The sequence below is a fragment of the Macaca thibetana genome, chromosome 20 (genome assembly GCF_024542745.1).
Source record: "Macaca thibetana thibetana isolate TM-01 chromosome 20, ASM2454274v1, whole genome shotgun sequence".
NCBI classification, from domain to species: Eukaryota; Metazoa; Chordata; class Mammalia; order Primates; family Cercopithecidae; genus Macaca; species Macaca thibetana.
Genome location: NC_065597.1, coordinates 56,077,012 through 56,300,917, shown reverse-complemented (window position 1 = coordinate 56,300,917; position 223,906 = coordinate 56,077,012). Strand labels below are relative to the sequence as shown.

Here is a 223,906-nt window from a genome sequence, read left to right as displayed (position 1 = left end):
TTCTGCCATTCTGGCATCTGAAGGCCATGATTCAAAGGTCCCCCACAGCCTTCCCATACATGAAACAACTGATATTCAACAATAGGGAGGAAGAATTGACACCTCCCATTGACAGACAAAAAAAACCACTCTGGCCTGCTAGCAAGTCACCTGTCATTCCTGTCATTTCCAGCTTGTCTCTGTGGCTCCATAGTCCTATTCTTAACTAAATGAGCACTATTAGAAGCTTCTATGAGATGCACTATGTGTACTTCCGGGGTCAGTCTTGTGCTTGACACACTGAAAGCTCATTTTAGTTCAGTGTGGAAAATCAGATCTCACCAACTCATCACAACTAACTCCATCAAGATGGAGCAGGGGACAGCTACTCATCTGACTCCTCCCATAGGAAGACCTGATTCTCATTTAGAGGCTGATGCCAGAACCCAGACAGTTAGCCTTTGAGAGATCCTTCCAGAACATGATGTCATTAACCCTGCAGTTCACTACTGCATGTTTCCATGATTCAGGACTGGAACTCTTGTCATCGACCTGAGGGCAAGAAGCTGTTCTTCCCCTTTCCAGGGCAAACTCTTTCCATACTGTGGGGACTCTAATAGATAGCATAACTTCCTGGCTATGCCTGTTGGACCTCCAGGCTCTCTGCTGCAGATCGGTGGATCCGTCATTTACATTTCATGGCTTTGAGACAGACTTGAGAAAAGACATCTAAGAAATAATAACTGAAAAATGACATGAGTATACTTCACACCTGAATTGTACACTTCAACATTATTAAGATGGCAATGATCATGTTATAAATGTTTTCTTATGAATGTTTTACCACAGGTTAAAATGTTTAACAATCTGAAAAGGAAGTAATTATCTTCAGTTCTCTGAGTTCTAGAATTTGTAACATTTCACCTCCTGCTCCTTCCTGATCTGTAGCAGAGCATCTTATTCTTTTCCTGCACTACTCAGGGGTCACGTCCCTTCTGTGACAAAAACATTGCAAATATTTTTAAAAATAATTACAGAACTTTACCTAGAAATTTATAATTCAAATTAAAATGTGGATAAAAAATACAAACTCACAATGGGTCAGGAAGCCAAGATCTTTTTAAAAACATTTATAAATTTGCATTACACTATTTGTAATATATCCAAAAATATGTCCACACTGTATGGAAGAATGAGAAAAATACAAGAAAAAAATCTTAAGGTTATAGATTAAAATATGACATAAAGACATGTTTATATATACACAAAACTGAGAGAGGACAGCTGCTGTAATAACAATACCTGGGTTATATTTCAACAAAAATAAACATAGACTGTTGTTTAGCCCAAGTTTATAAAAATGTTAGCTTTTGAAAATTAATGTTCACTTTGCTGCTGAAACAGCTGCACTTCATGTCACATTTTCAAAGTCCATAAAGATTTGCATAACATAGTCTTCCTGGAATTCTAATTCAAACTGAGAGTATTGAAGTTAGTTAAAAACGCAATACCAAAACACCAATAACAAGAGTTCCCCCTCACATTTTAGAGCACTGCACCTAAAGCAATCAGTAGCAACCTTGGAAATCCATATGGAAAGCAATAAAAACTTTCGGGAATATATAGCCACCACCACAAAAGGCACATATATTATTTTACAAACATTAGATTTACAAGTATTGGGGGAGAAAATGAACACAAAATGTAATTCAGACCAATTCACATGCCAAGACTGTTTTGTGCAAACAAAACCTCTCTAAAAAGCAGCCTCAGAGCTCTGTAGCACTTTCATCTTCAGCCTCACAGTGGAGGTGAGTGCAGCCTGGGCTCCTGGGAGGGACACACTCTTTCTGAGTAGCCTCTGTCTGAAAGGGACCAGGAGTTCTGTGCACAGTGGTTAAAGATGTGGATCAAATGCACAAGAAGGACAAAGGCCATCTTGTCATTGACCAGGAAAACCTCCCCTATCTTGGGCACCCTTGTCACATCTGACAACTATCTGGAAGCAGCTTATCAGTATTGGGCTCCTACCTACATTAGATCCAATGGGGCTGGTAAAGCTTGGGTTCTGACAGTCGATGGCCATGAGCAAGGGTGAAGGTGGAAAATGCAATGAGGGAAATTTATAAAGTCTTCAAAGGTGAGGTAGGGAAAGAGAGTTTAACTGATCTATGAAAATGCAGTCAGATAAAGGGAAAAAAATTCCAACAAAGATTATCAAGACATTTCCTCCTTCATAAGCTCAAAAGAAATCTTCTTTGATTGGAGGTACGCACGTAAGGTGATTCTGCCTCAATGCAGTGGCTACTCCCCATCACTAGAGTTTCCAGATCCCTCCCTAAGAATTTGGTGGATGCCAGTCAGAAGAAATACTCTCATCTCTATAAGGTCACCTTTCCTGAGGGTAGCAGTGAGGTTTTATAATGTGAGGGTGAACACTTTCAAAGTAAAAACCTGTCATTTCTTTATATTTGGACAACCATAAGGACTTTAAAAACATTTCTGATTTGAGTAAATCAATGATCTGCACCCGACACATTTACAAAACAAAGGACAATAGAGTTCTCATTCACATCCTGCTCATGTCACTCCGAGTGACTCACAAACTGCAAACATACCCAAAGAATACAGCCCTTTATTCTGTCACCTGATAGGCTTCTCAGTTTCCCATCACACTAATTTCACACACACTCCCTGGAGGCAGCTCCCAAGAGCAGAAGACATGGATGAATCAGAAGTTCCTAAAAAGTTATCAAACTGGATGACATAGAACTCAAGTGACATTTCACTTTGGTTTTGTTTTGTCTGAGACAAGGTCTCACCCTGTCACCCAGACTGGAGTGCAATAGGGTGATCGTGGCTCACTGCAACCTCCATCTCCTGGGCCCAAGCAATCCTCCCACCTCAGCCTCTCCAGTAGCTGGGACTACAGGCATGCATCACCAGGCCCAGCTGATTTTCTTTTGGAATATTTTTGTAGATACGGGGTTTTGCTGTGATGCTCAGACTGGTCCTGAACCCCCGGACTCAAGCGATCTGCACACCTTTCGGGCCTTAAAGTGCTGGGATTATAGGTATGAGCTGTGTAATTTCATGCCTCATGACACAGCCCAACAAAAAAGAAGAAACCCCTGTGGGTCCAGTATCTATTCACATGGGTGGACTGATGGCTGGAAAACCCCAGCAAGAGAAGCCAAAACAGCACCCACCACACCCGCATGTCTTGGTCCTCTCAGGGCACCCTGAGGTGGCCAGGATAAAGGTGGGGGTGGCTTAGGGCTGGGGAAGGGAAAGGAATGGGGATGAGAGTGGGATCGCAGTTGAGGTGGAAGAGAGAAGTGAAGGGAAAAGGAGGGAAGGGAAGGGTGGCTGTTGGGCACCTGGAGGAGGAGGAGGAGAAGGGGCTCTGGGAAAGTATCCAGTTCAAACTAAGCCCTCAAACACTGGTTGGAGGACCAGCTACAAGTCAGTGAGAAAGTCAATCAGCAAGGCAATGGGACACGCGGGGCAGGAGAGCGGGAGGCTTAGGAGCCGTTGGAGGAAGACTAGGGCTCTGGGTTCCGCCAAACCTTCTCCTGTCTGGTGCTGCCTTAGCAACCCTGGGGCATTATACCTCCTCTCCATCAATCTCTGGCCCCAGAATGTGGTGCCTTACAGTGGACATTCCATGTGGTACCTGAATTCTTCCACACCCCCTCCCCAACCTGAGAACCCAAGCACCATCCCAAGGACAGATCCTCTCTGGAACCTTCTCAGACCTTCAGATTTCTGGTCCTCCCCAACCCAGCTCCCTATTCCTACTTCTGGTCCACTTCTTCTTTCCTGAGCTTGGCTGCAAAACATAAAAACCAAATGATGGCAGGATCGCAGGAAGAACCTCATGTACAAGCAGAGCACGAGACTCCATAGCCCCCTCTCAGCTATTTACAAGCAACAAAACAGTAGGATGCAGAAGGTCTGAATAGTGAACCCTCTCCAGCACATACATGTACCATCCATCCATCATCCTTGTATCTTGGGAACAAATGTTGGAGATACATTCATTTTAAGCAAATGTGGTACATTTACAAAAATTAACCGGACTTGTTTTGTTAATCAAGCAAATCTCAATATATTTAAGAGAAATCAAATCACATAGCGTATTTCTGATCATATAATTGTGCGAGAAACAATGATAAAAAGCTAAGCAAAAACTTTTATATGCTCGGAAATTAAAGTGCCCTTATAAGTCAGATATAAACATGAGAAAGAATCCAAAATGAAACAAAACCGCCTTTGCACTCAATAATAGGATCATAATATGGCAATAGAATGTTTCTCTCTGGCCTGGGTAATCCACTTTGTGGCACAAGGTTGTGTGATCTCAAATCACCCCAACCCACCTAGGTATTTTAACATCTGAAATGGAGTGATAATGTCACTAATCTGTGTCATCTTACTGCCTGTGAGTGTGGACTTTAAATTTTGAACCCTAATAAGGGGAAGAAAACCAAATTGATTTCCATGGCTGACCTCCCAGGGATGTCCAAGGATTCTGTACTTTTCAAGAGACAAAGATCTTCAGCTTCTCTCCTGGGCCATTTGGCCACAATACCCAGAGGGTTTGGCTGCCTCATGAGTGATGAGTGGGGAGTGTCAGACAGGTAGACAGAACCCAGGGGCCCAGTGATGAGAACAGACCCCCACTGTCCATCACCTTTTCTGGCCCTGTCCTCAGCTAAATTTCCCAAAGGCCTTCTTCTACCTGATTGCACAGAATGTGCTTAAACTTACTCAGGCCTCTGGCAGCTTAAAACCACTGCTTGAAATCCCTTTACCATTTACTAGAACATAAAGTTATTGTAAACAGGAAATATTCTGTTGATGCTACAAATAGTCAATGCCTTTACCAAAAATAGAAAGAAACCCTAAGAAACAAGCAAAACAAAAACAAAACAGGTATAACAAAACACTGGAATGAAATTCTACCTGTATGCTGTTGCCTGCATAAAGAGCCCCAGATTTGGGTTGTCTTAGTTGTAAAAGAAGAGATCAAGTGAAGGGGGGGGGTTGAAGTCAGATTAGCCCAAAAGTGAATGGTACAGAGTACCATGATGTCCATGAAAGTTTGCCAGGGTCGTCTTGATTATAGCCCAAGCAGAGACAGGGAAAGAAAGGAGATGTGAGCAGAGTTTGAGGCCTCAAACAGGGGAGGTTATTCATGCAGCCTAGGAAAGGTTCCCAAAAGCAGGGTCAACCTCCTTTGCAGGCAGGTCCCTTATGGAAGCAGAGCCAGGCATCTTGGATTTGAGACCAGCTGTGTGACCCTGGACTGATTTCCTTCCATACAATGAGAGTGCCAGTGGCTGTATGCAAAGACTGTCTGAGGATAGGAGGAAGCAATCTGTTGAGCACCTGTGCACCTGAGTATCGTCACCTCCCAAGGGCATCTTTCCTTCCAGAACTCGTGCCTTGGAAGGTCCTCGGACACTAAAGGCAGTGATGATGGTAACAGCAGTAAATCATCATTTACTGCTGAAGAGGGAGAGCCAAGGGGTAGGGCTTCTATGTCCTGGATAGGAATGAGTGTCTGGACACTCCTGGGGACAGCTGAGTGAGTCCTGTAGGGCTCATAGGTCTCCTGGGGCAGGTCCATCTTCAGTGGCATTGGGCCTAGGCCGGGATGTTGAGGCAGCCATGGGAGCATCAGCAGTACAGGCAGGCACAGAGGCAGTGGATCCAACAGAGGTGGCAGGTTTGGGATGGTCTGGTAAGCAAGTAGTGTCACCAAGCCTGGCTGACCACTACCTCCCACAGAAGATGCTTTGTCCCTTGCCTCACACTCCAGCAGGGCAGAGGCTGGCACCTGGAGCCTCATGGAGCATCCCTGAGACCTCTGTGTCATTAAATGGGTACTTGAGTCACTCAGGGCTATTGGAACAAGGAGGGAAAATCAGACCCCAAGATGTTTTGGGAAAGTGTTTAGCAAAGCACAGAATACACACACAACACAGGGGCACTAATATTGTGGGAGCTAATATTTTATGAACTCCAGCCCTAATCTGAGCACTCTCACCTGTGCAAACTGAAAGAAACGGGAGACTTTCAGGAAAGATAGTGTCTGAGTTTAACTTAAAGGAACTAAAACGTTGGAATTTTTACACTCCTTACACCCTTCCAAGTCAACTCTTTCAATGCTCCCATCCTTATCACTATCATGTGAGTAACTGGGGCAGTCAGGGATTTACTGACTTAATGTCACTCAGTCGATTCTAAGTTCACTGCTGATTACATCTGACCAATCTCCTTTTTCCAAACTTCGCTCTGTTTAATCTTGCTGGTGATAATTTTGTGCAGCTCTGGGACAAACTACACCTGGTTAAGGATAAAGCAAATCCACGGTGACTTAGTCCTGCTGTCATTTCCCATCAATTCCCCACTCTTCTCCTCTGCCCCTCCACAGTCTCCCACATAGGCTGACACCATATGTTGGCCTTAATTGAGTCCCCAAGTATTTCAGGCTCTCCCCTGGACCCTTTGAAGGTGGATGTAGCCATGGGATTTGCTTTGACCCAGGAGATGTGAGTGGAAGTGAAGCATATAACCTTGAGGCAAAAGAGTTGGGAGCCATTGAGACTGACCACCCTCTCCTTCATCTCTCAGAGCAGCTGGCAGGTCCCACATGGAGGCTGCTCCTTTATTCTCGTGGCAGAATGAGGGGATATAGAGCACAGGGGCCAGGAGAGCCATGGAGGACATGCAGCATGAGCGGGAAAGAGCTTTCAGTGTTGTATATTTCCATTGTTTGGGGCTGTTTGTTACCTACAGTGATACCTAGCCCATCCTAGCAGACACGCACCATCTACTCCACACTCTGTGAAGCGGGCTATACTATCTCAGGTTGTAGAGGGCATTAAGTGAAGTAAAAATGCATGTAGAGCATTGAGCCCATGGCCTGGCACGCACAGTGAGTACTCAATGTCAGCCATGTAGCTTCATAATGTGTACTGTCAGTACTCAAATAATGCAACCAAGTATTACAAAGAAGGAAATGTAAACTTTTTTGCATATGTATTTCTTCAAACTTTATTTTCAAACAGATAGGATAAAACTATGTATTTTTTTCATAGCCAGTGTTTTCTCTTGATAGTATATTGTTAAAATATTTTTATCTCAAAAATAAAAGATTTTTTGAGATTATCATTTTAAATTACATGAGAATGTTCAATTTAGTGAATAATTTAATTATTATTATTGGATTTTTGTAGGTTGCACACAGCATTTAAAACAACTGAAGAAAAATAAAAAATAAGAATGTATTACATATTGTAAAATTAATATGATTTTGTTAATTCTTTTATTCATATGTATAGGACATATATATAATACAGAATGCATTTCTTATTATAAGTTATGTTAAAAAATAGTTTAGAAGCTGCTGATTTGGATTTCCTTTTCAAATTTTGCAAGATTATAAATAACCTTTTTAAGTATTGCTGGGCCCTTATCTGGTTGTTTTTTTTTTCAGGTGAGCGTGTCAGCAATAATTCCTTTTGGGTTTCTGACACAAGATAGCAGTTTTCATCCAAATAAGTCAACTACTTCACCCCATCCCTAAGCCACTCAGATAGAAGAAAAAGCCAGTACTGTGACTGCCGAAGCTTCCCCAAGCATGGCCATGCTATGAGACGTGGGACAGCCAAGAACTGGGAACTGCTCGAGGGCACCAGGTCCCATCTGTCTGCACTCACTCACCTTCCTCATGTACTCGCATGGGGGATGTCACTGACTGTTCAAGGGCACCGGACCCCATCTGTCTGTGCTCACTCACCTTCCTCAGGTACTCGCATGGGTGTGTCACTGACTTTACATGCTGCTGCAGCTCCTTGGTGAGCCGGCCCTGGTCATGGGACAAGAACTGTGGAGTCAGGACAATGAAGAGCTTCACCACCTGCAGAATGAGAATAGGGGCTCATGATGAGTGCCAATCTAATATATAGTTTTAAGAGAAAACGTTTGTCAAATTAGTGGGAAAAAAAGGTGATGTTTGAGTCTATAATGGTCATAGAGCACAAGGGCTTCAGAAAAAAACAGGACCAAGTTCAAATCCCTGTACTTTGAATTTGTGCTTCATGCCATGCAAAATTACTTTACCCCTCTTAACCTCAGTTTCCTTCTGTGTGAAATGGAACAATGAAGTTTCATTCCTCATTCAGTTTCTGTCAAGATTTCATGAGATAATACATATAAAACATCCAACTCATTTAAATGTATAATCATTCCTCTCATAATTAGTAGTGGTGAGGTGGGAAATTAAAGAAAAATAAAATTAAAAAGAAAGAGAAATAAGCTTCCTTATATTAGGCTGACTTTTCCCAGAGGCAGCAACAAGCACAGCCCAGACCCAGAAAAAGCCTTGATAATACTATCTAATGTGCTCTGAAGACTCTCCCAGCACTCCCTCAACATAGCGAGAAAAAAAAACAAATTTTCCTTTGTTTTATGGTATAAGTTTATAGATTCCTGTTCTCTGTTAGTGACTTCAAGTATTCTGTTTTATCTAAGTAGCACAGCGAAGGTCATGAGCCATCTGAGCAGACCTGAGCTACGGCCACCTGGGCACCATAGTGAAGGTTATAGGATAAGACTGTGCCTAGGCAAACCTAGATAACAGACATCTGGGTTGCATAGCAATGGTCATGGCCATGTGTAATCCTGAGTTATGAACCTGTTACAATTTAAATAACTGCCTTTGTTCTGCCTCTGCATCCTTGCTGTTATGCCACTATGCTTTGTGCCACTGTAAGCTTGTTTCAGGCTAGCCCACTCCCCTTTTTGAAGTGTGTATAAAAGTCAAGTGCTGTCTTTGTTCATCTTTGTTCTGGGCCCAGATTTTGGATGCTGAGTCTGCTGGGTCTGAGTGCACTCAATAAAGATTCTCCTGTATAAACCCCAAGGTCTCTCTTGCCTTCCCGATTTTCTGCAACAGTAGGATCAATTTCACTATTACTGTATATACAGTTCTGTGCCTGAACCCTACAAAGAAAGAAAATGTTGGCCAGGCACAATGGCTCACACCTGTAATCCCAGCACATTGGGAGGCTGAGGTGGGTGGATCAGCTAAGGTCAGGAGTTTGAGACGAGCCTGGCCAACATGGTGAAATCCATCTCTACTAAAAATATAAAAATTAGCCGGATGTGGTGGCAGGCACCTGTAATCCCAGCTACTCTGGAGACTGAGGCAGGAGAATCACTTGAACCTGGAAGGTGGAGGTTACAGTGAGCCAAGATCGTGCCACTGCACTCCAGCCTGGGTGACAGAGTGAGACTCTGTCTCAATTAAAAAGAAAAGAAAAGAAAAAAAAAGTTAACTCAGCCAGGCGCGGTGGCTCACGCCTGTAATCCCAACACTTTGGGAGGCCGAGGCAGGTGGATCACAAGGTCAGGAGATTGAGACCATCCTGGCTAACACGGTGAAACCCCATCTCTACAAAAAATACAAAAAAGTTAGCTGAATGTGGTGGCGGGCACCTGTAGTCCCAGCTTCTCTGGAGGCTGAGGCAGTAGAATGGCGTGAACCCAGGAGGTGGAGCTTGCAATGAGCCGAGATTGCGCCACTGCACTCCAGCCTGGGTGACAGAGTGAGACTCTGTCTCAATTAAAAAAAAAAAAAGGAAAAAAAGTTAACTCAGCCAGGCGCGGTGGCTCACGCCTGTAATCCAAGCACTTTGGGAGGCCAAGGCGGGCAGATCACAAGGTCAGGAGATTGACACCATCCTGGCTAATACAGTGAAACCCCATCTCTACTAAAAATACAGAAAATTAGCTGGGCGTGGTGGCGGGCACCTGCAGTCCCAGCTACTCTGGAGGCTGAGGCAGGAGAATGGCATGAACCCAGGAGGCGGAGCTTGCAATGAGCCCAGATCACGTCACTGCACTGCAGCCTGGGCAACAGAACAAGACTCCGTCTGGGGAAAAAAAAAAGTTAACTCTAAAAAGTGCTAGTGATTTGTCATTTTTATTAATTATAACCCTTTTTAGTCACACAAGGCTTTGTACATGGCAGGTGCTCAATAAACACTTGTCGAATCAATGCATGTGCACTCTGGAGCCACACTGTTTAGCTTCTATTCTGCCTCCACCACTTATTAACTATGTAATCTGGGCAAGATAATTAACCTCTTTATGTCTGCATTTCCTTCTCTATAAAATATATATAAGAATCCCTAGCTTATTAGGTTGTTGCGAGGGGGGAATGATTTGGCACACAACAGGGGCTTGTTAAATATTAACTGTGATGATCTCCTTCCAAATCTCTATTTTCAGAGCCACAGACGAGTGCCACCTGCTGACCCTACTGTGTAAGTGCACATGATCACCAACTATGCTCTTTTCTCCACCCAAGGTCCAAGAATTGGGTAGTTAAGGCCTGGAGGTTTCTTTTGCATCTGGCTTCTCAGTGCCCATATAAAGACTTTTGTATTCTCTTCCTCATATTCCTGCAGATGGGGTCCAGGTTGCCCAACACAGTTGGGTGATCCTCAGGGCAGTGACCACCTATGCCAGCCCTATGAGGTAGCTGGAGGATCATCGTTCCCTACTTCTCAGGCTCTGGGTAGATGCCAAGTCTGGGGTGACCCATGCCCTCAAGTTTCTCACTTTGGAGGGTCACATTTTCCCTTGGCAAGGAGGGTAAAGGTCACAGGAAGCCAGCGACCCATGACCTGCCTGTGCCATGGGCCCAAACTCCTGAAAGTATGCATTACAGGATATTGAGCAGCATCCCAAGACTCTACTCGATGCCAGCAGCACCTCCTCCCCACCATTTGTGACAATCAAAAATGTCCCTAGGCTGGGCGCAGTGGCTCACACCTGTAATCCCGACACTTTGGAAGGCTGAGGCGGGCAGAGCACCTGAGGTCAGGACTTCAAGACCAGCCTGGCCAACATGGCAAAATCCTGTCTCTGCTAAACATACAAAAATTAGCCAGGCGTGGTGGCACACGCCTGTAATCCCAGTTACTTCGCAGGCTGAGGCAGGAGAATCGCTTGAACCCAGGAGGTGGAGGTTGCAGTGAGCCAAGATCGTACCACTGCACTCCAGCCTGGGCAATAGAGCAAGACTCCATTTCAAAAAAAAAAAAAATGTCCCTAGATACTGCCTAATGTCTCCTGGGGGACAAAATTGCCTCCTAGTCTATAAACTACTGGTATATCCTCTAGGACAACTGGACACTTTTCCAGGGACAACCAGAGCTCTACAATCCCAGAGCTCCCACTGAAAAAATTTATCCTCTAGTACTACTTTCTTAGAAACACTGTCATTTAGAACCAGCCCTCAAAAAAGAAAGAAAAGCATATTTATACTGCCTTGAAGAGAAGCTAACAAAGTTTGACTTGAAGGTTATATTCAGTTTAGCCACACCACATGAGCATCCAGTAGAGTTACAATGTATATTTGTTTCATTCAAACTTAATACATGAGGAGAGAAAGGAAGAGAGGAGCAATTTAAGAAGTGCAGGCTTGTCCACCCTCTTTTGCCACCAAAGTGCGGATGCCCAAGAGGGAAAGTGCTACGCAAGACAGAATAATGCAAATACAAATTTTCTCTTTTCCTAGTCAGTGCCAACGCCTTTGGTCCTATGTGAGCATCTTGCTCGTGTTTCAACAGTAATTCAGAGACTATTCAATGATTATTCTGAATGCATATGGTTTGTGTTCTACCCACACCCTCTGGTTCATTTGGGGCCTCAGTGTTTGAGAAGCAAGCTGTTCTAGGCTTTCGCACCTGTCTTCAGTAAGGCCAGTGGTTAAAAGCTAAGCTCCAAATCAAACAGGCAGGGCCCTGCTACTTACTAATAGCGTGGCCTCGGACACTCAAGATAACCTTCCTAAACCTCCATCAACTCTATCTATAAGAGAAGATTAAGAGCCACCTCACAAGGCTGTGGTGAGAATTTAATGTAAGTGAGTTGCTTGGTGAGATCACCCTGACGAGTGGGAGATGCCTGGTACACAATATCATGAGTGTCAACTCAGCCTTTTATTATTTGGAAGGCCTTGGGCAAGTTCTTTAAACTCTCTGAGCCTCAGTGTCCTCATGTGTAAAGTAGGGGTTGAGAAGAGTCTAAGAATGCTTCTAAAGCCCTTACAACCTAGCAACTGCTCAATCAATATTAGCTGTTATATCATGTGGCTCGTAATAAGCACTTAGTATCATTAATAGCATTTTGTCCCACCTTTTAACATCTTTAATAGCTAAGTTCTCCTCCATCTGTTAAAACGTAAGCTGTCAGAAATTTTTGTTATAATCACTAATGTGCCCCATATGCCTAGAATAATGTCGGGCAACACAGTAGGTGTTCAACAAGTATTTGTTGAAGGAACTTTCCTAAGACTTGCCTCTCCTAGCTTCTATGCTTGCTGCTTGAATGTCCTAATTATCTTGCAGGGAAAGCACTCAGGTTCCTCTCAAAAAGGCCCCGTGCAACTCTGTCTCTCTATGAATTCAAGAGGCTGCGGCACTGCTTGACAGGAGAGGAGGCACTCACCCCAGAGGTGCTGGAGCAGTGGAGGGCGCAAACTGGGCTGGAGCTACATGAGGGCTATGGACAGACAAAAGTGGTATATTTAAAGAGCAACATTTATGTTTAATATATGTGGGGGCCTTTCTGCCCCAGGATTTTCAACCTGAGCCCCTGAAGTGCCTCCATCCCACTCTAAATTTTTACAGAGTTTCCCAGTACACCTCATCTTGCCAGTAGTTACCAAAACCGGCAAACTGCTCAGTTAGGTTTTGCTAAAGGGGTGATGATGATTATTCCACCATACTCGCCTCCCCTTCATGCAGGAGAAATCTTAAGGGCTTTAGTAGGTGGGTGAGGCTCAGAACTGAGCAGCTCATCTTTCCAACTGTGCTGGGAAGAATCATCTGAGAGCCTCTGTGGGGAATTTATTCCAAGGTGCACTTAATGGAGTCTAAGGAGAAGTTTTCAAAGTGTGGTCCTCAAACCAGCAACATCAGCATCATTTGGGAATTTGGTAGAAATGCAAATTCTTGGGCCCCACTCCACACCTAATGCATTAGAAACTCTGGGATGAGGCCCATAAATCTGTGTTTCAACAATGCTCCAGAATCTCCAATTTGATTCTAAAGCACACCCATGTTTGAGAACTCCTGGTCTCAAATAGCGTATTTCAGAAGGTGTGCTTAAATACTGGGAAAATCAGTCCAAATTGAACTTAAGTTTCATTGTCATATCATTTCAGAAAATAAATTTTTGTCTACTTATGCAAAGTTTGTCCTCTCAATAGGGAATAATTTGTGCTGATTAGAAAGGAAAAAAAATTAAACCAGGCTCAATGGGGAAAAGAATGCTGCACTGTGATGTCCAGGAGGTTGAGAAAATATCTGACTGCTTCGATAAAGCAGAAAGAACGTTTTACAGTTTTCTGCTATTCACTGTACAACTCTTCACAACCTGCTGTCATTTTGTGAAAATAAAATTTTAAGAACATCAATTGTCTTTCATTCTAGATTATAGATGAAAATGGCAATGTTCTACCACCTGGCAAAGAAGGGGAAATTGCCCTCAGACTAAAGTCTACACTGCCCTTCTGTTTCTTCTCTGAATATGTGGTATGAGGATAGAAAGTGCTAGTCATGCCTTAATACAGACCTCGGTCCAAATTTCATTTCCACTATGTCTTGCTATGTAACCTTGGGCAAACAACAAAATCTATTTCATCAGCAGTAAAATGCAGAGACTATCATCTATCATCTGAGTATTATAAAGATGAAATTCCAAATGTAACAAACCAGTTGCAGTAGTTATCCTCAGAAAGGACAACTGGACAGGGTAGGATGGGGGTGCAGTTGGGGGGTGCTAGAGGCAGAAGAGTGGCTTTTTATTATACTCTTTGGGACCTTTTGTATTTTACACTAGGAACTACTTTTTAAAAAAAATTAATTTCCAGCCAGGGACAGTGGCTCATGCCTGTAATCACAACATTTTGGGAGGCCGAGGTGGGAGGGTGACTTGAGCCCAAGAATTCAACACCAGCCTGGGAAATATAGCGAGACCCCGTCTCTACAAAAACATAAAACATTAGCCAGGTGTGGTGGCACATGCCTGTGGTCCCAGCTACTCAGAAGGCTGAGATGACAGGATTGCTACAGCCTGGGAGGTCAAGGCTGCAGTGAGCTATGATCAAGCCATTGTAGTCCAGGATGGGCAACAGACTCCGTCTCAAAATATAAAATAAACAATTTCCTTTAGAAGTACAATTTGTCACTTAATAAGTGCCATACCCGTCTCTGTTCTGACCAAACTAATCCCCAAATGTCATCTGTGATTCCTAGGACAGTCCAGAGAAAACTGCTGCCATGGTAAAGGAAGATTTTTATGTCACTGGAGACAGAGGAATGATGGACAGCGATGGGGATTTCTGGTTTGCCGGCAGAGTTGATGATGTCATTATTTCCTCTGAGCTTGTAGATTTGCCACTCTTAAGAGGCAAGGATTGACAGGAAGGGAAAGCTCCTACTGGAGCATGTAGTGGTCAAAGGCTTCTTTTCCTTTTCAGGTAACATATTGGGCCATTTGAAGTGGAGAGTGCGCTTGCGGAGCACCCAGCAGTTGTTGAATCGGCTGTTGTCAGTAGTCCAGATCCAATTTGCGGAGAGGTAGATGAATGTCATTAATTAAAGTAGCAACTTTATATTTTCGAGTTCTGTCCATTTGACTATGGTAAAGGCTGAACCAAAAGTGGTCATTTAATTTTCACTATGAGGCATGCATTTGGTCAAAATATAAACCAGGCAACCAACTTTACAATAAGTTGTGTCCCAAAGGGGAGCTATTAGGATTCTTTTGAAGGCAAGTGACAGAAACTCAACTCAAACTGTCCTAAAAAAAAAAAAAAAAAAAAAAAAAAAAAAAAGACATTTGGCTCATGGTAAGTGACAAGCATTCAAGTACAGCCACATCCAAGGGTTCATGTAAGGTTGGCAAGACTTAGTCTCTCTCCATTTTTGGCTCTGCTGTTCTTTATGCTGGCTCTATTCGAGCGGGTTCTTCCTATTTGATAGCAATCAACTCCAGACTTACACAGGGTAGCAACCCTCCTTTCCTCCAGGAAAGGACAGAGCTCTGTTTTCAATCATTTCAAGCACCTCTCAGGACTGCATTTGCCCACCTTAGATCACATCTCTCACCAGTGTGGTTCAGGGTAATTGTATATGCTGATGGGCCAGACTTGGATCATATTGTGTCCGGAATTGGTGGGTTCTTGGTCTTGCTGACTTCAAGAATGAAGCCACGGACAGTCACGGTGAATGTTACAGCTCTTAAAGGCGGTGGCATCTGGAGTTGTTCATTCCTCCCGGTGGGTTCATGGTCTCGTTGGCTTCAGGAGTGAAGCTGCAGACCTTTGTGGTATTACAACTCATGAATGAGGCGTGGACACAAAAAGTGAGCAGCAGCAAGATTTATTAAACAGACCGAAAGAACAAACCTCCCACAGTGTGAAAAAGGATGACAGCCCCTGCCACGGCTGGGTCACGCATCCTGCTTTTATACCCTTATCTGACCCCACCCACGTCCTGCTGATTGGTCCATTTTACAGAGAACTGATTGGTCCATTTTGACAGGGTGCTGATTGGTGTGTATACAATCCTCTAGCTAGACATAAAAGTTCTCCAAGTCCTCACCAGCTTAACTAGACACAGAGCACTGACTGGTGCATTTACAAACCTTGAGCTAGACACAGGGTACAGATTGGTGTGTTTACAAACCTTGAGTTAGACACAGAGTGCTGATTGGTGTATTTACAATCCTTTAGCTAGACATAAACGTTCTCCAGGTCCCTACCAGATTAGCTAGCTACAGAGTGCCAATTGGTGCAACCATGAACCCCAAGCTAGACACAGAGTGCTGATTGGTGCATATACAATCCTCTGGCTAGACATAAAAGTTCTCCAAGTCCCCACCCGACTCAGGAGCCCAGCTGGCTAGCCTAGTGGATCGCGCACCAGGGCCGTGGGCGGAGCTGCCCGCCAGTCCTGCCCCGCACCTGCACTCCTCAGTCGTTGGGTGGTTGATGGGACCTGGTTCCGGGGAGCAGGGGGCAGCACCTCTAGGGGAGGCTCCAGCATGGGCATGGCAGGCTGCAGTGCTGGGGGACCGGTGAGAATTCGAGCCTGGCAGGCCGGCAGTGCTGGGTGACCCCGTGCACCCTCCACAGCTGCTGGCCCAGGTGCTAAGCCTCCCGCCTGCGCCTCTCCCTCCATACCTCCCTGCCAGCAGAGGGAGCCAGCTCTGGCCTTGGCCAGCCCAGAGAGGGGCTCCCACAGTGCAGTGGCGGGCTGAAGGGCTCCTCAAGTGTGGCCAAAGCAGACGCCGAGGCCAAGGAGGCACTGAGAGTGAGCCAGGGCTGCCAGCACGCTGTCACCTCTCAATATGTCTATCATTGGAGATAGGGGTTGGTGTCAATCCCACCAGAGAGAAGTTAGGGTAATACTCTATAGGAAAAACTACAGTAGCTACTAAAAAGGGGGAACAGATACTGTATAAGCATATGCAGATTTCACTGGATAGGCAGCACATTTCACTGAATGGACAACTGCCATGGAACTCAGAATACATTTTCTCACAGAAACAAGGCAAACAGAAAATTGTGGCCAGTTTCCCAAACAAGTCTCATGAGACTGTTTAGGAAGAATGGAAAGGAAACTCTGGCAATGACAATAATAGTCTTACTTCTAGGAAGAAGCCCTATTTTCCTAATTTCCTTTCCTCATGGACGTTTCCTACAGACACAGCAAGTGACAAAATTTCAAAAGTTTGTCAGCATCCTCCCACATGTGTACCTCTCCCTCTCACACACCAGTGAGCCTCTACAGTGACACTACGGGTCCCCTACTCTTACCTCTTATACCTCCTCCACTCCCCATTTATTCCATTCTCAGAAATAGTTTCCCTTTGCTGCCATGTTCTCATTCTCTCAATATAAATGATTTCAGCTGAACAAAGTAACCACCAATTAGAATCAATGTATGAACAATGAATAATATAAATTATGCTTACTAACCTCAGGAATTATCTAATTGGTAGGTTTTAAACAGTATTACAAAGAGAAGCAAACAATATGAGGCAAGAAACGACCTTGTAGAGACACATCAATCTTTCCTGAGAGTTTTTTGCTTCATTTTGTTTTGTTTTGAGATGGAGACTTGCTGTGTTACCCAGGCAAAAGCAGGAGTTCAGTGGTGCAGTTATAGCTCAATGCAACCTCAAACTGCTGGGTTCAAGCGATCCTCCTGCCTCTGCCTCCTGAGTCACTAGGACTACACGTGTGCACCATCGTGCCCTGCCTAATTTTTTTCTTTTTAGTCTTTGTAGAGATGGGGTCTCACTATGTTGACCATATAGTAGCTCATTATATAGGTAGAAGGCACCTTTTTTTGTTTAGCCCTAAGAACCTGAATATGTTTTGTTACAACAGTATAAATGCATGATGAACTAGAGCCTTTAATCAACTCTGCAATACTGAATCACTACTAAGAATCTTTCTAGAAATCTTTTGTCCCATTCTGTATGGGAAAAGCACAGTGGCCAAGAATGACCAACTGCCTTGTTTCTAGGGACAGCACTTGACATCTATCCTAGGACTCTTGGCCCTAATGTCCCTATAAATTCAAAGAACATGACTGTACATATCAAGGGGCCCCATTTAATATTCAGAAAGAAGATAATATCCAAAGAAACCAGAAACTTTCATCGAATAAGGATTTAAGAACAATACTATATAAAGACATGAAGATGGCCCTGTAGTTTCCCTCTAACCGTGGAATTGGTTGATATTGACTGATCGTCTGCATGAAACTTCTAGTTCAGTTAGCATCATTTCAGTCAAAAGGTAGTTAATTTCAACCTAAGAACTACTCACATTTTCTCCATTACATTCACTAAATTAATGAACTTTGACTTTCAGAAAGGCTATTTGAGGGCATTTTAAAATACAGTAGTAGTCTTATTTTGAGAGAACAGAACAAAAAGAGGATTTTTATGGTCAAGCCAGGGCAGAAAACTATATATATTCCAAATTATCCCTAAAAAATCTTCTTCAATTTCCAGGATCCAGCTCTGAAAAGACAAGAACTAAGTGTTCTTTTCGCACTTAGGTGTAGTCTCCATTTTCCAGGAACAGTAGAGACCTAGGACTAGTTTGAACTAGGGGAAAGCAATGGGGTAAAGGGATTATTACTTTCTTGTGGCAAAGCATTTAAGTGAATTTGCACTACACTGTCACCCTTCTTATATAAACAAAACAGTTTCTAGTGTCCATGAGATTCAATAAGCTTAGGCTTATTATCAAGATAATCTAGACTTTAAAATTCAGTCTGAGTTTCATGCAAGCTCTCTCCTATTGCACTAACTGGAAGAATGGAATCAAATGTCTCATAATGTTTTTCTGTCAATTAGGTGGAATTTGTTCAAGAACTCCCAAAGACAATCACTGGGAAAATCAAACACAATGTTTTAAGAGACCAAGAATAGGGACGAACATAGCTTGATAAAAAAAACTGAAGGGTTAAGTAGTAATATGATTGCTTTCTCTCATTATTTGTTCCCGATAATTCCGTGACTACTCTCTTAAAATGTTTAAGATCCTTCCTGGTTGAAGTTTTTGTTTTCTACTTAGCTAAAAAATTAAAAAATAAAAGTCTAAAAATATATGGATGAAAATTGTTTTAATAACCAAACTGACAAAGGTAATAATGGTTTCTAGTGTTTAAAATAGGAGTCAAATGATTACTTAGAAAAAGAAAGTGCACAATGAATCTGTATTTTGTGCCTGATTAATTAAAAATATATACCCTAAATGTTCAAGACAATTTCTTCTGCTTAACAACTTTATGAGACCAAACTTTAAGACATTTAAAATACTGTTAAAATGAGGAGTATAAATAATTCAAAAATCAGTAAGTGAATTTAATGAAAGTACTGTATTACTGTGGCTCATTTTGAAGCAAATTAACTGTAAAATATCTGAAACTTGGATTTAAGGATCAAGGGTAATTAATAAATTTTCTATACTTTTTAGGTTCATGTCCATGACTTTTTATAATTTGACATATAAACATCTTTCATGATACATATATATACTACATATATACTATATATATATACTATAAAGCAACAGATTTACTAAGAGTCAGAAAGAAAGAAAAAGTACAGAACACCAATTTTAGGGAACAAATTTATTTTGATTTTTCTGAAAATATCAGAACTATGAAAAACAAGCTTGATATTTGGCTGTACCAAAAGCAAAATACAAGTAAAAATAACATTTGAAAACCATATTTAACCTTAGAGAATCATGTTTTAAAATACAAACTTTAACATTCTTTTCTCTATGGAACTAAACATTTTCTAAACGACAAGACTGTAGTTTTATTTTTTTTTTTAACTGACGTAATTTTTTAAAAGAAAAAACAAAAGGGGAATAAAAAGCACTTACTTCCTACTCTGGAATCTCGTCATTTATAAAATAACATGCTCAAATGTCAGTGAAAATAAACAGTTGATAAACCTGAAAACAACTATTTTAATGAGTTCAGGTTACAACCGAACACAGGATTTTGTAACTGGGAAAGAATAGTTTGTATAACAACTGAGTCTTACCAAATACAAATAAATATAAAAGGCAATTAAAACAAAACTATAAAATCAAAGTCTTTCCGTAAAGTAGCAGCTTTCACAAAGTAAAAACAATTTAGTTCCACAGAGTTGTATGTTCTGTAGGCATATGGCCAGTTTTTTTCCAAGTCCTTTTGTCTTGCACTATCAAAATAGAATCTTTGTCTTGGAGCAAGTCTGCTGAAGAAGGCACCAAAATCCTATCCTCCCTATTCCCCTAAATGATATTAATAATCCTCTTATCAATCATTTCAAAGTAACTTCAATGTCATTAAGAATTAACATTTGAAATATGTAAAGCTACAGAAGGAAGGTCCTGCCTATTCTCTTTACCCCTCTCAAATCATTCTAGTCTAGTTTGCCAAATAGAACCACTAGCTAGGATAAAAATATATTCCCATGTTCACTAGCCATTAAATAAACATAGCCACTTGTGCAGGAACCCTAACATTTTTAGCAATTCCTAACTTTAAAACTTAAGGATATGCCCATTTCTACAAGCTAACTTTACAGCTTCTTAATATTCTTAATCTGGACAGTTTACTTTGCAGACTTTGTTGGTGTCTGCCTTTTCAATTGTTTTACCCAAAAATAGGCCTTGAAAAAACTTTCAGATTCAGGAAACCCCTGCAGAGAACCCTCATGGTATGTGAATGTGAGCATTAACTTGAAGAATACTCTTATTTCACAGAAATTCAGGACTGTCAGACTAGGGCTGAGTTCATTCTCTTCCTTCAGAGACAAAATTTCAAGCTGAGCAGATTCATAGACAAGGGTTCCTCATACAGTTATATACTAGTGCTGGGAAAAGGAGAGAAAATGCTATTTCATTGGGTCTTGTGGTTCCTCCAGTTGGGTTAGAAAAGATTTGAGAGTTGTACCCTTCATTTTCAAGTCCCAGTGGCTGCAGAAACATTTCAAGGATTCTTCTGGCAAGGTGGCAAGTCAGTTTCCTTTTAGATCTAAGACTCTTGTCACTTTAAGAAAAAAAATTTTCTCCTGAACCTTTCAGAGACTTGTCCATGTGTTCATGTGATGAAAACCGTCTGCAAAACAGGCTAGTTTCTGTAGCCATTTTTCATTTCCAAAGCACTCAGCAAAAGCTGGCTGTTTTCTTGTAAGTACTCTGGTAATTCACCTTTCAATTCAAATATCCTGTAGAGAACTCTTCCTCTGATAAGCCAATGGATGTCTGTATGGTGCGGGGAGGTTTATGTGCTGTTTGTCCAGGTTTTTCTTTTGGGGTTTTTTTTTTTTTTTTAACATTTTTGCATAAATGGGTCTTTGACACAGGTAACCAGTTTTGTAACATTATTCAGAACGTCACTGTATCTTCAAGTTTTTGATATCAGCATCTCTGTGAAGAAAGCAGTGTGCTATAATGTCAACATCAGGATTTCTTTTTTAATAATGCAAAATGACTTATGGAGACAACAACTGATGGGGCCAGAAGTGTAGATAACAGACCTCTGGTTATCAGATATGATGTCACAACATTATATATTGGCCTTTGTTTTGGCAGGCTCCTAGCAAAAGAAAAAGTTTTCTTTGAATTTCATCATTTATAAATCTTACAAATGCTACAGCATGACAAGTATTAGTGAAACCTGTTGACTCATCATCCTGGATAGAGAAGCTGCCACTTTTCAGTTAATGACACCAAACCTTTTTTGCACCATATGAGATATCATCAGTAAATCAACTTACTGAGAAAATAAAGTCTTTTCAATTTTGTACTGCATCTTGCCCCAGCATTTTAATGTTATTAGATTCTCACCAACTATGCATATTTTCCTTTCCTGAGATAAGTTCTGCTACTAAATAGTTTGCTTCTTAAACCTTTTGACTAAATGTGATTTCTGAACAAAAGCCTTACTGTTTTTGTTTTGATAGTCCAAAAGCCATTTGAAAATAATGAATATCCTTTCTTGTCAAGTGGCTGTGATTTAGTTACAATTGCTAGTTTTATAAGTTGCATGCCACAGACAGTGCACAATAGGATAGGACAGCTTGGACTGAGTCCATATAAAACCCTTGAGAAGTAGCTTTCATTATAAAGACAGAATTTCTTTGTGTCCCTTGTTGCACTAGTATACTGAAGTATACTCAGAAGACTGAAATTCTTCATCACCAACCTTTTCAGAAATGTCTGTAGCTCTATGCCTAAATGGTTCTCTTCTCTCTCACATCTTGCCTTCCAAAATTGCGGCACTGGACTGTCAACTTTGTTACACACAAATGTTCAAATGTTAAAAAATAAAAATAAAAAAATAAAAACAGACATAAACAAGAAAATCACAAAAGTACAAAAACTTCACTAAACAATTCACTTCTAACCTACATGATCCACATTTTTGCAATGTTTACAGCACAGTGGCAGCGGGACAGCTGAGCTGTGGCATGTAAAAACACCTTCCTTAGAATGAAAACTTCCCTCTGATTTTCTGCTTCACAGTCAGTTCACTCCCGTAAGTCAGCTGGCACTGCAGAAGAGGAGCCTAGGAGAGGTCAACATCCGCCTCCTCCTATCCTCCCCTCTTTGCAATAGCAGCACATGGGTCTGCCTCTACATAATACCATAAGGGCTGAAAGATCCCTAACAAAACTGTTAACAGGGCTGCGCAATCATTGTTCACTACTGTGAGAACAGCCTAATGCAGCACACAAATAAAAAACTGTTTTTAAGTCACAATTTAAGGTAAAACCCCAGCAACATCTCACAGAGCCCCAGGTGAGAAACCCACCTCCAACACCGAATGAATTCCTATGAGAGGTCATTTTCATTTGACTTGGATCCTTCTGTGGCTTGACTTGCAAGTTCAGGTTTGGCTCCTCCCTCATTTACCACCTGCGGATTAGACGTTGGTTTTGTCTGCCCCAGCTCTTCAGTATTCTCCGGTACCTGCTGGTTATTTTTTCCTTCTGCTGTGTTGTTTTGGTCTGATTTGTCAGCAGATTCCAATTTAGCTTCTTTCCCATTTCCCTGCTTTGAGTTAAGCTGTGATGGATCCTTAGGGCTCTTCACCACCTCCTGGAGATTGTATTTTCTAAACAACATGTAATCTTTCACAACACTCAGGCAACAGACAGCTTTGATGATTTCTACTACCACCGTGTACTGTGGATTGGTGAGATCCACTTTATTTTCTGAATTGAGGGTGCACACTATTCCTGTAACAAAAACAGAAAAACACATAGCTGAGGAGGATACCATTATGTTTGACAGATACAAAAAATCTTTTGTCTGTTTCTTGTTAAAATAAGACATATAGTAATCCACTCCTCTATGTGGACTTCAAATACTCTGAACTCTTACAATAAATAAATACAAATGAAACCCTACAACATTTAGTAAGAATATTTTTTTCCAAACAAAAATTCAATTTTTAGTTAAAAAAGACTTTATCTAACTACCAGAAAATCTCATATCCAACATATTGAAATCAGTTGATTTAATATTATTTTAAGAACATTTTAATATATTTGTTCTACACTCAAAAATGTAAGCCTTAAATCTTTAAAAAGAAAAAAAAATCCTTTAAAAACAAGTATTTACTATTGAACGCCTACGGAAAATCACTAAGAGAAACATACCTGCCAATTCTCTGATAACTTCTTCTCTATTCACATGACTGTTATTTCGAGATTTGTACACAATCTGAAATGTCCCTTTGTTAGGAGTTTTAAACCAGGGTTCCAAAAATGTTTGTGCATATTTTTTCATATCTTCTAAAAAAGCCTTGCATGTGCCTGAGATGGGTAACATTCGTAGAATAACTCGAGTCTTCTTCTTCTTGGTTTTGTACATATCCTGGAGAATATGATGCACCAATTTCTCAGGTTCTTAAGAAAAAAAAAAACCAGAAAAAAAAAAGTTAAGAAGGTAATTTCTCAGACATCCTAAACACTGAACTCTAAAATGAATTTTCACTGGCAATGACATAAGTTGACAGAAGAAATTCTGATAATGAATTTAAATGAATCTACCTAGTCGTTTTTCCAACTAGTATTTCTTCAGTGCCTAATATGTACTATAATGTACCTAATTTTTAACTTTTCATCATTACTGCTTGCACTAGAAATGACTGTTTAGACAGTCATTTTTTGTGACGTCCTGAGTTATCCAACCTGAACACCATGCTCTTGTTTTCCTGTAACAACTATCAGAGTACATTAAACAGTACATACTTTTTTACCAAAAAACAAAAAATAAAAAATAAAAAAAATCTGTGAGTCACTTTAAAAGATGTAATTAATCCATTAGCTAAGTTAGCACAGAAGTCTAAATCTCAGACCCAGGAGGAATCCCAGAACCATATTAGGCACGAGATCATGAAAGGGAGGTCCTCAGGCTGCAACCTGCCTACATACAAGTCTATTTGGGGTTGCTCTGAAAATTTTTAAATTAGTTGACCACATTGAAAAATTTAAAAACTCCAGATTTCCAACTTATTTTGAGAAATTCGAATACCTGGACCTGCATTCCCAAAGAGCAACAACTGGCTGGAGCTGAGTAGCAGCTGCCCCTTTTAGACAGAACAGGCACTCTAGTTCTGCTTTAAGATATATACGAAGGAAGCAGCAAAGCCAGGTTTCCACTCTTAAGCCAATGCTACATCCACCACCCCATTCTACCTCTCCACAGGCCAACTGCTAATATAGTGTACAGAAGCTGCCATCAAATGATTGAGTCATGCCCAAGAAGCCATTTTGTAAGCAGTATTCCCTGAGAGAGGAATATACCCAGATGTTGTAAGATCAATAATCTTAACAAGTATTCGTCACACCTATCCCAAGTGTCCTGATGAAGACGACGTTATTTGCTCCACTTTCCACTGACTGGAATCTTCTTAGCCTCAACTCTGTAGATGCCTTAATGTCACCAACTTCTTTCTTCAAGGCAGCCTCCACATCATCATCCTCTCCCTCACTTCCAGAGGGCTGCTGATCCTTGTCTGTAAACTGTTTGCATAAAACTAATGAGCAGAAATGACACAACAGCTCACATTTAAACACTGTAAGTAATCATTTATGTGAAATCTCTTGTGGCAGGCGGCTCAGTATTGATTTTTTTTTTTTTAATATGGAGTCTCGCTTTGTCTCCCAGACTGGAGTGCAGTGGTGTGATCTTGGCTCGCTGCAACCTCCGCCTCCTGGGTTCAACCAATTCTCCTGCCTCAGACTCCGGAATAAGTGTGATTACAGGCGCATGCCACCACGCCCAGCTAATTTTTGTATTTTTAGTAGAGATGGGCTTTCGCCATGTCAGTCAGGCTGGTCTTGAACTCCTCAGGTGATCCACTCGCCTCAGCCTCCCAAAGTGCTGGGATTACAGGCGTGAGACATCATGCCCAGCTAACTCAGTATTGATAATAAAGCCTTTTTTTACGAAACTGGGACACCACACCCTTCAAAACATGGAGCAAGGCCGGAAGTGGTCGCTCACGCCTGTAATCCCAGCATTTTGGGAGGCTGAGGCAGGCAGATCACCTGAGGTCAGGAGTTCGAGATCAGCCTAGCCAACATGGTGAAACCCCGTCTCTATTAAAAATACAAAAACTAGCCCGGTGTGGTGGCAGGCGCCTGTAATCCCAGCTACTCAGGAGGCTGAGGCAGGAGAATTGCTTGAACCTAGAAGGCAATGTTGCAGTGAGCTGAGATTGCACCACTGCACTCCAGCCTGGGTGATAGAGCAAGACTCTGTCTCAAAAAAATTAAAAAAAAAAAAAATGTGGAGGAAGAGGGAATTCCCACAGATACAGTACGTAAAATTTGAAAATGTTTTCAAAAGCATCCTGACAGTTTGAGACAGAGAGAAATGTGCTGACCAGATCAATCATTTCAGGGTGGACCTTAACACCTTGACCAGGTATCTGTGTGACTGACATGACACTCTCCTTTTGGTGAGATTAGACCAAATACTTGTGGAATTAAAAAGCCTTACTCTTGTTCTATTAAGGAACAAGGCACAGAAATACTTGTTCAATAATTTTGGCCAAGCATGGTGGCTCACGCCTGTAATCCCAGTACTTTGGGGGTCGGAGATGGGCGGATCCCTTGAGCCTAGGAATTTGAGACCAGCCTGGACAACATGGCCTGAGAACCCCTCTCTACAAAAAATACAAAAAATTAGTCGGGTGTGGTGGCACATGCCTGCAGTCCTTGCTACTCGGGGGCTGAGGCACGAGGATCGCTTGAGCCTCGGAGGTGGTGGTTACAGTGAGCAAGATCATGCCACTGTACTCCAGCCTCCACCTTGGGTGACAGAGCAAGACCGTTTCCAAAAAAAGAATTTGCTCAAAGTACAGGAGTAGACAGGATATGTACTTGTTGCCCATTTCTCTGCCCCTCAGTGCCCAATGAAATCGCCAATCAGGCACAATAATTGTACACATTTACTGAAACTTTATTACATACCAGTATGTACTTTATGTACATAAGCAACCCACTAGCCAGTCTTAAAGTATTCGCCTTTTTATCTAGCTCAGCAGCATCAAATAATATGCCCGTGTCCGAGTCCCCAGCTGGTAAAGGATGAGCCGTGAATTTAAATTCCCTCCGTATTATTACCCTTCTTCATGTAATCCCTCACAGTGTGCATGTGGGTATTGGTCCAGATTCTAAGACAGTAATATGATTTCCAAACAGTAAGACTTTAGGTGATAATGGTAAAAAAGTTTTTACTTTCTAAAATGTATTGTAAGTGCAGTAACTGGCATTAGTAGTAAACCTATTATTCAAAGATATTGCTTCAGGTAAACACATTATTATTCCAACTTCACAAGGCTGTCATGAGAAATGTGTTTCTAAAAGAGCTTCAGCACACCGCCTGGCCCTCAGTGAGCAGTCCATAAGTGGGAGCTAGGCCGGGCTCAGTGGCTCACGCCTGTAATCTCAGAACTTTGAGAGGCAGAGACGGGAGAATCGCTGGAGTGTAGGGTTTAGGACTACCCTGACCAAAAGAGTGAGACCCCTTATCTACAAATTACAAAAATTAGCCGAGAGTGGTGGAGCGCACCTGTAGTCCCAGCTACTCGGGAGGCTGAGGCAGGAGAATCGCTGGAGCCCGGGAAGTCGAGGCTCCCTTGAACTATGATCTCGCCACTGCACTCCGGCCTGGGCAACAGAGCGAGACCCTGTCTCACAAAAATAAACATAAAAGTAATGGGAGCTACCGTGGTTAATGATGGAAAGAAAAGGTGCAACACTTCAAGCACAAAAAACTACAGCGCCGAAGTCTGCGAACGTCTCAGGGCTAGGGACGGTAAACTCCGGAGAGACCACGCCCCTACAGCCGTCACGACGACGACCCAAAGCGCGCATGCCCATACCGACAGCCAACCCTCCAGCCTTCCCTCCTCCCGCAAGGCCTAGCAGCCAGCCCGCCCCGGTACCGGTACCTTTTCTGGCCCATACATGTCGTCGCCGTATTCGTTGAGCAGGCTGTAGGCCTCTTCCACGCACTTGCGCTCGTTCATGTTGCAGGTGATGAGGATGCCCTGTAGCCCGGGCTCTAGCTGACGGGGCCCGCCAGCGTCGCAGCGCCGAGCGCGCTTGGCCAGCACATACTGAGCCTTGCCTTTGCGCTTCCCGCCGCCAGGCTGCGTAGTCGACTGGGCGGGGGCCGCCATCGTGTGCGCAAGCTGAGAGGAAAGAGAAACGTTTCTCGGCTGCTGTTGGCGTCCTCACCTACCGCCGGCGCGAGCTGGTGACGTCAGATATGAGCGACGGCCTCCCCTAGCCCGCTTCCAAGCTTCATGCCGTGCTGCGCCGGGTCCTAAGGCCGGTCTGTATCCGTCAAAGGGGTGGAGTGACACCCGCCCAAACCCCTCCTCCTTCCCCGACTCCCAATTGCAACCTGAATCCAGTAGAGGCAGCATGGCAGCCATTCTGGACGTGGTGTCAGTGGCTCCCCACCCTTGAAGCTGGCTCCAGCCTCGTAGCTTCCTCCACCCAACCTTGGTACGTGTTCCTCCAGCCTTCCCTATAATTCTGCCAGTTACTGTGGAGGAAAAGTAAAATGTTAAATTTGAACTCAATTGAACGTAGACACAATGGTCATCAAGTCCGGAACAGGTTGCATGAGCCCCTTGAGGCATTCATTCATCCAGCACTGTTACAGATAACTCTGTGCCTGTACTTGAGTTGTTGAAAAACAGACAATCGCAAAAACAAGTTGACCTTTATGTGTTCCTTGAGCCCAGTCGCGAAGGGCCCTCGTGACTGGGCGTCATGCCAATCGACGCATTACAAAAAGAGCCAGGGTGGCCGGGCGTAGTGGCTCACGCCTGTAATCACAGCACTTTGGGAGGCCAAGGCGGGCAGATCACGAGATCAGGAGATGGAGACCAGCCTGACCAACATGGTGAAACCCCATCTCTACTAAAATGCAAAAAATTAGCCAGGCGTGGTGGCATACACCTGTAGTCCCAACTACTCGGGAGGCTGAGTCAGGGGAATCACTCCAACTCTGGCGGCAGAGGTTGCAGTGAGCGGAGATCGCCGTTGCACTCCAGCCTGGTGACAGAGAGAGGCTCTGTCTCAAAAAAAAAAAAAAAAAAAAAAAAAAAAAAGAGCCAGGGTCCCAGGCCACGCCAAAGCTTCATGAGACCTCTCCTCCTCTGTGCACAGACAAGTGGCTGACTCTGGAGCCCAGGCTGTTGCTTTCCGGTATGGTGATGCATCCTCCATAGTCTGGTGCATATATATATATATATATTTTTTTTTTCCCTTCTTCCCTTCCCATTGCAATTTGTTTATTATATCTGCATTGCCATTTACGTGGGATAAAGGTTGTTTACCCTCAAAGGTATTGTATGTTTATTTGTTTGTTTTTTTGAGGGAATCTTGCTCTGTCACCCAGGCTGGAGTTCAGTGGCGTGATCTCGGCTCACTGCAAGCTCTGCCTCCCGGGTTCATGCCATTCTCCTGCCTCAGCCTCCCGAGTAGCTGGGACTATAGGTGCCCGCCACCATGCCCGGCTAATTTTTTTTGTATTTTTAGTAGAGACGGGGTTTCACCGTGTTAGCCAGGATGGTCTCGATCTCCTGACCTCGTGATCCGCCCGCCTTGGCCTCCCAAAGTGCTGGTATTACAGGCGTGGGCCTCCCAAAGTGCTGGGATTACAGGCGTGAGCCACCGCACCCGGCCGTATGTTTGTCTTTTCCCCTCGCACATTTCCCACACAGAACAGTTACTCAAAAGGCTTCCAGTAAATTCCATTTCAGGCTATGTTTCTATTTCATTTACAACCAAGGATGTTGCCTAGTGTTAAGTGTTTCATGCTGCTTTCTCTGCAGCCTTTTATCCATAGTCTTGGCAATTATCATGTTACTGTCTTTTTAAAAATCATTGAAAAGATGCCACTTTTGAAGAATGTGTTTAAAAAACAAATGTTTCTCATATTACTCTTCAGGTACAAACCTATTAGCAGATTTGAGTTCCTACAAAGCCCTAAAGGTGTAATCTGATATTTTGAAAGGGACGCTGAATTCACAGTCAATAGCCCTAGGTTCTAACCCCAGATCTACCACTATGTCCAAAAATTTTATCATCTTACTATTTGCTTTTACCTGTGTATTCAATACGGTATTCAATTTTCAGAATTTCTTTGGTGAAGACTGCACAGCAGAGATTTCTAGAACTCCTCAGTTGTTTCTGAAGAGCAGTGTCATGACACTGGCATTGACATTCCCCCAAATCTCTCTCTGTTCTGCTGGCTGGATTTCAGTTGCCCACACTCTGCCACCTGTCCTTAGGATATTAAATATTAGCATACAGATAACAAGTTAAAATATATATATTTCAAGTCCCAAGCATATCTGAGTACTACATGGAGGCAAACTTGAAAAACCAAAACTCAGTTTTGTTGAAATACGTGAGGAGGCAGCTTTAGGCTAAATTTAAGTTTGGTGTAAATCAAGCTTGTCCAACCTGTTGGCCCGCAGTTCACATGTGACCCAGGACGGCTTTGAAATTCAACCAACCCAACACAAATTCATAAACTTTCTTAAAACATTATAAGATTTATCTGCAATTTTTTAAAATGCATCTGCTATTGTTAGCATTAGTGTATTTTATGGGTGGTCCAAGAGGATTATTCTTCCAAGGAAGCCAAAAGATTGGACATCCCTGGCCTACAGATTTCTCCATACATAGTGAACTATAACCTAATTGGATGTGTAAACAGACTGTAACTGCTCTTGTAACAAGTAGCCAAATCTCAGTCAATCACAGAAGCCATGCTCAACTACTCACAGGTGGCTGATTGTTCAAATCGTGTTTTTTATTTTTATGTTCTTTGAGACAGAGTCTCATTGTCACCCAGGATGGAGTGCACTGGCACAATCTCGACTCACTGCAACCTGGGTTCAAGCGATTCTCCTGCCTCAGCCTCCCAAGTAGCTGGGATTACAGGTGCATGCCACCATGGCCAACTAACTTTTGTATTTTAGTAGATATGGGGTTTCACCACATTGACCAGGCTGATCTCGAACTCCTGACCTCAAGTGATCTGCCCACTTTGGCCTCCCAAAGCACTGGGATTACAGGCATGAGCCACTGTGCCTGGCCAAACCATGTTTAAATAAGGCAAATACTGAGTTGTAACCTATTGGGCTGCTTCTGTACCTTACTTCCGTTTCCTGCACCTCACTTTTCTTTTTATGTCCGTAAGTCATCTCTGACGACGTGGCAGCACCTGGATGTCTCTAAACCTAATCTGGTTGGTGGATCAGGGGCCTGCCTGATTTGAGAATTGTTTCTTGTGCAATTTAAATCTGTTAAATTTAATTCATCTAAAGTTTTTTTTTTTTAACAGTTTATTGTATTTCATGGTTGCTGACTGTGCTGAGAATATCCAATGAAGTGAGAATAATTTGCAACCCTGTAGCTCTCAGTCTAGATGTCAGAATTACCTAAATCACACCCTCATCCTGTGGCAGCTGCATCCACTTACTTCCTCTTCTGAACCAGGCCCTTGCCCAGCTCTAAATAATTCAACCTTCATTTATTCCTTATTATTCTTCTTTGTTCTTTTTTGCTTATTCTTTATGACTACATCTATTATTTCATGGCTGTGTGAACTTTCACCTCCTCAGGTTACCTCCCAGACATGGACAATGGCCTGATGTCTATCCTTAGACACCAAGGACTTTGTCACTTGAAAACCTCTCTTAGAAGGGACCACTTGGGGCCAGGTGCGGTGACTAACACTTGTAATCCCAGCACTTTGGGAGGCCAAGGAGGGTAGATCACTTGAGACCAGTTCAAGACCAGCCTGGGTAACATGGCAAAACCGCATCTCTACTAAAAATACAAAAATTAGCCGGGGATGGTGGTGCATGCCTGTAATCCCAGCTATTTGAGAGGCTGTACATGAGAGTTGCTTGAACCTGGGGGGCAGAAGTTGCCCTGAGCTGAAATCGTGCCACTGCACTCCAGCCTGGGCGAAATAGCGAGACTCTGTCTCTAAATAAATAAATAAGAAGAGACCACTTGGCACCTTGTGGCACCATGTAGAGTAGATGAAGGTGATCTGAGGAAGTTACATTTTAATTAACCTATTTGCTTCAGATATTCAATTAACCTATTTGCTTCAGATATTCAGAAGGCCTCATAGCCAAGCAAGGGGGGAATGGTGTGACACATTCTAGATTCCCTTTCCCTTTCTCTTCCTAACCTTCAAAGTTACTGTCCCTGAAGTTCAGTACAGAATCCAGGTAGGAGATGCTCTTAGACACTCCTCCTGTTCTGACCTTGCTCCCCATCCACACTTCCTGCCTTATTCTCTTGTTACCCAGCATCTTTAGGGAATGGATATCCTGGCACTGAATCCCAGTCTCCTTCTGACTTGATTCCCAATATCTGCTGCCTTCAGAGTAGGTATCATGTATGATTAAGAGCCCAGGTTCTAAAGTCAAACCAAGTTCAAATTCTGCTTTGGCCATGACCTGGCTGTGAAACTCTGAGTAAGTTACCCAAGCCAAGTTTTAGGTTCCCTGTTAGATTTAAAAATAATAACAATAATGGAAATAATAATACTCACATCATGGGTTATTAGGAAAATCCAGTAAGATCAGGCATGACAAGTGCTTAGCTCTCAGCCGCTGTTCAGTCAACGTGTGCTTAAAAATAACTGCTTTCAGACTCAGTCATGACTCATGGAAGCCTTTTTTTTTTTTTTCGGTGTAAGTGTCCATCCTTCAGTCTGATCAGCTAACCTCATTATTTGTCTATTATTCTCTAATTTAATGGTTCTTTTATATTTTTGGCTTACTAAAAGCTGTTGAATCCTTTTACTTAGGAGACTAAAAGGGACTTTATTTTATTTTTCTATAGACTTCCTCTGTGGAAAAGGGAATTTAAAAATGTACATAGTGTAGATGACCAAATAGGAACAGCTCCAGTCTACAGCTCCCAGCGTGAGCGACGCAGAAGATGGGTGATTTCTGCATTTCCAACTGAGGTACCGTGTTCATCTCACTGGGGCTTGTGGGACAGTGGGTGCAGGACAGTAGGTGCAGCCCACCAAGTGTGAGCCAAAGCAGGGCAAGGCATCACCACACCTGGGAAGTGCAAGGGGTCAGGGAATTCCCTTTCCTAGCCAAGGGAAGCTGTGACAGATGGCAACTGGAAAATTGGGTCACTCCTACCCTAATACTGTGCTTTTTCAATGGTCTTAGCAAATGGCACACCAGGAGATTATATCCCGCACCTGGATCAGAGGGTCCAACATCCACGGAGCCTCACTCATTGCTAGCACAGCAGTCTGAGATAGAACTGCAAGATGGCAGCAAGGCTGGGGGAGGGGCACCCGCCATTGCTGAGACTTGAGTAGGTAAACAAAGCAGCCTGGAAGCTCCAACTGGGTGGAGCCCATTGCAGCTCAAGGAGGCCTGCCTGCCTCTGTAGCCTCCACCTCTGGGGGCAGGGCATAGCCAAACAAAAGGCAGCAGAAACCTCTGCAGACTTAAATGTCCCTGTCTGACAGCTTTGAAGAGAGTAGTGGTTCTCTCAGCATGGAGTTTAGATCTGAGAATGGGCAGACTGACTCCTGAAGTGGGTCCCTAACCCCCAAATAGCCTAACTGGTAGGCACCCCCCAGCATGGGCAGACTGACACCTCACATGGCCAGGTACCCCTCTGAGACGAAGCTTCCAGAGGAATGATCAGGCAGCAACATTTGCTGTTCAGCAATATTCGCTGTTCTGCAGCCTCTGCTGCTGATACCCAGGCAAACAGGGTCTGGAGTGGACCTCCAGCAAACTCCAACAGACCTGCAGCTGAGGGTCCTGACTGTTAGAAGGAAAACTAACAAACAGAAAGGACATCCACACCAAAAGCCCATCTGTACATCACCATCATCAAAGACCAAAGGTAGATAAAACCACAAAGATGGGGAAAAAACAGAGCAGAAAATCTGAAAATTGTAAAAATCAGAGTGCCTCTCCCACTCCAAAGGAACACAGCTCCTCGCCAGCAATGGAACAAAGAAGGATGGAGAATGGCTTTTACATGAAGAGAAAAAGGCTTCAGACAATCAAACTTCTCCGAGCTAAAGGAGGAAGTTCAAACCCATTGCAAAGAAGCTAAAAACCGTGAAAAAATATTAGATGAATGGTTAACTAGAATAACCAGTGTAGAGAAGTCTTTAAATGACCTGATAGAGCTGAAAACTATGGCAAGAGAACTACATGACAAATGCACAAGCTTCAGTAGCCGATTTGATCAACTGGAAGAAAGGGTATCAGTGATTGAAAATCAAATGAATGAAATGAAGTGAGAAGAGAAGTTTAGAGAAAAAAGACTAAAAAGAAATTAACAAAGCCTCCAAGAAATATGGGACTATGTGAAAAGACCAAGTCTATGTTTGTTTGGTGTACCCAAAAGTGATGGGGAGAATGGGACCAAGTTGGAAAACACTCTGCAAGATATTATCCAGGAGAACTTCCCCAACCTAGCAAGGCAGGCCAACATTCAAATTCAGGAAATGTAGAGAATGCCACAAAGATACTCCTCGAGAAGAGAAACTCCGAGACACATAATTGTCAGATTCACCAAAGTTGAAATGAAGGAAATATGTTAAGGGCAGCCAGAGAGAAAGGTCAGGTTTCAGGGAAGCCCATCAGACTAATAGCGGATCTCTCGGCGGAAACTCTACAAGCCAGAAGAGAGTGGGGGCCAATATTCAACATTCTTAAAGAAAATAATTTTCAACCCAGAATTTCATATCAGCCAAACTAAGTGAAGGAGAAATAAAATCCTTTACCGACAAGCAAATGCTGAGAGATTTTGTCACCACCAGGCCTGCCCTGCACGAACTCCTGAAGGAAGCACTAAACATGGAAAGGAACAACCGGTACCAGCCACTGCAAAAACATGCCAAATTATAAAGACCATCGATGCTAGGAAGAAACTGCATCAACTAATGAGCAAAATAACCAGCTAACATCATAATGACAGGATCAAATTCACACATAACAATATTAACCTTAAATGTAAATGGGCTAAATGCTACAATTAAAAGACACAGAATGGCAAATTGGATAAAGAGTCAAGACCCATCAGTGTGCTGTATTCAGGAGACCCATCTCACGTGCAGAGACATACATAGGCTCAAAATAAAGGGATGGAGGAAAATCTACCAAACAAATGGAAAACAAAAAAAGTCAGGGGTTGCAATCCTGGTCTCTGATAAAACAGACTTTAAACCAACAAAGATGAAAAGAGACAAAGAAGGCCATTACATAATGGTATAGGGATCAATTAAACAAGAGCAGCTAACTATCCTAAATATATATGCACCCAATACAGGAGCAACCAGATTCATAAAGCAAGTCCTTAGAGATGTACAAAGAGACTTAGATGCCCACACAATAATAATGAGAGACTTTTACACCCCACTGTCAACATTAGATCAATGAGACAGAAAGTTAACAAGGATATCCAGGAAGTGAACTCAGCTCTGCACCAAGTGGACTTGATAGGCATCTAGAGAACTCTCCACCCCAAATCAACAGAATATACATTCTTCTGAGCACCACATCTCACTTATTCCAAAATTGACCACATAGTTGGAAGTAAAGTACTCCTCAACAAATGTAAAAAAACAGAAATTATACCAAACTGTCTCTCAGACCACAGTGCAGTCAAACCAGAACTCAGGATTAAGAAACTCACTCAAAACCACTCAACTACATGGAAACTGAACAACCTGAATGACTACTGGGTAAATAACGAAATGAAGGCAGAAATAAAGATGTTCTTTGAAACCAATGAGAACAAAGACACAATATACCAGAATCTCTGGGACACATTTAAAGCAGTGTGTAGAGGGAAACTTATACCACTAAATGCCCACAAGAGAAAACAGGAAAGATCTAAAATTGACACCCTAACATCACAATTAAAAGAACTAGAGAAGTAAGAGTGAACACATTCAAAGCTAGCAGAAGGCAAGAAATAACTAAGATCAGAGCAGAACTGAAGGAGATAGAGACACAAAATCCCTTCAAAAAATCAATGAATCCAGGGGCTGGTTTTTTGAAAAGATTAACAAAATTGATATACTGCTAGCAAGACTAATAAAGAAGAAAAGAGAGAAGAATCAAATAGATGCAATAAAAAAATTATAAAGGGGATATCACCACTGATCCCACAGAAATACAAACTACCATCAGATAATACTATAAACACCTCTACACATATAAACTAGAAAATCTAGAAGAAATGGATAAATTCCTGGACACATACACCCTCCCAAGACTAAACCGGGAAGAAGTTGAATCCCTGAATAGACCAATAACAGTCTCTGAAATTGAGGCAATAATTAATAGCCTACCAACCAAAAAAAGTCCAGGACCAGACAGATTCACAGCCGAAATCTACCAGAGGTACAAGGAGGAGCTGGTACCATTCCTTCTGAAACTATTCCAATCAACAGAAAAAGAGGGAATCCTCCCTAACTCATTTTATGAAGCCAGCATAATCCTGATACCAAAGCCTGGCAGAGACACAACAAAAAAAGAGAATTTTAGACCAATATCCCTGATGAACATCGATGCAAAAATCCTCAATAAAATACTGGCAAACTGAATCCAGCAGCACATCAAAAAGCTTATCCACCATAATCAAGTGGGCTTCATCCCTGGGATGCAAGGCTGGTTCAACATACACAAATCAATAAATGTAATCCAGCATATAAACAGAACCAAAGACAAAAACCACATGATTATCTCAATAGATGCAGAAAAGGCCTTTGACAAAATTCAACAGTTCTTCATGCTAAAAACTCTCAATAAATTCGGTATTGATGGAACATATCTCAAAATAATAAGAGCTATTTATGACAAACCCACAGCCAATATCATACTGAATGGGCAAAAACTGGAAGCATTGCCTTCGTAAACTGGCACAAGACAGGGATGCCCTCTCTCATCACTCCTATTCAACATAGTGTTGGAAGTTCTGGTCAGGGCAATCAGGCAGGAGAAAGAAATGCAGGGTATTCAATTAGCAAAAGAGGAAGTCGAACTGTCCCTGTTTGCAGATGACATGATTGTATATTTAGAAAACCCCATTGTCTCATCCCAAAATCTCCTTAAGCTGATAAGCAACTTCAGCAAAGTCTCAGGATACAAAATCAATGTGCAGAAATCACAAGCATTCTTATACACCAATAACAGACAAATAGCTAAATCATGAGTGAACTCCCATTCACAATTGCTTCAGAGAGAGTAAAATACCTAGGAATTCAACTTACAAGGGATGTGAAGGACCTCTTCAAGGAGAACCACAAACCACTGCTCAACGAAATAAAAGAGGACACAAACAAATGGAAGAATATTCCATGCTCATGGATAGGAAGAATCAATATCGTGAAAATGGCCATACCATCCAAGGTAATTTATAGATTGAATGCCATCTGCATTAAGCTACCAATGACTTTCTTTACAGAATTGGAAAAAAATACTTTAAAGTTCATATGGAACCAAAAAAGAGCCCACATTGCCAAGACAATCCTAAGAAAATAGAACAAAGCTGGAGGCATCACGCTACCTGACTTCAAACTATTTTACAAGGCTACAGTAACCAAAACAGCATGGTACTGGTACCAAAACAGAGATATAGACCAATGGAACAGAACAGAGCCCTCAGTAATAACACCACACATTTACAACCATCCAATCTTTGACAAACCTGACAAAAACAAGAAATGAGGAAAGGATTCCCTATTTAATAAATAGTGCTTGGAAAACTGGCTAGCTATTTCAGAAAAGCTGAAACTGGATCCCTTCCTTACACCTTATACAAAAAGTAATTCAAGATGGTTTTAAAGACTTAAATGTTAGACCTAAAACCATAAAAACCCTAGAAGAAAACCTAGGCAATACCATTCAGGACATAGGCATGGGCAAGGACTTCATGTCTAAAACACCAAAAGCAATGGCAACAAAAGCCAAAATTGACAATGGTATCTAATTAAACTAAAGAGCTTCTGCGCAGCAAAGGAAACTACCAGCAGAGTGAACAGACAACCTACAGAATGGGAGAAAATTTTTGTAATCTACTCATCTGACAAAGGGCCAATATCCAGAATCTACAAAAAACTCAAACAAATTTACAAGAAAAAAACAACCCCATCAAAAAGTGGGCAAAGGATATGAACAGACACTTCTCAAAAGAAGACATCTGTGCAGCCAATAGACAAATGAACAAATGCTCATCATCACTGGCCATCAGAGAAACGCAAATCAAAACTGCAATGAGAACCATCTCACACCAATTAGAATAGCGATCATTAAAAAGTCAGGGAACAACAGGTGCTGGCAAGGATATGGAGCGATAGGAACACTTTTACACTGTTGGTGGGACTGTAAACTTGTTCAACCATTGTGGAAGACTGTGGTGATTCCTCAAGGATCTAGAACTAGAAATACCATTTGACCCAGCCATCCCATTACTAGGTATATACCCAAAGGATTATAAATCATGCTGCTATAAAGACACATGCACAAGTATGTTTATTGCGGCACTATTCACAATAGCAAAGACTTGGAACCAACCTAAATGTCCATCAATGATAGACTGGATTAAGAAAATGTGGCACATGTACACCATGGAATACTATGCAGCTATAAAAAAGGATGAGTTCATGTCCTTTGTAGGGACATGGATAAAACTGGAAACCATCATTCTCAGCAAACTATTGCAAGGACAGAAACCAAACACCGCATGTTCTCACTCTTAGGTGGGAATTGAACAATGAGAGCACTTGGACACAGGGTGGGGAACATCACACACCGGGGCCTGTCGTGGGGTGTGGGGGAGGGCAGGGATAGCATTAGGAGATATACCTAATGTAAATGACGAGTTAATGGGTGCAACACACCAACATGGCACATGTATACATATGTAACAAACCTGCACATTGTGCACATGTACCCTAGAACTTAAAGTAAAATAAAAATAAATAAATAAAAATATATATAGTGTAAAGTAAAATAACATAAAATGCGTAAGACTTGCATGCTTTACCTTTGCCAGCTGGTTTCTGCCTCACATTTGATTGAATGACATCCCACCTTTCACTAGCTTTGTAGCCTCACTGGCAGCACTTGTCACACTTGTGCTTTCATCACACTCACACTCTGTGTGAGAAACTCACCCAACAGCCTCATCTCCCAGGCTGGAACCCAATTTTAAACCCATGTGAACTTGAGTCTGTCCCTAGAGGAGTCACATTTGGCCTGGCCTTTGTACCTACTCAGCCCTGCTGGGTGTCCTATACTGATCCCTATCACCTCTAATTAATCTCATCCCACCAGTGCCTGGTTCCAAGTTTTGACAGATATGTTTCTCTATGGCAAACTTGGCATTTTGAGGGCCTATGTTCTTAAGGGCAAAAGTCAATGAATCTCTTTCCCTCCAATTTTCTCCTTCAATTTTATACTCTATACATACAAGTCTTTCTTCTTAAACTTTTCCTGGTGTTTTGTGGGTACTTCCTGCCCACTCCTTTGAGATTTGGTTGAAAAATCTATGTTCCAAAGTAATTGTTTTGAAGCAGGAGATATAAAAAAAAACAAGTTTTTTTGGAGGCTGACTCACTCCAAGACCAGCGATAGGCAGGGCTCTGGAAGGGCTTTGATAACACTCTCTGCAGAGCCAGGGCCCTCAAGGGATGGGTTCCAGAGCCTCTCCCTCCCATCCCAGAGCAGGGATGAGAAAAGCAAGTTTTTCATCTCTTTCAGCTTCCCCCTTCCCCCTTATCATTCTCATAATTATTTTGCAAAATTTTATAAGTTCCTGTTTTTCCCTTCTGTACAGCACAGCAAGGTCACAAGATATGCTTGAGTTGCAAAACCTGTCACTGTTTAACAAACTGCCTTTGTTCTGATTCTGTAAGCTTGCTTGCCCACCCTACAGGTTTCACACCATGAAGTTGACCAACCTCCTTTCAAATGCATGTATAAAAGTGAAGCCCTGTCTTTGTTTGGGGCTTGGCCTTTGGATGTTAATCCTCTGGGCTGGTGCTCACCTAATAAAATCCTCCTGTCCCACCCATTGGTCTCTCCTGTCCCTTAATTCCTGCAACAGTTTTATTATTTAGTTTACTTATTTGAGCCCTTTTAGATCATCTGCCTGCTTCTTACTTTCACTTTAGTCAATGCTCCAAAGACTGAATCACCAATGTTGGCATCTCAGTTTAATAAGTTAGAGAAAGATAATTCTATTTACCACTCAAATCATACTATGGACTGCATATTCTACCAATGCAGAACACTAGTCTTGAGTAAAACACTAGTGTAAGAAATATAAATTTCAGGGTAGGTATAGTGTACATTGAAGAGTCTAGCTGGGCATGATGGCTCATGCCTGTAATCCTAGCACTTTGGGCAGCCAAGGCAGGTGGCTCGCTTGAGCTCAGGAGTTCCAGACTAGCCTGGGCAACATGGTGAAGCCCCATCTTTACAAAAAGTACAAAAGTTAGGTGTGGTGGTGCATACCTGTGGTCCCAGCTACTTGGGGGGCTGAGGTGGGAGGATCGTTTGAGCCCAGGAGGTCAAGGTTGCAGTAAGCCATGAGCTCACCACTGTACTCCAGCCTGGGGGAACAGAATTAGACCATGTCTTGAAAAAATATATAAATAGATAAATAAATAAACAAAGAGTCTAGGGTAACTGGAGTTCATAGGTTCTTTAGTACAAATGAGGCCTCAGTAAGAATTATCTACATGAATACTCAGGTTGAATAATTTATATTTAAATGAAAAATTGAAGGGAAGCCACATCCTCAGTGAGAGTATAGCATTCAATGTATAGATGAACAAAGACAAATTGATTAAGAATATATTTTAGGGGTCACACCATCCTGAGTTGAAATACTAAGTCCACCACATTGTAGTTCTGTGACCTTGGGCAAGTTAATTGTTCTAATCCTCATGTTTCTCATCAGTAAAATGAGAATAGCCACAGTATATATCTTAAAGGTTATTGTGAGTATTGAATAAAATATTGGTGTCAGTCGCACATACAAATATTCAATAAGTGTTCACTGCTGCTGTTTTGTTGTAGCTGTTGCTAATTGGAAGGTTTGGTAGAGATAATTTTTAGCAAAAAAGAGTTGAGGTTGAGACTCAGGCTTTTTGTGTTGGTCAGTTTGCTTTGATGTGTTTCTAGCCACTTCTTGCTGGTTCTCAGTACCCCAGAGATACCCTATTATATCTAAACAAGTTAATATGAAAAGATCTGGCCAGGCGCAGTGGCTCACACCTGTAATCCCAGCACTTTGGGAGGCCGAGGCAGACAGATCACTTGAGGTCAGGAGTTTGAGACCAACCTGGCCAACATGGTGAAATCCCATCGCTACTAAAAATACAAAAATCAGCCAGGTGTGGTTGTGGGCACTTGTAACCCCAGCTACTCAGAAGGCTGAAGCAGAAGAATCGTTTGAACCCAGGAGGTGGAGGTTGCAATGAGCCATAATCGCACCATTGCACTCTAGCCTGGCCAACAAGAGCGAAACTCCATCTCCAAAAAAAAGAAAAAAGATTTTCAAAGTGAGGTATGTGTAATATGAACTAATTTATGTTTTAAAGGGGAATATCTATATATCTATGTACACATATATACACACAGATTTATATATGTGTGTGTTATATTTTAATCCTATATATATATATATCAAAATGATGGTTAGTAAGACCTACTATTTTTCCACATTTCCCAACTAAAGCCCAAAGATAGGAATGAAGAGACACTAAACCTCTGATTTTTGCATTCTAAAGAGAATTGTCAACAAGGACTAAGTAAAGCACCTCTCTCCGGGTTTGTGAAAAGGTAGCTCAACTGGCCCCACTACCTCCGACCAATTTCCCAGACTCACCATCCTGCTTCTCAGCTTACATTAGAAGCCGGGGAAAATGGAAAAGAGTATTTTTTTCACCCCCTTTGCTGTCAGGGATACCAAGGGAATCCCCTGTGAAGGTGAGAGATGGTTCTAAGAAGAGACTGGCATCACATTCCTTGGTTGATATCCCCTTCTGCCTGACTGAGTGAGAAACTGAGCCAGAAAGAGAAGTAGAGATGAATGGCAAGGCAGAGACAGTAGAGCAGGGTTGGAGGACACCAGAGGAGAGGCCTGAAGCATAAGAGAGAGTGTTGCAAGTATATGTGCATACCTGGTACATCAAATGGATCTTCAGAAGGTGCCTGGGCTTGACCAGGTAGACCCAACAGACAGAGGGTGAAAGTCACACCCAGCATAGTAAGCCCTCTTACTTTAATCTTGTTTCCTTACCCTCAACAATGGAGGATCCAGAGTTTAAAAGAAGGAGAAGGGAAAGGTGTCAGTGATAAATAAGGCCACGTGTCTCTATTCCAGGTGTCAGAGCCAGAGGAGAAGAGTGGACAACCAAACTGCCCACCACACGTCCCCAGAAGTACAGGTCAAGCCTATGCTGGGGAGAGGCAAACAGGTACAACATACATTGAGTTTGAGATTTAAATTTTTGAGTGGACCGACTTTTAAAAACAAAGTGATTGTGAAATTGTGGAATCATTCCAAAAGGTCATTACATTAAGGGATAAAAAAGGGAGAAAACAAAAGTTGGGGGAAAAAGTGTTAAGACTTGCTTGGAAAACTAGTTACATATATCTATCCCACTTATTCCCTTGAGACTACTCTTTATTTTATATAAAATTTATTATATTTTAACCATATGCATGTATTATTTTTATATGTTAATATAGTGTTATTTCTTGATGTACTACTTCTGATGTAGTTGCTTACCAAAGTATTTCTCTTTTCTCTTGGGTCCTCAGATAGGCTAACTTCTCAGGTTCCTGAAAGTCAGGGTGAGGCTATTGAAATGTGGGCAGAAATGATACATGCTACTTCTAGGCCTAAATTCATGAGATCCTTCACAAATGCATCCCTTTTCCCCCAAACACCTCTCTCTCTTGTTTGTTGTCAGCTATCTGATTTCAGAGGATCCAACCAGGACTCAGGCTTAGGGGAGAGTGGAGCCTCTGAATATAAGGATCCTGAGTCTACTACTTAAAGTGACAGCCACCTAGGAAAGCCCATTAAAAAAAAAAATTCTGCATCAGACTTAAGCCTCTGAGCTTTAGATTTGTTTATTTCTGCAGCCTAGCCTAGCACACCTTGACTAATACACCGAGAATCCAGAGTTTGTTCAGAGTGTCTTCACTATTCTTGTTATAACTTTATAAGATTATAAACACTGTGCTTCAGACAAATTAAGAGAGCAAGAGACCTCATAATGTAGTAGAGACAATATGAGTTTTGGAGTCAGATTTTTTTTTTTTTTTGAAACAGAGTCTTACTCTGTTGCCCAGGCTGGAGTGCAGTGGTGCAATCTTGGCTCACTGCAACCTCTGTCTCCCAGGTTCAAGCAATTCTTCTACATCAGCCACCCAAGTAGCTGGGATTACAGGCTCACATCACCATGTCTGGCTAATTTTTGTATTTTTAGAATCAGGGTTTCACCATGTTGGCCAGGCTGGTCTCAAAATCCGTCTGCCTCAGTCTAACAAAGTGCTGGGATGACAGGCGTGAGCCACTGTGCCCAGTTGGTGTCAGATTTTAATAGAAAGTCTAGATCTGTTACTTTCTTGGTAGAATCAGTGGAAAGTCCTGAACCAGTGGCCAGCCCTCTGTATTTCTGCTAGAACACTATGAGGAACCTCTTCCCCCTTCCTTACAAAATGTATATGAAACAGAATTCAAGGTCTTCTATCTGTATGTAACTCACAAAATAGTTGACAGTTCTATAAAGCTTTGTCCTTTTTCCTGTTTCTTGTTTCCCTGTAGAACTATTTTTTAAAATGTTTTTCTTTTTAAAGGATTTTTTGATTGTTGTTTAAAGTATTTGAAAAAAATATTCATAACTTCAAGCTATTTTACATTTAAGAAAAGATGTAGTCAAACTTGGCTGATGATAGATAGAAACCCAGGAGAAATTGGGAAAATATTCCAGGTGCCTTTTTTCCCCATTTTGACTAAATTATGCCAATTCCATGAAACACTCCTCATCCTCCCCCTGCCAAGTGATACTAGAGCCAGTGGGGCTCTGGAAGCCCTGCCATTCTTCCTCTGCTTAGCTGTACCAGAGCTGGTCTGTGTGGGAGCCAGGGTCTCTTGGGAAGAAAAGGAATGGAAAGATAGGATTTCATTACACATCAGTTATGTCACCTTGGCTTCTCCATTCCTCTTCCCTTGGGGGTTTTACAAGAAGGCAAAAATCACATTTAAGGGATATATTGACATGTTCATTGTCAAAATCTTTGCTCCAGCCAAACTGATTCTAGGTATAGTCAAACAAGTTGACATTAAAACAAAAGGACATTAACCTTCTGTCAGAGTCACTTTCAAGCTATGACTTATTTCAAGGTTGTTTGCTCTCTACTAGACTTCGTTTCCTCATATTTTAAAAAAATGGATATATAGTACTACTTAGCTTACAGAGCTGCTGTGAGAAATAAATGATATGAGCTATCTAAAACACTTGGCATACAGCAAACATTCCAAAAGTGGTCATTCTCTTCTACTCGGACGGGTGTGGTAGCTCACGCCTGTAATCTCAGCACTTTGGGAGGCCAAGGCCAGAGTATCACTTGAGCCCAGGGGTTCAAGACCAGCCTGGGCAACATAGTGAGACTCTGTCTCTCAAAAAAAAATTCACTTCTACTCCATGTAAAGAATGGTCCCAACCCTAGTTGCTGTTCCTTGCCATTGTTTTTCTTGTGGTTGTCTCATGATAAAAGAAAACAGTTGAGGAAAATGATGTTAGAAGACTCTCTCAAAAGCCTGGTCTTGGCTGGGAACTACATTTATTTATTAGAGTTTTTCTTAAGACAGTTGAGTATAAGAATTATTCCAATCACTTATGTCAGAATCCTTCTTACATAAAGCCTCAGTGGCACTAGGTTACTCTCTGGGATTAAAACTGGGTAGGGGTTGAAGGAGATTAGATTTAAGTTGAGCGCTAGAGAAGAAAACCTGATCTATTTCCAGAGAAAATGGAGATCCTCATGAAATAATAGATATAGATAACAATTATCAATAGCTGCATTAGGTGAAAAGCTTCTGGAAACATAATGAATGGATCAGGTGATGCCTTAACATCACAAAAGGAGAGCCAACACATTATGATTCTCCAGATGTGATGCAATAGAATTCTGCAAAGATATTTATGCAATCTTTTTGCTATAAATGGATGTATCCTCTAGATTTAACTATTAGTTTATAGAAACTACAGGGGACAGAAAAATATGTTAAACTCAACCACATTGAATTAGCAAAATCAACACTGAATTTGGGAAACTTTAGAGGACAATGCCCTATGTTCTACAATGAATTACAAAGAAAAAGAAGAGAGAGATGGAATGTATAGATTAAAAACTTAAGACACATATCAATAAAATGCAATGTGTTGCCCTTGTTTGTACACTGAGTTGAAAAAAAAATGTGTAAAACAAAATTGAATCTGGAAAAGGCTGGCTGGGTGGGATAGCTCATACCTGTAATCCCAGCACTTTGGGAGCCAAGGCGGGCAGATCACTTAAGGTCAGGAGTTTGAGACCAGCCCAGCCAACATGGTGAAACCCCGTCTCTACTAAAAATACAAAAATTAGCTGGGTGTGGTGGCACATGCCTCTAATCCCAGCTACTTGGGAGGCTAAGGCACAGAAATTGCTTAAACCCAGGAGACGGAGGTTGCAGTGAGCCAAGATTGCACCACTGCACTCCAGCCTGTGTGACAGAGTGAGACTGTCAAAAAAAAAAAAAAAAAAAAAAAAAAGAGTGAATCTGGAAACACATGAAATTTTAAAAATTATATTAATAGAGGATTAGTATGGCTTTTTCAGGTGTTAAATGGTATTGTGGTTAGGTTTTAAGAGTCCTTATCTTTTAGAGATACATAAGGATTTTCCACAATAAGGAAGAAAAAGAAAGACGGAGAGAAGAGATACAGATACAGAGACAGAGAATAAAGAAGTAAAAACTGCAGATATAGACAACTATTTCTGAGAAATTTTGCTGTAAAAAGGAGACAAGGAATGAAGAGGTGGAGGGAGACAAATGGCCCAAGAAATTTTATTTTCACATGGGAAATATTACCGTGTATTTGTGGCTGACTTTTTTTCTCTATTACAACTCTTATTCAAAAAAGACATGAAAAGAGAAGAAAAAGAAAGAAAGAGAAAGGCAGACAGAAAGAAAAGAAAGAACGAAAGAAAGAGAAAGAAAGAACGAAAGAAAGAAAGGAGAGAAAGAAAAAGAGAAAGAAAGGAAGGAAGGAAGGAGGAAAGGAAGGAAGGGGGAGGAAAGGAAGGAAGGAAGGGAAAAGGAAGAAAGGAAGAAGAAAGAGGAAGGAAAGAAGGAAGGGAGAAAAATAAAGAATTTGATGATGCAAGAGACAGGAAGGATAGCTGAGGGAGTAATATCCTGGAGTAAGGGAGAGGGAATGGTGTCAAGTCCACAGTGGAAAGGGTGGCCCAAGCTAGGACCTTGGACAATTAATGCAGAAAGTATGGGCAGAGTTGTAGGAGTACTGGTTGGTTATCTGGTTAGGGGGAATAAGGACATTGTCTTCTGGCTTTTCTCACTTATAAATCTCAGTGAAATAAGAGAGGAGAAGGAGAGGTACTAGTTTAAAGAAATGGGGGAAGGAGTGAAATGGTTATCTCCAACTGTAGAAATGTAGTGGGGCTGTCAGACGGTGAGAAGGGCCCACATGAATATTTTGCAGTCAGGAAGTTAAAGTGTGCTAAAATAATTAAACAGGAGGCCATTAGACTGAGGTGGCTCCAATACTCAGGGTTCCCACATAAGCAAACTAAAGCCTAACTCAGAACTTAAAAGAAAATGAAATATAAGCTCAGCCAGTCACAGGCAGCCAACTGGGCTTTAGTATATTGTCTTGAACTTCCCACCAGAACAGTCCAAATAAGGCAATTGTTCAAACTTTTACCAATCAAGTAATTTCTTTGCTCAGCTTCCACATTCACCCTATAAACACCCTCTCTTTGTGCCCTGCAATAGAGCCCTGAATTACTTCCCATTTGGAACTGCCTGATTCATGAATCAGTTTGCTCACATGTATGCTTTAAATTTTTAGTGTGCCTTAGTCTATCTTATAATAAGTGTAACCATTAAGTTTAGGACCACCAACAAATACCATGTGCACTTCTCCAGAGCCATGTTAAGCTTCTCAAGTGTCACAAAATAAGTAGAGTTATCTGGAGTTTTGCGTAGAGCTGGGTTTTCCCACATGAGTATGGTGGAGGGAGAGCAGTACAAAGGATTTGAATGGCACAGATAATCCAAGCTGGGCAGAAGGTAAGTAAAGGTATGAAGGAGATGTGTTTAAGTCAGTGGACTTAAGATTTTAGAGGGGCAGAGGAATTACTGTGATGAAGGTCCTAACAGGCTGGGGACGGTGTGAGAGAAGGCCAAGCAGGGAACAGGCCAGTGTCTGTGGAGACCATGTGGGGAGCTGGAACTCTAGTCCCCACCCAACAACAGCAGGAAGCTCCTTGCAACTCAGGTGTCATCTAAAGCTGGATAAAGAAGCTAGACATCTGTATTCACCTGGCAGTAATGAGGTAGTGCCCCTCCCCTCTCCCCTACCTGGGCAATGTCAAAGCCAGCTAAAACATAAGGTTTAAATAAGGTGCGGAGTCTTATTACAAGAATGTTCATGTTTGAATTAAAAATCACTCCTCATACCAAAACCAGGAAGGTTTCAAATGAATGAAGAAAGATGATGGATAGATGCTAACACTGAGATGACAGAAATGTTAGAATTATCTGACAAAGATTTTAAAGTAGCCTTGACAAAAAGGCTTCAGTGAACAATTAGGTATGCTTGAAATAAATGAAAAAAAAAATCAGCAAAAAATAGAAGATATCAAGAACAACTAAATGAAAATATTAGAACTAAAAAATTCAATGAGAAGTCAAAAGCTTGGTGGATGGTATGATACTGTAAAATATATATTTCATCTTCATTCCAGTTTCCTGGTACATAGCTGCTAAAACACTTGGAATTTCTGAAGTGGTAAGTGCCTTTTTGTATGCTAGTGAGATGACCAGGGGTTAGGGGTTCAGGATGGGGGCTGGTTGCCAGGAGAACCAACCTTGTGATTAGAGGGTTAAGACTTTCTCCCCCACCCCACCACCACACCACTCCCCATCCCCCTACTTCATAGGAGAAAAGAGGAGCTGAAAGTTGAGTTGATTACCAATGACCAATGATTTAATCAATCAGGCCTGTGTAATGAAGCCTCTAAGAAACCCAAAAGGGGCTGGGCGTGGTGGCTCATGCCTGTAATCCCAGCACTTTGGGAGGCTGAGGCAGGTGGATCATTAGGTCAGGAGATCGAGACCATCTTGGCTAACACACGGTGAAACCCTGTCTCTACTAAAAATACAAAACAATTAGCCAGGTGTAGTGGCAGGCACCTGTAGTCCCAGCTACTCAGGAGGCTAAGCCAGGAGAATGTTGTAAACCTGGGAGGTGGAGCTCGCAGTGAGCCGAGATTGCGCCACTGAGCTCCAGCCTGGGCGACAGAGCGAGAGTCCGTCTCAAAAATAAAATAAAATAAAATAAAAATAAAAAGGCTGGGTTCAGGGAGCTTCTGGGTAGATGAACATGAGGAAGTTCTGGGAGGGTAGAACATCTGGCGAGGACATGGAAGCTCTGTGCCCCTTCTCCCACACCTCACCCTATGCATCTCTTTAATCTGGCTGTTTATCTGTATCCTTTGTAATATCCTTTATAATAAATGGGTTGATGTAAGTGTTGCCCTTTGTTCTATAAGTAGTTCTAACAAATTAATTGAACTCAAGGAGAGGGGTTAGAAGTACAGATTACAACCTCAAATCTTATGGCACTTGAAGTGGGGGGCAGTCTTGCCTGGGACTTGTAAATCAAAAATAAAATTCTAAGCCCCCAGACTGACTGAATTGACCCTCCTTTTGAGCAAGAGGACCCAAGAAAATCTGCAAAATTAGTCAGGCCATGATGGAAAGCCAGCAGGGGCAGCTACGGGGGTGTGGGGGACAGACATGCCTCGTTATACTCTCTTCCCTTTTGGAGTTCAAGCACAACCGACCAACATTAACATTAAAACAGAGATCTTAAAACTGACAAAACAGACTCTTTGTAGCAATAGGATCCAAATTCTAAAATGACTCCAGTACAGCATCACATAACAGATAGCAGGCCCTGAAGAAAATCAAAGTCTTTTACCCCAAAATATATTTCTTTGACACATTTTGAAATAGCCCTGCAAAGCTATCTCTTGTGGGGAAAAGTTGCATTCTGTAGGAAAATCATCTTCCTTGGTTGCGGGACAATCCAAGACTGGAGAGACCGAAAAAGGTTCAGGAGAGTTTATTAAGGTGATCACTGGCTCAGCCGGACATATGTCCAGAAAGTTGGAGCCCCGAACTAAGGGCTTTCCCTACTTTTAAACATCTTAAGGCAGGAACCATGTGAGGCGGGAAGTAAGTTACAGAAGAGAGAAATGAAGGCAGTTAATCAAGCATTACAACATTTCTTACATCTTGAGAAAAATATGTCTTGCAACCTAAACTTATCGGTCTTGTGATCCTGCAGCCGTGCTAGGGAGGTAAGCAGGAACTCAATGGGCCTATAATAAACTTTGAGGAATGTGGAGTTGGAGAGTATAGATAAGGTCCACTGACCACAGAGAGAAGACAGGCCGTTAATACTCTCTTTTAACTTGAGTGTGTAAGGTGGGGGTCGCACTTCGCAGCAACTTTAAGAGGATTTAAAAATTTCTATTGCTACTACTATTAGGTTATAGTTGATTTCATTAATTCCTTCTTAATTTCCCCCCTTTGGTGCTCAACACAAATGTAGATTAGTAAAGAGCACCACAGTTAGCTATTTCTTGAGTGGGTACATACTCATCTGGGGATACCAGTTGGTACTTTTGCAGAGCTATTATTCAGGTGGTGGTATGTCTGTCTACTATTGCTTCTATGGTAGATTGGATGCTTCTGATGAGGAGTGGCAGGAGACAGGGAAGTGGTAGGCATCCACCTATTATGGCTACAAAGCCTATTATTAAAGTTTTAAAGTCTCCAAACCATGAAAAACATCCTCCAAAGAGTGAACTTGGGTTCCAACCAGACCATGTCTAGACAGGAACATGAGCTAACTTCTGCATCCTGGTAGTGATTTCCATGATAGCTTTTCCATTGTCATCAATTTGTAAGCAGCAATTTGTTAAATTCATTTTCCACAAACTCCTCCTTCTGCAGCTAAAAGACTATCCAGTGCTAACCTGTTCTGATAAATGGCATCTCTCATCTGGGTCGCCTGCATGGCTAGCAAGTCTAAGGCTTGGGCTATTTCATTGACTATAATTTCCAGAACTTCTTGCAACCTTATGATGCGGTTTAACATATAAATAGGAGTACTGTATCCCCATGACCCATCTTGTGCCTAGGTGGCCGGCCCATAGTGTTTGATAATTCTTTCAGGGGGCCGTTTATTATCTTGCCAGCTCCCTATTTCAATGTCCTTTTTAATGTTAGTATTTATTTTTTTCCACAGTACTTATTTTTATAAACACATTTCTTCTGACTTTTTCTGCCTTCATCATAGACTGAATAGCTTAGATCTTCCCCTTGCTGCAGTGGGAGTAGGAAAAAGGATGGCCTTATTGTTCCTAATACACATGCCCCTGTGCATTTATTGAGTAGTAACTGATAAGCCTTTGTTCCACAGATCCAGTATAACCAATCCTGCAGGTGCTCTCCAAACAGCTGGAGCATCTAATTGGTACCATGAGTGATTTAGTGTTGGGAACTGCAAAAAGGGATTAAAGTCTGACACAGAGGAATTGTCTATAAAGCTTCTCCACTGTCTTCTGTTCTTAGATTTTTCAAAATATTGTTGACTCAAGCAAGTTGTTTCCCCTACCTGGTTCTGAAAGGCCTTGCCCCAATGGGCGATACAGTATTTTCTGTTGATGGGATTCCTTATTAGCCAAACACTTGGATTTCCATTGAATTTTGTAACAAATTAGGGCAAGGTAAAATTGTGGCATCAATTATCTGGCTTCCCAGGGCCACTGATCTCCCGTATTAGTACCTCCACATACATAACATGAAGTAACTCCTAAATTGTTAGCAATACTTTTGGCTAGCTGGGCAAACAGATTTTCAGCTGATATAGGAGGAATTTGAATTTTTGATACTTCAGGATTAAAGTGTTTGTTGAAAGATTTATGAAACCTAAACTGTTGCATCGGGCTAACTTGAACTTGGGTCCTTTGGGTTTTCTTGATGATGACCAGAGGAATTCCAAGTCCCAGGAGAGCATCTGCCTGATTAAAGGTTAGTAGCCCTTTAAGCCCTTTAGTCCACAAAGGCATATTTGGCTTTAGTATTGTCAGATTGAGTGGGTTCCATGTTCCAGTTTTGCACCCTATCTTTACCTCTTGGCTGGCAAACAGAGCAACCTTTCCTGTCTATAGGTGGTGATTAAATTGATATGTGGTCCACTGATTATCATAATCAGGCCGTCCTTTTTGGACTCTCCTATTATGGCCTTGGCAGCTCTGCTGCTGACTCTTTCTTGTCCTAGATTTTTACAGATCATCCCAATATTATTTAGTTTACTGAGATGTGCAGCTTGGCAGGCATCAAAATATATGGAGACAGGCCCTTTATGCAAGTAAAGGAATACTTCTGTTTTGTTTTCAAGTTTACTGACCCTGGTTACTGTGGGGTTTGTATATGATGGCATTAGGGGTTTGCCAGTTTGGACTTCATACCAGAAGTCATAGGGCAAGAACTCTGGGTCATAACATACTTGGGGCTGCCCATTTCCAGGATCCCAGACTGAATAACTAGTCTGGTTATAGACACAAGTTCCTGCATGAGTCCCTGTACACTCATAGTAGGTCTGGTATAACAGAGTTTTAGTCACACCTTTTCCAGACCAGGCTTCTATCATACAGGGATGGCAGCCATCCTGGTCCCCTTTTATAACCATAGGTGAAAGTGTCAGTGGCTTCAGTGTTACTCATATGATTAAACTTGTACTATGCATGGGCACTCTTCTGGGCAACAAGCTTGGGAGCATTTGCAAAGATAACATGACAGTAAAATAATCAGTACAAGTAAGAATATAACTATGCTTGTAAATTCAATCCACACTTACTTATCTATTGTTGACTTCCTCAGGCTTCAGCCATGCGTAGACTAGTCAGTTTCCAGTTGTGTGACTAGAGCAGGGCTTGATGTTTCCTTAAGCTTCAGCCGTCGACGGACTGACCAGCCTCTGGTGTGGTCAGACCAGGGCAGTTGTTCTTGTCAGCAGTGGCTTGATTTCGCTGCAGGATCAACTGTGTCGGGTGGCTGCATTTTGTTGACTGGTCCACTGGTCCTGAGTTGTGGTCACTGCTGGTTTTAGCCAGCTATAATGAACCCAAGGTGTGATACCTGCAACTTTAACAGCAGTGGGGGTAGACAAGATCACAACATGGGGACCATCGCATAAAAGCCCTAAGGTAGTTGGATTCCGTCGTTTGACCCAGACAGAGTCTCCAGGTTGGAAGGGATGTACTGCATCTGTGAGGCTAATGGGTATTCTTACTCTTACCCACTCTTGTGTTTCCTGCATGGTCTCACCTAAGGCTTACATTTGCCTTCTTAAGGTCAATTCCCCAATTTATTTTAAATCCCCTTTTATCTGAGTTAAGATTGGGGGTGGTCGGTTGAACACTAGCTCATAGTGTTAATTTAGTAGGGGTGCACCTGACTCGGAGAAGGACCATGGGCAGCACCTGATCCCACCTTAGATGAATTTCTTGGCAAAACTTCTTTAACAGCTGTTGAGTGTCTGGTTCATTCTTTCAGCTTTTCCAGAACTCTGTGGGCAATAAGCTGTATGCAGTTTCCATTTGATTTTTAACATCTGCGTTAGCTGTTGTACTACCTCTGCCACAAATGCTAGGCCATTGTGTTATCCTAAAGTTAGAGACAGTCCAAATCTAGGAATAATGTCCTGTAGTAAGATGCTGGTTACTTCCTGAGCTTTCTCTGTCCTGGTGGGAAATGCCTCAACCCACTCTGAGAAAGTGCAGACAAACACTAGCATGTACCGGTAGCCTCCGGCTCAAGGCAGCTCAGTAGAGTCCACAGGCAGGTTTTCACAGGCTGTAGCTCCAGTTTCTTGAATTCCTAGGGGCCATGTTTGCCCCTGACATGAATTGTTTTGGGCACAAATTAAACATTGCTCACAAACAGCTCGAGTGATGGCAGTTAGGCACGGCACATAGAAATGCCATCCTACAAGAGTCTCTAATGCAGTTTTTCCCACATGCGTTCCTTGATGAAACTGCTTTATGAACTGGGGGGCTATTGCTTCTGGGATAGTGAGCCTCCCATCTGAGAACTGCCACCAACCTCCTTTCTGGCAACTTCCACTCTCCTACTTAAACCAAGCTTTTTCATTAGAGGATTAGTTAGGGGGTTCTGTAAGGGAAAGCTCCAGTAAGGACATGGTAAGTGTTTCCTCTTCCTTCTTAGTTACCTCTGTCATTGCAGCTCTTTTGGCTTCTCTGTCCACCTTTCTGTTTCCTCTAGCCTTGTCACCTCCTCCTGTTTGATGCCCTTTGCGATGGATAACTGCTAGTTCTTTTGGAGCCCACACAGCTTCTAAGAGCTGCTCTATTTCCTTTTTGTTTTTGATTCCTGTCCTTCAGTAGTTAATAATCCTCTTTCCTTATATGTGGCTCCATGGGCATGCAAAGTGGCAAAAGCATACCTGGAGTCAGTATAGATGTTTACTGACTTTCCTTTGGCCAAGAGCAATGCTCTAGTGAGAGCTATTAGCTCAGCTCTTTGGGCTGAAGTTCCGACTGGAAGAGGGCGGGCTTCCGCTACTGAATTCAGTGTTACCACTGCATATCCAGCCCATCTGACACCTTCAGATATGAAGCTGCTTCCATCAGTAAAGTATTCAACATTTGGATTTTTTAAGGGCTGGTTCTTTAAGTCTTTTTGGCTTGAGAAAACCTCACCCACCATTTCCACACAACACCGATACCCTGGGCCACACAATGGGGGCTTTCCATGCTCCACCCATTCTATTGGCAGCAGTGTGGCTGAATTTAGAGTATTCACAGTCTCCAAGGTTATTAGGGGTTTTCACACAAAAGTCCTTGATATCTTAACATCCTAGGGTTAGAAAGCCAGTGATGGCCCCTCTGCTCCATCAGGGTGACGACCATGTGGGGCCCCCAAATTATCAACCTTTGTCCAAATGTGAGCTTGTGAGCATCTTCCACTAACAGGGCAGTGGCTACCCTGTTTCAATGCCTTGAAACAGGGTGGCCATCCCGTAGTCAACAGGTCTAGTCACTTGGACAAATATGCCACAGGCTGATACCATGACCCTGGTGTTTGTACCAAGACTCCTGTAGTTCTTCCTTTTCTTTCACGGACATAAAAAGGCTTTGTCATGTCTGGCCTAATGCCGGGGCCTGAATCAAAACCTTCTTGATTTCTCTGAAGGCCATGTCCTGCTCTTTTCCCCACAGGAGGGGTTCTTTTTCCCCCCTCTTTGGTAGCCTTATACTATGGTTATGCCAAGAGTGAGAAATTTGCAATCCAAATGCAACAGAAACCAGCTGCCCCTAAAAACTCCTGCACTTGTCATCTAGTGTCAGGTCGAGGAATGCCACACACAGTCTCTTTTTGCTCACATCCAAGCTCACGCTGCCCTTGAGAGATGTTAAAGCCAAGATACCTTGCTCTTTGGCCACAGATTTGTGCCCTTTCCTTAGATACCTTATAGCCAGCCTCCCACAGAACATGAAGGAGGCTTTCTGTGCCTTGAAAGCACTCTTCTTTTGTGGGTACAGCCAACAATAAATCATCTATGTACTGCAACAGGACACAGTGGTCGCTTGTCAGTATGAAAGCCTTCAGGTCTGAGGCTAGTGCTTTCTTGAAAATGGTTGGGGAGTTTTTAAATCCTTGGGGGAGTCTGGTCCAAGTATACTGTGATGAGCCCCACTCAAAGGCAAAGATGCCCTGGCTTTCAGGAGCTAGTCAGACGCAGAAGAATCCATCCTTTATGTCTTAAGCACGTAAACCAAGCAGTGTCAACAGGAATTCACCCAAGCATTCTACATGGGTTGGGCACAATGGCATATAATGTAGCTGCAACATTATTTACGGCCCGCAAATCCTGTACTGGCTGGTAACCTCCGGAGGGTTTTAATACGGGTAGCAATGGAGTTTTCCGAGAAGAGGCATATCTTTTTATTATCCCAAATTTAAAGAGCCAGTCTATATGCTTTGTAATCCAGGGTGGCTGCTGCTGGGATGGGATACTGATGGATTCACACTGGGTAAGTGTCCTGCAGCAGTTCTACCACTACGGGTGCCTGATTTATGGCTAGCCCCAGGGGATTTTCTTCTGCTCAGAACCCTGGCAGCTTGAGAAATAATTCCTTATATATTGCCTCATTTTCCTGCTGGCAAAATGCATCTTTACAAATTTTGCATCTCTGATAGAGTCTCCATTCCTCTGTTGTTGGGACAGTAAGGGTCATTATCGTGGCTTTTCTTTGACCTAAGTTTAGAGTCATGTTCCCTTCTGGTGTAAAGATTTGTGCTTGCAATTTCTGGAGCAAGTCTCTTCCTAACAAGGGCACCAGACAATTTGGCAAATATAAAAATTCATGTTGGACTTCCTGTCCTCCAATCACACATCTTTTAGGTTTGGAGTGAGGCCTCTTTTTTGTTACTCTTGTAGCTCAAATTATATTGACATAATTTTTAGACAATGGCCCAATTGCTTGAGTTACTACTGAGTGCTCCACACCAGTATTAACCATAAAGTCCATTTTCCAGCCCCCTATCTCCATTGAGACCATAGGCTCCTTGGGGCCTAATGAAATGGAGCCCAGTCTGTCTCAGTCCTCATAAAAATCATTTATTCCTGCCAGACTGGTGGCAAGGGGTTCTGGCCAGCGGTTTTGTCCCTGATTGTTGCCTTTATTCTTTTCACTTTCTGGGCATTCATTCATTCCCTGATTGTTGCCTTTATCCTTTTCTCTTTCTGGGCATTCATTCTTCCAGTGACCCATCTGCTTGCATCTCACACATTGATCTCTCTCAAGCCTAGGTCGGCCCTCTTGTCCTGGCTTAGCTTTCCGGTTTGCCTAGCTTGTCCTCCACCACAACTGCGACCACAACCACGTCCTCTCACAAAACCAGTTTCTCTTCCAACTAAGGCCATCACCAACAAGTCTGCCTTTTCCTTAGCCCTGCATCTAGCTTCTCTCCTGACCTCCACATCCCGATTTACAGACACATTAGTAGCCACCTGGATAAGCTGGGTAATATTCATGCCTTCAAAACCTTCTAACTTCTGAAGATCTCACTTTATGTCTCCTTGTGCCTGGCTTACAAATGCACATTTACCATACACTGACTACCCACAGCCTCTGGGTCAAATGGCGTGTAAAGCTATTAAGCCTTGCAGAGCCCCTCATAAAATTCACTGGGACTTTCATCTGGCTTCTGGCAGACCTCTGAGACCTTTCCAATATTGGTGGCCTTTTTCCCTCCAGCCTTTATTCCATTTAGGAGTACCTCTTGATAACACTGCAAACTTTGTAGCCCTTGAGCCTGGTTAGGGTCCCAGCCTGGGTCAGCCTCTATTGGGAGTGCTTGTTGTGCATTCTGCCTCATTATCTCCTATGCCTGCAGGTGCATTGTTCTCTAGCCACTGGAGAGTGGCTTGTATAACTCTACAGTGCTCTTCCATGTTAAATAATGACAGAAGAAGTTTTTTGCAATCAGCCCAGGATTGTGACTTAGGAAAAATACTGCATTAGATCTATAGGAGCCTGAGGCTTCTCTGTATAGAAGGGACTATGTTGTCTCCAATTTAAGAGATCAGTAGTAGAGAAGGGCTGATAAATGAAGAGCCATCCTCCCCCTTGGACTTAATTCTGTGCATTTAAATAAATTTGTCCCCTTGTTTCTCAGAGGGGCATCTGCATTGCTCGGGCATGGCCCGACCTAAGGGGGCCAATCTCATCCCCCTGGAGTTCCTCCCTTGGCTTTTCAGGCAAGGGCTCTGGCTCCTCTCTGCGTGGTGTTGCCTGAGGGATGCTTTCTTCTGAGTCTGAGTCTCTGGAGGCAGCCGGGGCAGCCTCCTGTCTAAGCCTTGCCAGGGATGGATAATTGGTGTATGGGGGGTGGACTTTCTAACTCTTCAGGTGTGACCTGTAGGACACGTATTTTTCTGCTTTTCCTGTGACTCCTTTTCTTTTTCTGATGCCTTGCAGTCTTTTTCTATGGTTCCTGGTTTTATCTGGGCCATCAGAGTCTTACAGTAGTTCTCAAAGCAGGCCTACAGCCACTTAAGGTGAGTTTGAATTACTCTTAGCCAGGAGTCGATATATGGAACTGATCTGGGTGCCCAAGCTGTTCTCCAACCCCAGTGACTACCCAGAACACTCAGCCAGTTATCTCCCTGTCTATTGTCCCTTCAGCTGGCCACCCTACATTAAAAGATGGCCAGTCTATCTCACAAAGGCTTCTCAGTTTCTGTGGCGTTAGCTTAACCCCATAATCACCATTAAAACCTTTTTTAAAGTTTCTCAGCATACAGTCCAGTGGAGTAGGCTTTGACGTTTTTCCTCCCATTTCTTCCCTCATGGCACACTTTCACTCTTGGATCCACTAGATCAGGTCCTATTATGGGAGGTTCAGACACTGCTTAGCCAGGAGCATGCCTTAATTCCTGTCACAGCTAGCTGAAGCCGTAGAGCTGGTCCTATGGGTTGTATGCAGCATCCTAGGTCTGGTTTTTCCCACATTCGCCTCGGAGCACACAGTTCACACTAAGAGAGCTGTGCCTCCCCATGTCACGCCCCACATTGGTCTTTTCTGAGACCATCTCTTTCACCCACTTTCACACACGTCCCCTGTCCCCGAAACGGTTTTCCTTTCTGACTCGCGAGCCCCACCCGCATCTGGTGTCAGTTAGGGCATGAGTTTTGTCCAAGTCAATGGACCTCTCCCAGTGTTCCCAACCCCCTTGGGTCAGACTAATTGTCACTCCCTAGGAGGTGATCAGGCTCCCCTTCCGTCTTTATGGGACGGGTCTTGCCTTAGGGCCCAAATCTTACCACGGTTCAGATGTCTGTGCACTACTCCTGTGACTGTCCTGCAACCCTTTCTACTGGTTCCATTTGCACTATCTGGGGAAGGCTCCAGAATGCAGGAGGGCCAGGCCGTTCTCCTTCCGGGCTGAAACTCTCCCGGTGGTGCCAAGGACCCCAGGTCTCCCATGTCCTGGGGCTCTAGTCCACAGGCAAAGGAGACAGAAAATCTGCCATTTCCAATCCCAGACGAGGCCCCTAGAAATGTTACAGGACAACCAAAGACTGCAGAGACTGAAAAAGGTTCAGGAGAGTTTATTAAGGTGATCACCAGCTCAGCCAGACATATGTCCAGAAAGTCTGAGTCCCAAACAAAGGGCTTTCCCTAGTTTTAAACATCTTAAGGTGGGAACTCCGTGAGGTGGGAAGCAAGTTACAGAAGTGAGAAACAAAGGCAATTAATCAAGCATTACAACATTTCTTACATCTTGAGAAAAACATGTCTTGCAACTTAAACTTACCGGTCTTGTGACCCTGCAGCCATGCTAGGGAGGTAAGCAGGGACTTACTGGGCCTGTAATAAACTTTGAGGAATGTGGAGTTGAGAAGTATAGATAAGGTCCACTGACCACAGAGAGAAGACAGGCTGTTAATATTCTCTTTTAACTTGAGTGTAACTCAAGTTAAAGTTGCAGCAACTTCAAGAGGATTTAAAAATTTCTATTACTGCTACAATTAGGTTATAGTTGATTTCATTAATTCCTTCTTCATCTTTACTATGTCTTTCCAGAGAGTGTGATGCCTTTTGAGGTCTAATAAGAGACATTCACAAGTGTTCTCTTTGAGGCCTGCTACCTGGAGGCTTCATCTACTTGAAAAGAACCTTGGTTTCTGCAACTCCCCACCCTTTACCTTAACTCAAGCTGATTTCAACTCTTCAGCCAGAGCTTAGCCCTTTCAACCAATTGCCAATCTGGAGATCTTTAAGTCCACCTATGACCTGAAAACCCAGCCCCTCCTCCTTTGAGATGTCCCAACTTTCCAGGCTGAACCAACATATAAACTTTTTTTTTTTTTTTTTTGAGACGGAGTCTCGCTCTGTCACCCAGGCTGGCGTGCCCAGGCTGGAGTGCAGTGGCATGATCTCAGCTCACTGCAACCTCCATCTCTCAGGTTCAAGCAATTTTTCTGACTGAGCCTCCTGAGCATGTATTGATTTATGTCTTTGCCTATAATGTCTTTGTCCCTAAAATGTATCAAATCAAACTGTAACCCAATCACCTTGGGCACATGTTCTCAGGACCTCCTGAAGCTGTGTCATGGGTCATGATCCTTAACCATGGCAAAATAAACCTCTAAATTAATTGAGACCTGTCTCAGATACTTTTTGGTTTACAGATTGAGATCTTAACCTGTAAGATTTGACACCATTTCCAGGTAGATAGTGTTGAACTGAAGTAGGACATGACACCCAAGCTGGTGTACACTGGAGAATTGCTTGGTGTAGTGAAAATCCCCCACACATCTAGTGTCAGAAGTGTTATTGTTAGAGTAGGTAGTCAGGCAGATATGGGCAAGGCAGGAAAGGCAAGAATGTCAGGCGACAATCAGGTGATAGCCAGGCAGTTATTAAACTGTCACTCTAAAATAATAATTGGTTGCAGTAGATGCCAGGGAAAGGCAATCTCCTAAGAGATAGAAAACACCTAAGGGTGGTGATCAGCTGCTTTCCACTAAGATCTCAGGAGTTGGACAAGTGTGCTTAAGCATGCATACAAAGTGGCAAAGTGGCAGAATTTAACTGGTATACAACTTTCCTCTAGGAACACTTGACTGGTAAGGGAAAAATGCCTCAAATGAGCATGTGCACAACGTCAGTAAAAGACACTGCACATACAGCCCCTCCCAAGTGCTGACAGGCCACTGCGCATGCAGACAGCCCACGCCAAGGAAAAATCAAAGGAGAGATACAAAACCTTGGCAGCATGCCAATGTATACAACCCCAAGTCAAAAGTCAAACAGGGCACCTGGATCTCTCAAGTTGCCTGCTTGCCCCTCTTCCTTTGGTTCCTGCTCTAAAACTTTCTAATAAACTATCACTCCTGCTCAAAAACTTGCCTCAGTCTCTCACTCTGCCTTATGATGCCTCTTGGATGAATTATTTCCTTTGAAGAGGCAAGAATCAAGTTACTGTAGATCCGTATGGATTCACCACTGCTAACATTATGTTGAGTGCTATGTGAGAGGGAAAAAACCCTTTTTTTCCCTATCTCTAATAATGAGCTTAACATCAGAATAGAAATAACGGAAGAAAAAAATCAAAGAACTGGATGCCAGAATTTACTCAACCTGAACAACAGAAAGAAACTAGAATTGGAAAAAAAGAAAAAAAAAGAACAGAGCCTCAGGGACCCGTGAAACTATCATAAAAGATCTACATGGGGACTAAAAATTTACTCCAAGAAATAATGGCTGAAAACTTCTAAAATTTGTCAAGAGACATAACTATAGAATTCAGCAATACAGAAAAAGAAATATACACTAGGACCAAGCGAGGTTTATTCCAGGGAGGCAGGGCTGGTTCAATATTAGAAGATCAGTGTCATCTATCTTATTAACAGGCTAAAGAAGAAAAACATCACACGCTTATAGTAACTGATGCAGAAAAAAACACTTGCCAAAATTCAACACCTATTAATGATAAAAATTCTCAGAAAAAAATAGAAATAGAGGAGAATTTCCTCAACTTGATAAAGGGCATCGACACAAAACCTATAGCTAATATTGTACCTAACCATGAAAGACTGAATGTTTTCCCTCTAAGATCAAAAGCAAGGCAAGGATGTCTGCTCTCATCACTTTTATTCAACATAGAGCTAGACATTCTAGCTTGTGCAATAAGGCAAGAAAAGGAAATAAAAGGCATATAGATCTAAAAGAAATAAGTAAAATCTGTTTACTTATTTACAAGTATTGTGATTACACAGAAAATCCCAAGGAATCAACAACGAAAGATTCCTAGAACTCAAAAGTGACCAACAAATTCCTCTTTAAGTAAATTTAAGTTGGGTCTCTATCACGTGTAATTGAAAGAGTCCTTTATTTATTCACAAATCCATCAACTATTTATTGAATGCCTAAAATTTGCCAGTAGCTATTCCAGGCAATAGATACACCATCAAACAAAATAGTTTTTACCCTCAAGGGTGATAGTAAGAGATGTAAAAAGTTAAAAAAAAAAAAAAAAAGGTAAAAGAGAAAAAATGAAGAATGGTACTTTAGAAAAATGTGGTAAGGGAAGAGTTATTTAATAGGACACCTCATAAAATGAAGAATTTGGCCAGGGGGATATCTGAGGGAAGAGTTCCAATCAGTGGGAACTGTGAATTCAGAAAGCCTGAGGCTGAAACAGGCAAGTGTGTTTGAGAAAAAGCAAAGAGGCTGGTGGCTGTCCTCAGTGAGGCAGAGGAAGGGGAATGGGCTGTGGATCAGAGGACCTTGTGCCAGATTATGCAACTCCTTGCAATTCATGTAAGAACTCGGATTTTACCTGGAAAGGAAAGAGAAGCACTGAAAGAGCTGAGCAGGGGAATAAGTAACCTGATAGCGTTTATGTTTAGTCCTGCCACTTCAACAGATAAACACATCAACGTGTTTGCTGAGATTTAAGCCAACCCATAACCACCCCTCAACTTCTTTCCTTTCAATTTCAAAACTTCTCTATGGCTTCCTCCATCTGTTCTTTCCTCCTTCTGAAAAGTGCTTTCTTTGCCCCTTTACAGAACTAACCACTTCAGCAACTCCTTGGACCCTTTCCTTCTTGTGAATAATTTGCTCTATCGGCCCCTCAAAAGCTTGCCGTGTATGTAAATCATTACCTGTAAGAGGAACCGCTGGGAGTCGTGCAAACTTTCATTGTAAACTTTAGCCCAGAATTTGGCTCCTCCTCCAGAATGTCTCCACCAATCAAGGAAAGTGCTTTGGGCCAGTCTTGCTCCTCCGGGTTGTCAGGCTGCTCCTCCCTCTTGTTTTGACCGCTACGAGGAAAAAGCAGATGTGAGAACTCAAGATTCAGGGCTGCTCTTCTAGGAAACAAGTCTGCCATAATCTCCAGCTGTGTTGGAATCTGTTAACTAGTGAGTACCTCATCTCCTCTCCTGTGTAAGATTTCCTGAACTGGCACGTCTGATTTTTAGCAAAGATAACAAACAGATGAACAAAACCAACAATCAAAAATGCTGTCATTAAAGTCTTGGGCAGCCAAAGTTTCTCTCAGAATTTCTCAGTTGTGTGATACTATCTATTAAGTGATATTAAGCCTATTTGTATGCACACACAAAAGGCTATAAATGTAGCAGCTGAGTTTTCATATTGAGCCTTTTGGTGCTATTTGATTTTTTGAAAAAGTATGTACATGTGTTAACTTGATTTTTTAAAATTTTAATTTTAATTGAACCGGATGTGGTGGCTCACGCCTGTAATCCCAGCACTTTGGGAGGCTATGGTGGGCAGATGAAGATCACTTAAGGCCAGGAGTTCAAGACCAGCCTGGTCAACATGGTGAAACCCTATCTCTACTGAAAATAAAAAATTAGCCAGGTGTGGTGGCAGGTGCCTGTAACCCCAGCTACTTGGGAGCCTGAGGCAGGAGACTCACTTGAACCTGGGAGGTGGAGGTTGCAGTAAGCTGAGATTGCACCACTGCACTTGAGCCTGGGCGACAGAGCAAGATTCCATCTCAAAAAAAAAAAAAAGACCAGGTAGTGGCTGAGTTTTTCACTGTTCTGTCTGCTTAGCTCCCCACCTTGCTGGGTGACAGATCTTCTGCATCATCCAGAACGTATGTAAATTACTTCTAGGAAACTTTGAGAAACACAGATGCAAACCTAAGAGCAGCCAGTTTTCTCCTTTAGGTGGTCAAGGGCAGCTGCAAAATTTCTGTACAGGAGGGGTTTCAGGCAGGGTCTGGTTGGGGTTGGAGAGAACAGCAGTGGCTTTACCTTGCATTGAGGCTGTATATGTTAAACTACTGTTGTTACTCTTATACTTAGAGGGAGGATGTTTATGGAGATGTGGAGAGGCTAAAGCCCCCTTGGCTGTAGGGACAAAGATCTTGCATTTCAGATGAGACCTTAAATACTTTCAGAGCCCATCTGACCAGGGGTGGTACTGTCTTTCTTAGAAGAGTTTTCCTTATCAGTGTGGCTCACTATAAAAATCCGGAGTCACCCTGGAAAAGTTATCTCAGCTCTTTTACCTACAAATAATTTTATAAACCTGGGAAATAGAAGTTGTAAAATGCTAAGATCAATGAAAAGGGAGGAAAAGAACTTTGCTGAGGAGAAGGCAATCTTATGGTTTTGATGAAGAGGATGTTGATATTTGCTTTTTGGTAGAACAGAATGGTTAGGTTCATTTTAAGCTCCAAATGACTGATCAATTTTCTTTTCAACATACGTTTGAAGGATTCTGAATGTGGTATAGCGTATTGTATGGAAGCTAGGGAAGAAATCATACTAAACTCTTGATTCTATTCAGATTCAGCAAGCTAAGTATGGTATATTTATCCCCAATCATATTGATATTTACATAATTATATAATGTCTTCCTTAATAGTCTATAAGCTTCATGGGAGCAAGACCAGCTGTGTCTTGTTCACAGCTATATTTTCAGCATTTAGTACAGGTCTGGCATATAGCAAGTGTTCAATAAATATATGGGTAATGAATAAATGCATTGTCCAATTTAAATATTAGACTTGCCAGCTAATTCTGTTAAGAGGAGAGCACCCAAGAGCACAGGCTGTGACTTGCCAGCATACAACAGGGTCCAGTTTGTATCTGTTTGTGTATACTTCCTTGTCTGTAAAGTGAAAATAATAATAAATAACTGCAAAGTGCTTAACAGTACAACCACCTGCCAGATCTCTGCAAAAATGTTACCTCCCTAGAGAGACCTTCTAAAAGGTCCCTTTTCTCCCATTACTCTCTTTGTTTTCTTGTGTAACATCACATTTATTTATTCCCTTGTTTACTGTATGTGTCCTTCCATGAGAGCAGGGAGGACCTTGTCTCTTTCATTCCCTCCTATATCCTCTATGTCTGAAATAATTCATGGCAAGTGATTAATAATTGTTGAATAAATAAATGAATCATGCCAACCTACCAAGAATGAAGCTCAAGACCTTATGATATTTGTCCAAATTCCTGCCTCTTATTTAATAGAATCAGAAATTTTTTCTAATACCTCACAACCATTTAAAAATACTATTCATTTTCACATCCAAGTAATGAAAGAATCAGGACATTCCTTTTGGAAGAAATAGTTTCAACATTTTATCTAAATTGCAAAATTATACAAAAACTCAAGTGATCATTGATAGGGGACCAGTTTAAGAAATTACAGTGCAGTTCTTCACTAGAATGTCATGCAACTGTTAAAAGAAAAAAACATGGCCAAGTGTGTTGGCTCCCACCTATGATCCTAGCGCTTTGTGAGGCTGTGTGCGTGTTTGTGTATATTTCCTTGTCTGTAAAATGGAAATAATAATAAATAACTGCAAAGTGCTTAGCACAGGAGGATTGCTTGAGGTCAGGAGTTTGAGACCAGCCTGGGAAACATAGCGAGAGCCCATCTCTAAAAAAAATGTTTAAAACACTTAGCTGGGTGCAGTGGCACACACTTGTAATCCCAGGTACTCTGGAGGCTGAGGCAGAAGGATCACTTCATCCCAGAAGTTCAAGGCTGCAGTGAGGTATGGTCATGCCACTACAGTCCAGTCTGGGTGACAGAGTGAGATCCTGTCTTCGGTGGTGGGGGGGGGGGGCGGGGAAGGAAAGAGTAAATAAATAAATACTCATTTAAAAAAATAGAATGAAGATCTCTGTGCACTGGTATGGAAAGCCCTCAAAAGGTACGTTGTTAAAAATGTTTTTAGTGGGCAGAATAGTGTGTATTCTGGGCTACCTGTTGTGTAAAATTGGTGGAGAAATAAGAATCTATACTCATCATTTGCTTGAATGCACATAAAGAAATCCTGAAAAGATAAGTAGAAAGAATAATAGTGGTTTCCTGGGGGTGAGAGCAAACCAGGCAGCTTTGAGACTAGAGGTGGGAGGCAGATATTTTTTTTTTCTATGTACCTTTTATGGTTTTTTTGAGCCATTTGAAGATATTATGCGAAAAAAAATTAAAAACAGAAAGAGACAAGTAGTGTTGGTTACTTCTTCTTTCAGTTGAAGGAAACCTGCTGCTAATTCTGTTAAGAGGAGAGCACCCAAGAGCACAGGCTGTGACTTGCCAGCATACAACAGGGTCCAGTAGTTCCCTCTCTACCCAATCCCCAATGCCAAACAGAATGACGTTGTTGGACTTAAGGTCTTAACCCGCAGGGCAACTGGGATTCAGAGTGATTTTAGTTCTGTTCTTAAGAGCAGCCTTTTCTCCTAAAGCCTGCCAAGAAATTTTTGCTAATGCTTCCCGGGAACATAACAGACAAGGCCCCTGCTCTAGTAGAGCTTACATCACAGTGCAAAGATAAGCAAACTGCAGCCCATGGGCCAAATCCAGCCCTCTGCCTGTTTTTGTATAGCCTTTGTACTAAGAATGGGTTTTAAATTTTTTAATGGTTGAAAAAATAACTAAAAGAGGAACACCAATTCATGACACATGAAAATTAAATGAAATTCTAGTGTCAGTATCCATAAATAAGGTTTTATTAGAACATAGCCATGCCAAAATATATTTATGTATTGTCAATGACTACTCTGTCAATGGCAGAGTTAAATACCTGCAGCAGAACCATATGGCCCACAAAGCCTCAAATATTTAGTGTCTGGCCCTTCACAGAAAAAGTTTGCTGACCCCTATTCTAGTAATATGCTTGGCACCATGATAAGCATTTCACATGCAGTATCCCATTCAGTCTTCAGGAGAAATCTCTGATGGAGGTTCTATTAGTCGCTCCATTGGTAAAATGTGAAACTGAGGTTCAGAGTGATTAATAATTCAAATAAGGTCACACAGTTCGTAAGTGGCAAAACTGGGAGACCATATCACATGACTATATGACTCAGTAGCCAATGTATTTAACCATCATGCTATAGACCAGTGCTTTTCACACTTGAATGTACATACCAGTCACCTGGGATCTTGTCAACGTCTACCAATTCAGCAGATCTAGAGTGGGGCCTGAGAATGTGCATTTCTAACAATCTTCTAGGTGATAATGATGATGATGCTGGTTCACAAATCACAGTCTCTAAATCAGTGATTCTCAACCATGGCTGCTGCACATTAAAATCTGAGGACATTTTAAAAAATATAAATGGTCCCAGAGCCCACTCTCAAATATTCTCATTTAATTGATCCAAGACCTAGGCATCAGAGTATTTTTTTTTTAATGCTTTCTTGGTGATTCAAATGTACAGCGGGACTGCGAACCACTGCTCTGTTGAAATCCTGTTGAATGATAGTAGAAACATTCAAATGGGAATCCAAAGACCAGAGTTCTAGTTCTAACTCTGGTATGACAGAATAAAGCAGGCTGTTTCCCCTCTCTGGGTCTCCAGTTTTCTTTGCAGGTGAAAAAGGAAAAAGCTGAAACCAGATGGTCTCAGAGGGCTCAAGATCACTGAGTTGTCAGGTCTTCACACAAATAAATGGGAAAGACAGAAGTCCCCATGTTTCCTGATGCATTGGGTATATCAACATGATGCCCAAACACCAGGTCTGTTTAGGGTAAAACCGCAATAATTGTAGATGTCAGCTAAACTCTCCATTTAGCTGACATCTGCAATTATGTATTGTTTTGGCAATGTATCAATACAGAAATGCTTCCACATAGCCAGACTGCCTTACAGCTAGAATTGTAGTTAGAATGATGATTTAATGATTATGAGAGTAATATGTATTGCAGTGTAAGAAATTTGGAAAATTACAGGAAGTATAATGAGAACTTCAAACACTCATAATCCCTAGAACTGCATTTTTAACAGCCTCAACCAAGTAAATGACATTGTGATCAAATGATTTCCCACAGAAGCAGGCAATGGCCGAGAGGGGCCTCCCCCACAAAAGTCCTAAATATTAAAGCCCCATTATTACATCTCTAGTAAATGCAGCTCCAAGCCTGGACTTGAAAGTAGCATGGGCCCCTATTGAGAGCATGGGAACTGCAGCCTATCAACTAGACAGTTTATAAACTGTGACAGTGCTTTCATGTCTAATTTTTATTGGGCTACTCTCGATTTCTTCATCTACAGATTATCCACTGTGAAAAATGCTCCTTAACATTTCTGCCCTACTTTGAAATCTGCAGGTGAAAGATATTAGACAAGAAGGCTTAGCCCTTTGCTTTCAGTGAGATTAAGTGGGTGACCCAGATCTTTACTTCTTTAGAAATGCATGTGGGAGTCAATAGTGCACAGTATTCTGGAGAATGGACTAGGACCTGAAAGTTCTGGGTTCAAATTCAGCCAATGCCTCTTACTAGTCATTTTCTCAATCTGTAAACAGAGATGATAATAGTACCTACTTCACAGGGTTTCTCTGAGCCTTTAATAAGAAAGTGTATATAAAACACTGAGCACAGTGTTTGGAACACAGAGTGTATGCAGAAAATGGTACCATCATAATGATTATCAATGATAATAACAAAACTTAGCCACTTTGGGGTGTGGCTACCTTCAGGACAGAAACAAATATATGTCCTTTTGCTCGTCTTTTAGATGAATTGGTCTCTGTGCAAATCCTGAGTGCTAAAGTTTCCAACAAGACTGATGCTAGCTTGTGTCACCATGAAGATGCTACATCATGCCAAGTGTTGCCAGCGCCTAACAATTTTTGGTTCTGTGAGGGCATTGCATAAAGATAATAGAAGAGCAACCCCTCAGAATTTTTCCAACTATGAATCCATGAAACAGGACTTCAAACTGGAGATTCCAGAGTATTTCAACTTTGCTAAAGATGTCCTGGACCAATGGACTAATATGGAAAAGGTATGGGGGAAAGGCCAGACCACAATTTCTCAACTGGGAGTGATTTTACCCCTAGGTAACATCTCTAATGTCTGGAAATATTTTTGTTGCCATGATAGGGGCAGAGGCAGTTGCTACTGGCATCTAACAAGTAAAAGCCAGAGATTCTGCTAAATATCCCATAATGCACAGGGCAGCCTCCAGAACAAAGAATTATTTGACCTGAAATGTCAATAGTTCCATGGTTAATTGAGAGACCCTGGATTACATTAATGTAGAATTCTAGGTTGACTTTAAAAAATAAATAAATAAATAAAAAGGAGAAGAGTGAAAAGTAATTCCGAGAGTCAGAAATGGTAGAAAAGGAGGCACAGAAAAATCTTTGGGGAAAATATAAAGGATGCAAGAATTCTCACTTATTGGAAAGAAAAATGATCAGGCTAAATGGGAAATGATTTGGGCCAAAAGAAATGACATGGCTTCCAATGTCTAGAAATAAGGACCCCAAGTTATTATTTTTCCTGTTATTTTTAGTTATGTAATAATTATACATAGTTATGGGGTACAGAGATATTTTTTGATACATGTATAAAATGTGTAGTGATCAAATCAGGGTAATTAGACTACCCGTCATCTCAAACATGTATCATTTCTTTGTGCTGGGAGCATTCAAAATCCTCTCTCCTAGCTTTTTGAACATATACAATAAATTATTCTTAACTGTTTTCACTCTACAGTGCTATAGAACAGTAGAACTCATTCCTCCCATCTAGCTATAATTTTGCATCCCTTACCCAACCTCTTTCTATCCGCCTCTCCCCACTACCCTTCTCAGCCTCTAATAGCCACAATTCCACTCTCTACTTCTATGAGCTCTTTTCAGGCTGGAGTGCAGTGGTGTGATCTCAGCCCACTACAACCTCCGCCTCAAGGGTTCAAGCAATTCTCGTGCCTCAGCCTTCGGAGTAGCTGGGACTACAGGCACCTGCCACCATGCCAGCTAATTTTTGTATTTTTAGTAGAGACAGGGTTTTGCCATGTTAGCCAGGCTGACCTTGAACTCCTGGTCTCAAGTGATCTGCCCACCTTGGCCTCCCAAAGCGCTGGCATTACAGGTGTGAGCCACCCATCGCACTGGGCCGAGCTCCTTTTTTTAAAATTTTTTTTTATTTTTTATTTTTTTAAGAGACAGTGTCTTACTCTGTTGCCCAGGCTGAAGTTCAGTGAAGCTCATTTTTTTAAGCTCCCACATATGAGTAAGAACATGTGGCATTTATCTTTCCATGTCTGACTTATTTCACTTAACATAATGTCCTCCAACTTCATACATATGGCCACAAATAACCGAATTTCATTCTTTTTTATGGCTGAATAGTATTGCACTGTGTATATATACCGCATTTTCTTTATCCATTCATCTGTTGATGGACACTTAAGTTGATTCCATATCTTGGCTATTATGTACAGTGCTACAATAAACATGGTAGTGCAGATATCTCTTTGATAGACTGATTTCCTTTCCTTTGAAAAAATACCCAGTGGTGAGATTGCTAAATCATATGGTAGTTCTATTTTTAGGTTTTTTAGAAGTCTTTGTATTGTTTTCTGCAATGGCGTACTAATTTATATTCTCACCAATAGTGTTTAAGAGTTCCCTTTTCTCCACTTCCTCTCAAGCATTTGTTATCTTTTGTCTTTTTGGTAATAGCCATTCTAACTGGGTTAAGATCATATCTCATTGTGGTTTTGATTTGAACTACCCTGATGATTAATGATGTTGAGCACTTTTGCATATACTTGCTGCCAATTAGTATGTCTTTTGAGAAATGTCTATTCAGATTCTATGCCCATTTTTTAATTGAATTATTTGTTTGGTTTTTTGTTTGGTTGGTGGTGGTTGTTGTTTTTGGTGTTGGTTTATTTGCATTCCCTGTATATTCTGAATATTAATTCCTTGTCAGGTGACTAGTTCACAAATATTTTATCCCATTCTACATCCTGTCTCTTCTCTCTGTTGATTGCTTCCTTTACTGTTCAGAAGCTTTTTACCTCTGTATAGTCCCATTTGTCTGTTTTTGTTTTTGTTGCCTGTGTTTTCATATCCTTATCCCTAAAATATTTGCTTAGAGGCGTCTCAGAGCCTACTCTGGCTCAGGAAGCTGCCTGAGTTTATTAAATGTATTATAAAATTTGTAAAAATTAAAAAATTAAAATTAAAATTAAAAATAAAACATTTGCTTAGATCAATGACTTGAAGCATTTGCGCTGTTTTCTTCAGTTGTTTTATAGTTTTGAGTCTTACATGTAAGTCTATAATCCAGTTTGAGTTGATTTTCGTATATGGTGAAAGATAGGGCTCTAGTCTTAGTCTACTGCATATGGATACCACTTTTCCTCGGACCATGTACTGAAGAGGATATCCTTTCCTCAGTGTATGTTCTTGGCACCTTTGTTGAAAATCTGTTCAATGTAAATGCATGGGTTTATTTCTGAGTTCTCTATTCTGTTTCATTGGTCTCTGCATCTGTTTTTATGCCAGTACCATGCTGTTTTGGTTACTATAGCTCTGTAGTGTGATTTGAAGTTAGGAAGTGTGGTGTCTTTGTCTAGTTTTGGTATCAGGGTAATGCTGACTGATAGAATGCACTAGGAAGAATTCCTTCTTCTTCAATTTTTAAAAAGATTTTCAGAAAAATTAATGGTAGGACTGGGAGTGGTGGCTCACGCCTGTAATCCCAGCACTTTGGGAGGCCGAGGCGGGCGGATCACCTGAGGTCAGGAGTTCAAGACCAGCCTGGCCAACATGGTTAAACCGTGTCGCTACTAAAAATACAAAAATTAGCTAGGCATGGTGGTGCATGCCTATAATCCCAGCTACTAGGGAGGCTGAGGTAGGAGAATCGCTTTAACCTGGGAGGCAGAGGTTGCAGTGAACCAAGATCACACCATTGCACTCCAGCCTAGACGACAAGAATGAGACTCCATCTTGGCGTGAACCCGGGAGGCGGAGCTTGCAGTGAGCCGAGATCGCGCCACTGCACTTCAGCCTGGGCGACAGAGCGTGACTCCGTCTCAAAAAAAAAAAAAAAAGATTTAGTATTAGTTCTTTTTTAAAAGTTTGGTAGAATTCAGCAGTAAAGTCATCCAATTCTGGGCTTTTTATTACTGGTTCAATCTCATTACACATTATTGGTCTGTTCAGGTTTTCTGTCGTGGTAAGTTATGTGCGTCCAGGACTTTATCCATTTCCTCTGCGTTTTCCAATTTGCTGGCATATAGTTGTTCATAACAGTCTTTAATGATCCTTTGTATTTCTGTGGTACAGTTGTAATGTCTCCTTTTTCATTTCTGATTTTATTTATTTGGGTCTTCTCTCTTTTTTTCTTAATCTAACTAAAGATTTGTCTATTTTGTTTTTCTTCAAAAAAATTTGTTTTGTTGATCTTTTGTAATTTTTGCCTCAATTTCATTTATTTCTGCTCTGATCTTTATTATTTCTTTCTTTCTACTAATTTTGGGTTTACTTTGTCGTTACTTTTCTTGTTCCTTGAGGTGCATTCTTAGATTGTTTATTTGAAATCTTTCTGCTTTTTTGATATAGGTGTTTATGGCTATAAACTTCCCTCTTAACACTGTGTTTGCTTTATCTCATTGATTTTGATATGTTTCCATTTTCATTATTTTCAAGAAATTTTTTGCTTTCCTTCTCAATTTCATCATCGACTCACTGGTCATTCAGGAGCATGTTGTTTAATTTCCATGTATGTGTACACTTTCCAAAGTTCCTCATTACTGATATCTAGGTTTATTCCCTTGTGGTCTAAGAACATACTTGGTATGATTTCAATTTTTAAAAATTTGTTGAAATTTGTTTTGTGCCCTAACATATGGTCTATTCTGGAGAATATGCCATGTGCTGATGAGAAGAAGAATGTGTATTCTGTAGCTGTTGGATAAAATGTTGTGTAAATATCTGTTAGGTCCATTTGGTCCAAAGTGCAGTATAAAATCAATGTTTCTTTGTTAATTTTCTGTCTAGATGATCCGTCTAATGCTGAGAGTGGAGTGTTAAAGTCCCAAACATTGTTGTATTGGAGTCTATTTGTTTACATCTAATGATATTTGCTTTACATATCTGGGTGCACTGATGTTGGGTGCATATATATTTGCAATTGTTATATCCTCTTGCTGAATTGATCTATTTATCATTATATAATGACCTTCTTTGCCTCTTTTTGTGTTTACTGACTTAAAGTCTATTTCATGTGATATAAGCGTAGCTATTCCTGCACATTTTTGGTTTCTATTTGTTTGAAATATTATTTTCCATCTCTTCATTTCCTATGTATATCTTCTTTTTTTTTTTTTTTTTTTTTTTTTGACAGAGTCTCACTCTGTTGCCAGGCTGGAGTGCAGTGGCGTGATCTCAGCTCACTGCAACCTCCGCCTCCCGGATTCAAGTGATTCTACTGCCTCAGCCTCCCAAGTAGGTGGGACTACAGGTGCATGCCATCATGCCCAGCTAATTTTTGTATTTTTAGTAGAGACAGGTTTCACCATGTTGGCCAGGATAGTCTCAGTCTCTTGACTTCGTGTTCCCCACTCCTCGGCCTCCCAAAGTGCTGGGATTACAGGCATGAGCCACCGCGCCTGGCCCTATCTATGTGTATCTTTATAGGTGAAGTGAGTTTCTTGTAGGCAGCCTATAGTTGGGTCTTGTTTTTTATCCATTCAGTCAGTCCATACAGTCCATATCTTTTAACTGGGGAATTTAAACTGTTTACATTCAAGATTGTTATTGATAGGTGTTATTTTGTTCATCATGAGGGTGCCAGCAGTGGCTCCAGTGGGTCCCAGGCAGGCTGATTCTCAGGTTCCCAGGTGGTGTTCATGGGCACTGGCAGTAGCGGTGATAAGCCTCAAGTGAGTCAGACCTCAGGTCCTTTGGCAGTGCACATGGATACTTGTAGTAGTGGCGGCCTGAATGGGCCAGTCCTTGGGTCCCCAGATGGCAATGCAGGCACAAAGCGGCTCTGCCACGAGAGCGGGCAAGATCATATTCGTGGCAGCAGGCTCAGGAAGGTAGCTGTCAGGCTCTGGGGAGTGTGCTTTAGTGCCTTATGTCCTGGGGCAGCCTCCCTGATGTGCTGGACTGCCTGTTCCCTGGGGTGTAGAGTGCTGTGTGTAGGCTCGGGTGCCAGTGGCCTGGCCGTATCACTGGATCCACCTGGTGTTGGAATGCTGCAGCCCTCTAGGGGAATGTGTGGAGATGTCAGCAAGGCCCCAGGGATGTGGAGATGCAGGGGCTATTGGCCCCAGGGCAAGATGTAGTATGGTGGTAGCTCTGTTCCTAAAATGATGCCATGCTGTAGCAGCTCGGATCCTGGGGTTTCTTGCAGGGGGACCTGGTATGAACTTCCTCTCTGGAACAGTGTTATACTATACTAGTGTACTATACTCTACAGCGTTCACTAGGCTCAGGGCCTGTGAGGACAGAGGGGCTCTCCTGTAGGTGGTTTTTCAGGCATCTGTGATGGGAATGTGGACTGCTGAGGATCTTCCACTTACATTTTCCCCAAAATAGGGAGTCCCTCTGGATTCTGTGCTGATCCTGGCCAGCTGCTGTTCTTCCCTCTCTATACTTTCATCTCTAGTTTTCAGGTCTCAGAGAGTTTTGTCACTTCCTTGCTAAATTCCAGTGTTATCCTTTGACATTCTATTTGTCATGTGGTTATCTGCTCACTGTCTTGGTCCTTCTGGTAGGAGGTTAGTACTGGGCATCTCTAGTCATCCATCTGGATGGTGTCTCCCCCAGAGTTATTTCCAAATACTCCATCCATATTCTAACTAATGACTTGTGAATTTTCTTCAGCTAATCTATTCCATTGAGTCAGTTGGCCCAGAATTTAGCTGTATAACAACCTTTAAATCCGTGACTGGTTTGTCTTTCCTCAGGCTGGAAAGAAACCTTCAAATCCAGCCTTCTGGTGGATCAATGGAAAAGGAGAAGAGGTGCGATGGAGTTTTGAGGAACTGGGATCTCTGTCCAGAAAATTTGCCAATATACTTTCAGAAGCCTGTTCCCTACAAAGAGGAGATCGGGTAATTCTGATTCTACCCAGGGTCCCAGAGTGGTGGCTTGCAAATGTGGCCTGTCTGCGAACAGGTTAGTAATGTTTGCTTTCTGATCATATTTAATACTAAGCTGGATGGGAGATTTTCCAGAACACCTAAGTAATCATGATACATTGATTCTGGTGTGGGCCTATTGTCACAGAGTGCCTTTAAATTGTATGAAAGTGTTAGGCCATAGTAGGCTAATTCCTTATCCCTAGATGGAACATCTTTAAAAGATAACCTTAGCGTTACAGCCTCACAAAAATTGTTGTGTTACCCTGATTAGAAAAAAAAAAAAAAAAAAGATATTCTAAAGAACCTGTTTTCTGGTCCTGGTTGTCGGTTTCTTGAAGAACCCTGCTGGAGAGGACTGGTCCTTCCCAAAGTGAAATGATGAGCCAGTGTCAAGAGTCCAGGAATGGCAGACATGTGTTCCCCAATTGTCTTGCCTCCTGTGTCACCTGGGAAGAGCAAAACCTATTGTGAAGTGAATGCTTTCCATCCCTCTCTTAAGGGTCTGGGACTTAAGGGTGGCGGGGCCCAGGAGGAAGATCTATATATTTTTGAGAGTCCATTTATCCTTTGAGAAAAGAATACCCAAAGCTTACTGAGCACGGTTCTAAGTTCTTTACATGTTTTAACTCATTTAATCCCCTAATTATCCTGTAAGAGAAGTACTATTATTGTCATATCGTTTTACAGATGCAGAACCTGAAGCTCACAGAGGTGAAGTGGCTTGTCCCAAGTCCCAGCTATAAGAGTGTCTGGTTCTAGGACACTCTTAATCCTTATACTTCATCTTACAGTATAATATACAACCAGCAGGAATAGAACCACAGAAAAGATGAATGCCTCCACCTGTCCTTTTGGAAAGAAATCATAAAGCAATCATATACGTTTTAAGAGGCACTAAGCTGAAGTGGTGAAGTGTACAGTTCTGGAGTCAGGCTACAGGGTTCAGTTCCTGCACTGTCACTTACTACTTAAGTGATATCTTGGGCAAGTTATTCATAGTTTTTATGTTTGGGGATTTTTTTGGTGGGGACTGAATGAGTTAAAACATATAATCAAATAATAAATATTGGTTAATATTACTTTTCAATCAAAACCTTCTTCAAGCTCAAAGTTATGGATGGTCTTCAAATAAAGAATAATTATCCAGTATTTAACATGCTTTCATGTTAGGCCAAAAGGGTCATAGACTCTGAAATCCCTTGAAAGGCAAAAGCAGATAAGTGGAAGTAAGATAAATAGATACCTTCCTGGTAAACTGACTAACTCATTCTGAGAAATACAGAATGTGTAGATGGTATCTACACTACTATAACATAATGAAGCCTTTCTTCTAAACACTGTTTCTTTTCTGCCCCTTTAGGGACAGTTTTAATTCCAGGAACCACTCAGCTGACCCAGAAAGACATTCTCTACAGACTACAGTCTTCAAAAGCAAACTGCATCATCACCAATGATGTTTTAGCCCCAGCAGTAGATGCTATTGCACCCAAATGTGAAAATCTGCACTCCAAGCTGATTGTATCAGAGAACTCCAGAGAGGGGTGGGGGAACCTTAAGGAGATGATGAAGTGAGTAGCCATGCTTATTGTAGAACAGCTTCCCAAAAGGAAAGGCAACAATAAAAAGATATTAAACCTAGTAGTGATTAGAAAAATGCAAATTAAAACAACAGGCAAAGAGAACAGTTGGTAGTTGTTGCTGCATTAATAGTACTAAACTCTGAAGTAGGAAGGAGCTTGGAGTGCTTTTTGTAGGTTGGGATCCCCTGAGATGGAGATTGGTGTATAGGAAGTTTATTAAGGAGTTCTTTTGGGATTAACACCTGTGAAGGATGGGTAAGAATGTAGGATTGGTGCCGGGCGCGGTGGCTCACGCCTGTAATCCCAGCACTTTGGGAGGCCGAGGCGGGTGGATCACAAGGTCAGGAGATCGAGACCATGGTGAAACCCTGTCTCTACTAAAAATAGAAAAAATTAGCCGGGCGCGGTGGCGGGCGCCTGTAGTCCCAGCTACTCAGGAGGCTGAGGCAGGAGAATGGCGTGAACCCGGAAGGCGGAGCTTGCAGTGAGCCGAGATTGCGCCACTGCACTCCAGCCTGGGCGACAGACCGAGACTCTGTCTCAAAAAAAAAAAAAAAAAAAAAAAAAAAGAATGTAGGATTGGGCAGAGAAAGAAATTTATTTGCAATGTATTCCCTGCAAAGCCTTCAGTCAACCCTCTGGGACCTCTGAAGGTTGCACAGCTCCTCAAAGCTGTTCCCAGCTAAAGCAAGAGGTCCTGGATTTTATACACCCACATTGATCAGTAACTGAATGTGGGTTGTCCCTAGGAGTCAAGACCTTTAACAAAGCAGCTCTCTTCAGTCAAGGCAATCTCTAAAGAGGGCTCCCACAACACCTGTGGGGATTAAGACCTTCATTCCTGCAGAGGGCTCTTGGAAGTGCAACACAGCATCAATCACAGAGCTGTTATGATCTCCCAGGGAAATTGATCACAGTCAGTCCTTCAGTGTTGGCTATCCCATTCCCTTGCTGACAGCAACACTGGTATCAGGTTAAAATAAGAAAAATGCTTAATGTTAATGGATGCAATTATAAAACTGAATTTCACTGATGCTGAAGCCTAGCATGGAGTGCTTCCATGGGTTACTTGGAACTCTTGCCAGGTACTGGTTAATTCTTAGAATTGGGCTGGCAGCAAAGTCCTTCTCTAGAATGAGCTTCCTACCTTTACTCAAGGATTTGGGAGCATGCTTGCAACTATGGACTTTTTCCTACCGCATTTAAAATTGCTAATACCGAGTTCTTGCCAAAGGCCAAGTACTGTTCTAATAAAAATAACGTTATAATTGCAATCATAGCTTATATTGATATGGTTATGTGCCAGAAACTATTCTAAGGACTTCAGATATATTACTTCATGTAAACCTCACAGCAACCTAGGTACTACGATTATACGCTGAATAAGGTCAAATGCTCGTACCTGGCAGAGCTAACTTTCAAACTCAGGCAGTATGGGTGCTGAGCCTACACTCCTCACTTCTGTATGTACTGCCTCTACTAAGAGATCAGTACGATAACCCTGCCTCAGGTTTTGAGGGCAACAGTATCGGTGATGGAAGTGATAGGAACACAGCTATAGATACCATTTTTTTTTTTTTAGACGGAGTCTTGCTCTGTTGCCCAGGCTGGAGTGCAGTGGTGCAATCTTGGCTTACTGCAACCTCCGCCTCCCAAGTTCAAGCAATTCTTCTGCCTCAGCCATCCAAGTAGCTGGGATTACAGACATGTTCCACTATGCCCAGCTAATCTTTTGTATTTTTAGTAGAGACAGGGTTTCACCATGTTAGCCGGGATGGTCTCAATCTCCTGACCTCATGATCCGCCCACCTCGGCCTTCCAAAGTGCTGGGATTACAGGTGTGAGCCACTTCGCCTGGCCTATAGACACTATTTTTAATTAACTGAGATAATTATGAAATCATAGATTGAACACTTGGTGTAGCTTTGTCAGGTTTTGAAAACAGCTTTTCAGCCAGGCGCAGTGGCTGATGCTCATAAATCATCACTTTAGGAGGCTGAGGTGGGATGATAGTTTGAGTCCAGGAGTTCAAGACCAGTTTGGGAAACATAGTGAAACCTCTTCTCTACATAAATAAGAATAATTAGCCAGGCATGATGATGCACGTCTGTAGTCCCAGCCTACTTGGGAGGCTGAGGTAGGAAGATTGCTTGAACCCAGGAGGTCAAGGCTGCAATGAGCTGTTGATTGAGCCACTGCACTCCAGCCTGGGTGAGAGACAGAGACCCTGTCCAAAAAAAAAAAAAAAAAAAAAAAAGGAAGGAAGGAAGAAAAGAAAATAGCTTTTCTATATTTCTCATGAATGGCCTGGAATGGCCTTTTTGTTTCTACTCACTGTCATCCCCACATGCCTGGATAAATCCGTGTGCATCTTAGACACTTGATATGTATGTGTGCAGCTGCCCTAATGTGTGATTTGTATAGAAGTCTGATTATCCTTTGGAACTGAAAGGTTTTCTTTCTCTTTAACTGGAATTCTTTCTTCCCTGGATGGATGGTTAGATCCTGTTCAATGTTATTGTCTACTATATCCAGAGAGTCTATATATGTAGACTCCCTTGTGGGAAACAGAAAAACCATCCTTTCATAGTTGGCAAACTTTTTTTTTTTTTTTTTGAGCCAGAGTCTTGCTCTGTCACCCAGGCTGGAGTACAGTGGCTCGATCTTGGCTCACTGCAACCTCCACCTCCCAGGTTTAAGCAATTCTCAGCCTCCTGAGTAGCTGGGATTACACGTATGTGTCACTGTTCCTGGCTAATTTTTGTATTTTCAGTAGAGACAGGGTTTCGCCATTTTGGCCAGGCTGGTCTCGAACTCCTGACCTCAGGTAATTCACCCGCCTCAGCCTCCCAAAGTGCTGGGATTACAGGCGTGAGCAACCATGCCCACCCTCAGCAAACATTTTCTGTAAAAGGGACAGAGAATAAATACTTAAGGCCTTGCAGGCCATATAGTCAGTCTCATCACAGCTACTCAACTCTGCCATTGCAGTGTGAAAGCAACCACAGATAATACATCAATGAATAGGCAATAACATTTTACTTACAGAAACAAGAGGCAGGTCAGATTTTGCCAGTAGGCTGTAGTTCGTTGGCCCATCAGTACCCATGACTTTTACTAACATGTATTGTATTAACATACCCATTTTTAAAAATCACATTTTAAAGCATCTATAGGGGAGGGAAGGGGAAAATTCTTCCTTATCCATGATTGCAAGATCACAGACTCCTCACTCTGTGGGAGGTATGATAAAAATCTCAAGTTTTAAAAATGCTTCAATCCTTCTTGATTGTAGACTAAAAAGCTAGGAAAGCAGCTATTACAAAGCTTTTGATGACAAAGTTGAGTTTTGATTCTAGAAAGCCCCAAAAGGATAGAGAAAGTGATGGCTTTTACCCTGTAATTCAGGCTAACCCACTGGCACCTGATTCACGACATGAAGAGGTTCAAGTGGATAGCTTCTCAAAATGTTTCAGTGGTAACAGTCTATGATGCTGTGTTTAACATGCAGTCACTGTAGTTTTTCCTTTGCAGATGTGCCAGTGACAGCCACACCTGTGTGAAGACAAAACACAATGAGATCATGGCCATGTTCTTTACCAGTGGAACAAGTGGATATCCGAAAATGACTGCACATACCCACAGCAGTTTTGGCTTAGGATTATCTGTAAATGGAAGGTATACTTCCACAGAAGTGCAATTTGAAGTGTCAAAACTGCAAAGATGATGACTTATGTCCTGGTCTTTTATATTTACTTTCCTATGTACATCAGGGCTACTCTTTGTTTTCCCAGGTTCTGGCTAGATTTAACACCCTCAGATGTGATGTGGAATACCTCAGATACGGGCTGGGCAAAGTCTGCCTGGAGTAGTGTTTTTTCTCCATGGATCCAGGGAGCATGTGTATTCGCACACCATTTACCCCGTTTTGAGCCAACTTCTGTCTTGCAAGTAAGCCAAAGCACAGGGAGGTCAATATTTAGAAATGCATTAAGCAGTATGGCTGACAGAACTGATGAATAAAGCAACTTGCAGAGATCAGAGTAGACAATATGATTTAAGATGTGTCACATCCAGAAAGTCAATAAGCCTGAAAAGATACAGTCGGCCCCCTCTGTATCTACAGGTTCTGCAGCCTCTGATTCTGCCAGCCACGTATTGAAAATATTTGGGAAGAAAAACAAAAAACCAAAATACAACAATTAAAAAAATGCAAATAAAAAATACCATGTAACAAATATATACATAGCATTTACATTGTTTTAGGCAGCATAAATAATCTAGAGATTTAAAGTTTACAGGAGGATATGCATAGGTTATATGCAAATACCACACAATTTTATATAAGGAACTTAAGCATTCCTGGAACCAATCCTGCAGACACTGAGGGATGATTCTACAAGAAAAGGTAAGAATGCATTTACATTAACATAAACAATGTTTAAATTGTGCTGCGCCAACCAAAGACATTTAAGCACTTATTAAAGTATAATTAAAAAAAAAAAAAAGTTGTAGTAAGACCAAGAGTTTGCTTTTTCTAAATTGCAGACACTCTCCAAGTACCCCATTACAGTCTTCTGTTCAGCAGCAACTGTATACCGAATGCTTGTACAGAATGATATGGCCAGGTAAGAAATGTTAGTAAATAGGCATTTAGTGGGCGGAGGAGAGAAGAGGAAGCTATAAAATAAAAGATCTTTCTGCCTGAAACATAGCTCCAAGCCAGTAGACACAGGATTTAGCAATCTCTCCTCTTCCTCTTTCTCCTTCTTGCCTGCATTCTGTAAATGATAATTACTGTGTCCAGGGCAGGCTCCCCCAAACAAGAAGAAAGTGAGAGTTCAGCTACATCTATAGCTCTAAGCCCAGTGGTTATGGGTAAGAAGATGGTAAATCTTTTGGATGATGGCTTTCTTTGGGCTGAGAAAATAGAGAACTTGCTTCTATTTGGAACCTTATCCCAGCAGATAGAAAAGAGGATTCAAATGCTGATTCCATTTGAAACGGTGCATTGGTGATCCGAAAAGAAAAACAACCCCTGTTTCTCTTTGTTTTGTCTATTTGTTTGTTTTTTGTTTTGTTTTATTTCAATAGGGTTTTGGGGAACAGGTAGTGTTTGGTTACATGAATAAGTTCTTTAGTGGTGATTTCTGAGATTTTGGTGCACCCATCATGCAAGCAGTATACACTGTACCCAATGTGTAGTCTTTTATCCCTCACCCACCTCCCACCCTTTTCCCAGAGTCCCCACAGTCCATTATATCATTCTTATACTTTTGCATCCTCATAACTCAGCTCCCAGCAACCACTATTTTACTATATTCACAACACTCAATACTCCTGGTCTCCAGATGTAAGGGATCTTTTCCCACACATTGACCAATTCTCCAACATCAATATGACATTATCTCCCTGGAGGCAGCATCATATACCACAGGTTAATGACTCAGTCCCACAAGGCTGTTTCCCATTTCAAATGGTAATCACAAATCCAGGCTGTCAGCTGCGCATATGACCAAATGGCTGTAAATCAGAGGTTCCCATGACCCTTCCTTGGGTTTAGTAATTTGTCATGATGGCTCACAGAATGCAGGAAAACACTTACTTACATTTCCCGGCTTATTATAAAAGATATGATAAAAGTTACAGATGAATAGCTAGCCAGATGAAGAGGTACATAGGGTGAGGTCTACAAGGTCCCAAATGCAGCAGCTTCTATCCCTGTGGAGTGGGGGTGCCCTACCTTTCCAGCACGTGGTGCTCTCCAAACCTCATATTTCAGGGATTTTTTTTTTTGGAGGCTCCATTATGTAGGCATGATTGATTATTAAGTCAATCTCCAGCTCCTCTCCTTTCCCTGAAGAATGGGGGTGAGGCTGAAAGTGCCAAGCTTCTATTCCTGGCTTGGCCTTTCTGGTGACCAACCCCTATATGGGAGCCCCATTGGGAATCACCTCATGAGAACAAAAGACAATTCTATCACCCAGGAAATTCCATGGAATTTAGAAGCTCTGTGTCAGGAACTACAGTCAAAGGCAAAATATTAGAACAAGAGATACTCCTAGCACACCCATCACTTGGGAAATTACAAAGGTTTTAGACGCTCTGGGCCAGGAACCCAGGATGAAGACCCAGTACAGGTTGAGTATCCCTTATCCAAAATGCTTGAGACCAGAAGTCTTTTGGATTTCAGATTGTTTTGGATTTTGGAATATTTGCATTACACTGGTTGGGCTGCCCTAATCCACAAACATGAAACCCGAAATCCTCCAATGAGTATTTCCTTTGAGCATCATGTCGGTGCTAAAAAAGTTTCAGATGTTGGAGCACTTTGGATTTAGAATTTTCAGATTAAAGATACTCAACATCTATGTATTTCTTGTTATAGCACATATCACGGGTAAATATATTTAAATTGATGTTATTTAATTATCGAATAGGAAATAATTCACCTGCCTTAAAAGTCAAAAGGTATAAAAAAATACACAGTGAAAGGGCTTGCTTCAAACCTTGTCCCCAGTGACCCAGTCCTCTTCCATGGAGGCAAACTGAGTTTCCAGTTTCTTGTCTATTCTCCCTGAAAATACACAAACTAATACACATGTGTTCTCCCCTTCTCTATTTTTTTTTTTTTTGAGACGGAGTCTTGCTCTGTCGCCCAGGCTGGAGTGCAGTGGCACAATCTCAGCTCACTGCAACCTCTGCCTCCTGTTCAAGCAATTCTCCTGCCTCAGCCTCCTGAGCATCTAGGATTACAGGTGTGCACAACCATGCCTGGCTACTTTTTGTATTTTTGGTGGAGATGGGGTTCTGCCATGTTGGCCAGGCAGGTCTCGAACTCCTGACATCAGGTGATCCACCCGCCTCTGCCTCCCAAAGTGCTGGGATTACAGGCGTGAGCCACCACTCCTGGCCTCCTCTTCTCTATTATAAACATAAATGGGATCACAAGATTCACACAGTTCTGCACCTTGCTTTTTTCCCCTAACAATACATTCTGGCACTGTGTTGTGCAATATGGTAGCCACTAACCACAGATAGTTATTTCAATATAAATATTAATTAAATAAAATTAAAAATTCAATCCCTCAGTTATACTAGTCCTGTTTCAAGTGTTCAATATTCATATAGGGCTACCATATACTGTAGTGGGTACAGTAGATTACAGAGTACTTCCATCATGACAGAAAGTTCTATTGGATAGCACTGTCCAAGAGCTTCCTCATTTTTTATAACTGCATAGTATTCCATTGTATAAATATCCCACCATCAGTTTAACCAAACAATTGGTAAACTTTTCATTGCTGATTTAAAGTGTTATCATGGTGCTTGCTTCAGCAGCACATACACTAAGATTGGAATGATACAGAGCAGATTACCATGGCCTCTGCATAAGGATGACATGCAAATTTTTGAAGCAGTCCATGAAAACATAAAAATGAAAACAAAATAAAATAAAATGTTATTATGGGGTACCTTCCCTAAGAACAGAATGACTTTCTTTGTAATAAATTACACCTCCACCCCAAAAGGGGGGTGAAGAAAAACTATTATTTGGGATGTTCTAATATCATTCTATGATATTAGAATGATTTATCTTTTAATATTTTTATTTTTAATTTGTGTAGGTGCATAGTAGATGTATATATTTATGGGGTAAAATGGTTTGTTTTGTGCTAGGGAGAGGAATTAAAAAGCAACTAAAACATTTTATATTGAAGTTCATAAGAAATAATCCTAATTTTCACTTCTCTCCATTTTTCCTCCTAAATCTAACTTATCTGGTTTTCTGAGAAGCTATAAGTTTAAAAGCTTAAAGCACTGTGTAAGTGCTGGGGAACCAATCACCCCTGACGTGACTGAAAAATGGAGAAACAAGACGGGCCTAGATATCTACGAAGGATATGGACAGACTGAAACGGTACCTGACCTCACTGAAAAGACATAGCCGGACTCCATTTAGTCAGATGAATAAAAACCAAAGTGTCCACTGTCTCCTTACGATTATTTGAGGGATAAGAGTTGAGTGGTTAGAAAATGTTTAAAAAACAATGCTTGCAAGAACCTAATTGCAAAAAAGCTCTGTTAACAGATAGCTGTTTAAATAGCCATTCACTGACAAACACCACTGTTAATGGATCAGAATAAGGGCAATTACAATTTTTTTTTAAATGAAATAATACTGGATCTACTGAAAGAAAGAATTCCTCCCAATGTGATAGGGAAGTATCTTATTTAGAGCTGCCTCGAAACGGAAAATGCTGAGCTCCTTGCTGCCTGAAATATTAAGAGTTTGCTGGACAACTCCTTAGCAACAATACTCTAAAAAGGATTTTTTTTTTTTTTTTTTTTTTTTTGAGACGGAGTCTCGCTCTGTCGCCCAGGCTGGAGTGCAGTGGCCGGATCTCAGCTCACTGCAAGCTGCGCCTCCCAGGTTTACGCCATTTTCCTGCCTCAGCCTCCCGAGTAGGTGGGACTACAGGCGCCCACCACCTCGCCCGGCTAGTTTTTTGTATTTTTTTTTAGTAGAGAAGGGGTTTCACTGTGTTAGCCAGGATGGTCTCGATCTCCTGACCTCGTGATCCTTCCGTCTCGGCCTCCCAAAGTGCTGGGATTACAGCCTTGAGCCACCGCACCCGGCCTAAAAAGGGTTTTTTAAAGAGCTCATAGAGATAAGGAATAAGAAATTCTAGAGGAAACAAATGAAATAAGAACAAAAAAATGAAATAAGAATAAATAATGAAATGAGAAAAAAGAACAACAGTGGTTATTTTGTGCAAGAGGGAGGAGTAAGATGAAATAGATAAGAGAAAAGTTGAAAAAACTTTTCACAATGTGTCTTTATAATGCTTCAGTTTATGAACCATGATAATGTATCACCTGGTAAAAAATGAAAATATCAAAAATAAAAAACAAAAATTGAAAAATTCATGAACTAGAAATAGCATAGCAAGTATCATGCTAATACAAATGCAAATGTTAGCATACTCATGTTTTGATAAATATAGATATAGAGTAATTATTGTTATAACAATATTTTATACATATGCATGTATTTATATGTTGTTTATCACTACATTCCATGAGAGTATAGTGTTCATTTTGAGCTTAGTTCATAGTAAGTGTTCAATAAATAATTTGTTGAATGAATGCATGATAGATGAATAAATTTTAAGTGACTTGTAATGTTATCTTACTTTTTCTTCTTCTTCTTAACTAGGTGCTAATCTGTGGAAATTTTAAGGGAATGAAAATTAAACCTGGCTCAATGGGAAAACCTTCTCCTGCTTTTGATGTTAAGGTTTGCACATCCCCTTCCAGGAGAATGCTTAACAACCCAATCTCTACACTATCTACCTACCGCTTACCCCCATATAAACTCTCTTTGTTATGGTGGTGATTCCATTTTACTTCTATGATACTTTAATTTTTATTAATAGATGAAAATGAGTTAGAAATGTTAACTTATTGGTCTCCATTATTTTGCAGATACCTATATTGTACTATACAGTTCTAAGCATTTAATAAATGTTAACCCATTAGGCTGGACACAGTGGCTCACGCCTTTAATCCCAACACTTTGGGAGGCCGAGGCAGGAGCATCGCTTGAGCCCAGGAGTTCAAGAACAGCCTGGGCAACAATGTGAGACTTTGTCTCTACAAAAAAACATAAAAAACTAGCCAGGTGTGGTAGTATGTGCCTGTGGTCCCAGCTACTCAGAAGGCTGAGATGGGAGGATTGCTTGAGTCTGGGAGCTTGGGACTGCAGTGAGCCATGATCACACTACTGCACTCCAACCTGGGCCACAGAGCAAGACTTTGTCTCTAAATAAATAAATATTAACCCATTGAATTTCCAGAAGAAACCCTATGAGAAGCATACTAATATTAGAACCATTTTACAAATGAGGCACAAAGAGGTAAAAGAACTTACAAGAGGTCACACAGCTAATAGCTGCTAGAGTTGGGCTTCAATCCCAAATAGTCTGGTTCCAATATCTGCACTCTAAACTACAACACAACACTGTCCTCTCAGGCGAGGTAGGTCAAGACCTTCTGAGGAGGTCAACTAGGCCCAAAGAGGCTTCAGTTTACAGTGGCTGCAGCACTTTCCCTCTCTGCTCCCAAGCCTGCCTGGCCATTTCAAGTCTTTCTGTATCCACTGCCATTGCTACCACTCGATGCCTAGGAGGCATTCCAATTCCCCATCAGCAAACTTTATATAGGGTTAAAATTGTTCTCTGATCAACCCAGCTTCAAAGCTGGGTGTAGCCAAAAGAACTTACACTAATTTAGATACTCCTTAACTTATGGTAGTGTTATGTCCCAAAATAAAGTCATCATAAGTTGAAAACATCCTAAGTCACAAATGCATGGCTGACTGGGAACTGTGACTTACTGTTGCTGCCCAGCATCTGGAAAGAAGGACGGTTTCAACTGAATGGTTATCTCTTTCACACCATTGTAAAGTTGGGAAATAGTAGGTTCAACCCATCTTAATTCAGAGACCCATCTGTACGTTAAGAGAGAGCAAAAGCAGCAAAAATATGGATGAATTAACAGAGTACAGCTCTTAGATAAATGTTTCCCAAGCTTATTTGATCATAAACATCATATGGATATGTATTTAAAATACTAATTATCAGGCCCCTGGAGAGACCAATTCAATAGATTTGGAGTGGGACTCTGGAATCTGAAATCTTGTGATTTTAACAAGCACCTCCAGGTCGTTTTTAGGATCAAGTAAGTTTGAGAGAGTTTAGATGAACTTCATTGCTGTTGTAACTCTTTATAGAATAAACCCAATCCTGGGTTCTTTCTCTCACTTTAACCTTGCTATGGGAACCTTGTCTCAAGATAGGATAGCCTAGTGGTTCAACTGTATCTCTGCTATTCACTAGCTGAGTGTCTGTGGGTACATTGTTAAAGCTCTCTAAGTTCCAGTTTCCTAATTTGTAAAGTTGGGACTAGAGGGACCAACCTGTCTGTTTGCCTGGGACTTATCTGGTTTTAGCACTTAAGGCAATACATCATGAAGAACCAATCCCCTACAACCCCTCACCACTTCAGTCCCCAGATGGTTGGTAACCCAAATAATAACAGAACTGATTTCATAGGTTTCTTGTGATGATTAAAGGAGACAATATGTTTAAAGAGCATATCAGAATGCTTAGTATGTAATGAAGATCCAAAAGATGGGTGCTGTTATTTACCTCTCCCTCACATTCCTCTTTGAAAAGCTTCTCTAAGAAAAATTGGTAGGAGAGCCCTAGTTGCATTCCATAAACAGGCTTAACAATAGTTTGTTGGTTAACAGGCTACCTTAGGTTGAAGAAAGAAATATTGATAATTAAGCACGCTCATGTCTGCATTACAGGGAAGTTGATATGTAACACAGCAATGTTCTTTTTCTTCCTCCCTTAATAGCAATTCCCAATATGCATGGCTATCAGGGTCTTACAGGCACAGCTGTACTCACAGTGATCCCAACTGCAAGGTACCCCCACCTGTTCCACATTAAGTTGAGCCCAGTGGTTTTCTAGAGCAGCTATCTTTGAATGCAAATATGATGAGGCTGAGAGGAAAACAGTACTCTGCCTGCATCCCCACTCATTTTTAACTCTTTCCACGGGCCGTTATTACTGGGCTTCTTGTTCCTTAGCTAAGAGCATCTGCAGTAACTTTCTGGCATCTGGGGATGTGTTCCAACAAGGTGAATATTCCTACAGCTTCAAAGCCCAAAGTTTATACTCTTCTTTGTTTGCTTTTAAATACTCATAATTTTCATGTTTAAACATTTTAAGACCCTATGAACAATGAGGAACATGATTCTCCCCAGACACAGAAGATTTTTTCTGTATTCCCATCTATTAAAATCTGTGATAAGTACCTGGAACTTTTAAAATACTTCCTTTCCGTCAATAATTCCTTCATACCTGGAACCACATATTTCTTTAGATCACTGGGTGGGAATTTATATTTTTTTTATTTGCAAGAGCTTAAAGAGAAGTTTTTACACTTAGAATTCCTTTGCCATTTAAGTTTCTCAATCAGCACATAAGCCCCTTTCCTTTTGGAAAGTGCTAGATAAGTATTATACTTATTCTCCGTGCAGGCCACACCTCAGGTTTGAAGGTATCTGGAGAACATATATAAAAGCAGAATTTTGATACTTAGAAACAGCTAAAAGTCATTTAGAGCAAATTCTGATATATAAAATCAGCAATCAACTTGAGAAATGCTAATCTGATTTTTTAAAATTGGATTAAACTCTCTGGAGGCATTGCACAGAGGAATGTAATGATTAAAAGCATATGACCTGGAGTGTAAGTGGTGAGATTTGGATTCCAGCTCAATCATGCACAGTGTTAAACTCTCTGCACCTCAGTTTCCTCATGTGTAAAATGGGCATAAAAGTTCTAACCATATAGGGCTAGAGTAAGGAATAGGTACATGTAAAGTACTTAAAGGTTTAGCATTGATTACTTAGCATGTAGTAAGTACTTAATAAATGCTAGTTACTGTTAGACACTTCAGGGAATGATGAGGATTGGAGAGAGGGTAAGAGAGCAAGGCTGTGGCTTACTCAGCATTGTCAACCAGAGAATATTCCCCTTTTCCTGTTTACTTATATTGGGCTTCCAAAGTAAGGTTCTGTAGGTTCCACAGCTAAACAAAGTTTGAAAACCAGTAATGAAGACATTTATTTATCAAAAGGAAAAGATAGACCTAGTACTAAATGATAAAAACAGGTTGACAAAACTGTATATTACAAAGCAATCCTGTTTTTCTTTTTTTTCTTTTTTTTTGGAAATGGAGTTTCACTCGTTGCCCAGGCTGGAGTGCAATGGCATGATCTCGGCTCACTGCAACCTCCCCCTCCCGGGTTCAAGCAATTCTCCCGCTCAGCCTCCCAAGTGGCTGGGATTACAGGTGCCCGCTACCATGCCTGGCTAAGTTTTCTATTTTTAGTAGAGATGAGGTTTCACCATGTTGGTCAGGCTGGTCTTGAACTGCTGACCTCAGGCGATCCACCCACCTCGGCCTCCAAAGTGCTGGGATTACAGGTGTGAGCCATCGCGCCCAGCCAGCAATCCTATTTTTCTATTTGTCTACATTGTCTCAAAGGATATTACCAAAATTAGATTATTGCTGGATGGTAAAATTAAAAAAAAAAAATTTATCCTTATTTCACATGTTCATAACCTGTATTTAATATTTTATGCAATAATAATTTAAATAAATATATTTCTCTTAGGAATTTAAAGTATATTTAAAATGTTTTTTGGGCCAGGTGCAGTGGCTCATGCCTATAATCCCAGCACTTTGGGAGGCCAAGGCTGGAGTATCACTTGAAACTGGGAACCAGCCTGGGAAACATAACAAGACCCTCATCCCTACAAAAAATAAAAATAAACATTAGCTGAGCATAATGGCATGTGCTTATAGCCCCAGCTACTTGGGAAGCTGAGGTGTGAGGACTGTTTGAGACCAGGAGTTTGACGCTGCAGTGAGTTATAAGCTATGATTGCACCACTGCACTCCAGCCTGGGTGACAAAGTGAGACCTTGTCTCATACACACAAAATTTTTTTTTAAGTCTTCGTTTTTAAATGGCAAAAGCCAAAACAAACCTTGCAAAGTTAATATTTAAGCTGTGACATTAAACAAAAATTTCCTTAAATAAATCGTTCTATTTTATCCTAGATTGTAGATGTAAATGGCAATGTTCTACCTCCTGGACAAGAAGGAGATATTGGCATTCAAGTTCTACCTAACCGACCATTTGGCCTTTTTGCTCATTATGCAGTAAGTGACTTACTAAATAATCTCTTATTTTCTATTTTATTTCTCAAGTGCTTGGTAATGATCCCTGTTTGCCACAAAACATACCTAGGATAGATACTTGACCCTTTCTTGACAGATTGGTTGTCCTGAATAGTAATCCCAAAGACAAGAAATTGAAGAAATACCCAAATTCTTGCTGAAGAAAAGCATGCTGGTCTCCTGAGGCTAGATCACTGTTCCAGGTCCATGAAGGCAAGAGGAAGGGACCCTAGAAAGAAGATGGCCTCTTATCATCCCATGATCCTCTCATTTATCAAACAAAACCCGCTCATTTTCCTGAAATCCAAGTAGTGCTCTTTCTTTTCAGGAAGAGTGAGAGGGACAGGGGATGCGGGGGTGGTGGGATTAAGCAAATGTCTTTCACGAGAGGCTTTCTAAGCTCCTTACTGTTTGCAAGAATATTTTCATCTCTAATCACGGTATACAAATTAGAGCAAAGTCTCTATCATATAATAAAAGATCCAGATGCTACTTGCCCGTGTATTTTATATAATTTAACAGTATCTTGTTCATTTCTCTTATGTCAGACTTGCAGAACCAGTTCTATTATTGTGTAAAACAAAACAAAACACAAAAACAAAACAAACCTGTCTGCTCTTTATTAGGTGTCAGTGCTTTCTTTTGACTCCAAGTATTTACTTCTCTCTTTTCCTGCCAGCATTATATATTAATCAGTTAGCAAAAGACTTAATTTAGTTTACTCCTCTGAGCTCCTGCAATATTTATTTTGTAATCTAAGAAAAACCTTAAGATGGAAACATGCCTAATCTTTGTAACTGTAGTTTACCTTTCTTCTGTTGGGCTAGCTCCATGCTGGAATTTCATCCTTATTTTCACACTCTATCTCTTCCTAACTCTAATGCTTCTCAAAGGAGCCAAACTTTTCTGCTTCCTTGAACATTTAAAAATCCAACTGAGGGCCGGGAGTAGTGGCTCATGCCTGTAATCTCAGCACTTTGGGAGGCCGAGGTGGGCGGATCACTTGAGGTAAGGAGTTTAACACCAGCCTGGTCAACATGGGGAAACTCCATCTCTGCGAAAATATATAAAAATTAGCCAGGCGTGGTGGTGCACGTCTATAGTCCCAGCTACTTGGGAGGCTAAGGCAGGAGAATCGCTTGAACCCGGGAGGCAGAGGTTACAGTGAGCCAAGATCGTACTACTGCACTCCAGCCTGGGTGATAGAATGAGACTCTGTCTCGGGGAGAAAAAAAGAAAAAATTCCAGTTGACCAGAGGAGTTGGATTCACAATAATAACAAAATGCTATTTGCTTTGCAGGATGATCCTTCAAAAACAGCTTCAACTCTACGAGGCAATTTCTATATCACTGGGGACAGAGGGTATATGGATGAAGATGGGTATTTTTGGTTTGTTGCAAGATCAGATGATATCATATTATCCTCTGGGTAATTTTCTTTTCCATATGTGCATATTGTCTGTGTTAACTGGTGATCAGTGTTCTAGAGTGAACCTGTCACTCACCTGTATATATTCCTGCCATGTGTGTTTCTAGTTATCGAATTGGACCATTTGAGGTAGAAAATGCCCTGAATGAACACCCTTCAGTTGCAGAGTCAGCTGTTGTCAGCAGCCCAGACCCCATCAGAGGAGAGGTAAAAGAACTGATTCATGTCAACTTTATAATTTGTTGGCAATTTAACACATACTTACGAACAGTAGCTCAATGAAACAGAATTAACCAAATGATTCATTCACTAAATATGCAAGTCAGATAGAAATACGCTAGTCAGAAAGAACTGCTACAAAATAAGATTGAATTATGAGTTGTAGCTCTGATCTTAACAGACAAACAAACAAAATAAGGCTGAAAATATGTACTAGAAAGAATTTGAATTCCTTCCATGGTGGACTAGGGCAAAGATGGTGTGAATGTCAGGCTCACACCAGGATGGGGTGACCAAAGGCAGCTGGATAGGATAAAGTTGTTACCCAGAAGGTCTGGAAACCAACAAGGTCCCTGGTGTAGTGAGGGAGAATGGGCTGGCATCAGATGTCAGAAGTGGGAACCAGAGGCCAGAACTGAGGTAACCATAAGCAGTCTGGGTAGGTAAATAAGTAGAGGTTTCAGGAAGTAAACTCTGAATAACACCGGAGTCCTGAAAGCCCATTCCTATTGGGGCTGACCACACAGTATTTTGGCTTGAAAGTACCATGCCAGGCAGCCTCTTGTGTTTTGCCTGTATGTCTACAACATGCCCCTAGGGTTTCTCTAGGCGTGTTACGAGTTCCCACAAGTATTTCTTCAATCCATGTCACTTCTAACACTGAACCCAAGTTTTGAAGATGATATTCATGTCACTACAAATCCAGAACTTTCTGTACCATGTATTCAAGCTCCTTATCTCAAATCCTAGGTATAGGGCTTCAAGCACAGGGCACAGGGCAGAGTTAGAAGGTATCCAATCTCAGGGATGAAATAGGTCCTCAAGTTTAAGGCAGGCTGGGCATGGTGGCTCACACCTGTAATCCTAGCACTTTGGGAGGCTGAGGTGGGTGGATCACCTGAGGTCAGGAGTTTGAGACTAGCCTGGTCAACATGGTGAAACCCTGTCTCCACTAAAAATACAAAAATTACCCAGGTATGGTGGCGCATGCCTGTAATCCCTGCTACTTGGGAGGCTGAGGCAGGAGAATCACTTGGACCCAGGACGGGGAGGTTGCAGTGAGCCAAGATTGTGCCACTGCGCTCCAGCCTGGGTAACAGAACGACACTCCGTCTCAAAAAAATAAAAATAAAAAATAAAAAAGTTTAAGGTAAAAATGGGAGATGTGCATGTTACAGTGGAGGGTGGATCTCCCCCAGGAATGATTCCCCTAACTGATCTTTGATGCCAGAAGATACCCTGTAAGTCCTCCTGGATGGCCCAAAGTTGTTCCAGATATAGCCCAGTGGCTGGGAATTGGTAGTTTGTCAAGTTGCTAGGATAACAATCGCTATTTACTGTGAAAGGATATATTCCAGGCAGCTAAGGGCAGGGGAAACAGTCAGTGATTACTGGCTTGTCTCTTTGCCCTGAACACCCCCGGCAAGGTTTCACAAGTCTTAGCTCTTCCTGTACCTCTCCCCTACCATCAGTCATCATCAGTTTTACCCACCTCAACAGGTGCTTACTTGGGACAGGATGGTAGCTGAGCCTTTCGGAACAGGGTTGGCTTGGCAGCCACTTGATGTCCTAGAGTACAGTATAAGAAAGATCTATAAGTGGGTTGTGGGCCCCTCACAGCTCTGGGGTCTTGGCATAGGGCTTGGATTAGTCAGAGTGAGGGGGAAAGTGTGGCCAGTTTCCCAACAGTGGTGGGCTGCAGCATTTCCTGGTAGAAGATGTGAGTGGGTGTCTCAAATGAGGTGTGCATGAACAAAACGGCCATGTGCTCCGTGCCTCCCTTTCTGCTGCCAGGCCTATTCTAGCTGGGTTAGGTCCTTCTCCAGGCTGGGTCTTGCCAGGCAGGGTAATTGGGTAGCAAGTTCCAGAATTGATTAAAAAGAATATTTGGATCTGAAATACCATTTTAACATTGGAATGTGAAATAAAGACTTGAGGAATATTTGTGTAGATCACTAGGTTCTTAAATTTTTGGGATCACATACCTCTTTGAGAATTTGAAGAAAACCATAGGCCACTGTTAAGACTTATGCAATGATGGAAATGTTCTATATTTGCACCATCCAATGTGATAGCCATGCATGGCTATCAATCACTTGAAATGTGGCTAGTGTGACTGAGAGTATTTAATCTTATTTAATTTTAATTGATTTAAATTGAAATAGACACACGTGGCTAGTGGCTATCATATTGAATGGCACAGCCATAGACTTTTCTCAGAAAACTACAAGATTTTGCAGAATTTCAGAGAGATTTGAAGCCCACTTATGCACTCTGGGTTAAAAAAATAAGACCCAGGCTGGGCGCAGTGGCTCAAGCCTGTAATCCCAGCACTTTGGGAGGCCGAGACGGGTGGATCACGAGGTCAGGAGATGGAGACCATCCTGGCTAACGTGGTGAAACCCCGTCTCTACTAAAAAAATACAAAAAACTAGCTGGGCGGGGTGGCGGGCGCCTGTAGTCCCAGCTACTCGGGAGCCTGAGGCAGGAGAATGGCGTGAACCCGGGAGGCGGAGCTTGCAGTGAGCCAAGATCACGCCACTGCACTCCAGCCTGGGCGACAGAGCGAGACTCTGTCTCAAAAAAAAAAAAAGACCCAAACTTCTTGTAATTCTACGACTACAACTAAGAGCTAATGTTTTTGATGGCTTACTATGTGCCTGGCATTATACATCTATGCTAATTCATTTAATCATCATAATCTCTTTTACAGAGAAGGAAACTGAGGCACAAAGAGATTACCTAACTTGTCCAACATTACATAACAAACTGTGACTTGAACCCAGCTGTTCTGACTTCAGAGTTCATATTCTTACCCATGTTAGGTTGTTCCTTGTTAATTTAACATTTTCTGTAGTAGTTTAAAAATATAAAGGAGACTTTATCCAAGTTGTAGGAATCGTCAATATGTGAACCAGTATTGCAGTTTTTAAAATAATTTACCTTTGAATGACTCACTTATAACAAGCATAATTTTTTAATTTGTAAAAATGTTGTTAATGCAGCATTATAAAATTTTGACATTTTATAAAATGTCAAACAATGAATGGAACAAAATTATATCCATAGACACACACAGACACAAGGGTTCACAACTGCCCCATGATACATGTAAATTAAAAATGTTCAAGTGTTGTTGTTATTTTTTCCTTTTTTTTCTTAAAGTCTCACTCTGTTGCCCAGGCTGCTCTCGAACTCCTGGGCTCAAGCAATCCTCCTACCTCGGCCTCCCAAATGTTGGGAGTACAGGAGTGACCCACTGCGCCTGGCCACAAGGGTTTCGGGTAAAGACAAAAATGGGTAATTGCTCATAAAATGTCAAATTGCCCACTAGTGAACAGTTTTCCATATGTGAAAAAAATTATAACTTCAAGTCTGTTTCTCACCAAATGGCTGTCCTAATTTGTTTCAAATAATTCCTTTTCAATCAAACCTTTACTCCCAGATCAGTGGATAGGAAATGTTGCCAGCTTATCTTTAAATAGGATTTCAGGCACTTAAGTGCAGGATATTTAATCATAAAAAAGCTTCAGGGGACTCTTCCGGAACTGTGCCTACAGGGAAGCATCATTCCATAGTCAGCTGTGGGCTGGTAATCTGGCTTTGGAGGTACATACTGGTTGATGCACCTAGACTCATGCCTCTAGGGAAGGCAGTAAATGGCAGTCCTGGTAGTGCCCTAGGAGAGAAAATGACAAGACTCCAAATTTACCTGAAAGGGGGCTATGAGGGATGGCCTATCTTTCTGTCTTCTCCATTACAAGTCCAAAAACTAGGCAGAGTTTTCAAAACATTTCTAGGAAGGATAAAATTTGGAGAACAGGATTTGTAAGCATAAAGTAATAATGTCTTTCTTGGCTTCTACCAGTTAAAGGCCACCATGATTTCTACTCTTGTTCCTAAGGACCATGGAAATGGATCAGAGCAATAAAAAAGTGGCTGCTGGAATCTTCACAGCCTTGTATAAAGACTGCATGTTCTCTGTGAACTGTTCCCTTCAACAAAGACATGGCAAACTTGGCGTGACTACTGTTTATAAGTAATCCCCATGCTGAGGGCTAGGCTGGACCAGGCTGGGTTGTTATAGGGGTCCCAGAGGCTCTCCTGTATTAGGTACAAACCAGGAAATGTGTGAATTAACTGGCTGGCTTAAGAGCACAGATCTGGGATCAAACTTTATTAAAACACACTGGCCCACCCCACCAGGCATGTAGATTCTCAGAGCAAGCACACAAGACATACTAAAACATACAAATGCATAACTCATTTTCCTGGTGTTTCAAATATTTATTTTAGGTAGTAAAGGCTTTTATTGTTCTAAATCCTGATTACAAGTCACATGATCAAGAACAACTAATAAAGGAGATTCAGGAGCATGTTAAAAAAACTACAGCACCTTACAAATATCCCAGAAAGGTAGGCATCCTAATTATAACACATATTTGCTCAGTGTTATGGAAAATTTCAACTGTTTATTTTTACATTTTAATGAATATTTTCTTCACACATGCTACACCACATGTCCCAAACTGAACTGATGACATATGGGTAAAAATCAGAATCTTTGAGATTAAAATGAAACCCTGAACCTATTTTGTTTGATCCTTTGGCTTACTGGACTTGCAGTAAATACTTAATATCAAGACAAGTTTCCTAACAATACCCTTTTCCCTATTTTGGTTTTACCCAAAACCCATTCCAAAGACTATTCTAATTCTTCCACCTAGAATTCATAATCAAACTGCTATATAATTGGCTTTATGTAAAGATAAAAATTTCCAGGCTAATTTTCTTCCTCTTGATGCCAACAGGTAGAATTTATTCAAGAGCTGCCAAAGACTATCAGTGGGAAGACAAAAAGAAATGAACTGAGAAAGAAAGAATGGAAGACAATTTAAATTTGTTTCATTAATTACCATATCTATAAAACAAACATAGTATCTGTCAATCTCTAGAAACCACAGGATGATGGAGACGTGATAAAAACTGTGGTAGTATGCTTAGAAACTGTTGATTTTTTAAAATATCTTGTGGTTATGATATCAGAGGCTAAATTTTGAAATAAAATATTTGGCAAATTCCTCCACATTAGTGTCAATGTTCCTATCATTTCTTAATATAAAAATGTCATCAATTGCTGATTTTTAAATGTATAGTATAGAAGCAGTTTCTGAACCAAATCTCTGCTACATAGATTTTCAAACTTTAGTTGACTAATTATTTTGATATGTTGATATACAAATCAGAACCAATGTTCAAGCCGTGAAATAAAACTAAAGAACTTATAAAAGTTTTTAGAAAAATATAAAATATCAGATTATGATAATTCTCAAAGTACAAGAATCTACCTGAAAATAGACCAGGGATTTTTATTAGTCACATTTTTTGCAAATAATTTAAAAATAGTTTAAAACTTGTTTCGGCCGGGCGCAGTGGCTCAAGCCTGTAATCCCAGCACTTTGGGAGGCCGAGGCGGGCGGATCACGAGGTCAGGAGATCGAGACCATCCTGGCTAACACGGTGAAACCCCGTCTCCACTAAAAATACAAAAAATTAGCCGGGCGCGGTTGTGGGCGCCTGTAGTCCCAGCTACTCCGGAGGCTGAGGCAGGAGAATGGCGTGAACCCGGGAGGCGGAGCTTGCAGTGAGCCGAGATCGCGCCACTGCACTCCAGTCTGGGCGACAGAGCGAGACTCCGTCTCAAAAAAAAAAAAAAAAAAAAAAAAAAACTTGTTTCAAGGTCTAACTATAAAAGAAGGATCATATACTATTGTTGCTTATTATATGTAATAAATACTGTTTACAAAAGATTACATTTGTGGTTCCTGAAGAAAGTATGATAAATTCAGTAAACATTAATATATAAAATAAAAATAAAATAGTGTAAGATGTTATCAGAATACTCATGTTTGGAAATTCAAGGAACAATTAGGATTCATACACGAAAGGTTATCAATTCCTCATTGAAGGCCTGAGTCTCAAAGAATTTTTGGTGGAAATACTTAAATTTCTGTCACAAATATGGCTCGTTTCTGGTGAATTAAATGTGACTCCCCCTGTGGAATGAGATGGAACCATGCTGTTGGCTCTTTCCTTTTGAAGTGTTTGTTCCCATTTGAAATAACCACAACCTTTTCTGTTTTCTTGGTATTTCCCAATAGGGCAACAATAGAAGACTTTCCCGTGGTTTGGTCCATTATTAGAAACAACAAGTCTCTTAGATCTTCGACCACACTTGCATAAGGGAGGTGTCATTTTCCCACTCTTCCAAGGCTCTTGTAGGTTAACTGTAGAAGTTAATATAGGTGGGAGATGCTTCCAGGAAGAACTTCTTACTGAGGAGCAATCAGATGATGTAGGCTTTTCTTCATGAATAGTGAAGGGTTGTTTTTTTGCTGGTGGGAAAGCTTGGGAACTGCGTGGATTCCTTTTGGTACCACCTGAAAGAAGAGAATGTTTCCCCAAAACTAAAGGATGAGACATACTGGCATTAACTCTGTTGAAGGTACCTGATTTGTGTTCAGGTAACTTAAAGGCAGAAATATCTGAACCTGGATCTTTGGCTTCTTTTACATTATAAATAGTGGTGTGAGGACTCTTGTACACAATAGAGTTAGAAGTCTCAGATTTTTTAGGAGTTTCCTCTATGTCTCCAAAGTTTTCATGACTTGGCATTTCCAATTCTTTCAAAACCATTAATCCTTCTCCAGAATTAAATGAAATCTCTAAGTCTGAGTCACTAATGGGAACTGTACAGTCTATGTTTTTCTTAGGCTGAGACGCTGGCAGTAAAACCACATCCTCCCAATCAGCCAACATAGGTAAACTGTCCAGAGTAGAGCTCATTTCCAAATCAGAAACATGATGAACAGTTGGAATGGTGGTAGAAACAAGTACCAATTCTGAACCAACTGTTGAAGACTTAAATTTGGTATTAAATGCAAGATGCTCATTTTTTCCTTGCTTTTGCATATAGATAGGTGAATTCAAGGTAGGAGACTGCAACTGCCCCAGAGAAGTAGAGGACTTAGTATTAAAAACAGATAAGCAACTTTTGACATTGTGAAGACTTGCTTTTACATTGTTCTTTACTTGTAATTGATCCTGTTGTGCCTTTATAGGAGAATTTGCACAAATTGACTTCATTTGAACTTTTTCATGAGGATTTATTGTATTTTTAGGCTCATTATTATATATGCTGGGACCCTGGATGCTAATGGTACAGGCAGACATTTCTTCAACTTGATTTATATTCAAATTTCTGGCCAGAATGCTGGAATTCTTAGTGGGAACCTATGATTCCACAGACAAATGCAATAGCTTTAGAAACTCTGCATTCATAATTTCTTCAGTATACAGTTTATGACAAAAAAAGGAAATGTCATTGATTTATAAATGACTGCACACATTAAATCTACATTTCAAAGAACGTATGACTGTTTATGAAGTTTGAGATGACAGAATAAAGAGGCAAGACACTACTAACCTTGTTCAACGATCTTGTAATTTTCATTACACAACCATCTCTGATCATTTTCCAAGCAAGAAGGGCAGTATTCCGAGAATCGTCCAACCCTGAGGATATAGATATCAAACACTGAATTTAGTGGTACTAGTACTATTTACTTAGTACTAAAGAAATAACATTAAAAAAAACACCACTTGTGCAGAAACTGGAACATAGTTTTAGTTTTATGACCCTCTACTAATTTTAATAATGATAAACTGGTCTTGGAAGTGGAAGGCTATGGCAGCATTACCAATGAAAGACAAGCTCATCCACATTTATAGAGGATATGAAAATGTATTAGACAATCTCCCAAAATGTGGCCAACGTTCCGTAGGAACCAGGATTTGTGAATAATCTAATAGTCTTGTTCAGTTTTTTCACTAGTCCATTCTATTATTTGAGCACTTGTTTAATCTCCATTTGATTTGGCTCTTTCTTTTCATTCTTTTTAGCAACTAGAAAGCCACTAGGTGGCAGTGTATCTTACAGTAGTTTATGAAAGTGGTAATTTGAAAGTCTTAGAAAACACAATGTGAATTGTTTAGGAGCTTTTTTTTTAGGCTGAAGATCTCCTTTACTAATGACATTACCAAAAAATGAAATTCATATGAAATATTTTTAAAAAGTCAAATGGCTTACATAATTTTTAATTTATACTAACCAGAATGTTCTCGTCCTGAGAATTCTATTCCTACTTCCTGCAAGGCACCACTTAGTCCTTTTGGTTTTCTCCTATAGAAAAGCTAAACAAATAAAAGAAGATATATCTAAAAATATATTACTATTTTAAAGGCTATGTATTAACTACTTTTCATAATTTTTAGTTCTATTAGATTTAGAGTGTGCTCATTTTTTTGTGTGTTGTTTTTAAATACTTTAAGAAATGCACTTATGTGACCAGTGCAAAAGAAAATATCTTATTTGTAGAAACCCATGCCCATGTGTAGGATAACAGTTAATTATTTTTCAATAGAAAAAAGTAAACATGCCCCGATTTTTGACCGTTACCTTGTAAGTTGCTCTGAGATCAATCCAAGAATTTAAAAACACAGGTTTTAACAGCTGTTTTCTTTTACACTCATACTCCAGGCAAACCCCCAAGTCCCAGTCTGCATTAGGTACATTAAAATAGAACAAAGTCAACGATGCCAGCACTTTTTACCTATGCTGCCACCATTTACAAATAGAATGCTGTAAGATCATATAAAATAGAACAGTAAGATTTCATTGCTCTGCTAATATCTAAAAATTATTCACTTCATATAACTTACTATTAACAAGTTAGGATTGATGACTAAATTTCAAAATGATTTCTTAAACACCCAGTAAAACCTTATTTCAGAAAGAAGAGTAAGATGTTAAATTACAAGGACTATATTTTCTATATTCCAGGAAAATATTAATGTTATTGAGAAATGAAACATTTTGTAGTAACTGTAAACCAAATATGACTATCAATGCTATGCTATCAATAACACAGTATTGCTATCAATGACTATTAACAGCAATGCTCTAACACAGTCATACAAAAAACCTACTTTAAATGGCTCATTTTTTTTTTCTTTTAAGTGTCAAAGCATAAAAGCAAAGGATGTTGAGCTGATGAAGACTCTAGAAAAGAGCATGATAAGAGTGTTCACTAAATCATCTTTGCTTAATTCATAATAGTGGAACTCTAAAAAGATTTTTTATTTTAAGTTCAGGCTTAATATTTTAAGGTATTCCAAAAGGTTAATTTAAAAAATACATATGAATTTACTTTTCTTGGCTAATATCTGCTAGGCATTTAAACTTTTCATCCTAGCCCAGAAGATTAACAAATATAATTCTAGGTTAGCAAGTATAAAACTAGAAAGAAAGAATCACACAGTGGTAATGCTACCCATTTGTGATTAATAGGTATAACGTATTTTTTACCTGACCAAGTAACAAATGCACATAATTTTACTTCAGAAGTAGAAGGCTCTGAAACCCCAGTAGCAAAAATAATGTTCTTCTGTTGCTGAATCTTATGAATCCATTTACAGAACTGAGATAAGCAAATCTTCAGAGGGACTCCTTCATCAACTTGAGCCTGAGTAGAGTCACAAAAGCTGAATTCAACAATCAAATTCCATGATTATTTAGCATGTTTTATAACTGTGGAGAAAGATTAATGGTTTTAAAAGAATCAGAAATGCCAAGTCATGAAAACACAGTGTACTGTGGGAAGATATAACAAAGTGGTTCTAACTGGAGAAGAGTTTATTTAGTGGAAAGAGGTAAAAACACATGGGAAAGAAATTATATAGAACCCACCAAGGTAAGAAAGATTAGATTGATAAAAACTAAAATCACAGAGAAATATGATCATTAAGCCCAGACTGACAGAAATGAAAGACAAATTTGAGTCACTTAATTTCCATAAAATCAATTTGATCCTCATTTTTATAACACTATTCTTCCTTTGCTTTTTATTTATTTATTTAATTAAAAAAAAAATTTTTTTTTGAGACGAGGTCTTGCTTTGTTGCCCAGGGTGGAGTGCAGTGGCAAGATCTCAGCTCACTGCAACCTCCACCTCCTGGGTTCAAGTGAGTCTCCTGCCTCAGCCTCCCAAGTAGTTGGAATCACAGGTGTGTAACACCATGCCTGGCTAATTTTTGTATTTTTGGTAGAGACGGGGTTTTGCCAAGTTGGCCAGGCTGGTCTCAAACTCCTGACCTCAGGTGATCCACCCACCTTGGCCTCCCAAAGTGCTGGGATTACAGGCATGTTCCTTTGCTTTTTAAATCGAGTCCTGAGGTGGCTCACGCCTATAATGGTATAATAGCTTTTATTTTCTTTTTGAAACTGACCTCTGAATTTGAAGATTTGCATCATACCTGCTTTATGCCTGTCAATTCCATGCAAAATTCTGAAAGAATTGGATGTTCCTGAGGTTGAACATAAGCCTGGAATTCAGATTCAATCTGTCCAGTTGATGTGTTCAGCAACACTGCTGGAAATTCAACTAAATGAAAGAATAATCAATTGACAGTTGAATAAATAATTTTTAAATTAATCCTGTAATCATCCTAAATTAAACATGTTACCATTTTAATACTGGTAAACAACCAGTTTTCAGTAAAAGCATACTAAAATGACCAAAGCAGTGTGCCATAAAGGTTATAATAAAGTTATGCTAAAGAATAAATCAAAATATTGAAGTCATAAGCATGTTGTCTTAAAAGAAAACTCAATATAATTAAATATAAAAACCATATTGAATATAAAATTTACTTTTTTTGCAAAGGTTTTTTTTTTCAGTTTCTATGCCATTGAAGTGTTGTATGTAATATAAAACAACTATTTTATATAATAACACATTTAGGTATTTGGGATTTTGCTCTTCTTTATTCAACACAGGTTTTACATTAAATTACCAATGCACAGACCATCCTGTTTTAAACTCTTGGCTGATTTATATCTATAAACTTTAAAGTGACTCATCTAGTGCCAGCTTTGGCCATTCGTAGCCCAGACTTACTTATTTCCTGGCTATGGTGGCGCTTCCCATCATTCCAGCATGTCGATTCAAAATCAATGACAATTAAGTAGTCAAACAACTGCTCTGCAAAAGATCAAGTTGTTCTTATGCTTTACCAGTGCTGAAAATGCAAAGCTACAAAACACAAAGAAACTAAGCATACTACTCACTGGATTTGCTTCTTCCTAGGTTTCCATTTGCTGGAGCAATTGACTTTCTCCTAATTAATCCAAGCTGCCTAAAAATGTGAAGCAATCCAAATATGATCAACAAACTCATTCACACTCCTGTTTGAATAGGCTACCAGACTAATGGTACTGGGCAAGAATCTCATTATTTATTGTGACTGAGGGGAAATTGAACTGGACTTTGGGTTTACCTGCATAGGCCTCGAAAGTATATATTTGCAAATTAGGCTAATTTGTTGGTTTTGTTTTTGAGACAGGGTCTCGCTCTGTCACCTAGGTTGCAGTGCAGTGGTATGATCATTGCTCACTGCAGCCTCAGTCTCCTGGGCTCAAGCAATCCTCCCACCACAGTCTCCTGACTAAGACTATAGGCGCGTGCCACCATGGCCCACTAGCTTTAATTTTTTTTCTTCTTTTTTTGTAAAGACAGGGTCTCACTATGTTGCTCAGGCTCATCTCAAACTCCTGGGCTCCAGTGATCCTCCCACCTCAGCCTCTCAAAGTGCTGGGATTACAGGCCTAAGCCACTGTGTCCAGCCAATTTACACTAATTTTATGTTACCCTTATTTTATAGTAATACTGAGGAACTTATTTGAGTTCCTACAATCATTTGATTGTACAGGTAAAAATGCACTGAAAATCTTATTTTTCCCCCTGCATTTTTTAAGCTCTTGCTATGTGTACAGTGCTGTTTTAAGAAGACAAGACAATGTAGGACATGGTTCAGTCTTCCAGCTTAAAAATCTGGGTAAAGAAACAAAAGACAGGGCCAGATAAAGTGGTTCATGCCTGTAATCCCAGCACTCTGGGAGGCCAAGGCAGGTGGATTGCTTGAGTTTTAACTAGGCAGACACCTCCTATAGTTTTCTGTGTTTGAGAGAGGGAAGTGCCAGGATTTGGGAAAATAAATATCATTTATTAATTGCTTACTACATAGCAGGTACTAAACTAAGATGACAGCCTCCTTTAATCCTCAGCAAGTGTAGTAGCTAGAAACTTTTCCTACCTATATTTTATGGATGAGAAAACTGATTCTTAATTTGCCAAGGAACACAGCTTTGGTAATGTGAACCCAAGACTGTCCAATTCTGAAGCTCATGCTATTTGCTAATATATTACATCCTTCTAGTAATCAGAAATATGCACAGCACGTCCAGGAATCAGGGAGGACACAATGATTCATATTGTGAATTAAAAGGATCACTAGGCCAGGCACGGTGGCTCACACCTATAACCCCAGCACTTTGGGAGGCCTAGGCGGGTGGATCACCTGAGGTCGGGAGTTCGAGACCAGCCTGACCAACATAAAGAAACCCCGTGTCTACCAAAAATACAAAATTAGCCGGGCGTAGTGGCACAAGCCTGTAATCCCAGCTACTTGGGAGGCTGAGGCAGGAGAATCACTTGAACCCGGGAGGCAGAGGTTGTGGGGAGCTGAGATAGCACCAGAGCACTCCAGCCTAGGCAACAAGAGCAAAACTCCGTGTCAAAAAAATAAATAAATAAATAAAGATCACTAGAAAATGGGTTTGTAAAAAGTAAAGCAGAGGTTCCTCTTCAAAGACTTCCTTCCCCGTCTAATTAGGAATAAATAGTAACTTCTCTTAGAGCAAAATTTATTCAAAGACCTGTGATAACATTCTTAAATATCTGATAGCCACAATAAAGAAATCAATGTATTTTATGTGCTTAGGTCCCACAATTTAGCCTAAATATTTGCCCTGGCATGCTTATACTGGTCCAATCAAACATTAGGTCATAGCCTGTTCCTCTTCCTTATTTGAAAGTGTTTCTACCTTTCTCAGCATCCAACAAGTTACTTCCTCCTTCCTTTGTTGTCCTCTACCTTTGCCTCTTCTAAAAAGTACTAAGTTGCTAGTCAATCCGGACAAACACAGAATGTGAGGTCCCGTTCCAGCCAATGGAAACCAGACACAGCAGTAGGGTGGACGTGCCACGTTATAAATGACCCTGTCTCCTTTATTCAGTGCAGTCTCCTGGCAAAACTGCTGGCAAGTGTACCCTTTCTGCAGGAAGTAAAAATGACCTTACTAAATAAATTTAAGTTCAAGTTCTATTTCTTTACAGCACCGAGGAACGAACATTTCAAACAGGTTAAACACCTTGATGGGTTCAGTGTGGCCTGCCTGAGACCTCCAACTAGTCTGCAGGGCACTGTCGCGTCCAGTCGTTTCCCGAGGCCTAAAATGGGCAGGCACTGGCTCAAGGCCACACAGTCAAGACCCCAGGGTTTGTAGGCCTCCTCCTGTCACCCTCGGGTAGAAGGCGGCCCAAGGCTGAAGACCGAGGTCCAGGGAGGCGCCTTTCCAACCATGCCAGGGAGCGCAGGTCGCAGACGCCGGGGCTGCAGGTAATGGAGGCCGTCACCGCAGATGCCACCTGCCGTGCCCTGCTCTGCCGCCCACGCCAGCGCCGAACCCGGAGCTACCGGCCCCCCACCCGTAACCCCCTCGAGTACCGCGCGAGCCGCTTCGTCGCCATTCCCAACACTCCCTGCTGTTCCAAGTCCAGCTGCCGGAAGTCGCTCGACTTCTACTTCCGGTCCGTTCAAACCGCCCGCGAGGCTGAGAGGGCGGTTGTTGTTGGCGGCTGCGGCTAAGGTGGGGACAGCCTCTGCTCTCCGCCCGGCTTCTCTTCTGCGTTTCCCGGGCTGGGAGGTGGGGGGAGTGGTTTTAGGAGGGGAAGCCGCTCGGCAGCACCTCCTTCTTTCTTTGCCAGGCAGACGCCCGTTTTAGCCGTTGGGGAACCGTTGGGAATCCGGTATCCGATGCGGACGGTAAAGCCGTTTGGGTTAGAGCGGCGCGGGTGTCCAGTCCGCGGAACGGGGAGATCGTTGGCACCTTTGCTTTTTTAGGGGGACGGGGATAGTTCGGTAAACTGAAAGCCGTCAAGCCCGTGCAGCTCTCCCGCTAGGAGGCGGCACGCGGGGGATAGGGGCGCTGGAGTTTCCCCAGCTCTAGCTGATCTTTCTCCACAGCCATGGAGCCAGAGAGGGAAGGGACCGAGAGACACCCCAGGAAGGTCAGGAAAAGGAGGCAGGCCCCAAACAAGCTGGTCGGGGCGGCTGAGGCGATGAAAGCCAGTTGGGATCTCGAGGAGAGTCAGCCCGAGGCCAAGGTGAGCAACGTGGAGCCCAAGCAGGCGGCCCGAGGCGGTTTGGAGCTCCCGGACTCTCGCCCAACCGCCGTCGGGTGTCCTGGATGCGGGCTGGGTCTCTGCCCTGGCCTCTCCGAACCTGATCCCTGATCATTAAAATAGGAATGAGTGTACAACCACCTTCCTGACACAAGGCTGTCATTGGCGGTTTAAAACTGGGATAGTGATAGTGAGTCGGCCGGGCACGGTGGCTCATGCCTGTAATCCCAGCACTTTGAGAGGTCAGGAGTTTGAGACCAGCCTGGCCAACATGGAGTAACCCCTGTCCCTACCCAACACACACACACACACACACACACACACACACACACACACACACACACACACTAGCCGGGCGTGGTGGTGGGCGCCTGTAATTCCACCTACTTGGGAGGCTGAGGCAGGAGAATCACTTGAACTCAGGAGCAGGAGGTTGCAATGAGCCGAGACCACACCATTGCACTCCAGCCTGGGCAACAAGAACGAAATTGCGTCTCAAATAAATAAATAAACTAGGATAGTGGGCCGGGTGCAGTGGCTCACGCCTGTAATCCCAGCAATTTGGGAGGCCAAGGCGGGAGCATCATTAGAGGCCAGGAATTCGAGACCAGCTTGGGCAATATAACAAGGACTCCATCTCTTAAAAAAAAAAAAAAAAAAATGGCACAGTGCCTGGCGCATAATAGGAATGTTCGTCCAACAAATATTTGTTGCCATCTTCTCAGTGCCAAGAATTGTTCTATGTTCTAGCAGTATCCCGGGGCACAAAAATACAATTCCTTGCCCTCCTGCAGTTTACATTCCCGTAGGGCAGGGGTCCCCAACCCCCTGTGCACAGACTGGTGCCTGCCTGCCCATGGGGTCCCCAACCCACTGTCCACAGCTGGCCTGTTAGGAACCGGGCCACAAAGCAACAGGAGGTGAGCGGTGGGCGAGCAAATATTACCGACTTAGCTCCACCTAGGCATTAGATCTCATAGGAATGCCAACCCTATTGTGAGCCTTATTGTGAACTTTGCATACGAGGGTTCTAGGACTAATGATAAATGTAATGCACTTGAATCATCCCGAAACCATCCCCCCAGCCCTTCTCCCAGTGGGTGGAAAGATTGTCTAACACAAAACCGGTCCCTCGTGCCAACGGTTGGGGACCACTGCAGTAGAGGAATAAAAAGGCTGATTATCGGCCGGGCGCAGTGGCTCACGCCTGTAATCCCACCACTTTGGGAGGCCGAGGCGGGCGGATCACGAGGTCAAGAGATCGAGATCATCCTGGCAAACACGGTGAAACCCCGTCTCTACTAAAAATACAAAAAAAAAAAAAAAATTAGCCGGGCGTGGTGGCAGAGGCCTGTAGTCCCAGCTTCTCGGGAGGCTGAAGCAGGAGAATGGCGTGAACCCGGGAGGCGGCGGAGCTTGCAGTGAGCGGAGATCGGGCCACTGCACTCCAGCCTGGGCGACAGAGCGAGACTCCGTCTCAAAAAAAAAGAAGCGTGATTATCGCTATCATACCCTTCCATTTATTGAGAACTAAATATACTTCATCCCTTTAGTCGTTCATTGGGCTTTTTTGTTTGTTTTTGTGTTTGAGACAGGGTCTTTGCTCTGCTGGACTCAGGCTGGACTACAGTGGTGCGACAAGGATCCTCCTGTCTCTGCCTCTTATAGGCATGAGCCACTGCACCCAGCCATTCATTGGTTTTTATTGTCTGCCATGTGCTGGGGCACTGACCTAGGTGCTTGGGGTACATCAGTGAATAAAGTTCACTGCCCTAGTAGGTCTTATATTCTAGTGGGCAGAGACAAGTGATAAAAATAAGTTATATAATATGTGAGAGCGGGATTAGGGATGTGATTTTTTTTTTTTTTTTTTTTTAGTCTCACTGTTGCCCAGGCTGGACTTAGCTCACTGCAACTTCCGCCTACCAGGAAGTGACTCTAGTTCACTGCATTACAGATGTTCCACTGCGCCAGCTAATATGTTGCCCAGGTTCTTGGACTTAAGTGATCCTCTCAACTGTGCCTCCTTTTTTTTTTTTTTTTTTTTTTTTTAAAGAGCGGCACCAATTAGATTCACCTGCCAGGAGTGCTGGGATTACAGGCATGAGCCACCGCACCCAGTGTGCCACTTTTTTTGCGCCAAAAAAAGTTTAATGTTCATGTGGTAAGATTTGACAATCAGTTATGTTGAAACAATCTCAAACTTATAGAAAAATTCTAAGAACAGTATCAAAACCTCCCCTCAACCAACATTTGAAAGTAGTTGCTGACACAATGGTCTTTTTCCATCCACCGCCAAGATATCTTATTATATATTTTCCATAAACCTACATAATCACAGTGCAACCATCAAAATCAGGAAATTAACATGGATATATTATGACCATCTGCTCCTCAGATACCATCCAAGTTGTCTGTAGGTTGTTTGAATAAGATTGTTTTTAGCAATAAGATCCAGTCTAGAATTGTGTTAAATTTGTCATGTCTCCCTCAAACAGTTCCTTAGTCTTCCCTTGATATTCATGACTTTATTGCTTTTGAATAATCCTGGGCCAATTATTTTGTTGAATGTCCCTTAAATTAGATTTATCTGTTTCTTCATTGATTAGATTCAGGTTATACACATCTTTAGCAGGAATATCACAAGAGTGATACTCTGCTCCCTTGCAGATTGTACACAATTTGATTTGTTCCGTTACTGGTGATATTAACCTTGATAACTCGATTAAGGTAGTTTCTACTAAACTTCTCTAAAGTTATCTTTTTCTTTTTGTAATTTTCATTCTTACTTATTTTTTTGAGACAGGATCTTGCTATATTGCCCAGGCTAGTCTGGAATTCCTGGGCTCAAACAGTCCTCCCACCTCAGCCTCAGTGTAGCTGAGATTACAGGCCCAAGCCACTGTTCCCAGCTCTCTTTGTAATGTGCTTCCTCAAACATTTTGGGCTTATGCATTTACTTTTTTATCAGTATGAACTCAATAGTACCTATTTTGTTCAGTGTGTTTCTATCTTTTACTGGATTGTGATGCTTTAAATATCCAAGATTTTGTCATTAAGCTAGCTTCTGTGGACTTTTGACATGACAACACCGTTCTTTGGGCACATCATTACTTTCTGGCACAAAAAGATATTCCAGGCCCATATGTGCTTTCCCTGGTACCAGGTCATCTTCCTTTGTGAGCACCCTCATCCTATGACAGGTAGCTGCCACCATCCTCTCATGTTTATACCCTTATCCTGTTCAGGCTTTAAATCCTGCAACAGACCACTACTGTCCCTCAGCATTGATGCCCTCCTTACCCTAAATAGTTTCTGACATCTGATATCTGGCCTCACTGCCCTCCCTTCCTTCCTGTATGGGTGACCTCCTTGTGCTGCTGAGGCTTTGACACCCCACACCTGAGCACCCTCCTGCATGAATGTCCTGGTCTTCTGCTCCTAGTCCTGGACTGTCTCCTCTGCAGGACACCCTCACCCAACTCCGGCTCTTGACATCCCATGCCTGGCAACCAGGGTTACTCACCGCCCTATAGACTCCATCTTGCTCAGTCTCACCTTATTAATTTCATGTTTTTATTTGGTAAAAACAAACTGGCATATTCTTTCAAGAGTTCATTTGAACCGGCAATTGATCCTAAGAAAGTAATTAGATAGATGTACAAAGGTGTCTGTACAAGGATGTTCATCATAATGTTGTTTGTAATTTAAAAAACAAAACAGTGTTATCAATAAGGAATTTTTTTCAGATATATTATAAATTTTCAGGTAAATTTAGAAAATGGACTATTATTCAAGTATTAAAATTGATGTGTTATTTTTTTTAAACTGATATGGAAAGATACTCACAGATTAAGTTCGGGAGTAGGGAGTTGGTTTCAAAAAAGAATGATAAAATCCACTGGGGGCTATATAGTATAGAGATAAGCCTGCATTCCAGTCTTGGTTCTGTCATCTGTCTGTTTCTCCAATTTATCCGTGAAATGGGGATAATAGTAGTACACACTTAAAAAGTTGTGAGAATTAAATTATTTAATGCATGTAAAGTGATCAGAACTGTGTCTGGCTAATATAAGAGTTTAACATTAACTTAAGACCATGGGAAGAAATTAGCAATAATATCTGATGTTTATTAAGTACTTGTATCAGGCACTAGCCTCAGTACATTGTACTTGAACTATTTCATTCGTCCTCCCAATTATTTAATGAGATAAAATTATAATTACTCTCTAGATGAAGAAACTGAGTCCTAGAAAGGCTATGGCACTGGTCCAAGATGATAGAGCCTGGTGTTTGAACTCAGGTAGTATGACTCTAGGGCTTGAGCTTCTAATTGCTATACTCTGCTGCCTCGCAGACCAAAAGGAAAGTGGTGATTACCTTTGAGTTGTACTTTTATTTTAATTATCTCTGAGGTGACTTTTATTTTCATTTCTCTATTGTGTATCATTTATTTTACACTTCTCTATTATTGAATCTTTTATAACAAACACGAATTACTTTAATAAACAAATATAGGCTGGGTGTGGTGACTGTAGGTTGGGCGTGGGGGCTCATGCCAGCACTTTGGGAGGCTGAGGAGAACAGATGGCTTAAGCTCAGGACCAGCCTGGGTGACATGGTGAAAACCCATCTCTACCAGAAATACAAAAAAAATTAGCCAGGTGTGGTGGCACACATCTGTGGTCCCAGCTAATGTGTGGTCCCAGCTACTCAGGACACTGAGGTGGGAGGATCACTTGAACCTGGGAGACAGAGGTTGTAGTGAGCCAAGATAGCGCCACTGCACTCCATCCTGGGTGACAGAGTGAGACTGTATCTCAGAAGAGAAAAAACAAAAACAAGTATAAGTTCAAAGCCTTTTTAAAGGGATTGGGAGCTTGACTGAACTCTTGTTGCCCAGGGATAAATTCTCATTCATTAGCTTAGGCCGCATTGATCTATGATCTGGCTCCTGCTTCCCTCTCCTTGTACCTCCACTACTATGCAACATGCAATCTTGGCTCCTTGCCAAGCTATACTACATGTTGAATGTGATGTTCCCACCAACAGGGTAGACTCATTTTCAAGGCTTAGCCTCAGTATTTTCATCTCAGTAGCCTTCCCCAAACTCTCTGACCCCTAAAGCAGTTAGACTCCTTGTTCTTATACCTTTGTATTAGCACTTACCCACACTATGTTGGAATTAGCTATTGCTTTTTCCTCCTAGTAGAATGGACTCTTTGAGAGCATGAATTGTTTTATTTATCCTATTCCTAGCATGTAACCAAGTATCTATAATTCAGATTTTGTGTCAATGATAGTTCAATATTTTATTAATAATGTCATACCTACCACATATTGTTATTTTATACCATCATTTTCAATTAATTAGAACTTCCTTATGTTAGAATATACCTGGATGTTAAAGTAATCAGAAGCTAGAATAGTTTAATAACTAACTTTGTTGGTATTCTTGATAACCAATAATTGTTTGCTATGCCCTGATTAATCTTTGCAGAAAGCCCGCTTATCTACCATTTTATTTACTGACAACTGTGAAGTAACCCATGACCAGCTGTGTGAATTGCTGAAGTATGCAGTTCTGGGCAAATCCAATGTTCCAAAACCCAGGTATGAAATGAACTTAAATGGTGGGTATTGACCACAGGTTTCTTTTTTCTTTTCTTTTCTTTTCTTTTCTTTTTTTTTTTTTTTTTAACCTCTCCCAAGGCTCTATCATTCAAACCAGAGGTTTCAAACTGGCTTATCAACATTACTTTTTTGCTCTACAGCACATCCTAAATTTTTTTCATGATGTCTGCCAAGTGTTAATTCTGGAAATTCCTATATAAAAATCTACCTTTTCTTCTTCCAAAAACTCAAAAATGGCAGCTATCCCTATATTCCCACATGGCAACAATTTGTCAAAGCTGAGTGGTGGTCTCCCCCATTATATGGGACATGTATACTCCACTGTCCTACCTGGCCTGCTTCCCGTATTTATAGTATCTGTCTGGCTACTATAGGTATTTTAGTTTGTTTCACCTGATGCAGACTCAGTTGAAATAACAATGATTTGTGAAGAATTCTAGTTAATCTTTTTTCTTTCTTTTACAAATAAAGGACAAAGAGAGCCCAGGCATTGTGGCTCACACCTGTAATCCCCAGCACTTTGGGAGGCCAATGTGGGAGGATTGCTTGAGTTCTGGAGTCTGAGACCAGCCTGGGCAACATAGCGAGACCCAGTCCCTACAAAAAAAAAAGAGAATCTTACTATTTTGATATTGTTGGTGCCATTATTAAGTGTCTTATGAAAAATGTTTTGTATGTATACAAATAATACATCTTTCTGGGAGAGGTTGTTATGAATTGGCTAGCTACTTTGAGAACTGTCTTCTCCATCAACAATTACAGCCATCAGTCTGTCAGTTTATCTAAAACTTTTTTTTTTTGGTAGGTTTTATGTCTCTATTGCAACTACCCAACTTGGCCATTGTAGCCCAAAGCAGCCATATGTAACACACAGACAAATAAGCACGACTGTAGTTCAATAGTCTTATTTACAAAAACGGGTGGAGCAGGATTTAACCTTTTTTTTTTTTTTGAGATGCAGTCTCGCTCTGTCACCCAGGCTGGAGTGCAGCAGCACAATCTCCGCTCAGTGCAACCTCCACCTCCCAGGTTCAAGTGATTCTCTTGCCTCAGCCTCCAGAGTAACTAGGATTATAGGCACATACCACCACTCCCAGCTAATTTTTTTGTATATTTTTTTAGTAGAGATGGAGTTTTACCATGTTGCCCAGGTTGGTCTTGAACTCCTGACCTCAAGTCATCTGCCTGCCTTGGCCTCCCAAAGTGCTGGGATTACAGGCGTGAGCCACCGTGCCCGGCCAAAACTGAAATTCTTAAAGCCAGCCATTTGATTACCTGGCTTAGGAAGGACTGCAGAGTAGGTTGGGATCTTAGGGATGACTTTGTTTGATTCCAAACAAATCTTAATCAATAGGACAGTGAATTTAAATGCATTGTGTTTTGCTTGGTATTTTACTTGATTTGAATGCAATAAGTATTTATCTCTATGGATCTTTATTTGAATTCTGTGCAATAATGGCTGTCTTCCAGTTTCAGGCAGATAGTGAATGATGATAAATTCTATTCTCTCTCACGCACTGCTTTTCCTGCTCCTTCTCCCCTATTTCCCCTCTATATGCCTGTAACTGACTTAAGGCCATCTCTCTTAACTGTGTTGGTTTGATTTCTCGGCAGCTGGTGCCAGCTTTTTCATCAAAACCACCTAAACAACGTAGTGGTTTTTGTTCTGCAGGGAATGAGTCAGCTACACTTTTACAGGTTCTATTTGGAGTTTGGATGTCTTCGAAAAGCATTCAGACATGTAAGTTAAGAAAACTTTGCACTAGGGGCTGAGTCTGTCCTCCCATTCTGAGACGAATGCATGTGTCAGGGACCATGCTCCTTGGCAACCTAACTGAACAAACAGTAGGGGATATATAAAGCAAAAGGACCTTAGAGGCCTCATGTAGATTTGTCTCTGATTTTCTTTGGAAATCTAGGCAAACACTTATTCCCAGGTTATAATCTGTAGCTCCTAGGTTGATATTGTTCTATTTTATTTGGGCTATGGTGTTTTCAGAAATTATAAAATATATATACAAGCTGTGTTTTCTACCTCTCTTTAAAAAAATCACAAGATTGGGCACCCTTAAAACAGTATATGGAACTGAATAGCAGTTGTCATCTTTAAAAAGAGGCACCTGCTTTCCATTTTCCCATAGCCTCTTCCATTTCCTAGTGACCCATTTCATCCATTTATCCCTGAAGGCATTTGAGTTGGTGAGCCCTAATTTAACTTCCCTGGGTCACCATTTTCTTTTTTTGCTTTCATTTATTGAGCACTCCCTGTGTGTCAGGCTCTCTATTAACCATGGACCACATGCTACACATATCATCTTCAGTTATCACAATAGTCTTATAAATAGATACTTTTTAATTTCCATTTTGTATGTGAGAAACTGAGTAACTTGCCCAAGTTCTGGCCTGTAAGTGGTAGCGCTGAAATTTAAGCCCAGGTGAACCTGAAGCTGAAGCTCTCAACCTTTTTGCCCTGTGGTTGATGGCAATGGCATGCTTTCCAATGAAATAATAGATTTGGAAGAACTTTGAAAATACAAAGGGACTTTTCTTGTCTAAGTTGTACGTTTCTTTAAAGTTTGTCTTTTTTACGATGTATAATCACAGGGATCGATTAGCGTTGTGTGGCTTCATTTACTTAGTCACTTTTCTATATTAAGGAAACAGTTCTCATTTTAAAATGCTAACAATTACTGTCTAGAACTTTAAAAGCACTGAGCTGACAATAAAAGTCCAGGCCTTTCACAGTATTTTAGCTGTTCAACCATTTTTTTAAAACCTGTTAATATATTTTCAGAAATTCCGCTTGCCTCCACCATCATCTGATTTTCTAGCTGATATTGTTGGGCTACAAACAAAACAAAGAGCTGGAGATCTGCCCAAGACAATGGAAGGTATAGCTATGATGCTGGTTTGATGATTTGCTCACTCTAAAAGGTGTGGATATGATTGTAAGTAGGTTTAGCACAACAGAACTCAATTCTAACTAACTTAAGCACAAAAACAATTTTTGTTTTTTTGAGATGGGGTCTCACTCTTGTCACCCAGGCATAAGTGCAGTGCTGTGATCACACAGCTCACTGCAGCCTTGACCTCCCAAACTCAAGCAGTCCTCCCACCTCAGCCTCCTGAGTAGCTGGGGAACTATAGTCACGTGCCACATTCCCAGCTAATTTTTTTTTTTTTTTTTTTTTTTTGAGAAACGGGGCTCCACTGTGCTGCCCAGGCTGGTCTCAAACTCCTGAGCTCAAGTGATCTTCCCGCCTTGTCTTCCCAAAGTGCTGGGATTATAGGCATGAGCCACCATACCTGGGCCACAAGAACAGATCTTTTAAGGAAAACTGGGCAGGTACCCAGGGAGGTTAGATAGCAGGAACCACAGCCAGGGTTCATGCCTCAGAAACCATCTGGTTAGATAGCTAAGGATACCTGGGTATCACTAACATTGGACTGTTATGAATTACTCTGAATAATTTCTAAACTGTCACTGGGTCTTTGTACCCACCAGTGTACAGGTGGGAAGGAAGATCATGCCTTTGACTAATATAAGGGATACTTGCTGATACTACTCACAGTGAAGAATAAATAGGCAGGAGGTTTAGATACTAGCCAGCTGCAAGATTCATGATAGCAGTGTTTTTCAAACTATGGGTTGTATCTGATTAGCAAGTTTTAGCTAACCTTTTTGGTTTTTCCAGGAGGTGAGTGATAGAATAGTATAGGACTTATCAGAGTTCATTGCATATAGTAAGGTTAGGTATTGTTCAATGATACTGTATTTTGTGTTCAGAAATTGAATAATATCAACCAGTGTTGAAAAAGTAGTGAGGAGTAACTTGATTTCTTATCTCCTCTAGAAATGTGCTTGTATTATCCTCTGTCCTAATCCCCACTTCTAATTTTCTATCCTTCCATTGTTCTCTTCTTCTCATGGATGCCCATTTTTGATCTGCAGTTGTATTTGATTTGATCTGCATTGTATTTTAAACATCTGTGATTAAATCACAGAGTAATCATGAGATTCTAGGTTCAAGTAAAAACATCACATTGTGAAAGAAAAGATGTAATCAGGAAAAAGAAATTTGACGTGTTTGAAGAGTACAGCTTGTTGGGCATGCTGAGAAGAATAGGAGGAGGCAGTGATGAGAGACAAAGCTGGAAAGGCAGATTAAAGCCACACCCTGCAGGCTTTGTTTTTATTTTATTTTTTATTTTTATATTCTGTACCAGCCACAGAGAGACAACCTGCAGGCTTTGAATGCCATGCCAAAAGAATTTTGGATTTTATTCTGTAGGCCTTGAGGAGCCAGAGAGGTTATGGCAACTTCTCTATCCTCTTAAGTATTTCACTTCATCTACCCATGCTAAATATCACAGTCCCCAAGGCATAGTCCCTCGCACTCTGATCTTCGTTAATCAGTCTTTCCTTTGGAGTATTCGTCTGTTTTTGCCAAGTTCACCTATTAGTTTTCTTTGAATGACTCCTATATCATTATCTCTAGGTCTGATGCCCTAGCTTGCAGGCCTGCATTCTCAACTGCCTGCTGAATATTCCAATTGCTATTTGGATATTCTACTGTCCTCAGTCACAACATAGCTAAAAGCATTTTTCTCATCCTCAAATAATGGGCTCTTCATATTCCCTCTTGTTGGTGTCATTTTTCTCTAAGACACCAGTGTTGAATTTTACAATTTTCTTTTGGCTCCCTATCCCCAATCTGTCTGCATGCCTAATTCCCTTTGCTTCTATAAATCTCTATTCAGATGTCAATTTAACAGAGACCTTCTCAGATCATCCTATAAAAAACATAAGACAATAACCCTTTTCCTGCCCCAACATTTCCTATCCTTTTCTCTTCCTTTTCTTCAAAGCCCTTATCTTACCTGATATATTACATATTTATTTGTTTATTATCCATATTTCCAACTAGAAGTTAAATTTCATGAGGAATTTTGTTGGTTTTGTGCATTGGGAAATTCCTAGTGGCCAAAACAGTGCCGGGTATATAATAAAGTTATAGATAAATATTTAAATATTTTGCTGGCTGAATTGAGTTATTTTTTCACCATGTTCTACCAGTTTTTTGTGTATGTTTTATATACCTTTTCCTCCATCCCTTTCACTATCTTAATTCGGATGCTGGTAACAACTTTTTTTTGAGACAGAGTCTTGCTCTGTTGCCTAGGCTGGAGTGCAGTGGGATGATCCCGTCTCACTGCAACCTCTGCCACCTGGGTTCAAGTGATTTTTGTGCCTCAGTCTCCTCAGTAACTGGAACTACAGGCAGGCACCACCACACCAGCTAATTTTTGTGTTTTTAGTAGCGACAGAATTTCACCATGTTTGACCAGGCTGGTCTTGAGCTCCTGACTTCAAGTGATCCACCCGCCTCAGCCTCTCATAGTGCTGAGATTACAGGCGTAAGCCACTGCACTTGGCCTTCTTTCTTCAACATTTATTTTAAGTTCCGGGGTACATGCGCATGATGTGTAGGTTTGTTACATAGGTAAATGTGTGATGTGGTGGTTTAGTACACAGATCAACCAATCACCTAGGTATTAAGCTCAGCCTCCATCAACTATTCTTCCTGATGCTCTACCTCCACCAATCCCTCTGACAACCCGAAATGTGTGTTGTTTACTCCCCATGTGTCCATGTGTTTTCACCATTCAGCTCCCTCTTATAAGTGAGAATATGTGGTGTTTGGTTTTCTGTTTCTGCGTTTGCTGAGAATAACGGCTTCCAGTTCCATCCATGTCTCTGCAAAGGACGTGATCTCATTCCTTTTTGTGGCTGCGTAGTATTCATGGTGTATATGTACCACATTTTCTTTATCCGATCTATCATTGATGGGCATTTGGGTTGATTCCATGTCTTTTCCACTTGCATGTATCTTCATAACAGAATGATTTATATTCCTTTAGAATATACCCAGTAACAGGATTGCTGGGTCAAATGGTATTTCTGCCTCTAGCAGATGCTCATAATTTTTTGGCCAGAATTACTGTAAAGCACTTTCTAGCCTCTTTCTACTTCATTGTCTTTCTTTCTTTCTTTTTTTATGTATTTTTAAAAATTTAGGCCAGGTGCAGTTGCTCATGCCTATAATCCAAGCACTTTGGGAGGCTGAGGTGGGTGGATTACCTGAGGTCGGGAGTTCGAGACCAGCCTGACCAACATGGAACAATCCCATCTTTCCTAAAAATACAAAATTAGCTGGGTGTGGTGGTGCATGCCTGTAATCCCAGCTACTCAGGAGGCTGAGGCAGGAGAATCACTTGAACCTGGGAGGCAGAGGTTGCGGTGAACCGAGATTGCACCGTTGCACTCCAGCATGGGCAACAAGAGCAAAACTCTGTCTCCAAAAAAAAAAAAAATCTAGAGACAGGATCTCCCTCTGTTGCCCAGGCTGAAGTGCAGTGGTACAATCTAAGCTCCCTGCAGTCTCAAACTCCTACATTCAAGCCATCCTCCTGCCTCAGCCTCCTGAGTAGCTAAGACTTGCAGTCATGCACTACCATGCCTGACCAATTTTTGTTTTGGTAGAGACTGGGTCTTGCTCTGTTGCCTAGGGTGGTCTCAATCTCCTGGACTCAAGCAATCCTCTTGCCTTGGCCTCCCAAAGTGCTGGGATTACAGGCATGCCATGCACCCAGCCTCTACTCCATTTTTTACAAATCTTTGAGGTTGATGTTTCTTAAAACACTGCTTTAATTATGTCACTTCCACTTTCAGGAACTTTTTGTGGCTCCCCATTATGTATTAAATGGTGGACGAAAATTATCCTCTTCTCTCAACTTTGTTTCCTATACTTGTCTCTTGCACAGACCTTTTTTTCTTCATCACTGGTCTACTGCCAAACCAAGTTTACTCTACGTTTCTGTCTTACCTGGAATGCCCTCTTCTACTTATGATACTTTGGCTCTTTTCCTCACAAGGACCAACTACTCACTTAGGCCATCTTGAGCAAGTATTGTTTGAAGAAGGATATATGTGGGTAGAAAGCCAGCAGGAACCTAAGTACCCCAGTGAAGAGATTTTCTCCAACCCTCTCATAGCATCTACTTATCTGTGTGTGTATTTTCCTGTTCTGACTAGTGAGTTCTCGCTGTCTCTCTGTCTCTCTGTCTCTCTCTCTCTCTCTATATATATATATATATATTTTTTTTTTTTTTTTGAGACAGAGCCTTGCTCTGTTGCCCAAGCTGGAGTGCAATGGCACAATCTCTGCTCACTGCAACCTCCACCTCTCAAGTTCAAGCAATTCTTGTGCCTCAGCCTCCTGAATAGCTGGAATTACAGGTGCATGCCACCACACCCGGCTAATTTTTGTGTTTTTAGTAGATATGGGGTTTCACCATATTGGCTAGGCTGGTCTTGAACTCCTGACCTCAAGTGTTCTGCCTATCTCAGCCTCCCAAAGTGCTGGAATTACAGGTGTGAACCACTGTAACTAGCCCAGTTCTTTATATTTTTTAGTGAAAATTCTTAAAGCAGGCAGTCTGATCAACTGATTTTTCCTTTTAAGAGCATGTCTTGATAAGGAATATCAAGTCATTGGTCAATCTATAGATGACCTCTCTTGAGCCGGGTCATACCCTTAATCCAATCAGTAATGGTCCCTGGTTAAAGAACAAGCTTTCGCTGCTTAAATAGGTGGCTGAGGGTGGAGTATATTTAGCTAGAATGAACCGTAAGGGAGTGACAGGCACTGTAAAGAACAGGTTGAATATACCAACTATCTGAATTCTGTGTTTTTTTAAGACTCAGTTAATCTTTCCCTTTCTTGATCTCTGACACTCCAGTGTAAAGTATATTCTTCCTCCTATCCCTTTATTGTTTTAGCTCATTTGGGACTTCATTTTCTGTGTTTTTTTGTTTTGTTTTGTTTAGTTTTGAGACAGAGTCTTGCTCTGTCACCCAGGCTGGAGTGCAGTGGCACGATCTTGGCTCACTGCAAGCTCTGCCTCTTGGGTTCACACCATTCTCCCACCTCAGCCTCCCAAGTAGCTGGGACTACCGACGCCCACCACCATGCCCGGCTAATTTTGTTTTTGTATTTTTAGTAGAGACAGGGTTTCACCATGTTAACCAGGATGGTCTCGATCTCCTGACCTCGTAATCCACCTGCCTCCACCTCCCAAAGTGCTGGGATTACAGGCATGAGCCACCATGCCCTGCCTCTCTGTGTTCCTATAATTGTAATAGATTGCAAGGCCCTAAATGGTTGGGGCTGAGTTTTATACATCTTTTGATCTTCCCTGTGCTTAGCCTATGCAACCTCAGGAGACATGTCTTCTAGGGTTCTTAAATACACATTCTAATATACGTTCAATTGTTTTTCTTTTAGGGCCTTTACCTTCTAATGCAAAAGCCACCATCAACCTTCAGAATGACCCCATCATTCAAAAGTATGGCTGTAAGAAAGTGGGCTTGACCAGATGCCTTCTGACAAAGGAGGAAATGAGAACGTTTCACTTTCCATTACAAGGTGGGCTTAGGCCTAATCTGATATTGCCAACAATGTAAAAATATCTAACAGCTTATTTAAATACTACTGTTGGAGATTGATTTATCTGGCTGTTTTCTGAATGGCTTATTCTTATTTCATCTTCTATTAATGAGAAAATATCTTAAGCACAGTGTATCCCAAAGTGTGTGATGTATATTGTGATTGGCAAAGTGATGATTTTAGGTAGTACATGAATGTGACATTGAAGAGCATTGAAATAATATTTAATGAGAAAGTTATTCCCTTTCCTTTTCATTCAGTTTTCTTTCATTTCTTTATATTAAAAACAGTATGTCTTTAATATTTTAACACTTTTCCAATACTTCTAATTCTCCTCCCACACTGCCCCCACATTTCTTTAACAAATAGAGCAGGTCTAGGCTCAGAGCCTTGGTCAATTATACAGCAAGAATTTAATAAGAGTACTTTGATTTCATTTTATTTTCTTTGTTACCTCCTAATTATAGCAATGATAATTAAATTTCCTTTTTTTTAACTGAGATATAATTTAACATACCACACATTTCATCCACTTAAAGTTACAATTAAGTATTTTTTACTATCTTCATAGAGTTGTACAGCCATCACCACAATTTTAGAACACTTCTATCATCCCAAAAGAAACCCTATAGTATAATTTCCCTCCAACTCCTGAGCCTTTGACAACCGTTAATCTGTTTTCTATATATAGATTTACCCATTCTGGATATTTCCTGTAAGTGGATGTGCAATATGTGGTCTTTGTGACTGGCTTCTTTAACTTAGCATAATGTTCTCAAGGTTCATCCATATTGTAGCATGTATCAGTACTACATTTATTTTCACTGCTTAATGATACTGCCATTGGATAGACTGTTCATTAGGTGATGGACATTTGAGTTGTTTCCACTTTTTAGTTATTATGAATAATGCTGCTATGAACATTCAAGTACAAGTTTTTTGTGTGGACACATGCTTTCATTTCTGTTGAGTATATACCTAGGAGTATAATTGCTGGGTCACGTGATAACTCTGTGTTTAACCTTTTGAGGCACTGTCAGTCTGTGAAAGCAGCCATACCATTTTACGTTCCCACCAGCAACATACGAGGTTTCCAGTTCTTGCACATTCTTGCCACCATTTGTTATTATCTTGTTTGAATATATCCATCCTAGTGGCTATGAAGTGGTGTCTCCTTGTGATTTTGATTTGCATGTGTCTGTTGGCTGATGATTTTGAGCAACTTTTCATGTGCTTATTAGTCATTTGTATAGCTTCAGAGAAATGTCTATTCGGATCCTTTGTCCATTTTTAAATTGGGCTGTATTTTATCATGGAATTATTGGAGTTCTTATATTCTGGATGCATAAATTTTATTTTTTTTAATTTATTTTTTTAAGTTGATGTGGATGTGTTTTATAGGTCCCAGGCACCATACCAAGTGCTTTTTTGTATATTAACTGGCAATCCTATGATATATGAACTAAATTTTAACTCCATTTTATAGATGGCTTTTTCTCTATTTATTTTAACATATTTATAACCATCTTTTTCTTGAGGTTGCACTACTGTCACATGAGCACGTAGTAAGGGCAGTACTGCTGACACCTATAAAACACCACTGATAATATAGATAAGGTAGGCTGCAAGTATAGTGTCTCTGAGATTTGGGGCTGCCTTTCTTCTCTGGGATAGACCATATTTTGATTCTTTTAATTGCGATTAGTTGGAAATTTCACAGTACTGGGAATCAGAAATCGGTCAAAGGTTTGCCTAGCCCCGTTTGTTCCTTGTCAAACAAGATTTAGATGTTACCTTTACTGCTCCAGCCTCTGCCTGAAGGTAGAAGTCTTCAACAATTCAGATGCTTTTGGGTCTCTGAGCTAAATATGCATGGTTATTGACTCAGGGTACACAAATAGAGGGAGTACCTTAAGTCTGTAGCTGAGCCTCTGTAGGAAACACGTGATTCCAGAAAATGCAGGCAAGGCTCTGAATAGATGTTTCAGAGGAATCTTGAGGGTTGAGTTGGGTGGAGGGACATGTATGGTGAATGTTACTTAAACTTGCTTCCTGCTGTGAAATCCTTTTAGATCTCTATTATGATGGAATCTCATTCCTATTTTCTCTTCCTGTATTTAGGAAAGAAAGATTTCACATACAGTTATTTGCATACTTTATTCATTCTTTCTTAGCGCTGACATGGAAAGGGCCTAATGACTTTGAGTTTAGCCATGATTTAGTTATCTCTTTTCTCATGAGGAGGAAAAATTGTTACTTGGCAACTGCCAGGAAGTTCAAGCCCCAGAATCTCCTCCTAACAGCAAGCCTAAGTTATTCTTTCAATATAAAAATGAGTAGATGGTGAAAAACTTGAGGACAGAGATTGTATCTTATTTAGTCTTTGTATTTCAAGTGTCTAACATACCGACATATCTGACTAAAATATCTAGTATTTTAGTTTTACCTGCTTGAATCTAAGAGTGATGTTTACCATCTCTATTCTAAAGGCAAATATTTTCTTCCTTTTTTCCTAGGTTTTCCTGAGTGTGAAAACTTTTTACTTACCAAATGTAATGGTTCTATAGCAGACAATAGTCCTCTCTTTGGACTTGACTGTGAAATGGCACGTACTACTTTTGATTTTTCAATTAGAGTGTTACAAGCTGAGGTCTAGTAGAAAATGATTTCTTGAGTCTATTGCACCAATGAACGAATACATTCATTTCTAGTATTCTGTTTTAATAGCTGAAAGTAGGTCCTTTTACTCATACTTTAGAAAACTTAGATCTGTATTCCAGGATAAAGAATAAATATCACATAAGTGGCTGGGTGCGGTGGCTCACAACTGTAATCCCAGCACTTTGGGAGGCCGAGGTGGGTGGATCATGAGGTCAGGAGATCAAGATCATCCTGGCCAACATGGTGAAACCCCATCTCTACTAAAAATACAAAAAATTAGCTGGGCATGCTGGTGCACACCTGTAGTCCCAGGTACTCGGGAGGCTGAGGCAGGAGAATCGTTTGAACCCAGGAGGCAGAGATTGCAGTGCGCCAAGATTGCGCCACTGTACTCCAGCCTGGTGACAGAGCGAGACTCCATCTCAGGAAAAAAAAAAAAAAAAAAAATCACATAAGTTTTCCAACTAGTTACTATGTTTAATCAAGTCTTTGCACATTACTATAAGTTGATTCCTTGTGTTTGAACAAGTATTTTGTTGTTGCTGCTATGAGGACTTTGCCTTAATTGTTGGTTTGGCTTAGTTTTACACCTTGAAGACCAGAAGTAGGATTTCTCTCCTTAAGTTCCCCTCATGCTTTGCTTTATCTAATTGTAGTAAGCCTCTTTTCAAAGACAGTGCATCCTCTTTCAGTACTCAGGAAACAGTTTCTCAATTCTTAATAGAGTAACTAAGACCTAAAACTTGAGAATCTGACATATCAGGGTGTATATCCTGTCCTTGCCTGTTAGTGGCTATGTCACCTTGGACAAATTCCCCTAACATATCAGCCTGGGCTTCTCCCTCTGTGAAGTGGGGGTAATAATAAAGACTACCTCAAAAGGTAATTATGAGAGTGACATATATAAAATGCTTAGTACAGCACTAGCTGATAATAGAATGGGCTTAATAAAAATTACCTATTAGTGGTATTTAGCATAATACTGGATATAGTACACACTCCATAAATGGTAGATACAATTATTAATACTATTTGCATTCATCTTCCTTGTGCAAATTACACTGTGTTGATCCTCTTAAGTGTAACATTCAGCAGCCTGCCCAGCTTTAATTTCACTCACACTAGATCCTCTAGTAAGCAAGTTTGTGCCATTGCTGCAGGGACCCTGGTAGATTAGAATAGATGGCAAATGACATAGTGCAAATAGTAAGAGGAAGCAATACCTTCCACAGTTCAGCAGATTGACTACATCTTGGTCTTTCAGTGCCTCACATCTAAGGGGAGAGAGCTAACACGCATCTCACTGGTTGCTGAAGGAGGCTGCTGTGTTATGGATGAACTGGTCAAACCTGAAAACAAGATTCTGGACTACCTCACCAGGTATTTTTCACCTTGTCTTCAGCTCTTCTGAGAGCTATCAGACTAGAATGGAATAATTCTTAAGAAGAATGGCCCACAGCTTCAGTTTAGTTGGGTTTTATCTACTTAAGTATTATCAAAGATTAGGGCATCACATAGGTATATTTTAATGCTGAAATTGCACAATGTCAGTGTATAATGCTCTTGCCCTTCTTGATCTTCAATCTTCTTGTGACCTAAGTCAGCAGAATATTATCTTCCTTGTTCCAGAATCTCCCAATTATAATCAGTATCTACAACTGCCAAACAGCTGGAGCTTTGCTTTCTGATAAGACCTCATCTGAAAATCTGCAAATCATCATTTGGCAGTCAAGTGATGTTAGAGCTTAATCTGCCTTGACCCCCAAAACACAAACAAAACTATTATTTTTCATAACAGAAATTCAAAGCTCAAAATGTTAGTCTACTTTTCCAAAGATTAGCATGTAATTTCAGAATGTACACACAGTGACTAGGCAAGAAGCCAGTGAAACATTACTGTTCCCATCCATTGAAGTGGCACCGGTAGATTCATGACCACTTAGGGACAGAGAGGCAATGATAGTGATAAATAACTGTCCTATTAGCAGACTTGACAATTAGATTCTTAGGGAACAGTCATGTGTGGCAAAGTTGTATGCACAAGCATGTTTGTCACAGTATTGCAAAAATGTAGGTATATAAATGTCTGAAAGTAAGGGATTAGTTAAAATATGTTGCATCTGTATGATGGAATACTCACTCTGTAACCATTTAAAAGGATGTGCTAAAATAGATTTATTGATATGAAAATGTGTTTACAACATATTACAAAGGATAGATTTGTTAAAAAGCAGCTCATGCATTATGATTACATTTTTATAAAAATTAAATATATACCTGAATCTATATCAAAAGTATGGAAGGACATTTAATAAAATGTAAAAAGCGATCATCTCTGAGTGATAGGATTATGACTAATTTTTAATTCTTATTTGTCACTTTGGACACTAAGCATATATATATAAACTATAATTTTTTAAAATGTTATTTTTAAAATGTCTTTCCAGAGAGGAAAACTTGTTAATATCCTCGCCTGTCCATTTCTCTTTTTTTATTGAAAGCTTTTCGGGAATCACGAAGAAGATTCTTAACCCAGTGACGACCAAACTCAAAGATGTACAGAGGCAGTTAAAAGCACTGCTTCCTCCTGATGCCGTGTTAGTGGGCCACTCCTTAGATTTGGATCTCAGAGCACTGAAAGTGAGTATCTGATTTAGGACTTTGTATTTTCAGTATAAATGCCTGTTCCATTTATCTCAAATCTAAAGTCTTGGGCTTTTCTCCCCCACCCTGCTAGCCCACTTGTTTTTTCCTTTAGCATAAGACATTACTCATTTTATTCTCTTTCTTCCTCAGATGATACATCCATATGTTATTGATACATCATTGCTTTATGTCAGAGAGCAGGGCAGAAGATTTAAGCTGAAGTTCTTAGCCAAAGCTATTTTGGGGTAGGTTTGCTTATATACTGTAATATTGTTCTGACAAACTGCATGCAAGTTAGCATATAGTATCTAATTTAATGCGTATTGCAAAATTCAGGATTTCTGCTCTCTTTGTTTATAAACATTATATTTTTGCATTTCTTATGAAATGAAGAAATTGTAGCAATAGAGACAGGGGTTTACATTCATAGTTGAGGCTTAATGGATAGAACTGAACCATGAAGGCAGAAGAGGTAACCAAAATTTCAAAACATACCTATATGCCTATACAAGATAGTGTAACATACTTATACTGTCCTATTGTATTAAGACACATATGTACAAAGGTGTTCATTATAATATGGTTTAAAATAGCAAAATAGAAAAACCTCAAATATTCTAGAAGTCTGAGTAAATTATGGTTATCTATATTATTGAATATTTGGTTGTTCAAAAGAATATGATAAATCTGTATGTTATATGGAAACCTCTCTAAGACACTCCTGAGAATAAGAGATGCAGAGCAAGATTTATATATGCCTCAATATTTATATGATATAGATTAGATTTAGTTCTATCTATAGACATAGGCATATATATATATTAAGCTTTTTAAAAACACCTAAGAAAGTATTTAAGTATGTATAGACACTTATATACAAATAAAAAAGTTTCAGGAAGGCAATTTTAAACAATGGTTAGATCTAAGAAATGGGCCTGCCCCATTTCTTAGAGAGGGGACTGGCCGGGGAGTCAGCTAGATGCTTTTTGTTGGGTAGCCTTTTGTCCACATGCTATGCTTGCTGTGAACAAAGCCATTCCTGATTGTTCTGCACCCCCAGTGCCTCTTGCAGGGCCTGGCAATTAGCTGGAATAAAGGAACCTTGATTGTTGTGATGCAAATCTAATTACCAGAATTCTAACATTTTATATGTAATCACAACACTTGAGGTGGTTGAAAGAGCCTATCATTAAAAGTGCTGTGAGTATGTCAATTTTATACTGACCTTCCAGGAAGGATATACAGTGTCCAGACAGACTTGGTCATGATGCCACAGAAGATGCTAGAATAATCCTTGAATTGGCTCAGTATTTCCTTAAGTATGGCCCAAAAAAGGTTAGTATCTTTGACCAGTGTGTTCACCTTTCTTAAAATCATAGGACTAAATCAGTCTATCATAGACTACCAACTCCTGTTACCTATTTTATGAAAATGGCAGTGTGGGCTGGGTGCAGTGGCTCACGCCTATAATCCCAGCACTTTGGGAGGCTGGGGCGGGCAGATCACCAGGTCAGGAGTTCAAGACCAGCCTGGCCAATATGGTGAAACCCCGTCTCTACTAAAAATACAAAAATTAGCCGGGTGTGGTGGTGCATGCATGTGGTCCCAGCTACTTGGGAGGCTGAGGCAGGAGAATCGCTTGAACCAGGGAGGTGGAGGTTGTAGTGAGCTGAGATCGTGCCACTGCACTCTAGCTGGGCAACAGAGCAAGACTTCATCTCAAAAAAAAAAAAAAAAAAAAAAGAAAATGGCAATGTGATTGAAGCCTAGCATATATTTTGAATTAAGACCCTATCACTAGCATAATGTAGTGGTTAGGTATATAGTCTCTGCAGTTGGGCTTATCTGTTTTAAAATATATGTTCTACTATATGTCTAGCTGTATAATCTAGGGCAATTTCTCTGAACAACATCAGTTTTTGGATGTATAATAGGGGAATACACACTTTTCTAGGATATTGTTGAGAGTAAATGAGATACTGTGTATAAAGTTCTTAGCACAGTGCCTTAAATATATTAAGCACTATACTGGTGGCATGGTGATTATTGTAGTTAATACTAATAATTGTAATGATTATAGAAATTCTGCATAGATTTTAGTTTTCTTAGAGTAGGGGGAGCATACAATTGTTTCACCAGCAGTTCAGTGGGTACAGATTAGAACAGCACATAAGGGAGACATGGAAGAGGACATAGTCTCTGACAAACTTTATTATAATGCATTCTAACCTATTAGATTGTCCCATTGCATAATACATTCCATCATGACTCCATTATGAAATAAATTGTACTCCACATAGAATAATAAGCAACAGCCAGACTTTGTGTCAGATAGTAAAAAGACATTCTAACAGATCTTCTTTGAGCATATAGATAATAATAGCCACCACTCACTGAGGTCTTAAGTGTATTATTCTAAAATGCCGTATATACATTATCTTATTTAATCCTCACAACAGCCCTGTGAGTTAACCATTATCATTCCAATTTTATACATGAACCTTTTGAGGTTATCAAAGGTTAGATAACTTATCTGAGGTCCCACAGCCAGTCAGAGGTGGAACCAGAATTGAAACTCATGTCTGTCACATTCTGTCTTTTATCTATACCAGGGGTTAGCAAACTTTTTCTGTAAAGGCCAGTTAGTAAATATTGTAGGCTTTGCAATTTTGCAACTACTCAACTTGCTGTGATACTGCAAGAGCAACCATAGACATTATGTCAACGCAGGTGGGCACAGCTGAAATAAAACTTTATTTATTTACAAAAAAATATGTATTAGTGTTTGCTAATCTCTGCTCTCAATCACTACAGCAGGTTCTAAAACCCTTTTGGTCTCATGACTCTTTTGTTAATGTGGGTTATATTGTTACCCACGCAGTGGTGAGTTTAATCACTTGGTGGGTGTTAACCCAATGACCACTACCAAAGAAGATTTATTTTTTTATTTTTATTTTTTTTGAGACAGAATCTCACTCTGTCTCCCAGGCTGGAGTGCAATGGTGCAATCTCTCCACTGCAGCCTCCGCCTCCCTGGTTCAAGAGATTTTCCTGCCTCACCCTCCCGAGCAGCTGGGATTACAGGTGCCTGCCACCACACCTGGCTAATTTTTTTTTTTTTTTTTTTTTAGAGTTGGGGTTTTACCATGTTGGCCAGGCTGGTCTCAAACTCCTAACCTCAGGTGATCCACCCATCTCGGCCTCCCAAAGTGCTTGGATTATAGGCGTGAGTCACCATGCCTGGCCCAAGGAGGATTTAATAAGGGGATTTTATTACTTTGCAACAAGTAATAACACCAGGGATAGTTTCCAAAGCACTGTCTCCCCAAATGAAGGCAAAAGCAGGGCTTTTATTTTGCTAGTTGGCTGAGTCATTGCATGTGTAAAGGCAGGGTTTGTTCCTTGACACATACATGTATAGAAAATAGAGAATAAGTTCCTCCCTAAGTGAGATTTTTAGTATGGTAATGCAGAGAGTTTGCCAAGTTCATCTCTAACTTCAGGCATCTCTGGTTCCAGCTGGTTTTTGTCTTGCTGTAGCTGGTCTTCTTCCTGTACCCTTTTGAAACAACAAGGTTCAACAGGGGTTACACTTTTATAGTGTGCACCTGAAGACCCAGGGACTCTGGGTTACAATATCTATCAACATTTACTATATTGGAAATTGCATAAATTTTAATATTAGTTTAAGATAAATAAAAAACCATTATATATTAACACAAATCACTTTTTTTTTGAGATGGGGTCTCACTGTGTTGCCTAAGCTAGACTGGAACTCCTGGGCTCAAGGGATCCTCATACTTCAGCCTCCTGAGTAGCTGGAACTTCAGCATACACAGCCACTCTGTCCAGCTACAAATAACTTGCTTTTATGAAAAAAAGAATTTTCCATAAAAATTAGTGGAAAGAGCATCATTGTTTTAGGTATTTCTGTGAAACCTTTTAACATCTAGCTTAATAGAAAACAAGTGACTTTTCATATCTGCTTTACATTCAGTCTGTTATGTCACATAGTTGGAGAAGGAAGGATCTCACCCCTTGTGAGATCTCTGGAAACCCCAGGATTCCCAAACCACACTTGGGGAGCTTAATTATGCTTGATTTCCAGTGAAAATTGTATCTCACTTGGATAAAAACTAACCAAATCTGAATTAAGCATGGGCTTTAGTTAATAATAATGTATTACTATTGTTTCATTAATTGTGACAAATGCACCCTACGAATCTATTACTAATAGGTAAAAATGGGGGTATGCTGTATGGGAACTCTGTACTATTTTCATAATTTTTCTGTAAATCCAAATTGATTCTTTAAAAAGAAGTTTATTTTTAAAAATTTGTAACTTTAAAAATTATTCTCTCTACATCACAACTCCCTGGTGGGCTCCCACTTTATGGAAGGAGAAGAAATATCAACTCGAATAGACTTCTCATGATTTTGTGTTAAACTAATAAATAGTCTTTTTAAAAAATTTTCTTGTAAAGCCATTCTTTTATCATTTCCAAAATTGCATGTTTGCAGAGAGGTAAATTTTAAGTGACCGACTATTGGATGAGTGATGAACCAAAATTGTCATCCTTTTTCAATCAGCCCTACTTGGCCCTTCCCCACATTCATGTAACAACATTTGTAGCTGGTAACAGATTGCCGTTCTTGGCTAAGCAGCCATAAACCATCTGGTAACTGTTGAAGCCATCCCAGGGCTGTGGCAATGGCAAAGCCACTGCCTAAGAAAAGAGAGAACATTATTCAAGTGGATTTTTTGCTTTTCATTATTGTTGCTTTTTGTTTTGTATTTCTTTGAGCATCAAATGCTTTGCAAGAAATTATATTTTTACCACTTTATTTTCTTCAAGATTGCAGAACTAAATCTAGAAGCACTAGCTAATCACCAAGAAATACAAGCAGCAGGCCAAGAGCCTAGAAACACAACAGAAATACTTCAGCATCCAAACACAAGGTAATATTTTCAGTTTGAAACAAGAGCAAAGACAAATGGAGTATCTAGTTTCTTGTTTAACAACACCTGAGAATGTTTTTATCCTCTTTTGAGTCTATTGAAAACTATTTACCAAAAAATAAATAATATCTATCACAAAAACCACAGAAAAAATACCACCTTCTAGCCTTAATATACAGTATTTAATTTCTAATTTTCTGAATCTAGTGGCTGGTCTAAAATGATATCCTTGACCAAAAGAAAAAAAAAATGATTGGAATATGTTGAACCTAGGTAGCACTGGGAAAGATGATAGACTAGTTGGTATTTTGGCTAGAAGAGTCAATCTGTAGCCTTGTTGTATTGCCCAGACTATGAAAGACACACACACAGACTCAAAAGGGCTTTGTCTCCAGACTATGGCAAATGTATCAGATCTTTAGCATTTTGCCTACACTTTGATAGAGAGCTTTGGGTATATTTCTTGTTTATCCTTCCTCTCTCTATTGAAGCCACACTGTCTAAAACAATTTTCTATGATGATGGAAGTGCTCTACATCTGTGCTATCTGGTTTGGTAGCCGCTAGTCACATTTGACTAGTGCAGTTGAGGAACTGAATTTTTAATTTTATTTAATTTTAATAGCTATATATTGCTAGTGGCTACCATGTTGTGTAATGCAGGTATAGAGAAATAACTGTCAGGTTCTGGAAAACTGCTGTTCTTACCTTAACTCTTCTACTTCTTTATAGTGTTTTAGAATGCTTGGATTCAGTGGGTCAGAAGCTTCTTTTTTTGACCCGGGAGACAGATGCTGGTGAACTTGCGTCTTCCAGAAACTGTCAAACTATAAAGTGTCTTTCAAATAAAGAGGTGAGTGTCCTGCTGAACCTTTGCAGGTTATATTCAAAGCAGAGGGGAATGTAGCCCTTTGCACCCCATGCAAGTGTCAAGCTTTTTTAAATCAGCAACCCTGGCTACAGTTAGTAAGTCTGGCTTCTGTCTCACATCTTGTATGGAGTACCTAAGTCCTCATAGGAGCAGAACTGTCAGCTGCCAATGCCTGCTTCCAGAGCCTAGCAGGCCTCTGGGTTTGGCCTTGCATATGTATTTGAGTTTCTGTTGTGTTTCTGGTTCATGGAAATGTTTATCTTGGTTTTGAGCCTGGCTATATCTTTTCAATTTTTTTCTTTTTATATTTTATCTATCATTGCTGTATGTTAAGTCAGAGAGGCTGCATCAAACATGAGCTTACTGTGTTATATTCAGAAGATCTGTGTTTTTTGTTTGGAAATAATTTTGTTTTGGAAACATTTTGTTTGGAAATAATTTCAACCTTACAGAAGCGTGCATGAATGGTAGAACACCTGTATACCTTCTATCTAGATTCACCTTTTTTAGCACTCTGCCCCAGTTGCTTTATTATTTATGTGTACCCACATGCTTATGCTCTCTCATGTACACACTCTCTTCCTTCCTCTCTCTGTATGACATTTCCTGATCCAATTGAGAGTAAGCTGCATATATCATGGCCCTAAATACTTCAGAGTGTATTTCATGAGAATATTATTTTACATAACCACATCTTACATAGTTACCAATTTTAGTAAATCTAATATTGTCCTGGTACCTTTATCTACTTTTCATCTGTATTCTCATTTTCTTGGCTGACCAAATAATGTCTTTATAGTTTGTCTTTTCCCTTTAAAACAGTATCATTTCTAGGGTCATGTATTACAATTACTTGTCGTATCTTTTTAGTCTCCTTTAAAGCTGGAACAGTTCCTCAACCTTTCTTTGTCTTTAATAACCTTGATACATTTCGAGTAATGCATCAAACCCCCTCCCTTTTTTAACAGAGTTTTGCTTATTTTAGGTTTGTGTGGTGGTTGCTTATGATTACATTCAGATTATGCATTCTTAGCCAAATTTCTTGGGGTCTTGCATCCAGAGGCAGTTATTATTCATCTGCCCCTCTTTTATGCTGTTTATTTTGATCACCTGGTCAAGGTGTTGTCTGCTTTCTCTATTGCAGAGTTCTTGTTTTTTCGCTTAATTCTAATAAATATGTGGGGAGATATTTTAAGAACATGCCAGTATTGCTTGAACGCAGGAGCTCGAGGCTGCAGTGAACTATGATCGTACCACTACACTCCAGCCTGGGATTACAGGTGTGAGCCACTAGGCTCGGCCAAGTGTTCCTTTTTTATATGTCTTTTGCTTGAGCTTGTTGAGCTTTTGGAATTTGTGGGTTTATCATTTTCATCACATTAGAAAAAGTGTTGACCATTATTTCTTCTTTCACCACCCTCCCCTCCTTTGGGCACTCCCACTACATATGTATTAGCCGTTTAAAGTTGTTCCATAGCTCACTAATGTGCTGTTCATGTTTTTTCCAGTCTTTTTTCCTCTCTGTTTTTAGATTGTTTCCATTGCTATGTCTTTAGGTTTCTTATTGTGCTGCAGTATCTAATCTACTGATAATCCAATCCAGTGTACTTTCACCTCACACATTGTATTTTTTACCTCCAGAGGTTAACTTTTGTTCTATTTTATATCATCCATGTTTCTAGTTAACATTCAGACTTTCCTCTAGCTTCTAAATTCCAGAATATAGTTACAATAACTATTTTAACATCCTTCTCTATTAATTTGATAATCTGTGTCATTTTTAGATTAACTTAAATTGATTGGTTTTTTCTCCTTATTATGGACTGTATTTCATTCTTTGCATTCTGGTAATTTTTTGTATTGGATGCTGGACACAGTGAATTTTAATTTGTTGGGTGCTATATATTTTTGTATTTCTATAAATATTTGTGAGCTTTGGTCTGGGATGTGGAAAAGTTACTTGGAAACACTTTGGTCCTTTTGGATCTTCTTTCTTTCTTTGCTTCCTTCCTTCTTTTCTTTCCGGTTTTTTTTTTTTTTTTTTTTTTGAGACGAAGTCTCGGGCTGTCCAGGCTGGAGTGCAGTGGCGCCATCTCAGCTCATTGCAAGCTCCGCCTCCTGGGTTCATGCCATTCTCCTGCCTTAGCCTCCCAAGTGGCTGGGACTACAGGCGCCTGCCACTGCACCAGGCTAATTTTTTGTATTTTTAGTAGAGATGGGATTTCACTGTGTTAGCCAGGATGGTCTCGATCTCCTGACCTTGTGATCCGCCCGCCTCGGGCTCCCAAAGTGCTGGGATTACGGGCATGAGCCACTGCGCCCGGCCTTCTTTTCTTTCTTATGTTGCCCAGGCTGATGTCAAACTCCTGGCCTCAAATAATCCACTCACTTCAGCATTCCAAAGTGCTCGGATTACAGGGGTGAGCCACTATGCCTGGCCAGATCCTTTTGAATTCTTGCTTTTAAGGTTGGTTAGGTGGAACCAGAGTAAATTTTGTCCCACTACTAAAGCAAAACCATACTAAGTACTTGATCTCCATAAATTATGAGATTTTACACGCTAGCTTTTGGGAATCTAAACTATTCCTGGCCTTGTGTTAGCCCGTGTGATTGTTTCCTCTAATCCTTTTGGGCGTCCTTTCCTTGACCTCGCATAGTTTACTTACATGGATACACTAATCCCTACTCAACTGAATATTTGAGGGGGATTGTTTATAGATCTATCGGTTTCCTAGCTTTTAAGGATCACTGTCCTTCATTTTCCGATATCCTGAGAACTGCTGTTCTTAGGATTTTGGTGTTTTTTTTTTTCTGCGCACTTACATGGGCCTCAAGGGCTTTTTGGGCATTATTATTGTTATTGTAATAGACTTTAATTTTTAGAGCAGTTTTAGGTTCACAACAATATTAAATGGAAAGTATAAGCTGGGTGCTGTAGCTTACACCTGTAATCTCAGGACTTTGGGAGGCCAAGGTAGGTGGATCTCTCGAGTCCAGGAGTTTGAGACTGACCTGGGCAACATGGTGAAACGCTGTCCCTACAAAATATCAGCCAGGCTTGGCGGCATGTGCCTGTTATCCCAGCAGCTCAGGAGGCTGAGATGGAAGGATTGCTTAAGCCCGGGAGGTGGAGGTTGCAGTGACTGACGTATAATCACACTACTGCACTCCAGCCTGGCGACAGAGTGAGACCCTGTCTCAAAAAAAGGAAAGTACAGAGAGTTCCCATTTACCCCCACACCCACCCACACAAACAACTTCCACCACTATCAACAACCTGTACCTGAGTAGTACATTTGTTAAAATCAATGAACCCACTATGACATATAATTACCAAAGTCCATAGTTTACATTAGGGTTCTGTCTTGGTGTTGACAAATGTATAGTGACATATATCCACCATTATATATCATATATATCATACAGAATAGTTTCATTGACCTAAAAATCTGTGATGAATGTGCTCTGCCTGTTGGAAACCACTGATTTATTTATTTATTTTTTATTTATTTATTTATTTTTTACTGTCTCCATAATTTTGCCTTTTTAAGAACATCACATAGTTGGAATCACATAGTATGTAGCTTTTTCAGACTGACTTCTTTCACTTAGTATATGCATTTAAGTTTTCTCCATGTCTTTTCACTGCTTTATGGTTTTTTCTTTTTAACACTGAATAACTATATATTTCCTGGATTTACCACAATTTATCCATTCACCTGCTGATAGACATTTTGGCTGCTTCCAAGTTTTGGCAATTATGGACAAAGTTGCTATAAATGTCTGTGTGCAGGTTTTCATATGTACATAAGTTTCCAACACATTTGGGCAAATACCAAAGAGTGCAGTTGCTAGATTGTATAGTAAGAGTATGTTTAGTCTTGTAAGAAACTGCTGAACTTCCAAAGTGTCTACGATTTTGCATTCCCACCAGCAGTGAATGAGAGTTCCTGTTGCTCCACATTCTTTTCAGCATTTGATAGTGTCAGTGTTTTGGATTTTGGCTATTCTGATGGATATGTATTAGTGTCTCATTGTTTTAATTTGCAGTCCCCTAATGACATGTAATGTGAAGCATCTTTTCGTATGCTTATTTGCTATATATATGTCTTCTTTGGTCAAGTGTCTGTTCAACTCTTGCCCATTTTAAAAATTGCATTGTTCATTTTCTTATTGGTGAGTTTTAATAGTTCTTTGTATATCTGAATAACAGTCTTTTAACAGATAAGTCTTTTGCAAATATTTTCTCCCAGTCTGGCTTGTCTTCTCATTCTCTTTAATCATATATTTTTTATAGTTTATTAGTTGTTGGAGGAGAGAGGGTAACTCTAGTCTTCTGTTATTCAATCTTGGCTGGGGATGGAAATCCTTGTAAGTTGTATTTGAGAAATTTAATGATAGTCTAATTTTCTTGGCTTTGTAAGTTATTTTTACCGAGGATTTACTTTTCCCTTTTTGTTTAAAGTCTAATTGTTTTACTAAGCTATGTCTCAGAGTTGATCATTCCAAGTCACTTTTTCTTGGTACCTGAGGCGCCCTTCAACATATAGCTTATAGTTTCTTTTATTTCCAGAGGTTTTCTTGGATTGTATTTTCAAGTATTTGGTTCTATTGCTTTAATTTTCTTCCTCATAGACTTCACTTATGCATGTATGTTGTGCCCCCTTGGCCTATCTTTCATTCACCTACTTTCTCTCTGATGCTTTTGATTTCATTTGTACACTCCTAATTCTTTCCATGCTTTTCATTAATGCCTTTTATTAAAATTTCACTTGAATCTATTCTTTCTTGACAACTTGTAGTTGCTTTTTCATATCCTCAAGTGCTTGGCTGCTAATATTCAATCAGTTTATACTGTAATGTTAACTGTATCCTTTAGCTCCATGGTTGATTTTTTTTTTTTAGGGGGAATAATTTTCATCAGCTGAAATGCTTCGATTCTCACTTTATTTCTTGGTTTTTGTTTTTGTTTTTGAGACAGAGTGTCACTCTGTTGCCCAGGCTGGAGTGCAGTGGCATGAGCAGAGCTCACTGCAGCCTTGACTTCGGGGCTCAAGCAATCCTCCTGCCTCAGCTACCCGAGTAGCTGGGACTACAGGCATGTGCCACCATGCCCGGCTAATTTTTAAATTTTTTATAGAGATGAGGTCTCATTATGTTGCCCAGGCTCATCTCAAACTCCTGAGCTCAAATTATCTTCCCACCTTGGCTTCCCAAAGTGCTAGGATCACAAGCATGAGCCACCGCGCCCAGCTGTTGCTGTTTTTTTAACAGTAGTTTAGATTAATATGGTCTACTATTTTCTAATTTTACTGATTTGTTTTTGAATAAGGTTTTCATTCAAGAGCGTCTCTTTTACTCTGCCTTCCTCAATGCAGTTTTTTGTTCTTCTTCTGTGCTGTTTCTCTACTTATCAAAGGATTTTCTCTCCCTTTCCTCTTCTCCCTCTCTTCTTATTGCAGCAAAAAACATAAAATTTACCATCTTAACTGTTTTTAAGTATACAGTTCAGCAGTATTAAGTATATTTATATTCTTGTGAAAGAGATCTTAGAACTTTTTTATTTTGCAGAAGTGAAACTTGGGCTAAGTTTCTTTGTATGCCTTGTGACTTATTGTTGTTGGTATTGTTGAGGCTTGGGCATTTGAATAAATAGCCAGTTGTCTTTACAGACTGCTTCGTGCAGGGGGAGACCTTCACCATTCAGCCTAGTTAGAAATTTCATGACCTCCCAAACCTGTTCTGGAGATTTGTCTTCTCTGGAGTTGTGCATGTGCCTTTAGTTGTTTCCTGAGCCCCTTGTCCCTACTTCTTTTCAGAGCCCATAATCTCTTTCTTCCCCTGGTTTCTTACTGCGGCTCTAACATGCCATGGTGATCACATCTGTTTTCAGTGGCTTCCAAACAAGGCTGTCAGTCCTGTCAGCCTTCTGAGTCATGCAAGACAGAAAATAGTCCCTCAGACAGCCCCCACACTACTCAGAACATTGGACACATGGTCCACTCTTTTGTTTCCATCCCAAGAGAGGATCTGTGGTGTGGGAGAAGCCCTATTATGTCAGATAGGGAAGGCTGTAAATGAGACCACAAAACATCACAAAGTTTCCTTTCCCATTTACTGGAAACCCTTCTTGGTTTCATGCTGGTCTAGGTACTATATAGCTTTTCATCTGGTCTCTACAGTTCTCTCAAAGGTGTTCTGGTCCATATATTGTTGTTAACTCATTGTCTCTGTGGGGGAGTAAGAAGCTAAAGTGAAGCTTTCTAGTTCTCCATTTCCAGAATGATGGTGTGGTGTTGACGGAAGGGAGGAATTTATAATATTGTTTGGACGGGTTGGCATTCTTCACAGCAGTGTCTTCAAGGAGTACCACCTTTTCTCTATATATCTGATTCTTCTCCAGAAGCACAGCTTCTCTGAGGCTGCCAAGCCTCTTGCTTATAGTCAAGTGCTGAGAAATGTCAAAATCATGACCCATGTTCCTTATTTGGCATTTACTTGGAGTTTTTATTTTGGAGGTGATTTTTTTGTGCTTCATCTAATTCTTCCATGTCCCTTGATTATTATTATTATTATTATTTTAACCAAATCTATTAAGCCTCCTCTCCCTTGCTTTCCCTACTCACAGGCTTGCAACAGTTTACAATACTGGGAGTTATAGTTATTTATTTAATTACAGGTCATTGGAAAATTTTTGTAATAACCCTTGTCTCTTAGTAATGCTGAAGGTCTGACTTATATGTATTTTATTTTCATTCTTTTTATTGGTTCTGTGGTTCTTTGGGGAAGCTGTGTGGTTTCACCATTTTCCTCCAGACCTGGAAGTCAGCCCCATATTACCTCAGTATGGGTAAAAAGGCAACTACTATTTATATTATTGTGGCTCATATCCAGGAGCCGCAATAGAGTATGAGGTTCCTACCTTATCCAGGCTGTGCTGTTCTCTACAGGTTCTTGAGCAGGCCAGAGTGGAAATCCCCCTATTTCCCTTCAGCATTGTTCAGTTCTCTTTTAAGGCCTTTTCACCTATCCTCACCGAGGAGATGAACAAAAGGGTAAGTGGATGAGTTCTGCTGAATGATTTATTTAGTGACTTTTTGTAACCTCTTATCATTAAGGAAAGTAATACATGCTTTATTTAATTTGTTGTGTCTTTCTCTAGATTTTTACTATCTGCATATTAACATCTAAAAATATTTTTATAAAAATGGGAATCAAACTATGCATACTGTTTTGCAACTTTATTTTTTCATTTAACAGTATATCTTGTACATCTTTCTGTATCACTACATATCTTATTCCCCTTGTTTTTAATGGCTACATAATATTCTGCTATATGATATACCTATTAACAGCATTTGTACTTTATACATTTTTGCTATTGCAAATAATACTTCAGTGAACATCCTTGGACATTTGGCAAGTATTTATGTCAAAAAAATCTTTGATGAATAATCCCATGCGTTGACTCATGATTTCATTTCTCTTTCCACATTCATTCCCATACTATATTCTGTTGTTTTTCCTACAGATGAGGATCAAGTGGACAGAGATATCAACTGTCTATGCTGGGCCATTTAGCAAAAATTGCAATCTCAGGGCTCTGAAGAAGCTATTTAAGAGCTTTGGCCCAGTCCAGTCAATGACTTTTGTTCTTGAAACCCGTCAGGTAAGACTGGAAAATTCAGATTTCAATTTTCTAGATTAGTGTTTCACATTCAGGTGACTGCTTGGGCCATGCAGATAGCAAATATTCCTGAAGTAAGCTTGATTGCTACCAACTGGAGCGCGAGACATACGCTAATGAGAGCAATTGTTGACCCACAAGAATGTATACCCAGTATTGTGAGATCTTTTGTTGTGTGTGTTTAAAGAATTGAGACATCTGGCTGGGCGTGGTGGCCTATACCTGTAATCCCAGCACTTTGGGAGTTTGAGGAGGGAGGATTGCTTGAGTCCAGGAGTTCAAGACCAGCCTGGGCTATATAGTGGGACCACATTGCTACAAAAAATTTAAAAACAAGAATTGAGAACTCTGTCAATTTTCATATGCTGGCTCCCATTTTCTCAAATATCAGGCCATGCGAAAAATATGTCTGCTGGTTGAATATAACCTATGGTCCTTATGATTGTACCCGGCTTTAAAAGATAAAATGCGCTTTCAAAAAGAGAAGTAACTTTCATATCTTAGAAAGTTACTTCTTTTTTTACAGAGTAGGCTCATGGCTTGCTTGGTTAAGATACAGGAGGAAGATTATGGGAGGGCTTTTGTTGTTATTGTTATTAGTTCTCTTATCTCTTAGGGTAAGTTTTTGGTATTGTAGGTTTGTATTTACATAAAAGCCCTTTAAAGAGATTAGTTTTACTTTAACAAAAATAATGCTTGCATATGGTTTTAAAAATTTATATAGTTCAAAAGGACTTCACAAGTTAAGTCTCCATCTTCATAGTCATAACAATACCATATCAATAAAGTTTATATATGAAGCAATAACATCATAAGCATATAGAGACATAGAAGAAATCATGAAAAGAATTTAAAAAGAATTAAAAATGGAAACAGTGTAATAGGATGTTTGTAGAATGATATACAATAAAGGTAACAATGGAGGCCTCCCGGGGGAAGAATTAGGCAGCTAGCTAATGGGATTAGGGGAAGACTTTACTGTAAATATATTGTTCCTTTAGAATTCGGAACTAGGTAACTATTAACTGGTGTATTACTATGTATGAAAGTGAAGTAAAAATACTTCTAAAGTGATGTAAGTGCAGGATCCTAGATATTTTTAAATGTGCTGTCTCTAAATTTTTTAATTTTTTAATTTTTTTTTGACACAGAGGCCCAGGCTGGAGTGCAGTGGTGCCATTTTGGCTCACCACAGCCTCTTCCCTCCAGTTCAAATGATTTCTCGTGCCTCCCAAGTAGCTGGGACTACAGGTTTGCACCCCCACGCCTGGCTAATTTTTGTATTTTTAGTAGAGACGGGGTTTCACCATATTGGCCAGGCTGGTCACGAACTCCTGACCTCAAGTGATCCACCTCCCAAAGTGCTGGGATTACAGGTGTGAGCCACTGCACACAGCTTCTAAATCTTTTATTAATGGCTTTTCTATGACTAACAATACAAATACAAAGATTGTCCCTGAGAAGATGGATTGGGGGATGAGAATATAGCAAGGGACTATAACATCTTCCTAAGTCTTGGTCCCTTTTTTTGGTTGCGGGGGTGGCGGGTAAAATACATATAACATAAAATGTACCTTTTTAACCATTTTTAAGTGGCATTCAGTACATTGACATTGTGTAGCTATCACCACCATCTATCTCCAAAACTTTTTCATCATCCCAAACTGAAATTTCCTATTAAGCAATAATTTCCTATTACCCCTTCCCCCAGCCATTGTTTTACTTTCTGTCTTTATGAATTTGACTACTCTGTATACCTCACATAAGTGAAATCATATAGTATTTGTCCTGTTGTGTCTGTTTTATTTCATTTAGCATGTCTTCAAGGTTCATTCATGTTGCAGCATGTATCAGAATTGCATTTTCAAGGCAAAATAATATTCCATTTCATGTATATATTTGGTTATCTATTTGTTGATGGACATTTGGGTTGTTTCTACCTTTTTTTTTTTTTTTTTTTTTGAGATAGGATCTTGCTCACCCAGGCTGGAGTTCAGTGGCGTGATCACAGCTTACTACAGCCTCGACTTCCTGGGCTCAAGCAATCCTCCCACCTCCCAGCCTCCTGAGTAGCTGGGACCACAGGCGTGCACCACCATGCCCGGCTAGTTTTTTGTAAGACAGGGTCTCTCTGTGTTGCCCAGGCTGATCTTGAACTCCTGACTCAAGAGATCTGCCCACCTCGGCCTCCCAAAGTCCTGGGATTACAGGCGTGCCTGACTCTGGGTTGTTTCTACCTTTGACTATCATGAATAATGCTGGTATGAACATGGTTGTACATAATATCTGTTCAAGTCCCAGCTTTCAGTTCTTCTGGGCATATACCCAGAAGTGGAACTGATGGATCAAATAGTAATTCTGTGTTTACTTTTTTGAGGAATCATTATCCTGTTTTCCACAGTGGCTATACCATTTTACATTCCTACCAGCAAAGAACAAAGGTTCCAACTTATCTGCATCTTCACTGACACTTGTTTTCTATTTTATTTAATAATAGCCTTCCTAATGGATGTGAAATGGTATCTCATTTGGGTTTGATTTGCATTTCCCTAATGATTAGTGATGTTGAGTGTCGTAGGCAATTTGTACATCTTTTACAGCAATGTCTATTTACTTGTTTGACCTTTTTTTTTCTTATTTATTTTTTTCAGTTCCAGCTACTCTGCAATGTTTGCCCATTTTTAAATCAGGTTGTTTGGGTTTTTTATTGTTGAATTGTAAGAGTTCTCTGTACATTCTGGATATTAATCTTTTATTAGATAGGTGATTGCAACTATTTCTCCATTCTGTGGGTTGCTTTTTGACACTGCTGTTAGTGTCCTTTGATATACAAAAGTTTTTAATTTTTATGAAGTCTAATTTGTCTATTTTTAATTTTGTTGCCTGCCTTTGATGTCATATTCAAGAAACCCTTGCCAAGTCCAGTGTCATGAAACTTTCCTATGGGAAGGCTTTTATCTCCATATTGATGCTGTGGCTCAGATAATCACAAAGATTTACTTACTCCGAGTTACCAAACAGAAAAGCAGACCATTTGAAGATGTAGCCTATCCAGTGGAAGAACTTATCCTTCCCAAGCTTATAAAGTTTAGCTAAAAGACAGACAAATGGGAATCTCTGCCCGTGACTTGCAGTGATGACTTTAGTGATGCATAATAAATACTATGAAAAGCCTGTTGGGTAGTTGCATTTTAAATGACAAAAGTTAGTTATTGTGTGAAAGCTAGTTCCTGAACTTTAGTGATCCCATTTAAAGTTGACAGTTTACAATCAATACCTGTGTAACCCAGCACAGCAAAGGCATCCATTCTGGTGGCTTTGGCCACTGTAGTTTGAATCCTTTCCCCAGCCCCTTCTTTAGCAGTTTGAGCTGGAAAGCAATGGTGAGGAAATCTTGGTCTTTCTGCAGCCTCATCTCTGTATACAGTATGAAGTCCTAGAAGCAGCCCAGCTGGCCATAGAGTCCTTGGATGGTATTCTGGTAGATGGTACCTGCATCAAGGTAGGGTGATAAGAGAAAGCTCCCTTTGCTCGGGTCTAGCCTACCACAGCCTATATGTATAGTGCCCCAGGACATGTAGCAAACACCCTCAAGAGGCCCAGGCATAAGACTTTGTTATGGAAAGTCTTCAGCCAAGTCTGACATTCTCCTGCTGGCAGTGACTGAAGATATAACAGCTTTCATTTGTGTCAGAAATCATCCTGTGATAGATTTGGGTCTTCCTTGCATTCTTTATTACTACTTAAGTCCCCAATGGTTTATTCTGGTTTGTTCTTTGCAGTTGCCCTTTTCTTCACCTTTCAGGGAGATCAAATGATGGTATTTTGAAGTTTCTTGTGCACATAAACAGAATTTCATTAAGGGTGGGTGGCAGGAAACTGAAGAGAATATGTTTACATGAAAATATGTATGTATTTATCAATTAAGTCTCTAATATAATTCTGTGAGACAGTTATCTTTAGTTTCCTTTTACAGAAAAGGAAAGAAACTGAAAAAGTGTAGGAAACTGAAAAATGAAGTTATTAGTAATGGCAAAAACTTGCTAGTATCCAACAGGCCTGAGGATTAAATTGATTTTCTACCACTAACATCAACTTTCCTTGGTTAGGTGCAGAGGCCTGTGACAGAGCTCACGCTTGATTGTGAGACCCTCGTGAATGAGCTGGAAGGAGATTCTGAAAACCAAGGCTCTATATATCTGTTTGGAGTGAGTGAAACCTTCAAAGAACAGCTGTTGCAGGAGCCCCGCCTCTTTCTTGGCCTGGAAGCTGTGATCTTGCCTAAAGATCTTAAAAATGGAAAGCAGAAAAAATACTGTTTCCTAAGTAAGTCTATGCTGTCGAATGTAGCTTTGGGGAAGGAAACTGGGGATGGTAATACCATGAGGTCAGAGAAGGGAAGATTCACCTCCTGGGCTGGACCAGGGCAGCAGTTCCTGATTCTGTCCTTCTCCTATGGCCCTGGCCAGGCAGCTTGGATGGGATCAACTTTCTCGGCCCTTAATAACAAGGTGGGGGTTCTTGCTTTCAGAATTCAAAAGTTTTGGCAGTGCCCAGCGGGCCCTCAACATTCTCACAGGCAAGGACTGGAAGCTGAAAGGCAGGCATGCTCTAACCCCCAGGCACCTCCATGCCTGGCTCAGAGGCTTACCACCTGAATCAAGAAGGCCCGCAGGGCTTCGTGTGGTACCTCCCCCTTTTGAACAGGAGGCCTTGCAGGTGAGTGAGTGAAGGTTTCTTGGAGAAGATGTCAGGAGGGTCCTGCTCAGTGACACTTAATCCTTTAATCTTTTTCTTTTTTTTCTACCCTGGCCCTAAGTCTTATTTCACTCTCCAGCTTCTTCCAGTCCTGGCCACATCTCCTTTTCTCCCAGATCTCTCATACTTTTGCCCCCTCCATACCTGCTAAACTTAGGTTTTTAGTCTTCCAGATCTCCAAGGGACTTTGAGGGACCAAGGCAGGAAGTCAGAGAGCTGGATAATTATTCAGTGATCTAGTCTAGGGTTTCCCAAAGTGTGGTACATACACAAGATAAATTGTGGTTGTCATAGATGGTCTTTTTTTTGTTTTGTTTTCACTTTTATGATTATGGATTTGTCTTCTTATTACAGCTAAGACATCTGAATGGACTTGTTTTGCTAATACTTGTTAAAGTATACAACAACTACATTGAGACTATGATTTTGTGGATGGTATTAGTTAGACAAGGCTAAGGAAGAAATTAACTCACTTTATGGAAAAATGTTAGAGGGATATACAAGCAGAAGAGTGGAGGTAGAAGGTGAATGGCTGAAGCTTGGGAAACCCTGTCTTAGTCTAATCTCTCATACTTAGCAGATGAAATGTAGGGGCTAGAGTTGGTAAGTCACTTGCCCAAGGTCACAAAGAGACTTAATGGCAGAAGCCAGACTAGACCCCTCATTAGCAATGTGGCTCCCCTAGCTTGGGGTCTTAGAAGACCCATCTGGAGGAAAGGATAGTAGCCGTCCTCCCCTGAGGAAGTCTTAAACCAACTTGGAGGCCTGGGGATGCTGGGTCAGCAGAGAACCTGCAGTGTGGGCTCCAGTGTTAGACAAGGGATTTGTCTGGAACCTTTACTGGAATCCCATAGCCTTAGACCCGGAGGGAGAGTGTTGCAGCCCTTCCATAGGTAACGAGAGAGTGTTCTGGCTGAGTATTGACACATGGCTTTGATCCCAGACTCTGAAACTGGACCACCCAAAGATAGCAGCCTGGCGCTGGGGCCGGAAGATTGGAAAGCTCTACAACAGCTTGTGCCCAGGCACTCTCTGCCTCATCCTGCTGCCAGGAACCAAGAGGTATGGACTGGAAAGGGTATCCCTTCAGGACTCTGTCCCCTGGATTTTGCTGATGTTTAGGTCCATAATGAGGACTTACATGAATCACCTCTTTAATTCTCACAGTTCTAAAAGATAGGCATTGTATTCCCATTTCACATTTATATGCTCTTGTATAACTACATATATTGGTCCCTCAGGGAGATAACTTATCCCCAGTTAAAACCAGGGGTCTTATGTCCTTCTTACTCCTCTCTGGAGAAAGAAGTAGCTGGTAACCCCACTTGAGTAAAAAAAGTAAAGTCTCAGAACAAGCCCTAGGCTTAGGTGTAACCTCCCCGCATATGAGGAATGTGTTCCTGCCTTCTGTACCTTTTTCTCCATTGACACCTCTGTTTTAAGAGATAACAGGGCCTGGTTTGCTGATTCTAAGCCTGAGGAATACTGGAGCAGGACTCTGAGTCTAGTTCCAGCTTTATCACCTGTCTCCTCTGACAAGTGGCCAAGCTACTTCCCCGCTATAGATCTCAATTTCCTTTCAGTAACATGAGGGATTTGGAATAAATCAATTGATTTTCAAACCCTTTTAATTGTAAACCCTTTCTTGAAAGAAAAACCAATATTAAATCTTAAAGCATAGAGACAGGCAGTTTTGGAATGAGTGAGTGGGCAGCTAAATGAATGAGTGTATATTGGGGGAGGGAGGGAAAAATCGTAGCTTTTTTGAACAGTCTGAAAACCTTGGATTGTGTTAATTTTAAAAAGTTCCTTGAGATTCTGACATCTGGCTAGGTACAGTGGCTCATGCCTATAATCCTAGCACTTTGGGAGGCCAAGGCGAGCAGATCACTTGAGCTCAGGAGTTCAAGACCAGACTAGGCAACATGACAAGACCCCGTCTCTACCAAAAATACAAAAAAGCAAAAAAAAAAAAAACCAAGCAGCCAGATTTGGTGTTGTGTGCCTGTGATCCCAACTACTTGGGAGGCTGAGGCACGAGAATCACTTGAACCCAGGAGGCAGAGGTTGCAGTGAGCTGAAATTGCGCCACTGCACTCCAGCCTGGGCTACAGACTGAGACTCTTGTCTCAAAAAAAGAAAAAAAAAAAAATTCTGACATTCTAGGAGTTGATAAGAGCATGAATACCTCTGGCCTTGAAGCTGGATCAGAAATTCATTTCCTAGCATAAAGTTATTGTAACATGCATCTGAGGGCCATTAGGGAGATGGTCTACCTACTGGGTAGGTTGAAAGAACTGCTTTCTCTGAAAAGCAGAAACAAGTATTAGGTGTTTACATTGAGAGGGAAAAAAACATCTTAGACCAACATACTTTAAACAGGCTTGTGGGTAAGCTAATAGGAACAGGGTAAAAAGTGACCACAAGTTGCCAGTAAAAGCTTTTTGGTTAAGATGTGGGCTCTGGGGAACAGAGAGACTTGTCCTTAGGTAGCTCCTCAGGGGCAGTGTTATGGTGGTAGGTGGACTGGGTTTTCATGTTCCCACGTAGAATACTTAAATTGCAGTCCACCATTGTTTAGGTAAACTAAGTCAAGAGTAGCCCAAATCATTGTTCTTCCTGGATGTTCCACAGAGGGTGAAGCCAGAGGAGGAAGTGCTGGGGTCAGGGAGCAAAAACACTTAAGTTGTGACTGAGACAAAGATCCTCAGTCTTTGTCTGAGTTTGTTTGACAAGTTAGGAGAATTAAGCCCCTCTGGAAGCAGCAAATCCTGTGGTGAAGAACCTAAACTACTCCTGTCCTTTAAAAGTCACATTCTGATTTCTGTGGACATACTGATCAAACTCAGCAGCAGTAGCATGCATTTCCTCAAGCTATGGAGGCTTGCTGTGTGACTGACCTCTCTGGGCCTTGTTTGTGCAGCTGTGTCCGTGATGGCAGCAGATACTCTTGGGAAACATTGGGAAAAAAGCAATAGCAAAAACAATAGAAGGTTTCCTTAGGCTGGGGTCTTGATGCAGCTCTTAATCCTTACATTTTTGGTAGCTTCTTAAATTAATATTGAAAACAACAGTAATTTATCAAACCCAGGTACTGTGCTAAATACCTTTATATGCATTTTTGGTTGAGGTTGTTAGAATCTTTATTTAACAAGTGGAGAAAAAGTCTCAGATTAAGCAATTTTCCTAGGGTCACATAGCTAGTAAGTGCATAGTCAGGACTTGTACCCTGATGGTGTGTCTGACTCCAAAGCAACTCTCCTGCCCTCAAAGCTCTAGTTCTCCATACACAAAAGTCTAGTGTTTGAATGTTTAAGTTCAGACATCAGGTGGAGACAGATTCTGTGTTTGTCTTTCCTCATTTCTACCTGCTTTGCCTCAGAGAGCTCCTCAACTCGAACCCAGTTCCATGAATATGAATTACAAGGTGGCAGGGAACTAATAAATGGCTCCTAAATTCAAAGCACCATGCCAGGTTTTTTACAACAAACATTATTAAATAAGTTAATGTTTTGTAATGTTTTTTAAACAGCCCCCGGCAGCTAGCAGGTGCTACAAAAGTATGGAATGAACAAAGACTAAGACGCTTTAACAGCAACTTGTAAGGGCTCTAATGACAGATTGCTATTATTGATATCCTGGTTCTGTCACTTAACAGTTGTGTGACTTGAGCAAGTCATATAATGTCTATGAGCTTGTTTATTTTTTAAATGAGGATAACACTTGTACCTACATCAGTGAGCTGTTTTGAGGATTAAATGAGACAAGTGCTTAGAACAATTCTTGGCATATAGTAAGTGCTCAGTGTATGTTTGCTATTGCCGATAGTCTTCACCAAAATCCCTGTGAGATAGTAATTTAAATATTTCATAGTTTTATAGATATGCCTCATATCTCCTAATTGGTAAAGGTAGGATTTGCATCTAGACCTCTGAGACTCATCAGTGCTTTTTCCATTAAACTATCTTCAGCAGGCAGCTTTCCATAAACGTTCCTGCCCTTGCCCCATGGCACACACACACGTACTTGGAAAAACATCTTCTCTAACTAGGCATTTATAACCATTCATTCAACCTTATGGATAAAAACCTACCTTTGTTTCTTATTTATTGCAGTACTCATGGTTCACTCTCTGGCCTAGGACTGATGGGAATAAAAGAGGAAGAAGAAAGCACCATCTCAGGCCTGTGATCATGAGTCGGCCTGCCATGTTTCCATGTGCCATTTCTTACCCCTTGTAGGCAATGGCAAAGAATGTGGTCAGGCTGTAGTCTCTCCAACCAGCAGACAGCTGTTGTGGAAACTTGGTGTAGCAGCTAAAAGAGTTTAGTTTGTTTATATGGCATGTATAAGTTTTCAATAAATGCCTAAAGTTCAAGCATAGTATGGGGGTGTCCACAGATTGTTTCTTTGTGTCATTGAGTTTATGTGCATAGGCGTGGTAGCAGGTACTCACTCCATGTAGCACCCCTATTACGTGGTATATTCTGGTAAGGAAACCAAGAGGACTGACTTCTTTGCAGAAAACCAACCAATTAGACAATTTGTCAAAGTTGTAATGTCTGTGAAGCAAATTTCTTTAAACTGTTTTCTTATTGACAGCTCTTATAAAATTGAAGGGCAATGATAGGCTGAACTGAAAAATCTGGCAAGTCCACCAGGCAGTGGAGTGGAAGATTCTTTTAGTTTTTTTAAGCAGCCCTGGAAACCCCTTCCATTCCACGTTCAGGAATCCTTCCCTTCAGAACATGACTGCAGTGCCACCCTTCACCAGTAGGTGCCTCCATCACACCACCTCTCCCCCTAGGAACGGGAAACTTGAAATTCAGTAAAAGCCGTTTTAATCAACTCTCAAACTGGTAACAATCTGTGTTGGAAAGGACATGGGGCATAGGCACCCAATTCCAAAACTAGTAGAGATATTAACTGCCCTCCAGAAAAGATGAACCTGGCATACAGTATGTATCATACCCAAAAACCTCGTAAATTGCTCCATACACTGAGACCCTGTAATTCTACAGCATTGTCCTAGGGTACTAGGATCGTTACACAAAAACATGTAATGAAGGAGATATCACAGGGTTATTACAATGGAGTTATAGGTAGCCAGTTCTAAAGTGTGTGTGTGTGAGAGAGAGTAAAATCTTCAGTGAAAGAGATCTTCAAGAAGGAGGCAGTAGACCTCTAGATCCAGAATGCTTGACTTTGAATCCCAGCTTTTTAAATCATTAGCTGTGTGAACTTGAATAAATTACTTAACATTTCTGTGTCTGGAATAATGGTATGTATCCCAGAGGATTACAGATTAGTAAGATTATGTATTCACAGTACTGTATATTATTTGTTGTATGAAGTCTGGAGGGATACAGAATAGCATGTAGTTTGAGTCCACTTTTGAGGGATACAGAATAGCATGTAGTTTGAGTCCACTTTTGTAGGAGAAAATATACAAAGTTATACATAGGCTTCTAACAAAACCTGCAAGGCTATATGCCAAAATGTTAACAGTATTTATCTATGGCTAGTGGCATTGACAAATTAGGTTTTAACAAATGCTTTTCTGTTGTAGACTCGATTTTTTTCTTAAACATTCAACATACATTGCTTTTATAATTGGAAAATAATTCTTAACAGCTGCTGTCAGGAGAAGAAAAGAAGAAAAAGATAATTCTACTTAAAATTAACTCTTAGGGTTGGGCAGTTGGAGCAGTGTTTCCTGTAAATGTAGCTTCATAAGATCTGGTCCTATATGAAAGTTTAAATGTAGCTTCTGTAAGATCTGGCCCTATATGGAACCAGAACTGAAGAGCTTGACTTGGGGTCAGACACTGCAACTTGATTCAAGTCCCTTCATCAGGAGGAAAGTTCCCTAGGTGAACTGCCAACTTCTGCTGCAAGGCCCTGAGAACTTGAAGCTGACAAGTGTTGTTGGGTTCCTTCCTGCCCAGCTGAGCTCCAAAGCTGTGAGAGCTTAGCTGCTGTTTACCTCTTGAGGCTGAAGTCTTCAGAGACAAATTAAGTGCCTGCCTTGAATATGAACAGGCCTGGGTTGGAGCTTCACCTCCCACACACACCTGAGTATTTTGGGGCAAGTCACTTAACCTCATTTGAGGCTATTTCCACAGCTGTGTAAAATGAGGAAATAACTACTTTTGATTATTGAGACATTTGTGGAAAATGACACAGTAATGCACTATGTGTGAATTATTTTCCCTCTCTGGGCCTGTTTCCTCACTTTTAAAATGGGGGAAATTAGTACTTCATAAGGTTATGAGGATTAAACTAGGAAAAGTCAAGATTGAGTGCTGAATAAATGACATACTATTTTACTAAGGATCATCTCCCTGTACCAAGAGCACTCCACTTGCTCCCAAGAATAGCCAAGGCCATCTTTTTCTTAGGAGAAAGGGTAGGGCTGGAGGTTTCCCCAGGGATCCAACTCCAGAACTCTGCAGAGATGGGCCTGCACTACAAGGCCTCTGAGACTTCAGTCTGCACACTCTGTTCTTTCGCCTGATGCTCCACCTTTTGGAAGCCAAAGCTGCCAACTTGGCCTCTTGCAAAACACACATTCCATTCATAAGTGCGTTTGTGCATTTTTCCTCCCACACCCTTCTAGGCAGCCAGTGCAGAGCTGCCAAGGCAGCTGCTGGAGAAGCAGCTTCTTATGGAGGAAAAGCAACTCCAAGGGCTTTTACAGAACTCATGGTTTAGGCTTTGAACACATTACTCCCATTTTCTGGTCTCCTTGCCCATAGTGGGGTTGTTCATTTCCTTTTGCCCCCCTTTCTGTAAATAACCTCTTCCCTATTATAAAGGAAACCTATTAATGAAAATTTGAAAAATACAGAAAAATTTAAATCACAACTGATCCCACCATCAATGGTCAATGACTGCCAATATTTTATAATCGATCAACTTTTTCCATGATGATAGAAATTCTATTATTCAAAAGCAGAGTATAACATTCTAGCATTGATGTATGCCATAATTTCTAAAGCAGTCCCTTTTGTTGACATTGAAGTTGTTTCCAAATGATGCTGCTGGTGATATCCTTGCACATACATCCTTGGAGATTTTTTAGGAAGAACTCTCACATGCTTTTAACTCCAGAAAGGCTTTTACTGTTTACTAGCATAGATTTGCTTCAAATTTTTGCCAATATAAGTTTTTCATTGTATATTTAATTCTACTTATTTGAATACCCTTTAGATTGGCATCCTGCTTTTTTCCCCAGAAGCTTTTTGGTAAATTATTTTTCCTAAGTGAGTTGTTCATATCCTTTGCCATTTTTCTGTTGGGAAGCCAGGTCCTTTTCCATACTGATTTAAGAGCACCTTATGGATTCACTATAGTGTCCATTTATAAACTATTACAAAATTTTAGTTTGCTTTTAAGGTACATCATTTTATGTTTAGTCTTTTGTGATTTCTTCTATTTGCTTTTCTGCTTAGAAAGCCCTGGCTGATCTCTGGATCCAATGACAAGTTTATATATTTCTAATGATTTAATGTCTATACTTCATAGCCTTATTTTTCTTGGAATTTATTTTGGCATGTAATAACTTACTCCCAAATATTTAGATAATTTTACCCAATTATCTAGCTTTACTTACCCAATAAAGGACGAGGCTCCTTTATCATATAAGTCCACGTGTATACTAGGGCCAGTATTCATGTTTTCTGCTGTCTTGTCATGTAGTAGTACCACACTATTGTATAGCTCTATAATGTACTAGCAGTTTTAGCAGCACCACCCCAGATAAGCACAGGGCCCATGGAGAGTACCCATCAGCATGGATTACAAAACACTGTAGAGTTCAGATGCTTTGCTGCTGACTGCACTGGTGCTGCTACATTCCACCAGGACTTTTTTAGCACCCCTGAGTCAAGAGATGGGATAAGGGTCAGAACACTGGACAGAAGATTAAACTCAGGTAGGAGCCTTATATTTTTAAGACAGGGCATCCTCAGAAGTTGACATAAAGGAAAGGAAATGGAAAGGTTAGGCAAGCTCCCTAATCTTATCAGGCAGACTAACCCTTTTTGACCTACGTCAAAACTGAGAGCTAGAAGGATGACTCCCAGAGCCAATCCAGCCATGTGCTTCAGCAACTGGATTTGAAAGGAGGGAAGAAGCCAGTTTTGCAACTTTCATACTCCTCCGACCCCCAGCACTACCTTCAGTGCACCTTTCTTGCTAGAAAGCATTCCATGTGCAGTTAAGCTCATCTGGTAACTAAGTGAAGTTGTTTGCCCATCATCTAATTGAAAATTGGATTTTAGCTGTAATCTATACAGCCTGTGACGGCAGCACTTTGAATAGCCCAGGCTCTATACAAGCCCCCAAGTCAGTATCCTTCCACTTTATTCCCCAAACCTATTTATAAGGCTCTGGCTGGGCTCCGTAACGCAGAAGTGCCAAAGCACAGAAGAAACAAGCCCACGAGCCAACTGGGGAATGCTTTAGAGGCATACTTTTTAAGTGAGGAAAACATCACCCCTTAGATTTCCTTCCAGCCCCCACCGGGTCCTGTCCTTAGTAATGACAGAGGAAGAGAAAGAGTTCCAGTTCATTGAGGAAATCTCAGAAACCTCTCCATAATCAGAGAATGTAGACATGACTTCCAGAGCCTCTGCAACTGAAAAGTACACCTACTCCTACCACCATATTTATTTTTACAAAATACCAACATGAGGCTGGGAATCTTTGGGGAGGCCATCAGGGCCTCCATGAAAGAAATGTGTAAGATGACCACTCAAGAGCTTTCCTGAATGTAAACAAGTAGGCAGAAAATACAATGGAAGGAAGCTAAGGGTCTTAAGTGGTCTAATCATCATACATCTAGAGTGTTAAGAGGCAGATGGGAATCACAGGGATCACGTTAGTCTGAGCTTCTTCCCCCATCCCCAATTTGGCACAGAGGAAAATTAAGCCCCTAAGAGGGGCTGTGACTTGTGAAAGGTCATGTATGACCATGCCAACCCCCCTCTCTTATTCTCTGGTTTCCCTGCATTACTCACCTAACATTCCTTTGGACAACCTTAAAAGAGCTTGTAATGTTTGAGCACTTATGTGTCATTGGGACTTTATCAAGACTTTTAAAATTCTAGCACTCTGATGGAAGCAAAAGCCTTTTAATTTTGCAGATGAGTAAAAGGAAACTTAGAGGTTCACTAACTTGCCAAAGGTCACACAGCAGTGGCACTTGAGTTTAAGCCAGATACAGCTCGTTTCCTTTGCCTTAATCACTGCCATACTGTTAAATCTAGGGGTCATGCATTTAACACAGTGCTCAACTTCGCTTTTTATTCCTCATGAGAATTCACATTAGTTGCTAAGGTAAGACTATTTAGGCAGTGGCCCTGTGAAGACTTATCTGCTCTTTGCCTCTGAGCACTAAGACCCTCAAAAGCCACTCTATTAAGCTTGGTATGTGGGAGGTTAACACCCATGTTTGGAGTCTGAGGATCCTGTACTTATCTGGATTGTTTTTCAAAGAATAAAAATTGTCACTCAATATTATGTTGGTAGAAGCTCCCAGTAGGTAAATTTTGCCCCAGAATAAAGTCACTGTTTTTTTTTTTTTTTTTTTTTTGTAGAAATATCAATAATCAAGTAAACAAATTTATTAAATCCAACAGCAGGTAACCGTCCAAATAAAAAACATTAAAGGAAAAAATGTAGACATCAAAGACAAAAATGTGTGTAACAAGTCAATAAAAATACTCAAGGGGCCATTTGGAGAGTGCAACAGTGCAGAGAATACAAACAAAAGTATTAACTTTTGTCAAGTTTGTACAACCTCAACAAACAGACACACTGGTCACAAACCAAGAGGGATCCACAAAGGTGGAGGGTCACATGAGCAGTGGACTCATCACCTCAGCGGCTTAAGGCAGGGTATATCTGCGGGACCAATTCATCCAAGCCCCATTTGCCTATTGCTTCACATTCCCCCTTTAAAACCTAGAGTCATATTCATTAGTGCAACAGGTAAGAGCAGTTAATCACAGACGGAGCTGGGGACCAGGGTCAGAGGGAAGACACTTCTCCCAGAGCAAATGTATGCGTGTCGGGGGAATGAAAAACCCCAGCAGCTGCTGAATGGCTTCCTTTGGCAATATCCAAGATTTGTGTTGAAAGGAGCAGGGAAGTTGGATGGGTGGCAGAAGTAGGTATCTATGAGATAGGCTGGGTTTCCAAGAAGAGAAGAATAGGGAGGACATGATGCCCAGCACCTGAATCAGAAGCAGAACCCAATGGTTATGCAAAGCTATTTGAACTATTTTGGCTTCTGCAACCAGTGCTCAAGAATCTATTTCGTCTTTCGAAAAGGGTGAAAACCCCTGCTGATCTTCACCAACATGCAGTCCCAGTCCAGTTTAAACTGGATACGCAATTACAGCTTATCATAGGAATAAACTCTGAAGGGGGGTGGATGGGAACCTTTATATGATCTGAAAACACACTGTGGAGTAAGAGGAGGATCAATGTCCCATTTCATCAGTGAGTCCCAATTAACACAATTCAACAACCTTCATAGTTCTTTCAGTCATTTAAACAAGATACTGCTGGAGTCCTCCTCCAAGGAAGACCCATCATTTACCAAGATGTTCAAGTCCCCTAAGGAAGACCTTTGTCAGTTACCAAGATGCTCAAGTCATAGCTAACCAAACATGAGAGACAAGAAAAATAGCAAAGCAGTCAAGTAAAAGGCAACAAAAACCTAGCAGCAGCTTTCTTCCATGCCTTAACCTTATAATTGCATAACTGAGTCTACCTTTTGGGCTTCACTGCACTGAAGACCTCATTTGGAATCTGGCAAACCAAACACTCCTAAATATATAGGTTGGTGTAAAAGTAATTGTGGTTTTTGCCATACTTAATGGCAAAAACATACATAAAGTATGGCAAAAACTTACTTTTGCACCGACCTAACAGATCTGTTTTGGTTTGTAAACTTTTAGACAAGTTCTTATCCCAGTAACTTCCCACCACTGTTCAATACAATTTGGCATAGTATGTAGCACATGAGGCCATCAAGTGTACTATGGGGTCCCACACCCTGCAGCCTCCAGCATTCGGCACCAGCCCCTGGAGACCAGTACTGCTTCAAAGACTAATACTGTGTGGCTTAATCCTTTCTCCCTTTCCAAAAACACTAGTTTCTGCCTTCCTTGGGGAAGTTTAATACTGAAAACACTGCCTTGTATGTTTTCAATTGTTATTTTCCTGGGCCCAGGGGTTTGGTTAAAATTTAGATCTTTACCCAGCTCTAGATTCATCTTCCCTTATCAGAGGGGCAGACATGGGTTCCTGGACCCAACTCACACAGGTAGGCAGCACTTCAGCTGCTGAGACGACGAGCTGAAGCATAGCAAAGCCACTTACAGGAGGTAGGGTTAAGAATGATACATTGAGATTTGGCAAAGATGGGGGAAAGAGCAATTCAATGAAGCAGCACGTCATCTCACACCATCTTTCTAATAAATTGCTAAAGAAACATCACAAAAGCTTACAAAGCCATTTGTCAAAACCGAGTTGTTTCTTATTTCCCAACACACAGTTTGTTGTCGTCCTCAGATGTTGCCAATTTCCAAAGTGGCATCCACATCCTGCCCCTCTCCACATCACCCTGATGTTCTATTGCTAAGCAAGGAGTGTACTGGCTTACCTGAGGGGCACACATTCAGCCTCTTACACAGACTTACCACTCATTAAGTGGCAAACCTACTTCTAGGTTGAAGGGAACAAGGCTTTTCATTTCCCAGAAGTATAACTTCAAACCCTACACACACCTCACCTTGGATCCCTTTGCAGAAAAACTGCATTTCTTGTGGTCATGAAAGAGTCAAGCATTGGCCCAGAGCGACTGCAGAAGCTTGAAATCTTTGCTGGACATCAAATACTCAAACTTGGAAGGAACTTGTAAGTTCCTCCCTGACTGCTCCCTTTTCTGGCTTCTCATTTGCAAATGGATCAATATAACCAAAAAATAACTAAATGGCTTTTTTGGTGGGGGATGAGGAGGCTAAATAGTTAATTTAAAAAACAAAATCCACCCACTCTAGTACACGTAATGCACGGAATGTCTTCTTAAAGGGTGGGGAAGGAACCTAGTTTCTCTACTCAGGGTCCTGGGCTGCCTCCCTCTTTTGCGCACCTCTCTCTGATACACCCTGATCTGGGATGGAAAGGGCCTTACCTGGCCAAGTGCAGCCTGCCTTTTCCCTCAGTCAACCACTACCCAATCCAGAACCGAGGAAAATGAGTTGCAAACTGCTTAATGAAACAGCAGTCTTTTTAAAACCTCAGTCTGGGTACCCAAATACAGCTGATCCCACAGAACCTGCTGGAAACCCTGGAGACTTATTCCAGAGCCTTATTTAGCTAGAACAGAAGCCAGGCATCTGGCCCAAGATCCCCTCCAGCTTTCTAGCAGTACTATATCGTGAATGATCTTAAAGTTTCCCATTTGCCCCTCTGAAGGAGGAACTGTCAGGTTTAGGATTTAAAAAAAAAAAAAAAAAAAAATTCCAAGTATGTTCCTTATAGTCAGTATCAATTTTAGAAAAATACTGACTGCCAAAACTATTTAATAACCCTTAAGGTGGGAGCCCAGAGCTATAAGGCTGCTCACAATGGAACTCAAAACATGCAATTCCTGCCCAGGCTGAGAAACATACCTGGGACACAGCGGGGTATTAGGTTAGGGGAAAAACCTCCAAATGTTTAATAGACAAAGTTTCATTACCTCAAGAGTATAAATATTTTTATAAGTTTTTATTTAAAAGATTCCCTTTTTAATCTGTTCCAAAGTGTTGGTAGCTGAACTATACAAGTTCCTGCCACCCATCCTTCCAGTACAGTTTTCTGAGGACATACTTTTTAAATGGAAAAATAACAGGAGGACCCTCTAACTGAAACCAGGTAGGACCAGAGTCAGTTCCTCAGGCCCCTGCGGCAGTCTGGCCAAAGCTGGCCTTATGAAGCGAGCGCTTGGAGAAGTCTGGGGAACCAGGCCCTCCCTCTTGTGAGGAAAGGGCTGAGCAAAACTCATGTTCTCTTTAGTGAAAATGGTCCAAATTCAGATCCAAAAGCCTCCATTATGGCTTTCCCTGGCACTCTTCTTATACTTTATACATTGAAGGCAGCTCCCTCTTTTATGGCCAGTATAAGCAGGCAAAGAAACAAAGGAATATAGATACATATATGTGTATATATATATATTTTATATAGGTAAAATATATACATATTTTATATATGTATATATACATATTTGGGGGTAGGGAAAGGAGAGGAGGGTCATGTAAACCTAAACAGTCATCACATTACCCCAAATGAGCCTGACTTTAACAAAAAGATAATAAATAACTCCTGGGGGTTAAGTGACAACATGGGTGCAGCAAGAAGGGAAAGGGCACAAATTTAACTATTAAATACACTTTGATATTTGTTTGGCAGAGTTCAGGCCAACCCCAGGCTTCTGCCCTTGCCAGACAAGTAAGCTGATGATATTCAAAGAAAAAAATAAAAATATTTAAAAAAAAAATTCAAGCAGAGCTCCATACCACAGTTTTCCTTCAAGTCAGTTGGCCGGCAGGCAGTTTCCCGACCACCAGGAACAGAAACTTTGGCTCCAAGGTAAATGAAACAAACAAACAAAAAAAAGTATTTCCACTTACAACATGAAAATACAGAAACTTCATCAAAGAAAGAAAACTATCAAAGAAGTCTACTTCCAGCAAAACTGAGGTAGCACTGCTTTCTCTGCATTCAATGCTTAAGTGGTTCTCAGTACAACACATGTTCTTACAAAATGCTCACTTGACTGACAGGTGCAGCATGTTGATGGAAAAACTCAACATGAAATGCAATAGGTCAAAGAAGGAATGAGCAAGAAGTGAGGGAGATCAGGGTTCTGGATAAATTAGCTTAAAAGGGGGTTGTTACCAGACTACACATGCTCTTGGCTGGCCTTGGCTCTCCAAGAGTCTAAATCGCCTGGGAATTAATGCAATGTGGTTAACAGTTAACACTGCTATTCAAATCTGTGTAAATCTTTAAAAATAATTATTACAACCTAAATTCAACCATGTAAACAGCACTACACACAGTACAGACCTGCCCTGAAAAACAATATGCAAAACTGAGATCTGGCACTGCATCATTTTGTAATGTTAATTCAACCTAACAGTCCCATCCCCCTCCCTGCTCTATGCCCTCCCCTACCGAAAAAAAAAAAAAAAAAAAAAAAAAAAACTAATTTGTGCAAGAAATGGCAGGCTTATTCTATCTGAAGGCTTCAAAAAAAATACACAACATGTAACCAGGTTCAAATATTCTGGGAGATCCCCCCCAAAAAGGAAATAACCAAAATAACCAAAAAAATGAAGAAAGTGCCTAAAACATGATACAGCATTTTAGAGCCCTTTCAGATACAAGGCAGAGAAAGGTGTAAAGTAGAAAATATCCGGATCTTCAGTAATTTCCAAAATGGTCCAATTCCTCTGTTGGCTGCAGGGCAGCTGGCAGATCCTTGCTGCTGCTCCTGGGACAGAGCCATTAAGTCTGCTCCTCGGGACACAAGCCCTCGGGCCCTGAGCTGAGTGCACCTCTCCCTTCCCCTTCTCTTTTCCTTCGCTCCATTTCCCACTCCACAAAGGTGTCAAAGAGACTTGGCCAGGCCTCATCTTCACTGTAGTTGCTGAGGTCAGGGCCAATCACCTGAGTGAAGTTAAGGAACATGTTCCAAGTGTCCCGGGAGATGCCCTTGATCCCCGAGGGGTTCTCTGTTAGGAAGTTTAGCCATTGGTCCAATACCGGAGGATTGTTCTGGGTAAAGACTAGTTTCCACAGGGCAATGGCTATTTCCCGATGCAGTGACCGCTGCCCTTCTTCAGAGTCCAGGCCAAACTGAAATGTAAACCGGTAGAGATCCTTGAATTTATCCTCTTGTTTGGCTTCTGTTAAGAGGCTAGGGAACCGTGCACAGATTCCGTCAATGCTGTCTGCACTTATTGCTTTGCAGCCATCAAAAAACTCCTTCCTGCAACAGAAAGGAAAAGGACAATTAATAATTATAAACTGTATTATTTACAGGCAATATACATAGTGATTAAGAGCAGGGCTTTCAGGCCAGATGGTCTGGATTTGAATTCTAACTCCTTCAACTAATTAGTCCTATTTCCTTATTTGTCAAATGGTAAAAATAACACCTTACTTCAAAGGGTTTTGGTGAGGACTAAACAAATTACTATTCTGCTTCTAACAGTGCCTGGCACACAGTTGGCAGCTGATAATGGTTCATTTATTCATTCATTCATCTTCCCAAAGCTAAACTCAAGTCTCCTGCTCCCTGCCCTGTTTCCCGCTCTGCAATAGTGATTAAGCTGCGGATTCTTTCCTTCCAGAGGCGGAGGCTTCCTGCTTCCCTTCTGACTCTCTATGGGTTGTTTGTTTGGGGTACACTTTTAGCGACTGCAAAGGGAGACTTCTGGAGCCAAGGATTCTGAACCTGGGTAATTCTATCACCAGAGATCAAAATTCTATCATTAAAAAACAAAAATTATGTATCTTTAACATCTATACAATGCTTTCAGCTTACAGCATGGTCTCACATTGATCATCTTCTCAGGGACAGTAGCATCTGCTGAAGAGGTGAGGCCTTTGAGGTCTGGAGGGTAACCTTCCTGGGGTGGGGGCATGCAAACTACAAATTGTATGGCTGGGTCTCAAAGTCAGTTCTTATTCATAACCCCATGTTCTACAAACCACATTCTATAGGGACACATGACCAGAACAATATGCACAGCTACTGCTTAGTAACAGGCCAACTGACCTTGTTACACACAGGCCTGGCCGCGGGCGGGCAATACGCTAAGTACTAGAAACGGCAAGTGGCTTCATGGAGGGAGAGAGGCATATCCCCTCCCCAGAGGCACTTACTGTATTGGTACTCACAGCGCCTGGCACATGCTGGGCATACAATAAATACTAAGTGACACGTAAAGGAGTAAAAGAAAAGAAAGGTCCAAGGCAGCAGTGGGGCTGAGCAGCAACTTGGCGACCTGGTTCACCCTGGCTTATTCCTCATTTAAGGCAAAGATGAGCAGTGACCAGTTACTGAGAAGCTGCCAAATAATGCTAGGATAGGCCTGAAATTTGACCTATGAATTAGGCAAAGGCATTATTCTGCACAAAAAAACAAAACAAAACATGGGGTACACATTAGAACCAGACATGAATCTTTATCAAAATCAAAATCCAAATGCCCGGGCCTTCCCCCCTGAGATTCCTATTTAGTAGGTCTGCTGCAGAGCCAGGGAGATACATTTTAAACCTTTAGAGTCCAGAGGGGCTTCTCAGCATCATAACCACAACTTGGCTCAAAACATTTAAGCTTTAGAGAACCTGATCAGAAAAATAAAAACGTAAAAACTTACCCAAAACCCTATGAAGCCAACCCAGTCCTATCCTAGCTGGGTACCACTGCTCACCTGGTGACACAAAGTGTTTGTGACTGACCTGGTGAATTTGCACATGGTTGCAGCCTGGAACTTCCAAGCCAAGAGCAGCACTCGAAATTCTGTGGGGTCGACACATAGGTCATTGCAAAAGCGCTCCATGCCTTCCTCCAAAATTGCATCTTCCCGCTCATCCTTGTAGCGCCTGAACAGTTCTTCCAACCTCTGCAAGGAAGACTCCTCGGCATTGGACTTGGACTCCCTCCCAGCATCTCCCGAGGACGTCGGCAGCTGGCAGGCCTCAGTGGCAGCCTCAGCCTTCTTGGTCCCGTTGACAAGGATATCTCCACCTGGCTTGCCACAGGGTGGTACCTGCTCCTCACGGTGGCCTGCACCCCGCCTGCTGTGTGACTTGTTGCTGGGGTCACGGTCTCCATTCTTGCTGCCCAAGGTCGATGAGGGATTCTTACACTTGGTGACACACTGGCCCATGGTGCTGGTGGCCCGGCCTCTAGAGTGGCCCCCTCTGGATCGGATGCCCTCGCTGCCACTGGCCCATGTACCTCAACATGCCATCAGCCAGAGGAGCCAGCCAACCTGGAAGGAAGTTAGAAAGCCATCACCTCTGGGCAGGGGAAATGGGGTACGGACCCTACCTTCTAGGGTGCGCAGTGGTTCACCACTCTATTTCCGTAAGCCAACAACAAACCATGGGAGAGACCCTGAGTTCATCATCTCCTTCATAGGCCAGTTCTGTAACTTCACCTTGGCGACACAGTGGTTGGGGCACATATGGAGAACCAATGAGGAAAATTCCTAAAATTCTTAAGGTAACATAGATTTCAAAGAGGCTGATTCATATGTAGAATGCATCAAAGACTACAGTTTGACAGAAATATTCCAGAGGAAATCTGTCTTGCCAACTTGCCATCACATAAGAAAAGTTATTTGGACCTGGATTAAGCCAGAAGGCACAAAGGAACGGTTCATCTTCTAATTCCTAATGCCAACATTCTCAGATTTTCTTTTTAAGTAGGATGAGTAGGGAGGAGGGGTGTCCATATTCAGAACAATAGTCTCATAATGCCCTAACGATGAGGTTGTCAAGACTACAAGCAGGGGCCTAAGCCAAGCAGCAAAATGAAATTTGCCTCTGATCTCTCCAGATGCCTTTCTGGGCCTATCCCACATAGTAGGTGAAATGCCCTTTCTCTGCCCTACTCCATCCACCTGTAGAAACCATCCACCAAGCCTGTACTCCACACCAAGTTTCCCAACTGAGGAGCTTCTTTTTCTCCCCCAGGTCCTCAGCAAGGCTGTACTTAGAATGCAAGCCAAGTTCACAATAAATGTGATTGTCCTATAGGGCCTATAGGCTGAGTCTTCCAAAGAAGTGTGTCTCCACTTTAAAAGAAGGACTGGGACCAGTTGCAGTGGTTCACATCTGTAATCTCAACATTTTAGGAGGCCAAGGTGGGTAGGCAGATAGCTTGAGTCCAGGAGTTTGTGACCAGCCTGGGAGACATAGCAAGACCCTGACTCTACGAAAAATAGAAAAAATTAGTCAGGTGTGGTGATGCACACCTGTACTCCCAGCTGCAAGGGAGGCTCAGGTGGGAGGATCAACTGAGCCCAGGTCAAGGCTGCAGTGAGCTGGGATAGCACCACCCCACTGCAGCCTGGGTGACAAAGTAAGACCCTGTGTAAAAAAATTGAAAAAATTACTGGTATAAAAACAAGCACACAGACCAATGGAACCGAATGGAGAGTCCAAAAATAAGGCCACACATCTACAACCATCTGATCTTCAACAAAGCTGACAAAAACGAGCAATGGGGAAAAGACTCCCTATTCAATAAATGGTACTGGGATAACCGGCTAGCCATATGCAGAAGACTAAGGCTGGACTCCTTTACACCATATACAAAATTCAACTCAAGATGGATTAAAGACTTAAATGTAAAACCCCAAACTATAAAAACCTTAGAAGACAACCCAGGCAATACCATCCTGGACATAAAACCAAGCAAAGATTTCATAACAAAGACACCAAAAGCAATCAAAACAAAAGCAAAAATTGACAAGTGGGATCTGTAATAATTAAACTTCAGAGCTTCTGCACAGCAAAAAAAACTATCAAGAGATAGCAAAAGAAACTATGAAGAGATTCCTACAGAATGGAAGAAGAAATTTGCAAACTATGCATCTGACAAAGGTCTAATATCCAGCATCTATAAGGAACTTAAATTTACAAGAGAAAAACAACCCCATTAAAAAGTGGGCAAAGTACATGAATAGACACTTCTCAAAAGAAGACATACATGTGGCCAAGAAGCATATGAAAAAAGTTAAATATCACTGATCATTAGAGAAATACAAATCAAAACTACAATGAGATACCATCTCACACCAGTCAAAATGGCTGTTATTAAAAAGTCAAAAAAATAACAGGTGCTGGTAAGGTTGTAGAGAAAAGGGAACACTTATACACTGTTGGTGGGAGTGTAAATTACTTCAACCACTGTGGAAAGCAGTATGATGATTCCTCAAAGAGCTAAAAGCAGAACTACATTCGAACTAGCAACCCCATTACTGGGTATATACCCAGATGAATAAAAACCATTCTGCCACAAAGACACACGAATGCGAATGTTCACTGCAGCATTTATTCACAATAGCAAAGATGTGGAATCAACCTAAGTGCCCATCAGTGATAGACTGGATAAAGAAAATGCGGTCCATATACACCATGGAATGCTATGCAGCCATAAAAAAGAACGAGATCATGTCTTTTGTGGGAACACAGGTGGAGCTGGAGGCTATGATCCTCAGCAAACTAATGCAGGGACAGAAAACCAAATACCACATTTTCTCACTTATAAAGTGGGAGCTAAATGATGAGAACTTATGAACACAAAGAAGGAAATAACAGACACTGGGGTCTACTTGAGGGTGGAGGGTAGAGGGTGGGAGGACGGAGAGGAGCAGAAAAGATAATTACTGGGCTCTGGACTTAATACCTGGGTGATGAAATAATATGTACAACGAACCCCCATGACACTTTACCTGTGTAACAAACCTTGACATTACCCCCAAACCTAAAATAAAAACTAAAAAGTTACCAAAAATAAATAAATAAAAATGCTCAGAATATTCAGAAAAAAAAAAAACTGAAAAAATTGGGAAAAAATAGAAAAATAAAAGAAGGACAGATTTACCCAAATGCAATCTCTAAATGGTAGGATAATTACTAAATAAAAAAGAAAAGTTTGTACTGATACATTACAAACTCATCATGGTGGTTTATTAATTATTTATGTAATTTAAACTTTTTTTTTAAACAAATTGCCAGACATTTCTAAGCCAGAAGCTAGGTGATTTCTCTAAGACGACTCTGGCTACTCAGGACTCTTATTCCTATCTTCAACCAGTTTGTTGGAAAACCCATGTACAATTTAGTATTTATAAAGCTTTGCCAACTGCTATAATGGCAGTCACTGAAATGACGCCGTTAATGAAATGTGGACCAGGAGCCAGAAGTGTAGCAGGAAACAGACACTAAACAGAAGTCAAAGTCAGTCACCCGGGCCTCCCCAGGTCCAGGGAGCTTTCATGGACGTCTATGATCCAAACTGAAAGATCTTAGAGAACGTACAGTGGGACAGAAGGGTGTTTTTTACGAAAGGCTGGAGCTTTAAACTTTGCCTAAAATACTTGGCTTCCTCTAAATAGTGCCTGGATAAATTGGGGGTCGTCTTCAAAAGAAATTCTCTGAGGATAAGCTCTGAGTATACAATAAGTTTAAAATGAAGAGCACAATCATTCCTGTAGTTATTAGAGATTAGTCATATCAAGGCCTGTCCCCTTCTCCACCCGCAAAGAGAAAAATGACAAAAATACATGGCCAAACATGCCCTCAAAGACTTGTGGTTTTACTTGGGCTTCAGAAATACACTGAAGCTCTTATAAGGGCTTTTGGTATGGAAAATAACCATCCTAAGTTTTTTAAAAGACTTTTCATGCTTTAAGACTACAGCTAGTAAGCCATAAGTACAACTCATTACAATTTCAAATGGCAAGGGGTTAATTCTTGGAAGACCATGGTACAAGGGAAGCAACTGTGTGAGCTGAATTATTTCAAAACAAGGACTGTACCATGTGGAGGGCCTGGTTTCCAGATTTGTGTTTCTAAAGACTAGAATGCTGAAAGAAACAAAAGGCCCAAACTTACACAAACCCCACATGCTCACAGACTGGCAACTCTAATTCCCAGGCACGCTGACTCACCAGGGTTTGCTGCTCAGCTCCTGCTGCTGAGGGAGGCATGGGCACCCAGCGAGATAAGAGGATTTCCTGGCCTCCATCTGACCCACCTACCCCAGGCCACTCACCCCGCCCCCACTGGACAGATGCTGCTTCATCCTAGCAGCTTCCTCCAAATCCTGGCGCCAAGGCCTTCAGGTAGGGACAGAACAGATGGGACTCCCAAAGAGGCCCTAATCCCATTTAGCCAACCAGCCCTCCATGTAAGAGCATCTTTTGATTACCTGACACAGCAGAACCAGCTGAAACCTGAAAGCTTTTAACATGCCCAGCAGATGAAAATAGGGAGAAGAATATCAGTTTCAACAGATAATCAATCAGCAAATGCCTGAAGGTTGGATCCTTCTTCCATTCTGGTCCCTTTCTTTGAAATGCCCCCATTCCATTGAGTGTTGAGGCGAGTGGTGGTCTAAAGCCAGAAGAAAATATCTCCAGATCTGGTGCATATGGTCCCCTGATTACTCCGATTACTGCCCAACAGTACCTTCTTGTGTCTGCCCCCTTCTCTGGGAAGATACTTTTGCTCTCCCAGAGCTTTCCCCAGGCTCAATCACAGTGCCCAGCCCCGTGGCCCAGGCTGGCAGCACTTCAAGTGTTTTAAAGTTGAAGGTCTCCCCTAGACTCACTAGCTGATGGCTAACAGCTAATAATAGCAGTCATCAATTATTGGGCACTTGATGCGGTGCCAGGCGCTATGCTAAGCACTTCTAGGGACATGAACTCACACATACTCATCACAGCCCCCTTTAAAAACAAGGAAACTGAGGCTGAGGAAACTAAATTACCCAAGATCACACATCTGGATCAAGATACCATGACATTTACCCCTAGGCTAGATTGCAGAGCCCACCCACAAAAGCAGAGCACCTAGAGAGAATGCACGACGGACCGGCCCCAAGTTCAGGAGTGACACCACAGCAACCCCAGAGCAGCAAATCTCACCATCAGTCACTGGAGACAGAACACATCGTCTGCGCTCGGCGCTCAAGAAGGATCTCCTCCTCACTGCCCTCTCCCCAGGCCAGCCCTGCTGCGATGAACCAGGCAGACACCATGCACCCAGGCTCAGCCCCACCAGACGTGGAAACTAGAATTAGTCCAGATGCCCTAAACCTGTGACGTTTTTGTCCACCAGCAGAGTTAAAAGCTTCAGCTCTGAAAAGGATGCCCAACTGTGCCACTGGCTAATTGTCTGACCCTAATAGAAGCCTGAATTTCCTCAGTCTGCAAAATGGTATCTGCCTGACAGAGCTCTTGAAAGGATTCAGTGAGGAAATGCAGATAAAAGGTACATGGCTTCAGAGAAAACACTTGATATGACAGCTGTTACTGTATTAGTAGTATTAGTAGCTCAGTAGTATCTGGTTAGCCTGTTGGAAGTCCCAACTTACTCCATCTGAACAATGGGCTCCCAGCCTCAGATTCCACAGGCCCAGCTGGCCAGGACTTCCTACCCCTGCACTGAGTCACTGGCCCAGGGCTTGTTCCAAAACCGATTATCTTGCCACAGCACTGATCCTACTCAAATACACCACTACCCAGTAATGCTTGGAGGATCAGACTCTCTACAACACAGGATTTCCTTGTGATGGATCCTGAATAAAATCAAGCTGAGTATCTGCTGTGCCCAATGGACACTGAATTGCTATGCCCAGTCCCTAACCTGGAGCAGGCTTTCAGCCAGTTCCAAACTCCTTCCCCTCTCCACTTAGTCCCCACTCTGCAGATCTGCAAAAGAAAGGATGTCTAGCTCTCCACTCAGTTACTAATTTAATGGAACTGCCTTCCCAGTTGGTCCTCCTCCCCATCACTGCCACCTCTGAAGTGGACAGCCTAAGCACAATCTGGACATCCCGGCACTAAATTTTCAACAGCAACAGAACATTATTAGTCATGAATATAATTTTGTATTTGTTAGGTCATTACGAAAGCTATATATAAACGTAGCTCTGTGAAGCAATTACCCCATTTTACAGGAAACTAAACGGAGACACACCAAGGTCAAGGAGCCTATCTAGGAATGGAGGAAACAGAAGCACAGTGATGAAGAGGATGAGCTCAGACAAACCAAGACAAACCATTGCCATTGCCATGGCAATCTCACCAAATAACTGGAACTGTCCATATGGAACTTTAAAACGGGGCAGCTGTACCTCAAAGCACTATTGGGTAGAATAAATGAGATAACGCATGTAAATGCTCTGCTCAATACCTGACTCACAGAAAGCATTTGGTTGGTAAGTGTTAGCCTCTATAATAGTTATAATTATTGTCACAATGTTGGTGACAGAATCATTTCCCTTCTCCTAGAACAGTGCTCTTTTTAGGAGCCAGCCCGTATCTCCCGTGGCGATTCAGGTCTGCTCACAATAAGTGACCATTCTCCTGCATCAGCAAGGGTCACAGATGGGTTGAATGGAGCCAGAGACAAGGAGGGATGCAGAGAAAGAAAAGGCAGGAGAAAGAAGGAAAAAAAAAAAAAAAACCACAAACTGGGGAAACCTATTTCTAGCCTTTTTTTTTTTTCTTTTCTACTTATAGCTTTGAATGTTTACCTGAAAGACCAAAGAGAGCAGCTCTGCTCAGCTTCTGCTGGACCAAGATCAGCCTCCAGCTTCTCTCCCTCAGTCTCAGCCCAGCTGCTCTGCCTCTCCCTCCCTCCTCTGCACATCAGTCTCCAGACTCTTTCCTCCCCTGTGCCAGCGCTGGCCGCTGTTCCTGGGGATGGGCTTGGCTGGCTGCCTGGTCCTAGGCCTGGAGCAGCCACTGCCTGGCCCAAAGGGCAATCCCAGAGGCCGCAGTCCCTGGGTTGCTCTAGCTCCAAAGAGGGATTAGGAAGTTGCTCCTATCTCCTAGGCAGACCATGAAATGACAACCAGGCAAGTCCCTATCTTCTAGGGGCTTACTCTCAACTGCGTCTTACAGAACAGAACCACCACAGAGGACAAACCCACACTGAGACTCCGTACAAATGTAGACAGGAGAAGGAGACAGAAGTGTGAACCACTATTACAGAAAGAAAGGCAGAGAGGGACTGGGGACGTGAAATCAGTATCTGTGGAGCCTGGGGCTACATGCTTCATATTCATCATCACCTTCAGGCCTCCCAACAACCTCAAGAAATGAGTTGTTGCAGCTTTCCTAGATTAGGAAACAGGTCTCTTAACTACTAAGCAGTAAGACTGGAAAATAAAACCAGTCTGCCAGACTTTCTATGGGGAAGTTTCAGAGAGAAGGCAGGTCTTATTCTGGTCCTTAAATGTCTATAAGCATGAAATGGAAGGGAGGAGGGAGAGGGTTGATATGGTTGGCTCATGTGATTAAAGTACATTAATAACAATATTGTAAAAATAATTACATACATTTATTGACCATGAATTATCACATTTTATCCATGACTCTATAAGGAAGATAATATAATCTTCATTTTACAGAGGGAGGAAGTGAATAGAGCTTGAGAGAGGTGGCCTGAGATCACACAGCCAATCTGTGGAGGAGAAGGATTCAAATTCAGGCAGTCTGACTCTAAACTTGCCACTTTGCATCACTGGTCTCACTACTGGTCTCTGCTATGATGTGTGCGTGCCAGGATATTCCCCTACCCCTAAGGAGGTACTGATGCCCCAAGAAGAAAATGTCCAACATCCTATCAACGCCTATGTATATTCCTGAAGAACCAAGTCAATATGAACAGAGTACACCCCCTTTGGTTCTGCTGTGAAATCCTCCTGAGCAATGTGTACTCTCGAGCAAGCCACTTAACCTCTCTGAGTTTCTGTGACCCCGACATTAAAGTTAGGGGTCTGGGTTAGTCTTTCCAAGGTCCAATATTCTGGGACTACCTTCACCTTTTTTGGCATTCAATGAGGCCAAAGTTCCAAATGTGCAACCCTCCTGAGGATAGGCAATTTGCCTCCTTGGTGAACAGATCTCACAGTTCTCCTTGCCCAAGACTATCAGAGTCAAAGAAAAAGCATAAGTCCAAAAGCAGAGGGAAAGCAGGGCTACTCCAATCTGAACAAGGGTGGGATAGGAAACACTGGTTTTGCAGGCTTCCCGCTCCTTAATCATCTTAGTTTGATCTCTGGAGGGTCAGTAATAGGCCCAGACGTGGAAAACAGACCCAAGCAAACTGACTGCTGAGGCTCGCTGGGTCAGGAAGCCCACTCAGAGGAATGTCTGTTGGCTACTGATGGACAGCCTGTCACCCAAGGAACAGACTTGTGAAATGAGGAGCTAAAACACAGGAGGCAAATGCTGGCACCAAAAGTAAGTGTCAGCAAGGCACTTGAGATCTGCTCTGAGGCTTCCTTGACAGAAGGGACCAATCCATTCCACTCCTCCATTCTGTTCCCATCTAGAATCTATTCAGCAACAAGAAACCACTGCCAGATGCTGGTGCTCCTACATATTAGCAATATAAAAAGCCCATCTTTTCAACTTTCATCTAAATAGTTTGTAGAGCTAGCTGGGTGCAGGTTTTTATTTCTTCCTACATATGCCAGATACCCAAAGGCCAGAGAACATGAGTACATGAATTCCTCAGACAGCTTTTCTACAGCTGCCAGGGGCTGAGGCGGCTGTACTGGCACAGATCCTACGGAGAGTCTCACAGCAAGACCACAGGAGCCCCTTGATCCTACCTGGCAGCCACAGACTCTGAATGACCTGAGAAAAAGATGGAATATGGATGGTGTCCATTTGTAAACTACTTCCTAGAAAGTAAATGTGCAAAAATAACAAGGAAAGATTGAGGGAACACTTTAAATGCAGAGTTGCTGCTGCCACTTCCAACTTAAGACTTCAAAGATCACCTTTGGAGATTAGGTCTTACCCAGAGCTACTTGGGAGGGAAAGCCGATCCCTCTGCCAAAGCAAACGAGACCCGTCTGCTTCTATTTTCCAGCTTTTAAAAGACTTTTTGTCCTAAAATGTACTGCAGCAACAAGCTAAGACAGCAGTTCCAGTTAGGGTTGGGGAGGAACCCGTGACTTTTTACATCAACCAGTTTCAAAAGTGTAAAAGAAAAGAGGGAGGAAGTAAGGGAGAAAGAGGGTAGGGAGGACAGAGAAAACTTTTAAAAAAGAAAACTGGCTATATTTCTATAAAATCATCTTAGGTCACATGACTAAGACCAGCCAGTTTAGCATAGTCATTTCTTTTTGAAATTGTTCTCACTGTTCCTCACATTGCACCCTTTGAATACACTACTAAAAATATATATACGTCCAGCTGAGGCCTCAGGACTGAAGCCAGTGTGGGCTGGCTAGAACAAATGCCTACTTGCCAAGTACAGCCAAGCCAAAACACACACACATACTATAAAGTTTCCAAATACCAAACAATGAACCATTTTTTTGGTCTCTGGGCTTCCAAACTGAGCTACATGTTTAATCCCACATAACTCAAAATAACCAAAAAAGGGCCATATCATTTCACTGACCCACACTTGAAATATTTTTTGCTGTCACTATTGATATGGGCATTTCTAACTACCCACTTATGTGCAAGGGGGGTATCAAGAAGGGGCACCAAATTCCTAGGTCACTCTTTGTTTTCACACCAGCTTTTCCAGTGACTTTCCCTGTTTAAAACAAGAAGGCCATCTTGGATTTGTGCTGCACTTCACTCTAATAAAAATGGCATGCCTGCTGCACTCTTCATCTCCAGTTATAAGCTTACAGCTTGTTTTATTCCTTAGGATGAAGCCTCAGTAGAGCCCACTGAAAGTAAACCACTGATTAGCACTAATACCCTCCTTCCAGTCAGCATATGGATATCAGCCACCCTGGAGGTTTACCTGATTGTAGCTGATTAGTCCTCAAAACACCCAATTACCACATCAACTGCTCATTTTTCAATCACCTTCTCAGGAACTTGGGAGTCAGCAACTGACTGAAAATTAGTGAGCTGGAGATAAGGTTAGATTTTTGCATCTAAGTAAAAGGCAAGAAAGGAAATTGTGAAATGAGTCCAAAGACGACGAAGGAACACAATATACAGATGATAAATGACTGCATCCAAATGTCTTAAAGGGCACCTGGATGACCACAAATGTAGAGATGTGGTTTCGGAAGCCAATGGCCTCTAAGCAGGCCTCAGGTTCACCACGTGGTAACCGATCAATCTCTTAATGCTTGCTAATTCTTAAAAAAAAAAAAAAAAAACCTAAATCCATTAAGACCACATTTATCAGCTTTTTCCCCACGATGGAGGCTGACTGCTAATGCACAGTGGACAGGAAGAGACAGAGGGAAAGAAAAGACCCATACAATAAAAGAATTCCTGCTTCCAACCACATCAGTCACCTGGTCAGGAAAGTGAGGTCACTAGGATCTCTTTCCTGCTGGCAAATCCAAAAGTATTACATAATTATCTTGTGAAGTTTAGAAAGTACAGAGAGGCATAAAGGAAAAAAAAAAGCCAATCACTAATTTCACCACCTACGATTAATATTTTGGAGTATATCCTTTCAGTCTTGCTTCACTGCGAATCACAATCAAAAAGGCTAACCAGGCCAGGTGCGGTGGCTCACGCCTGCAATTCCAGCACTTTGGGAGGCCAAGGCGGGTGGATCACGAGGTCAGGAGTTCAAGACTAGCCTGGCCAACATGGTGAAACCCCGTCTCTACTAAAAATACAAAAATTAGCTGGGCATGGTGGCACATGCCTATAATCCCAGCTACTCGGGAGCCTGAGGCAGGAGAACTGCTTGAACTAGGACCCGGGAGGCAGAGGTAGCAGTGAGGGAGATTGCGCCACTATACTCCAGCCTGGGCTATGGAGCAAGACTCTGACTCAAAAAAAAAAAAAAAAAAACAAACAAACAAAAAACCTAGTCAATCCACTGATTCTGGCTCCAGGGATTTTAAGAAAGTGTTTTTAAATGACGGGGGAATGGGGAGAAAACCAGCGTAATCCTAAGGACATCTTTCACTCACATCTAAATTTCCTCAATTTATTCTTTCAAAAGAAGATCAACTTCCCCCTCACACTCCCTCCAAGGAAAAGAAGAGGACAAAGATGATGACCATCTTAAGGTCTAATGAGTAACAGTCCCCTTATCAAAGGTTTAACATCAGGGGTAAAAGGGTCTGGCCCATGGATTGAGTGATTCACATTCCCAGGGAGCAAGAGGCTCATTCAAAAGAGAAATGTAGAATGCCTGGAAATGGTCAATGGGCTGGATTTAGTGTGAAGACTAACATGGGCTTTCAAGCCACAGACTGGGTCAAAGAACAGATTTGTAGCAGACGTGTCTGTCTTCCCAGCATCCAGGCTCTTCATCAGGTGATTACCCAATTTTCACCAGCAGATCCTTTTCCCTCACTCATCCATATGGCTGAGTGGGGTTCATAAAGAACTATGGGACTCAGGCCCACCAAGGCCTAACATGACCCTGGCTTTAATGACTGGATCCAGGATATGCCCATGACAAGCCAGGCAGAGAGAATCTCAACACTGAAAATACAGGAGGCTGGAGATGCTACCAGAAAGAGCCACCAGTGAAAATAAGAATGCCTACTCAAGGGTCACTGTGAGGATTAAATGGTCCCTGTTTATCACATGGGGCTCAGCTCAAATGCACGTAGAACCCAAAAATGAAATCACCAAGTGGAAAGCAGCACCGAGAGACAAAGAGAAACTGAATTTTGAAGGCATTATTTACACCCTGAATCCAACTGTTCCTAGAGTCAAGATCAAAGCCTGAACTTCACAGGTATGAGCCAACGAACTCTCCTTTGCATACGTCAGATGTCGGGTTTTTCTATCACAACTGAAAGAGTCCCTACCAAGACAGAGCTATGTCACTCAGATCTCTTCTATTCAGAGAGCAAAGAGAGAGAAGATCTAATAGCTAGATGTTCTAATTCAGATCTAACTGACTAGGCCACAATTTCTAGTCGAATATATCATAGGACCCTTAGCTGAACAACAGGACCAATGATCCCAAGTTCACGAAAGCTGTCAAATTCCGTTATAACTACGTGGACCAGTAGGATGCTATTTAAAAGATGGTATGACTAACTGGCTAAAAGAATCTTTCCAATTGAAATTTTTACACCATTAGACCTCCTTCAAGTAGATTACGCCACAGAGTACTTCAGGAGCTTTATTCTTTTGTGTACATATTTGCTGTCGTCATCTTGTTCCCAAGGAGGAACCCCATCCCTGCATTCAGACACCACGTGAAAGGCTGTAAAGCAAAAGCTCTCAGAAGTCTTTCTCTGTACAATAACATGATCACCCTTCCAGCTGAAACAGGTATTTGATCTAAACCATATCCCATGAAACTGAAAGCCCAAATCTAACCTGAACTTGGCTGCCCTCTCGGTTTCAATTCCTATCACTCAGACAATTTCTCTTTGATTTTACGAAGTGAAGAGCCTGTTTAGAAAGTGTTTAAGTTTCGAAGACTGACAGGAAATGCTCGTGTTTGCACATCTTTATTGAAATACGTTCTCTGCAGGTTGAAACTTGAGGCCCCAAGGTTTAGGCTTTGATTTTTTTTTTTTTTAACAGTTACTTATTTCACAAATGCTCATGTGGCATGAGTCCCCAGAGTACATTAACATGTGTGAAGATAAGCAGATAATTAAAAATAGAGCTCTATACCTGTTGGAAGGCATTGTGGTACTGCAAGCTTTGCAAAGTAAGACATCTGATGATTCCTGCTCAGTTCCTGCCCACTTCCCACCCACATGACCTGCCAAAATTGCTGCCACCTAATGGCCATCACAATTCTGTCTATTAAAATCCTGCCCTAGCAGCTAGGCCCTATTTTAAGAAAGAACATGAAAAAATTATAAAGTAGAGCAGCAGCACCGTAAGTTCTTTCAGTCATCAATAAGTTTGAAAATTCAAAGACAACTATGGCCCCAGAATAAACTGCGTGCGCTCATGCACGCCCATGCGTGCCCACACACACATACACATACACAAATATTGCAACCAACAATAGGGGGTCCATGAAATCACATGCAACTTTTCTGAATTGCATTCAGTGTCTTGACTGTTCTGCAACCAACATTCAATTCTCTCACTCAAACACCAGTTGCACAGATATTGCAGCTCCTTCAGCTGCTTCAGTATAGTCATGTGCCTTCCAGGAGGGACAGTACATGCATTGGATACAAAATGACTAAGTTTGTGCAGCCCAGCTCTACCAACTCTCTAGCACACACTTAACCATCTTCCATCTCAGTTTTCTCAGTTGAAAATGGGAACTAAAACAAATCACTGTGAACTAAATGACTATATGCAGAAGAATAAAACTAGATCCCCTGACTACATGCAGAAGAATAAAACTAGATCCCCTCTCTCTCACTATATACAAAAATCACATCAAAATGGATTGAAGACTTAAATGTAAGACAAGAAACTATGAAACTATTAAAAGAAAACACTGGGGAAATGATCCGGGACACTGGTCTGGGCAAAGATTTTTTGTGTAAGACCTTAAAAGCACAGGCAACCAAAGCAAAAACAGACAAATGGGGTTACATCAAGCTAAAAAGCTTCTACACAGCAAAGGAAACAATCGACAATGTGAAGAGACAATCTACAGAATGGAAAAAACAAATCTGCGAACTATCCATCTGACAAGGGATTAACAGCCAGAATATATAAGGAACTCAAACAACTTAATAGCAAAATAATAATAATAATCTGATTTTTTTTTTTTTTTTTTTTTTTGAGACAGAGTCTCAATTTGTCGCCCAGGCTGGAGTGCAGTGGCATGATCTCAGCTCACTGTAACTGCCACCTCCCAGGTTCAAGTGATTCTCTTGCCTCAGCCTCCCGAGTAGCTGGGATTACAGGCGCACGCCACCAGGCCCAGCTCATTTTTGTATTTTCAGTAGAGACCGTATTTTACCATGTTGGCCAGGCTGGTCTCAAACTCCTAACCTCAGGTGATCCACCCACCTCAGCCTCCCAAAGTGCTGGGATTACAGGCGTGAGCCACTGTGCCAGACCCTCATCTGATTTTTAAATGGGCAAAAGATCTGAAGAGATGTTTCTCAAAGGGAGACATGAAAATAGCCAGCAGGTATATGAAAAAATGCTCAACATCACTAATCATCAGAGAAATGTAAATCAAAACCACAATGAGATATTATCTCACCCCAGTTAAAATGGTTATTTAAAAAAAAAAAATAGAATAATGAATGGCAAGGATGTGGAAAAATGGGAACGCTCGTATACTGTTGGTGGAAATGTTAATGAGTATAGCCACTATGGAAAAAAGTATAAAGAGCCCTCAAAAAACTGAAAATAGAACTACCGTATGATCCAGCAATTGCACTACTAGGTATATGTGCAAAGGAAAGAAAATCAATATACTGGAGAGATCTGCCCTCCCATGTTTATTGCAGACTTATTCACAATAGCCAAAATATGAAATCCACCTGAGTGCCCATCCATGGATGAATGGATAAAGAAAATGTGGTACATACACACAATGGAATATTATTCAGTCACAAAATAGAATGAAACCCTGTCATATGCAACAACATGTATGGAACTGGAGGTCATTATGTTAAGTGAAATAAGCCAAGCACAGAAAGACAAATAGCACATGTTCTCACTCATGTGTGAGCTAAAAAAGTGGATCTCAGGAAGAGAGAGATGGTTATCTTCTCTAGGTGGTTACCAGAGGCAGGGAAGGGGAGGGGAGGGGGAGATGAAAAGAAGTGGGTTAGTGGGTACAAACAGAAGACCTAGTGTTGGAAAAATCAGTACAGTGACTCCAGTCAACAATAATCTAATGTACATTTCAAAATAGGTAGAAGAGTATAATTTAAATGATCCTGGCATAAAGAAAAGATAAATATTTAAAGTGATATAATATCCCAATTACCCTGATTTGATTTTTACACATAATATGAATGTATCAAATTATCACATGTACCAAAATTACATACATTATTTATCAATTAACAAAAAAATGAGACTGAGTTCTGTGATGAAAAAAAAAAGAAAAAAGGTCACTGTGAAGAATAAATGGCTGCTTCATATGAGATGGATCTCAGTTCATGTGCTGATATGTGTTCCATGTTCAACCAATCCAAATGCCACTTCCCTGTAATTCCGCACAACACTGTTTTACTTCTTCATGGCACATACAACTCTGTGAAATTCTAATCTGCTGACTTACTTATTGCCTGCTCCCTCTAACAGCAGTCGTTTTATCTGTCTTATTCGCCACTTTACCCTGTGCACCTAGGCTATGTGGCACACGGCACATTAATAAGTATCTGTAGAAGGAATAATAGTCACTGATACTGAGCACGTGCTCTGTACAAGGCTTTATTGCTTTAAATGTATGAACTCGTGATTGAATAAATGCTGAATCTGAGATATTTAGCACTTTCTCACACACAATTAGTACTCAATAAATGGTAGCTATTTAAACCAATTCAAATTATATGATGATGTTAACAAACATTCAACAGGAAAGCGTAAAGGGAGTTGAGTCCTAAGGATGCAGAACTCAATTTCAGTTCTCAAGAGCTGATTTTTTCATTTTAGAGACAGGATCTGGCTCTGTTGCCTACCCGGAGTACGGTGGTGCAATCATAGCTCACTGTTAACTTCAAACTTCTGGGCTTAAACGATCCTCCCACCTCAGTGTCCCAAAGCAGCTAGGACTACAGGCATATGGCACCACACCCAGCTACTTTTTTCATTTTTATTTTTGTACAGACAGGGTCTTGCTATGTTGCCCAGGCTGGTCTCGAACTCCTAGACTCAAGCAATCCTTCCACCTCAGTCTCCCAAAGCGCTGGGTTTATGGGTGTGAGGACTGTGCCCAGCCCTGATTCTTAAGGTCTATCTTTTCTTGGACTCTCTCACTCAAAGCACCCTCTACCTTCAGAGAGGAAAGAGAGGAGACAATTATTACTCCAATTATTCCTTACCTTATGAGTTTCTCAGATAATGTGATACAAACACAGCTTCTCAGCCAGCAGTACACGGTCCCATCTCTCCTCACTTCACAAGCTAATTTTCACCTCAAATACAGCAAAAGCTAGAATATGAAGCTGATATAGGGAGATGTTCAACCTGTCATGTCTCTTTTTGACCTGTACCTCAGGACCTTAGAAAAAATTCACATTAATGGAAATCACTTCTGCCTTTCTTTTCAGCCAGGGTGTTATGTCCAAGGGTTTACTGAAGCCACAGCCATGCACTGCACTCTAGGAAGACCAAGGGGCTCACCAATTGGGAACACACCAGTGAAAAGCCTCAGGCTGCTGGTCTGAAATGCATCCTCCCCCACCTCGACAAATAAAGGCATCATACTTAAGGTGTCTAGAGATGCAGGAGCAACAGCCAGCAGATTTTTTGAACACTGCATACTGCTTGCTTTAAATAGGAATTCGACTGCTTAAAACACAAGGACTCATGGCCAGTGTTACACCTCTTGAGATGTTATACCACCATTCGCTTGATGACAGAGTGACTTTTAACTTGGAGGGCTGAAGCACATACCTTGTCAAAGAGGGTAAGAGACACAGACAGTAAAGGTCCTCCATCTCTTTAGAGCCACCAGAGACAATGAACTTTGTTTCACATGACGGCGAGAAAGGCCAACAACTAAAGTCCTCAACGGGCCCCCAAAGCCAGAGGTACTTGCTGAGAAAGCAAAGGGCAGATTCCACCTCCGCCCGCTGGCAGGCCTACACATTCTGCTTAACCATGTGAAACAGCCAGCTCTTACTCTGCCCACCCCCAGGCCCAGTTATGATATTTGGGGTACAGATAGAATAGCAACACCGGTGACTTTTCTAGGAAGCTGTTTTATAAAAACAGAGCTTCCAATTTTAGGCTTAAAAGTGAAAAGAAAAATAGCCAGAATTAGAAGTCTGTTTTAACACAATATATTGAAAATTACAAGTTTAAACACTGGTAGCTGGAGACCGGGTATCACACTACCACATGACTTCTCAGTGAGTCATAAAAAATAGTACAGGCTGGTTTAACAGTGATCGTCCACCAGTGACAGAATTAAGAAGTTCGCTTGTGTCAAATGATGGAAAACCAAACTGACACCCCTCTTGTGTTTGCTTCAGCAGTGGCAAGACTGACACAAATGAATTACAGCAGCAATCTACAAGACAGAAACATTGATAAACCTTTTTTTGAGGCTGGTCAAAGAGGAAATGTTTGAAACCCTGAATATGACTCATTTTTCAGAAGTGAGTTTAACAGGAGAAAAAAAAATCTCTAAACTATTAATAAGTCACCGAAATATTTCTGGATTTCTAACATCCAATCTTGATTAGCATACCTTTGTGTCAAAGCAAAAGCCAAATGCAGGCATTTAACAAGTTACTACCCTTTCAGTTAGGAGAATCACTCTGGTGGAACTAGATGAGAACAACAAAAATTAATCTTCAGGCCTAGATGGATACTGTCATGATAATAAGAATAAAGACCAACCCAAAGGACTTTTGGGTATCATAAATTATATAACAAATCTACTTCTGCCAGCCAGCCAGGATTAACTCCTATTCACCCAGGTTACAACTCGGTATTGCCAATGGGCTTATTGAAGTGGAAGTCTCGGCCGGGCGCGGTGGCTCAAGCCTGTAATCCCAGCACTTTGGGAGGCCGAGACGGGCGGATCACGAGGTCAGCAGATCGAGACCATCCTGGCTAACACGGTGAAACCCCGTCTCTACTAAAAATACAAAAAACTAGCCGGGTGAGGTGGTGGGCGCCTGTAGTCCCAGCTACTCCGGAGGCTGAGGCAGGAGAATGGCGCAAACCCGGGAGGCGGAGCTTGCAGTGAGCTGAGATCCGGCCACTGCACTCCAGCCCGGGCTACAGAGCAAGACTCCGTCTCAAAAAAAAAAAAAAAAAAAGTGGAAGTCTCATTATCCACCACTGCTCAGCAAAAGGCACAGTCATCTTTCTCATTGCAAATCAGTTTGCTGACACCAACTACTCACTGTAAGAGAAATCAACCTAATAATCTTAAAAACAACTTTGACACTCGTTTCTTTCAGGCCAAAAACATATTTTAAGAATCAGAAAAGAAAATGTTTTATAATTTCTTTCTCCCAGTAAGTCCTTCTCACTGAATTTTTTAAGTGCCTAAGATGATATTTTATTATAATATACTTTATTATGCCTATTGTGCATCCAAGGCTTAAATGCATTATACATTATTTATTCCCCTGGGACAAAAACATTCATGGCTCCCAAGAAAAGAGTCAAATATAAAAAGTACATAGAAGAGAAAGGCTGTTGTTATTCTAGTGACAGCATCTTAGACTGCAAGCTCCAAGAAGACAGGGAATGTGTATGATGACACAAAAAGGGTCAACGTGGCATAATGCAAAGGCTCACACCTCCAGTCCCAGGACTTTGGGAACCAAGGCAGGAGGATTGCTTGAGCGCAGTAGTTCAAGACCAGCTCGGGCAACGTAGGGAGACCCAGTCTCTACAAAAACACACAGTTTTTATTAGCCAGCCTTGGTGGTACATGTCTGTGGTCCCAGCTACTTGGGAGACTGAGTTAGAAGGAACCCTTGGGCCCAGGGGGCTGAGACTGTAGTGAGAAGTGATCATGCCACTATACTCTAGCCTGGATGACAGAGTGAAGACCCTGTCTCAAAAAAAAAAAAAAAGAAAAGAAAAGAAAAAAAAAAAGAAAGAACAGAAAATGGCTAACTGGCACCTAAGAGATACTTTCTAAAGAATCAAATGAAAAATAAGCACCTACTCTGCCCCTAGTGTACTGCACAAATCTACCTAAATGAAGAGTACTACCACTTTTACATAACAATGTCCATAAATAGTTTCCCAAGGTTTACTAGGCATCATTCTTAAAACATTTTTATACATATCAACTAATAAAACAATCCAACACTCCAATAATACCCTAGGAGGTAGTAAGCAGTAGAGCCAAAATTCAAACTCTTAAATTAAGGATAATGCTTTTCAACACTATTTTTTTTTAGGCCTGAAGGTTTAAATCGCATCCTTCAAAACAGCATACTCTGATAGAGTGGTTTTTTGTTTGCTTTGGTGTGCTAAGTCTTTGAGTCACTGAGAAATGAGAGTTTGGACTACACAAGTAGTTTCAAACTTTAACGGCAATCTTCAGTGAGAAATATATTTTATATCCTTACCCAATGCACACATATAAATCCATGTATAACTCAAAGAAAAGTTCCATGAATATTTAACCTTCTAAATATTTACCCAAGCCCGGGCAACACAGCGACACTCTGTCTCTACAAAAAATTTTTAAAAATTAAGCGTGTGTGGTGATGCACACCTCTAGTCCCAGCTACTCAGGGGGCTGACAGAATTGCTTGAGCTCAGGACTTTGAGGTTACAGTGAGCAATGAGTGTGCCACTGCACTCTAGCCTGGGTGACAGAGCAAGACCCTGTCTCAAAAATAAATAAACAATCTACTCAATATTTACCCTTACTTCTATGATGCACTGATTTGTACTATTTCTTTTTTTTTTTTTTTCCATTTTAATTGTTGGTTATAACCCACCAATGAGATATGACCCATAGCTTGGAAATCTCAACCAAGCTTGATGAAGGTTCCCTCCAATACCTTTATTGTACCTGACACAACGTTAGGCATTTTACAGTCATGATAGCATTTACTCTCCACAGCTGCTCTCAGAGGTTCCTATGCTATCCCTATTTTACAGATGAGGAAATAAGCTCAGAACTAAAGCAGCTTACACAAGTCCCTACCCCTGTGACAGAGACAGAGGAAACTCACCAAACATTTCGTCTGCTCCCCTAATTTCCAAGCATCCTTTCAGTTAGGTGGGGAAATGTGTTTACATTTTTTTTTTTTGAGACGGAATCTCACTCTGTCACGTGTGCTGGAATGCAGTGGTGCAATCTCGGCTCAGCAACCTCCGCCTCCTGGGTTCAAGCGATTCTCCTGCCTCAGCCTCCCAAGTAGACAGGATTACAGGCGCATGCTACCACGCTCAGCTAATTTTTGTATTTTTGGTAGAGATGGGGTTTTGCCATGTTGGTCAGGCTGGTCTCGAACTCCTGACCTTGTGATCCGCTCACCTCGGCCTCCCAAAGTACTGGGATTACAGGTGTGAGCCACCGTGCCCGGCCTAGTCTTATGCGCACTGTTACCACTGCTCAGAATCCCTCCCCATTCCTTTCTCTAGTCTTGCTCTTTCATGCCTTGTGCTGGGATTTTACTTTCCACAGGACTCCTTCCTGACTGAGAGCCTCTCTGCCCCTCAGCACCTTCGTTTATAACACTGCATTTTTTTTTTTTTTTTTTTGAGATGGAGTTTCACTTTTGTTGGCCAGGCTGGAGTGCAATGGCGCAATCTCGGCTCACCGAAACCTCCGCGTCCTGGGTTCAAGCAATTCTCTTGTCTCAGCCTCCCGAGTAGCTGGGATTGTAGGTATGTGCCACCACAATCTGCTAATTTTTTTTTTTTTTTAGTATAGATGGGTTTTCTCCATGTTGGTCAGGCTGGTCTCGAACCCCTGACCTCAGGTGATCCGCCCACCTCAGCCTCCCAAAGTGCTGGGATTATAGGCGTGAGCCACCGCGCTCAGCCAGCACTGCTATTTTTATAGCACTGGTTTTACAACATTTTCTAATTGTCGCTATCTAATGTTCTAACCAGAGGATGAGGTCCTTAAGAGCAAGATCTACAATAGGCACTAAAAATTACTGGAACAAGTAGCTGGCAACATATAAACACATTTCTCCTTCCTGAAATACGATGTATCCAATCCTAGAGTCAGTCTTTCAGAAAAATTCAGAATACATACGGTTCACTTTGAATACAACCATGAAAGCATTACATTTTGAACGCCAAAATTTTTTAGCTTACAAAACTGGTTTTTAGTTTCAGAAGTACCCTATGAATGATCCACATTCTGTCTGAGAACACCAGTCTTTTGCTCATAGATTTCTAACTTGAAAATTACAGTCTGGCTCTTCTTAGCGAGAAAATATCTTGTACAGGTTGAGGATCCCTTACCCCAAATGCTTGGGACCAGAAGTGTTCTGGTTTCTGAACTTCAGATTTTAGAATATTAACATTGTACTTACCAGTAGAGCATCCCTAATACAAAAATCTGAAATCTGAAATTCTTCAATGAACATTTCCTTTGGGCCTCATGTCAGGAATCAAAAGTTCTGAATTTTAGAGCATTTCAGATTTTAGAGTTTCAGTAACTTCAGTATGTTAAAAGTGTGTTTTTAAAAGGTTTGTTCTGTTAAATTGCTATCATAATTGAAAATTATTTTGCTTAAGCAGGTTGTATCAGAAGTATTAAATACTGGAGATCTTTAGAACTTTCTGTTGAGTGAATCAATTGAAGTACTGTATGCAAATAGTAAATATGCAAATCAGAAAGGGGAGGAGCTTAGGCCAAACTGCTCAGAGGGAAGGAAAAACAGGTTTCCTTCCAAATGGGGAAAAGGCAACTGGAAAGATTTTTACCTGTTGCATAACTTTTTATTATCTCTTTCTGCTAGGCCAATCAACGGTTGAGAGCTGTAAACTTGGAAAAGCAAATGCTCTGATAAATTAAGCAATTCCAGCTCTTTGACTAGAAAAGTTTTAAAGTCAGAGTTAAAGATTAAGTCTTCAATTAAACATTTTTATTTTTTTACTTCAAGTTACCATGAATGTTCAAGTTTCTACCATCCTAAAAGGGCTTTATTTTAGGAGTGAAAAGATTCTGGATAAACTAAAAGGTTATTCTACCATGAGAAGACCTCTGCCACAATGTTGTACATCTTTCCTTCTGACTCTGTTATATGTTAAGTTTTTAAATGTGTGGTCTCAAATGCTCATACTTCTTATGGAGATTATACGACCATGGAGATAATTATTTGTATGACTGGGAAAGAACAGTCTTCTTTCATGTGGCTCTCATCTTTAAAAGCCCAACTGCTCAGCTACCCACAAAAGATCTTACTTAACCAAGACAAACTGATCCAATGGCAATTTCCCAAGAAGAGAAGAAAACAAACAGCCCCACTCTAGCTTTGCAAAACCTGGTCTGCAGACCAAGGGTGAATGTCACAACTCGGCCCCTCCCCTTTCAGAATATATCCAGACTCAGCCATTGCCTACATATAATGACTAACTTCAGCACCACAGGAAATGGGATGTTCTAGAAACCTGACATCTACAAGTAGGTGGTCTTGTAATTTTATATCCAAGGAGTTCTTGGTTTGAACTCAAGATCTGCTCAAAGGATGCTTGCTGCGCGTGTCGTCAATTAGATCTTAGTGGGAAGGCAGACTTGTAATCCTGCAAAACACAGCCTTCAGTAAAAGGCTTTTTCCCCCTTGTCAATGGCACATCTCTAGAGACAAGACAGAATGACAAAATCAAAATTTACAAAGTATGAGGAATTGAAGCACAGATCCCACCTCAGTTGGGAAACATCTGAGAGTTTCTCATTATGAAGTCATGTAGAAACCTTGTATTAAATAAATGAAGTAAGTTCGAGGTTGCAGTGAATCATGATTAGGCTATTGCACTCAGCCTGGGCAACAGAGTGAGACCCGATCTCAAAATAAATAAATAAAACAAAGTAGGAGAATAATCTTGGGCTATATCACTGCCACTGCCACCATTTTGCGCCTTTTTTTTTTTTTTTTTTTTTTTTGAGACAGAGTCTCACTCTGTCACCAGGCTGGAGTGCAATGGCATGATCTCAGCTCTCTGCAACCTCTGCCTCCTGGGTTCAAGCGAATCAATTCTCCTGTCTCAGCCCCCTGAGTAGCTGGGACTATGGGCACCTGCCACCATGCCCGGTTAATTTTTATATTTTTAGTGAAGACATGGTTTCACAATGTTGGCCAGGATGGCTTCCATCTCTTGACCTCATGATTCCGCCTGTCTCAGCCTCCCAAAAGTGCTGGGATTACCGGCGTGAACCACTGCACCCGGCATTTTGCTCTATTTTAACCTAATCTTCACTAGTAACACTTGACACAGGGAGCTATCACACTTGGAACCATCTTTACAGCAATTTTTTAAAACTAAAATTTGAAACACTAAATAACTTATTACAAGGAGCTATACCAGATCCATGGCCCTTTACAGGGTGTTAATTCAACAAGATCACTTGCAAACACAGACCAACACCCAACTGTAGATAATGAAGGATGACAGTGTTAAGATACAGAGAAAATGTCTAGGGACTACAGGTAATTAAGGCTTAAAAAAAAAAAACAAACCATAAACTACATCTGAAAGCAGCTTTCTCGGCTTCTATTGCTTAACAGAGATTTCCGTTTTATTCTGGGTTTTACTAAAAAAGCAAGTGCCTCCCACAGTAGTCTGTATCATTTCTACATTTCTATCATTTTCCTTCTCAAGACCCCACTATGTTGAATTATGAGCAATATGACAAAGTGAAATGAGATTTTAAGTACTGCCTGCCTCAATGTTTAATGTCATTTTAGGGCACATGTCCCACTGTCACAAGGAAGAAGTAATGTACAGGTCAGCTCTTGAGATGGGACAGAGCCTTGAATCCATGCACTGGCTTGGGTTCAAGAAGCGATTAGGGTTTTTCTCCCACAAGAAAAGAACAAGTCAGACCCTAACTTTACTTTACTTCTAAACGTGGAACGTCCCAACAGCAAACAATGAGGAACTGTGGAGCAATCCAGGTAGCCAGGAAACTGCTAAAGGTGAAAGAGGAAACAATATTATTAATTTTTCCACTGGGGAAAAAAAAAAAAAAAGGCCACCAACACTAATGTCTATGATATTTTACATTCTACAAAATCTACTTGTGGGTATTTTTGCCATGAATGCAAAAAAGAAATTTGTCAATTTGCTTGAGATAGTCAAGTCTTTATTTTTTTGCCTGAGACTTCTGAAGGCAAGTCGTTAAGTCCTGAAATCTGGACCTGCTCAGCTGTGGCCATCACCACAAAGACTTCATTAAATAAGGTGTGGCACTGCACTAGAGTTACTGAGTCCTGAAACCTACAAACTTCAGCCATTCGTATCCCATCTTTACCATCCCATCTACTGTTTACCTAATATTTGTCTTAAAAGCTTTTTTAAAATATATATCTACTGTTAAATAAAAATGATAGAAGGCCATGGTTCTGGACCAAGCTCCTGCACTAGGCTCCAAGAGACCAGACTAAAAATCAAACTGGAGTCATTCATGCCCAAACTAAGTTTGTTATCTGACCTTCCCAGAAACCAAGAAAAAGAGGTAACATCCAACTTCCCAAACTCCATGTTTAAATCTTAATTGGCATGATAATGAAGTTCCCTAATCCTTACACACACACACAAAAGTTTGAAGTAATCTAATGCTAACTATTCAGTTATTTCTCTATTGTTCTGTCTCCCTGTCCTGCCTTACAAGAAAAGCAGCTTTGCAAAGACTGATACACTCTTTGTTCTTTGCTTCTGCTTTCTTCAGCCCTTCTGTCTATAAAGCCAACTCCTGCTTAGCTCATCTAAACACTTATTCTATATTATGGAATGAAACATTGCCCAATTCTAGAATTGCAATACAGCCAGTTGAGATCTGGAAACTAAACTGGTTGCAGTTTTGTCTTTGACATGACTTTAGTATCATCCTAAGCACTACTGTCCATGAATTCATAGGTGTGATATGATAGTTACGTTTTCATTCATACACATTAAAAAACAGAACTAGGCCAGGCCCGGTGGCTCATGCTGTAATCCCAGCACTTTGAGAGGAGGGTGGATCGCCTGAGGTCAGGAGTTCAAGACCAGCCTGGCCAACATGGTGAAACCGTCTATATTAAAAATACAAAAATGAGCCGGGCGTGGTGGCAGGCGCCTGTAATCCCAGCTACTCGGGAGGCTGAGGAAGGAGAATTGCTTGAACCCAGGAGGCGGAGGTTGCAGTGAGCCAAGATCGCACCACTGCACTCCAGCCTCGGAGATAGAGCAAGACTCCATCTCAAAAAATAAGTAAATACAATAAAAAACAGAACTAGTAAATGAACAGTATTCATCATGTACCACCAAAAATCATCTTACGCACCATCAGCAGTAAAAAAAAACACGTGACTATTCATTTCAGCAACACATAAATTACAAGTGTAACCAAAGCCACACCTTGAGAAAGAGTGATTTAGTCCTAAATCCTTTATGTTTTAGTTAAAGAAATAGACTGAGAGGGGATGTGATCTGCCCAAGGAAAAACAGCAATGGTGGCAGAGTCTAGACTGGAACTAAGGACTTAGTCCAGTGGTAGTCCCACTACAGTAGACTCTCTTGGTTGTTGAGCCACAGGAAGAATTAGAGACCCGGACTCACAGGAGTTCACCAACAAGTAAACTCTGAGCAGTCAGGAAGCCCTTTTGCATGTGGATCTGGGCTTTTCACTTTATCTGAGACTCTGTCAAACATTATCTAGACTGGCTGAAATAAATCTGTTTCTTTTCCCAGAGTCTAATGTGGTTTTGCCCAACTAGCTGAACCTCAAAGCATACAGTCAAAGACAAAAATGTCTCCTGGATCAGTTTCCAATTCTTGATCCAAGTATTGACAAATGCTCCTTCTAACAACCCCACAATATCACCCCTTACCCCAAAATCTTTCTTCAGTTTAATCTCTCCCACTCTAGGTTCCCACGCCACCCCTAATCCTGCTCGAAGCAGCCCTGAGAAACATCGCCCATTATCTCTCCATGTCACCCCCAAAAATTTTCGCCACCCCAACACTTCACCATTATTTTGTTTTATTTTTCTTATTAATATAAGAAGATAGGAATGTCAGGCCTCTGAGCCCAAGCTAAGCCATCATGTCACCAGTAAAGTGCACGTATACATCCCGATGGCCTGAAGCAACTGAAGATCCACAGAAGTGAAAATAGCCTTAACTAATGACATTCCACCATTGTGATTTGTTTCTGCCCCAGCCTAACTGATCAATGTTCTTTATAATCTCCCCCACCCTTAAGAAGTGTCTTTGTAATTCTCCCCACCCTTGAGAATGTACTTTGTGAGATCCACCCTTTGCCCCCAAAACATTGCTCTTAACTCTACCACCTATCTCAAAATCTGTAAGAACTCATGATAATCCCACCACCTTTGCTGACTCCTTTTTCGGACTCAGTCCGCCTGCACTCAGGTGAAATAAACAGCCATGTTGCTCACACAAAGTCTGTTTGGTGATCTCTTCACACGGACACATGAAACAAGTATCCTAGCCCCTGTCCCTACTGCTGGACTCATACAGGCTCTCTAGGGTTTCAGGAGGAAGATTTTCCATCTCTGGGTTTTAGGCCAGCTTTGGAAGCACGCTGGAAGTTTCCATTACAGAGTCACTAGTGTATTTCCCAGATACCCAGAGGACAGGTTTTATTTTCAAATGATAGATAACTTGTACTGTGTGCCTAGCAATCTTTTATATACTGTCCCATAAACTGACTATAAGAGGAGGTAAAATGATACACGATTCTTGACTCCGTGGGAGTCAGCTGCCATTCCAGGTGGGCATAGCAATGGATGCCATACAGCCAATAATAGCTAAAGTTATTAAATGTTTGTTTTTATGCCCAGCACTGTGCCATGTCCTTCGAATGCACTATCTAATTGAATCCTCCCAACTATTTACTGTGATTACCCTCACTCCATACATGAGGAAGCTGAGGCTTAGAGAGAGAAGTGGCTCATCCAAGGTCAAGTGGCAAGTTGGTGATAAAGTTCAGACTCAAACCCAGACTGACTCCAGAGCCTATGCTCCCTTAACCAATGCACTATGTACATCTATTTTTTGTTTGTTTGTTTTGAGACAGGGTCTCACTTTGTCACCCCGAATGGAGTGCAGTGACACAATCACAGCTCACTACAGCCGCAGCTTTCCAGGCTAGGGTGATTTTCCTCAGTCTCCCAAATAGCTGAGACCCCAGGTGGGCACCACCATGCCTAGCTAACTTTTGTATTTTCTGTAGAGACAGGGTTTCACCATGTTGCCCAGGCTGGTCTTGAACTGGTGGGCTTAAGTGATCCTCCTTGGCTAGGCCTCTCAAAGTGCTAGGACTACAGGCATGAGCCACCATGCCTGGCCCACTATGTATATCTAAACCTTTTAAAAAGTCATATTAAAAAGTAACATGGGCCGGGCACGGTGGCTCACGCCTGTAATCCCAGCACTTTGGGAGGCTGAGGCAGGTGGATCACTTGAGGTCAGGAGTTCGAGACCAGCCTGGCCAACATAATGAAACCCCATTTCTTCTAAAATAGCCAGGGCCAGGCACAGTGGCTCACATCTGTAATCCCAGCACTTTGGGAGGCCGTGGTGGGCAGATCACTTTAGGTCAGGAGTTCGAGACCAGTTCGGTCAATATAGTGACACCCCATCTCTACTAAAAACACAAAAATTAGCCGGGCATGGTGGCACATGCCTGTAATCCCAGCTACTTGGGAGGCTGAGGCAGAGCTGCTTGAGCCCAGGAGGCGAAGGCTGCAGTGAGCTGAGATCACACCACTGCACACTCCAGCCTAGGTGACAAAGCGAGACTCCGTCTCAAAAAAAAAAAAAAAAAATTAGCCAGGCGTGGTGTAATTACGTGCTGTAATCCCAACTACTTGGGAAGCTGAGGTGGGAGAATCGCTTTAACCTGGGAGGGAGAGGTTGCAGTGAGCCAAGATTACGCCACTGCACTCCAAGCTGGGCGACAGAGTGAAAAAAAAATAATAATAATAAAGGTAACATGAAATCTGTATTATAAAGTAAGCTTGTTTCTTGAGTGAGACCCTGTCTCAAAAAAAAAAAGTAACATGAAATCTGTATTATAAAGTAAGCTTGTTTCTTGCATTAGGGAAGAATAGACCTAACGCACCTCTGAAGTTCAAGAACACTGAATATTCTGGGAATGCCATTTCATACTGATTGAAGGAGGAATTTGCTGCTTATAATCTAAAGCTAATCAATTTGCAGTATCTGGTGTGTCAAGAAATGCCAATTGTTAATTATCATTTAAATCAACTTTAGGTACCCTTATTCCATTACTACTTACACGATACAAAACTGGAGTACTAATGGAGTATAAGAAAAATATATTTGGTCTTTGTCCCTGGTTCCTGACAGAGCTCCTAAAACCCTTGGAATTTTCTGACTGTCTTTTGTTATTCATGAAGAGCCCTCTGGACCACATGCCAGAGTTTATGCTAACAAGGTGATTTCACATGGGCCCTTATAGTTTCCAGTGAAGGGCTAGCCAAGCCAGAAAGACCAAGCACATGATTAGACTTCAAAGCCCTACTTTCTGAGCTCTGGGGAGGGGAGGGCTAGCTAGAGACAGAGTTCAATCACCAATGGTCAATGACCATGCCTATGTAATGAATCCTCAATCAGAACTCCAAAACAATGAGGCTGGGAGAGCTTCCGGATTGGTAAATGCATTTATGAGCCAGGAGTGGCACACCAGAAGGGGCATGGAAGCTCTGCACCCCGCAACTCATACCTTGCCCTATGCGTCTCTTCCATTCAGCTGTTCCTGAGTTATAAATAAGTCCTTTATAACAAAACTGTAATCCTAAATATCATGCTTTCCTGAGTTCTGTGACTCATGCTAGCAAATTATCAAACCTGGGATGGGAAATCATGGGAACCTCCAAATTTATAGTCTGCTGGGCAGAAGTTCAGGTAACGTAGAAATATCCAATACCTGCAGCTGGCGTCTGAAGTGGGGCAATTTTGAGAGAATGAGTAAGTAATATGTGGGATGTGAGGGTCTAGGGGCCCACACCTGTAATCCCAGCACTTTGAGAGGCCAAGGCAAGAGGATCACTTGAGGCAGGAATTTGAGACCAGCCTGGGCAACAAGCAAGACCCCATCTCCACAAAAAAAATTTTTTTTTAACTAGCCAGCCATGGTGGCGTGTGCCTCTGGTCCTAGCTACTTGGGAGGCTGAGGTGGGGAGATCACTTGAGGCCTGGAGTTAGAAATAACAGTGAGCTACGACAGTACCACTGCACTCCAGCCTGGGCGACAGGACGAGACCCTGTCTCTCAAAACAAAAAATGAAATAAACAGGTGGGGTCTGTGCTAACTACACACAGTAACAGAACTGAACTACTGGACACTCAATTGCTGCCCAAGAACTGCTGGAATTATATAATTAATAACCTCATTAAGAGGTTCACACTAAAACTAACCATTCTGATGCTCAGAAGCCACGTCCCTGCTTGATCTATTCATTAAATCTACACCTGTCACCAATTCAGAGCACTGCTTGCAGGCTGGCACTAGTAGGAAATCAGGTCCTATGGACAGACCACAGTACCTGGTTGAATTTTTTTTTTTTTAAAGGAGAAAGACCAAACTAAATTGGCCTGCCAAAGAGAATGTGGATGTTGTAGAAATGTGAAGTAAAAAATGATTTTTTTTCTTTTTTTTTTGAGATGGAGTCACTCTATCGCCCAGGCTGAACTGCTGTGGCACGATCTCAGCTCACTGCAATCTCTTGCCACCCGGCTTCAAGCAATTCTCCTGCCTCAGCCTCCTGAATAGCTAGGATTAGAGGCGCCTGCCACTAAGCCCGGCTAATTTTTGTATTTTTAGTAGAGACGGGGTTTCACCATCTTGGCCAGGCTGGTCTTGAACTCCTGACCTCGTGATCCACCCACCTCGGCCTCCCAAAGTGCTGGGATTACTGGCGTGAGCTACCACACCCGGCCGATTTTCTTTAATTAGTAGTTTTTTCACATTACAGTTCCCATAAGAGAATCATTAATTACCTCAGTAATTGACATGTAACTGTTCTGTCTGGATAGCAAACATTGTTAAATGTCAAGAGCCACCACCCAGGGTTCTCTAACCCCACACTCTAACGGATACAAACAATTACAATCCCTCCTTTACCAACTTCTGATTTGTCAGAATAAAGCCCTAAGAGACAGGGATCTCGGGGAGCGGGGAATTGGCCAGCAGTCCGTAAAGATGATCGGTCTCCAAGATGGGAAGTTAAGTTGTCAGAGAGGAGTACGTGTAGGGTAGCTGGCCTTCAAGGGGGCACAGTGGTGATGATGGTGGTATTGTGGGCTGGGTGTGGAGTGAGGAGAAATGCCCATCAGTAGTCTAGCTGGGAACAGGGATAACTCTGGATTATGGCTGATTAGTCCATCTTGGAGACCAATTTGGCCAAAGCAGCCATTGTGTCCCTGTACTCATCCCTCTTAGGCAGAAATATCCTTTCCAGTTGGGGAAGAGAGGACTTGTGGTCAGAGACCTGCCAGCTCCAGAGGACCCTGTCCCCTTCTTGTGAATGGCGTTCCCTGGAGTTGGGCAATTTTGTGGGCCTGCTCCTTCCCTACCCTCTGTCCACAGTAAGTACACTGTTAGTATTTTCCACCCTCTCCCAGCTAGACCACTGATGGGCATTTCTCCCCAGTCCACAATACCACCAACCACTGTGCCCTCTCATAAGGCCAGCTACCCTACACAAGCTCGTCTCCGACAACTGAACCTCCCATCTTAATTCTCTGGAAGTCTTTCGGCTTTTCTCTTTTATAAAAAGTTAGGAAACTCTCAAGCAGAATGCTCCTCACCATGGGCATGAGATACACCAATTGTTTTGAGTAAACGACTGAACAAGTGACTATATCAAAAAACAACTACATTTCTAAGAGAAAAAGAACCTGACAACATTCTCAAAAGTAGACACAGAGCATTCACTCTATCACTCCTCACTCTCTAATTCCACTTACTGAGAAGGAAGAAAATGTCACAACTGGGAAAAACACCTCCTCAAAGGGCCGGAGACTTCAGTGTGCCCCTGGATGCCGGCTTGTAGGACCCACACTGCTAGAGTCCCGGCACCCTCACTGTAATGGTATTATTCACCTCCCCCTCCTGTTTAAAGAGCACTTACTAGGCAAGTCATTAAGTAGACACAAAGCCAATTTGCTTTACAGATATTTTTTAAAAATAAGGAATGCATGTCCTTGTTGGTTATTTCCACAGAGCTGTTCAAAAGCTGTTCTGTCCATGGATCCACCTGGATTTTCCTCTTCAGATTCCAGGGCAGGTCACAGGAAACTGAAGTCTGGTTCAGCACTTTGCACAGGTGTTTGAGAGCAGGCCCACTTGCTTATCTGAAAAACTTACAGTGCACTGGCCATTTTGGGGTTTGGTTTGGGGGAAAAAAGAAAACTTACAGGGATAATGTCTCAACTCCTATTTGAATGTAATATGGTCACTTTCAGAACTATTCTGAAGAAAAAAAGCCAACTCTCTATTAAGTATCCACAACCACTACTAAAACTAAGGAGACTCCCACCCCATTACCCATTAATAACTTCGCTTCACATATGCTTCACTATAAGGAGTCTTCTCTGAAAGATGAAGAGTTTGTGACAAAATGTTTGAGTACAGAACCCAAGAATACAGAGTCCAAACACCAAGGATTCAATTAAACTCAACTTTATCGGGTGCCTACACCGACTTGTTTGACAGATACAGTGCAATAGAGAGAACAAGAATTAGTGCAGAGAAGGCCTGATTCTAGCCCTGCTGCTGCCTAGAGCTTGCTCTGTGACTTTAAGCATTTACTCATCTTTTTTTTTTTTCTTTAAATGAGACAGGGTCTCACTCTGTCACCAAGGCTAGAGTGCAGTGGTGCGATCTCAGCTCACCGCAGCCAGACCTTTCTGGCTCAAGCAATCCTTCTGCCTCAGCCTCCCGAGCAGCTGACACTACAGGTGCACACCACCATGCCCAGCTCCTCTTTCTTATTTCTTGTAAAATGGGGTCTCACTGTGTTGTCCAGACTGGTCTCAAACTCCTGGGCTCAAGAGATTCTCCCGTTTCAGCCTCCCAAAGTACTGGGATTACAGGCATGCAGTGCACTACCACACCTGGCCTACTCATTTTTCTTGATTTCTGTTTTCCCACTAAAAATCACCACTTTTCAACCTGTTTTCAGCCTCAGAACATTTTATTCAACTAGAATCTTATAGGGTAGCCCAACATAACAGAATATTACAGTTACTTTTCACAAACTGAAGTAGTAACATGAAACAGAAGGAAAACAGCAAAACCCCCTCATCCCTGCCACAAGCACACTTCAACGATGGCTGGAGAGGGCTCCTCCAAGCCCAGCTTGAAATAAACGCCAGATATGCTAAGATTCTGCAAGGGTTTGACTTTTTCCTACTTTTCCTAAACTTCAGGAAGAGGAATTAACAGAATTCAATGTAGTAAAGCTATGACTTGAGACTCGTTCAGAATCAAAATTAAAGGACACATACTAATCCACTTTAAGCAAACACTGCATAGAGTTCAAACTCATCATGAATGATAGACAGCTAAAAGCTATCACCCATCTCTGCTGCTTGTGTGGAAACAATCTGCTACTAAAATAAAGGGGCAGGCCAGGTGTGGTGGCTCACGCCTGTAATCCCAGCACTTTGGGAGGCCGAGGCAGGCAGATCACTTGAGGTGAGGAGTTCAAGACCAGCCTGGGCAACACAGCGAAATCCCATCTCTATTAAAAATACAATAAATTAGTGGTGCGTGGTGGTGCAGGCCTGTAGTCCCAGCTACTCAGGAGGGCTGAGAGAGGAGGATCGCTTGAGCCCGGGAGGTCGAGGCTGCCGTGAGCCTTGATCGTGCCACTGCATTCCAGCCTGGGCCACAGAGAGACCCTGTCTCAAAAAATAAATGAATACATAATAAATAAAAAAGGGGCAGGTTTTTACAACACTTTCTCTTGGACCAACAGGCAGAAAGAGGGGCAGTGGCTCCGAGATGCTAAGCAGTCTCAAAAATGAAGAGTCCCACACTACACACTGCTGCTATCCGAGATCCTTAGTCATTCATCAGACCTGGTGTGAATCTGCAGGCCCAAGTGACAATTATTTCTAGTCACCAGGTCTTGCAGTTGAGCCCTCCAGCAGAGCAGGGCACAAAAGGATCAGGGATGATGCTTCCCAACACCATGCAATCCAAGCTTCTGTGTGGCAATTCAACAACATAGTATTGTTCAAAGGACACTCTTGAACAAGGTCAAGCCCTCAGGAAGGTAAGAGGAGTCATCGACATGTCTGCCTCTGCATGCAACCAGGCTGGTATCCAGGCACTGGGCACAGGTGACTTATTTTGCCACAAGAGCTAATCACCTCCTCAAGACTGATTGACTAAGATTCCCTATTCTAATGTATGGTATTTAAAGAAGGTCTCATTTGCATACATCCTAAAGAGAATGATTTCCCTATCTGCCATTCTCTTCTTTCAACATATCACAACTTCAAAGAATAAGAGTTTGAGCCACTTCCAACCTTTTCTCTCATTTTCAGTGCAATTGGCCATCTGTATTAACAAGTTCTACATCGGCAGATTCGACCAACCATGGGTCAAAAATATTTGGAAAAAATACATAACAACAACACAATAATAAAAAATAATATGAATTTTAAAAAATACAGTACAGCAACTATTTACATACCACTTACATTGTATTTGGCTGTTGTTTTTGAGATGGAGTCTTGCTCTGTCACCTAGGCTGGGGGGCAGCAGCTCCATCATGGCTCACTACAGCCTCCACTTCCTGGGTTCAAGCAATTCTCCTGCCTTAGTCACCCCAGTAGCTAGGACTACAGGCACGCACCACCATGCCTGGCTAAGTTTCTTAAATTTTTTGTAGAGACGGGGCCTGACAACGTTGCGTAGGCTGGACTTGAACTCCTGGTCTCCAAGCAATCCTCCCACATAATGAAAAAAAAAGGGGGCAGGTATTTGTAGTAGCCTCCTAACGTGCTGGGATTACAGGAATGAGCCATCACACCCAACCTGTATTAGGTTAATAAGTAATCTGGAAATGCCTCCTAAGTAGCTGGGACTACAGATGTGCATCACCGCCACTCCCTGCACCTTCCCATATACTACCCACTTTATATAAGAGTCTTGATCATTTGAGAATTTTGGTATCTAAGGGGTCCAAAACCAATCCCCCAGGATACCAAGGGGATGTAAATATGTTCAGCTCTAGTTTATAATTATTCACTAATTAACGGTCAAGTTCTGTGGTAATCTCTTCCCGCCACCCAAAAAGAATAGGATTCACCATCATCTAGAAAAATGGACATAAGAACTAGTGAAACTAGATTTGAACTGAAAGACACTAATTCAATTAACCCGAGTCCATTGTGCAAAGAGCTTCAGAACAGTCTCAACATTTAGAGAGAACCGATTCTGGTTCACTGATATCAACATCTATAAACAGACACAAAGAGATAATTTTACGTTATCAAGACCCGGGAAAACAGGAGTTACCACGTCATTACCATTGTTTCAATCTAAGTTACCACTTCTTCACCTCAAAACAACCGGCAGATAGTGCACAATTAAATCTTACTACAGCACATAGAGATAGTCCCAGACTACTTCAAGTACTTACACAACCATTCTGTTTTTCACTTCCAGTATTTATTCAATAAATTACATGAGATATTCAATACTTCATTATAAAATAGGCTTGTTAGATGCATTTGCCCAACTGCAGGTTAATGTTCTTGGCATGTTTAAGGTAGGCTAGGCTATGATGTTCGGCAGGTGAGGTATATTAAATGCGTTTTTTACTTACAATATTTTCAACTTACGATAGGGTTATCAAAGGTAACCCCACTGTAATTCAAAGAGCATCAGTATACCAAAACAGTAGCAAAATCAGATCACCTTTAAGTCGTGTAATGCAATGTAAAACCACTTACCCACAACTCCAATAGCAAGTGGCATCAACTGGCTCTCTAGGCTGCCCACCTTTCAGAAGAGTTCGTCCAAAAGCCTGCAAAGTGTAAGAAACAAATCTACTGGTACCCTAAATTAAAAGGCCAGCTCAGCTCTGAAAATCCAATTTACTTAAATTTTCGGATTCTTTCCCCAAACACAGTTAGTAGCCAATGTAGGAGTCAATGGCTTCTCCTTGTGTTCAAGTCCCCTCCTACCCACCCGCCCCCTTTCAAAAATTAGAAAAGAGCCACCAGTCTCCAAACTGGCTGATGAAACTTCAGCCTACAGGATATTTTCATACTTCAGTTACAATAAACCATTGAAATGAAAATGAAGTGGAGAGAGCTTAGTAACCCAAGGGATAGAGCATTTTATACCCAGCAACAGCATATAAATTAAGTCCAAAATCTTTAACCTGGGCCAAAGCCAAATAATTAAGTTAATAAATCTCACTACCAATTCTCTATTCCTTTGAGATACTCTAGTATGAAGAGTAGAAGTTGTTTGCCTGTTCCTAGCTGTTTACTTTAGTCATTTGCTTGCTAACTAAAAGACATTCTGTTTGCAGTCAAATCAGAATTAGTAATTCAGTACCAGGATCTACCTCGTCCCCTTCACTCCCCCCAGAACTGCCCAGAAAGCTCTGTTCAAGTTTTCGATAATCCTCCTACAGGTGCCACTAGAATACTGGAACCTAAAACAGGTGACAAGTCCTCAAATTCTGATTCGTTTTCCCCAAACACTAAAAGGTTTTATTTAGCATTTCTAATACTGAGTTTACTACAAATAGCCCAAGCAACATTTAAGTCTCTCAACCGCCTGGCTGAAAGAGCCAATTCACTCAAAGAACACACTAGTCACTGTTGTGGGGTTCAAAAGTAGAAAAAAGCATATTCTGTTTCGGCCCAGTGTGACATGGCTCAAGAGGGCCAAATCAAGGAGTCTTGATTGGGCCTCTCAAGTGGACAATCTGGTCAAGGTGAGGCTGAAAAGCAGCACACCATTAGAGATGAATGCCCCCAGCAGAAGGCAAAAGTAGGTTACATCCCTTGATTACATGCCAGCCCAAAGATGCTGACACAGTGGAATTGAGCCCCACAATGGTCATTTATCTAATGTAATCCACTGAGTGAACTTTTAGCACCAACCTACACCTCAGCTGAGTGTTATTAGTCATCAGAAGGCCAAGACAAGAGTGCAACTATTGCAACATAAACTGCCTCCCTACAAAAGACAACTTGAAACTTAGATCCTGATGGTCATCTTGGTAGATGGACAAGGGTATATTATTAACACTTGCCCAATCCTTAAATTCAGGCAGAGCTGGAAACAAAGGAGGATTCGTATACTAGAACACATTCAGAGAACTTATTATGCAGTTTTAAATAGTAGCATATAAGACAAAATAAGGAAAGAGGTGGGCCCTCAATTGAACATCCTGCTGAAAATCTGAACACTCAGCTTGAGATTTATTTGCCAGAAAAGACCCAGGTGACCACTGCCTCTTCCTCTCCCACTCAGCAGAGTGACTTTATTATGACAGTCCAACAGTACCTGCAAAAACAGTAAGTGATAAGACCCTAGTTAAGGCAATAGAATTAATCAACAAGCAGCATCATTTTCTACTTCCTACTCCTTCCGGCTTTTAATTCGTTTGCCTACCTATTCTGAGCCCCACATCCACCTCTCTCACCTTATCGCCAACTCTCCCCTGTGGTCACTAAGCTCTGGCTATTACTCACCCAACCCATCCTCTTTCCACTACCTCCCACCTACCCTGACCCTTTCTTCCCATTCCCTGGAACTTGATAAACGCATTCCAGCCAGTTTCTGCACCAGCTGTTCCCTGAACCTGGAAGGATCTTCCCCTTATCTCTGGATGGCTGGCTCCTTATTTATACTTAAAGCTCAACTTAAGTGTCACCTCCTCAGAAAGGTCCTCTTCGACTGCATCTACAGTTAAGACACTTTCAATCACATCACTCTTTTCTTCAGCGCTTAATCAAAATCTGGTTTACTGGGGTATATATTATGTCTCTCTCTGTCCCCAGCTCCCGCTCTGATGTAAGCTCCATGAAAGGGTGAACCTTTTGCTTGTGTTCACCTGTGTACACCCAGTGCCTCAAACACTGGCTGGCACTTAGGAGTCAATAAATGTTGTTGAATTAATGAACTTTTTATTCAATGGTAAACTAGGTTCCAAATCAGTCAAAGTGAGAACAGTAGTCATTCTTCTGTTGTATTTTTGTGAAACATCTAAACACGCTGTTACTGGTCCAATCAAGGCATTAAATATTCTGTTTTGTAGGGCCTGAAAGCCCTGAACAGGACTTCCTAGCATCAGATCTTCCTAGCGCTATGCATATCAAGCTCAGCTACAGAAGGACAGGGTTTACGGGCACTTTCTAATCAAAGGACTCGGAAAATGTAGGCACTATCTCTTAAAGTTCTTCAGAAAACAGTTTCAGAGTCTACAAAAGATTTCCGAAGAATAAATCAACACCAAAAGGAAAATCGTAACATTTCACTCTGAAATCTGTCTGAGAGGCTAGAGGAGTGCTCCTTGATTTTTTTTTTGTTTAAACCAACAGCATATCAACAAAGAGGCCTTCTTTCCCTTCTTTGCTTCAAACAATCTTTTCGCATCCGTTATTGGTTTGTATCCGCCCTTAAACGAAAACTAAACAGATCACATTGTCTCATTTAGGACCCCCTATACACAAAGAATCAGCTACATAAAGATGAAAATCAGCACAAGCTGAATGTGTTACTGAAGATTTGTGTGTCACACACAAATGGAGAAAAAGATAAGAGAGCTATTGTCCAATTGTAGAAACAAAAAAGTAATATGGGTTTTCTGTTCTCTGAAGTGCATCATGAAAAGGGGGTGGAGAGAGACACAGAAATCCAGAATTAGCCTAGCAAATCATTTTGGGAAGAGCTGACAACATGTAAATTCCTCACACATAAAGTATTTCGAGCAAGAGACCTTGATTCCTGGGCTATGATGCCATTCAGGATTCCTTGCAAAGGCTCTGGAATTCCAGTATTCATAAAAGAAAATGCTCATTATAATCGGAGCGTAGAACCCAGCGTAAGAGGTACTCCCAACGTGACAGCCTGTATGAAGTATTACAAAGCTTACAGTTAAGATCTGGGATAGAGGCTGAACACCAAATTCAAAAAAGGTAACCAAGGCACTAAGTGCCATAAAGGAGGAAGGGGAAGGAAAAAAAAAAAAAAACCCACGATTGCCACTCAGCCACAGAGAATTAAAGTGGAAACCAGAGGTGTGCATGGGGGAGGATGAGGGGTGAGAAGTGCGGGGGGGGGAGGAACAAACAATACATTTGTCACCCCGTCCCACTTCCTATAGAGGATACAGGCAATGCCTCCCGCCCCATAACCTCGGACACAGATGGTTATCGTTTATAGCAAAGGTGCACAGAAAGGCCTTCAGGTCTGAGCCCTTAATTCCAGGGCTGTAAATGATTAAAGAGAAGGATGGGGGTGGGGAGGGAAATGAGGGCGGAGGGAGCTGGGAGATTCACCCACCACCTCCCCCTAGGGCTCCTACCTCACAGCGCTCACCCAGGACAGAGCACCAGAGTCTGCCGCCCCTCCAGGGCAGCTCCGACCCCATATCCCCAGGCCCTGGGTTGAGGGGTGCTGGCGGTGGGGAGGCAGGGACAGTAGGTAAGTTTTCTGAGCCCTGCGGCTGACACGCCACAGGCTCCCCTCACAGCCTCTTCTTTCAGAGGGACCAGTACAGACAACGCGCTGACTTCCACTCCTCCCTTTCCACCCCCCTTTCTCGAAGGTACCCAACCCCCGCCCCTTCATCTCTCAATGCCCCCCCCCGCCTTTTCCTCAACTCCCCCCCTCCCCAAAACTCACAGCTGCTCCAGAGGTTCCTCCAGTCAAACCCTTTCTGGAAACGACGGCGGCCCGGCGGGTCCAAACCACCTACCATCCCCGCTCGCGTTTCCAGGCTCCCTACCCCCGCCGCCGCCGCCTCTTCTTCCACCACTGCCACCGCCTCCTCTTCATCTGCGGCCCACCGGCGGCGGCCGCCCCGAAGCCCCGCCCCCTCCATCGCCTCCTGCATCATCACTTCCGGTAACCCCGCCGGCCGCCAGCTCCAGGAGGGAGAATGGGAGAGGGGCGATGAGGGAACGAGTGGAAGATTGCGTCACGACGCACGTAAAGACGTACGAAGCCGTCGCCAAGTAAGGGCAAAGACCTAGCAACCCGGAGGGAGATGGGCTGGACCATTTTTTCCTTGTTTTAGGGGAATGGAGCGGGGAGGATACCGAAAGCGCAAAGGAAAAATAGGGAGAGAAGGAGCTCAGCTTATTGTTGGATGCGGCGGGAGATGGGTAGAGTCAGGTTCGGGGAGGCTCGAGACTCCCCCAGACCTGGAACTGGTGCTCCCACAGAAGTGGGCCCGGTGGTTTGGTCCGGCCTGGCCTACTGGACCCGCCTCTGCTCGGTCGGCCGCGGCTCTGCTGGGCTCCTGGCGCCGCCTCTTCCCAGCCTACCGCGGGCTGCGCGCTTCTGTGGGTGGGGGAAGGCAGGACTGACACAGAGTGAGTGTAGGGGATGGAGGCGCCGACTCCAGGCGCGGGAGACTGGCGGGGAAGGGGTTGGCTCCCCACGGGCAGGGATGGGTTGGAGGTTGGGCTGCGGCGTTGCCGGGAGACGGGCCTGTGTGACCCCAGCTTCACAGGGGGCGGCTCGGTGTCATCGCCACCGGCCTCGGGGACCTGCCTCACGGAAGTGGCTCGCGCGTCCAAGAGGGGAGGCCTGGTGTGGGGACGCTCAGGTGCCGGCGTGGGGCCCCCTCGGAGGCTGTGAATCTTTTGGACCCCCGAATGTAAATGGGAGATGGTAGAGTCCGCTCCGAGGGCGAGAGGTGTCTGGCTGAGGAAGTTGACCCAAACCAGGTCCCGTACAGGAACGGAGACTCCCTAGGACCGTGAGAGCCAGCTTCGTAATTCCCTTGCTCTTCAAACCTCAGAGCAGGATGTTGCTCCGTTACCTTTCATTCATGTGCAGGAAAGAGTTAAGTAAATCAGCAAGTGAGAAATACCCCCCCCCCAAAGACCGGATGAGGTGACAGAAGATGGGGGGAGGGCCCCTTGAAGTCGGGTAAGGCCGTTCAAAGGAGGCCACGGTTTTGCAGGGATCCTGGACAATGGTTTTTCTGGTGGAGCCAATGAGAAGGACTTTTAGGTTGGAAACAGCCGGAAGGCCATGTGGCTGAAGCTGACGGAGCCAGGGCCGGAGTACTCTGTGATGTAGTTGGGCAAGTGGCATGACTGTAGCAGCGCCTTTTAGCCCAAGGCAGGGGTTTGGCTATTGTGTACTTCAAGGGTTTTAAGAAGGGAAGTGACCTGACCTGATTTACATTTTTAAAAATCCGCTCTGCGTGCTGGATAGAGAAGGGTGGAAGTAGTTAGACCTGTTAGGAAACTTGCACTGTACGACAAAGGAGAGGTGACAATAGTGTTGAAAGGGCCGGCCGGGCGCGGTGGCTCACGCCTATAATCCCAGTACTTTGGGAGGCCGAGGCGGCCGGATCACAAGGTCAGGAGATCGAGATCATCCTGGCCAACATGGTGAAACCCTGTCTCTACTAAAATTACAAAAATTAGCCTGGCGTGGTGGCACACGCCTGTAATCCCAGCGACTCTGGAGGCTGAGACTGGAGAATCGCTTGAACACAGGAGGCGGAGGTTGCAGTGAGCCAAGATTGCGCCACTTCACTCCAGCCTGGGCAACAGAGTGAGACTCTGTCTTAAAAAAAAAAAGAAAGAAAGAAAGAAAAGGCCCTCAGTCACAGTGGAAATGGAGAGAATTCCATTCAGCGTATATCTGGGAGGTAGTGCTTGCAGGACTTGATGGGGAATTGGATGTGAAGTGTGTAGGAGAGGGAGGAACCAAGGTTAACTCCCTATGGGAAAACAGTTTAGCGAGGAATATCGAAAGTTCTCTTTTGAACATATTAAGTTTGATAAGTCTATTAAGTCAAATGAAGTTTTCAAGAAGTTAGATATACAAATCGGATGAAAAATCATAGTTGGAGATAATAAATGAGGAAGGCAAGGAAGAGCTCCCAGATCGCCTAAGAAGAGGGTGTAAATAAAAGAGGAGGACCCCTAAATCCCTTGGGTTCTTACCATTTAGAGAGTACCCAGAGAAGGAGAAGCCAGCAAAGGCGACGACACAGACAAGACCTCAGAGATCAAATAGGAGGCCCCTTAATATCCTGGAATAATGTGACCCATCCCCTTAATCAGTGAGTCTCATCCACCCACTTGCCAGCTTCTACTGGCAGCAAGTAGAAGCTAAGTCCTGGCTCAAATCTCTTCCCTCCCTCTCCCAGCTGTCAGTGCTTTTGGACTTGTGCTCAGGTAATTTGTGTCTGTTATAGAAAACCTGACTTTTTCGATAAATTGTCTATTTATATGGCTGTCTCCCCCAGGGACTGTTCCTCCTTTGTGTCTTCCTGGCTCCTGGTACAGAGCCTTGTCCGTATGGTGGCTGTAGCTGGGCAGGAACACCGTGTTCATAAGGTATCAGCCATACAATCCTGCAGCTTCTCATGAAAAGGGGCTTTTGTCCCTGCCGCTGCTGCCAGCCCCACCACAATTATGGTCAGTTCCACAATATAGTGTAAAGGGTATCAGAAGACGAATAAGAAGGCCTAGGTTTCAATCCTGGATCTGCTACTGACCAGCAGAGTGGCCATGGATAAAGCTCTTCTCTCTGAGCTGAAGGGCTGGCCTAGATTTGAAGTTGCATACTGACAAGACAGATATTGCCTGCAAACATATTGTTCAGCCCACACAGTGATTTAAATTCTTTTTTAAATTTACTTGCCAACATTTAAAAATTGGACATCAAAATCCAGACTTTGGGCTTCATTTGAAAAATCCGACAATCTGACAACGCCAGCCTGAAGTTCCTAGAGGTTCCTACACAGCAACTGTCAGCCAGAGCTGAAGAGCTGCTTCCCCTTCTATGCAGCTCATGCTCAGGGTTTGCCAAAAAGGCCTCTCCTCTCCCGCTACCTGGCTGACCCCTGTGGGCATTTGATTTGCAATTCTTGGTCTAGGGCTATGCTGTCCCTGTGTGGCCACTGACTATTTTACAATTTAAAATTTGATTTAAAAATTCAGTCCCTGCAACACATAGTTCAAGTGCCAGTAGCTACCTGTGACAGGTGTGTATCCTATTGGACAGAGCAGATAGAACATTTCCTTCACAGAAAGTTATCTTGGTGAGCACTGGACTGGAGGAACTCGAGGGTACTATGTAGGCTAGTCATTCTCCACATGTGAAACTCAAGGGACTTAGCCTAGTGAGGAGCTCTGGTGCCTCTGCAGATGGAAAAGTTGCCCATTCGATAGTTATTTGATGGTGGAGGAAGCTGTCCTGAAGGCGTGGACCCCTGCACAGAATGCGGTTATTTATCAGAGAGTTGGATCAAGGGTCTGGTGCTAGAAAGCCCCAACTGTATCTAATGTGGCATCCAAAGCTCTTTGGTCAGTTTCCTAATCCAGTTCCTCGGAAAACTGTCACAAAGCAAGAACTTAAGCCAGTGTCTTGTGTTCTCAGACTTCTCGATTTGATATGCAGGGTGAAAGATCCTGGCTGGCGAGTTACCAATGAATGAATGAATGGTTGATCTTTAGCCTTGGCCTTCAATTCTAGCCCCTCCCCTACATCTCTTCTACTGCTTTCTACTACTAGTAACTGGTAATTGCTTTTCACCACCTCTGACTGACCTGTACCTTTTCTTTGCCTGTTAAAATATGCTGATAAGGAAACATACTTCCATTTCTTTTGAATTGAGGGGCCCATAACTTTTCATTTAGAACTTCTATCCCTGATGGGGAAAATAGCTGTATATCTATTGGTTGTTATCTTGGTTACAGTAGCCTGATTGGAGTTCCCCTGTACAAATACAATCTTGTGTGTGCTCCAGTGCTGGTATGATATATTTAGAATGGGTGTGCTTGCCTCCAGTGATCTTGTTTGGGATAGACATTTTAGAAGTCTTTCAGACATTAGTATTTTTTTTTTTTTATTTTTTTTTTTTTTTTTTGAGACGGAGTCTTGCTCAGTCACCCAGGCTGGAGTGCGGTGGCGCAATCTCGGCTCACTGCAAGCTCCGCCTCCCGGGTTCTCGCCATTCTCCTGCCTTAGCCTCCCGAGTAGCTGAGACTACAGGCGCCCGCCACTACGCCCGGCTAGTTTTTTGTATTTTTAGTAGAGATGGGGTTTCACCGTGTTAGACAGGATGGTCTCGATCTCCCGACCTCGTGATCCGCCCGTCTCAGCCTCCCAAAGTGCTGGGATTACAGGCTTGAGCCACCGCGCCCGGCCGACGTTAGTATTTTGTTTTGGCCCTGCGTTCTAAAAATTTCCCATATTACAGAGCCTAAACTAAATTATTTTCCCTTAGGTAAAATAAAAATACTATCCACCCTCTCCTCCCTGCCCCCTATTGCTGACAGACCGTATGCTTGTCATTTTCTGTGTAAAAAGATGCTGTTTCATAAAATAGCTGTGGTATGATTAAGTATACCACACAAGCATATCCTGAAGTTTGCAAAACAGTGTGTGGCATGTGTGGCATTACACTTCCCTTTTTGGATTCTAGTAACCAAAAACTGAATCTGAAACAGGAAATAAGTCTGTGGTTTGTGTGTGTGTGTGTGTGTGTGTGTGTGTGTATGGTTGATTGATGGAGGGGAGGTTATGGTACCAGAAATGTATTAGAGAACGATTTCACTTAAAGGTTATCTGATTGGGGTAGGAATATGGGTGTACCAAAAAGGAGGGAGTATAACAGATCTCAGAGAAAAGTGCACTGAGGGATAAACAAGGAGTAAGAGATAAAGGAAGAAAAATAGGAAGGGAAGCCTGGTCGTGCCTTTGGTGTTGGCACCTGCATTGTATTTCCAGTAAGAAGTATGTGCTGTGGTCTGAAGATAAGCGGTGCTTCCAACAGGGTTATTTACTCATACCAAAGAACAATAGCCCTTTGCTGTACAGGGATTATTAATGATCAGAGGGAAACAGCTTTAGGAAAATCCATTACTACCACAAAGCAGTAAATTCACCAACAGGCCACACATTTCTCTCCTCTGCAGCAAAGCTTAGCATAGATAAAAGAGGCCTCATTGTTCTTCCTCTGTTTCCTCCTATTCAGGTAACATTTGACTTTGTTAACTGTCAGTGCTAAGTGATGTACATGGATTATTTCATGAATAATCCTTACGACTCTGAAACGGGTTCTGCTATTACCCCATTGTACATTCTAAGAAACCAAGTCTCAGGCAGGTTAATAATTTGCCCAATGGGGTAAAGTCAAGATTCAAACCAAGCTTTGTCCACCAAGAGCCCAAAATAAAAGTTCATTTTTTTCGTATTATATCTGCTATTCCTTACAAATGGGACAGACATTCCCTACTCTGCTCTACAGGGCAAGAACGTCTGGTTGCTTTGACCTTGTCAAGAGCATTTCAATTCCGTAGAAGCTTTCCAAATGACAGTTTTAAGTCACAGTTTTCTAGATTGATTTTAATCCATGGTCATTGAGTATAGTGGACCTTATTCCCCAAAAGGATTTTGTTTTTCAGGAAAAAAGTGTCAGAACCTCATTTTTCTATGTTTGGTTCTAAACTTCATGGAAATATTATAAAGTATTTCAGTCCAGTGAACAAACCCTAACCAGCCTTAAGAAAACTTAAGAGTGAGGGTTACATCATAGCTGTGTCTCTTAAACGCTGTTCTGGATGAGACTGATGAGGATTCCTCCCCAAATAACACTGAGTCTCCAGTTCTTTATCCTAACACACAATGCTCTTGAAAGCATCCTAGTAAGGGTTAATTAGTATTTAACCCTTCGATGCTCTGGGATCATCAGTTAGGAAGCTCGTCCAGATACCACCCTGTGTATCTCAGGATGACAACATGCGTTATCAATGACCATTCTGTGTGTGTAAATTTATTCTTCTAATAAATATTTGTCATGTTCCAACTATGTGCCAGCCTAGGCATGTAATGTGCAAGACAGTCCCAAATCTCTGCCTGCTCCCCCACCACCTACTCCCTGCAACACACACATGGTGGAAAAAGAAAGGTGAGTCATGCAAAATTATGAGAGAGTAGGATGAACATTATGGCGGGTACGCTAGAGGTGCCAGGAGTGCACATAGCCGGGACACTGACCCAGCCCCAGTGTGAAAAGGGCACCCGTCCAGAAGTGATGGAAGTCAAAAGGTGGAAGCAGCAGATAGGCAAAGAAAGAATATTTCGGTTGTATGAACTAAAGAGGCTTCCTGTGGCAAAAAGAAGGACATATCACATAACGAGCACAGAAGACCATGATTTCATTTGGGTGGAGTTCATGATTCCCCCTCCTTGCTAAAAAATCATAAAGTATTTGGGAGAGAAATTTGACTATACTACAGTCATTAGTTCTGACGAGGGAAAAAATTCCACCTAGGGTAGGTCTTTCCTGAAATAAATGGAAAGGGGTGTTTTAACTTCCTGGGGCTTGAAAATCAGGGTAAATTCCTCTTGCCTTTGTCCCTTTTCTTATTTGTACTGCAGCACATTTTCTTTAGAAGGCAAAGCCTCATGAGAGTCCAGCATTTGGAATTTGGACATTCCTGAGACCAGAGTCATACTTCTATAAATCTCATCTGGGGAAAGGGAATTTTCATCTCTGCTCTTAAACTCCTAAGTGTTCGTGCTGCAATGGTCTCTCCAAAGGCAGGGGAACCGTTCCAGAGGTGGGGAAAAAGGGCATAGTGGATGAGGCCCCTCATACCAGCAGATCTTTCCATAGTCCTGTAGAACTAGATCTAGACAGACCGAGTGTCTAGGCATGCCTTGTACAGTAAGTTCTTGGAACCTCCCCAGACCCTCTCACTACACTTTGGACCATGAATGGCAGAGTGGGTGAGTGTTTGGTGTTTGGTTTTTGTTTTTATTTTTGTTTTTTAGATTGATCACTGCCCATTATGAGTCCCCATTACTGACTCTAAAATGAAAACAGAAAAGCTTGTGGACAGTCAGGAAAATCATCATCCAGCTTTTTTGGCTCTTGACCCTGACTCCTGTCAACTAATTAGGGGCATTAGGCAAGATCTTGTTTCGCCATCTGTACAAGTGTTGGAATTATAAGTAGTTATGATATACAGTAGTTTGATATCCAGTGTATTTAAGATATAAATCAGACCATATTACTCCAGCTTGCATAAAATTTACCAGTGTCTTTTGCCTTAAGACTAGCAACAAAGTGCCTTTCCAAGGCCTACACCCAACCTGTGCTGGATTCTGTGGACCTGTGGCCCCTTTCCCAAAGGCTCTTGTTGCGTTCATGTTCATCTTTTTTATTTTTATTTTTTTGAGACAGAATCTGACTCTGTTGCCCAGGCTTGAGTGCAGTGGTGTGATCATAGCTCACTGCTGCCTTGATCTCCTGGGCTCAAGGGATCCTCCCACCTCAGCCTCCCAAAGTGTTGGGCTTATAGGCATGAGCCACCATGCCTGGCTAGTTTTTTTATTTTTCAATGGAGATAGAGTGTCCCCGTGTTGCCCAGGCTGGTCTCAAACTCTTGGGTTCAAGCAGTCCTCCCACTTCAGCCTCCCAAAGTGCTGGGATTACAGGCATGAGCCACCATGCCCTGCCTCATGTTCATCTGTGAAGTTGATTCCCACCTCACAACCTTTGCTCCTGTTGTTCCCCCTTCTTGCACCAGCTTCCCCTGACGTGAGTCCATTATTAGGTTCCATCACACCATTCAGGACTCAGCTCAAATGTCACTGACCACCCAGAAAATAACCCCCACCTCTGCTCATTTGTATCTTACTACTCTTCAGAGCACATATGACTATCTGAAATTCTTTTTCTTGTATATCATCTGCCTCTGCCACTAGAATATAACCTCAAGGAGGGTAGGGACCATGGCTGCTTATTTATCACTGTATCCCCAGAAACTGCAGGTGTCTGGCACATGGCAGACCTTCAATAAATGTTGAGTGAGTGGATGGATGGATGGGTCCTTGGAAGGGAAGAGTAAGGCCTACCAGGTAGTAGCACTGTAGTGAGCCCCCGCACTGGTGGCTTTTATGTCGGCTCCCATTGGAGTTGGAGGGGACAGGGTTGCCACAGGGAATGGAAAAGCAAAGCGGTGCAGCCATGTGCCCAGCCTGCTTAGAGCATGCTGGTGTGTAACATAATTAAAAAGGGCAGTTGCAGGATAGGAACAGGGGCAGATGGCAAATGGGGAAGACTATTGCAATTCACATCAATGTGCAAAAAAATTGCTTCCTTTGCTGTTTGTATAGAAAGAGACTAGAATTATTTAGTTCCCTTTGTCACAACTAGCTAAGCTCTTTAAAGCAATCAAGACATTCAACATTTATTGACATTGAACAGTCTATTTCATGATTAAAAGCATGGGCTCTGACTTCAGACCAGCTGAGTTTGCATCCTGGCCCTGCCTATTGTTAGCTGTGTGACCCTGGACAAGTTATTTAACCTCTGCATCAGGTTCCTCCTTTGTATAATGGGGATATTGGTAGCATTTGCATATATAGAGTACCTAGCAAATTATCTGGCGCACAGTAAATGCAAAGCAAATGTAACTTTTAATATTTGTATTACTGTAATGAACAAGATACAATCCCTGCCCTCCAGGAATTCAGACTCAGAAAAACATAAAGTGAAAGAAATTCCGAACTATCTCCTGGCCGTGATAGAAGCGAGGAAAAAGTTGCTTTGAAAAAGCTTAATAGCAAGTAGGTGTCTGTGTGATAGATGGGGTGGCTAGCAAAAAAGAGGCATTGTAAGCAGAGGAAGACTCAGCCGAGACAGAGAAGTATGACATGACAAGGCACCTTAGAGCAGTAGCTCCCAAACTTCAGAGACAACATCACAGTTTCTGCTGTTTACCTATATTTTAAACCAGCTTAAAAAGTTTTGTAATTCATTTCTTTAAAGGAAGTTCTATATCACATACAATCTAAATCACTCAAAATTATGGGTTTGATGGGCTATTCTAATACACAGTTTGTATTGTGTATCTAAGATCACCTCCCCAACCAATCTTTGGGACACTTGCATTAGGGGACACATTTCTCAACTATGACCAGAGGCCAAAACACACTGGCAGCAACATCTGTCAGCCTTTTCTTAGTGGCACAGGCCTGCACATCGTAGAGGCTTGGAAATGATCCTCACCTCCACACGTGTATAACCCTGTGTTATAACAGACAGGGCGTGATTTTTAAAAAGACCAGCTTCTAGTGCCATTTCCTTCCAGGCACACCTCATATCTTCTGTCTGTCTTCATTCTGGGATTTGGGGGTTAGGGAGATGAAAAGGAGTAAAGAATTGCAAGAAATGTCCGTCTCAGAATAAAGATTACAGCAGGTTAACTTTTAAAAATCTACATGGATAGACTTCATGACCAGCTGAGACCACAGTTGAACTGTGGTCCTCTAAACTACTGAATAGTCCTGATGTATTACCCGTAGGAAAATGTATTGCCTGTAGGAAAAGCAGACCCTGTTGTATCAGATCAATCCCTGATACAGTGAAGAAGGAAAAGGGCTTCCTTAGTCTTGTATTAATTGTGAGAGATAATTGATAGTTATAGAGGAATAAATGTTGGTTTCAAGCCGTTAAATCCATATTCGGGAAAAGGTGGTTTTTCTAAATGAGTTGCTTTCTAGGAACAAAGACAAGAATAAAAAGGAAAAGAGCTTTTTAAACTTTTTTGTAAATATATGGCTGAATCTGTTTCCAGAATCACAAACTTTCTATAGCAGAGAATACTCCAAATTATTCAGCAAACATTTATTGAATACTGATTATGCACCCTTCTAGGTGCTGAGAATTCAGCAGTAAATAAGATGAATATGATCATTGTCCCCTGTAAAGGTGATAGTCTACTGGGGGAAGACATTAACAAACCATTACTTAAGTGAGGAGTGCTATACAAGGAAGAATATTAGGACCTGTGAGAAGTTTCAACAGAGAGCCCCGACCCAATGGGTGTGGGGGAAGCTGGAGGATTTTCTGAGACATCCATATTTTCACTGGGAACTGCAGGATGAATAGGGTTGGTCAGATAAAAGGGAGGGGGTCAGGAGAAAGCCTTCTAGAAAGAAAACAGCATGGATATGTGCCCCTAAGGCAAGAAAGAACATGGTTCCCTCAAAGGCCTGAAACAAACGCAGCAAGGAAAGAACAAAAGAAGTGTTTTTCTTTTCTTGCCTTTTCTATCAAGACTTGGAAGGAAATGGTAGACTAGGTTTGTTAATGGTACACAGTGGTGAATACAGTTTTAGACGCTTCTCTCGGGAAATCTTTGGAACTTGGGTTTTCTGGGTCACCTGATGTTGCAGAGTGAGACATCACATAAATCCCTTTCAGGATTAGTTTTCAAAACACTTAAACATTAATTAAAGTGTTTTGAAAATAGTCCTATTAAGTACCAATTGTAAGCACTGCTCATTACCTTGAGGGTATTAACCTAATTGCAGGGCTTTTGTATCAGATTATGGTATATGATCAGTTAGAATTTGAAGCTGTGGTTCTTAGAGTCTTGGAAGGAAACCAACTAAAGTTAGATTTTAGAGAAGGTTGCTTCAGCCAGTTGTGGTGGCGCACGCCTGAGGTACCAGCTGTTCTGGAGGCTGAGGCGGGAGGCTCACTCGAGCCTGGGAGATCAAGGCTGCAGTGAGCCGTGATCATGCCACTGTACTCCAGCCTGGGTGACAGAGTGAGACCCTGCCTCAAAAAACAAACAAACAAACAAACAAACAAAAAACCTTGCTGCTCTTTGAATATGCCTGACCTTCATCACTTTTCTCCAGTGTCTTGCAGTCAAGGAAGTTCCGTCTGTTAATGACAGGGAAGTGAAGCAATCATTAAGAGATGTTAGTTACAGACTCCCTGTACCTCACAGGAACTGACTCACGTATTTTCATAGGAAACCATGGAGTTTTAGGGAGAGCCAGAAACTCAGAAACCTGTTTCCTTACCAGGAAAAATGTCATCATCTCATCTGGGTTTTTATTACAATAAACCGCAAAGCATGATGTTCTCTCTCTTGGTTTTTATGAATTCCTTGTAAGCATTTTTTCTGTGCAGCCTCATAGACTCAGAATTGGCATTGAATATAACTTTGGTCCTTTCAACATTTGAATTAGGTGAAGTAGTCTTTGAAGCTTTTCGTCATTTGGCTCATTCTTTACTTAAGAATAAACCTCAAAAAACGTCATCAGGGTCAGGGTAAGTGCTCACATTAGAAAGAGGAATTCTCTGTAAGGTGAATTCCTTGCAAGTACTTTGAATTTTCAGGTAAACATGCCCACTTCCAGCTCCACTCTGCATTCTTCAGCTGCTCAAATTCTCATAATTCCAGGACTACCCTAAAGCATATTATCTCCACCTCTTACGCCTTTCCCTCCGTAAGTTGAAAATGGATCATGTTCCCAAAAGCAGGCAGTTGAGCAGCTTACTTCCCGATCCCGATGAGCCTGTTAGAGGAAAACCCAGAACTCAGAATGAGGTGTCCAATTGCCTGGCCTTCTGCCCTCCTTGTCTTCCCACCCTGTCTTCTGGTTCAAGGCTGTACAATATTCATTGTTCTAATTCTGACTAATCAGAATCTTCCAGTAGTGGGACTTTTTTTTTTTCCTAGCTTCCCTGAATATAGTTATGAAAAAAGGGGAGTGGGGGGCTGAAATGTTTGTTTTGTGTTTTCATTTTTATAGAGATAGGGTCTCTTTATATTGCCCAGGCTGGTCTCAAACTCCTGGCCTCAAATGATCCTTCCATCTCAGCCTTCCAAAGTACTGGGGTTATAGGAATGAGCCACTGGAGCCAGCCTGAGTTTTTAAATAAGTTGTTGGGGTTTGCTTGTTTGTTTTTGAGATGGGGTCTCACTGTGTCACCCAGGCTGGAGTGCAGGGGCTCAGTCTTGGCTCATAGTGCAATCTCAGCTCACTTCAGCCTCCCGGGCTCATATGATCCTCCCACCTAAGCCTCCCAAGTAGCTGGGCCTACAGGCACGTGCCATCACGCCTGGCCAATTTTTGTATTTTTTACAAAATGAATGTTTTGTAAAATACATGTTACCCAGGTAGGTCTCAAATTCCTGAGCTTAAGTGACCTGCCTGTCCTAGCCTCCCAAAGTGCTGGGATTACAGGCATGAGCCACTGCACGTGACCTTAAATAAATTTTTTTAAAAAGGAAACACCTAATATCCATCAGCAAAATAGATGGTACATTGGGATATCTTCATACAGTGGGCTGAATTGCAGCAGTGAGAATATATGAACTAGAGCCATGTGTAACAACATGGATGAATCTTATTGAATGTTATGGGCAAATAAATTGCAGAACTTACCTGTAAACTTTTTAAACTTGCAGAGCAGGCAGGGTGCCGTGGCTCATGCCTGTAATCCCAGCACTTTGGGAGGCCGAAGCAGGTGGATCACCTGAGGTCAGGAGTTTGAGACCAGCCTGACCAACATGGTGAAACCCCATCTCTACTGAAAATACAAATTAGCCAGGCGTGATGGTGCGCACCTGTAATTCCAGCTACTTGGGAGGCTGAGTCAGGAGAATCACTTGCATCCAGGAGGCGGAGGTTGCATTGAGCCGAAATTGCACCATTGCACTCCAGCCTGGGCAACAAGAGTGAAACTCTGTCTCAAAAACAGTAATAATAAATTAATAAATAAATAAATAAATAAATCTTGCAAAACAATACTATAAATGTTACGTGTAAAGATATGCACGATAACAAATTCAGCATAGTGATTCCTTCTAGGAGAGAGGAAGGGGAATGTGATTTGGAAGGGGTACAGTGGGGGTTTCTACTATATACATAATTTATTCTTTAAGGTCTGTTGTAACTATATGGCTATTATATTGGTCTCAATATCTTTTCTTTCCTTTTTTTTTTTTTTTGAGACAGAGTCATTGTTGCCCAGGCTGGAATACAGTGCGTGATCTCAGCTCACTGCAACCTTCACCTCCCGGGTTCAGGTGATTCATGCCTTAGCCTCTCAGCTGGGATTACAGGTGGTTGCCACCATGCCTGGCTAATTTTTGTATTTTTAGTAGAGACTGGGTTTCACCATGTTGCCCAGGATGGTCTTGAACTCCTTACCTCAAGTGATCCACCTGCCTTGGCCTCCCAAACTGCTGGGATTGCAGGCATGAGCCACTGTGCCTGACCTCTATATCTTTTTGTATCTGAAATATTTTGTAATAAGAATTTAAAGATAAACCATCTTGGCTAACATGGTGAAACCCTGTCTCTACTAAAAATACAAAAAATTAGCTGGGCATGGTGGCGGGCACCTATAGTCCCAGCTGCTCGGGAGGCTGAGGCAGGAGAATGGTGTGAATCCGGGAGGCGGAGCTTGCGGTGAGCCGAGATATCGCGCCACTGCACTCCAGCCTGGGCAATAGAGCGAGACTCCGTCTCAAAAAAAAAAAAAAGAGAAATTAAAGATATTCGGAATTGTGCTTTTAAAAAATACAGTCAGCTTCATGGAATATACCTAGGTCAGTTCTCTCTTGGCCATGTCTTCTGAATTAAAACTGATGTTTGAGACTAAAAACCCAGAGGGGCCTTGAGATCTTCAGTCATCAGAAAGTTTTTTTTTGTTTTGTTTTGTTTTTGTTTTTGTTTTTGAGATAGAGTCTTGCCCTGTTGCCCAGGCCGGAGTGCAGTGGTGGGATCTCAGCTCACTGCAAGCTCAGCCTCCTGGGTTCATGCCATTCTCCTGCCTCAGCCTCCTGAGTAGCTGGGACTACAGGCGACTGCCACAATGCCTGGCTAATTTTTTGTATTTTTAGTAGAGACGGGGTTTCACCGTGTTAGCCAGGATGGTCTTGATCTCCTGACCTTGTGATTCACCTGCCTCAGCCTCCCAAAGTGCTGGGATTACAGGCATGAGCCGCCACGCCTGGCCAGTCATCAGAAAGATTTTTAATTATACTTATTGGACAAGATAGTAGACCAACGATTTTGAGAAATATTTCCAAAAAGGTTGAGAGGTTGCAACCTGACAACCTCTGGGTGGAACTGGGCTTACAGACTCATTTTGTTTGGCCTGTACAGTCCTCACTTTTTTTTTTTCTTTTTGGAGACGGAGTCTCACTCTGTCGCCCAGGCTGGGGTGCAATGGCACAATCTTGGCTCACTGCAACCTCTGCCTCTGGGGTTCAAGCGATTCTCCTGACTCAGCCTCCCAAGTAGCTGGGCCTACAGGCACACACTGCCACACCCGGCTAATTTTTTTTTGTATTTTAGTAGAGACAGGGTTTCACCATGTTGCCCAGGCTGATCTCGAACTCCTGAGGTCACTCAATCCACCTGCCTCAGCCTTCCAGAGTGCTAGGATCACAGGCGTGAGCCACCATGCCTGGCCTCACATTTTCAAAAATAATGACTTACTGTGTTTTTTTGAGATGTCATATTTTAAAAATCTGGATTGCCACCTATTTTTAAGCTATCAGGAAATCTGGCATTCCTAGGGACTTCTTTCTACATGGCAGATGCTGGCTGGAGCTGAATAGCAACTGTTCCCTTTCAAGGGGGCAGTTCCTGTCCAGGTGGCCACTGTCCCCATTCAAGCAGGTCCTCTCATTTATATTACCTGCCAGGCTGCAGAGGCACTTGAGTTTGTAACCAGTGGATTAAATTCCATTTCTCACTTAACAAGAATATTCAGTTATCCAAAACATGCCTTCTCTTAGGCATTCAGGTGAGTCATATAATTTTACTGGACTGGCTTAAAGAATAATAAGTGTGAGTTTTGGTTTTGCCGTGTTCATAAATGTGGCCACCATGGCAAACTGTGTGGTTGAGCAACCCTCAACCTCGGGATGAGTTGCAAAGCCAGTTGAGAGATACGGTGTTTCTATTACATGGTTTCAGCAATGCTACCCAACAGATTTGCTGAGAAAGAGCAACTATTTCTAGACCCATTAAAGGTCTTGATTAAAAAACTGTACATCTGCCTGGCTGCCTCCTGTCAAGTTGCATTTTTATGCAAATTTTCCCTCTTCTATTTCGGTGGGTCTGAAGATGACAACGGCAACACGACAAGAAGTCCTTGGCCTCTACCGCAGCATTTTCAGGCTTGCGAGGAAATGGCAGGCGACATCAGGACAGATGGAAGACACCATCAAAGAAAAACAGTACATACTAAATGAAGCCAGAACGCTGTTCCGGAAAAACAAAAATGTAAGTAGGCCCCACTTGGAAGTTGCACAGGGGAGAATTGTTCCTTATGATATATGTTTATTTCTTGTCGGTCCTTAATTGAAAGGGCTGAGCCGCACAGTCACGGTGGCACAACGTGGGGCAGGAAGGGGCCAGTGCACAGCTTGGCTAGCTTGCCTGACCACTGGGAAGCCTGTGTTTCTTTCTTCACTTGTTCCAGGTCTCAAGCCAGCCAATAAGTCCTCAGAAGACCCCATGAGCCAGGTGACATGAGTCAGGCCAATGAGTTTTCAGAGGAGGAGCCAGTCCTCATACTGTACCTGTTGCTGGCCACTCCCATAGGAGGTGTGCAGGAAAGTGGTTTCGTTTTGTTTTTTTTTCAATTCATAAACTATTCAAAGCCTCTAAATATAAACCCATTTAGAAGGAAGAGAATAGGATTAAGACACAGGGTTCCCTTCATAACAGCTTTGAGCTCAAGCCTCTTTGGCTAGCAGAGTGAGGTTGCCCTTTGGGAGCACGGAACTGGGTAAAATAGTATCTCCATTAGCTGATTTATGGGAACTGCACATGCAGACAGCAGGGAGCCAGATTGGACCCACCCCTAGGAACCCTAAAACATTAACTGTCAGCTCTGGGGAAGACCACCTGGCACTAAGCATGGAAGAGGCTTTCACGCCTGACTTCTCTTCCGCCTTCTCACTGATCTAATGGATTCAGCGCTGTCACTGCTCCCCTCATGAAACCTTCTAACAGTCTACTCTAACCACTTTTCCCTTCCTGACCTCTGACTGTCTCTGTTCGGCCCTGTCATCACACACCTTCCTGCCGCTACAGGGGTCCTCTGAAGGTCGGCCCTCTGTGCTGAGCCTATGCAACATGCAGCCACCTTGTGATTTAAGCTGTCACATCTGAATCCCCGGCTTTGGCTGCTGCCTGGCCACCTGAAGGACCTCACCACAGCTTAATGGTCCAAAGCAGAATCATCTTTCTACAGGAGTGCCTCCCCTTCCCCACTGGTCCATTGATGTCACAGCTCCTGTCACCACTTTGCAACTCTTTGTTCTCATTCCTCAACAAATACTTGATTGCCCACTGTGTGCCAAACACAAGACTAGATGTTGAGGACAAACATAAGCCAAACCAAGACAGAGCTGTCAAACTTTTATTCCTTTAATTGAAAATGGATTACCATGATTTGACTATTTTGGAATTTCAAAAGCCCTTTGTTCCCCTTACTAAAGTTAGATGGAGTTAGATGGAAAGAAATATAAAATTACAGTTGAGAAAGTCCACGAAGGCTGGGCATGGTGGCTCACGCCTGTAATCCTACCACTTTGGGAGGCCAAGGCTGGAGGATCGGTTGAGCCCAGGAGTTTGAGACCAACCTGGGCAACATAGCGAGTCCCTGTCTCTTAAAAAAAAAAAAAAAAAAAGCATTACCAAAGAAACTCTCCTAATCTGCAGCAACTTCCCCTTCTCTGAATCCCTGATGGCCCTAGCTTTTCAAGGCTGACTTTCTTAGGAAGTTTCTCTCTACCCTTCTGACCTTCCTCCAAACCCAGCTTCCCCAAGCTTTTTCTGCTCTTAGCGTAGACCATGCTTGCCAAACCAGAGTATATGTACCCCATGGAGTCCCGAAACAATCCTCTAAGGAACGGAAATAAAATACAACTGCTATTTCTATTTATTCTTTCATCTTTCTAAAAAGTCTGTCTGGTACATAGTTACAATGAACTTGTTAGTACATATCTATAATTTATAAATTAATACATTTATAAATTAATATAAATACAAATATGGGGGCTATGGGCTCAGAAATTTTTTAATGAAAAGAGTAGGTGATCAGCCAGGTGTGGTGGCTCACGCCTGTAATCCTTACACTTTGGGAGGCTGAGGCCGGTGGATCACTTGAGGTCAGAAGTTCAAGGCCAGCCTGGACAACGTGGTGAAACCCTGTCTACTGAAAATACAAAAATTAGCTGGGTGTGGTTGCGCACGCCTGTAATCCCAGCTACTCGGGAGGCTGAGGCACAACAATTACTTGAATCCAGGAGGGAGAGGTTACAGTGAGCCAAGATCACGCCACTGCACCCCAGCCTGGGCAACAGAGCAAGACTGTCTCCAAAAAAAAACAAAAAAAGAGTAGATCAAAAGGCTTGGCGATCCCTAAATAGTTGTTTATATTCTCCTTTTTCTTCTTTATTCTATTTATGTTGGCATGGGTTTCCCAACCAGATCATCAGTTCCTTGAACATATAGACAAGGTCTTGTACTTTTCTAGTCTATCCCAAGGGACCTCCCTGTGGTTGTCACTAAATGAATGAGCAGCTATAAATACTTTGATTTAACTGACCTCCTCCAGGAAATCTTCCTCAGTTTCTCTGCTTCCCCCTCAACCCCATGCTGGCTGCCTGTTCTGAATTCCTATAGCTGTCCGTAGCAGTCACTGCATCCATTGATTATATACCACTGTGCCTTTTCTGTAGCTTTAGGTATCAGAGTTGTTCTGCCCAAGTAATAACTTTGATAGCTGAAGGCACTGTCCAGCCTGCGGTGTTGGGGATATCATAGTACATGCCCAATAAACCTTTGCACGCTCACTCACCTGAAGACTACTCAAGACTTTTCAGTTTTCAGTTATTGCAATAACCCTTCTTTTGCCTAGGCTTGGATTGGCTCAAGCGGGGTGAGCCAGAGGGAGGTGTATGTGCCACTGATGGAACATGAGATTATTTGGGAGTGGGTGGAAGAGGTACATGGGTTTTTAATTTTAAGATATGTACTTGCTTTAGTATGTGTTATAAAGGAAAGAGAATATTAGATCACAGTTTCACAAATACTGTTACTTAAGAGAGAGTCCATTTAATGAAAAATTCTAACATTAGTATAAGTAGTATGTGGATATGGCAGAATCATGCAGCCAGCCCGTGAATGACTGAATTTGGAGTACTCTAGCCCAAGCTTGTTCAGATGGACAGCTGAAGCCCCAGAAGCCCCAACCCCCTTAACTATATGTTTGTCAAGCGCTTTTTCTTTCTTCCTAGTCCCTCACGCAGACATAAGGAGTTTCTTGTAACTTTGATTGCTCTAAGAGTTTAATAATCCAAAGGTATCCCATGAACTGCTGTGAATCTCAGTGGGCAAATGGGAATGTGGAACTCTTTTCCAACACAGACAGCAAATCAGTGACTTCTGAGAAGCACAGAGGTCAGAAAGTTGGGCCTCTGCCACAAGGGACTCACAGCTGTGGTTCTCTGCATTGCTGTTCCTGGAACTCTTCTTTGCTCTGTTCCATAGGACAGGAACGCCCTTGAAATTTCCAAGCCACATGGACCCAGACTTTGCTGTGTGGGTGTCATCTGGTGGTGATGCAATCCTAGCTCTGCTTTGAAGTCCACTTGCAAACTCCTAGCAGAACCACGTCTTGATTCATTTTCCTTCCTCAGAATGAAAGAGTTTCTCCCCTTTTCCTACTTGGCTGTTTTTCAGAATGAACTTTTTATTCCTTTAATTGAAAGTGGATTACCATGATTTGACTGTTTTGGAATTTCAGAAGCCCTTTCTTCCCCTTACTAATGAGCCAAGGCAGTTGACAGTTTAAGAGGTATAGATCATTCTCCAGTGTCCTACTCTGGGGGTTTCAGGACAGCACTTGCGGAAACCATCGGGTTACTTTAAAGTTTAATCAACATGAGGGGGGTGTGAAGAAGCACTCTCAGTCAGTGTCGGTGGGAATATAATTTATGGATTGTTGGTAGGAATGTAAATTGTTGCAAACTCTAGAGAGTAATCTGGGAATATCTGTGAGATTTAAAAATGCATGTGTGTATGGCCTTTGTCCTAGCAGTCCTCTCTCTCTAGGAATTTATCTTTTAGATACCTATGCATGTAAGCAAAGTAATTTTAGAGGGATCCATAGCAGAATCATTTATAATAGCAAAAAATTGGAAATAACTTAAGTATCCATGGGTAGGAGATTGGTTAAATTATAATAAAGCCGTCTGTTGGAATTTTGTATAGCTGTTAAAAAGAAGGGGGCAGCTTTACAGATGGACTATAGAAGGAACTTCAAGTCATGTTAATGAAAAAGCAAGGTTCAGAACAAAGGGAGCTATTGTTTGTGTGAGAAAAATAATCAGCTTCTATATACATGTGCATTTTCACATATACATAGAATACCCCTGCAAGAACACACAAGAAACTGCTAATTGTTGTCTCTGAGATGCAGAACTGGAAGAGAGGAGTAAGAGGGAAGTGTAGTTTTTATGTTATATCCTTTTGTATTGTTTATTTTTACCTTCTTTGCCGATTTTAAAAGTTTATCGTAAGCTTTAATATTAAATTGCTTTTGATTTTCCAAATTAGCACCATTTAATTTACTGGCTAGTGAACTGAAAAAGTTTGAGAAAATGTATACCTATACTCTATGTACCATTAGAAATATACTATCCGCCTCATTTCTTTTTCCCTTTTAACAGCTCACAGACACAGACCTAATTAAACAGTGTATAGATGAATGCACAGCCAGGATTGAAATTGGACTGCATTACAAGATTCCTTATCCAAGGCCAGTAAGTGTGACTCCTGGTTAACAGGTGGTGGGTACTTACCCTCATCAACCCGGTTATTTCCAAGAATGTGTAACAAGAGGGCAAGTGCTTGCTGAGAGGCCCAGAGCTGCTGTGGGAGGCATGTTGGAAATAAGCTATCGTTGCACGCTGCCAGCCCATCACAACAAAGTAAAATGTCAGTGAATGCATGACGTATCCTACTTATACAGCTTTCCACATATGGAAGGGAAAACCAGCTCACACTGTAGAGCTTTTCTCTTTTCACTTTCATCTTTTTTATGGAAATGTGTTTTTTTAATTACAAAAGGTAGGTTTGTTGTTACTAAAAGAATAAAGTTCAAACATGAAAGGAATGCATAAAGTAGAAAGGAAAAATGGTCAAAAATTATCATCCAGGCTGGGTGCTGTGGCTCATGCCTGTAATCCTAGCACGTTGAGAGGCCAAGGCGGGAGGATCACTTGAGGTTAGGAGTTCGAGACCAGCCTGAGCAACACAGTGAGACCCCATTGCTACACAAAATTTAAAAATTAGCCGGGCATAGTGACACACTCCTGTATTCCCAGCTGCTTGGGGGACTGAGGTGAGAGAATTGCTTTAGCCCAGGAGGTTGAGGCTGCAGTGACCCATGATCACACCACTGCAGTGACAGAGCAAGACCCTGTCTCAAAAAATAAATAAATCTTAAATTTATATAAATTTAAAATAAAAAATAAAATTATGTAAATAAATTTAATACATTCAGAATGTCAAGAAACAAATAATTTTCAAATTTATATGAATTTAAAATAACAAATGTATACAAATTTTTTCTTCCTCAAATTCTTTCATACCATAAATTTAAAACAATAATTTAATTTAAAATAAGTTTTATTTATTTATTTATTTATTTATTTATTTATCTGTGGAGACTGAGTCTTGCTCCATCACCCAGGCTGGGTACAGTGGTGTAGTCATGGCCCACTGCAGTCTTGACCTCCCGGGCTGAAGCGATTCTCCCACCTCACTTCCCCAAGTAGCTGGGACTACAAGCATGTGCCACCACTAATGTTTTAATTTTTTGTAGAAATGGGGGTCTCACTATGTTGCCCAGGCTGGTCTTGAACTCCTGGACTCAATCAATCCTCCCGCCTCAGCCTCCCTAAGCTCTGGGGTAACAGGCATGAGCCACTGTGCCTGGCCAAAATTCTTTTTTGTTTGTTTGTTTTTTGGAGACAGAGTCTTACTTTGTCGCCCAGGCTGGAGTGCAGCATGATTTCTGCTCACTGCAACCTCTGCCTTCCCAGTTTGAGTGATTCTCATGCCTCAACCTCTCAAATAGGTGGAACTGCAGTCATGCGCCACCACACCCAGCTAATTTTTTGTATTTTAATAGAAACAGGGTTTCACCATGTTTCTATATGTTGCCCAGGCTGATCTTGAACTCCTGAGCTTACGCAGTCTGCCCACCGTGGCCTCCAAAAGTGCTAAGATGACAGGCGTGAGCCACTGCACCCAGCCCAAAATTATTAAAAAAAAAAAAAATTCTCATTGTGTAGAGGGTGACCACTTTAACTGTTAAATGGAAAATTGCCAGTATTCAACTCTTTTAGCTACAAAAACAGCAATTTTATATTGTAGTGGCTCACCCTAGTTAGTTTGGTAGTACAACCTTTTAGTCTTTTTCTATATTCATGTACCTATATTTTCTTTACATATGTAAGATTCTGGATATAATGTTTTACTGCTTACTTATTTTACTTCATGTCTTCCGCACATCTTTGAATGTAGCTCTCCCTCAATTTTTTTTTTTTTTTTTTTTTTTTTTGAGACAGAGTCTCACTCTGTCGCCCAGTCTGGAGTGCAGTGGCACAATCTTGGCTCACTGCAGCCTCCTGGGTTCAAGGGATTCGCCTGCCTCAGCCTCCTGAGTAGCTGGGATTACAGATTACAGGTGCACCACCACACCCAGCTAATCTTTGTATTTTTAGTAGTAACAGGATTTCACCATGTTGGCCAGGCTGGTCTCAAACTCCTGGCCTCAAGTGATCGGCCTGCCTTGGCCTCCCAAAGTGCTGGGATTATAGGCGTGAGTCACCGCACCCAGCCCAATCTTTTTTAAATGATTGCATTGTATGCTATTGTAAGAATGTGCCATTGTATTAGGGTTCTTCAAAGAAACAGAACCAGTAGAATGAAGATATGTAGATATAGAGACAGCTAGATGTATATGTGAAGAGATTTATTATGAGGAATTGACTCTCTATATATCTAGACAGAGATATATCTAGATATGCCTGAAAGGATTTTTTTTTTTTTTTTTTTTTTTTTTGAGACTGAGTCTCGCACTGTCACCCGGGCTGGAGTGCAGTGGCATGATCTCAGCTCACTACAACCTCCACCTCCCAGGTTCAAGCGATTCTCCTGCCTCACCCTCCCAAGTAGCTGGGATTACAGGCCCCCACCACTATGCCCAGCTAATTTTGTATATTTTTAGTAGATATAGGGTTTCACTATGTTGGCCAGGCTGGTTTCAAACTCCTGACTTCGTGATCCACCCACCTTGGCTTCCCAAAGTGCTGGGATTACAGGCGTGAGCCACTGTGCCCGGCCGAAAGGAGATTTATTATAAGGAATTGGTGCATGTGATTATAGAGGCTGAGAAGTCCTAGGATTTGCCATCTTCAAGCTGAAGACCCAGAAGAAAGCTGGTGTTATTACTCAGTTTGAGTCCACACGCCTGAGAACCCAAGGGGCCCATGGTAGAAATCCCGAGTCTGAGGCCCAGAGAAGATGAGGTGTCCCAGCTCAAACAGGCAGGAAGCAAAAGGAGCTGCTTCCCCTTCTTCTGCCTCTTTGTTCTATTCAGGCCTTCCATGGTTTGCATGATGCCCATTCACATTGGGGAGGGCCATCTGCTTTACCGAGTCCACTGATTCAAATGCTAATCTCATCCAGAAACACCCTCACAGATACACCTAGAAATGATGTTTAATCTGAGCACCGGGCCGGGCGCGGTGGCTCAAGCCTGTAATCCCAGCACTTTGGGAGGCCGAGATGGGCGGATCACGAGGTCAGGAGATCGAGACCATCCTGGCTAACACAATGAAACCCCGTCTCTACTAAAAATACAAAAAAATTAGCCGGGCGAGGTGGCGGGCGCCTGTAGTCCCAGCTACTCGGGAGGCTGAGGCAGGAGAATGGCGTAAACCCGGGAGGCGGAGTTTGCAGTGAGCCGAGATAGTGCCACTGCACTCCAGCCTGGGCGACAGAGTGAGACTCCGTCTCAAAAAAAAAAAAAAAAAAAAAAAATCTGAGCACCCATTGCCCATCAGATTGACACAAAAAATTAAGCATCCTAGGCCAGGCACTGTGGCTCATGCTTGTAATCCCAGCACTATGGGAGGCCAAGGCAGGTGGATCACTTGAGGTCAGGAATTCAAGTCCAGCCCGGCCAGCATGACAAAACTCCATATCTATTAAAAATACAAAAATTAGCCGGGTGTGGTGGCAAGCACCTGTAATCTCAGCTACTGGGAAGGCTGAGGCACAAGAATCACTTGAACCTGGGAGGTGGCAGTTGCAGTGAGCTGAGATCATGCCACTGCACTCCAGCCTGGGTGACAGAGTGAAACAGTGTCTGAAAAAGAAAAAAAGAAAGAAAGAAAAATTAACCATCCCAGCCATAATTTAACCAGCCCCTCTATTGGTAGGCATTTAGTTTGATCCCAGTTTTCCACTATGCACAGAACATCTTTGTATACACACACTTTTCTCCCCTTCTTTGGATTCTCAGCTTGCTCTGTGGTCCATGCTTGTTTTTTCTCCTCTGTGTAGGCAATATAGCAAAGAGCACAGGCTCTGGAATCTGACAGATCTGGGTTCAAATCCTGACTTCCCTTCTTAATGTATAACCTTAAGCAAGTTATTTAACTTCTCTGAGGTTTCATTTCCTCATCTGTAAATATTAGAATAATAATCTCTTATGAGGTTATTGTAGGATTAACGTGTGTAAAGAAATGAATCAATGTAGATGTAGCACTTAGCAGAGGATATGGTACTTTCTGAGTAGATCCTTAGTGAATACGAGCTGCTGCAATGATTATGAGTATGATTCTTCACATTATTGTTCTTATTCAGATTCATCTGCCTCCAATGGGCCTTACCCCACTCCAAGGCCGGGGACTTCGAAGCCAAGAGAAACTGAGGAAACTTTCCAAACCAGTATATCTCAGATCTCATGATGAAGTTTCCTAATCTAGAGGAAAGTTTATTTCTGCAAATGATGAGCCAACTTGTTCTTGAATGTAAACCAGATGGCAAAACACTTCTTGATTGGGGCAAAAATTCAAATGTCTTCTTAAAACCTCCACAATTGATTCTCACCCATGATGAGCACTTCAATATCCCTAGAGTTTCTCAGCGTCTTTCTTCCTGAGTGGATGGCATTATCCATAGAGGTCATGGACCTTACATCCTCACTGCAGTCACCTTTGGAAACAAGACTAAGGCCTGTACAAGGGAGGTGGAAGGGTGCAAGAGCTGTTGATGGGAATTCCATTCACCACGCGTGCCAGCTGATGCAAAGAAATTTGCCAGTCACTGGAAGTTACTGTGGCTACTGTAAAACTATGTACCACTCTCAGAATATTCTTAGGCTTTTTATTTTTTTTTAAGCTATAGATTTGCTTAGAAGTGAGGTTTTTTTGTGTGTGTGCTTTTTTGTTGTCTTTTGACCCTTCCAGTTTCCAGATAAACTTATCTTAAAAAGTTTGGTTTTTCATGGAAATTTTATGAGATTTCTGCCTTAACTAAATGCATATATTCCTTATCTTAAAGCCTGTCACTACTTAGGATGCACTTATAGGATCTGAAAAGCTCACTTTAAACTCATACTGCATTCTTTACGAGTATTTTACATTAACATAACTGAAAAGTACAAGGCCCAAGCTGGCTTTCAAATTATGTTTAAACAGAAATGGGACAAATAGACTTGAAAATAGAACGGATTTATTCTACCCCTGCAAGGGTAGACTCAGGTGAGAGTCCCTTGGTGAGTCATTTGTACATCAGTGTCATTTCTTCTTACCTCCGAAGAAGATGGGCATCACCAATAAAGACAAAGCACTATCAATTTTTGTCTATTCTTTTTCAAAATGGACTCCTGACCCTCAGAAGCAACAGTTGGAACCTACTCCTATGAGGAGGAGCACACGTTTTCACACTCAAGGTAACTTATCACAGGGTTTAGCAATGACACAGAACAGATATGATGCTGTATCAGCGGAGTCATAGTATATGCATACATATATATGCATACGTATATATATGCATATATATTCATACACATATATGCATGTATACGCATACATATATATGCATACATACACATATATATATAATTTTTATTTTTATTTATTTATTTTTTGAGACGGAGTTTTGCTCACGTTGCCCAGGCTGGAATGCAATGGTGCAATCTCGGCTCACCGCAACCTCCGCCTCTCGGGTTTAAGCGATTCTCCTGCCTCAGCCTCCTGAGTAGCTGGGATTACAGGCATGCGCCACCATGCCTGGCTAATTTTGTATTTTTAGTAGAAATGGGGTTTCTCCAGTTGGTCAGGCTGGTTTCGAACTCCCGACCTCAGGTGATCCACCTGCCTTGACCTCCCCAAGTGCTGGGATTACAGGCGTAAGCCACCAAGCCCGGCCTCAGTGTATGCATATTTAACACAAATGCAACTAGTACACTTTGTGCTGCTATAATAGAATATCTAACACTAGGTACTTCATAAAGAACAGGTTTATTTATTAACAGTGCTGGAGGCCAGGAACTACAAGGTCGAGGGGTCTGCACCTGGTGAGGGCCATCTTGCTGTGTCATTATATGGCAGAAGGCATCCAATGGTGAGAGACAGCGAGAGAGGGCCAAACTCACTTTTATAA

The 223,906-nt window shown here is 41.7% G+C and overlaps 6 protein-coding genes, 2 long non-coding RNA genes and 1 other non-coding gene across 25 annotated transcripts; 4 read left to right on the top strand and 5 right to left on the bottom strand.

The window, feature by feature from the left end:
- Window positions 1–7,838: 7,838 nt before the first annotated feature.
- THUMPD1 (THUMP domain containing 1) lies at window positions 7,839–27,513 on the bottom strand. 4 transcript variants are annotated; one of them, XM_050774848.1, is made up of 5 exons: window positions 27,063–27,513; window positions 24,450–24,624; window positions 23,257–23,505; window positions 22,407–22,833; window positions 7,839–7,909 (listed from the first exon to the last, which is right to left on the bottom strand). In XM_050774848.1, the coding sequence occupies exons 1-4, from the start codon at window positions 27,291–27,293 to the stop codon at window positions 22,427–22,429; spliced, it is 1,062 nt and encodes a 353-aa protein (XP_050630805.1). In that variant the 5' UTR covers window positions 27,294–27,513; the 3' UTR covers window positions 7,839–7,909; window positions 22,407–22,426. The 4 variants fall into 4 exon arrangements, with proteins under 4 accessions (XP_050630805.1, XP_050630803.1, XP_050630804.1 ...); XM_050774846.1 differs by lacking the exon at window positions 7,839–7,909 and adding an exon at window positions 19,209–21,188; XM_050774847.1 differs by lacking the exon at window positions 7,839–7,909 and adding an exon at window positions 19,209–21,019.
- Window positions 27,514–28,802: 1,289 nt separating this feature from the next.
- On the bottom strand, window positions 28,803–52,689 carry LOC126944953 (uncharacterized). The gene is made up of 3 exons (XR_007722244.1): window positions 51,395–52,689; window positions 39,672–39,769; window positions 28,803–29,415 (listed from the first exon to the last, which is right to left on the bottom strand). It is a non-coding gene; the product is annotated as an uncharacterized LOC126944953 (long non-coding RNA).
- ACSM3 (acyl-CoA synthetase medium chain family member 3) lies at window positions 32,032–95,612 on the top strand. 3 transcript variants are annotated; one of them, XM_050774841.1, is made up of 15 exons: window positions 32,032–32,128; window positions 41,548–41,641; window positions 67,092–67,361; window positions 73,296–73,506; window positions 74,833–75,040; window positions 78,587–78,730; window positions 78,847–79,003; window positions 79,601–79,680; window positions 82,850–82,973; window positions 84,273–84,353; window positions 88,759–88,860; window positions 90,180–90,307; window positions 90,415–90,514; window positions 94,823–94,942; window positions 95,338–95,612. In XM_050774841.1, the coding sequence occupies exons 3-15, from the start codon at window positions 67,143–67,145 to the stop codon at window positions 95,422–95,424; spliced, it is 1,761 nt and encodes a 586-aa protein (XP_050630798.1). In that variant the 5' UTR covers window positions 32,032–32,128; window positions 41,548–41,641; window positions 67,092–67,142; the 3' UTR covers window positions 95,425–95,612. The 3 variants fall into 3 exon arrangements, with proteins under 3 accessions (XP_050630798.1, XP_050630799.1, XP_050630797.1); XM_050774842.1 differs by lacking the exon at window positions 32,032–32,128 and having other exon boundaries at window positions 41,195–41,641; XM_050774840.1 differs by lacking the exons at window positions 32,032–32,128; window positions 41,548–41,641 and adding an exon at window positions 61,064–61,499.
- Window positions 63,055–78,603, bottom strand: LOC126944952 (uncharacterized). The gene is made up of 3 exons (XR_007722243.1): window positions 78,449–78,603; window positions 73,777–73,918; window positions 63,055–64,167 (listed from the first exon to the last, which is right to left on the bottom strand). It is a non-coding gene; the product is annotated as an uncharacterized LOC126944952 (long non-coding RNA).
- On the top strand, window positions 82,378–82,484 carry LOC126945185 (U6 spliceosomal RNA). Its single transcript, XR_007722351.1, has one exon. It is a non-coding gene; the product is annotated as a U6 spliceosomal RNA (small nuclear RNA).
- An 803-nt stretch (window positions 95,613–96,415) lies between the features above and the next one.
- On the bottom strand, window positions 96,416–104,296 carry ERI2 (ERI1 exoribonuclease family member 2). 5 transcript variants are annotated; one of them, XM_050774836.1, is made up of 9 exons: window positions 104,213–104,296; window positions 101,715–101,782; window positions 101,545–101,628; window positions 100,901–101,028; window positions 99,954–100,110; window positions 99,045–99,145; window positions 98,698–98,779; window positions 98,013–98,101; window positions 96,416–97,819 (listed from the first exon to the last, which is right to left on the bottom strand). In XM_050774836.1, the coding sequence occupies exons 1-9, from the start codon at window positions 104,233–104,235 to the stop codon at window positions 96,479–96,481; spliced, it is 2,073 nt and encodes a 690-aa protein (XP_050630793.1). In that variant the 5' UTR covers window positions 104,236–104,296; the 3' UTR covers window positions 96,416–96,478. The 5 variants fall into 5 exon arrangements, with proteins under 5 accessions (XP_050630793.1, XP_050630794.1, XP_050630792.1 ...); XM_050774837.1 differs by lacking the exon at window positions 104,213–104,296 and adding an exon at window positions 103,857–104,210; XM_050774839.1 differs by having other exon boundaries at window positions 96,769–96,966.
- Window positions 104,278–147,001, top strand: REXO5 (RNA exonuclease 5). Of its 4 annotated transcripts, none has more exons than XM_050774834.1 (20): window positions 104,278–104,354; window positions 104,732–104,871; window positions 110,390–110,502; window positions 112,138–112,264; window positions 113,318–113,414; window positions 118,872–119,012; window positions 121,550–121,638; window positions 122,959–123,074; window positions 124,196–124,334; window positions 124,491–124,585; window positions 125,573–125,675; window positions 129,197–129,300; window positions 130,032–130,152; window positions 137,121–137,225; window positions 137,702–137,839; window positions 141,267–141,359; window positions 141,967–142,183; window positions 142,389–142,576; window positions 143,559–143,677; window positions 146,731–147,001. In XM_050774834.1, the coding sequence occupies exons 2-20, from the start codon at window positions 104,734–104,736 to the stop codon at window positions 146,804–146,806; spliced, it is 2,319 nt and encodes a 772-aa protein (XP_050630791.1). In that variant the 5' UTR covers window positions 104,278–104,354; window positions 104,732–104,733; the 3' UTR covers window positions 146,807–147,001. The 4 variants fall into 4 exon arrangements, with proteins under 4 accessions (XP_050630791.1, XP_050630789.1, XP_050630790.1 ...); XM_050774832.1 differs by lacking the exon at window positions 104,278–104,354 and adding an exon at window positions 104,439–104,530; XM_050774833.1 differs by lacking the exon at window positions 104,278–104,354 and adding an exon at window positions 104,471–104,544.
- A 5,228-nt stretch (window positions 147,002–152,229) lies between these two features.
- On the bottom strand, window positions 152,230–198,622 carry DCUN1D3 (defective in cullin neddylation 1 domain containing 3). 4 transcript variants are annotated; one of them, XM_050774851.1, is made up of 4 exons: window positions 198,550–198,614; window positions 194,113–194,186; window positions 159,146–159,681; window positions 152,230–157,667 (listed from the first exon to the last, which is right to left on the bottom strand). In XM_050774851.1, exons 3-4 carry the CDS (start codon window positions 159,574–159,576, stop codon window positions 157,184–157,186), a joined length of 915 nt encoding a protein of 304 aa, XP_050630808.1. In that variant the 5' UTR covers window positions 159,577–159,681; window positions 194,113–194,186; window positions 198,550–198,614; the 3' UTR covers window positions 152,230–157,183. The 4 variants fall into 4 exon arrangements, with proteins under 4 accessions (XP_050630808.1, XP_050630806.1, XP_050630809.1 ...); XM_050774849.1 differs by lacking the exon at window positions 198,550–198,614 and adding an exon at window positions 198,029–198,128; XM_050774852.1 differs by lacking the exon at window positions 194,113–194,186 and having other exon boundaries at window positions 198,550–198,622.
- LYRM1 (LYR motif containing 1) lies at window positions 198,180–223,097 on the top strand. 2 transcript variants are annotated; one of them, XM_050774854.1, is made up of 4 exons: window positions 198,180–198,360; window positions 213,275–213,433; window positions 217,894–217,986; window positions 222,104–223,097. In XM_050774854.1, exons 2-4 carry the CDS (start codon window positions 213,275–213,277, stop codon window positions 222,218–222,220), a joined length of 369 nt encoding a protein of 122 aa, XP_050630811.1. In that variant the 5' UTR covers window positions 198,180–198,360; the 3' UTR covers window positions 222,221–223,097. The 2 variants fall into 2 exon arrangements, with proteins under 2 accessions (XP_050630811.1, XP_050630810.1); XM_050774853.1 differs by lacking the exon at window positions 198,180–198,360 and adding an exon at window positions 211,126–211,221.
- Window positions 223,098–223,906: the final 809 nt, after the last annotated feature.

Bases quoted from the DNA above. Each gene is read 5' to 3' on its own strand.
- ERI2 (XM_050774835.1), bottom strand. From the start codon at position 101,823: ATGAGTTTGTTGATCATATTTGGATTGCTTCACATTTTTAGGCAGCTT. The intron at 101,029-101,544 runs GTAAGTCTGGGC...TCTTTCATTTAG, and splicing joins CCACCATAGCCAGGAAATAA to TTGAATTTCCAGCAGTGTTG. The intron at 100,111-100,900 runs GTATGATGCAAA...GACTCTACTCAG, and splicing joins AATTGACAGGCATAAAGCAG to GCTCAAGTTGATGAAGGAGT.
- LYRM1 (XM_050774854.1), top strand. From the start codon at position 213,275: ATGACAACGGCAACACGACAAGAAGTCCTTGGCCTCTACCGCAGCATT. The intron at 213,434-217,893 runs GTAAGTAGGCCC...CCCTTTTAACAG, and splicing joins TGTTCCGGAAAAACAAAAAT to CTCACAGACACAGACCTAAT. The intron at 217,987-222,103 runs GTAAGTGTGACT...GTTCTTATTCAG, and splicing joins AGATTCCTTATCCAAGGCCA to ATTCATCTGCCTCCAATGGG.
- REXO5 (XM_050774834.1), top strand. From the start codon at position 104,734: ATGGAGCCAGAGAGGGAAGGGACCGAGAGACACCCCAGGAAGGTCAGG. The intron at 110,503-112,137 runs GTATGAAATGAA...ATTTCTCGGCAG, and splicing joins TCCAATGTTCCAAAACCCAG to CTGGTGCCAGCTTTTTCATC. The intron at 124,335-124,490 runs GTGAGTATCTGA...TTTCTTCCTCAG, and splicing joins TGGATCTCAGAGCACTGAAA to ATGATACATCCATATGTTAT.
- ACSM3 (XM_050774841.1), top strand. From the start codon at position 67,143: ATGCTAGCTTGTGTCACCATGAAGATGCTACATCATGCCAAGTGTTGC. The intron at 84,354-88,758 runs GTTTGCACATCC...ATTTTATCCTAG, and splicing joins CTCCTGCTTTTGATGTTAAG to ATTGTAGATGTAAATGGCAA. The intron at 88,861-90,179 runs GTAAGTGACTTA...TTTGCTTTGCAG, and splicing joins GCCTTTTTGCTCATTATGCA to GATGATCCTTCAAAAACAGC.
- THUMPD1 (XM_050774848.1), bottom strand. From the start codon at position 27,293: ATGGCGGCCCCCGCCCAGTCGACTACGCAGCCTGGCGGCGGGAAGCGC. The intron at 24,625-27,062 runs GTACCGGTACCG...TTATGCAAACAG, and splicing joins ACATGTATGGGCCAGAAAAG to TTTACAGACAAGGATCAGCA. The intron at 23,506-24,449 runs GTGTGACGAATA...TTTTTTCTTAAG, and splicing joins CATCAGGACACTTGGGATAG to AACCTGAGAAATTGGTGCAT.
- DCUN1D3 (XM_050774852.1), bottom strand. From the start codon at position 159,576: ATGGGCCAGTGTGTCACCAAGTGTAAGAATCCCTCATCGACCTTGGGC. The intron at 157,668-159,145 runs GTCAGTCACAAA...TTTCTGTTGCAG, and splicing joins ACCATGTGCAAATTCACCAG to GAAGGAGTTTTTTGATGGCT.